Source organism: Zosterops lateralis (genome assembly GCF_965231275.1).
Source record: "Zosterops lateralis genome assembly, chromosome: 1".
In the NCBI taxonomy this organism is placed as follows: domain Eukaryota; kingdom Metazoa; phylum Chordata; class Aves; order Passeriformes; family Zosteropidae; genus Zosterops; species Zosterops lateralis.
The window spans coordinates 126,532,183-126,820,540 of record NC_139762.1 but is presented as its reverse complement, the minus strand read 5'-3'; the positions used below and the strand labels follow the sequence as shown (position 1 = coordinate 126,820,540).

The following is a 288,358-nucleotide window of genomic DNA, read 5'->3' as shown; positions in this document are numbered from 1 at the left end:
TCTGTGTGACTGGCAAGCAGTTGTTGAATAATAATTAAAATAATTCAAGACATTTTACAGCATGTAATATCAATATTTAAATGTACACACTTCTAGAGTTCTCTCTGACCTATAACAAGTGATATTTGTACTTTCATTTTTTACTTCTAGCTGAGGTTTAGTTTTAGGCAGAATGAGAAAGAGAAGGAAGTTAGAGATAAAAAAGTCACAGCCAAGTTAAATAAAAAAAATATTTTGTGAAATTTCAAATTTCAATATTTTCTTATGAAAATATTTCCGTTCCCTCTGTATTGCTTGGTTTCTCCTATGGCTATACCTCTGCCTATTCAGAGCAAACTCCTGCAAAAGAAAGAACTTCAGAGAAAGTTCTGTGTGAATCTGTGAAATCTAAGTGAATAAATAAACAGAAAAACAAAGAGGATGCCAAAGGACAGAAAAATCTCATAGGAAAAATTTTTCATCATTTAATAGTGCAACATGCAAAGTCCAAAGCAGAAGACAAAGAATTAATTTTTATGTTCCTGATATAAAAGAATAATCATAACAGTGTTCTTTAAATTTCTGTGGTTTTTTCATTGTAAAAGTCTTTCAGAATAATATTTCAGAAAAAAAAATTATAGCTTTTTTTAAACCAAGTTGATTTTCTGCTTTCCATATTAGCAGTATCCACATGTGATTTCAGTGATCATGAAATGTGCCCATCAATCGGATAGAGTGAAACATCTTTATTAACTATTGACCCAGTTTAGAACTGGCAGAGAATAAATAATTCTTTGCCACCACCTACCAATGCTCTCACCTGGCAGAAACATTTTCTGTAAGTGCTTTATTTTTGGATCATTAACTCCCAAGGGAAAGGAATTTGTCTTTACTTGTTTCCCCATGTCTAGGACAGTGTAAAATTCAGCACAGAGATTCAAATATAAGTAGCAACAACAATAGTACCAATAATTATATGATAAGGATATGTTTATACTTCTTCATTAATTGTCCTCATTAATATTGCCAAAAGGTTGGTGGTTACCTACAGTTGTTCACATGCAGTAGTTTCAATTGTAGCTATTTCTGACTTTTTATTCAGAAAGGGGTGGGATGCTTTGACTCCCTGAAATGAGAAATAAGCGTTTTGATTTCTACTAGCCATTATAACTTAAACCATATATTTTCACCTGGTAATTTCTGAGGGGAAAAGAATTATTATTTCCTTGTTTGTAAATGAACCTTATCAAGCTGAATAACATGACTGATTTTTAAACTATTTCTTAAAAGAAATTTATTCTTAAACCAAGTGTTCCTATTGTTGCAGGATGCATTGCATGTAATATAGTGTTCTATAGTAGGGGCATTAAAGGTTCCATTTTATTTCCAGTTTCATTTTCACTTATTTCTGAAGAATTTGGATCAAAACAACTCCCAAATCCCTCCACATATGCAGGTTTGATATTAATAGCGCTATAAACATCTTGATTGTCAGCACTGTGAAGTCGAATGATGTGGTGGAAAAAATAAGCTCATAGCTGAAATGTTACATTTTTGCCAGTTTTACAAAATAAAAGAAGGTGATAGATTTTTGTCTTGTAGTTTTGAAATAGCTCGATCTCAGTAAAACAGCTCAGAATGATCTTTTTGGTCTCTGTGAGAAAATGGCCTTTGAAAAAGTAATTTATTAGTACATTCAGGATTTTTGAGACCCTCCCTGCTGAATGAATCATTAGATTCAGTAAAGGCACTGTATATATTTTTCCATGATTGTATGAAGTTTCACATTCCTTAATCTTCACTCTGGAAAGAGTTCCACTTAAGTCAAAGTAATGTTGTTTTACTGGGTAAATAAACACTGCTAAAGTGCTATAGGATTGCTCTTGATATTAGAAGAATTGTTTGCATGTAGTCCTGGTTTGCAATTGTAAACATGAACAGAGTGTTTAATTGAGGCTTAAGATAATTTCTTCCTGCATGTTTCACATTCAAGTGAATGATTTGCTGGCATAGTGTAGGTTTTTTAATTAAAATTAATATTTGATCAAATTGAGGTTCAAAATATGGAGATGAAGTATGACTTCTAGATTTGACACAGGACTGTCAAGTATCTACTACATCACGATAGTTGAGATGTTAGTTATTTTGTATTCACCACTGGGGACAAAATAGTTCCGTGTGTTCCCTCCTCAGCACTTGCTCAGCTGTCAACCCAGCGAGGGCTCCACAGCCAGTTGGCCACCATGTCCTGTGGTGCAGGCATGTGAGTCACCTGGGTCTAGAGAGCATGGCTTCAGTCCCACTTACTATACAAAATGTTCTTGTGCCTACTTACTATACAAAATGTTCTTGTGCCTGGTTTTCAGCATATTCATTCAGTTTGATCATTACCACACAAAAATATAAAAAAAAGTGAAAAAAATCAGAGAAAAGCAAAATAAGATACTACTGGAAAGTAGAGAGGAATGAGATATGTACCTGTTCAGTGGAAGGCTGATGTCCGTGGTGCCTGTGTCCACCCATGTCTAGATGCTGGCAATGGGGGCCCTGCAGGGGACCCTGGGGAGGAGATGCCAACAGCTGCTTCATGCTGGACACAGCTGGTTCCAGCTGACACCACACAGAACTCAATGCACCCACCAGCCAAACTGGTGGCAGCTCTGGGAGAATCTATTCAAGGAAGAGTGAAAACTGCATAGACGAGGGAAAAAAGTGAGAAATAGTCCTGTGAGCACAAGGTTCAAAGAAGGGGAAAGAGATACTCTGGTACTGGGACAGCCCATGGAGACCAAGGTGGAGCAGTTATTTCCCTACAGCTCATATGGGAGTGCAAACTGGAGCAGAATCATCCTGAAGAATTGCAGCCATGGAGAGAACTCTCCATGGAGAGAACTGCTGGAGCAGGGAGCATTTAGTCCTGTGTTAGGTTGACCATAATCCCCCAATTCCCACCATCCATGTGTTGTTCAGGGCTGACAAGGTAGAGAAGTGGGGAGAGAAGTGAAGTTAGCTGGGTGAAAGAGGGGATGAGGAGAAGATGGGTTTTCAATTTTCTTTGTTTCTTATGGTCCAAATATAATTAATTAGTGATAAGTTTATTTTCAAGGCAAATTTGTTTTGTCTGTGATAGTAATTGGCAAAGGATCTTCATATCTATAACTCAATATGCAAGTTTTATTCACATTTCTTCCTGTTGAGGAAAGAGAGTGAGAGAGTAGCAGGGTGAGCACCTGACATCCAACCAAGGTCATGACTGGGGCTGGAAAACTTATCCTTCTAGGAGAGGCTGAGAAAGTAGGACTTGTTCTGCCTAGAGGAAGGGATGGCCCCAGGGAACCTCACCACTGTCCTCCAACACTTATAAGAAGGTCACTGAGGCTCTTTGAAGGAGTTTAAGCAGTGAGAGAAGAAACGAAAGCACAGGGGATTCAGTCGAGATATAAGGCATCCCTTTTTCCCCACAAGGAGAGCCAGGCAGTGGAAGACCTTACCCAGAGAAGTTGGCTCCTGGGGTTTTTTGAGCCCCAACCAAGTAAATCCCTGAACAAAGCAGTCTGACCCGAGAGCTGCCCGAGCTCTGATCAGGAGTCTGGACTAGAGACAAAGTCTATTTAAGTTTTACAGTGATATTTCAGTAAGAAAAGACCTTCAAACTGTCCTACTTTATTAGAAAAGAAAGTTAATAAAGGATTTATCTTCTCTTTATGATTTTTCTAGTCAGTGAATATGTTCCTATTTAAAACTATTACCCATGAAACCAAAGTACTGAATTTTCAAGTCAGTAAATTCATATTCCACATCTACAACTGTTTTCCATTTGCAAATTTCTTGTGCTTTACCATAAACACAACACTTATACTTTCAACAGACATACTCTTCAGCATCCATTACGCTTAAAAGAATTCAAATTCAAATTTATCTTCCTGAGATATGAGAAGGTTTAATTGTGAATAGGATTTTTTTTCAACACAAAACTTCTGTTTTTCCCAATTATATAACATAAGCCACATATATCACTATCTGAAACTTTGCAACAGCTGGATATTTAAGTCCATGTGCTCTTTTATAAGTCTTTGTTCCTATTGTTATTCTTTTGTAATTTGGAAAAATTACAGGCGGAATTTGGAAATTAATTTGGAAAAATTAAGGTGGAACATCACGTTTTGTTCATAATGACATCAAATATATTTTCCCATATCATTAAAATAGTCTTTAGGTTTCTGTGCTTGAGGTTTTTTTCCTTATCTTTGAGGCTCTCATATTTGCTAGCTTTAAAACAGCCTAGTGAAAGAAGGCTCAGGCAGACAGCTGAGAAGTGAAAGAACTCCTTGATATTTGGAAATGTTTTTGACCTAAATAATTGAGCAATTTTAAATGTAGCAGAAAACAACTAGTGACTTTACCTTCCATGCCAAAGCATTTTAGAAGCCCAGCTGTAATTGTTTCAATACTGCTTTTGCTTTTATGTACAGTGAAAACATCACATCCCTATTAAAAAAAAGTATTAAACAAAATAAATTCAATTCTTGAAAAAATTAAATTCTATCTTCAATTGAAATTCCAGTATCCAATCATTGACTAGGGAAAGAAATTCTGAACATGATTTTTCATGTAACTCAGAACCCTAAATTTGTCACTTGATGATATTTCACCACCTCAGATTAGCAGAAATCCTTGAAGACCTGTTAGTGTAGAAATTATAGCCATGGGGAAATTTTGATACATTGTAATGGAAATAGATTGCTTCTGTGTATAAATCCAGTAGGAAAAGATCTGAAGATCTGGATACAAGTTAAAAATGTCTTTACTAGAACACAGTCATAGATGCAGACTGTAAACCCCTCTTTTAGAGACTTTCATTAAACCATTGCTACACACCCTAGAGTACAAAATGAAGTGACATTTCTGGATTTGTTTTTTCCTGAAGTGTCAAGAGCAGCAAGTGTTTCTCTACTATCATTTCCAGCCCTCCTTATAAAGTCGGTTTATTATTAAATTCTTTCATCACAAAACAGTTCCATGGTATGCAGAACTTCACTATTAATTCAAAGATACGTTCCTATGTATGTATATATATATGTAATTATACATGAGTTTTCTACAGATCTCCTGCATCATTCTGTACTATTTTGAAGTTTTTCAATACTTATCTGTTCCCTGTAGACTTTTAGTCCCAGTATTTCTACAGCTGATGGAAGAACACACAAAAGTCTGTCTTATAAAGGTGTAATGCAAATTAAGTGTACATATAAATGAATACTAATATCTGAATTATTTTGTTTATATCTTTCCATTATATACTTTTCATTCTTCTAAAATTACAATATCTTTTGACTAAATCTTACATAGTATTGAAGTGAATTTTAAAAGATGTACTATTGTATCCACTGTTTTCAGATGAGAAAACTGAAGCACAGGGATGTGAAAATTATTTTCTCATTATGTTAAGAAGTTTTAATAAATTCTGCCTTGAAAGCTGCATGTCCATAGTAACTACTTAAAGCTATTGGTATAATTCTTTACCCAGTTAAGGGAAAGGTAACCAGACAACAGAGTAATTATGATAAATACAGATATATAAAAAACTAGTTATCTAGGGCTCAGGGCCCAGTTCCCAATATATGATCTCTGTATTAAGGTCAGCACTACCTTGGCTAACACATTACTGATACGGTACTTGTGAAAGTTTAACTTTTCATGTAAATGACGGAAATAATTTTAATAGAAGAGATGTTTCTACAGCTCTTTGAGATATTTTGAACAGTAGCAGTAAAGAAGTAAAATTTCATATAAAGAAGTTTTACAAAGGCAAAAAACAAAACAAACTCCAAAACCTGTAAGCATAAGAACTCTAAACAAGAAAGCAGAAATGCCTCCTAATCATTTATATCTCTTATCTGGAGCAAATCAAGAGATTGCATTTATACCACATGATGTTGCTGAAACAAAGATTTGCTACCTGTAACATGGGGCTAAAATGAAAGATTTTCCAGATAAACAGAACATAATTCACACCAACATCTTGAAGGAATTAGCTCAAGACCTAACTAGAAATTGTCTTAATTTCAGAAATTCACTCTGAAAAACCTCACTAATCTGAGATGAATCCCAGTTCCCCATGGAAAGAGAGTGTGTGGTGCATCTACCAGCTGAATAGCTAGCAAAACCACCACAAATTAAGATTGGTGTGTTCCATGTGTGAAGAGCAGGGCAGAAAAGGAGTGTAGCTGGAGCAACAGTACTGAGTTAGGTCTAAAATATGGCAAGGAGGGATAAAAATGCTGTTTTCTAAAAAAATTATTTCCACACTAGGACCAGAAAATTCCTAGTGCCAGGTGTCCATGTACTATACGTGACAGTCAAACTTCTGTGGCTAATAGCACAATGTCAAATGTGAACATTCCCAAGTAAGCAGCAGAAGTGAGAGGTTATCTTTTAGTTGCTTGTGAACATAACCAAAACCAGGAGCCCCTTTTCAAAAATACGTGTAAAGATTTTTCCTTATGTAGGTTCCTGACTTTTACCAACTGGGTAAGCAAACAACTTATAGAAGGAATATTTCTTCAACAATACTCTGGACACCAGTGATTTTTCCAGCCATCAAAAGCTGGGGTAATCTTTCTGTCTCAGTAATTCCAAAATCAGTGCCCAGAGTTTTCTCCTTAATTTGGAAATACACGTTATCTACTTTAGACGTCAGATCAGACTACATATTTTGTTTTCATCATTTTTCCTTCATGATTCTGCTACAAATATTTTTTTAAAAAAACCTGAGATCTAAGAAACATAAATTCTTCATGATAGAAACCCCTCTACCAATATAATAACCACAGGATTGCTACCAAAAATCTTTGTCCTATTAAGCAGGAATAAATTTGCTCTTGATGGACGGACCTGGGGAAGGTGCATCACCACAGACCTGACTCCCTTTCTATTTTTCAGAGATCTTCCTCTACTCACCTGTATCCTTTTAAATTACACTATTTCACTCCCACATTTTTTTGGTACATTTTCATGATCAGTAACTGATGGTCTGATGCAGTTACAATGCCTGTTATGCCTCAACTGCACAGCTATTGCCTCCCAACAGCAGTGGTAGGGTTACACACAGTATGTGCAACTCCTTTCTAATGTTACTGATAGAGTAATCAAAATAGAGATGTGTCTCAGTGTTTGTGCGACACAAGAGGATAGGGTGGGGAAGAAGGAGAAAATACCATGCTTCCTAAGTTTCAAAGCCCAATCTCAAAACTATAAGTAAATCTTTTTAGAGTGTGAAATAAGGAGTGTTTACATAGCAGTATCAAAATTGAGAGTTTCAGCAGAATCTGTTACAAATTTTATAAAAAGAGATGCCTTTTGATCCCAGAACATTTTTCCCAGGGATTTGGAAGAGTCAGAGTGCTACTGGGTTCCAAATTTTGGTCATCCAAAAATAGTTTTTCCCTTCTTCTCCTGTTGATGATTAATAAGGAGCAATTTTCCCATGTAAGAATGGATATGTAGAAAGTGGAGCCTGCAAAAAGTCTATATAGGTAGCTGAGCCAGGAATAAAAAAGTTAGGTGAATCCTTAAAGAGTGTCTCCAGACTTGGCCAAAAAGTGATATTACTACTGTAAAGGCCAACAGAACTGCTGACTGTGTCAGCAAAAATGTAAGCTACTCATCAGTTAGCTGATGCTAGAGAAAGGAGAGACTCAAGCAATTAAATCCTATTATCTATAACATTAATTTATTAGGTGGCAATCTACGAATCAAATGTCATGCTGCCGTGCCAGCCTTCAGCTGCTGGGATGATAACAGAATACAGCTTGCTGAATCCTCCTGTATTTCAGATCCTCTGGCAATTTAGAGATCAGAGCATCAAGTGGAGGCTGAATGTGGCTTAGAGCCAACAGGTAATTTATGAAGCAAGTGTGTAATAGCAGAAGCTCATCAAGAATGTAGAGAGTTAGTGCCTATGGTCCTAATTTCTTTTTATGTTATTACAATGGATGAAATGTTTAAGGTTCACATTGTGGACAACAAGATTCTCTGGGCTGATTTTCCGTAACAGATGAACCTCAGAAAGCAGCATCAGAGGGTTCTTTTCTGTAATATGCTTCAGCACCAGCTCTTGTTGGAAAGTTTTTTTTTAAAAAAAATTTAAAGGAAAATGGCTTTCTCTCTTAAAATGAACCATTCAGAGAACTTTTTGCTTAGGTAAAGATTTTTAATTTTTTTTTTTTACACAGATACAGCAAAATGCAGAGTATTTTTTTCCTTTAAAAAAGTGATGATGGAAAAAATTTAACTTCAAAATTTATTGAAAATATTAAGATTAAAGAGAAGATTAGAATGTATTTCTCAATATGTTTTATGAATGTCTAATTCAGAAAAAGACAACTCCTGGCAAGTAGTGCACTTTTAGTTTAGTCATTTCAACAAAAGGAATACCCTACAAGAAACAAGTAGTAAACAGAAATAAATAAAATCTCTTGAGACAGTTGAAAACAAATTTATTATTTCTTAGAGAAATTCACTCAGATGATGAGATTTGACATAAGATACGCTGTGTAGGGTTGTGTTTTTTGCTACTTCTTCTATTCTAATATATTTTTAAAAATATATGAGTAAGATTAGCATTCTAATAATTAATAGTTCTGTATTGATTTTTCATATGTCAATTACATTGTTACCATTAATCATAAAAAAAATTAATAGTAGCTTAAGCATTAACAGCTACATTAAATAAATAGCCCTATTAGTAGCATTGACAGCTATCTAAAATTAGGTCAGTTGTAGTATGTGCATAAGTTTATGCCTATTCTATTGTATTTTCAATATGTATTTTGAAAATGTCTGTTAATATAGAGCTTAAAGATCTGGTACAGGTCATCAGTTGCTACAGTTCTATGCAGATTAATCAAGACATGGTCTGTAGAACTAAAAGTGAAACAACACTGCAAAGGATCTAAATGTTTGAGTATTTAATGGGAAATGCATGGAAGAGACAGAGATGCCTAATTTTTAACTTTTTTTTTTTTATATATGCTAAACTATCTTTTCTTGATGCAGCCTTGTTTCAGTACTTAAGTCCTGAAACTGAACAAAAAAGAAAATGCATGTCTATAGGGATGTATGTAATCACAAAAAATTGATAACTACCCAAAAAGGCACATAAGGCAATGTAAGAAATGCTTGTTTTGGCATTCTTAGAATTGCCATTATTTCTCTAAAACCTCTGCTTTCCTTTCACAGTGTAATTTTTCATACTCTTGTTTATGTACTTTGTAAGATAACAGTTTCTTTTCCCAAAATATTTCAGCTTAACTAGACAATAAAATATTAAATATTTGTTTAACTATTTTTTTCAGCACAGAGGAGGCACAGTGATACCAGCAAACTGTGTTAGTTAATGGTAATAAATTATCTGGGTGAGACTATCCAAGCACTAATTAAACTTCAGAGAAAGAAATAGGAATTTTGGAAGAACTGTTGAATGGAAGTGGGTCTGATGGAATTAGAAAAAGGTGTTGGGAGGAGATTTCGGAGGACAACAGGAAAAGAAAGTTGAAAGAAAAAGTCAGTTTGGTTCTTGAAAGAAAAAGTCTCATAAAAATCTCTGATAAGCTTTCTGAAAATCCAGTCATCCTCACTTTGACCAGGATTTTGCTTTGTCTTTCTCTCTTGCTCAAGGCCGGTGTATTGGTTTTTCATAGCAAGATTCTGGTAGCAGGTGGCTGCATGAGTGACTCTGCAAGAAGTTTCTAGACGTTTCTCCCTTGTCCAAGAGGGGCAATGACAGCTGGCTCCAAGGCAGAGCAGCCACTGGCCAAGGCCAAGCCCATCAGCAACTGTGGTAGCACTCCTGGGGAGACAGATTTAAGAGAGGGGGAAAAAAATCCTGTGCATTCACACATGGAGACAGGACTTGGAATATGTGATAGAAACAACTCTGCAGACACCAAAGATAGGGAAGAAGGAAGAGGTGGAACTGTTCCAATGTGCTAGAGCTAAGATTCCCCTGCAGGCCCTGGTGGAGAGCATGCTGCAGAGCATGGTGAAGAGCATGGTGAGGCAGCTGTTCCCTGCAGCCCATGGAGGTCCATGGTGGAGCAGAGATTCACCTGCAGCCCCTGGAGAACCACACAGCAGAGCAGGTGGATGCCCAACGGAGGTTGTGACCCTGCAGAAAGCTCATGCTGAACAGGCTCCTGGTTGGACCTGTGGACCCAGGGAAAGGAGCACACGTGGAACAGGTTTGCTGGCCAGATCTGTGACTCTGTGGGAGACTCATAGTGAAGCAGTGTGTTCCTGAGGGATTGCACCCTGTGGAAGGGACCCATGCTGGAGCAGTTTGTGAAGGACTGCAGCTTGTGGGAGGGACTCGACTTGGAGGTGTTCATGGAGCACCCTTTCCCATCGTAGGAAAGAGGGACAGAGTGTGAGGAGTCTTCCCACTGAGGAGGAAGGAGTGGCAGAGGTGCCGTGTGAAGAACTGTCTACAGCCCCCATTCCTTGTCCTCCACTGACACTGATGGGGATGAGCAAGAGAAAATGGAAAGTAAAGTTAAGCCCAAGAAGAAGGGAGGTGTCATTGCAGGGAAGACTTTTAAGGTTTGGTATCATTTCTCATCCTACTCTGATTTAATTGGTTAAATTAATTCATTTTCCCTAAGTCAATCTCTTCTGCCCATTATGACAACTAGTGAGTGATCTTTCCCTGTCCTTCTACTGGCCCACAAGCCTTTTGTTGTATTTTCTTTCCCCTGTCCAGCAGAGGAGGAGGGGAATAGAATGCCTTCAGCTGGCACGAGTCATCCATCCAGGGTCAACTCTTTACAGCTGCTGAAGAGACCAGAGTAGTTACTCTCTGCAGGAGCACATGGGGCAGTCAAGTGAACATGCAGAATGATGAATTCTGCACTCAGTATGTTCAATTCTGAGCAATATGAGATTTAGAGGCTTGATAAGTTTTGAGCAATATGAGATTTAGAGTCTTTCAACTCAGCCACATTTAAAGAGGTTTTTTGCATACAACCATTCATAAGCCAGATTTAGATTTTCACTCTGAAATATAGTAACTGAATTAGTTATTTAAAATCATGACTGAGCATGGAAAAACAATTTATTTTCCCCATTACTGTTCTAAAATGGAAATTCATTGATTTTTAGGAGCAAATTTAGTGTGTGGCAGATACTCTACAGAAAATACTGTGGTTCAAACTTTAGCCATATCTTTTTTTTTTTTTTTTTTTTTTTTTTTTTTTTTTTTTTTTTTTTGTTTTGTTTTGTTTTGTTTTGTTTTGTTTTTTTTTTTTCTCCTTCGAATGGAAAATGCAAGGTACATCTTGCTATGTGCAGTGTTACATTTGCCAGCCATAATGATGTGAGTACAGAAAAAGGTACTTCACTTTCTTCAAAAATGTCTAACAATTAAGCCCTACAAATGCTGAACTAAAAATAAATCAGAAAACCCTGGGCCTGGTCAGACTGACTCAAAACCTTAACTTCTAAATGAATCCTGCTGTGTCATTTAAATTCATCTGAAAAAAGCCTCTGAGCCATTATTTTTTCAGTTAGGTCTAACTGCTTCCTTTCTTTCTTTTTTTTAGTAGGCCATCAGAGATGGATTGACCTTAAATGAATAGACTTAGAGAAATTGTATCAAAATGAAAGCACTAACACTAAGACTCTCAAAGTTACTGTTACTCTGTAGTAATATGTACAGTATAGGACTGTCTACATGTCATACAAATCCCTTATTTTAATCTCTTTTTCTGAGTTATTTTAATCAGATAAATGTGCAGTATTATGGTTAATATCTATGTTTTGGATATTTGAGGTATTAAGAGTTTTTTTCTGCCTGCATTCTGGAAAGATTGATAAGCTACAAGAGTCCTCTGTTATTAATCTTTTTCTTATCACACATGTAAACACAGATTGAGTAAATCCTGTGATGGGATCAGTAATAGTTGAAGTAAAGCATAGGAAATTACAGACCAGAATCAAACTGGGATCCAGGTTTCTTGGGTATAGAATTTTCATAAGCCTTCTAAAGACTCAATAGGATGTCTCCTTTGTCTTCACAGAGGACTTTGAGCAATTTACTTGGCTACTTAGAGTAAAATAGACAAGATATCCTGTCCCTGGTGATGCTGGGATACACACCTGTGGAAGGAATTGCTTGTTGCTAGTAATAGTTACTCTTATTAGTTTCCATGTCGCAAAACTTAGCATTTCAGGTTGCATTAGTCTTTCATTCATTCATTCATAATAAGAAAAAGGAAGTGAATAGAAAGAAACATAATGTCAAATAAACTAATGACAGAAGAACAGGGCAAGCCAGATAATGTGAAGTAAACACCAAGATTTTCAGATGTTTGAAGGCCCATTTCAACCCTACAGAATAATTCCAGAATCTTTTCACTTATGCATACCTCTTAATATTTCATGGGAAACAGTAAACTGCTTTTGGTTTGTAGGTAATTTAGCTGATGCTACATTATATGAGTCTACTTTTACACTGCAATTATGCTAAAATCAACAAAGAAAAACATTCTTATTAATAGAATCCTGTGATTTTTTTTTTTCTCAGCATTTTAGCCATTATCATCCCTATTGACTTGCTTATTACTTCTTAACGAGCTTTTTTGTTAGTCCTTCTAATCATCAAAAAGACTAGGAACCTAAACCTGATTTCTCTCTTCTGCTTTCATGGTAGTATTACTTCACTGATTTTACAAGAACATAGTAATAATATGGATATTTTTAATAGGATAATCAAACAATCTGTTTCTTATATATATTTTTTTTCTTACCAGTTCTAAGAGGACCTCATTTCAGCCTCTTTTTAAACCCTCTCCAGTGGGATTATATTTCTTATAATTACATCATCAATCAGATTAACTTCTCCTGTTGGTATTCTCAGCAAGGCAGCAACACCTTAATTTTATGTTTTGGGGCATTAAACTACATGTGTCAGGAAAAGGTACAGCAGACCCTTAAGTACAGAACTGTGAATAGGGACAGATAATTACTCAAATTGCTCTTTTTTTGCTCTTTTTAATGATCTTGCAACCCATCAAAATCTGTTATCAATTTTGTAACAACAGAAACCCGACAACAAGATGTTGGGCACAAAAATTTCTCAGTCAAGAGTGTCTGGCAGCTAAATTGTATGTTGAAGTATTTGAATGGATCCAAAAGCTCACTGCTTTTGAAAGGACTTCCATCTGGCCAAGAATGACCACCAACTCACAGTCCAACCATGCCTCTGATTATATTACAAGACAATTTATAATCATGAACTGGCCTTCAAAAAGCCTGTAAAGTCTTCAAATTATGTTTATTTAGATGTTCATTTTGAAAAAAAAGAGACAAATAATATAGGCTATTAATGAACTTTATTTTCACCTACAAAAGGCTTGGATGATAGAAAAGCAAGGATGACAGAAACAAATGCACTAATTTTTGCTTGTGAATACAATCCAATGAAATGGACCCTTTTTGCTATTTCTGTTGGTAAATCATTCAACCTTTTTATTCTTCTTTCTTCTTACACATAGAACCAAAGGATTCTTAAGCTCTCTACTGTAATCTCTCCCATGGTAATACAAGCACCAAATACAAAAAGTTGCTGCATGAAAAAGCAGAAATATACATTACTTTGGGAAACGCTTGGCTAGATCTCAACAGTCAAACTCACTGAGCACAAATTGAAATGTGTCAAAAGCATCAAGCAGTTGATTAAGAGCATGTCTACACTTTCTCACTGCTCTATATTCATCTTGACAATGATAGAAGGTCCTTTGCTTATCACACTTACCTCCATTAAAGACATAAAAGATATATCTTGTCTAAGGCAGTGTAGGTGACTTCTGTGAATTACTGAAATACATAAATTTTATTTGTTAGAATGGCTAAGGTCAGCTTGGTTTTGATATGTGGGGACTATTTATCACTGTATTTCTGAACTTTATATTAATATATATACTTGCTATTTATTGTTCTTGATAACCCTGATATGTATTTAATTTTGGCCTTTAATAAATTAAATAATTTTACTATATTTATCAATGTGTATTTGTCATTACTGGAGATGTTCTGGACAGTATTTGCTCCCATCCTGCTTCAGCATTACAATCTACAGTGTTAGGAACAAATTTTTGTGACACTTGTTAATTGGGCCCTAAGAAGACCCCTCTGTGTGTAAGAAGGGCACCCAAGTCCAGAGAGAAAGATATATTAGTCTATAAGTCTTACACTGCAGGAAGCTGATAGAGAAAGGCAAACATCCTGTTCTCAACACAATTGGTGACTTTTCCAAACAGGAAAACATACGACAATGTAAAAGAGAGATAATCTTCCTGTTGCCTGTAACATTTGCCATAAAGATAGCAAAAGGAATAAAAGAAATCAGGAACACAGTCCAAAAGAAAGAAAACCATTTCTGAAGGTGAATGTGAATCACATCACAGAGAAAACATTTTTCAGTCCAACCACCTCCACCTCCTTGCTGACAATGACTAATCACTGTCATGGTTTAGCCAATTTAAAGCTAAAGTATCAAGAAGAATCCTGTGGAATAGAGACAATAACTACTTTGAGACAAATCAGATCTCCCACTGATCATGAAAAAGTGGGTATGATCAAAGAGCTTATGGTCTTTGTATCCATGAGAATACTGCAAGGTAGACAAGGAGGCAGGCTACAGTAAATGCAGAGGAGAAGACTCACAGATTACTTCTGTCTGGAGAGTGATGAGGGTAAAGGACAAAGAATTCTGGGTCTGCAGTACTCATTGCAGAATTGGCATTGGGTGTTGAGTTTAGGGAGCCCTTACTGAGAATCATTTATAGGGAGGAACTAAGATAAACCGTATCTCCTTCCTCTTAATTTATTATTTTCCTTTCTTATATCTGACTTAATTTCCCACTATAGTTTCAATATTTCTTCTCCAATTGTTGGGTTTTGACACTCCTCATCCCCTTTCCTTCTTCTGTGGATGTTCTCACATTATTGTGTCTCGATACAACTCAGTGTTTTCTTCTTCAGAAGTATTGCCTCTTCCACTTTCCGTCATGTTTATTCACCCAAACTGATTTTCACAGGTATAGTCTAAAAGTCATTGCATTTTTACTCACTTTCCCTGTCAGCTTTCCTGCTGAATTTCAACTGCACATGCCATCTACACAGATTTTGCTGTAATGAAAATAATTACTGGTGATTACCAATTGCTACGGTATCAGAATACAGATTTGTTATCACCTGAAGCAACCTTGAAAGCTATTACATCTCTTCCATTTTAATTCTTAAAATGTAAGGTAGATGCTATAGAAAATAAAATTGTATTTGCAGACAACTTTTTTCTCTCTTTTTTATCCTTTTTACTGTTATTACACCACAATTAAACAGGAAGTAAAGAGATCAAATATACCTGACTGGACTTCCAAAATTATACAAAGTGATATGAAGCCAGTTTCTAAAATACTTTAATCCATCCCAAGTATCCCAAAGTAATTATTTGGACCAAATGGAATACTATGAGTCTTTGAAGGGCAAAAAAAAGCACAGCAGAAGTGTTTAGATACAGAGTTATGACACAAGAACCATGGCTTCAAATGGCCAGAGCTGAATCAAACTTCTCTCCTTTATAAACAACTTATTATAAACATTTGTTCACAGCTTAGAAAACAGCAAGTTTCACAGAGAATGGAGGACAGCTCTATCTCTTATATCAATCAATCCATACATTACACAATATTTAAAAAAATCACAGCAAGCAGAAAGCAGCCTGCAGATGTGGTGCTCTCAAATATATACACAGAAGAGATTCCTGAGGAAATCAGATGTCTGAATCAAAGAGAAAGTGTTTGTTGAGACCAGTTTAAACATGGCAACGTTGATATTTAAATTTGAAACCATAGACTTATTGTAATGTAGTCAATTTCTGTTCCCTGAAAGCAATACTTCCTCATACATAATAATTTTAAAAACTAAAACTTGTTTATGCCAATCAATGTTGATAAGGGGAGATAAGACAGAACTAGATGCCTTCTTGACTGAGTAGTATTGGAAAGTAAATATATTTTAGCTTGGTTTTCTTTCAGTAGTACAATAATTTTTTTTTTTTTTTTTTTTTTTTTTTTTTTTTTTTTTTTTTTTTTGCATATTCTGGCAACTTAAATTCCACCAAATTCCTTCTATCTATAACTTCCTAGTTTGGGCAACTCTTTATGCAGTGCTCCTCTTAGGACTTTTGAAATGCTTTTTAATGTCTAGAATAACCTGACTTTCTTCACAGGGCAGACCCAAACCTTATGGAGATTTTAGTTATTCTGAGCATCCGTGAGCTACTGAATGCTTCTGGCTCTTTAAGTGTCTACAGATGATTTCAGTGGACAATTCTCCCCAGAGTTTAATAGTCCCCTTTTTTTAAGGGAGAAACATCACATCAGATTTAGGAAGATTATTTCACAAAAAAAGTTTATGAAAATGAACAATTTACATATTGAGCTACTACATTTATTTTAAAAACTTTTTTGAAATATGGTTTTCCCTTTATAATATGCTAACTGAAAGCATATCAGTTTAACAGCTCGTCTAATTTTTGTTAAATCTCTTGAATCTTAATAAAGAATGCTCTGAATGTAACATTTTGCCTCAGAAATTACTTTTGTAATTTATAACTCATGATATCATACTGAAGACTTTTATAACTGGATTTCTATCTAGTATATAACTACGTATAAAAATATGAAGACAGATGTGTATACAAAAGAAATAGAATGTTGAATGCATTTAATTTCTGCAGAATTTCTCTGTGATACTGACATTGCAGGGCTGTGTTAGAATAAAACAAACCTAACAGAGCAGTGCAGTTTTACTTGAAGTTTTACTTGAAATACTAAAAATGAATCCACCGTGAGAGTGACTCAGCTGTAGAAGCTATCCATGAAGAGGCTGCCATTTATAGCTATGGCACTGCACTACAACATAATTCCATATACTACTACTGAGAGTAATACCTATAGAAATTTGAAAGGAATTACTTTCACAAAATTCTATGGAATCTTAAGGAATAACTCCCCAGATTTCAGGAATTATACCAAAATGAAAGCTCTTTAAAAGACATTTAGGAAAAGCAGGTAAGAAACCTAGAGTGATATAGAACAAAATGTCCAATTTTCATACTGAAAGGGAAATGTTCTTTTACTAAAGTTCAGCTAATATGTATTTTGAAAATCTGTGCATGTAGGCAATAAAAAGCTACCACTTTGAATACAGAATTCGATGTTATTCAAAAGGAATACACAGAGCAGGAGTAACAGAATCCCAAGAAGACTTATTTTCTGTATGTATGAGATTAACAATCAAAATAATCTAAAGAAATATGAGGCAAAATAAACCTATACATTACTTGGAATATTTGTCATATTATTAAGCACATAACCTGTACTTTCTCTGCTCTAAAGGAATTATAATTGAGTGTACTGCTTTAAGGGTTTTTTAAAGAAGCTATTAAGACAATTCTAGGTATAAATAAAAATAAACAAAAGAAAAAGTCATCGATTTCTGTCTTATAAAGCAGTTTTTGACTGACGAATGCCAGTAACGAAATTAATATTATTAATTTTTTGAAATACAGTTTTGATTATAATGGCTTTCTAAGAAAGTCAAAGAAAATTAGCATGCAACTTGAATCTGTAACTGTAACAAAATCAGAAAAACATTGGAATTCATTAAGGAAGACTTAGTCAAATGCTGTGCAGAGACAGATAATAACAATTCTGAAGCCTAAATGTGTTGTAAATCTTCACCTCCTTGGAAAAATAGAGAGAACCAATTGGATGAAACACATCCAACGTAGGGAATCATTTTCCTCCGAATTATACTCTACGGGCATCATAATTTGTAATACTGCTCTTATCTTCTGGTAAATGAAGGCCTATGCAGAAAGTAAGTTATTAGATACTGTCATCCATATATATAAGTTTCCATTCTCTGAGGCAGAGATTTCCTGCCTCTTTGAGCCAAACTAGTTACAATGAAGCCCAGTAAATTAGAAATATTTAATGGTCACTATGCAAGCAAGCTTCACTGCATGACAAATGTATACCTCCTAAAATTACAGTCTTCATATTATTTCTCACAGTACTGTTGTTGGTATATAATTCTTGTTGTTATTATTATTAATTACTTTGTTCCTGATGCCATAAAAAAAATCTGCAAGGCCTAATAATAGATGAACAAGCACTGCTTTACAAATTAGTCACTTAATAGTTTATAATACTAATATAAATATATTGTTATTTCCACTGAGATTCTATTAAAAATCTATAATTTTGTGAATAAAAGCAGTTTTTTTATCTTGATACTTTTTAATTTCTAACAACTGCAGTTTCAAAGACAATATATGTAAGAATGCTCTTCTTTGTTTGACATATGACAAACATAATTAAGGTCCTTATCAGTTGTGTTTTAATTAAGTTCAAAAATATAATTTAAAAAATTACTATTGGGTGAAATTCAGCCTTTATATAAGCCCATTTTCTTCAAATGAACATCAGCTGCTTACACCAGATCCTGTTGTTGTGGGGTGAAAACAGATATTGTTGGAAAGAGAGAAAAAAAAATCTTTAATATCCTGAAATTATGGCCTTCAGTCTTTCCTTTTGATTATCTGTTGATCACATGGTAAAATACTTTGTTAAATAAATAGGATTTTTTAGAGTAGAATTTTTGACAATTCATTTATACATAACCTAAAGAGACTTGTGAATACATATATATGTTTAAAGGGAAAACTTTCTTGTTAATTTGAGGTACAGAATGGCAGCTTCATCCTGATTGATATCTCTAAAATTCAGCCTAATATTAAATATCCTTTTAATTCTCAATTTTCCCCTAAACTCTTCAGAATTCCAAAATGGCAGCCAGCCAGTCTCTTGGAAAATGCAATATTATTCAAATTGTTCCTGATCTACCACAACAAAGTGCTGAACTGCCTGCTCCTAAATTATGTGGTGATGGAGCAGACTAAAATTGAAGATGTTGGAAGAAATTCTAATTGTATTAAAAAAAATCTATTTTAATTTTGATTTCCTATGGGAGACATAAAAGTCCTTCAGTTACATATTGTAGAAATGGAAGGGAATTTCAATTTAGTACAGGTGAATTGAAAAAAATTATGCACCTAACTGAAAATATAAGCAGGCAATGTGAATTCCTCATTTTTAAATTAAGATTATCAACAGTAGAGATCTTGAACATCTTATTTCCAGATAAATATCACTGTGAATAGGGAAAATGTTCAGATGTACAAACACATGAAAAGCATACCTGTCCATGGATGTCTCTTTTCACTGCTCAGAATATTGTGTTAAGTAGCATCTCCTCTTTACTTTAAACTAAAATTTCCCTTATGTTGTGCATCATTAATATGCACATCTCCAGAGATGAATTCCCAGACTGGTTATCCAAATTTATCTTGCTACTCCTTGCTCTTACAACAAGCATTTTCTTAATCCATTTTTCTACCATATCAATAAAGATAGTAGTCTGATAGAAGTTAGAATAATTTCCTTTTTTAAATTTGTTTGTTTGCATGTTTGACCTCATTTACACAACCCCTAATCTGAGCTCTCAGTAGGTTATGATAATAACCTAGAAGAATAACCAGAAGCACTTGTATCAGGGTTAGTTCTAATGTTTTTTAGCTGCTGGGGAATTTTCACTGTGCAGGCACAATTTATCCCTGAGCCAGTTAAAGGTCCTTGTTCCTGCCTTTCAGCACCAGGCTGGCACTGTTAGTTCCAGTTCGTGCTCAGTGCAGGGGACAAGTCAACACAGGAGGATGTCACATAAGGTTATAAATTTCTGGTGGAGATGCATCTCACTAATCCCAAAGTATGAGCCACACCACCCTGTCTTTTTCTTCAAACTTTCCCCTCCTTCTATTTTTCAGTTTTTCTTCACACCCTCATCATTTTTCTGTCTTTAGAGCCAGACTGCAGTCAAATTTTCTGTTGCACAGGAAATTCCAACATTTTAAAACTTGTTTTTCTTCTGTATTAGACATCACGTCATTTCATATTAAATATTAACACTACCAGCATGTCATATTACATTAGAGTATGATATCTTAGCTTAGATATAATATTATTTAATTTGCAGCATTATTTTGATTATGTAAGACTTTATATATATATTGGTTTTGATATATTATTTTACTTTTATATTACTTTAATATCAGATGCTTTTTCATTGTCATGCTCAGTGTCAAATGTGCCTCATTGCAAGAAATGTAAAACACACCATATTAAAAAATGTCATATCTTATTATCTTCTCCTAATTAGAGTAAAAGGTTTGAATTGACATTACTGAAGTGTGACACACGCTAAGCGCAAATCAACCGAGAGCTCATTGGAAGGAGTTCTAATTTAATCTGTTTATTGGCTTGATCTTTGTAAAAGAAAAAAAAAAAAAAATAAAAAGTACAACCATTCTTTGAGAATGAAGACTTAGAATAATTATATGAAATAAAAGAGAGCCTTTATCCATTAAAAGTCCAAATTTTGTTCTCTAAACCAAGACATAATCCCTGCTAGAAGGAAACAGACCCAATGCTGTGCACCCACCCCCATGAATAATGTTCCTGTGCACAAACTGTTTCTGGGAGATCACTTAATAGAAATTGTAGCTTTAGGCACTGCAGGCCTTCCTACAGAGACACCTATTTGTGACTGAAGAGGTGATCTCTTGGTAGCACAGGGAGGAAGCAGATTGCATTAGCAGGAACCCCAGCTAAAATGCTGATATACAAAATATACCTCTTGTTTTCCTTGTCTTCCAGAGAAAAAAGAGAACTGAAACTAGACATTATGATTCTGAACTTCACAAACTATGTAAAAACTAAGAATATTGGTTAATGAAAAAGAAATCCCAAACCAGAAATATCCTTACATGTGATATGGGCAGGGCATGAACAAGAATTATCTGGAGGAGAATGAAAGTATTTAAATTATTGCTGATTATTGCTTCCAGGAAGATAAGGGACATTTATTCTAGGAAATTGCTTATTGGCAAGACTTTTTTTCTTTTTTTTTAAGCAACTGCAAGAAATGTGATTATGACAAAAGAAAACTATGGGAAACTGTATAAAAAGTGTTTTGTATCCTCTTGTCCTTGCTCTCCTTACTCTGATTCAGCTTTTCCAAGATGACAGGCAAGCCATACTTTCATACAGTGATAAGCAATATGACAGCTTTGAAATTCACAGCAATGTTCTGCAGGGATATAGTTCAATGACAACTGTCTTTTGTGGAGCCTTTTCACTGCTGCTTTGTCATTCTCTCTTACCCATCATGTAAGGTGTATACATTCCCATATAGAGTCAGATGGAAAATTTGTCATTTAAGGAGAGATGAATAGTATTGTTGCAAAGGAAAAAAGCCCCTACACACCCATAGTTAAATGTTAAAAATGTGAATCTAGAGATCAGAAAAGATAAGACATGAAGATAAATAAGAAGAAATGAATGTTTAGCTCTTAGTTTACAATAAAATGAAAAGAAAGATGATTTTCAGGCTGTTAAATCATGAAATTTACACTAGACTTGGCAACACCAGACTTAAATCTAAGAGCTATTTATTTTAGTGCTACATTTCCAACAGTGGATAGTATCAGACTTTATATTTTTATCTCTTTCAGGAAGAGATATTTAGGCCTCATATATATTAAGGACAATTTTAAAATAAGGAGAGTTGAAGATGTTTCCTGAGCACAAAGCAAGTTAACAGTATAGGGCTGCAACCTGGACACATTACTTGAAGACATTTTCCTCCTTGGTGAAGGTGAAAACGCAGCAGAAGTGTATATCTTCCTAGGAATACAAGGAAACATCAAACACTTACTTTTCCATCAAAAATAGAACATTTAATGGACAATTTATTGACTTTAAAGAAATACGCTGTTGTTCATTAGATTTTCCATTAACCTAAGGTCTATGCTCAGAAAATCTGACATTCTGAGTCAGGAAACTCACTTTCTCTGAAGAAAAATCTCTGTTAAAATTAGCAAAGTTTAACAAGAAAACATCATTCCATTTCAGGAAGTATACAACAAATATAGCTTTTAAAGACTGATATTTTTGCTGGCCTTCTTATAATTTTACCCAGCACAAATATCTCACCATAACTAAAGTTTCTATGGAGAAAAAATTAGAGAGTGAATGACAAAGTGCAAGAGAGGTTCAAACTAAGAGATATTCCTAAAGCAGTTATGTAATGAAACAAATTAAATGAAACATTACAATTCGAAGCCAGTCAACCTTTATGAAATGTTCTTGACAAATTTTGCTACTTGGCATTTAAATTACTCACTGTCAGCATCCTTGAAAAGCAGTCTGCCACTTCTTGCATTGAGATTGAAGAAAGTACACATTATTTATGTGTATTTTATTCCTTAATTTTTTCCACTCATAAAAGACAACCACCACTTCATAAATACATGAATACAACCCAGGAAATTCCAAGAAAGGTAGGCAAGCACATGGTGTGCCATTATTTACAGGCTAACAGTATCAGTAAGGCTGTTTGTAAGACTGTGTGGGGTGAAATAATACATTTCTGGATAGGGAGACATCACTAAGGATGTGTGTGCCTATCTATGCTCAGGTCTCCTAGCACTGTACCACTGAGAAGACTGTACCACTGAGTTCCCTGCTCTCTGGGAAGGAAAATGGCATGTCATCTCTATGGCAAGCCCATAAAGTTGCTAAGGAATCCCTGGCTGCAAAAGTCAGCAGCTCTGTGCTGTGTGGAAGACAATGAGCAAAAAGGGCACATATTTGTGGAAGCAGATTCCCAAGGGCACTACTCTGGCTAACAACATTCTCCTGCATCATCTTTTTCTACAAAAGTCCAAAGTACAAAAACGTTTTGCTTTCATAAGACTGCAGAAGGCACTGTTCTGGACCAGACTGAAAGTCCACCTAGTTCAGATCCTGTCTTTAATGGAGTCTGGCTTGGAGGTTACTTTGTCCTTTCATCCTGATCATAACCATGTTTTAGTAATTTATTGCACATGATTCTGTTCCTAAGGTTTCTCTTCACAGCATAATATGGTCCTTGGCCAGGGAGAAAGTTTTGATAATTCTATTATTTTGTCCAGTGAGAAGATGTTTCAGACAGAACAGATTGCTGAGTTTTCTGACTGACTGTCCTTGAGCTCTCCTGTCAGAGGACGTTCCTCAATATTTCATGTTTACTAGTTCAGTGGTCCCATTTTTTTACCAGGAAATAGTATATATACTTAATGGAAGTCTGATATGCCTGATTTAAAGCCACCTCAAGGATTTTTGCCAGCACTAGTATCTTTCAGCAAATAAATGGATGATGCTGTTGTTCCTTAATCAGCCATGAGGTGGCTGTTTTTTCCATACCAAATTTCATTCAAGGCATGCCTGCCCATCACAGTGTAAGGACTTAATGACATTTCTGTCACAATCTATGTGAAAATTGATGCTGCTTTCAGCTTGTGCAGGATCAGCACTGAAGAGCATGTAGCTATTCAAGGCTGTGAAGGGACAAGAAGTTGCAGCCAGGTGCAGGGTATAGCAGGGAAAATTGTTCTGTTAAGATCACATCTCACTACCTTTGTACTGTTATTAGTTAGAATTTGAAGCAGTGTATTAAGGGGTAAATGGGAATTTTAAATATTCTTATATCCTCTTGGTTAGTTGTTTATTTGGGGTTTTTAGGTGTTTTGTTTTTTAATGATTGTCACTTTGCTGTTTTGTCACACCAGTAACCACAACTGTACCAGCTACATTTTTAAATCTGCCCAATTCTTACTGACTTAATCTATCTCGCAATGTTGCCAAAAATATACTCAAAAGTTATTTTGACAAAAAAATTCCAAATCTTCTCCCACCATAACCAAAATCTGGGTCAAAATCAAAAAGTACGTACAGAAAACAAACAAATTGTTAGCAAAACTCACAAGTTATTAGCAAAACTTTTTTTTTTTTTTTTTTTTTTGTTTTGTTACTTGCATCACATAATATTATTGATCTAATTAAATTTAATAAAAAAGATTGAAATAGAACTAGTTCTTCTGAGACAGCAAATATGGTGCCTAAACCAAAGGTTATCTATAGTGAGATTACAACATCCATTAGATATCATTGCATAGGATTTATTTATACAGCATTTGTAATGCTCAGAATTGCTGACCAAGGATGCAATGAACTGCTTCAGAAAGCAAAAATATATGAAATATAATGCAATTGTGAACAATAAAACTGACAAATAAATTCATTCAAATATGTCCTGTAAAAGATATAAGACTGCCCATATACACTTTGACATATAATATGCTGCTTTCTTAAAAAATAAAAGACTCTACCTGAATTATAAATAAGATGTGAAATTGTTCGTGCCATTGATTTGAATCTTTAGTGTTAACATTCATTCTAAACAGACACTTCTCTTGCTTCTGTTGTCTATCCTAATAATACGAGTCAGACTTTTCTTTCAATTTCATTGAATTGCACAAGAAAGTGCAATTCAATACTACACAAATATTCTTTTACATTAGTATTGGTAGCTTCTGAACTACTCCAGTAATGTTTTACGAAAAAATGTTTTAAGTTTTTTCTACTGATTAAAAAAAAAATTATTTTTTTTTAAATTACTTAAATAAATTCAGGCTTTGACAAGTGGAGATGAAGTTAAAACAATAGGATTAAATGTGCAGTAAGATTTAAGCGATAATACTATTCACACTTTGAGACATATACATTATTTTAAAATTAATTTATGTCATAACAAGCGAGGACAATTTCCTATTGAGGCATTTGTCTTGTCTAAAAAAATGCTACATTTTTAAGGTTCAAACTAAAGATTTTAGAATAAAGGTAGATTCTATATTTTAATAAGACCTTAGCAATTGTGACTTTCCTTTTATGTATTTCATGACCAAAGCGCTGCAAATTATGTTTAATAATTATCATTTTGGCTTTATTACATAGGTCTGTTTCTATTCAAAGTGGATTTTAATACATAACTGGAAGTCATAATTTAAATTCTTTTTCAGTCACAGCTAGTTTCTAGGTGTAAAGACAACAACATTTCCTCATCACACGTATCAGGGTGACTCCTCTGTAAAGAGAAGTTAAAGATAATTTTAAGTAGCATGAGACTGCCAGATAAATTGCAGAAAAAGTTTCTTCTGTCATGGATTTTTCCTGATTTGATATCTGTATAGGTCTTGAGCTTGTGGATTGCAGACAATTAACGCCTCTTTTCCTCAGAATTAAAATTTGTCTTTAGGGAAAGCACCTTTGCCAATATCCATAATAAAATAGATATGTCAGTACATTTTTTTATCTAGCCGATCATGTTAAGCACTGCTAAATTTGATTTTTTTTTCTTTTTTCACTAACTTTTGAAATTTGAAACTGTATTTTTCTTATAGATATGGGAAACAAATTACAGCCTTAGCTCTTCACAGACAGGTGTTTCCTTATATTGGCTTATTTGCCTTGCTAGTACACAGAATATCCGTCAAAATTGCATTATTGGGTTATTTATTGTAGATACGTAGCTTGTATCAGCTTTGGTTTTTAGTTTTTTTTAACATGTACTTACATTCCTAAAGAAAATGTTAAAGTTCTTGGTTCTTGTGGTCTGTATAGAGGTATTGAAATAAATATCCTTAGGAATCAAACTCTGAACACCTTTTGGTTATTTTTACCCTTCAAGGGTATGGATACAAGGAACTAAATCTTTTAACAGGAATATAAGATACAGGTTGAGATTTTTTTTCTTCTGAAACACACACTTACATATGGCCATATGACTCAGATACAGACACTCTAAAAGTAGATGCATCATTATAGAATTAGGTAAGAGTACTAAACATACAGCTGAGAAAAAGAATAACTATACATTGGATGTGAACAGTAAAAGTATTCTTGATAAAATAGAAGAACTTCTGGCTAAGAAATAGGCAAAATAAAGACCTATATTTAGTTAATCTTCCTTTAATGGTTAAATAAATTATTCATGTTCTCAAGCAACAAAATGTTGACCTTTTTTTATAATACAATGTAAAGTTCAATTTGGGGTGAACTGTGGTGACAAACTATTTTTATTACGGAAGATTCAACTGCAATTCATATTTCTTCCTATATATTTCAAAGGAATAAAGATCCACAGGAACATGAGACTAACACAAATTCCAAATACCTTTGTCAACATCTGAAATTTCATCTTGAACATGTTGCTTAAAATTGCTCATAACAACTTCAATTTTTAATATTTTAATTAGACTTCAATTTTGTGAGTGTAATTAAATAGGATATATTCTATATTGATCAGTGCTCACGGTCTTCCTACCAACTAGTTATATTAGCAGGTGGTTTTCATATTTGCAAAGTGTTTCAATATATTTTTATTTATGTAGGAAATTACTTAATTTCTCTTTTATCCTGTTCTCGAGGAACAAAAATGTTGTCGCATTTTTTGTGCTACCGTCTTTCCAGGAAGAGAAATTGCCAACTACCGGCCTCCTGCAGTAAGAGAATTTGACAGATGTTAATGAGGATGAGGGATAATGAACAGCATGAATTTCAAATTAAATACTTTTCATTTGGTTCTGAGGTTAAACCTCCTTTCCAAAATGGTAACAAATACTTTTGATATGGATACATTATGCTGAAAACCTAAAAGTGACTGATAAAAATGAAATTTAAAATGTTTATCCTGTAATGTAACAGTGAAAAGCCACCTCCGTGGCACCTTACCCCTCAGACCACCTTAAAAACAAAAAGAACCCGTTCCCTTCAAAGACGCCCGGCACCGCCCCCCCCCCCCACCCCAGGTCGGAGACAGAGCGGGAGGAACCAGCAGAGCCGCCGGCTCTGCCGCCGACAGAGCGGGAGAGGAAAAAGCCGGCCGCCCCCCCGGTTCGGTGCGGAGAAAAGCCCCGTCCGCCCGCAGCCGCGGAGAAGCCCCTCCCCAGCCCCGTCTGCGGCCGGGAGCCGGCGGGGGAAAACCCAAAGCCTGCGAAGCCTCCCGCCCTGATCCCCCGCAGTCAGCCGCCGACCCAGAAGCTGCCGACATCCCCGCCGAAACCAGAGGGGAAGAGCAGCCCCAGCCCCCAGCCGTTCCCCGTGCCGGAGCCGAGAAGAGCCCCGGCCAGCCCAGCCCGCGGAGCGGCCCGCCCGCGGTCAGCCGCCGCTGCCAGATGGCATGTCCCCGAGCCCGCCAGACCGCCGCCCCATTCCAAAAGAAAAAAAATCCACGCCCGCCACGTTCCACCCCCCACCTCACAAGCCCTGGCCTGAACCCCCACAAACGTTGCTGCCGCTGTGAAGCAGCGTAAGACCCCGAGACGCCATGGCTGTGACAGAACTGCCACGCGGCCGCAAGAGCCCCCGATCTCCACCCGCCCTGGCTGATCCCGCATGCAAATAAAAGACTCCAGGTGCATCTCGGGATGAAGTTTAACACCAAAAAACCCCTCATAAAATAAAAACCAAGCAAAATTGAAACGCACAAAAACCAATTCTAAGCCGTGTAGACCCTGAAAGATCAAAAAAGCTAATTTCTCCGGTTTTGCTTACTAACTGTAAGTTAAAAAGACCAAACCAGAGATGAGACCACAGGAGAAAACAAAGAACTCTCAGAACCCTGGGAATGCTCCCAGCGAGGGCAGGTTCTCCAGCTCTGTTAAATTGCCTGCAGCAGAGCTGATAAGGCCCTCCTCCTCCACGGCGACCACGGGCAGCCAAAAACCCCTCGAGCAAATATTGAAAGAGCTGATCAATAAAGGCGTTTTAAGGAGATTAATATTTTCTCCGCCCATTTTTATTCATAACACTGACAAAAATGAAGGTGACAAAATTTTTTGTCTTTGCATAAAAAATACACTGGTGTTTTATACCCAACCAAAAATTTAATCTATATGTATCACTACTAAAACTGTGTTACTTTGAAATAACTGTGACTGAAAAGGGAGTTAAAAGACAGCTTCAGAAAAAGATCTGAGGGTACCTAAAGGTTTAGATCTAAATCTAAACTGCAGGGTTACGAATTTAGGTACCCATCTGTCAGAGCAGAATAGAGAACAGACCCAAGTCGCAAGTGCACCTGGGTATCAAAGACTGGGAGAAAAATAAGCCATCCCACCAGGCTGGTATTCCCCTAGTCCAAAAGGGAAACATGACATAAAAAATACTTAACCATAATTTTTGGCACATTAAAAGATTATCTACTTGCAACTACCCTTCTACAGTACTACACAGTCTCCATGCTGGCTTTTCTGTATTCCTGCTAAGCAGTTCTTTTGTGAAATTATTAAAAATATAAAATCAATGTAATATCAATCCCTGAAACTCTATTCATAGTTCTGCTACAGTGTAAGTATTTCAGGGCCGTAAAACATTTTATTCTTAAATTTGAGGCTGAATAAGATCTCCTTCACTTTTCAAACAGTTTAGTGTATGCAGCTTTTAATTGTATATCTCATAGCATGCCAGTCTTAATATTTGCAAAAGAAATGTGTATCCCACCCACAAAATAGGTTTTATCTGTATGGGTTGGCAGTATAGTTACAGGCCTCAGAATTTAGACGAATGTTCAAAACTTAATTGTGCAGGCTCCCTGTGCAGTGTGTAGAGTCTGCTGGAGGGAAGACCTGAGGCTGTCCTCCAGACCACTCAGATCCATGTGCCCAGCAAGCCAGAAAACGTGGTATGGCTAGAGAGAAATGGGATCTATCACCAGGCAGCCTGCAGGCAGCCCACATGATCTCAACTAAACCTCTCCTGGGATTAAATCCAGAGGCTGCTCTTAAGAACACAGACCATGTCATCTCTGTACTAATAATGTCTTCTGATTTAACACGCATAGTCTGGTTTGCAAATGGCTTTGAATTCTTATGCTTCTTGACTGAGTTAGTGGTAGGACTTCCAAGGGTCACCCCTGTGTAGCTAATTAAACATCCTGATATTAAATTACACACACATGTAGACTCCTTAATCACTAGAATATGCTGCTTCAAGAAAACAAGAATTAACTTCTTGGCAGAGCCACTGGATTATTCTGGGTATATATAATTGTTCTAAACTCTTGAAGTAATGGAATTTAGTTCAGTTTCTACAAAAAAAATATTTCCGCCTTTCCTGACATGAGGATTGTACAACATGCACAGGTAAACAAAAATTGTGTTCATGCATCTGTCAAAAGAGCAATTCAGCATTTTAATGATAGAAAAATTCCAGTCTGTCACATTTTATATATGTGTGCTTTCAGAGGTAAATTCACTTGGGTGAAGACTATTGTCTTGCACTCTTTTTATCTGTTAGGAAGAAATGCATCAACTAGTAAGATATAATTCTAGAATTTCACATACATGCATTCACAGATTTTTTTTCTAAAATTTGGGTATCATTATTGTTCTGAGTAAATTAATTCATATAAAATTGGCTGAACAGCCAAGTCTTTAACTTTGTTTTACAGCTGAAACTGATTAATGATATGGCTCCATGTCTTAAAAGCTAGAATAATTTTTTGTCTTTTATAAATAACATAGAAATTATTGCTGTCTGCACAGAAAAGAAACCATTCTGCCTGTAAAGAATTAGTAAAAGTTCCTAACAGCACAGTGCTAATTGATCTTTAAATTATTCATATAATTTCTCTGAGTTCTTATTCTTTACAGGAAGGGTTTAGGTTTTTTCTTTTTCCCTAAGTAAAACGACTTTATCATTATTATGATTTCCTGTGAAGTAACTAGCTTTTGTTTGGAGTTTAAAGGAAGGACTGAGTCCATTAACATACAGATAGAAACATTTTTTAAGTTAAGACCTCGACTAAAACACTGACATACAGAAATCAACAGAAGACTTACTGTCATTTCATAGTAATTACATCGGCACTATCAGGAAAGTGAGAATAATCCTGTCTGCAAAATTATTTTGGCTAGGAAGTTGCATATCATTGGTTTCCCCCACTACTTATTAGAAAGTTTGTGTTTGCCTTAAATAAATATGTTCAACTATCTGATTAATGAGCTCTGTTAACCTTTATCTGTGTTTAACTCTGCATATGTTTCTTTGTCATGAGAAGATTCATGTTTTGTGTCTAACTGTATAAATCTAGAAAACAGGGGTTTTTTTCTCCAGTTCTGTACCTTGTGATTTTCTGAGGGAAAGGAGATGTTTGTTTGTCTTTAAAACACTACATAGATAATTATTTCTCGCCTGAAAATATCATTAAGAATATTTAAGGTGTCATATGAAAAAAAAAAAAAAAAAAAAAAAGCAGTGTCTGACCTGGATTTTTGCTATTATGGCTTACAACTTCTAACTTCTTTTCAGTTCTGTTTTTGATATATATGGTGTATATAATCCCATATGGTATATGGCAGTATATTGACATACCCTAGAATAAAACTGATCCAAAGCATTCACATTAAATTAAATCTTTCTCATTCAAGAAAATATTTCCTGAGAAACTGCAAGTACACTGTTGAGCAGCTTTTCCAAAGCAAGCACCCAAATTATGTGTACAAATGGAACCACAGAAAACTAATCATGTAAGGATTAATTAATCATGTAGCAAACAGCACTTTCAGTTCCCAACTATCACAAGCTCTTTTAAGGTGCATATTTTACTGATAAAAATAGGTACTAAAAAGATACAAGCAAATTCAAAACTGAAAGAGTACAGAAACACCTATGGTGGAAAGGAAAAATGTGTGATTGAAACATGCTACACTTCCCTTGTCCTTTTCTTTCTCTTTAGACCGCATTAGAATAGCTAATGTGCCAATTAGCCTATACTGAGCTAAAGCTTGTGTAATAAGGCTAATTGGAAGATTTGTTTTATTCACGGAAAGAAATAATTTGGGGATACCTTAATTAAGAAAATAATATTGAATAAGGAATTCCCAGATATGAAATAACTGACAGTTAGAAAATTGCTAAGGAGTGGTACTTTGCTGCTTTCTTCATCTTCCTAAGTATCTGCTCATGGCCACTAAAATTAAACACCAGACCCTTCAGTCTTAGACATGACTCAGTATGGACATTAATTTTAATTCTGTTTATTGTCAGGATTTCTCATCTGATGGTATTTGTCGTGTCAAAAACTAGTTTGTGACTTTCTTGGACTCTGAATTTTGGCCTAAATATATTGTCTCAAAAGTTAGCTTTACTCTAAAGTAAAATGGGGAGATAAATTAGCCTAACAATGTCCCATCAACAGATGGGCAAGACTGAGAAAATATATTTTTTTGAGCAACCATAATTTTAAGATACAGCCCTTGTGTCTAGACATCATAGTCCAGCACCATAGTCCAACTGGAATCATAAGAATCCCCTGTAAAACAAGAGGAGCAGTTTAACAGCTATACATAAGGTACAGCAGGAGATGACTGTATTACACTGTGTTACAGCTTCTGGATGAACCCTGCATGTTCACCTAAAGAGCCTGTTCCAGTCACCCCAACTTAAATGATCATTTCCTACAGTAACAATACAACCTATTCCATCTTCATCATTCTTGTATTATAGGATGAATGTGTTTGGGAATTTTTACTTATTCCATTCTGCTTCATTCAAGGACAAGATCCAGCTTTCCTCCCTTTAATTTCAAGTATTTTTCAATATTTTTTGATTTTTTTCATTTCATGTAAGCAGTCAGTACATAAAGGTGTGAACAAAAAAAATTAGATTTTAAAAAGTGAATTTTAAATATCTCTGGGCCTGACATTAGAACAATTACTATTACTCTTTTTGCACCAATATAAAGACATGGAAATCTCACAGAAAAGACAATTAAACATTGTGTCAGTGGCTAGAGTGGATCAATGTCAGTAGTCATCAGGTAGAGAGATTTTGATATAGGAACCAACACCCAGATGCATCAGATGTATTACAAAAGGCAAATTACTTCTCTGGAATCCCAACATGGTCAATGACAGCAGCAAATAAAGAACATATGTTTACAGAAATATCTACAATCTGCTTTTCATTTTAAGGGGATGTATTTCTTTTTTCTTCCTAGAGGATGTTTTTTAAATACAGAAATGGTTAATCTGAGTTTTAAAATTAACCTAGGATCAGCTATTTTTAACATAAAGAAAATTGCAATCAGGCTAGAAGCTTGTTTTACAAGTTGAAGCCAAATGTAAGTTTAAACAGCCAATGCATAAACTTATTATTAAATGCCATTTTAAAGGCAATGGTTCCAATTTGAGCCTCCATCCTTCCTCTTTTCTGACAGTTACCCAGCATTCACAACCCTTTTTCTTGACCTCTCTCTTCTACTCTGCCCCATTGGCTTCTTTCCTGTTTTTAACAATATTCAGAAATCTCTTTATAAAATGATCAGATGATTCCAGCTATTCCTCAAGCTTTTCTATTTTTTTTTTCTCACTTTATTTAGCATCAAAGAGCTCTGCTGCTCCTTTATACAAGTTGACTAGTAAGCACTGGCATCTACTTTCTTTGAAAGATGCTTGCTTGTTATTTAAAACCTGAATGACCTGACTCAGCTTAAATGAATAAAATGTTAAAACTCCCCTAAGTTTGTGGATAAAACACAAGACAATGGGTATTTTATACTGGATTTTGGATAGGACATGGTCTCACTGCAAGATAAGACAAGTTTGATGCACCCTTTTCTCATTTTTGCCACTGACTCAAAATATATGGGAGGATGCATTAATTTACTCCATTCTTTGAGTCAGAATTTTAATTGCATATTCAGTGGAATGAGACATCTAAATGACTTAAAAAAACACTGGTACTTTTAGCTGTAAGCATTCCTTTTTTTGTTTTAAAACCACTTCTCTATTCCTTGGTCTCTTTACCTGTAAAGAGATAAAGATCAGATTACTCACTCGCTTATGTTGAGGCATTTTGAAATGTTAATTGAAAGATACATTTCCAGCACACTATTTATTTACTTATTTATTATTGTCTCTCCATTCAAATGGAAATTGAGAGATAAGCGGCATGCACATAATTCCAATAATATTATAGAATCATAAAATGGCTCATCTTGGAAGAGATCTTAAAGATCATTTAGTTCCAATCCTCCTGCTATGGACAAGGACATCTTTCACTGGATCAGATTTCTCAGAGCTCCACATAGGACAGTGGATTGATAGATAGATAGACACTCACTGAAAATATATTATCATTCTGGCTTTCCATCAGAGCACTGTGTGAAGCGAATCACTAATAAGTAAATTTGAGAGTGTTTTTTCCTTACCTAGTATTTTGATCTGAGACTCGGGCCTTTAGATTCCAACTACCCAAAATATCACCTCAAGCAGTGACAAATCTGCTGCTGATGGGCCAGTTGGTCAGTTGTGCTCATCTATTTGATGACTTTTGTATTCTGCAGAAAAAAAGACAATGGCGTTCAGTCAGTCTATTCCTTTTGGGGTTTACAACAAGATGCTCAAAAAGATGTGACAGACAGGATAATGGAATTCTAATGGCTCTTACATTTATCTGTTGAGGTGAGGATAGTTTCAGATAGACTAAGACAAAACCTCATGTTTGTGAACTCTTAATTTATCACAGATTTCTCCCCTTTGAAAACACATACGACCAGTCATTTTCTGCACTGTATTCTGGAAAGACCTGGGATTGAAAAAGTTGTAAGAGACACTTTTTTTGTCCTACTAAGCCTTTTTTCTCCTGTTCATGTAGCATGGATTTTGTTCATAATTTTATTACATTTTCTCTCTGCTTGTGTTCATAGCAGGAGGGAGTTTGGCTAAGAAATATCAGAGCAGCTTTTCGATTATTGTTCTTCAGTGGTTAAGAGTAGGATTGCTTCCTGATGTAACATTCCAAAATGTCTCTTTTATGTGTGGTGCCTATCAATATAATATATGCAGATTCAAATATGACTGCTATTTTTATATCTATAACTAGTCTAGCCATTTCTCTCTTTATATTATCCAGTTCTTCATTCCCCTTCCATCTCCTATACAGGAGAAAGGGGACAGCTTGCTTTGCCTCTATGTTTCACAGATAGACACTTTAATATTATAGAAATATTTTCATATTAATATATGAAATAAAGCATATAAACAGAGAAAGGAAAACATCTCTTAGACTATTTTTTTGTCTCTCTACCATACTGAAACTGTTTCCTACAGTATATTTTTTATTTTTCTGTCACTTGAAACTTTATATATCTCAAATGAAAAGACCTTAACTGTTTCTCTTTAAAAAGCTATTGCATAACCTACTAAAGCTGCATAACCTACTAAAGCTGAAAAATAGCATATTTTGCCTTCAAAATTCACCTAAATATTTATTTAAACTAATTTCCAACTGACTACATAATTTTTCTGGGCTTTGGTTAGTTTTTTTCTTTAAAATAATTATAGAAAGACATTCCTTCTCCCACCTCATTTGTAATTTTACATAAATGTATACCAACCAACCTGTGGTTATATTTATTATTCTACTAATCTTAAAAAGTACCTCCAATCTCATAGTTTGTCAATTCAGGCATCAGAGCTATGCCAAAATTAAGGATTAATTAAAATATTCAGTCAGATATCAAATATTAATTTGATAATGGAGATGTAATGGGAACTGTCTAAATTACTTTAGGGACAGTACAGTATGCAAGAGCATCGTCCAAGCTGGAGAAAACATTCAATCTATCAACCAGATTATTTATAGGAGTAAAACATGTTTTATTCTGATTTTGACACAAGACAAAATATATCTTGTAGTGCTCTTAGCAATTACTTTAAGGCAAATCAAAAGACCAGGGATTTCTTTATAATTATAATCAAATGGAAAAACTGTATTTGAAACTTAATTGGCAAGATTGATCTACTTGTAATATAGTGTAGTATAATTTGTGTAAGCTAGCAATTTTTAATGCAAGGTAAATATAACATAGCTAGCAACATAAATATTAGTTTTGCTATTCAGCCTTGACATATTTAATGTGCATTTCCGAATGCCTTCAGCTGACACCATGCAAAACCTCTGTTCAAGGCTTTCCTGTTCAGGGCAGAAGGAACCCTTAGCAGGAAACTCAGTTTCCAAAAGAAAGCGAAAAAAATTCCTAACACTTGAAACTATGAAATATATTTTGCAGTTTTATCACATGAAAGAAAAAAGAAAAAAAAATAGTCTGGAAAAAAGAAAATCTTTTTCTAGTTTTCTTTTACATTTCTATATACCCTGTCTAAAATACTCAATATATACCCATATGAAAAAGGTATTTCTTTCCTGCAGATAAAAAATGGAGAAAAAATTAACATAACTGAACATCTAGACTAGTCTTTCTAATGAGGGTTTTAAAACATTTGTAGCAAAGAGATTTCTAAACCCAATTAATACAGAAGACACGTTGACAGGAACCAGCTTGGAAACATCCATGGAGGTCTGACCTTATCTTTTGCTTGCAGATAACTGCATGATTGTTGCCAAGTGAAGCTCAGGTCCAACTCTTGCCTTTATGAACCATAGGAACAAATTGTACAAGTAGGAAAAATATTTTTTCTTATCACAAACTGAGAGCACTACTGTCCACTAGCAAGAGAAATTACAATAGTTTTTCATTGCCTTTTCTTCCTCCTTCAGCTTTTCAAATATAGCCTTGGGAACATCCCCCACACAGGCTGCTGGTTTTCCAGAGCCCCAGCATTAGACTGACAGTGACATGGCAAAGCCCAGGACAGAAAATCAATGAATACTGGAAACTGAAATATCCACTGATGAGCTTTTGGGGTTGTCCTTTGTCATCTTACACCTTGAAGGTTTACCCAGGTCATTGTCTTTGTACAACTTGTCTCTTCTCACTTCATGGTTTGCTGCATTGATACTTCACTTTTACAAAGAGAGTCAAATCAGCACTCTTTCTCTATGTCACAAGCAGACTAGAACCACTCCTCTCAACAAACTGTAAAACCAATGCAGAGTTATTTGGCAAAGTTTTATACATGACCTTTACTGCTCTATCTTTAATTTGTGTAAAGAAAATGCAGTGCCTTTTGCTCTGCAAGCATTTACCAAAATGTTCTCATTTGAGCAAATACCATGCCATTAGTATTAAAATATTGCAAGCACTTACTAAAAGGTTTTTTCCTCCTTACTTTTATGACAGTTTCAGCAAATAATGTTAGCAGTATCATTTCAGAGAGACACCAAGAGAGTCAAGCCTTGGGGCTATGTTTTCCCACTGTTTCACTAGATAAAATTTATTGTGTTTACAAAATACATCAGCATGTTCATAAAACTTTTTGTTAAAGAGAAGTGAAAGAAGCTTTGTGTTACCTAGCATTGTATTTATTTGTGATTTTAATTTAAAGCAACTGTAGCAATAAAGACGGAATGTATTTCTTTTTCAGTGTTTAAATACAAACTGGTGAATGTAGGTTTTGCATACCAGACATGGGCTGCTCCAGCATGAATTAATAAAAACAAACTGAATTTTCATTCCCTCAACTTATGAATGGTGCCAGTCTTACAGTGGGATGTCTATACTATTATATGCTTAAGAAAATATACAAATTAAAAACTAGGCTACAGGGGTGCACATTTTTGAAACTAATTTCAAAATAACTGTATCATAAAGGACTAAGCTGTTGCCATGTGTTTCTGAATTTTAGTTAATACTACATTTTAGTTTAACTGATTGCCATCCAAGGCACAGTGAGGAAATGGTAATCAAATACTGAGTCCATACGTTGTGATTCCACTTTACTGGATACTGAAAAGCCACCAGCAAAACCACAGTAACATTTCCAACATTTATTTTTCCTTACAAAGGCAGAATCTAAGTTCATGTGTATCAGGGTAAGGTAATTTGTTCATCTGTACCAGTGTAAATTAAAAGTGACTCCTACAGTGTCTAAGACTTCTACTACTTAAAGTAAAACAATCTGTTTTTCTATTGCTCATGCTAGAGCTCTGGTCACAGTCTTCTCTGTTTTCAAAACCTTTTTGTCTTCCTATAATGTCACACATCTTTACTGATTACTACAGAACTGTTCCTGAATATTGGAAAAGGTAAAGGGGACTTGGAGATCCTGATGACCAAGAAAGCTTGTGGAAGAATATTTATTTCTCTTTCTTCTGAAAGTGAAATTGTAGCACATATCAATTTCCTGATTGAAGACAGTGAAAACCACTTGCAAAAACTCTAAGTCTAGTCAGGGACAATTACAGTGTTTATCTGCATGACCCTCACAAAATATGTGAAGCTGTGCTCCAGACATTATTTCTTCAATTGGCAAATTAATTAAATCTCTGCAGGTTTTTTTTTTTTTTTTTTTTTTTTTTTTTTTTTTTTTTTTTTTTTTTTTTTTTTTGAGGTTTTCTTGGAGCAGCCAAAAGCGAGAACCTGCTGAAAAGATACATTTTGTCTAGGAGAATTCACCTCCACTGAGGCATGAACTATAACAGAAATCACCAACCACTGCTTACTCCCCCAGAAAATTATGCCAAAATTTTGAGTGCTTTGGAATGCATGGAAAAAGACAGAATTATATATAATCAGAGGAGATAAATGCATGTGACAGAGAATGCAATCCTCATCAGTTGGAAAAAGTATAACGAATGAGCATCTCAGTTACAAACAATTAGAACTTCAGTAAACTCCTACAGGACAACTGAAGGGCTATTGGCAATGCCAGTCATCATGAGCTAATCCACATTTAACTCTGCATCTCCACACTGCTATTAAATACAATAAAGCAGATGCACATGACCAGCAGGAAAACTATTCTTATGAAACAAAAATATTTTATGTTTACAAGCAGAGAAACAGATAAATAGAAATGTAATCTTCACAGCTCCATCTATCAAACTAAACAACAGCCTGTTCTCCTGCTACGCAGTGTGAATTGCTCACATTAGCTGTAATTTTCTCATAGTGGTAGGTGTTCAGGACCTCACCAAAAAAAAAAAAAAAAAAAAAGAGAAAGAAGTACCACTGTAGTAATTCCATTATTCCATATCCCCTCTGGCCATTCTTTATATCTGCTCTTCTATCAGAGGAATACCCAGCCCACAGGTTGTTCAAGTCCATATACAGCAAAGTCATTTGAGAAATGTCTCTTGGGTACCTCAGGAACACAGTGCTCCATTTGACTTTGCTTCTTCTCTGCCAGTGCTAAAAAGCAAAGAACTAAGGATCACACTGAGGCAGAGACTTTATGTTTTCAGAGGCAGACATCCACTCTGGAAGTCATGATGTGGATGTAGAGAAGGTTCAAATAACAATCTGAAGAGCAATCAGAAACTTTATGTTGACTGTTGAGAGCAGAGATATGATGCCTCAGAAAAAGAACTGTAAGGATACATTTTTTCTAATAATCTAATTGTGGCTAGTACAAATATTGAGATGCTGGAGAGTGTCTGGAAAAAGGCAATGAAAGGTCTGGAGCATAAGCTTTATGAATAGTGGCTGAGGAAGTTTGGGGTATTATTCCTGGAGAAAAGGAGGCTCAGAAGTTCTTTATCTCCCTCCACAACTGCCTGAAAGTAGGTTGTAGTCCAGTGGGGGTCAACCTCTTCTCCCAAGTAGCAAGTGACAGGACAAGAAGAAATGTCCTCAAGTTGCAGAGGGAGAAGATTAGATTGGATTTAGGGAAAAATTTCTTTACTGAAACATTTGTCAGCCTTGAACAGACTGCCCAGGGAAGTGGAGGAATCCATCCCTGGAATTGTTCAAAAAATGTCTGGATGAGGCAGTTTGGGAATATGGCTTTCTGGTGAATACAGTGGTGCCAGGTTCCCTCTTTTTCAACCTTAATGATTATATGATTCTATGACTGTTGGTCTGTGTCTGCACTGAAGCAATTACTCCAACCTCCATATCAATCATATTCAGCCCTATGCATAATATTATCACCCTAAATGGGCCATTAATGCTTGAATTTTCTGAAAGTCTTGCCCAGCCCTAACTTCTAAAAGGTGGCTAGAAATTGTTTGCAAGGATGCTGTCTGACCCGAGCAAGAAATAGGTCAGGGGCCATAGTGGCTGCTTTATAGTGTACTTAGTGGAAAAAAAAATACATATAAATTGCATCACATTTTTTCCATATAAATGTAACAACTTTTTCTAGATCAGATTTCTCCCAAGTTTCTCAACTCTCCCCTATTTCCACACAAAATGTTTCTTGTTTTCTTCTTATACCTGTGGCAATATTCAGCCATTCCCTCCAGCTCTTTTGCATGTTCTTTAACTCCTTTATGTTTCATTTAAATCTCAACCAAGTGCTTGAAATTTAACTAAAAGCTTCCTTAAAACTGAAGAAAGACTGTTTTTGCCACTGACCTAGAAATAGTTGTCTGAAATTATGCTCTAGCTGTGATACCTTGACTTCAAGGAGTTTTCAGAATCAAGAGATGTCCAAGGCAAAAATAGAGAGATTTATTTTTTGGGACAGCACTGTATAGTACTATGTTTCATCTTACATTGGGAGCCAACAACAACTGTATATTTACCAGAATCATTCCTTAAATTTATGGAGTGTTTGAGGAATTTCCTACATGAAGTGTCAGAAATAGTACAAATATCGCAATAAAGGTAAATAATGTGGTAAGGAAAATATCTATTTTTTATATTGCCAAAGATATTTTCATATTTACAGTTATCCCAGAACGGCCATATTTTACTTATATCTTCAGTGGAACCTTAATATCACTGTAATATGTGGGATCTTTGCCATTAACTTCTGGGTGGGTCAAGATTTTTTATGAACTGTTTATTGTCTTACTAGTGGAAAACAATGTATATAGAAGAGATTTTAGGTACATCTTATAATGTAAAAGAATAGAAAAGTGATAGAAAAATTGAGCTGAATGTTGGAAGCGGGTCATTCACTAAGTATTGCACATGCTTCTAAAACCACACATGAAATACATGATGCAGACCATTATGAATCTATACAAGCACTGCTTATAAGAGTCTTGTAGGAATATTAATTCTTCCATATGGGAATTTAACAGCCCAGAGACAATATGGAATCACTGGTTTTGGAGTATTTAAAGCACAACTGGAAAAGTCCTACAGCAGCTCAGTCCATCTTTGAACTTATGCTTGCTTTGAGCAGGACCTCCAGGGCTCCTTTCAAACCTATTTGTTTTAGGTTTATGCTCTGGAGTGGCATTTTATTTTATTATTACTATTCTAATTTCAATTTAGGCAATGTCCAGATTTAATAAAGCACAACTGTTCAATTATCTTCCACTGTTTAAAAAGCTTACTTGCTTTTCCTAACTTTAAAAAATTAATCCCAACAACATGATATTTAGCGTAGGACCACCAAAATCAAATGAAGACAGCTTGGTGGAGTCATTCAAATAAATCTCCCATTTGTTCTAGAAATATTATTAGTTCTGAGATCTCATGACCGTAAGCACCTCCACAGATGCTGTACAATTTGCTGATTTGTGATCAGAACAGAGCCATGTTCCTGCAAGGAAGAAAAATACACTTACAAGAGGAAATTGTAAACATGACCTAAGAAAGTAAGAGAATATTACTGGCTCATATTTCTAGAAAATGTACATCTAAAAATTAAAAAACTTAAAATAATTAAAGAAATTAGGGAAATTTTCATATAAGAATTTTTCTTTTGTCAATTGGCTGAACTCCACTTGGAAAGGTACATTTTTCCAGGGGTAAATTTTGCACTGTGTGTTTAAAATAATTGAGGGCCCAGAAAAAAAACAGATTAAAACTGTGGGAGAAGGAGCACTGCACTAAGGTCAGGCATCTGAAACCAGCAACTTCCAAGTTGTCTTATAAAAATCTAGAAACTTCATTGCTTAAAAATATGCCTTGCAAGTGTTATCCCTTTTCTTCACTTAGTTTGGGGTATCTTGTTCATTGTGAGCACTATTCAACTTCAAGCACTTCTCGTTATGTAAAAAAAAATCCCAGTTTGACATATGACAAGATTCTTAATCTTTCCGGACCAAGAAGGAAGGTTATCCTGCAAAGTAATTTCCCCTGTCATGAGCTAGGAAAATAGGAAGTCAGCTGAGAAAACACTTTAAATGACCTTGCAGTATTGAGCTGCCACATCCCATTTCTGGAGATTTCTGTACATTAAAAGGCTTCCCTGGTGTGTAAGCAAACCAGAGATATACACAGCAGAATGGAGGATTGAAAACCACAGGGATGTCACTGGGATAGAAGAAGGCATGAGAAAGCTATATTTGGACAAGTTGGAAGAATAAGAATGCTGGGTGGGGTTTTTTTTTTTTTTTTTTTTTTTTTTTAATTTTTTTTATCTGAACTCTTAAAAAATTATTTATTAGAGTTTTTGCAAAATAGGTTTTCTAGATATTAAAGTTACACATTATTTCAACATCAAAGAAACTGCTCCAATAAAAGTGAGTTTCGTAAAAGTAGTTTATAAAAAGTATTCTAAGTTATATAAGCAAAAAAATATCATCATCAGGCAAAAACCTTAGGTAAGCCTGGCATATTCTAATGCTGCCTCATATAGCTTTAGTTCAACATCTGCTGTACTCCACTGGCAGCATCATGTAAACAGGAAAATAGATTGTTTGCACTTGCACTAGATGGCTGCTTGGTTATGTAATCTAGAGAATATATTAGCACATTAGTTGCCCTCTGTCAAACATTTTAACTTAAAAAAAGCTGAGGGTGGCCTTAAAAATATTTTAAATTGTTTTAACTTATGGGACTGTATGGCTTCAATATATTAATTTATGCAACAATGTAATTTCTTTACAATAGGACCATGTAGTGATAATTAATCTAATAATTTTTATTTATTTTTTCACTTCAATATATTTGCTAGGATTTTTATCACAAAAATAATGAAACATAGATTTGAGTAAAATAAGAACATTCTAAGACCATGGGGAATGAAAAAAACCTCACATTTCCTTACCAGATAATTTTTTCATGTTTTGTTCTGATGAAGATCATGAACCACTATTGAGGGTTGGAACATTGTTGGTTTCAGACCATGTTCCAGCCTTCCCCAGATAGAACCAGAGCTGTTCAGGACCAAAGGACAGGCACAACCTCAGTGACACACCACTGTGGACTCTGTATGGAGGAAAAATACTTAGCTAAGAGGATGAGCAGGGCTCTGCCTGCAATTTTAAGCATAAACTAGAATAGACAAGAGGAAAAGGAAAATCAGACTGTTGTGGTAGTTCAAGGAAGATGAGAGCAAAGAACATTTCAAAATTAAGAGCTGAAAAGACTTTTTATTTAATCAGATTTTTTTATTCCTTACCATATAACTACTGAATTTACGGCCCATGATATAAAAGCACCCAACACTTCTCTCTGTCAAAGAGAGATTTTTGGACTATGCAAACCACTGTTGCAGAACAACTTGGCAATTTTCACCCTGCCATACTTTGGGGAAGCGTGACTCAACAAATTCCTTGTGCAATTTCCCTTAGATATTGAACTTTCATTTCATGCCTCGGCAGACCCGTCACATGGCCTGGTATTGAGTCTTGTGCTAGAGAGTCTGTTGAATAACAAGGAAGGAATTCAGCTAACGTGGAAAAATGTGCCATCAGGAAGAGCTTCTGCAGACTCTGACCAATAACATCTGGCCAGTGGGCAGCAAGGACTCTATGCCACTAAGATACATATATGAGAGGGATACAGGGATACAGATTGTGGGGCTGGATGGGGAGCAGGTGGGAAGAGAATAGGCCTTCTGAATTTCTTGGCAAGTCATCTTTAAAAGATATTCCTCTCTAAAACAGACATTGCTCATTACTAAACATACTGATTTTCTTATTATCATTAAATACTATGCAGGTTTGATATGAATCTAAGTAACACTTAATTGCAAAAAGTGCTCAGAGATCCTTGAGTAATAGCTTCTGTGGAAATACACATAACTGGTCATAGATATACTCAATTAAAAATTACTGTAACTGGTGTCTTAATTGCAGCAGAGCCAACAAGTCTCAAGCAGAAACAGCAGCGTGTACAGAGAAAACCCTTTAGGAAACAGAGCATCAGGTGTCAGCACATCTTTTTCAATTAAAGTTTTCAATGAAAAAGGTGAAAATTGCTACAGACATAGGAAGTGACACATTTGAAAGACATCTACAGGTGAGCTGTCACATTAGATCCAAAGACTGAGCAGGGTAAATAAGAGAGTATTGGTCTCAAAGAGGCACAAAAGAAAAGATCCCCCAAGTTTACAGGGCTGAGAACCTGCAATAAACATCTCAAAACTGTTTGTTTTAATGTTTCCCTAAAAGTTATTCTGGAGAATATAATTGTGCCTGAAAAGAAACTCTCACACTACTTTCTTTCAGGGCTGGGAAAGGATGATTGCTTTCACATCAATAAAGCTGATGTTTTCTAGGGGCTGTAAGGTGAGGTTCTCTAAAAACACAACAAATAAAGCCCATCTTCTTCCCTCCAGTTCTTAGTACTTGCAGGTACAAGTTATCCCTGGTAGCTGATCTCATGAAGTATCTACATTATCCAAAACAAACTTTCCCCTTTCCAGACAAGTGTAAATATCCACTGAAGAAAGAGTAGGGTTTTTTTTAAAACATTAATTCCAACTTACATCACAGAAAATTTAGATAATAGCCCATTAGTTCTAGACTAAACTTATGCCAGCCATATTTTAAACTCAAAATTCATGTCAGCAAGTAGAAATGGAGTGGACACTAATTATAGGAGGTATTCATTACCTGTAACATTGCAGACTACACACATTCTTTTGGACAAGTTGAATCTATGTACAGTCTAAAACTGAACTCCAAAGAAAACTTTTTGAAATTTTAATATACATCATAGGTAAATAGCTGGCAGAAGCATGTTAGAAGAGGAGGCAATTCACCCAAATAACAGTTTGGAGAAAACTAAGATTATTTGATTTCTGCTGTATTCTGGATTTTTCCATGCATAAATATGGGTGTATTCATGAATATGTAAATTTCTGTTATTAGGCTGGAACCCACTGTGATGCTGGCACATAATTAGGAGCTCATCACTAATGATTTATGAGCTGATGCCATGCTATTAGCATTTAGAAATAAAACTACCACAAATAACCTTTTATTTATACTTTACCAGGGCTATTCCTAACAGTAGCCACATTATTGAACATCTACAGGAAAAACATCAGATCTTCCTTCTAAAAAGTGATGTTCAGAAAACTCACAGGATGTGGGTATTTTACATAGGGGGAAAGAAAGCATTTGAAAAAAAAACTTGACAAGCCAAACAAAAAAACTCCAGGAAAATAGTTCCTTTTTTAGAGACACAATGTAACATTGACATAGCAGCTGCAATAAATAGCAATCATTCAAATAAGTGCTATAAAGTGCTATAAAACAAACAAAAAAAAATCATACTTATTATTATAAAAATCCCTCCAGATAAAGGTTTAATTTCAGTTGGGAAAAGTGTATTTTATTTCACTTTTAGACTTTCTTAATTACTTTTTTGCCTATATATAGAAAATTTAGTCTGGGAAATAAAAGGCTTTGGGGAGGAGCCTATCCACGTATATAAATACTTGGTGGGATGGAGAGTGATGAAGAGGGAGCCAGGCTCTCTCAATAGTGCCAACTGACTGAAGAAGAGATGATGGGGACAAACGAAAAAGAAAACACACAAAAAGCATTACATTCCATCTGAACATAAGCAAGCTGGGGTTCTTTTGCAGTGATGGTAGTAAAACATTGGCACAGAGAGGTTGTGAAGTTCCCCTTTGTGGAGAAACTCAGAACCTGACAGGAGAGGGCCCTGGGCAAGCTGCTCAAGCAGAGCTATTGGACCAGATGATCTTAAGAGGTCCCTTCAGATTTAAAGGATTCTTCTGTGTTAGAAGAAAGGCTTGTGAGGAGAGGGAATATCTTTTACTAGGCCTTGTAGGAAAGCTGGAAAACAGCTACTTTGGGCCACATAAACAATATTAAACCTAAGAAGCAACATCAAAAAACTAATAGTCATACTGCTTTTAGCTTAATTATCACAATATATTAAATAACAAAATCACATAACAATAAAACAGCAGTTAACATTCACAAAGCAGAAGTTATTGGCAGATAAAGAAAATAACTAACACTAACAAGTTAATGCTTGCACAGTGCAGTGATGAGGTTGAGTGAGTTCAGTCTCATTATTGCATGTTTAATTATATTGATAAATTAGCAAGAGCATGCAACTGAGATTTTTGACCTTGTTACTCTTAGACTTAATCTGTATTAGTCTTAAACAGTCAGTGCATTTAAACTTCAGTGCTATCATCTCTCCCTCTGTGATCTGTTTGCAGTCTGGAATGCCAGCCATGCCCCTGTGGTTTTCTTTGGGTTTCAAAGCTGACCAGTACCCGAGAAGCAAGCTCCTTTAAAAGAGCACTAACACAGTACTGCTGGTTCAGGTGGCCATCTGAACTGTGGAATTGTCAACCCAAATTTTATTTTCATCTGTGGCTCATTCTGGCAAGATGAACATGAAACAGCTGCTACAAGAGTCTTCATCTGCTCAGCTATGGTCAAACTGATGTATGGGAGCAAGCTGTCTTGTTTACCACAGACCAGATACAGAGAGAAGAAGCATATGAAGAAATTAAATTACAGGAGTCTGAACTGACCTTCAGCATGCTGATGAATGGCTTCCTACTGCACTCAGCCTCTGAAAAGAACACATAACTAATGGCAGACAATCTTACTAGAAATGCGGGAGAAGAGCCAGCTGGAGGGGAGTTCACATTTGTGGTGAATTGTACCGAGGTCACTCCTCATTTACTGCAGAAGATAATGCTGCAGAGTGACAACGGGTGGAAGAAACATTTAGAAGCTGGCAATACCAACTCTTATCTCGAGATATACCACAAGGCAGTTCCAGAGGTGATATTCCCATTTTGAGGAATTTGGTTCCATGACATTTTCAAGAGATGGAGACATAAGAAACCAGAGTGGAAATTTCCTTCATGATCAACTATTTTCATTTTAATGCTATGTTATATATGCACGCTTATTACCCTGTTTTCTTTTCCTTCTCCCCTTCCAGTTTCCTTTTGGGCTCAATTATTTATCAACAGAAAGGGGCATTGCTCAGATGTTACAAGAGCTGTAGGTCACTGCCAATATTTTCTACAGTTACTTATGGATGCAGTAACATCTAGAACATATGTCCATATTTTTCATAATACTTCCTTGGCTGATGTCAAGCAAACAAGTCATAATTTACAGTGTGCACTTATAAGGAACACTTCTGGGGTTTTAAATCTGACTGTCCTTGTGCTAACTTGTTTTAATTGTGTCTGACTGAGTTTTTGCCCATACCATGCTGTGTCAAACAACGACCAGCCAGTCTGGGCATCAGTGCAGCTGCAGAGTATTTCTGGTAGACTTCTCTGAATTTCAAGAGAGTTTAATAAGACTCAACTAGAACACCCTTTTTCCAGATAGCAGTACCAAGTCAGAGAAAGGTGCTGAGCATGTTCAGGTTACCAGTTTATCTATATAATAGCTACAGATAATTAATATTAATTCAAATTTATATAATATATCCTACCAATTTTATAATAACTGGCATTATAAAATAGTATATAAATTTTGGTTGCTTCCAGAGCTTTTTCTTGTCTGCCATTAGAGCAGCTGGATAAGTGAAAAGTATGGAAAATGCAGCAGTTTCAGTCTTTGGCTGGAATCTGGTTTCATCTTCCTCAATAGATCCTCATTGCCATGAGTATGTTGCTTGGTCCTTGTGATATCATGGAGAACGAATGTCAGAAGGGCAGGCGTGGAGCCCATAGCTATGAGTGACTGCTCATTCATTGAATTAGGAGAGCCATCTATGAGGGATATCTTAGCTGTCTAGATGTGCAAGCTCCTGACAGCTGCCTGCTGAAAAGCAGAATCAGGCCTATGTTGGGTGACAGCAACACATCACAGATCAGCATGTTTTGTTCATGGCTGCAACTTTCTTTGATACAGAGAACCCTACAGACCTCAGGAAAATAGCATTGCAAGGTGATCATGGCTCTGTAGCCCCCAATATCTGGAGTCCCTGAAGCCCATGGAAATTCGTTTTCATACATTCCATCTGCTTAGACTTTACAGTCCCTGAAAATCCAGGCTTACAGCTGCTGTCAACTCAAGACTTTCTTTTTCCAGAACAGGCCACTCTTACAGTGATTTCACTCAGCCATTTACAATTGATCACACAATTTTAGTTACAATCTGACTATTGAACAAGCAAACAGTGCAAGGATTTCCTGAAAATTAAGTCAACATGCATGTGTGTGACTCAATTTCCAGATAGATTTTTTTTTCCTTGCTTGACTTGCAGTAGACTTGACTTGCATCCTGTGCTAGAGTTCTTCCACTGTGCATAAACACCAAGCACAACTTTGACTTTCAATATTAAGAAGGAAAGATTCAGAAGAAGAGAGGTTCCCCTCTCACTCGAACACATGTACCAAATTCACTATCATTTTCTACTACAATTTCTCTGATGTTGTGACTGTGTTTTTGTTTTCTACTTTTCCCTGTCCTATAACAGAGAAATATCTGGCACATCCACTTCAGAAGGGAAAAAAATCTATTTTAAGCAGAATCTAGTGGAAAAAGACACAGGTGATTAGAAAAAAAAAAAAAAAAAAGAAAATTAAAAGAAACAAAAGAAAAAAATTACTGAGGTAAGAAGTTTAGAAGTCTCTTACTGGAATCAGTTCTAAAGGAAAAAAAGGGTGAGTATATCTGATTGCTCTTTCAAACACCAATATACAGATATAAAATATATACAGATATACACCAAATACAGATATAAAATCAGTTTGGCCAATACCCCACTATACTCCTTGTATTGCTTGTGGAAAGGGCCAGTTTGTGACAGACTGGAGAGTAAACCCTTGTACTCAGACACTGAGGGGTGAGAAGGCCAGACTTACAAAGAGTGGCTGAAATCAGTTTGTACTTCATCACAGAGGCAGAGCTGCTGATCTCTCAATTGCTGGTGACCACAAGGAAAGTGAAAGTTGTGAGTGGAGGAGCTCAGACTGAACATTAGGAAAAGTATCTTCACTGAGACGATGATCCTGGAATGGTCACCTCAAGGAAAGGGTCACAGCACCAAGCCTGACAGTTTAAAGGAGAGTCAGGAGAATGCTTTTAGTAATATAGTTTAGTTGTACATAGTCCTGCACAGAGCAGGGGATGGGACTCTGATTCTTATGGGTCTTTTTCAAATTGACATATTCTATAAATTTATGATTGCATTCACATTATTTGGGATGTAGTTGAAACCACAAATAAAAAAAAAATAGCACACATTTGCAGGAACAGAATTTAAAAAATAACACAGAAAATAGGGAACAACTAACAAGAAACATAAGGCATATTACAGAATAATTTCAAAACCCCATCTTATGCTATGGGAAAGTGCAGTCATTTACACTATCAACATGTTCAGTTTTGGACTTGTAAGGACAAACTGCCCTGCATAAATTCCTGATATTATGATCTTCAATTCACAGACTGATAGTTTAAAACAAGTGGTTTTGTACGTGACATACATAAAATTCAGGTTTTCTCTTCTTCTCTCAGCAATAAATTCCATGAAGTGCAAGATTTTTGACACAGAAATTGTAATTCTAACCTGATACAACATTACTGTGCATTCATTAAATAGCACATAAATTAGAAAACTGTTTTAGTACATAGTGGACTTCACCTGGGCATTGTAGATTTTTGCTACAATGAAGTCAGCATCATCTTTTCTTTGTCTGTCATTAAAAAAGAATGCCTTTGCTTGTTTAGAAAGGTAACTCCTTTTAGTCTTTTTATTGATAGAATGCCTCATAGAAAAGTTTAGAAAAGTGAAGTTTACATGCTTAAAAGTTCACATGTTCTAGTCCCTCTGTCACCCATCCTCACAGTAAAAAACTGTCCTAAGGTTAGTCCTGTCCTACTTTTTTTTTTTAGAAGTTAACACCAAAGAAGAATTTTGTCTACATGTATTCATTTTGAAATAGTGTCTTTTCATTGTGAAGACTAATATATTGGACGGTATATCAATGAGAAGACAGCAAGATCTCATTCTTTTTCATTCAGCTGCAGGGAGATGAATTGTATAAATCCATCAAACAGGAATACATTTAGATTCAGTCCCTCAGATTTTGAGGACTGGCCATAGGTGTTTAATTCTGGACTGAATTCTGGAAAAGACAAGAAACCAAACCAAACCAAACCAAACCAAAAAAACCACTCAAAAAAATCCCAACATCCCAAACCCTCAAAAAGTAAAACTAAATTGTCACAGATGTACTCAAGATTAATTTTTCTGACAAACTGTAAATAACAGCTTTGAAAGAGATAATAGTTGGCAATTTAAAGTATGAATGACCTTGGCAAAATCAGATTCCAAGTTCAAAGACATTAATGGAAAATATTTCGAAGGGCAAATTAATAAAATCTACAAGCAAATTTAAGAAACTGAAAAATTTCCTGAGGGTGAAACTTTCTACTGACTTGTTCTCTCTGTTTTTCAGAAAGAAGTTAATTGATGATCTTGGGTGTAAAATCCCTTTGGAAAGTCAACCTCGCTTGCTTGTGGAACCCCTTTAGTGGAATTCTTCTGGAATCTCTTTAGTGATCACAGAAGACAATAAATGATCAGAAGACAGCAAAAATATATTCATCCCATTTCCCAAAAGGGGAGACTTACAACATGAAAATGGAGAAAGAAAGCTTTTTAAAATATAAATTATAGAAGAGACATTAATTACATTGGAAATAATAGGAAAAAAAGAAATTTTGATCACATTCTGACTTTCAAATCAACAGACTTTTTGTGGTATTTTTCTTTCTCTGCAAAGGAAAAACACAAAAATTGAAACAGGAACATTATCTAAGCCAGAATGATTAAAAAATCTGAATTTATTAAAGAATGGAAGACCCTGAGAAAGCCAGATATCATATATTTTTTAGTGCACACTTAGCTAGCGAGGTGAATCCTCCCTGGCAAAACCACCTAATGCAGAAGGAGCTAACATTTGCCTAGAAGCTTCTACACACTTTCAGTGTCCTTCCCAATGCATTTAAGAACAGATAGTGGTGGCTCAAGGTGCTCCCTTCATCTTTTCTAGAATGCAGTAAACCTTCCACTGATTACTTTAAACAATATAATATGTATTTTAGATAAAATATCCTTTAAAAATATAATTTCTAAAAAAAATCAATTAGATTAATTTTCTGAGATACACCTCCTCTCCAATTCTATTTTATTTTTTTAGCAATCAGTTATTTCCCCCTCCAGTCATGTCTGAACATCTGTGTTGCCAGCCACAGTGGTAGCTACAATTCAAAGCTCTTACCATATGTGACTCCAAGTACTATGTATGTTAGTTGATGGAATATTCTATTCAAGTGCCTTCTGCTATTTCAGACATTACCTAACATCTTTTACCTAAATCAGACAAATATCACTTGTCTGACAAGCCTCAGGAATTCAGACTCTTTCAAGTAATTACAAGACAAAAAACCTACTGTAACACATACAGCCCCAAGCCTTTCTGTCTCACAGACATACACACACATAACTCTGGGTAAACTTAATATATAATTAACTAAATATTTTTTTGAAAAGGTCTGAAAATGCATGAGAAAGAACCAGATACTCCTTAAGGGGCTAGTGAGCAGTATCTGAAGAGGCCTTCCCTTTAATTTTCAGCTCCCCTATGAGATTCATGTCATATGCCCTTTTATCCTGGTGTTAGACAGATAACAAAACTAGTACTAGGACTAGTACCATTCCCACAAAGCTCAAGGATGTTCTCCCCCAGCTTAAATTTTCTTTTTTATAAAGTACAAAATATATTGTTCTCAGGAGCATCAATTACAAATGCTACATGCTTTTATACCAGGAATGCATATTTTCAAGAAGGCAATCAGTGAAATATTTCTTTATATTTATTACTTAGCATCAACACACACTGTACTACCAGAGGTCTCCTAAAGTCTATAACTAAGAGTATGAAGTTAGAGAAACCTATTCTCCACACAGTGTAGCTGCCCTAAAACCAAGCCTCTCAGTACTACATGAATCTCATTTATGATGCAATTAGCATTTCTTTATTACTGGTTTCTGCTACCCACACAATGATGATTTTACTCCCACAGTAAACACTCAACAGTTATAAATTTTACACTGGAAGTGAAACCTCCCGGTGTTTTGAAGGACTTTGAGTTTAATCACAAAGAAACATGCAGACACGCTAAATGCTTGAGAGTAAAACTTTGTATTGAGATGTGGTAACTACCTACAGCCTGAAAATGTGTAAGTCTTTTAAGTGTATCAGGGTCTGTGAATTGTAAAAGAAAAAGAAACTGAATCCCTTCATTTTTGCCAGGGAATTCTCAGAAAGTCTGCTGTCCTGTAAACTCATGAATGTTTTTTCCAGGAATGAGAATGTGATTATCTATGCTGTACAATTCTTAGCATAGTCCTTTCTCTGGTACTGGGACAGTAATAACATAGAGAAACATTTTTTTACAAAAAAAAAAACCAAACAAACAAACAAACAAACAAAAAAAAAAGCTTGGGAATAATTGAATAATTTACGAGTTAATTTTGCTAATACAGTAGGTTGCTTCACAGAGACCACAGCCCCAAAATCAGATTCCTCAAGTGTTCACTGTGGGGTTTATTTATTTAACATTTATCTCACACCTAAAGTATGGTTTTTCCAGAGGCCATGGTGGACCACATCACTTTGGGGTTTTCAGGAAAATGAGAGCTAAAATGCTGAGCTAGCTGTACAACAGAGATCAGATGTCCCAGAATTTGTCCTGTGTCACTGCTTCTATACACTCATGGGCATAAATTGGTGTGTGGGGGACAAAAGGAGAACTAAAGTCCTTAAGTGTTATCCGTGTGCTCTATCAGAGCGAAGATTTTTGATTTATTGCATTCAACACAACAAAATGGTTACAATCTTTGATTCCTCAGTTATTTCCATTGAGGGTGTCCATATTCCTTTGAGGTCCTACTGACAACTGTGGATTCAAGACCTGACCTTGCACATCTAAATATACAGTTTAGGTCACAGTCTACATGTGAATGCATGTCCCATCTGATTATATTTTGAACAGCTGAGATTTCTACAGTTTTAGACAATTGAAGCTATATAATATTATTGCAATATAGTATCTTCTATCAGGGAGTAAATTTATGGTCATTTAAAGAAAAAAATGTTATTTGTCTGTACTTGTACAGAAACATGTGCAAACAGTTAGTTTATTTTTCTCCTGTCCAATATTACAGCATCTTCATTAGATTAGAGTACCTTCAGTACTTTGAGGGAAATTTTATTTAATTTTGAATTTTTGGCTGTTTTAACTATATCAGGTTAAACTGTTTTAACTATCTCAAGTGGCATATAACCACTGTCAAATCAGGGACACAGCTGCCAAACTGCTCCCTCCACAACTGACCTGTGGAACAAATAAATGTAACTTTACTAAATAGCTTTTAAATTGTGGTTTATAGGTTGAAGTAACAAATTTTTAATTTTTTTTCTCAAGCATAATATAGAGCACTTCATTTTCATATTTGTATTTATACATTGTGTTGTCATATAAACACCTTCAGGAACACTGGATATTGATGGATATTGTTTGGAACATAGATGAGTGAATGGTGTGTTATGAATAATTTATTTAAATCCTTTTCTTATGCTGTATCTATGATAAGATTGCAGTTCCTTCAAATTTATAAAATACTCAGAATTAAAATAGTTTCTTTAAAAAGGTGTTCATTTTAGGGACTAAATATGAACTGTTTTCACAGAGTATTTGTGTGTTGGATGCCTTGATCAAAGTCATATGGTACTGTTCTTACTTCTTGATTGGATAGACATTCAAGCAAGTCTCACAAATTCTCACATATGCAAACATAAATTTAGATTTCAGGTTATTTTCCTAGAAGTGGCCTTGTGTTCTCTGTCTGCAAACATTTTAGCCACAAAAAGCAATTTATACTGGCTTAAAAAAAAAAAAAAAACCAACAAAACCAAACCAAACAAAACCCACAAATATAAAATGTGATTAAAAGGAATGCACAAAATATTCAGTCAAATATTCACATAAAATATTTTGTATTATCTTACTTTAGCTGATTTATAACCATTAAATTGATACTACTTTCTTTCTGCTTGCTTTTCCATAATTTATGAAATAAGGTCTGCAAACTCTAATTTCTTTTTATGAGTCTTTTGTCTCCTCAGTATATTGAAAGATCTAAACCTGTTTTTCTTCTGTGCTAAATAATTATATTCCTTTTCATGACATTTGAAAAATCAACAAAGCATAAAGTTTAAAGGAAAAGTTAAAGCATGAATTTTTCATGGACAGATTATAGATTAATCTGATTGTTCTGAATATGACTATTTTATAGAAACATGCAACTACCTGAAAGGGAAAATGTACAAACTTCCTCATGCATACATTTCTCAGTGTACATCTCAAGACAAAAAATATATATGTCCTATGGCTTCTTCACATTCTGAAAAGAATTAATTTACTACCTACATAAATTTGTGGAATTCCAGGTTACTCTGTTTTTCAGATCAAGACCTGTAAGAATGCATTACTGTTCTTTCTGTAACCAAAATGAGACTGATGTCTCCTTTTGACATATTCAGATGCCCAGGAAATCTCTGTTATGTGAACTTGTAGTCTGAGACCCTAATGTACAGCTAAACAATTTTTATACAAATATGTGTAACACATCACTATAGTTATTAATAGTATTAGAGTAATAACAACAGCAGTAGTAATATTGCACAAACATCAATATAGTCATTAGATTGCCTTTTTTAATTCATCAAAAAATATATAGCAGAAGACAGTCACTGCCTCTGACAAGAAGCCAGACAGAGTTGGAGGAGGCTAGAAAGTTATAAAGTCATTATTGCAGTGTCTCTGTGCAACTGGGTCAGTAGTGCTCATAAGTCCCCTCTCCTTCCTTTGCCCTTACAAATTTGCAAAAGAAGAAAAGTTGGACAACATCTAGGAAAGAAAAGGAAGGCAGAATAATGACATATCAAAGATCACAAAATACTTAAGGTCAGAGGTATTAGTAAAATAAAATTATTTTCACATCTAGTCTTGTGTCTTACCTACTAGCCCCTAGTATACTGGCAACTCTTTCCCAGTAAATCTCTTAGGTGGCAGGAGGAATCCTCAAGACAACTTTTCAGAAGGAATTCTATTTCTGTCTAACAGTTTTTGACAGAAAGCCAATCCCACTTCAAACTCTCTCATGAATAAATACATAGTTATATTATCATTTAAATAGCATTTTACATCTAAGGGTCTCCAAATGCTTATCAAACACTACTCACTTCCATTGCATTAAATTCTTAAGTGACTCCGAAAGAAGCATCACTTGCCTGAAGAAATTTCTCCTTGTTCTTTCAGCTTCCACTATACTCAAAGTTGGGTTATTCAATTCAGAGGTTCCTAGAACTTTTCACTAAAACTAGCCAGACCATCTGCCCTCCTCTAACATATGAAGCTTGCTTTACTTTCAAATGGGTGGTGTGTTGATGAAGAGCATTTTAATGTAACATGTAAGATTTAGAGGAAGAGCAGGAATTGAAAATTGGCAACAGTAGCCATTTGCCTGGTACATTTTTATCACTTTGTAAACATCTTCCTGTTGCCACCTATGGGAGATGCAGGGCAGTGTCTCTGTTTACCCAAAGTGTCTGGGTTTCTGATTCCTGGTTACCTTGGTCTATATGCTACTGTGTCACAGTCCATGACAGACCAGACTTAGTCACCTCTGAGTATAACTCAGAAATGCTTTTGGGTTTTGAAAAGGTGAAAGCAGTATGTGGGTAGTGTATCTATGGAAAATCACAGGCATTCTAACTATGCTTTCCCTTTTAATTGGTGAATCACACAAAATGTCTCCTACAGAAAAATGTTGGACAATATTTGGATGAGATTTATATTTTTCTTCTGCAATATATCTTTTATAGGTTGCTTGAATCAAAAGAAGCATAAAGACATACTATTATTATTTTTTTTTTTTTTAGTCTTGTATTCTGCAGTACTATCAACACACAGTTTGTGCTTTCAAAACAACAATATTCCTTAGCACAGATAATTGAGTTTTTCCAATTCCTTTTAATGACATGGAAGTTTTTTAATTGATGATCTTGTAGATATTCAAAGGTCAGGAGGGCAATAAATTTACAATGCTTAAATCCAGTAGAGATATTGGAGCACTTACTGTGATAGTTACCTTAGGAGTTTTTTTCATTAGGCTTCAAAGGTGTCCACGGCATGTTTATCTAGTGGAATAGTATTTCTGTATTTGAAATAAATTCCAAATACTTTTAGAAAAGTTCTTATTTGCCAAATAGCTTTTACAGTGATAATGAAGAGTAAAGCTGATATTAGACACTGCTGAAAAATACTAATAACCGTTCTTATAGAATTAACTATAAAATTAAAACTTCATATCTTAGATTTAACTGTTCTAAGAAATTAATCTAAGAATGGGACATTTCCATCAAGCATCTTTTCCACTTGCCTAGTTCCGTTTCATTCTTCTCTGAACCAAGGCTATTAGAATGTTCTGAGGTTGGCTGGATTTTTAGAAACTGGAAATAAAATGTGTTTTATTAAATGAAGATAGTAAAGGAGCAGGAATTCAAAATTAAGATGAGCAGTTAACTGTAGATGGGACACGATCCAACATAAATGGACATTTTCTCTTTGATTTCTTTATGTTTACACAGGAATCTTATAAGTATGGCCAGAGCTCTTACCCCCAAAAATCCTTTTAGCTGTGTGAATTCCATTCCAGATTCAAATCTTATTAAATTCAGCATCTTAGTTATTCCCCAGAGGATTAGTTAGCAGGAAGTATAAGTACAGTTTTCTTAGCATCTTAATCCAGTTTACCCCTAGCTCATATATGGGTACCTGCAGGGAATTGCAGCTTTCCATTTCATCTTTTAGAGCTTCTTCCATAGGCAATAGTACAGTGCACAAATCTGTCTACTTCTATGACATAAATTAATAGGACTCTACAGGACTTCCACCTCCAATCTGAAATCTTAAATGCTTGCCTTAAAGAACAAGCATTCTTTTTCTGGTAGGCTATAATAGTCTATAGATACACAGGACTCCTATTATTAGCCTCATGTACTAGATATGCTTATGATAACTCCTCACATGAAGACTCCAGAAATGAGGAAATTAGAAAAGCAAAGTTCCTTGGCCCTAGAACTTTATTCTTTAAGGCATACAAATGATCACTCAGATTTACATCAATAAGCAGGCAATGTCTTCTATGTAAGAAAAATATGAATGAGAACCTCTGGGTCTGGATTGTTTTCAGCATGATGGACAAATACTATCCACAGTCCCATGGCCTTAAATGTCCTGAGTTACTGCAGGGACAGACAAGTTTTATTTCAGGTCGGGCGCCATACAGATTTTTGGCCCCCTACATATTTTTTCATACAGGCAGCCTATATTCTCCACTCTTTTTTTCCCATTTGGTTAAGATTTAGCCTTTCATTTCTCAGTTTTAACAGCAGCTGATAATGCAAAAATAAAGAAAGAAAACCTGTCTTATGCTTGAAATATGTCTCCCAGTAGATTTTACTTAAGGAGGGAATTAAAAAGAACACATCAAAACTTGAAGTAGAAAATTCCTGCTGAGCTAAGAATTTTGTGAGTATTCACATACTCTCAGCTATGTTGAGGATGGGCCAAAGACGATCTCAATGTAGCACCACCACTGTTTAATCCTTTCTACATGGTTTAAGTGAATGGCTCCTCTTGTAATTTTGAAACTCTTCCCGATGTAATTATTTTAACAAAAATGGCGATTCAGCCTTTGGAATTTCTTCAGCAAATCCTTCTCTAATATTATTTATTATTGCACTTACTGCAGAACATAATCTCAGTGACAAGTGTATCCTGGTAATGTAATTAGATACCACTGGGCAATTGTGTTTATATGACTGCTTTTTCAAGATCTCTTGCAAATGAAATGCAAGTTTCAGAAGAACATTTTAGTAATTATGCCATTCCTGCACTCATTTCTATTTCCACCTGCAATTACCTTTCTGAAATTTCAGCAATGGAGCTACAATTTTCTTACCAGATATGTGCCTTGGTCTAAATTTGATAAAATTCATACAAAGTGAATTCAGATTTACCCAAAACTGAAGTATGTGAAAAAAAACTATGTTTCCTGTGTTTAGAAATCACCCAGCAGCTATTCCTCACAATACCAGAAGCACAGCAAACATTTGATCTCAAAACAATGGTTTACTGGAGATACAAAGCCCATCCCTTGGCCTCTTCTGTGGAAAAAAACCCCACAGGAATGTAAGCCCTTCTAAAATGTATGAGTCACAGTTATCAGACAGTTATTTTGAGATTGACTTAAAGCCTGTGCATGTGTTATATACTCTTCTGTCTGTGGCAGGGTAAGTACTGCTACCTAAGCCTCTGTATAATAGGATTGTTCTGCTGGCCTTCCCCATGACATGCATTTTCTACTCACCTAAGCTGAAGATAAAGCTGAACTTAAAACCATCCTAAGAATTTACACTTTTCCACCTTAGGCTTATGACCCAAACACTCAGAATATTCCTCAGTGATGCTAAACTTAGAAGATGTGGCAAAAGTAGTGACAAATTTGGACCTGAATTTGGGAGTCTTGTCATTCACCATGGTAACCACAGAATCAGTTTTTCATGCTTTCTATGCTATGGCTAGCTCTTGTGAACTTGCCTCCTTACCTTAATCTGTTTAATTTTGTCTAAATAAATAAATAAATAAATCTGAAAGGATTCTGTTACTGAAGATCAAATAAAGCAGCTATATGGATTCCTAGCTTGTAATGGAGAGTCACTGCTTCTCAAAGAGTCCAAAATATGGGGGGTTTTTTTGACCTGATAATTTTAGGTTTAAAAGATGAAAATGCCCGGTAAGATGTGCAAAGGAGAATTTAATGCTTCAAAATGCTGTTTCAAAATGCTGAGAATAGTCAAACATATATCTGTATGAGACAAGAACATGAAAGGTACATAACTCGCAAAATGTATTTCTTTTATGGCTCAAAGTTCCCAGGAAGATTCTGTGGTATTAAATGATCAAAAAGACACACCATTCTGAGTCTGGTGCATGACTTTGTTTATAGCCAAAAGAAACTCAACCACAAAATCCAGAAACAAAAGAGACTAGAATTAGCCTGGTCAAAGTAAACATTTATCTGAAAATGCATACATCAACAAAGCTAATGGAAATTGTGTATGCTAACCTTAATCTAAAAAGCAACTGTATACTTAACATTTTAAGACCTATTCTGGTCATTGAAATTCTGATCATGAAAATTTACTCCTTTTGATCAAAAAAAGGAGTGAAGCTTAAACCTAATAAGTAACAAGTAGGTTAATATTCTTAGCCAAGTGTAGTTCAAAGAATATCCAGAGATACATCCAAAGGCTGCCTCTGGTATAATAAAGTTTGAAAAATACTTCTCTATCAGAAGGGTAGGTAAGAAAACACATTCCTAGGAAAAATGAGATTATTAGACTTCCTTCATAATCAAATAGCTTCTAAAAGACAATACCAGAAGATGATATTAGAGTCCATGACAGTTGCTTGGTCTGTTAGCATTACTGTCTAATCCCATATTAAAGGGATTTGATGAGGACATTAGTGAGAAGCGGGGTCTACCCTGGCAAACTCCGTAAGAGAGAATACATGTACTAACGATAGCATTAATTAATAGCATAGGATTAGATATTCTTTAATAGCAATTAATAGCAATGTATAATTGTAATTAATAGCAATGGATAATAGTAATTAATAGCAATGGATTAGGTATTCTTTAAGGAGAAGCTATTGCTCCAGAGCAGATTCAGCAGTCATTGCACATGCCTGGGAAACTCACAAATATAGACTACTATTAGAAATATGCCTTATGTTTTTATTGCTATATATACACACATAACCCATTTTGGAAAATTTTATATCAAAATTCTAGTGAAAATGGCAACAAAAGTGTATCTGAATTACTCCAGTGTAAGCGGATCTGAGAACTCAGTATTGCTTTACTTACTAAAATTATATACGCATTACTGTTCTCAGCTATCTACTTCTTGCTTTCTCTTAAACATGGAAAGTGTTTCCTGTAGTATTCCAACTCTTATGAGTTCAGTGCTAGCATATTTATAGGCTCTAACAAGTATTTTCTGGGTCCAGTTGGATGATTGAAATAACAAAACATTAAACAGGAGATTAATCACAAACTATAATCTCTGCTTTTTCCTTTGATAAAAAACTACCTCATATTTAACAAGTGACATTGGTGATTATGTGTGCTGGTAATTCAGATCTCAATGGAGTTCCCTGCCAAACCACCCACAGCAGGAGTTGGCACAAGGCCCTGTGCTGTGGATGGATCAGAAATGGCATGTACATAGAATCAAGTAATTTTTGTGGTGGGAGGGACAGCTGCTCAGTGTTAGCTGAAGGTGTGGAGAAAAAAAGTACTACTTACAGACTGACCTTCTGTGGCAAATCTTATATCTGGTATAAATATGTACCATACTGCTGAAGACAATTAAACTGTGCCTGTTTATGCCCTGGCTATAATTTGGTCTTTACTTTCAATTTCATTAGTAGAGTGCTGCAGCTCAGAGCCAGTCATTCCTAACCAGATATATATTTTGCTGCTGTCTTGCTAATGTAGACTTTGAACTTCTGCCAAAATGCCTATACCAAATTTAATTGAATAAATACTGGAATGAGTCTAAGTTTGAATCATAAATTCATTTCTGAGGGAGCATCTCCCAGTACTAACTTTCCTTTGTGCAGGATCTTCTCTCACAGGTGACAGGGAGCCACTCTTCCTCAAGTCCTTACTGATAGGCAGAAGCCATCTTCCTAGTCACCTCCTATTTCTTTTCTCAATTCATGAAAACCTGTTCTCTCTAATGGCATATTTATTGCTACTCTTGCAGATATATGAACTATACCAAGCATAACCTGACCACAGATGGCATAAAGCTCACTTTAATCAATCTCTTGCTGTGTTCCTGGAATCAGAATTGGCCTGGCCCCAACTTCATAAGCTTGTTATGTCAATGCCCAGGCTGTACAAAACACCAGGTGCATGGGGCACTAATCTGTTTATTTTTGCCCAACAAGCTATAGACTGTTCTCACAATATAGGTTTCAGATTAGAAAATGTTTGTTTGCTGGTCACTGATACTTTAGGATTTCAAGGACCACTATCTGTCAAACCTGAGTGGTTCCAGGATGTTTAGACTTGTCATTTCCTAGCAGGTAATCAGATGATATAGACAGCTTTGATCTCTAAAAACCTAGTTTATGTTCATGTTATTAAAATCTTTGTTAGAGGTAACTATTAAAGCATCAGGGATTGGCCTGATAACAAACTGCATAAGACTAGTTTGGAGAGATACAAGGTGGCTCCACTTGGCATCTAGTGAGGGACACGCTGGGGCAGCATCTGCCATCGTCTGACATCCAGCAGCAGGTGAGCAACAGGCCTGACTGTCAGGGAGATCTGTGTGGGCATGAGCCAGAGGAGCAGCTCCCCCAGAGGCCCTTCTGACCTCCTTACAGAGCCTGGTTGGGATCAAAAGGACACAACTGAAATTCCAGCACTGTTTTGTAACACTGGGTTCTCACTTTCTGTTCAGTTTCGAGTGCTCTATTTTCTGTCTTTTGACAAAGGCAATAACCATGGGTTAATAGCTATGTTTAAAACGTGACAAAGTTTTTTTCTAGGCAAGAGATGGAAAACTTCTGCTCATTCCATTTTAATACTGAGCAAGATTTGAACCCAGCCTTAAAAATAGTTTCTGTGAGGTCATTATTTCCAAGATGAAAATGAGGATGTTGCACTAGGGTCTGCAATGTGGAAGATGGAAAATACTTCTTCAGTGCATTGATTTTATTTTTTTAAGCAGTTGGTTGATGTTTCCCCAAGGTTTGGAAATTAAAGTAAATCATGAAGAAAATAGGGTAGTGAGTAGAGACGAAAACAGACAATCTAATTGGAGCCTTAAATGAATATATCACATTCTTCTGAAAGCTATCCAATGCCAGCACAATTTACTGCAAAGATGATATCCCTTTCTGCAGCAATATCCTTGGATGGACAGAAAATTATATGTATATAATATGATACACTGAAAGTGAAAATCAAATTTCATACAGCTTTTAAAAAAGCATTCAAATATAAAAGAAGGTAAAATCATGTTGAAAAAATAAATATACAGAGCACCATGCTTAATTCCTAAAAAACCCTCTCAATATACATTAACTGATTCCATGGTAAGGTATATTCCATTCTTTAAATGACTATAGAATCTGAGAATTTTCACTGTGTTTTGCTACGTTTTGATTCAGGTCAAATCCCTATTAGTTTCAATAACTACTAAGTTTCTGATTTTGTAGATCCAATGAAGGTATAATAACACAATTTTTATGACCTGAAAAAAAGTGACTCTGTATGAAAAGTCTTAAGCAACATAAAATCAATTGCACATGGGTTCTACTGAACATGATGATGACACAAAAAGATGAAAAATACAGCTTTGTTGGAACAGCATCTTCTGTATCATTAGTCTCAAAAAGTCAGTTCAACACAGTTTTCTTGAACGGAACTTATTTGGCAAAACTCTGCAAGATGTTGAGTGCTCATAACACTAATAAAATGTCACTCTTGAAATCTATATCATATATGATTGATGGGATTCAACATTTTTGAGGTACTTATGTCATCCTTGGATGCAAAGCCATTTGAAATGTAGTTATTCATATTGCACAGTAAACCCCAAACATTTATTTCTGTGTCTCTGTAGGATTTAGAGTGGTTGAGGACGGACAATGCCACCTAGTTTCTTCGTTCCAACTATTAGAGTAGTTGTGAACTTCATATGAGAGCAAACTTTAAATAACTGAGCATTTTCTGTATAATGTTTTCTAAAGCTCTCTTGGTTGTACTTAAAATGTTACCTTAGAGCATCCTTAACTACCTATTTTTTACCCAGAGTAATAAAAAAATAATGTACAATGGGAAAAACACACTCCTATGTATGCTGCATGAAAGCCAAAAAATGGCTTAATCTGATACTTATAAAAATCTGTTTGTGGTACAAGACTAAGTAAATTCTCACAAGACAATAAGGCTATTATTAAGAGCAATAAATGCATTTCAACATCCTGTCATATAGAGAATATTCAAAAGCTTATGAATTTTAGGATTAATTATATCAAAAGGCTATAAAATCAGAGAAGTTTTAGTTAGACACACATTTGCAGGTCATGTAATCCAATACAATCCTCTAATATAGGAGATCACCAGTGTTTTATTAGGTCAGTAACGTCTTTGCCTTACGGAGTCCTGACAAACTCCAGAGAAGGAAATTTCATCATCTGTTCCAGCACTGCATTACTCCTTATCAAATTTTTACCTAATCACCAACCTTAGTATTACAAGCCTCAGTTTGTGGCAGGCCAAGCAGCCTGCTTAGTCCCTAGGAAAATAATGGAAGAAGTCTTTTTTTGTACACTTTCCAGGAGACGTGAGAGAAGGAGGTAATTGGAACCAGTTTCATGGATTTACCAAAGATAAATTACGTCTAACCAGCTTGATTGCCTTAAATGACAAAATATCAAGGCCTGTGAATGAGGTGAGTGCATTGAATATCATTTACCTTTACCAAGTCTTTTGATACTGACTTACACAATATTCTTGAATCCAGATTAGTACATTTCAGACTAGATGGGTAAAAAGAAGATTGGAGGGTAGTGGGCTGAGGGAGTAGGGGTTAATGGATTTGTGCTCTGTCTGGAGGTGACAAAAAGGGTAGAACTGCAAGGGTAGGTGCTCTGGCACCTGCTCTGTTTAACACCATTATCTTGAAGAAATGACTGTGCAGTCTCCTCAGGTTTTCAGAACACACTAAAATGGAGTGAACAGCTGACATGGCTGAGAGCAGACTGCCATCCAAGGTGGCCTGGACAGGCTGAAGGTATGGTCCAACAGGAATAAAATTCTCCAAGGACAAGTGCAAGATCTTTCTTCTTAAAAAGAGGAAAACAATACAGGGAAAATACAGGCAAAATAAGCCCTGGAAACAATATGGGCTGGGAAGAGCCTGGCTAGGGAGCTGCTGTGCTGTAAAGCACCTGAGTGTCTTTATTGACGGCAGGCTGAGCATGAGCCAGCAGCATCCTGACAGCAAAGACAGCCAACTGAGTTCTGGGTGAAATGATCTGGGGCACAGCAAACACATATGAGGCAGTTCCATTCTACCCAGCACTCATGAGACCACATCTGGAATGCTGCACCCAGTTTTCGATCTCCCAGTATAAAAAATATACTCAACAAGTGATTCAAACTCAGGAAAGAACCACCACAATGGTGCTGGAGCATTTGTCTTATCAGGAAAAAGTGAGGAAGCTGGACTTGTTCACACCAGAGAATAGAAAGCTTAAAAAAAGCCTAATGGCAACCTACCAGTACTAAAAGGGAGTCAGGGAATAGGATGTCAGGCTCTTCACAGTGGTGCATAGTGGGTGGATGATGTACGGCATGCATAAGTTGAAGCAAGAGGCTCAGACTGGATATAACAATAAACTTTTAAACAATGAGGGCAATCATTGGAAGAGGTAGACAAGGGAGGTTATGCAATTTCCATCCCTGAGGGTTTTTAGGCAGACTGTGGGAAACCATAAGCAAACAGATCCAATCTCACAGCTGACTATGCTTTGAGTAGGAAGTCAGCCCAGAGATTTCTTGAATTCTTCTGTCCAGCCAGAATTATCTTATTGCCACTTGTTAAAACATTTGTGTTGTGGATGCCTTTGTGCTGCTCACACCAGCCAGCCCTGGCACCACAGCAACACAGGGGTCTTGTAGCCAGGAGAGCAGAGCCTCAGCTATTGGCACAGAAAGGGCAAGAGATGGGACTCTCTGAGGTAGACCAACCGAGTTTATTTTTGCACCTCGGGCCATGCCTCAAGACAGACCCCAAACACGTGTGTGCACCAACTTTTAAAGGGGGGAGGATCTCAGGGGAGGGTAGAGCAAAGGACCAATAGGGATAAACCAGGGAGTGGCTCAGGGGCTGTCAGTTGCATACAACATCAAATCAGGTAAAACTGGGAGGGGAACCCCTGGACCCTGAGCAACCACCTGAAGCCTCTCCTGGAACATTCCAGGTGTGGGAAGAGGCCCCAGAGTGACTGGCAGGACCAGATGGTTATATAAATGATGATTGGCATATAACTGTAAAAGGAAGAAACCAACAGGGAGAAACAGGAGAGGGTTACATAGAACAAACCAAACATGATGAGAAACATGCCATGCAAATGGAGAATATGGTTTCAAGTCCTCGCACACCACCACACATTTGCTGAGAAGAGTTTTGCTCCTTCATGTTTGTAACTGACCTTCAATTAGTTAATTCATTGTCTCTTAGTCTTCCCTCTGACATTCCAAAAAAATTCCCTTAACCTTTTCCCATACGCTTTTTCCTCTGACCATCTTGGTAGATAAATTTTAATTATGCTTAAGAGCATCAGTTTTCTTTAGAGACCAAGACATTGTTAAAGACAGTAAGTCATACTTGTTCCACACTGAATTTGTGTCAAATTTGTGCAATTACCTTTCACCTGATCATCCTCCTCACAGATGCTCCCAACACTTTCCACAGTAATGCTCAGGAATAAATCTGAATTTAAACATAACCAATCAAAATATAGTGAGATGATGCAAATGCTTTGGACATACAGATATGCAAATTTTTTTCCTAGGCACAAACTGAAAAATGAAACTATTAATATAAATTTTCCAGGGAATCAAAAAGAGGGATATGTAACAAGAAAGACAAAAGCAAGAAAATAGAATTTTATCTCTCTTAAAATTGATGGCAATTTTTCACTGACTTCAGTGGAACCAATATTTCAGCCACTTTTTCCAAAAAACCTGATTCTCAGAGATTACCCCTAAATTTCAATACTCTGTTTTGTGAATAATAAATTGCCCTTGATCTTGTCAGCTCCTGGTTTTGCTGTCTGATATGCATTATTACACATCTGTGTACTCATCCTTCTGCTCATAAGAGAAGAAAAAATACAGTCTGCCTTGGATGGAAAATAGACAGAACATGTTCGGCAGTGCACCCAGTTAGACATTTCTATGCTTTTGAATCACAAGTCCTCTGTTTATCTGCATTTCCCAGGTTATTCCGTTCCTCTGGAGCAGTACTGTATTTCAGGCATTGACCTGAAGACCTAGCAAGAAACATATGAGGGTTTATCGATGTCATTTGTGTTACATGGAGGTGATGTGCATTAGAAAGTAATTTCTCTTTTAAGAGATCACAGAAATTGGGGTTTTTTTTGGTGCAGGTAGAAACAATTGCAGCTTCAAAAGGACTCTTAATTTTCAAGGGATAGGCAGAGTAATTTCTTAGTGCTGTCATATAAATGAGTTTGTGCTCTTACTTTAGTGACTCAATAACATGAAACACCAATATAATTCATCACACTGTCAGAAAGAAAGAACCAAGGAGGAGGGAAGTAAAGCACCATATTATATTGCAAAACCAGTATTTGCAGTTATCAAGAGAGTTGGATACCCAGCTGATTGATATTTAAATATCACATCACTAAAAATAGCTCAGTTAATAACTGTCATTTTGAAAAGATTAAATATTTGATTTTTTTTTTTTCTTTTCTGGAGAGTGGTCTTCTGGTTTATCTTCACCTGTTTTAATAAGGAGTTTTTCAGAATTAGGGTTCTGAGTGAATTCTGAGAATATTAGTTCTCGTTTTTGATTAATATCTTAAAATTATTATCTTTTCACACTAAACTTTTCTGAGATATAATTTCTGAGCTGATTTAATATAATGGGTCATGTTTCTTTGTTTCTAAGCCATTTAGAGAAATGCAGCAGATTTAATCAGCTCTTCACTAAAAGAAATTATTGCAGTGCCACATGGCATGTTCATTAAACCAGGAATAATAGAGGAACTGTATTATAGGTAAGAAAATGACCAATGAAATCTGAAAAAGAACTGAAATTAGATTTTTCTTCATAGAAAAAAAAACATATTGGTGAAATTCCTAAAAGATTAGTCTTGGGCCTGATGTTATTTAAATATTTCATTAGGGACTTGGCACAAAAGTGTCAATGTCATAATGAAATTTATTGATGATAGAGAATTAAAAAGCACTTTAAATACAGAATATCATGTGAGGATGATTCTGAGAACTGGAATAAAACACAAATGGGACAATATAAAAAACTTAAAATGCAGGGCCGGACATTGCAGGCGAGACCCCAAAGTATTCTTAGGGCACACTCTGCTCTGTTTACCTTCCATTTCAGTTGTATAAAAGCATACAAACTTCTGGAGGAAGAGCTCTCCCTTTGGTCAATGGGGAGAGAAGCTGCCTCTGAAGTCCTCATGAGTGACATCATACCTGCCCAATTTAGGTTCTTCAGCTTGGACAAATACATGTTTACAGGAGAGATAAATCTTACCACATTGGGTATATAAAATGAGAGTGTTAGCTAGTTAAACCAGCTGTGTTTAATTCCTAAGAGAATATTGGTTTGGCATGTGAGACCTACCAGTCTGGAATCTAAAATACAAATTAAAAGCCTTGATCTCTTACATTGTACATGATGTATTAGGAAATCCAGAAATTACACTGTTAAGCAAATGCAGAAGTTAGGAAGGGAAGCAGGTCAAAATCACTATCCTTTATATAATTTAAGCAAAAATCTTCACTCGATTTCCATTTCAAATGTACAGATTGAAGGAAGAGGAGGTAGCACTTAGCACTATGAGGGGTTAGGAGTAAAGCACTTTCTCCAGCTAAGTGGAGATGGGTCAGGATGAACTCAGGCATAAGTTCTGAAAAGGGGATGAAGAGTCCTAGGAGAGGTGATTTTACACACACAGATTGCCTGACTTATTGTACAAGTCAGGAAACTTAACCTTTCCTACATCAAACTCTTAATCCTATATTCACAGGCATGGGTAGACATTTATCGAGGAATGGAATGGAATGGAAAGATAAGAGAGCAGACTGTATTTGTAATTTCCTTATTTTTAAGTTGCAATTGAGTCTCACTAACTTTTTATCTTTTTCTTGTCCTTGCAAATATTAAAAGAAAACTGAGTGGATTCTGCAGCAGCAATAACTGCTCAGTGTAATATAGCTCAGCTTGCGTCTCTTCTGGCAAAAACAGCATATTGAATCCTGTGATCTCTAATGTTTTTCAAATGCTGTCAAGTGAATCTTTTTCTGCCGAAGATTCCACACAGTTGAAAGGTAAAAAAAAAAAAAAAAAAAAAAAGATATTAAAAATGAGGAATGAACTGTTGCAGTTAGCAATATTTTGTACTCACCTTCATTGATCAATTAAGTTTCCAGTGTTTGAATTGTTTTTTACCTGTGGGTTTAAAAATTTTAATGTTGATTGTTAGTGTTGAACCAATAACAATAGCTTTGTTGGTGATTTAATTGTTACAAGGACACCAATATAGACTGCCTGGGGTAATTAAGAGTAATAAAAGTTTGGGGTTTAATTATTTGTTTATGTAGATAAATGAATCATTGTTCATGATTTTATGAGCCGAGAATGTGTAAATACCACACAGTGCAAAAGATTTCAAGATGCTTACAGTTATCAGGGTTTTGTAAACTTTGATCTGCCAGAGAGCACTTGTGCTTTTGTGCATGGTACTGCACTGCATAACATCCTGTTTCCAGGTACGTGGAGCTTTAGATAGCAAAACTGAACGTTTTCAGAAACTGGGCAAGTAATTTAGGGATATTAGTACAGGTCTATCTTCTGTTTTTGAGCTATCTGGTGAATCTACATAGAAAAGTACATTTAGCTGCTATCAGAAACTTTCATGTACCTAAATCTCTCGCTAAATCTAGTCCTCTGTCTGTCCCCAGAGAAGTTTATTACTCTTTTTTGTGACTCTGTCTGTGGTTGGTCCATCCCTGAATAGGAAAACATAACCCAGTGGGAATCAATTAATTCAATATAATTATTTGTCAGTTATTTAGTTTCTAAACTACTCTTCAACTCCATTAACTATCAATGAAAGCCTTCCAGACTGGAAAGAAACAGCAAATTTCTATTCTATATCTTTAAAATAGCAAAAGTAGGGAAAGCAAAGAAGACACAACACAAATGGAGCCAACCTTATCACTGCTGTCATTCTGTAAACAAGATCTCTCTTTTGTGAGACCTGCACCGAGATAGTTTTGAATAAAATCAAGAAGTCGCTATGGTTTTGCCATTTTTTCATTAAAGATTTTCCAGTATTAGGTACATCTTGGGGGCTTTAAATATCCATTAAAATGATCTGTTTTCTCACAGAACAAAGTAGGAAAGGTATTGAAAGATCTGCTGCCAGCATGCATTAATGACTAATCCAATAATGTTCATGTAATTCCAGGCCAATTAAAATTATTTTTAACAGTTTTGAATTTGCATTCAAAAATACTAAGCGACTAAAAAATCTACCTACCCACATTTTCCTACTTTATTTCAATCTCTTTTCTTCCCTTGCAGATCTATATTCCAATCCTCACTTCTTTTTTTACTCAGGGAAATTATGTATCACATTTTAAAGCTCTAAATCAGCACTGTAATGATATAGTGAAATGGATAGCTCATTCCAATAAAAATATGGTAGTAGAAACAGACTGTAGGGTTGTTAACTCTTCCTTCCTCGCTTCACATAATATTATATTATATTACATCTATGAACACATGAGCACAACTATGAATGAGAAATTCTACAAGCTATAAAATCCAACTTTAATCTACATGTATTTAAAATAAAATTTCCCGCTAACATAAAATATAAAACTGTTTTCCCGAGAGATAGTTTTCAAATGCCATGTCAGGGTAAATTTCTCTGTTTTCATATACTTCAAATATTTATTGCTCGCCAAAACATAGTGCTAAGAAGCAATGAGAATGGAAACAAAGGGTGTCACATAAATGCTCTCATATCACAGCATGCCATCAGCATCAACAGATGTTTAATTTTTTCCTTTAGCATGGAAGTGTTTTCATTCCTATTTGATGAGAATTCACAGGTAAGTTGTTAGGTAAGAGATATTTTTAGAGTACTTCAGGTGAGAAGTATCATTATAATTACATTTTTATATACGAAAGAAATAGAAATTCACCATGTGCCCTTTAAATCATTTATTAATTATACCATGGCTTTTAGGAATGCATTCAGTTTTCAATTCAGTGTCATGAAAATCCAACACAGTTCCGGCTGAACTCAGTGGTTAATTGCTTCCATTAACTGAAGTAACTAATTTTGAGATATAATATAATATAATATAATATAATATAATATAATATTGTATTGTATTAATTTATCAGTTGGTAAATTATCTCTTTAGATTATCTTCCCACTTTAAGGTTAGGTAATCTAGATGCAATGCATAAATTATATTAAAACCCTGATTATCTGTTCGTGAAATATTAAAAAAATGCTATTTACAATGGCATCTAAGATTAAAGTTGAATCTCTAATATCCTTCCACAAGTAGCATTAACTAAAATAACTCCTTGAATGGATTTATATTTTTTAAGACTATACAGAATCATACGAAGTGCTCTGAAAATATATGCATAATTTTTAATAAAATAACAAAAAGAGGTAGAACAGCCTACTTTAAAAAATAAAGAAAAGAAAAACCTTCCATCATATTTCATGCCTACATATGTCAAAAAGGATGACGTCTTTTACTGTAGATACTTCACAGATAGGAAGGGTATATTTGGGTTGATGCCTAAGTATCAACTCTCTACAGCTGTATTTTAAAAGCTCTAATATTTAACATTGCACATCCAGCATACCAGCATACTTCACAGCAAAACATATATTTGGTCTATTTTTACAGTACTTGGCACCATTTCTTTCACCCATCCTTCCTGTCTACAATGCATCAGTTGTATTTTTCATGTAAGTGAGAGATTCCATTCAGTTAGGTTACCTGAAAAAATGCGAGTAAACTGTGAAATGGGCTCTACCACATTGTCAGCTCTCTTACAGTCTCACTGAGAGGAGGCTAGGGAAGGTGTTACCCTTCTAAATGCAATCTCAACATTTCCCATCAAATTTTAGCTTGCCAGTTAATTTCCATTTAAAACACTGAAGTTCCACTGGTGTTAATGTGGTGGAGACAAAATTAAGAAACTGCTTTGAGTACCCTCATACAAATTAAGTAAAAGCTAAAATCTCTAAGTAGTGCTAATTAGTAAGCTCTTCCCTGATACTGTGAAGACAAACGTATAATTTTACTTTGATGTAATTCTGTGACTTACACTAATAATCAGTTCTACCTAGATTAAATTTAGAATCCACAACACATAATCCATTTGTGACAGTGTTCTATGTATATATGAAAGATTATTCTAGATATTCCCTTAGTATTGATCATATAGGATAAATACAACACTTTTCACTTAAAAATCAAATCAGGGGAAAATTTCAAATTCTGCTTCTTTATGCTATATTTAATAAAACAGATTTTCATCCCTTTGGGTTTGCACTAATATTGTTAAATAACTCACACTTGGGAACATCTGATGTTTAAGCTATTTATTTTGTGCATTTTCAGAAAGTCTACGTACTCTAATAGCTTAGACGTTAAAACAAAGTCATAGATGGAATCTGGTGGAAAAAGGAAAGATCTTGCCATCAGTTTGAAATGGGTTTGATGTACAGTTGGCTAAATCCAGCTTTCTCCTTGGAAGATAAAGGTTGATGATTACTTCTGAATCAGAATGAAAAAAGATCTTTTCAGAACAATGCTAAAAAGATTCTGGTCTTTGAAAGTCTGATTTTGAAAGTACTCTTAGTACCTACAAGGATTTATCAACTCATGTAGCCCGTGTTGTAGATTTATTAAGCATATTCATTTCTCACAAGATGTCATTCTAGGTCACTCTGTAGCTATCCTTCTTGTCCTTTATATACTGTGAGTCTGCCAATTCCATGCTGTTGTCTGCAGTTTTCTCCCCACTGTTCTCTCAGTCTGTGTTTACCTTACAGGCAGTATTTTCCATGGGAACATGGGCTATTGCCATTGTTTGGCAATTGGAAATTGGACAGTCAGACGTGATCATGCGCAGCTGTAGATATTCCTTGCTATAGAGGGCTGCTCACATTGCTTGGCGTTCTCCTAACTGTGACAGAGTCTGTCATCTCTCTGATGGGGTCCAAATGACTTCAGGGGATAAAAATGTTTTTCTACCTCATCATGCTTTGTTTTGTTTCCTGGGAAGATGTTCTGCTGAATCCAACACTGCTAGGTAAGGATCCTTTTCTGTTTGTTTGCCCTTGTCATCAGTTTCTTGGATGTCTTTCCAAGGGATTATGCATGCCTACTGCTATCCATTATGTTTTCAGATTCCCAGATGCCACTGAACCACTAGAATTCTCCTGTAATGTGTTGCTCACTTCCTGACCCAATGTCACATAGGTCAGAAATCTATCTTTAGTTTTCTCATCATGACATATTTTGCCTTCTGGATAGAGTTTCTCTCAGAAATTGTAAATAAATCTTCTGGCATCTAAATATTTCCTAAATACTGATCTGATCTTTTTCAGGTTTAGCTGAGAATTTATTGAGGCTATACGTCTTCTGTAGTGTTTGTGCTCTTCTCACTGTTTAAACATATGCACAATAATCTTGTTTATAAACAGATACTTGTTTATATTTGTTCAGCATGAAACATTCATTTTTATTAGGTCTGTTCCTAAATCTGCAAGGGCTACCTCTGCGGCTCCCTCCCATAATTTGGCATATTTGTTCCTTAAGATCTGTCCATCTATTTAGTATTTTTACGCTTTTTAGCATTTTCCAGAAGTAAGTGGATAATAGCAACCTGATAGGATCAGTATTTTGCTTTTCAGAGCTATCCTCTAAAATCTTGCTTGTGCCAACTTGCCAACAGTTGGAGGCAAAATATTTTCAATTAGAGGAATTTTACTTATGTTTTATTGTCAGTTAACAGAAACTTTTGATTTCAGATTCATGTATTAAAAAAAAAAAAAAAGAAAAAAAAGAAAAAAAAAAGAAAAGAAAAAGGAAATCACACAATTAAACACTAACGTTTTCTTCCCTTCTCCCCAGGCTCACTCACTTTTTGCTGCCAGTTAACATGATTCCAGTTTTTGGGAAATTTTTACACTGCATTAGCCACTAACCAGAAGACTTTATGTACATAGACTGGGGCCAGTGATGCATCTGAACATGTTCCAAGGCTATTTTCAAGTCCATTACTTCTGCAAACTGACTAGAGTCTCCAGTCCCTTCACAGGTGGCAGCTCCTCCCACGAAGGGATTCCAATTAGCAGCTCACCACCTCCCGATCCCTGCTGTAATTTTACAAGGTCTATCTGTAAACACACTCCATTGTTTGTTTACAGCACTAAGTTCATTATATGCTGGGGCTTCAATAGCCCGAGGAATTTGGTTTTCTCACATTGTTGATTTGCTGGCTACAGACTAATAAACTCACCTAGTCCCAATCTGGATCTTGAGGCAGTACATATTTACTGGGTAAAGGTCAGCACACATTTTTGCTACATGGCAGTACTTGTTCTTCCACCAGTTGGTTTTGAATCCTTGAAGAAAAAATTCAGAGCAGTTTAGGGTATAATCACAGCAATTACTCTGTGCCTTGCACCACAGTGACACGCAGAATGTCCTCAACAGCAGCATAAACCCCTTACTCCCCAGAAATGTAGTTATTTTTGAATATTTTGTGGCCTCAACTCTTGAATCCCAACAGCTCGCCTTGCATTTCTTGAGGAGCTCATTGCCATAAGCTCTTGCTGCTGTTGTCACAAGCTGCCGTTGTCTCCTGTGCTGGTATATGGCAGAAGTTTTACGTCTCTCTGATCAGTACTAACATCATTTCAAGCTACCACCTGCCTGACCTGGTCCAAAGTTCAATGCTACTTCTCTTTCCTCTCAAAATGACTCCTCTTTTTTGACATCACTATATAAAAGTTTGGTCAATTGCCTGTAACTGAGGATGTACATCCACCAATATGTATCAGTGATCAAGAAGGCATTCTTGTTGATTCACCCATGTGAAAATATTGTTGTGAAAGGGTAAAATCCACCACACCAGCGGTCCCTGAAACATTATTTAAAAATAAGGCATTGCTGTTCTAGTTTCTGAAGAGGTAAAGTTCTCTAGAAGCTGAATCTTTCCACTGTTACACTTTGCTTTATTCTAAAGTACTTATTTTTCATTAATCAAATACTTTGTCTTAAATCTGGATCTGACAAGACAACCCTCTGCCATTACAACTAACCTAACAATAGTTACATTAGTTACATTAATTCATTACATAGATGAAAATAGAAGGTTTCTAAAGATAAATTAATTTTTTTATTAAGAAAATTCTTATTAATTTATTTACACTAGTTACAGCAAAAAGTCTAGCTGTAAATAAGCTGCTTTCTTTCTTCCTTCAAAAAGCATTCTGCCACAGCTGCTACTCTTCTAAGTCTAATACTATTCTAGCCACAAGCTAACATGTTATGTTTAACCTTGATGCAGAGAGCAGAAACCAGTTACCTTCCATCCCTGTATGTTTTTGTGTTGTTGTCAATTCCTACTGTATTTAATGTGATCTTCTTTAAATATCGATACTCAGAGATAAATGTTTTCACTTATAGGATGCTTGCTGAGAGAAGCTGAGTAACATCTTATGGCCACAGTACAGCAGTAACAGGAAGGATGATAATATTATTTCAATGAAGAAGTAATTTAGAAGACTAATTTAGAAACCACTCCTAGGATAGAGGATGGTGAGTGCAAATCATGTATCTACTACATCTGAACATTTTGGTGGTGCTGCCCAAAGTTGTTACATTGTACTGTTTAAAAGTTTCTTGTGTCTGATATTTCAAAATACTTTGCAGAAATTTCAGGAAATATAGGCAACAGCAATTAACTAATATTGATATATATGAATCTGTGACAGTTTAAAATGTTGAGGGGTCCTTTCGCAAACAAATCCCAATTATTTTTGTTCTCTTGTGATGTAAACATTGATACCTAAAATCAAAGTACATTACATCCAGCTGGATATTTATTTGCCTTGATTTTGTATGGGGAAAAAAAGGGACTGGAGATGAAGAAGGAGATATATGTAGTGCTCTGGCTACATTTTCTCTATTCTTCTCTTTAATTTGTACTTCACATAATAACCTGTGCCAGGCTGACCTTGGAGGTTAGAGCAGAAGTTCCACTGGTACTTCAGCTATGTCCCTTTCCTTGGGAGGGATAACATTTGGGCTTCTCTTGTAAAACTCTGCCTACAGTTATAATTTAAGGACACTTCTGCATGAGGTCAATGCACATCACACCAAAGACAATATGCAGAGTACCCCTTTCCTTTTACCAGACACACTGTACTCTTTCTTACACACCCATAGAAAACACCAGCTTGTGTCTCAATATTTCATAATATACTTCAGGGTACTTGGAATGTGAAAGGCAATTAAAAAACCAAATTTTATTACATTTAATCTTTAGCAAAGAAAAAAAAAGGCAGAAAAAAGCCAAGATAAGAAAATAGGCTAATATATAAAAGCATTTAAAATTTCCTTATCATTCATTTGTTAAGCTGAAATGTCAAGTTTCAGTCTGTGGGGACACAATTGTCTCATTATGAGGTGAATGCAGATACCATTGTTCTGAAGATTTTTTTTTAATTACTATTTTAACTAAGTACAATGTGGAAAAGAGAGAAAAACAATTTTTAAAGCTGCTTTACCTGTAACTTTGTTCATCATAATGTATGTACTTTAGTGAAAATATAACAGAAATACTAAAATTAGTTCCATTTCATTAGCATGACACAGCTACTTTCTACCTTAAAAAGAAATCTGTATATAAAGTGAAATAAGCATTTCTTTTAACATGGACACGCAAAATCCTTTTCAAGGAGAATCACCAAAGTCACTTGTCATCCAAACTGACAGTCAGTGAATCTAAATAAGAGCAACTTGCTCAGAAATATTATTTTTTTGTATCATTCTGACATTGCTCTACAAGGAGTTTGGGGTAATAATGTTATTTTATAGTGGACTTGAGGCCACTTGAGTATAATGGCCAAGCATATTCATTGCATAATTCAATACCTGATTGAAAAAACTTTAAGTTCATAAAATTTGCTACTCTTTGTGCTTTTCTTTTGGGAAGTAATAGTAGAGGCCCATCAAGAAAGAAATAGTGATTGTTTTCATTACTTTACTTACATTACCTTTAAAGAATTTCCAAACAATTCATATCAGAAAACTGGAATAAGAAGTCAGAGAATATTCCTTTCATGACTTCTAATTTTCTAATGAAAATGTAAATTAGCAAAACTCAAAAAATGAAAGTATTTTGGCTGTTGAGATCAGACTTTTTACCATGCCAAGAAATTCAGATCCCAGTTAAACTGCACTGATAGTTATTGCACATTTTCAGAACAGAGCACATGGGTGAATCTGAATCTGTCTGTCTTTGTAACTGACTTTACAAAACCTTAGAGGGCTGCATAAGTAAATGCAGTGCTTTGTAAAATTTGGACATAGAAAGTGACATTTTGGCCATCTTCTGTATCTATACGTTAAGGTTTCACCCCACATTTCTTATATTTTTTGTCTGTTTCCTTCCACCTTAGACACAAAAAGCCAGTTATGACAAAGACATGAGAAACCTTCAATTATATTGGCAGCAAGAAACTGCAAGCACTTTTGAGGAGCATTAAATACAAGGTATCAAGAATTCTTTAAATAATTTTTTTAATATTTCAGTCACCTCATCATAGATACAGATTCCTGAAGAACAACTCTAAAGGAAGGATTTTCTAACCATGCCAATGTAATTTCTTGCCTTAATTTTCTGAGGGAAACTAATTGGTAAAACACATGGAGAAAAGGAAGACATTGAAACAAAAAGAAAATATCCTAAAAGAAGAGTTTAGCTTATAAATCAACGTTTCCTTGTAGTTTTTCACCAAAGGTTTTTTAATTGGCTAGGATAGGTACTTGAGAAAACTTATGTATACTTTTCAGACAAAGAGTATTAGCATAAATTCTGATTCAAGCACAAAATTGGATCACAACCATCCTGTCTATGATTCACTGGATATTAACTCTGATTTTTTAGAAATACAGTATTTAATAATCTAACCGCCATACATAACAGCAGAATTTCAGACTTTCAGAAAATCATATACAATTTAGAGAAGGCCTATATATCTAGACTCATCTTCAAAAAGAAAAAAATAACAACTTAATCTAAATATATTCTTATTATAGTTATACCCATAATTATGTCTATGCTTTGGCTTCTTATATAATCTGTGCAGAAAGTTTCCTTCAAAGATAGTTCAGCATGTAAAGTTAAAGGAGGAACCTTCCTCACTGACAAAGAAGAAAGCTGTGGAGATTATCCTTTTTTTCTACCCCACCTCCTGGCAAGTGTTAGTAACTCTAAAAAAGAACCTGCTAATCCACTTAAAATTGCCTCATAAGGGATATTAGATAGAAATCCAAAAATAACTCAATCTTCTAACAGAAAATTAATAAGATTATATATTTGTGCTACTTGGATTCTGATCTTGGTTAGAGTACTTAAGGTCCCTTTAAAAACATGGTGAAAATAATATTTCTTCTAAGTTGCTGAGATTAATTGGAAAAGTTTCCATATGCAAAGAATAGAGGCTCTTAGTTCACTGAAAGTTCACTGAGTTACTGAGGTATTCACAAAAGAGGATTTCACTTGCACAAGATTGAGTACTGCCTTTTGTTGCTGGTGTGACTCCTCTCTAGCAATCCTGCCTTCCTATCATGGGGAGTGAACCTGTAGTTTTAAAGTCAGGAGCATATAGTTCTTGAGAGATTAGACTTCACATATCATTTATTAGTATTTTTATAATGAACCTAATTTTCAATTGGTGGGAACAGAATAACAGACAAAGATTTCTGTGTAATAACGTGTGGGATTTATTTCAGCTATGCTGTACCTGGATCTAAAGCACTGGACATGATGGTTTAAGAAATATCTAAGGTTAAGGGAGCAATGTGTTCACAGTTGGATGTGGAATTTATCTCTTCAAGGTTTTAAATTCAGACATCCATTATTTCTGAAAGCTTTACAGTCATTATTAGTGAAAACTCGCTCAGAAACTGATTTCCAAGCATCAGAAAGGACCAACTTTCTTGAGGCCAGGGGCTGGGGCTCTGACATCAGTATTCACTGCACTAGGTAGAGCACATGTCTTTCCTGGAAGATTATTCCATCAAAACTTCTCTTTGACATTCTGGAGATAAAACCTATCTAGGTTTTTCCAATCTGAGTTTTAATATTTAGATGTGTTGTTTTTTTCTTATGTACATACTACCTAGAGGTAATTAGGATAAATCAGAATTGATGAAGATAAAATGGTTTTACAGGTCCAATACTTTTAGGGGAAATACAGGAGAGGCTATGGACTTATCTAAACATTTACTTGGGTAGAAGGAATAGATGGTTTCATATTCTATTTCCCTTGCTTCCACGTGCCTATGAGAAGGCACAGGGAATTCAGTAGCCCTGGCATAATAGGGCATCTACGGTGTGCCAGTGAGAAGGCTCAAGCAGAACATATTCCCTCATCCATCTAGTGCAACAGTTAAGACCTTCTAGTTTACAGTTTCCTGTGTGAATTCCTCCTGGAGCATACATCAATGTTACTTTATCTTCAGGATTAATTTAATGTTACTACTAAACAACATTTACTCATCATCTTTGACGTCACATCCCAGTCATTTTAGCAGCATCTCCTTTGGCATCTGGAACATATTTCCATTTAAACTGATTTAATTATAATTTCATATGCATGTTTATTTCCTTAATCCATTTCAGACCTTGCACGTAAGTGTATGTGTGTATAGCAAGCAGAGATATCATTAAGGCTTGGTTAAAACTAGGATGAAATTTAAAGAGATTTTTCTATGTTCATTGCTCAAATTAATTTGCAATATTAGTTTTATAACTGAACATAGACTAGCTGGATTTGTTGTTTCCTAATAAATGCATATTATTATTTTTCTCAGAAGAATATATTAACATACTCCTTTTGTTAATGTTGTCTTACTCAATACACATTGCTTACCCACATGTCCTCTCCCTCAAATGCCCAGACCTCCAAGAGATCTGACTAGTGGCACAAATTCTGAGTAATGTTTCTTCAAATTTCCTTAGCTGCTGTTCCCAGGATTCATAGGTAATGGCAATTTTTCCCTTGAGCAAAGCACTCTGTAGAGAGGACAATTTTCTTATAATACCAAACAGAATAGCACATAGACAAGACTACATATAGCCTTTATAAAGTATCCAAATTTTGTTCTTCTTTTCTCTGTTAAACATCATTCAACATTTTTCAAACAAACTAGCAATATTTAGTTATGGAAAGCTTTGCTTGCAATTAAATCTGCAACAGATTCATCAGAGTTCCTGAGTCTAAAGGGTCCTCAAAGTACCCATGAAGACATAAAGATGATTTCTTTTCATGATTTCTTTTTAAGGTATGACTTTTTGTAGACAACAGACAACAGATATACAGGGAATTAAAAAAAAACAAACAATGGTCTCTGGTGCTCCCTAACTCATGGAGAGTATATTGGCATTTGTTGGCAAAGAGCATCAGTTGCTGCTTCTCTTCTCTAGTTGTGAACAGATCAGTTGATATATCAATTCTTATGGTGACAAAGCCTAAAGAAAAGTCTGATTTTTTTGGCATGACAATAGAGGGCCAAATAGATATTTTTCATTCTGATGCTACATGTACATGTAGAGTCTTTTGTGGTAATGAGTATCGAAGCAGAAAAATCTAGGTGAAGGACACTAATACTGTTTAAAAGGTTTTGTTAGCCTTTGAACTCCAATGAGTATTACAGAATTACAGAAGCACAGAGTAAGTTGAGTTGGAAAGGACCCACAAGGATCATTGAGTCCATCTCCTGGCCCTGCACAGCACCATCCCCAAGAGTCACATCATGTGCCCAAGAGCATTGTTCAAATGCTTGAACTCTGTCAGGCTTGGTGCTGTGACCACTTTCCTGGAGAGCCTGTTCCAGTGACCCTTTGGGTGAAGAACTTTTTTCTGATATCCAACCTAAACCTCCCCTGACACATCTTCATTCTGTTCACTCTGGTCCTGTTACTGCTTACCACGGAGAACAGATCAGTGTCTGCCCCTTTTCTTCCCTTCAGCAGGAAGTTGCAGACTGCAATAAGGTCTTCCCTGACTCTCCTCCAGCCCGAACAGACCAAGTGACCTCAGCTGCTCCTCATTCCGCTTCCCCTCAAGACTCCCCCCTATCTCCATCACCCTCTCGAATTGCTTAATGTCTTTTTTATATTGTTGAGCCCAAAACTGCCCCCAGGACTTGAGGTGAGGCCACCTCAGAGCAGAGCAGAGTGGGACTATCCGCTCCCTTGCCTGGTTGGTGATGCTGTGTCTGCTGCCCCCAGGACATGGTTGGCCCTTCTGGCTGCCAGGACACTGCTGACTCACATTCAGCTTCCCATCAAGTCTGCAATTGCATTGTATTTATAAATTTTGTGCACTTTCTGCATAATCCCTGGATTAAAATTAGGCTTTCACTTACTCTAGAAATCATTACTCATTTATTCAGATGTGAAACATACATGCTAGAAAGCTGCAGCAAAGCTCTGAGGAACAAAGTGGGAAATTATTGGAATATTTCTTCAGAAATATTCTTTTTGCCATTCCTTACAGTCAAAACATTTTTGAAAGAGACTACTCTTCTATCTTTTTTTTTTTTTTTTTTTTTTTTGATTCTTATTCATGTTTTCCATCTCATACTTTAAGGTTTAGTGTAAACTCATAAAGGATACCTTTTAATGATACTGGTAAGTCTTTCCAGTACTTTGCAGGTCGAAAAGGGATTTGATGATAAGTATTTTACTTTTCCAACTTCTTTATGTAAGTAAAGGACATTTTAACTAGTAGGACATGAAATTATTTTTGAGGATAAGGACTGAAGGTCTTAATATATCAGGTTGAATTACACTAGGTAAATGGGGTCCCTGAAATTCTCTACTTACAAAATTGTCCTTCTGACATTTCCCTTTCTCCTCCTGGAAAAAAGGAGTATCTGAGGACTGGTACATCTGAAGATATTCACCAGGATGTTCATTTGTATGCCTGGAATATGAAAACTGAAGAAGCTGAATGAGTACTGTTCCCAGTCGAGTCAAATACCCAGTCACTTAAATGGTTCCCTGTGCTTTTCCTTATTCACTTAATTTTTTTAATCAAAATGAAATGTTATTATTTCAGCTACATTAACAATGTTATTGCCCTCTAGTGGATTTATTTGCAATTGCATAAATTAACCTGAAAAGATTTTTAGAACATATGCTCTGTAACATAGAACAGGGAGTCTGAACCAGAAAATAACTTTGCTTGAAAAATATCCCATTAATTACTTTTCGTAAGGTATGTGCTGGGGATTATGAAATGCAAATTATACTGGAAGACAGGAAACTTCTTATATTACATCAAACAATGAAAAAAGTCTGTTGCAATAAAGGTTCAAATATCTACCTGGCAGTGGCACCAACCAGTCAAGTATGGCATGACTGCCTAAGGCCCAAAAAATACATCAGGCAGGAAAAGGGGAAAGGGCTTCAAATTGAAAAATGGTAGCTTTAAAGTAGATGTTAGGAAAAAAACCTTTACTGTGAGGGTGGTGAGTAACTGGAACAGATTGCCTACAGCAGCTGTGGATGCCCCATCCCTAGAGGTGTTCCAGGCCAGGCTGCAATGGGATTCTGAGCAATTTGGTATAATCAAAGTCCGTGATGTCCGTGATGGGGAGCGAGGGTGTTGGAACTGGATGATATTTAAGGTGCCTTCTAATCCAAACCATTCTACAATTCTATGGTTTCAGCTCTTCAGTATGTGCATTCATCAGTCTCAATAACTCTCAGACATTATTCATATTCTGTTGTAGCTTTGATGCTTGGTTAAATTTCTGAAATTAGTCAGCATGTCTAACTCTATTGGGGACAGAGAGCAAGCCTTGGAAAATGTTCTATCAGAGAAAAAAGTAAAGGGTAAGCACTGAAATGCAACAAAAGAAAATATTGTAAGAAGTATATTGGAAAATTATCAGGCCATGCATAAAATATAGTTTTGAAATTACTTTATAAAGATTTAAATTGAAGAGACTGGTCTAATAAAGATAGCTAAGGTGAATAAAGATGTAGATGGATTTTAGAAAGAAACCTCAAGGGTAGGTACTTAACTCGTTGACTTCTAAAAGCACTTTTTAAGGAACCCAACTTGCCATTGCAAATTGCACTGAACATCAACCTAGACAGCATAGCTAGATCCCTTCATATGTGTCATGGCCTTTAGATATGAAATGAATTGTAATTCAGATATTTTAATTTGGAACAAGGATGAGTGAAACTCTTTTTGGGATAAAAGATGTCTGAATTTTTTATGATATACTGAGTATTAATGGAAGTAAAATATGGCTTCACAAATATCAACAATTTCCATGTAGCAGCATTCCTAATATTAATATAATATGGTAATTTAATACTTTTTTAATATCCAGTGGGAGTTGTTTTAATATCTGGAGTCCATCAATACTACTTATTTCACACAATAAGGAGCTACATAAATATTTATTAAATGATGCATAATTTTTTAAACCATTTCTTGGCATATAGCAGGCTGAGAGAGACTGATTACTGCAAATTCCATTGCTTATGCTTTGAAGTGAATTGGATTACTCTGGATTTACACAAGGGCCCAGAGTAAATTAACAGGCTTTATGCTACCCTAAGCAGCCTCACCTGCATCTTCACTCAGCCACTCTTCAAGAGACCAGGGAACCATATTATTCTGGACTAGACCAGACCTCTTTAACCAAGGGCTTTTGTTGCTCCTTGGAAAACAGATACATAAAACAAGAATTTTTCCCTAACAAATTTACATCTAGTATCAGCAAATTCAGCACAAATTTATATTTGCTTGAATTTTGTGAATTGTTTAATGCTTCTGAGTTTTAAGGGCAGAGAGGACTTCTATACATCACTCATAAAGAATTACAGATAAATTTTTCTACAATGTATTTCTTGCTCCATTCTGAATATTTTTTAATCTGGTATTATTCTGCTCCTGTCATAAAGAAGCCTGACATATTAATAAAACCCAACCTTCACTTATAATCCTTTTTCAGAGCTTTAACTTCTAGATTGTATCTGTAACTTAAAATTTGGCTTCAGATTGCATAATTTACCAAGTATATTCTCTCAGCAACTGTTTATTTAGGCAAAAAAACCACAGTAAAACCACTGTGAAAGAAGAGACATCCAGAGTTGAAATCTAAAATTAGACAAATCTTCTTTTGACTGTTTGGTGCCTACCTAGGAGTTCTACCTCTGAGGGTGGGGGAAGTGCGCAACATTAACCTGCTGGGGAAAATGTGGGCAGATATACTGTATCTTATACAGCCTCAGAGAAGAATGCAAGGAAATCTGGCAAGTGGGTGCTTTGCCTCTTCCATTATAAAAAATTGATCAGTTTAAGTGCTTCACAGGTATCACCACACTGATATAAGTCATCATATACACGGCTTCTAAGGGTGAACGTGGTGAGATGTGCGTCAGCCATGAACTAATTTCACCCCTGCACTATTCCTGGGCTCAGACCAACTACAAAGAAACTCTATATGCAGCTGATGAAAGTAAGCAGCCATTTGGTCATAACTGTGATCCATCCTTAGGCTGATGAAAAAATGCCACTAAGGTGGATTCTTCACATTAGGGAATCTCTCTGTGTATTCTGAGTGAGTTTGAATTGTGCTTGTCAAGAATTTCATAACATTCTATAAAATTATAGGATCGACTCTATGAATAAAATTGACAGGATCCAGATTTACAGCAGTATTTATGAATGAGAATCTAGGACTAGTTTTATGATAAACAGATCTATAGGCAAATATTCAATAAACTGGATGAACTCACATCACTGGGTTGTTATTATATGACACATGCCCCTGTGAATTTCACTGGATGCAGGATTTCCTGATTTCTCTTGCAAGGAATTAAAAACTGTTTTCTGTGCTGCATAGTAATTTTGCCTGTGCTGCTTTAACATATACCAAGCAAGTTCCAGATGAAGGATATTTTCTCCCAATTCAGTCAAGCAGGAATAAGTCTCACAGTTCCACTTCTTGATCTCATCCTATTACTTCACTACTTCTTCATTCCTTTGTTCCAATCATAATGTCCTCAGACAGTATTATTTTTCCTGTATGCTCTTAGTGGCACTGATACCTCATCTTTACCATATCCAATCAATCTCTGAAAAGGATAATCCCCCATTCAGTTTGACTCATCATTTTTTATCAGTCATTATCTTTTTCCTTGTTGTTGTTGGGTTTTTTTGTTTGTTTGTTTGTTTGTTTGTTTGGGGTTGTTGGCTGTTTTTTTGGTGGTTTTGTTTCTTTGGTTTGCTATTATTATTATTATTATCATTATTTTTATGCTCTTTCCTTATTATGGACCAATATGAAAGTGGCCTTCAGATGGATGTCACAAACCCAACCTACCCCTTTGAACAGGGAAGAGATTGCTTCTTCTATTCACCAAAAAATCAAAATGCCACCCAAAGAATGGGAGAACAGGCAGAGGCAGTAAAAGAAAGGTGATAGGCTGTGATGCCCTTTTCCCATCAAACAGAAAGTTCAGAGACTGTACTGGTAACTGTTATGAGGACCCATGGTTTTCAGAAAATGAGATCACTTCCCAAAGCTGTACATGCTGTAATTTCATCATAACTGTATTACTGTCATCATATTCTCAGAATGTCAAGCTCATGTCATTCCAAGCAAGTACATCTTTAATCATTAAATCAAAAGGTTTTAATTCCAGGAGCTAGAGAAAAAATATATCAAATGATGCAAGTATGAAAGGAGAGAATATTAGTGTTTCAAAGAGTAGTTGCATTCCTCAGCTTACTAATGTGTTCCACAAAAGCCCACAAAACTTCAAATCATGTGATGATCTTTCCTGACCAAGCAAAACAAAACAAAAAAAAAACCCAAACCCCCCAAACCTATATTTAATAGCCAAATTTGATCTATGTATTGCCGAAATGCAAATATTTCTTTGTCCTGTATTCCTTCTCAAGGGCTGGAACTAGTTAAAAGCTTTTATACATAAATAAACACCGACTAAATATCAATTGCTTTCTTTCTAAGGTTGATTGCATTATTTACCTGTAATTCATCAACAAGATAATTAGTGGGTCAGTCATTTGGTCAATTTACTCTGCTTTCAGGCAGGAGTAACTTGAAACATTCTTAGTTTTTTAATTTTCATGGACTCCTTAAAGTAGCCTCTTTCAATATTTACATATTATTACAGCAAAGCAAAAAATGTCTAACCTAACCATCTTGGATTTAAATTAGGTCAAGTTTATGCCACAGTGGTGAGGGATAAATGTGTTCTTTTCATGATACTTGTACATTTTCATAGATATGATTGCTGTGTCCTCTGTATCATCTTTCTTTCTAGGCTATACAAATCCAATTTTCAGTTCAAGACAAAAGCTTTTCTCATCTGTCTTAAAATCACTGATCACTTTGTTGCTCTTTTCTTTTTGTTTTCTCTTAGAGAATGGTGCCCAAACCTAATTTCTAGATGAAACCTTGCCAAGACTGAGGAAGGAAGAAATAATATCACTCAGAGCTGTCAGTTTTCCATGAGCCATTCCCAGAATGACATTTACCTTTTTTGGCAACCTCTTACAAACCTTAATTCAGACTATGGCACATTTATGGTTTTCTGTAGTCTTTCTTCTGTTCTTCCTCTTTTTGTAACTTCCCATATAACATCTTTGCCAGGCATGGTATTTGTATATATCATCATTAAATTTAATCAGATTTGGGATCTTTTCTCTGACATGTGCTGATCTCCAGAATACTTGCAAACTCCACAGTGCCAGTTCGATACCATGATGCCAATGTCATTGTATGAAGTACTGTCAAGTAATTTCAAATTTTCCAAAGGGTTGGAAAATTAAGTATCCAGTAATAATACTTTAAATTTAAAAAGTTCTGTGTATGTGATATGTGTCAACAAACCATGTTACCTATATCATTGTGATTTTAAAAAGTAAGTAAAAATCCAAGGAACTGTATAGCAAGATTAGAAAAAAGGCATAAATATTTTAAGTATTTGTAAAGTACCATAATGAAAAGGTTCCCTTAATACACATCAGAACCACTTTTGAATACTGAAGTAATCTTGTTAGACTGAAGAACTAAGTTCTACAGACTGCGTTTACCTATAATTCATATTATAAAAAATAAAAAAATATGTAGTTTTTAACATCATTATTGTTTCTCTTCTCACATAGACATGAATCTGTTATCTGATGCATTAACAAAGTATTTCATTGTACTGTGCTACAAGAAATTATTTGTCACATACAAATTTCCTGAAACAAGTTCTTCAGTAGTAAAAGTCAGTTCCATGGAAAACAACTAAATCACTCTACAGCACATCAAGTTGAATGCTGGAAATTACTCTGTCTGCTTTACACTTTTTTGGAGTGGAATTTTTAATCAAATTATTTTTAATTCATAGGTTACATGCAGTACACTTACTGGAAATTTCCGAGTCCTGTATGAGTCTGTGTAGCCTCATACTATAAGTCATCTGATTATTACTTATGGTCCCTGAGAATTTTCTGTACAGCTATTTTCTTTAGATTATTGATTATTTATGTGCTTTTTGGATATTTAGATTTTTTAACCCTTAAATTTTAGTTTTTCAATGATAAGCTTTGCTCAGAATTACATTAAGTAAGGAAGAAAAAACAACTACAAAGCTTAGAGTTCATACAAACATAGAATGGTTTGGGTTGGAAGAGACCTTAAAGATCATCCAGTTCCAACTCCCCTGCCATGGACAGGGACAGCTTCCACTAGACCAGGCTGTTCAGAGCCCCATCTAACGTGGCCTTGAACACTTCTAAGCATGGGGCATCCATAATTTCCCTGAACAACCTGCTCCAGTGCCTCACCGGCATCACAATAAATAATTTCTTCCTAAAATTTAATCAAAACCTACTCTCAATTCAAAACCATTCCCCCTTATCCTATTGCTACATGCCCTTTCTCCATCAGTTTTGTAGTTAGACACTTATAGACTACAACTCTATGTATGTTAACATCACTGGTGAAATACATGAAGCACAAATAAAAAAATCTCAACTAAATTCTTTTATGAGCTCCAGTCTTCAAGTTGTAATGATAATTAAGACTAGACTAACTCTCTTACTTGATTAACAAAAAAAATGTTAACTTCCAGAACTGAGTTCCAGATAAGATAGAGTTAGTGAAATAGAACTTTCTCAAAGAATTAAGGAGGAATTTTTTACTTCTATTTTAATCGAACATCCATGGTTTCAATCCATATTTATATGTATGTTCACACTAAGATACTATGCATACATTTCATACTCATACTGCTCAATACTAAATACGGATGAATATCCTATGTTTGAAGTTAAGTGCATCTGTGGGTTTGGGAAAAGCAAGAGGTTTCTGTCTCAGAACTCCACCTCTCTCTCTACATTCTGGCAGCTCTCTTGGTATCTCTCGTAATGAAGAAATAGACATCACATTATGTTTCTTAAAATAATCTGGAACTCTGCCTTCTATGTTCTCCCTCCCTCTCTCTCTCTCAACACACACACACTTACACACGTGTGTGCATACACACACTGACAGACTCTCACAGAGTAGCAACCCTACCATGTGTGACAATGAAAAACCCACATATTTTTAATGATGCTGTTTTTTCATCCTCTGTTTTATTGATCCTGGCAAACATATCCCTGGTCTAACAAAATGTGAGAAACTTTCTAAAAGGTACAAATGTTTTGATCTGGGTTTGGGTCAGTGAGAGCTGAAGGTTTAAAAGTTTCTTAAAGGACCTTTGCCTCATAAAGCCCACTGACTACATAAAGAAGGTGATTTTTTTATTATTATTTTTGCAGTGAATGACTGGACACTAACAGTGGAAATAATACGAAGCACAAGAAAGGTTTTCAGAGCAGTTAACAAGTTGGACAACTTCAATATCAATCAATTAATGTAAATCTTGTGAAAATCTAAGGTGATGACTTAACAACTAAATAAACAGCAAATGCACTTTTAAAACCAATTACATATATATTAGTAAGTCTCTTTCTAATTCTCTTGTTTTTAATTTCTTTCATTTTTATTTTTGTACTTTCTGACACAAGACAATGAAGTAAATAAAGTGTAAGCCAAGTGTTTTCCAAAATGCCTGAGGGATCAGTTTGACCAGTTCCCATTAAAAAAATTAATGAGAAATAGGTGTTCAAATCCTATAGGTTCCTTTGAAATTTCAACTGAAAGTATGAGTGCTATTTTGAAGCTTCTCTCAAGCTAAAGGACTAAGCATAATTCTGCCTCTTCAGTTTTGCATGAGTAAGAACATACACATAGGGTTTCTACTGGAAGACTCCTTAATAATACAGAAATACTGTATAGCCAGTTCTAGTGCTCTTATGAAGTGTCTTGCATTGCAGAAGTTAGAAGAAAGTAAAATTGAGAAGACCAGAAAAATCCAGGCAAAGGAAAGACAAAAAGCTCTGCATGTCTTAGATTAAGGAAGATTAGAAGATATATACATTAAAAATATATAAATAATACTTTTCTTGAAGAAAGATAATACAAAGCATTACAAAGACCAGGATCATATTTGTATTTACAGTTTGTACAGAGCAGAATTGGGCTGAAAGAGGGTACAGGTATGTGGGGTGTATTACAAAAATCTTCAGTAAATTTTGCATGACTTTGCTGCACCTGTTATATAGGTCACACTCTACTGAAGCAGTAAGTGTTGATAAAATCTACAGCATAATCTAACTACTTTATATATGCTCTTTCCAGAATACAGATGTAAAATGGACTGCTTATCTCATTTTCTTGCCAATGTCACTGTCACCAGGAGCCACGTATACACAGACTTTCCAAAACTAATAACCATCAGTTGTGTCTCACTTTTTTATAGAATTATAGGATCATAGATTGGCCTAGACTGGAAGGGACTTTAAAGATCATCTAGGTCCAACCCCCCGATCTTCCTATTTTTTCCTTTACCAGTGTGCACTAGAAACATAATGAATTTAAATCTATTTTAATAGCTCTACACACACCTACACTACCAGCATTTGTACAGATAGGTTTGAAATGTGACTCTTTACGTGAGGTCATCCCCACCAAAATGCTAGAGTAACACTGTAGTGTATCATCAGATCTATCTTTTTCTTAAAAATCTAAACCAGCACCTTCATCCTTTTCCACATATTTTATGTTAACTATTTAAATTTCTGTTGCTAAGGTCATGACTGCCACTGGAATAGCAAAGAACAGCCAAGGTGGCCATGAAATTTGACTGATGAAAAAAGTTAACAAGGCAAAATTTGGTTGCAGCTTAATTACTTTAAAATAATTAATTTAAAATTTCCTATCCTCTCCTTCTGTAATATAAATTAAAAACCACCTGTAATAGTAAGAAGAGAATGTTCATGGTGCTCTAATTAAGAAGTACACTGTGTTAAAAACAGGGGAACTGAACATTCTTTAGTCAGAGGAGCCTGAGAACAGGAAAACTGAGCCAGGTCCAAATTTACATTCCTCAAAGATATGTAAAATCACCTATACAGTGCAACTAGATTCTGTGAGTGTGCAATGCATTTTCAGACAGCACATCCTGGTAAATATGTCCGCCCTACTATTCCAAAGAACTAATTTTCTGAATCTTTTCCTCCTTTCACCTTCCCAAATTTTTCACCTTGGGATAAATCTGACTATAAATATTCACCCACATTCTAATACTCTTGTACGTAAAGCTGCAGTTCTAAATTTAATATTTCTTATTAGGCCACCGGAATTCAAGATAAAAGCTGAAATTGCAAATGGAGCCTTTATGCCAGTCTCATGAGAGTGTGCATTATTTTATAGTCCTCTTTGACCGTACAACTACTTCCCAAAAGACAAGTAGTTAGTCAATTATAGCAAAAGCATGCTAAGATAATCCTAACATGGAAGGTTGTCAATAAAAGGGGAAAACAAACAGATTGTAGTTGGAGGAATTGAGATACAGAGAAACTGAATTCTCTGTGCTATTTTTCCTCTCTCAATTGAATGACTGTTTCTATCGGATATGCATCTGTCACTTTGGGTGTATCTGTATTGCAGAGTTAAGTAAAAAAATCCTTAACCTTAAGAAACCTCCACTTTCTTTGAAGGCTGGCCTCTCCAGATACATTTTCAAGTATGCCCTCTTAGAACACATTTTCTTTTGTTAGCACTACTTTACCATCACAAGAAATAGGCAGGTTATTTTCTCTAAGCTCTCGTCTCAGCTCTTCCTGAACAAAAAACTCATGTGCATATGGTATAAAGTACATCGATCTTAAAAAGTCATATGTGTCTGATGGTTTTGAGGGAAGTTACTCCAGTTCTTGGGCTACTAAAGCTGCAGAACTGCTTTTTAGAATCTAAACTTTAATTCATGCGGAAGTAATTAAAGAAATTATGCTGTCACGGTAAAGATATTCCTGAATGTGTATGTCAAGCATAATAATTATTTTCTTTCCCAAGACTGAAGAAAAATAGCTTTAAGAGGTGCAGTGATTTCATTAGTGACACTGGTAATTAACTCTGAGACGCACCAATGATATTTAAATATTACTATTCCTATCTATTTTACTGGTATTCTTTTTGACAGATACATCCAATCCATCTGTGAAATTCCAGTCTTAGGTTTACTTTTGCCAAACACAATGCTATTTGTCTCCAAACTCCAATTGCCAAGACATATTTTTCCCCATGTAACACTTCCAAAGTTCAATTACCTGTAAACATATGGGAAAAAATGTATTACGTATGTTGAAAGCTGAAAAGAGAAAACATAAAATTCATTTTTCTGGACAAAGAAACAAATGACACGAGTTCTAAGTACAGTTGATATGGGGATGTTAATTAACAGAGTAATGTAAAAAATGCCTATCTTAACCCATCTTGATGTGGAATTTCCAGCTGGGTTTTAGCAAGACAAAACCTGGAATATTTATCTTCCACTGAAGATTCAAATTGATATAGAGCTATGGAGGCCTTTGTATTTACATTGTAGAAGCCATCTTTTAATTATCCCTTTAAAACCTCTGAAACATAATATTTGTGTCTTTCTCTACCAAACCCTTCAATATTTATCAGAGGACCTGGCTACTTTTCAAGCCGTTTAGCTACTCTTATGTATTTTCTCAAAACTCCTCATGTCTTCCTCCTCAAATCTGGCAGACTCACCTGACACTGCTCTGTGTTATTTTTTCTGTTTCATGTACAGTGTTCTTCTCTAACCTAATAGGAATATCGATCTTAAACACAGGAAACCTTGTAAAAATGAAGGAAAACAATCACTGGACTTCCATTCAGACCCTACTCTAAACTTAGTGAATAATCATCAGTACGGTCCAAAGGACAGATGGACTACATGTAAGCTTTTGGCTGTAAAGGATCCTCTAATTTGAGATAAATATTTTGGGTAATTTTTGATAGACTTGATGCTTGAGTGGGCCTTTCTTGCTCTGCAAAAAAGCAAAAGTCAGAAAGCATGGAGACAAGCCATCAAGAGTGGGACAGAAAAAAGCAGCATGAAAATTGTCATAAAGCAAAGAAAATAAAGTTTCATGTGAACAGTTTTACAGAGTAAAGAAGTCAAAGACTTGACTGATTCACTGTATTTTTTTACCTCTTCTTCACTAACCCAATTATAACTCCTAAAAATGTTATCAAAAAAGAGATATTTTTTTTTAAATTATTGTATACTTATTGATGTTTTTCTTCCAGGAGCCATTTCTCTTTCTCACTCTGTGCTCTCTCTCTTTCAGATGTATTTCACTTGGTATTCAGCTACAGAATCCTATTTTCTGTTCCTATTTCTCTTGACCACTTCTTCTGCCTTCAGGAGGAGACACCTGCTCTACTTGTTGAAATGAGTGTTGTCTTCTACAGAGACCAAAATAACTGAAAGCCTGAAAAATGCCTCACAGAAGAGATTTTACTGCCAAAATAGCTCCCTGAGACAGAGAAATCACATTGCAGATGAGGAAATGATGATGGGTTAGACTAACTTGATTCATAACTCCCTGAGCAAGCACCAGAGAAACCTGAGTTTCCTCTGCTTTGTACAGAATTGGACATGACTTCTAAAGGTCTCACTGAACCTAAATTATTCTATGATATTATGATTCTATGAATTAGAAATTCAATTTAAAACTTCCTTTAAAAAAACCAAACAACCTTACACTTTCAGATTTTCTTCCTCTCTGACTTCATTGTCTCTGTCAAAAACCTCAACAAAACCTGAACCAAAATATTCTATAACATTACTGATTTTTATGACTTTAAGTATTTTCCTTGTGATTCTACAATGATGTGCGAGGTTTTTACACTGTCATTTCTTGTTATCTTTACTTAGGTTCTTTATAAAGCCATTGATGGAGGTGCAAGACAACACAGTAGAGTGCACTGACAGTGTAAGTCTGTTCTACTTCCTGACAGGATAACCTTACACCTACAGTGAACCCTGGGTAAACAGATACCTGAACACAGGCAATATGAGTGTGATCCTGACAGGAATATATATTCAATGTAATAATCCCTCCAACACTGTTAAATTTGCTCATTGCCTTCACATCCTTTCAAAGGATGTGAAGGACCTTTCAAACACTCAAACAGAATTTGTATGGACACATCTATCAAAATATCATTCCACAAATAAAAGGCAAGGTGTCTAGAAAATCTTTTGCAAACCACAACTAAATATAACAGTATGAAATATGTGATATCTACCTTCACATTTTTCAGTCTGTTCTATCTTGTAATGAAGCTCTCTCTTTTTCAAAAGTTCCAGCTGGTACTATCTGCAGCTAAGCAACACAAAACGCAGAAAGGACAACATATTTATTTTTTTAAATAATTATTATTTATCATATGAATTTCTATTCCTAATTGGTAAAGAGAACAGTGAAAGATTTTTGCCTTGTGTTCAAAGCTGGGCATGGGAATGCATCATGTCTATGTCAGATTCTGGTATTTATTCATTGCAAACCTGTGACTATAGTCATCCATAAAATATATATTCTAGAGTCTAGGAAATTGATGGTGTATGGGCTGACTGGTATCTCTTCCTGCCTTTTTAAAAGGCTAGAAGTTTTAAAACTAAAACTTTCACTTTTTAAATTTTGCTTCCCTACAAGCCAGCTCACTGCTTATTAATTACTGCTGGTAACTGCCACAGGCAAGAATCTAAAAATCAAATGGGTATTTGATAAAGATAAAAATCTGTAAGATGCTTATAAAGTACATGACTTGAATCACTCAAGCACTTCAACAAACATTTCCCATTTATTTCCTATTGCATTATTCTGTTTTCTTCCGTCTTTACTTGTTTACTTATCCTTTCATCTTTTTGTCATCTTGTTGCTTTTTTTGTCTTTCCTTTAATCTCTATCATAATCCTATACACACGTAAGTACAAACAGTGCTCTGTATGGAGATTTAAATTCTTTTCTATTCTCTTTTTCCTTCTTACATGTCTCATGAGGCTCTGACCCTCCTCTTGTATGTTTCTGCCTGCAGCTTACTCATAAATATTCAAAGCCCTTTCCCACCATTGCTGGCATTTCTTCACTCACACAAGCATTCCTGAATGATATCTTTCACTTCAAATATCTTCTCTGTCCTTCATATGCCTTGTCTCTCCCTTGGTGCTCCTATTCATACATTGCTACTCTCTTTCCTCACCAATCTCTCTCTACCTGAGTGATCTTTCTCTCTTTTCTTCAAACATGCTTAAGAAATATTCATGTGCCTTCGTTGTCCACTATTCTCTTTATACCATTGCTTTTCTTCTTCTTTCTTCCAATAGATACAGTGTAAAGGAAGGAGGTAGCTGTATTTATGGCCCTGTGCTTTTCACAATAGATAGCCACAGCAGTCCTGGCAAGGCAGACAAATGAAATTCCTGTTACAGTAACTTATCTATTTTCATTTCCGTTTCCATTTCTGGATATTGCACTAATGGCAGGCTCCACAAAATAGACCAGCAAACATAGAGCTAGTGTTTGCCTCCTTCCTCTTTGGGAAAGAGGAGAAACAATAGGGACAGTATAAAGTTAGTGTTTTCTTCATACCAGTTACGGTGATGAATTCACAGCAATAAAAGGAAAGAAATTACTGAATTATTTTTGCTAGAAGTAAAAAAGTTTAGTAGATCTCATAATACAACCCACTTCCCTAAGAACAGAGAGGTTAACTATAATAATCTTGCCTATCACACCTACTTATGGAAGAGATTCCGCACTTCCACTAGGTAGGTATCTTGTTCCCAATGCTAAATTTGGGACATTATTGTTGCAGAAATATATATATAAACATATATATTTCAGTATATACACTGTAATATTTTAGAAAGTTTTGTCCAACATGAATCTGAACTTCATGAATAATTTAGATGATTCTTCTTCCCCCAGAAGGAATGAAATATTTCTGTCCTTTTCACAGCAACACTTACCACATAAGAGATCGTTTATTTCTATCTTCTTAAACAAGTGTTCTTTTAACTTCTATATCCATCTCTAAATTTCTACATGTTCTAATATTTTTTAATTTTCCTCTGGATGGCCTTCAGTTTGAGACCAAACAAAGTTGGCTTCATCAACCCCTTGCAGAAAGATAATTTGTCCTGTCAGATGTACTGCACACCTACTAATACACTCCACGGTGACGCTGCCTTTTTTCTTTAATGGTAGCACATTGCTGACTCATATTTACATTACAGCCCCCATATTATTTTTTAAGTGCTGTTATTTTACCAGTATCCTTTTGATTTTACTTTTTAATTTTTCTTCCCAAATATAATTTGCATGTGTCAGCATCACGTTTTCTCCTGCTTCTTCCAAGACTTTTTTTAAACTTGTGCTTAATTATTCATTTCTTAAATTTGGCTTCCCGTATTTGTCACTAGAGTGCCAACAGGTCCTTTTAGCTTGCTGACAACTCTCTATTTCATAATTTCATTATTCACATCACTAAGGATCAGAACATGAAAAAAAGTATATCACATAAGGAATTCTGTTTAAACAGGATTACTTATGATTAGACAGATTGTGACTTCTTCACCTAACTGTCTTATTCTTAAGATATCAAAGGTGGACAACCTAATGCACTCCTCCGTTCTGCTACTAAGTGCTGTCAAAATTGTGGACATCTAGAGCAGACTAGACGTGTTTTAACTTCAGCCATTGGCCTCTACTATCAGGGTACAGCAATTTCACATCAAGTATATCTTCTACTTTCTGTTTGTCCCATATGATGATCAAATATTTTTACGTATTTTTTGATAACCAACCAAAAAAAAAAAATAGATTTTTAAAATAATTATTTTATTTTATTTTATTTTTTGCCAGTAAACTTGGAGTTTTGGGCTTTTTTTCCCCTCTCCCCTTTTTTCTCCAAGATGTATTATTGCAATGTCCCATATGATGATCAAATATCTTTACGTATTTTTTGATAACCAACCAACCAAAAAAAGATTTTTTTTTTTTTTTTGGCCAGTAAACTTGGAGTTTTGGGTGTGGTGTTTTTTTTTTTTTTTTTTTTTTTTTTTTTTTTTTTTTTTTTTTTTTTCCCCTCTTCCCTTTCTTCCCCAAGATGCATTATTGCAATGTCATGTCCACTGATGCTATGGATCATCTCACCTTCCTTTCAGTGGATGACACACCAAAGGGCCGCACAAAAAGCCCCGTTCACTATTAAATCACTGCAAGAGCGGTTCATCTGCCATAATCACAAGGCATTTTGAATATGACAACATCCAGGATGAAGTTAGTCTGTGCTATAGTATGTCACCCGCTGTTTTCCCGTAAGTGTTTCCGGGCGCACTGAGCGGACTCTCACACCGAGCGGCCCCGCGGGCAGGGCAGGGCACGGGTGTGAGCCTCGGGGCGCTCGCCCCGCGCCCTGAGGAGGGCGGGGAGGCTCCGGCACTCCTGGGAACGCGGCCGTGAGGAAATGCCGTGGGGAAAGGCCGCGGGCTGCTCCGGGGCTGCCGCTCCCCGTTGTTCGCCCCCGAGGCCGCGGGCCGGGGCCCGGTGAGCGCGGCCGTGAGGCGCTGGCGCGCCGGGGCCGCCTGGTGGGGCCGGCGCCTTTAGGCCGCCTACGGGGCGGGGCGGTGTGGGGTTCAGCTGAACGTTCTGGAGTGGAGGGGAGCGGCGGGGGGCGAGGTGAGGTAGGGCAGGGCAGGGAGCCGAGCAGAGCTGAGCGGGGCCGCGGCAGGGCCGAGCCGAGCCGGACCGGGCCACGGCAGGGAGGCGAGCGGGCCCGCCTTCCCCGGGAGGAGGCGGAGGCTGAAGGGGAGGAGGCAGGAGAGGAGGAGGAGAGGCGGAGGAGGAGGAGGCGGGAGCGGAGGGAGGACACGGGGAGGCGGCGGCTGCTGCTGGGCAGAGAGGAGTCGTGCAGGAGCAGCGGCTGCGCTCGGACGCCACATTCCCTCCTCACGGGGCTGGTGGGGAGGATGAGCCAGAGCTGACCCTGCCGCGCCGCCGCCTGTGCCGTGAAGTGGCTGCTCCTCCTCCTCCTCTTCCTCCTCCTCCTCCTCCTCCCCGGCTGTGGGTGAACCTGCGCTACGGGCTCCTCACCGACACAGGGGAGGTCGGCTTGTTTGTGCGTTTGTTTAAGGCGAAGAGAGAGAAGGAGAGCTCTTCCACCCGCTGAAGCACAGTTCACTATGATCGTACTCGCATCCAGCACTGGGAGCCGGTTGGATTTCGTGTCTCAGTCCAGGGTGTTTTTCTTGCAAACCTTCATTTGGATTTTATGTGCTACAGTGTGCAAAGCGGAGCAGTATTTCAATGTGGAGGTAAGACCAGCCGGATGCGTGTGCGAGCGTGTGTGCTTCCCCCTCTCCCTTCCCTCCCTTCCCTATTTTTTTTTTTTTAATGTCCCTCAAATCAAATCAAATCGCCAGCCAGCCATGTCTCCCAGCAGCCAGGGCACACTGTAGTCTGTGTAGGCTTTCCTTGCAGCAGGCGGTAGCTCGCTCCCCTCCCCGCGCTGCCCCGCCTGATGGATGCGTTTCAGGCGGAGATCCCGTTATCCCGGCGATGCCGGCGCTGGAGCGCAGCCCGCGGGAGACGGGAAACCCTCACCCGGGCACGGAGGAAACCTGGGGCACAGAATGTACACCCAGCTCAGGAGAGCTTCGCTGAATGTCTTGGGCTTAAGATACCGCTGGGTTTTCCCAGCCTTTTTTGGTTTTGGTTTGGTTTGGATTTCTTTTTTTTTTTTTCCGAAGAATGAATGAAAGAGCGTTATTGGGGACAGGAGAAAGGAAACTTGAGATTTTTGGCCCGTTTCTTTGTGGTAGAGTATCTGGGAAAAAACAAAACAAAACAAAACAACAACAACAAAAAAAAAAACACCAAAAAAAGGCATCTTTTCCCCATGTAGACGTAAGAAAAAGAGTTGCCACTAGAAATAGTGAAACAAACGGCATAAAGGTGCAACTACAGCTCGGAAGTTAGGGGGTGTGGAGGACAAGGAAACTGTTTATCCGGGAGAAAATGGTAAAATGTGGGGATATCAAGATGGGGCAAACCCTAAATATTTACACTTAAAGTGGCTATCCATTTCCAGTCACCTTTGTCCACACTCCCAGTTTTCCCATTAGGAGTTTTTATGTAGTGCTTTCACTTAACTAATGTTTTTTGTTTCTTTATGACTTATCTTTGCATATATTCTTTCCTCTTTTTTCTCCATCCTGTCACTCCATTTGTTCTTCTGTGATCCCTCACTCTACTGCAATGAGATGTGTCTATTTCCTTCTTCTTTTCCTTGTCAATTCAACCTACTGATTTTTCTTATGGCTCTGTAATTTACATGTGCTCTTCCAACTTCTTATATGTAATTCTGGTATTCTGTTAGGTTGCTCTGTACCTTCACTTTCTTCTGTCCTGCCAATCCCACTCAAAACTTTCTCCTGCACCCATACACCAGCCTTTTGTTTTTTAGTAGTCTCTTGGGTTCCCATGACTTTTTCTGTCAGAAGAATGAAGTCTGTGTCCCTGTCTCACACATATGCACACTTGCTTGTTTTATATGTGCTATTGTTCTCACTTAGCACATTCTTGCTTCTTTCTGTGACAAGATTGCTCATGCAGATCCTCCTCTGTTCCTAGACTGTTTGTCTGAAGTTCTTACATGTATGTCTTGTCCCTCTGTCTCATGCAAGATAACATCAAATGTATAAAGAACTCACATTTTCTTTCTCTATGTTTGTTTTCATCCTACTCTTTCCTTTTTTACAGGCAGTACCCTTTGCAATTCTCTAAGCTTAGCAACACTCATCCATTGGTTCTTTCTTTGATTTCCATCTCTCCATAAAGTATTGTCTTTTTATTCCATCATAAAATCTCTGCTGATCCAAGTCTTTTTTCTCTGTCATCTGTGTTCTAGTCACTCATTTGATCCTTACCACAAATGTGCATCTCTGTTTCTGTTAGACTGTGAGGTCTTTGGAGCAGGACTCATGTCTTCTCACATGTTTAGCTGCTGTGTACCTTGCTCAGGTCTGGAGTACAACTGTGAGACTTCTGCTAAATGAATATTAAAGCTGCATGTTTAGGAGCACACATCGATGTTTTATCTTTCTGCTCATGTCCTCAGCTGCCTTCTGATGTGCAGGGGAAGGAGTGTGGAAGAGAGGAAGTTGCTCTCTGTATCTTTCCCATGCTTCACAGGCTGGCCCCCTGCAGAGTATAGGGATGAAATTCCAGCGACAGAACTTTCTCCTCCCACAGCAGTCTGCTTTGCTGGCATCTGGCTCTGCTGGAGAGACGGGCGGCAGATGGAGCTAGTGTGGGAGGAGAAAAAGATTGGTTTAGTCAAGTGGAATATGAACAGGAGGCCAGCTCCTGTCAGGAGGAGGTTTTCTGAGGAAAGAAGGGGAACACTTCAATTTTTTGCCACCTCTACCATATGGAAAACAGCACATTTTGAGGGTAAAGGCAATAGCAGGAGCAAGAAACGCTGTTGGATAGAATGAAGTGGCATATATATGTGATGAGGGCACATATTTCTCCTTTTTGAAATATGCCATCTCCTGCTCTTCTTTCCAGCCCTTCTGAAAACAAAGAGTGTTATATGACAATGCTTCCAATCTTTTCATATTTAAGTCTTTGGGCCACACATTGCTAGGAGCCAGGAGATTGCTGTATTATTTGGAAGTTGTCCTAATATGGGGCTTTTTCCTAGGTCACTGTCTTTCACCACTGCTAGTGACATGGTCCTGGCCTAAATGTACCTCAGGTGTGCCCCAGAGCAGCCGTTGCCATGTTCACATTGTTTGGATAGTGCTGAAAATACAATTTTCTTTTTGCTGGGAACAGCAAAGGCTAAAAGCATGGGAAATTTGAGGCAAAGGACTTGGCAACAGCAAGTATGTATTGTGCTGTAAAACTCTGCATGTCAGCACAAGTGCATAAAGCAGTTGTACTTCAGAGTAAATTGTGAAAATATAACAAAGATTTTTTTATGGCAATAAGAATAAATATGCAAAGTAGGCTTCAAGAAAGAAGTAACGTACATATAGTTGAATGAAATGTCACTGAAAAAAGTGCTTAGGATGGTTGAAAAGCAGATTTACTTTTCATTATTTCTTGTCCTTAAAGAAAATACAGATAATACCTGTTGAACATCATAAAACGTGGAGATGATTTATTTCCTCTTGTTCTGTCTTGTTTAATCCACTCACCTGATTGATAAGTAAGATCTGTGCAGTCTTGTCGAATTTTTTGGTTTGTTGGTTTCAGTGCTGTGAGCCAGGGCAATTCTTAAGAGATACTACTGTAGCTCAAAGACATTAAATAATCATATTTCTTTTTAAAAGTAAAACACAAAGCTGAAATTTACACCTTGTATGAACATTTCTGTTCTGTGTAATTTGGTTGTCTCTCCCTAAAATTTCTTTTAGCCAAACTGAATGGGGGAATTCCTCAAGCTTCCAATAATAGCTTAATTCAGCTGTCTATCCTGAAATGTATTCATGTATACAGTATTTAATGTCATTGACACAGCAGAGTGGGATTCAGATCATGTAGTATGGTACATGAGAGGGGCATGCTTGCACTTTGTATTGGTGAGAGTTTTGTGCTAAAGCTTCATGAGAGATGATTGTAACTGATAGCTTAAGAAATCGTGATGAAATTTAGGAATCACTTAGTCATATGTGAAGGAAGCTTTAAGCTTTCTTTAATTTTTCAAAGTTCATTGATTACCAGTAGCATTTTTGTGAGACTTTGTTTCTGACATTGTGAGATAAGGACTACACTCTTAGCTCCCTCTTTTAGAGCTGAACTTCATTAAGTATATTAGTGAAAAACTATGTCTTCAGTGTTGACTTTTGCTGCTGTTTTCAAATACTTCTGTACACTAGCAGGGGAAGATGTCCATCAATGAGATAGTGAATGGAATAACAGGCATGAAAAGAATATTCCAAACATAAAACTGAACCAAAAACATAGAAGCTAATTGTTGCTAAAAAGTAATAGAGCAACAAACTACCTTCTTCCCCCTACTGGGCTCCTTACTATAGTAACAATATTTTGTGTGGCTCAAAGATAACTCCTTTGTGTGTTACTGGGAGTGTCCATAGAAGGTCTTTCACAAGTATCATCCATCTAGTGTGTAATAAATATAAATAAATTTATATTTGCTTTCCTAAACCAAATGGTACTGCACTATTTGAGCTGGTATTGTTCTGCAAATTTATCTCCCAGTGTCATCCATTAGTTTTTATATGTACTTGAATAATAAGTATGTTTATATGTAATTAACTATTAAATATCCAATATGAAAAAAAGGAAAACAAATACTGCCATTTTGGTATGTGAAAAATGGTTATTGAAACAAAAGTACTGATCAGAAGACAGGATCAGCATGCATCTAGAATACCATTGATCTCCAGAACACAATGCTGCTTACTGTTACTTAGATGAGTATCTGTCTAAGCCCTGTCGAGGAAAGTGTTTTAGAATTCCACTGGTTTCATTGACTGTATCCGTGATATGAGAAACAGAAAGCATGCCTCATCATCTCTCTCCTCAAGCTGGAGGTAATGCCCTTTTCCTCCTTCTATTGCTAAATGTATAGACTTGGATCTGTAGGGAAGGTCTTGAAATAACTCTTATTTTAGTGTGAGCAGATCTTTAAAACAATAGTTGTCTCCCATTTTCAGAAGTGGGATAGTTAAATTGTATATTGTGGAACAAAACACAGCGGAATCCAAACTTCAGAAAAATAACATCAGTTTCCTCCATGGTAATAAGTTTCTGAGAACCCCATTGTTTTCATTGTTAATAAACTTTACAGTTAGCCTCCAGCTCCTGCTAAATGGTGAGGCATGACCTTTTATTTCATAAGCTTTTAGTCTTTTAGGCTTAAAACTGGACCAGTTTCATTCTTCAGCTGGCAACTGAAAAGGAATAAACATTTGTGAGGGGAAAAAATCCTCCAATATCACCTTTACACACTTTGGAACTAGTGGACTTGGTTGTGAGGTTTATAGGCACAAGATAATACTTTTATAGTTCATTAAAATGCAAGCTGAAAACTATGGAAAAGCAGTTAAGGTGGTTTTGGTATCAATAGTGCCTGCCATGTGTCCTAACAGAAATTTACAGGATCTTCTGTCTTAAGTTACAGTCAGTATGCATGATTCTCAGTTACTTAAATTGTGAATCTCACTCTTGCATAGGATATCAATGAAATTAACTGGACTTTTGTTAGAACCAGGAGTTCAAACTGAAATTGTTAGAAAGATAGGGAGGAGTACTGAATCAAGTGATGAAGATGATTAGTGGATGAAATATTAGTCAAGGAAAATACAGATATAATGTGGTGTATTTACTATTTCCTTATTAATGAAATACAGAGAAAAACTCCTATAAAGGTCTCTGGTGAGCAGATATATCTAGATAAGGAAAATAACTGGAAAATTATGTGTCTGATGGTAGGCAACAGAATGCTTTTCTATCAAAGAAGGAGAATACCTACTATATAATGAACTTGCTCTCCTTTGATACAATGAAATACATGTGAAGAAATACTACTTAGTTTTTAGAGTGCATTTTCTATTGTAAAGTGTGAGATTATTTTGTGCTACTGATGTTGCAGGGAAGTTCATGGATTCTGTTGTCTGTATTATATTCAAAGGCAAATTGGAAGGATGGTGTCTGTTCTTCTGGGTTCACTGCTGACATAATATATTGTACTATGGTACAAAACATATTTGTTTATTATTAAAGTTCAACTTGTTTTCCTGTTTCAAATTTTTGTCAGTTTAGTGTTTAAGCATCACAGCTATTAGTAAATCTCAATTCCACTAAAGAACAGAAATAAAATGGTTAAAGAGATTTATGTAATCACCTTATGTAGTGCAAGATAAAACTGTAAAAACATGTATTCCTAATGTTTTCTGACATGAGGGCTTACTAAAATAAATACAAAATTTATTAGCTCACCAGTAAACCTTGAACAAGCCCAAGCTCTCTCATTCCATTATTTGGAAGGCATAATGTAAAACTCCTGCATAGCCATTCATTGTTTCTTCAAAGTGGATATACTGTGTTCTTTAACTGGTTTAAGATTTATGCTGCTCTTTGTCAGTTTTATTTGAATCCATCTAAAAGGTCAGTGCTTGCTCTAGGCACCTCAGCTCTGCTTATTCACTCAGCAAGACTGTGTTGTAAGAGTTTATAAAGATAGAATGTGGTATTATATAGATTTTAAAGCATTTCAAACTGCATCTGTTTTTAGTATTTTGAAGTCTGTCTCATCCTTGTACTTTACCAAATGATCACTTTATGATGTTAAACATTGGAGGATTTTGTGTTGATACTGTTTGAAGACCTTTAAGGAAACAATGTAACTTAAAATATACTTTAATTACCCTATTTAAATTACTTAAATCTTCTCAGCTCTTTATTTCAGATTCCAGTTTATTGTCTAACCTTTTTGCCATCCTCAAACTGCACTGTTGGCCATAATCTGAAGGAGCAGGTTGAGTCTGTTTAATTTGTTATCTGTGATATGTCAAATGACAGATTTGGTTTCATTCTGTATGAGGAAGGCCAGGATTAGTGCTGCAAACATGATTTTAGTTGGCACTGAAATGGATTTGAAAAATAATTATGATTAGAGCTTTATCCTTTAAAGAGAGGTCATGCTATTTGGAACCTTTATTTATTGGTTGCCCGGCAACTGTTCATTCATGTTCCTGCTTATCATCATTGATTGTTAGCATCTTTGCTCTACACTAAGAGCAATTAAGTGGCAACACTTTATTTCTGTGATGAATTAAATTTGACATAAATTACAGATAAAGAAAAAATATTTCTGTAGTTTTACTTATTAACCAAAATTATTGGTACAATGTTTCTTTGCTTATTAACATCTGGTTTATACCAGCTAAGCAGGTCAGATGTAATAATAATAATGTTTCTAGCATATCTTTTGAGGTATTACAGCACATAATTGACTTAGGGACTTGTTCAGGTATTTTTGCCATGTTTAGAAACTCCTGTTAATTTCAAGATCAAGGCTTCAGGGTGTTAGGAAACTTACGCCCTGTTGATTTCAGAGTTTAATATTAGGCAATCCAATCTCAAGTATTGAAACTTGAACACAGTAATTGGGAAAGGAGTTTCACATTCTAGAGTTAAAACTGCTGTGCTAAGAGATGTGCAGGTGAAGCAATAAGAAGAACATTAAAGTCACTTGATGCTTTCTCTCTGTAGAACAATAGCGGTTTTTATTACACTGTGAAAAAACCATAAAGCATATTATTCAACAATTGCTTTGTGACTGTGGATGAAAATATTTTGCTCTCTTTATTAATTCATTATGAATCATGTAATGATTGACCCTTGTGTGGTGTAACAGTGTGGAGTGAGACTGTTGGGTTGTGGAGTATTTGTAGATGTCTTTTGTAAAGAATATTGGAGAAAATTCCTTATGGCTTCATCTTAAAAAAGCATCTACACTGTGTGGCCAGGGTGGAAGTAGATTTATATCTCTGCTGCAACCACTTGGTAGGATTGCCTCTATTCTGGTTGGCTCAGTGCTTTGGAAAAGCGGCCATCTCTAGTCACTTGGATGGTAAGAATGTTACCAGGAGTAGTCAGCATGGATTCACTACAGATAAATCATGCTTGACCAACCTGAATGCCTTCTATGATGAAACAACTACCAGGATGGATGAGGGGAGAGCAGTGGATATTTTCTACCTCAACTTGAGCAAGGCTTTCAAAGCTGTCTTGCTCAATATCACAGGCAAACTCAGGAAGTGTGGAGTGGGTGAGTGGACAGAGAGGTGATTTTACAACTGGCTGAACAGCAGATCCCAGAGGGATGTAATCAGTGGCACAGGGTCTAGGGGAGGCCTGTCACTGGTGGTGTCCCCCAGGTTCAGTACTGGGCCCAGTATTGTTTAACTTTGGGTGAAGGGGCAGAGGCCCCCTCAGCAAGTTCCCTGACAACACAAAGCTGGGAGCAGTGACTGATACCTCAGAGTGCTGTGCAGCCCTTCAGAAGGACCGTGACAGGCTGGAGAGATGGGCAGAGAAGAACCATCTGAAATTCAACAAAGCCAACTGCAGAGTCCTGCACCTGGGGAGGAAAAACCTCATGGACCAGTATGGGCTGGGAACCTATGTGCTGGAAAACAGCTCTGTGGGGAAGGACCTGGGGGTCCTGGTGGACCTGGTCCTGAGCCAGCAGTATGTCCTTGTGGCCAGGAATGACAAAGGTGTCCTGGGGTTCAAGGAAAAGCATTGCCAACAGGCTGGGGAAGGTCATCCTGTTGCTCTACTCAGCCCTGGTGAGGGCACGTCTGGAGAGCTGTGTCCAATTCTGGGCTCCTCAGTACAAGAACATCTCTCCTACAAGGACAGGCCGAGGGATCTGGGCCTGTTCAGCCTCGAGAAGAGACAATTGAGAGGAAATCCCATCAATGTCTATCAGTGTCTGTAGGGAGGGTGTAAAGAAGATGGAGCCAGGCTCTGCTCAGTGGTTCTGAGCAATAGGATGAGACAATGGGCAGAAACTGTAACACAGGAATATCCACCTGAATATGAGGAAGAACTTTACTCACACTGGAACAGGGTATGGAGTCTCCCTTACTGGAGATATTCAAGAACCATCTGGACACAATCCTGTCCTGTGTGTGCTCTGGGATGACCTTGCTTGAGCAGGGAGGTTGGACCAGAAGACCCACTGTGCTCCCTTCCTACCTGACCCATTCTATTGTTCTGTGAAATAATGTCCCTCTGGGACTGATGCCCTCTTTGAGCTTCTGATTGTATTAACTAATGAGTACTCATCATATTGTGACACAGTTAGGGGGAACAAAGTAACTGCTGTTTGACAAATCTGTATCAATTTTCATCAGATTTTCCCACTCGTGAAATATTGGTAATACATGAAGATTGTGTTGTGTGTTTTTTTCCCTTTTATGAAACAATTGAACTGATTTCAAAGCTGTGTAGTAAATTTGAAAAGAAATGCTCACCTCAGAAAATCTGATCTTTAGTATTTTTTCTCATGATATTGTAGAGAAAAAGTTGTTCTATGTCATTGATACTGTTTATTTTTGCTGGGATGTAACCAGAAATTCCCTTACAGGTGTGAAATAGATGTTGACAAGGGGAAGACTTAATTTCTTAGAAAATTAAGATTACCAGTTGAAAGGCAGAAAGAAAATTATCAATGTCTTTAAAACATAAATACTAAAACAGAAAAACAAGCCTCCCTTTCAATGGGGAGGAAGATACTTCATTTAAATGTATTGGTGGATATTTACAAAGTGTACAACAGAGGAAATTGCTTTCTTTTTGTATGGCATGTGGATCTGAAGGTGATGATCCTGTCACATTTTTACCTCAGACACTGGTTTTGTGATGCTCTTCTAGGAAATTGCTTTGACCCACTGTCTTTGCAGAGAAATTGACAGATTTTATCTGTCTGTGTCGTGGTTTATGTTTAATTGCAAGTGAAAGAAATGGTCTTTCATGCAATAAAATGTATTATTATTATTATGAGGAGTAATAGAAATATATTGCTAATTGTACAGCATTATTTTGGTCTTGGCATATAAGGCTTTTTTTTTTTTTTTTTTTTTGTTTTGTTTTGTTTTGTTCTCATTGCTTCTATATATTTAGAAAAATTAAATAATAATAAAAAAAACTGCCTCAAACAACCCAGGACAATATTCCAGTGTTTGTTTTTTCTTGTTGATTGTGAGGTGCTGAGCTCTGATATTTCCATCCTTCATTACTTATATATGAAGTGCCAACTTGGAAAGGTCTTTATTATATTTTTCTCTGTTGTAAATATTTTTAAATATGTAGGGAAAAGGATGTGAAGTAAGTGACTGAGGCATTTTTCTGGGGGGGCTGACAGTCCAGGTTATGTGACCATCATGAATCTTCATTTGGATTGTGTAGTTTACCCATCTCTGTAACCTAGCTTGCACAAATGTGCATTGAACTAAGTGAAGATTGCTTCCAGCCTTTTCCGATACATATCAAGAGTAATAGAAGAAAAGCAATGTAAAAGAGCCAGGAATATATCTTCATCATTCTTTTATCTTGGGACTGTTTCACTTTTTTTCATAAGGAGTAGTAAAAGAATATCATAAAATATAAATACAGCATTTCAGTTTAATCATCTGTATAATCATTCTAGAAGTGAATGTATTCAAGAGAAAGTACCAGAGCAGAAAAGATGAAAGACATATCTATAACAGTTTGAAGACTGATTTTGATTTTTTTTTTTTTTTTTTTTTTTTTTTTTTTTTTTTTTGGCTTTGAGGTTTCTTATTTGTTTGTTGTTTTGTTGTTTGTTTGTTTTGTTTTTGTTTTGGTCTTTGAAAATATGAGTACCAAAACTTAGTAGACAACACTATTAGGATCAGGTGAAGGATGTCATTAGATAACTAAGGATAGAAGCACCACAGTATCTTTCAAAATGAAAGTTTGAATAAGAAAATTTTTGTTACCCAAACATACTAAAATTGATTTTAAATAAATATGAAAGTCTTATAAAATAAATCAGTTTTGGGTCAGATTGTAAATACCACACAATGCACAATTAAAAGCTGTTCTGTTTTTGGGTGAATGTACCATTGAACAATGTACTCTTAAACAAGTAAATTGTTCCACATACATTCATGCTTCCTTTTCATCACAATAGCTAAGCTTCTCCTTTTGTATTTGAGTATTTGTGGATTGCTATGACATACAATTAAAGATGCATTTTTCCAGGCATTTAATGTTTTATATTAGGCACCACTAACAGGCAGCCATACTGCTCACATACCCCTGGATGTTAAGAAATTAACAGGGAGAGGATAAGGTAAATAAGATTTGCTGTGATGACATGTTAAGTATGATAGAATCTTTTTCCTCAAGGTTCCTACTCCATCTGTTCACCTTATGTTTGTCTTTCTCTCTTTCTTCTTTCATCTTTCTTTCTTTCTTTTTTCTTCCCTCTTCCCTCTTCCCTCTTCCCTCTTCCTTCTTCCTTCTTCTTCCACCTTCCTCCTTCCTCCTTCTTCTTCCTTCTTAACTGTTCAAATATTCTTTATTTGTTCCCTATATATTAGTAATGTTCTGATGCCTGCAATCAATGAAACAGGGAGCCAAACAACTGGTTAATACATCGCAATTCAACCAAACAGTTTATATATGTTTCATAGTGATTTAAAGTATTTTTCTGAACTCTTCTGTTGGTATTGACCAGAAATGTGATTAAGTTGCTCACATGTGTTTATCGAGTACCTTTACAGGTGCCCTTGGCCAAGATGTGCACAAGGCTGGCAGAAATAACATGGGACCAACTCAAGTTCCCTCTTTAGGCTAGCAACAGGAAGCCAGTCTCTGTGTTCTAAGTCAGCTCACAAGCCTCTAGACTCTTCTGTTTAGGTAACTAAAACCTGTTTCTAGTTTTAAATGATGGTGGAGAGTGATGAGACCTATATCTATGGAGCTCCCCCAGGTAGACACTTGCATTCCAATGTCATAATTTGGGGTTGAATCCCTTCCCTCTGCAGTAGTAGGATTCATTACACTTCTGTAGGAACCTGTTGCTGTTCAAGCCCTGTGGTCTGACTTGCTTGGTCTTTAGATACTGTTCCAGAAAATCATGAGCATTTTAAAAAATCCAGTGATATATCTCCCATCCCCTGGATAATATAGTTCATCTCAGATCACACCAGACACCTGTATTCCTGACAAAACCAAGAATAGAACTCCATCCTTATGTCACTACAATTTTTACCCTGTCACTTTGATGCCCTGCACACTATTAAATATATTCATCCCTTAGTGTAAAAGGTTGGCACTACCTCTCATCTTTGGATCTCGTGTATTCTAAGTATTTAGTAGGGATTTAAAGAACACAACATTTCTCTACTTTAACAAGGCAGTTTTGCCTTCAGCTGTAACAAGATCAGGCTTGAGCCTGTTCAAGTCCATGTAAAACATGTTACCTAACTCAGAGCAAACACTTATGGCAGGTTTTGTAAATTTACTGCTTCTGACTGTTATTTCGTGCCTTACCTTAAATGGTTTTAAAGGCTCTCTTTCAATCCTAAACTTATATCTAGACAGCTTGAGGGGAGAAAACAGAATGTTAAGCATTTGTATAAAAAGCAAGTAATAAGAAAATATATTTTAGAAGAATAAGCTTGCTAAGTGTTTATTGCATGATAGACAATCCCCAAGAAGATAAAAATGAAAATGACATTTTAATAATTTCTTTGGCTAAGAGCCCTCGGCCTTCAAGAATAATTATCTTGTTTTCAAGTACTTTTGTTGTGTAAAGCAAAATGGGAATTAAGTCAACAGAAATTTAAATTTTTGTGTTAATACCAGAATTTAGATCTCATCATAGGAAGGTATGTAATTTCATTGATTTATTAATACTACTTGCTTTAGGTCTTCAAAATGGTTATATTAACTGTGTCAGATTGAGTGTAACTGACCAGCTAGTATTTGTACATTTGTTTATTTACTTAATTTATAAATCCAAAATTTGAAATACTTGAGTATGCTACCTGATATACTATTTAAATGAGCTTTCTGCTATCATGTAGTTAGAGACTAGATCTACTGTGGATTTTTAAGTCTGCATTTGTGAAGAAGAATGACATATCTGCAATCTTTTATCCAGAAGAACTTCCTTTGTAATATATAGCTCTACACTTGTTTTGCACTCACAGGCTCATTTGGAGATAAAACAGTATTTTAGATCCTTTGTGAATAATTTCATCGTTTTTCCTGACTGTTGTGAGAATTCACTTTTTGTCCCAGCAGTCAGATAAAGATATAATCATTGTTCTTCATAGATTAGTTGCTTAGATGTAATTTCCACTGAGATATTAGAGAATTTTTCTACATGCAAGATCTTCCTGAGGAGGAGGTGTCTATTTAATTTGGACCAAAAGTTTTGGATTTTTTAGAAATATGTTCTTTCTCTAACTTTGCTCAAAATAAAGATTCTATTTCATTAAAAGTTCAGGAGTTTTAATTTCTTTATGAGTATTCACTTCCTTATCTAGATTTTCAGCACCAGAGGAAATGATTCTTAAGGTGAAACTAAGCTTTTGAAATGTTGGAACAATGTATTCTGTGATGTTTTGTAAATGTTACAAGTGATAACAGACAGGAGAGCCTAAGGCAATTATAGCTTTGCTCATGTCCCATCTCCAGTAATGCAATAGAGAAATTCATCATGCTTGTTAGCTTTATCCTGATAGTTAGAAAAGGAAAAAGGGACTTTTAACTTTAAATGTCCAGCACTCTGAAGACTTTATAGGTTTTAACTTGTTTTTAGAAATAAAATAGCTAAACTTCTGGTTGAAAATTGTGTAATGGTGTTTGGTGAAGTAACTAATTAAAAAAAAAGTAATTTTTAAAATTTGAAACAAAGTATTCATAGAGTAGTTGAAAGAAGTCATGAGCCTTCAGAGTTATATAGAAAAGGGCAATATAATTTTCCTCCGTACTTTTTTTTTTTTTTTTTTTTGAGCTCATATACTACTTATGCTTCAGTTATAAGAAGAAACTGGAGACAGGAAAAAGAAGAGGAGTCCATACATTCCATACATATTTAGTGGGGTTTGTGTTTTTAGGTTTTTTTTTTTTTTGTTTTTTTTTTTTTTTGTTTTTTTTTGTTTGTTTGTTTGTTTGTTTGTTTTTTTTTTTTTGTTTTTTTTTTTGTAACTGTTATTTGTTTACTTATGTACTTACTAGCCTAATAAAATATCTGGTCTTCATTGGGAAACTTGGATAACGCTCTAACTTAATGGAATTGTTAAGATTGTGCTATTAATTTCATTTCATCCAAGGTTTTACTCTGAGCTATTTGAAAAGCATTAAGAAACTAAACATTTTAACTTAATAAATGAAAAATATGTATATCATAGTATCACAGAATTATTTTGGTTGGAATGGATGTTTAAGATTATCTAGTTCCATCCCTACCTGCCATGAGCAGAGACACCTTCCATTAGACCAGGCTACTCAGAGTCATCCAGCCTGGCCTTGGAAGGTTTCAAGAACAGGGCATCCACAACTACTCTCAGCAACCCACCACTGGTACAGTGAAAAATTTGAAAATCATAAAAAAGGCCTTTAAGAATATTTTTTGGTACTCTTCCTTTTGAGTTCGAGTTAATTTTTTTCTTTTTTTCTTTTTGAAACAAGAATGAGAAATTCACAGTTAAAGAAGAAACAGAATATTTCCATTTTATACAATAAGCCAAGTCTTCAAGAAGCTTTCCAAAAGTTTAACATGAAAGATGCTTAACACTAGCCACACTGATTACTTCATACCTCTTTTCAGTTTTGATGGTCTTCAAAATTGTATTTGCTGCTATTTTTGCTCCTGTTAAAACCTGCCACTTCAAAAGGTCAAAATACTTCTAACTGCTGACAAACACTGTTTTTCATTATATGATGACTGTTAACATTGCACAATTTGCATAACACCTTTTAACTGTTTAACAGTAGCTGACCGGCTGACCTTGTGCATCACTACGGCAGGAGACGCCTGTTTGATTCTAGGACTTACATGCTAATTGTTTGTAGCTGCAGGAACTGGGTAGTTCTCCTGAAATTTAGCTTTTATTTTTATAAGTGTTGCAACTTCTCCATTAGAAAAAGGAAAACACAGATTTTACTGCTTTTAAACTGTGTGACTTTGTACTCTTGGTTCAGTATTTTGTAGCATCTATGAGAGACAAAAGTAGGGTTGTAAGTGGAGTAGGATCAGTGTCACAGAGGTTTAGGATTAGACCTTCAAAAGCAGCGTATCGACGTACCAATATCAGTAGTGACATGTACTTTCAGTCACAGGCTAACTAATTTTTGAACTAAGGAGTTTAATTTAGGTAGTAGTATTTAAATAATAAAAATGAAATTTTAGATGAATATTTAGATGATATAAATTCTCCGTTCTCTCATGTAATCTGGTACTTTTTATTTTTCTTGTTTTATTTTGTTTCACACTGATTGAGATACATGAAATTTAATGAGATAGGACTGCTTAGTAGCTGACTACTTAGGTAATATTTTCCTGAGAAAATGAGTTGATTGATACATACTCAATGAATATTGGTTGAAGGGGGGATGACACAACACTACAGACAGTTGACTGCCAGCAATATAAACTGAAACTTCAAAATTAGCATACTGATTGAATTCGTGTCATAAGTCAGGATTTGAAAGTCAGAGGATGGCCTCTGGAAAACCTGCCAGTAGGGATTCTACTTGCTCAAGAATGCAGATGGGGAATTTAACATTATTTTAACCATATATATTTAAAATAGAGGGTATTTTAAATCAGCCACCACATTTCTGTCCTGCAATTCAGAAAATATTTCTTGGGTAGAAAGGAGACAGCAAGTAATGAATTTCAAAAAGATAAAGATAAACAGACTGTAGTATGTCAGAAAAGCAGTGTGTCTTTCAGTTTTGAAAAAACCAGAAGAGATAATTGAGGCATTGCGCTTTGATTGTATTAATTGAGTTAGATTCAACTCTTCAGCTGTAGTTCCACAAAGGATCTCTCTACAAGGGTAGAGGGAGCACCAAAGTATGGAGGTGAATAAGATAATCAGATGAAGCAGAAACATTCTTACCTCTGATCATGACCGATGCAGCAGCGTCTGGTGAAACCTTTCCCTGCAGTTTGTATGTTTGCAGTACCCTTTAAATTCCATTAGATTGTAGATGGTGGATGATGTAAGTGTTACATTGTTGCATCACAGTCTGTCCCCTCTCTTTGGGTAGAGTGTCATAGTGGATGAAATTTTGCTGGAAAATATTTTCCCCTTTGATGAGAAAACCAAAGGCTCTTTGAGGCACATGGACTGTTATATGCTGGTGACATGATTTGTATCTGGGATATGATTCAGGGAAAAGAAGAAACCAGTTCTTGGAGTCTCTTCTGGTGAAGATGAGGTAGGTTGAGAGAGCTTTCCAAGGCTCATCACTGTTTTACCAAACAAGACTGTCAAGGAAGAATGCCACTGAGAATTAATCTGCACTATATTTTTGGGAAGCTAGCTGGGATTTTCAGCTTGTTTTATGCACTGGCAGCCCTCTGAACTCCTGTTCAAAGGCAATGGCATTAGCCTTTAAGAACCACATTCAGAGTAGTGCTTAGAATCTTCCTCTGCTTTATTCCTTTCCTTTTCTCTTTATAAACCTCAGCCTGGTACACAGCAGATGACTTCTGCCTTGATCTGGGAAAGCATGCTATTGAGAACTGTGTTTAGGAAAGCTAAACCAGTCAGCATCTTGAAAGGAGAAAGCCCCAAGTGGCTTTTTGTCATTGATACTATTAGCTTGCTCTGATAGCCTGTGAAATACTCCCTTCAGTATAAACTGTGTAAACAAAATCAAGCTATTGATACCTACTGGGCTTATTACTCCTACACAAGTCAAATGTTTTCTCTAGATCTGTCACCTTCCATTCTTGTTTTGAAAGCCACTTCTTAATCTCTGTGAGCAAATTTTCTAATGTCTGACCTTGTGGGTGAAACTGCTGTGTGATGCAGCATTAACTGATCTGAAACTGACAAAAATAAAATGTTCATTGTGTAAAATTTATCTCTGTAATATCAGCAGTACATACAGTATTGCTAGTTTTGTTTTTATTTTTTTAATGTATTTAAGTTACTCTGGCTGTTCTATGCTGCCGGACAATCTAAAAATTTTAAAGTTTATACATTAAGCCGTAGAAAGTATTTACAATTTCTGTTATAGAAGTGAAGTCAGGTTACTGGATTGCAGTTTTCATATCCTCCCTTCTTCTTTATGTAAATATAGTTATTACCATATAATATATGGTTCTTTCTCTCTGTTTTTTAATGTAATTTCTTTATTCTAAGTGGAAGAAAGGATATCGAAAATACAAAAAAATATGAGACTAGTGACAATGAAATCCCTACAGTCAAATTGTGTCCTGACTGAAAAAACCAAGAATTTTACTCTGACCTCTGTTTGCCTGTGGTTTCACCTGGAGAACTTCTCTTATAAAGCTTTAAGTTCAAGTCTGAGGGGTAATGACTGAAGCTGTGAATCCCCTGTCACCAGCTAGAGTGCTTCATGTTACTTTGCTCTTTGCTCCCAAGATTAGCACTTACTAAATCCTTACCAGTTCTGTAGCTTGAATGCTGTGACTGTGGGGTAGCTGTAATTTGGGCGAGTATTTCTTGCAGAAAGATAATGTGGCTGATAATTTTCCAGGAATGTTTCAAGTGTACTTGGCAAAGTTATCTTCAGGTCATTCAGACCTATTTCTTTTATTCTATTTAGAAAATGTTAAAATGCAAGAAAATATCAAGTGAGGCAACACAGCTATTTGAGATGGGGAAACCAGATTAGAAATCCTTCTAACAAGGTGTCTGGAAATTTTCAAGGTAGTGCCTAAATTTAAAACACTTACAAATGTGGCAAATTATTATCAATATGTTTAACTTATTGTAGTGGTTTCAATTCTCCTGTTTCTGTTTCCCAAATTATGTGTAGTGGTTTGAGTGCCCACTAGAATTATTTATTCTTTTTCTGCTGTGAGATAGGATTAGGAGAGAAGCAAAGCAGGCTCAAACTTTAAAGGGTATAAAGGTTTATTAACAAAACTACAAGAGAGGGAAAAATTATAAGAATCAAAATAAAACCTTCAAAACACCTCTCCACTCCCCACAACTTTTCTTTCGCTTCTCACTGACAACATATAGAGACAAAACTTGGAACCTAGGCCAGTATACCACTTTTAAAATAGTTTTTATCAGTTCTTTTAGAGAGAGAAGTCTCTTTTGGTCTGCTGTGGAAACTTCCCTACAAGAAGAACAGTTCTTTTGTGGCTTTTGATTCTCACAGAAGCAGCTGCCTGGGAATCTGCATTTGTGAAGTCCCTCCTATATCACACATCCTTCCCACAGCTGCATTATGAGCCATGATACTCATGGGGTACCATTTTAAAGATGAATGTTTCAAAAGCAAAGGTTCTCTGCATTCTATTTTTTAAATTATCCTAATCTTTAGGAACAGAGATCTTCTTGTCTTCCATGGGGCAGATCTTCATCTCCATCTTATTTCTCTCTGTGTTCAAGTTTCTTATAAGTTCACAGTACTTAGTACTGTGTATGTACTTAGTATGTACTTAGTTCACCACAAATACCTTTGCTCATATCTGCAATTTGAACACTCTCATCTCCCCAATGCATATTTTCCACAACTAAAGAGTTATTATATTAGTCTGTTACCATGGCGTTACAAAAGAATTACAGCCTAAAACCAAGGCATCTTCTCGTTCTCTTTTCATCTAAGATGTGATTCCTCCTTCACTGACATTAATGTCTTCATATTGCCTCTCCAAATGTCTTCACCCTGTCCTTTTCTCTCACTTAAGAGGGAGCCGGTAACAAGCTGGGCTCGCTTGTTACCTCTCCCCACGCTGTAAGGAGAAGACGCCTTCCTGGGATTTTTCACGATTTTTTAACATGAATTCCCAGAGATTTGTCACTTTTCTAGTGGCTTCACCAGATGCCAACATTCAAACCTATTCACTGATTGGTTTTCCCACAGCTTTTCTTGGAAAAATCACTTCCATGCGAAAACAGCACACTTACCTATATCCACCAGACAGATACATACTGGATCACTAGAAATACTTTTCTCATATTTCATCATGATATAGAATGAGAACGTCATTTCTGCACCAGCTGAAATTATTGTCTCTTCATTTTTTTAAATTCTGATACGAATAATCACCAGCAGAACAAGGTGTAAATGTTGTTACTTTGACTTTAAACTTTTTGCTCCTGGGACAAATTATTTGCAGTTCCTTCCCATGTGGTTGAGGAGCATATGAGATTGATTGCACCACTGCCACTCCATTGGAATTAGCACTATTAATGCTTTTTTCTTCAGCCAAAGACCAAATTAGAAGTTTCTTTGAAAATATATGCTCATGTCACTATAGTGACATATAGTCTGTGCTACTGTTTGTGATATGCAAGGGGCATCTGTCCTGCAGTACAGAGTGAAACACAGATGTCCTGAAAGTTATTGATTCTACCTGCTGTACCTGATACTTGATTGGGCTCCCAAGAGCAGTCATGCACTGCTATGCCTGACCTTGAAATCTCCATATCAAAAGACAGAAAATTAATATGTACATGAGTAGATCCAAACATACATCACTTCACTCCTTTTGGGCAGAGATAGAGGGGAGATCCCTGCCTAACTTTAAAATCTGTTTTGCTGTATTTCATTTTGCTAGTCGGCCTAGCACTTTGTTAAGCAATTGTCTTGGCTTAACCTGGGGAAGCAGCTGAGCCTTACACATCTCATTTTTCCCACAGTAGGATGGGGAGAGAATTGGAAGGGTGAAAGTGAGAAAAAGGGTGGGCTGAGGTAAAGGCAGTTGTAGGGGTGAAGCAAAAGCTGTACAAATGAGGAGACCTAAGAGGCTATTCACCACTTCTCATGGTTTAGCCATTAGCTCAGGAATGCTGGGCTCCATCTTGCATAACAGTGGCTTGGGAACTTGCCCCCCATGCCTTCTTCTCCCAGCTTTGTATGCTGAATATAACACTAAATGGCGTAGAATATATCTTTGGTCAGTTGAGGTCAACTGTCCTGCCTGCATCCTGTATTTTTGTATTATTTCATATAAATGTGCCATTGTTCAAAATGCTTGACAAACATCATCAGACAAATTCTTGTCACAATAATAAGACTGAGTAAAATTATTATCTCTGCACTTTCTGTAGCATTTTACAGGATATTTATTAAAACCTTTTATATATATATGCTGGAAAATGTTAGCCATTGTTCCAGACATTCTTTAAATCACTCTGTCACAGTCCTATAGTTGTTTTTGAGTGTCCAGTCTGTACCCCTTTTTGCATTCTCGACATGATCACTCTTTGTTTCAATATCCCATTCAGCAAATAGCCACCATCCCCAGTTATTTCTGTGGATCTATCACATGCCATAGCAGTTACTGTGGCCTGGTGGTAGTTGATAAGGAATAATGGTATGGATCCAAACGTTCTTGCTCCAGACTTCCTCATATATAGCAGTTGAGGTATAAGTGAGATGTTTGGTAATGTGATCTGTGTAGTAAAAAGCGAGCCACAATGCACCAGGGTTGATGTCAATACATTTTTATTGTTCTAGCCTTGTGAAACTTCAGTAGACCTTTGACAAAAGTATGTTCTCTTTGTCAAATGGGATTTTTCTTAGGTGCTTTTATTAGTCCGTCATGGGTATATACATGAGGAAACTGATGTCACCTAGTCTCCCCAAACCTTGCTACAAGAGACAGACTCAGACATCATGATTAATATCTTTGGAAGAACAGTGTCACACCACAATGTCACACATTCTTCTATTAATGAGCTTTAAAATCCTGTGTACACTAGCACATAAGCCACACTGTCTGCAAGGGTTACACAGGATAAAAAGAAATGGAGATCAAATAACTAACATCAGAGTGCTTAAGAGATGCTAAAGAAACCTGGAGATGGAAAGAGACCCAAGGAGCCATAAAGAATGGAGAAAATTGCCTCCCTCTGTTTAAAGTGTGGGTTCCTCTGACAGAGGACAAGGGCTTGTACATTCTACGCCATCTTTACTTTCTCCTGAAAGGATAAAGAAGAAAGAAGTAATTGCTTTGGGGAAAGGTGAAATGCATCTCATGTAAATAACTATTTCTTTAGCCTGTTCTGTGTTAAAAGAATCGTGAGTTCTGTAAATGACATTTATGTCTGTAGGACTCCTGTCCAGAAAAGATTGGAAGAGCAGGCCAGCAGCTCAAAACTAAGTCCAAAGAACCCATTTCCTATGTCTTCTGTGTCCCACATGATCATGATAACATTAGAAGAAGCTGTATGTCATGAAATGTGATTTTTCTTTATTCCCTTTGTTTCTTTGACATGTACCCTCAGCAGTCACTGAATCCATATGTTACAACATTTTCTAGTAAATTTTCATGGTAATTGTTCTTTCTATATTTTTCTCTATGTACACTTAAGCTAAAGGAAAAAGGTGTTCTAAAGGAAAAATATGTCAACAAACTAATTTATGCTATATCTTTCCACATTTTAGAAATAAATTAAGCTATTAAATATTTTTCTTTTTACAAGCAACAGTTTTAAAAAAAGATTTACTAAGATAAGTAACTGCAAGGATTTACAAGGGTGTAAGTGCAATACTCATGGGACAATAGATAAATTTAAGACAGGTGAATACCACCTTTTTTTTTTTTTTTTTTTTAACAAGCTATGCATGTTCAGGAGAGGATAAAAGGCCTCGCTCTGGAATAGATTCCATCACTTGGTTAGAGCATGGAAGTTCCATCCCCATACAGGCCATTCAGTTAAGAGTTGGATTTAATGATCCTTGTGGGTCTCTTCCAACTCAGAATATTCTGTGATTTGAAATCAAATCCTTTCTAGTCTATTTAAATCAGCGTGGGCATCAAAATCATCAGCACATTTCCTCAGATGTCCAACACTTGTTGGTGTTTGTGTTACCATATCTGGGATTTTTACACATACATAATGAGGTCTTCTGATCCATGATAACCAGGCTTTCTGTGTGCAGCCTTGGAAGCAAACCAGATCTGTCAAAGCCAGTGGAAAATAAATGTGATGGCCAGATGGCTTAGAAGGCTGCTGTTAGATCATCAAGAATGAAAACTCCCCTTCGAGGTCTTCCCTCCTCCTGAAGTGGCCTTTGGTCTTCCAGCAACAGATCATGCTATCCCTATCTGAATTGCAAGACTTTAAACTTGGGGTTTTTTTAGCATTTCATAATTGAGCAAGGGAACTATAGTTGTTTTGTTTTTCTGTCTGAAGTGTGTCAGAACAGCAGCAGAGATTTTTTTGTGATTTAACAGTCTCTTTCTAGACAAGAGAACTTGTTTTTGGTGTGATGAAATAGTGAAAAGATGTCCCACATGCCTTCTGCGCAGAAAATATGCAATGACAAGAGTCAGTTTTCTGAATTGTTCCATGCCAATATATTACTCTGAAAAAAAAATCTTCTCTGTAATATGAAAAAATATTTTTAAAGCTCTTTTGCCTCTGTAATAATTAGACAGCAAAGACAAAATAGATATGGTGATAGGGAGGATTTTGGTGGGTGAACTGGGATTTAAGCTAGGCCTGATGGTTCTGGCATCAGGAGTTGCCTGACTTTTATCTGCTCAGATTTTTTTCAGGAACTGCACTAATTTCCATTATCTATCAGCCTTATCTCAGTAAAATCTGGTCTCAAATTCTGTAAAGCTTACATACATGCAGTTGCCAGAGGCAACACTATTGCAGAATGTAGTGGAGCTTCTGTTCATGAACTTTAATTTGAACATGGAGAATCTCTGTAGGAATATTGAAATTTAGAACAGGTCAATTATTTCCACTCAGCCCTCTTGTACTTTGACTAAAACAAAAAATCTGTAAGGAGAAGTGATAGACAAGATTCTGCAACCCTAACAGGTTGTAAGCTTGAGGATGTGGAAATGTTCTAGAGGGATGGATTTTATATTGTTTCTGAAATAAACAAGATTAAAAAAAAAAAAAAAAAAAAAAAAAAAAAAGTTTAGAAGGTTGCAGAATACAGTTTATTTAAGGTTTATACTTTATATAGTTAATAAAAGCATGACCAGGCTCTTACTTTTGAGGTGGTTTTGGGGAATAAAATATGGTGATGTTTAGTAACAGGTGCCTGGAGAATAAGACAGTCAAGGAACAGCACTACACATCAGGAAAAAAAAAGAAAAAATAGTGGTTATAAAGTTAAGCTGATCTACTATAAATATATCAGATTATATTTTAAATTTTTTCATTCATAAAGCATATAAAAATGCTGGTTTCATGTTAATGGAAAACATTTAGTGAGAAGTAAAACAACCCTTCAATAAACACAGTTCAAAAGCATTTTTCCTCTTTGATGTAATATAATTTTTCCATTTTCGACTGCTATTTTTTTGCGTTTGATAATAAATATGTCTCTTTTTAAAGAGTGATGAGAGAACTCTAAAAATCGGTATTCGACAGAAACTATGCAAAAGATGGTAAAAGCAATAAATCTTACTTCTGTGTTAGCATTTCATTTTACCCCTCCAAATCTATTTTAGTAACAAAAATGAGTGCTAAAGAAAATCTATCTTTAATAATTTTCCATCTGCATTGTATAGGATAATGTATTTGTTTGAAGAGCAGCAATAGCTCTTACTAATAAAGGGGAGGTTAGTACTTCTTTCATGTCAAATAATGGTTGTCGCAGTCCAAATAGGAACTGCTTAATGACTCATTTGTCATTTCAGTCTTTCAACACAGCTACAGAAGATGCTTTTATATCCTTATTTTGCTGCTTCTCTCTTTTTTTCTTTGCTTCTTTTATTTTACCTATTGTTCACTGCTGAAATGAGCACGGCTGCTCAGCTGATGCCGTTTTTCATAGGCTCTCCCTGCAAGGGAGGCAGATGAAGCTGCATGTAGGTCTCCATGGCGACCTTGGTCTTGGCCCAGTGCCTGCAGTCTGGCCTGCTTACAAAACGCTGTGCCCTGATGAATTATTTAGCTCTGCTGAATCAAAAAAACTCACAGCAACAGGCTCCTGGTGAGTAACTGAGGAGAGCAGTAAGGTGACATCAGTCGGTTTATACCAGCGTGCTCGAGGCTTCTCACCAGAGAGCAGAGGCAGCAGTTTGCTCTTTCCTTTCTTAAGGCTCTTTGTGCTATTTATCATTGTCCATGTTGGATTCCTGCATTTTGTCAATGTTTATGAACAGAAAATAAGAGAATAATAATTCAATAACTTGATAATCTATTTTTCCTTTGATGAGCTTTTAATTCAAACAATTTTTTCTTCCATTTTTAACAATCCACATTCTTAGAAATTACAAGAGTTTGAGAATGTCATACACTGAATTATTAAGCCTAGAAATAATTATGTCCAAGATTTCAGTGTTTCTGTGTATTTAGATGATTGTTAAAGAGTATTTGGCAGTTGTCAATACTTTCTGACAACTGACTTTTATTCTGTATACGCATTATATAGTGTTAGTGCACTTGGTTATATGTATTAAACCCTAAACACATATACGCAGTTTTGGGTTTTGAGGCCAACCTGCAGGTATGCGAGCAGAATAGACAGGAGTTTTATTTTTCTTCTATCTGCTGTAGGTATGAAGAAAATTTGGACTCTTGGGGGGAAAAGGTATCAAGTGCATACTGCTTGTTTTGGCACCTCAGACTACAGGCAAATTTTATCAGTTAGTCTGATTTTTACAAGTTTAGTCTATAAAGGATTTTTCCTGCACATGTACTTCAGGACAGAGTACTACTAATGAATGTGCATGACTCAAAAGCCTTTCTTTTCAGAAGAACTCATAGTATTCTTTCTAAGGAAGGGAGATGACATCATACTACCGCTGACTAAAGATCTTGTTCATGGTAATGATATTAAATATTTTAAATAGTATTTACCCTGGACCTGGTATATTTTTGCACGTTTTTGAGCAATGCAATAGCTCATCTTATGCGCCATCCTGTACAACAGCCCTAACTAAGGATTACAAGTGAGCTGTTCAGTGGGTTCAGTGTGGAGCATGTCTTTGTCAGGGAGCTGAAGTTCGGGTGTATTTTTTTGCTTTACTCACCAAGTCCTTTCCGTTCTTACGTGGCAACATGTAATTGACCTTCTGCATGAAACCTGATCCAGCAGAAATAATGTTCCTTGCTTGGTATATTACCTAATTTGTTCATGAACTAACCTGGCAAAATGCTACCAGTGCTACCCTTTACCATCAGTGGCTTGCCAAGGAACCTAACTCCAGTCCTCTTTGCAGCTTCATCCTCAACCAGAAGAGTCATCTTAACAGCTCTGTCAGCTTGTAAATCCAAGTCAGGACAGAATGAGATGGTCAAGCTTTCTCTGTTCCCTTGCACTCTGCTTTTGTTTTAACCAGAAGTTACATGAACTAAACTTAGCTAGCTAAGATTATTAGAAGTAAAAAGCTGCATGTTGACTATTAAGTTCTTGTTTTGAACACAAGTAAGTTAGTCTAATAATCTCATTTTGCCTTGGGATTCACATTTCTTGAAAACAAAACATGCAGTAATTTGCTAAAGGGAAAATTGTAACTCCTCTACATTTCAAGAATTCACTTGTCAGTGTCTCCTGAGTGTAGCTAACATCTTTGCATCTGCCAGCTGCAAATAAAGATGAATTAGTAAACACAGAACTCATTTACAGTCAAGAGAATACAAGAATGTGAAGACCTTAAAAAGTCACTGTAAAGGTATACAACATCACTCAAAGGCAGACAGCTAATGATAAAAAAAAAAAAAGAAAAAGAAATCATCATTTTTTGTCAGAGAAACATATCACAGTATTGAAGCATTACAGTGAAGAAGCATTGGTGGCTTCAGAAAAAATACACAGATTTCTGACTATACCAGATTATAAAGTCCACATTTTCCGTAAATAAGGAATAAGTATTCTTCTCTTTTTTCATTAAGGCTTACCTTTTCACCATTATTTTTCTTCATTTATAGGAATATTCATTATTCTTGGGGGAACTGGTTCTGAATCTTAGTGGTTCTCTACCTAAGGCTATTAGGCACTTAATTATGGCTTTTAGATTGTGTTATTTTTGACAGGTGGAATGTCTGAGTATTGTTACTACGTGGATTATATTTACTCCCAAAAAATCAAATATGTAAGCTTATACTTAGCTTCACTTAAAAAATCTTACAAAAAACCATTACTTCTGAATTTAAAGCATCTTTGTAGAAATCACCAAAAACAATTGTCTGTGCAATAAATAAATTCCTTGAAATGCTATTGCAACAGTAGAGTTAAAAATCCATTATAAAATCTCCTTAGACTGATCTCATGAATATTAGCTGGATAATTGTTAATTCTAAAGATGGCACTGAGAGATGGGAATAGGTTCTTTTTGCTTTTAAGAGCATGTAAGTAATATATTTTATTTTCAGATATGCATATTTTTAGACTTTAGAGTATGAGTTTATCAGTCCTGGTCATTTGCATTAGTCATCCAAGTTGATGGCTGTCTTGCTACTGCTGGGGCCTTCACCAGCTTTGATTAATAATTGACAGTTACAATGACTTATGAGATAGGTCCTATTTTTTCAGCTCTGGTTTTTGAGAAAACCTGGTGTTAACCTGGTGGACATGTTAAATTCTACCAACAGTGTAGTGTGAGTTTGGCTACGATGTTTCAGCATTGCTTGTAGTACAACTGACTATTTTAATCCCCTTATGCAATTTTTCCCTGTTGAAATATCTCCTATTCCCACTGCACCTAGTGAAGAAAGAATTTAAATTTCTGTATATTCTGTTTTTTTAACAGTTTGAAAGTCATAGTCAAAACACTTGAATCACTGTCTTAGGTTTATCATTTGATGGCCCAACTATGTTTAAAAGTGAGGTGTAGAACCTCTAATCAGTATGCTTAAAAAGTTATCAAAGCATTACTTAAACTGATTTGTCAGTGGTGTAGCTGTATAATGTGATACTAATTTAGAATATTCCCCATGTTTTTTCTTGTGTTGTTTTTTATTACTTAAAACAGAAGACTTTGGAGAAAGGATAAATGGTATTTAAAAAAAAAATATTATGAGGCTTGCACATCTTTAGTTTGCAGTTCTGTTTACCAAAGAGTTCCATTAAGATAATGTGACTTCAACTAAGTCATCGGAAATGCATTTTATGCTTCACAAAAAAAAACCAAGCCAAACCAAACCAAACCAAACCAAACCAAAACAAAACAAAACAAAAAAACCCCACAAAAAACCCCAAACTTTTTAAGATACAATAATCATGGTAAGCAGAGTTCTCCAAACCAATCAAAACTCTGCTGTCCAGTTTAGTATATTATTTTGAATATTTTCCTCACATGTTTTCTGAATCAGAGAATTTTTTTGTAAGTCAGTTTCAATTTTATATAGCTTTTACTCGGTAAAAATGCTGTTCAAATGCACTGCTACTGTATCTGTCATTTTCATCCTAATAAAAGGGAAGAGCATTTTGCCCCGAGTTGTTCCACAGAATCCATTCCCATGTCCTTAAATTTATGGAGAAACTGAAAGAAAATATCCTAATTAACATTTAATGCAGTGTATGATCTCATGGCTTGACTGAAGAAGACGACTGTAATCCATAATTTAAGAGTGTGAAATGCACTGTACTTTATGCAATTAAATCCAACATTATTTAAAAGATACTTTTCTTATTAGCTGGCCAGCCTTTCAAAAACCCAGCACAATTTACATATGGAAGGAGAAGTTTCTATTGTGTAAATTGTGACTCAAAAAATGACACTTTAATTCTTTTTGGTTGGTGCAATGGGTTGAATATCCTTTAGTGCCTGCTTACCTTAATCAGCTTTTGGTATTTTCTATCTGTTGAACACTGGTATGAATATAACAGAAAGAGAAGCATGCGAGGATTCTCATGACACGTCTAAGCTTCTGTAAAGACTGCAGAGGGGAATGGCTCTCAGGGAATAAATGTTACCTGGCACTGGTTTGCTGACTGGTACAGCTATAAAGAAGTCGCAAGTAGAGAAGCACAATTTAGTGTATTCCCTGTGCTGCTGGACAGTTCCCTCATTCCCTCATGTCCTCTGCATCTGCCCACCTTCCTGTGTGTGTTGCTCCAGAAATTGCTGCTTGTCTGGAGATGCTTCTGTCATGATAATGAGCATGAACCTTGCCTTGAAATTAGTCTGCGTCATTTAGCGTGCTGTCCTTAAAATTAGAAAGGATAAACTTCAGACTAATTTGAAAAGCATAAGCTTCCAAAAAACATTTATAAAAGTTAGATTTAAGTAAAGGATTAGTAAAAAATACTTGAGCGGTATTCATACAGTTATAGAATGTTTTGGATTGGAAGTGACCTTAAAGATCATTGAGTTCCAACCCCGCTGCCATGGTCAGGGACACCTTCCACTAGTCCAAGTTGCTCAAAGCCCCACCTGAACTGGCCTTGTGCACTTCCAGGGATGAGGCATTCCACAACTTGTCTGGGCAATGCCACAGTCTGAAACCACATTGACAGTGCTGAGACTAATGGGGATCCAGAGAGGTGATTGGTGCTGTGGGCTTGGCTTTCCTTGTTTCAAATAGCTGGATTGAATCTGACTTTGCTATTCTTGAGGCAGTTATGCCTTCTGGTAGATGGTTGTCTGACAGTAGTCAGAGGTTAAAGCTAGGCGGGGCTGAGGTCTTGAACTGACAGCCAAATCCATAAAGTTGCAAAACCAGCAGACTAGGTACAGCTCGATTCTGTTATTAGCTATTTTTCTTGCTGTCAGCTTGCTTTGTTTCTTTTTGCCAGAAATTCCTGAAACTTTCTTGATTTGAGAACTTGCTTTTTAGTTCAAGGCACCCCATGTCAGCCACTCTTGTAGTAAGGCAGATGTCTGTAAAATTTCCTTTTTAAGGAGTTCTTCAAAAGAAACAAAAAGGCTTTTAAATGAGTAATTAAATATGTAAATTACCTTTAGGTTTTATTAGAATAGAACTAGATTGCTTAGCTTCCTAAGAAAATTCAAAGAGCTTAGAAAAGGCAATACAAATAAGAATAAATACAAAACGAGGCAATTGCAACAAAGAATGTGCAGCAGATACTTTCAGAAAAATACTCGTGGTCTCTGTGGGAAGTTGTTTTTTTGGTTTTTTTTCAATTTTGTCTGTGCATGATTTTAAAACCATTTTCCTTCCCTTATATGTGCAGACAGTTTTGTGATTTCATCTGGAAATGATCCTACTTCATGACAAGGAAGAGTGAAGGATTTTTCATTGAGGGTCACTTCTAAATGTTCTTTCAAAATACACTCAAACAGAAATATTTCTCTGAATAATGCATAGTGGGAATTTTGCATACCCTTTTTTAATATAGTGATCAGTAACTTTTCTTCTCAAAAGAGAGACTTAAGAGCAGTGGTCTTGGTACCTGAGAAAGCCATTCAGTCACTGGTGTGTTCCTAATTGTGCTGCTCTGCCTGTGAGTGTGTGCATGTGTGTTCATGGGGATAGTGATTGTGGGCATGGATGAGAGCTTTTTCAGGGGTCAGTCTTATGAATCCAGAGTCCTTTTTCATCCCCTTGGTCACAGGCCAAGTGTCCAAGGAAATGCTGCAAGCTCTTTTTCCTTTTAATAATTGTAGGGTTTAGCTGGTGAAGTGTGTAGGTTGGATGTATGAAAGCCCTTCTGGTGTGATGTGATAAGTGACTGTGAGAATTGAGCACTTTTCCTTCTGAAATAGGTTGTATGGATTTTGTAAGGTTTGCTTGGTGTGCAGCTCTAGATGAAAGCAAACTTTTAGTTTCCATAGAAATAAGTACAGCATGTGTTTAAAAGCTTTGAATCATGGCTCTATTTAATACTATCAAAAGAGATGTAACAGCAACATAAATCTGCCTGCTGAATTTGCAAGCTACTTGCCACTTTATTGCTATTTAACATTTTTCAGTTTCTGGAAATATTTGTATATGGATTGTTTCTCTAATTTTTCAAAAGAATTATTGCATCAGCAGCTGTATAGTAAATTAAAGATGAACATTCGTTCAATTTATTGTTCATGTTCACAAACCATAGTAAGGAAATAGTTTAATATGTGGCTTTTATTTCTGCTGGTTACATGTGACATATAAGCATTTCTGTCTGTCTGAAGCACAACGGTGCAAAGCAGCTCAGTAACTGAAAGACTGTGCATGGAAAAGCTTTGACAGAGCAACATACTGGGCATGTACTGAATGTTATTTGGGTTGGTGGCTAAGTATGAAAAAATGAAGAGAATTAAGAAAAAGACATATGTGAAAGTTTTGGCACAATTTGATCAACAGAGGGTCTCCCGGTCTGTTTGTCACCCGCTAATATAGCCTAATGCATGCTGAATCTTGGAAGAAGTGTCTGGTAAGCAGTTTGGGATAAACTGGAGCCTGTCATTCAGAAAGTGAATCCAAAGAGAACATGCCTACAGACAGTAAGTCAGTGGGGTCAGTATTTCTTCTGTAGTAACTAATGCTATATGGAAATACCCTTGTAGGATATCAAAGGTTTTGCAGGAGCCTCTTATTTTGCTGAATAATATTCTAAACCAGTATTGCACAGAAAAAAGCACAGAAGAAATGAGAAAGGCAAGCTTACAATAGTTAATACAATTCAATTTTCTCTTTTCAAGCATTGACAGCCATGTCTCTAGTTTAAACCTGCTTGCATGCCAAAATTCTCTAAACTTGAACACAGAAGTCAGTCCTTACAGTCTCAGAAAAATATGTAAGTGTACCAGGAGGTGGTGTGTCATTATAGGAGAAGTCCACATTTTCTTTAGAGAAATAATTGCATAACCCTATAGTTGTGATTACATTATAGAACATAGAAATCTTGTTTTTCAATATTTCTCTTCAATAGAGATTGTGTTCCTGCAATAGATTTTTATGGTTTGGGATTCTTGAGGGGCAGCTTGCTAAGTGGGTAGAAAAAATCCTGAACCATTATTACAGATTATAAATTTAAAGCAGGCATGAGCATAAACACAGTAATGCTGATGTCCTAACCAAATATTTGGTATTTTAGGACAGTATCTAGATGAAGAACAAAAACTGAATGTACAGAAGGAAAGTAGGCATGGTAAGAGAGTCTTATCTCTTTATATAATTCAGGGGACTTAAAATTCAAATTTGTTTTCAGATCCATTGAAAACTTATTAAAGAAGTTCCTCATGTCAGAGTAGACATTAGTGGAATATGAACTGGTAAATTCATCCACTCTGCAAGTGTAAAGTGCTCCTCAGAGTATCAGAGTATCACTTGTAAATCAAAGTGTGAAAGCATATTTTTTGAAAGTAAAATATTTGGAGAATGTAGAAGTCTCCAGGTGAAAGATATGAGTAATAACTGGCTGTTCTGGCTCAGGAATAGCAGGTAGTGTTTCTGTAACTGTTTATAAAACTATTGGACTGCTGGGAGTTTAAAACAGTAAAGAGATTTCTTGGTATAACAGAGAGTAGGAAGATGTGGGAAATCACTGCAAGTGAAATAAGCTTGCATTACAAAGTCAAGGCATTTTAAGACTCAGCTCCTATAGTACCATATCATTCAGGGTTTATTATTGGAGCATGTTGTAATTTGGGCATATGCCTGGAACAGAAGCTGACAATTGTGCTTGCTGATAACTATGAAGTGCTTCACAAATTAACTTACTCAGTAAGAAACCAAGATTTTGTGATAGTAGCCAGGACCCAACCAAAAACAAATTGATGGGTTTTGGTATTCTGAGTCAGTTCAGATGGGAAAGCTCAGGATCCAAAGTGTTTCAAAGGCCATGAAGCAGTCTAGGTTCAACAAAAGATACACCACCTTGGAAATTAAAATCTAAGAGAAATGTAGTGTCAGATCTCAGGAACTCTCCTAGGGAATGTTCCCACGACATGATGCAGTGGTTAGTCTAATTAGCTGTGGCAGAACACTTCTATAGTGCAGTTATACTGCCTCCAGTATTTGAGCTGGCTTGTGCAACTCCACAGGCAGCATTATGTCCTGCTGACATAGGTTGGAATTTAGCTTACTGCCTATGCAGAACAAGAGCATTACAGCTCAGAGCCAGTCTGCATGGAAATTCATGTGATGGAGTAAAAATACAAGCAGAAGAGTAGGAGTCTGTTTTCATTAAACCCATTTCCTCTGTCAATGTGTCTCACTGCTTTCGTTTGACATTCTTGTCCTCACCATGCTGTACATCCCCATTGTTTCATAGCAGAACAGCTAGGCCCTTGATTATTACTGAGTGAAATGGAATGGATGGGTAAATCCCAGCTTCCAACAGTACCCAAGCAAGTGTGGCAACTCTTCCACTGATTTGTGTTGATTTGTCCGTAGTGATAGGACAAGACGTAATAGGTACAAATTGAAAGAGGAGAAATTTAGGCTATGTATTAGGAAGAAATTGTTTACTGTGAGTGTGGTGAGATATTGGAACAGGTTTCCCAGGGAGGTTTATGCATGCCCCAACCCTGACAGTGTTCAAAGCCAGGTCGGATAAGGCCCAGTCTAGTGAAAGGTGTCCCTGTCCATAAGAGGGAAGTTGGGAATTGGGATTAGATGATCTTTAAATTCCCTTCCAAACTGTAGCATTCTATAATTCTTTGATTTTCTCTTCGTTTAAATTTATCATGGAGAGTTATTTGGAGGTTGTGTAGTCAAAGCCTGCAGCTGTACATAGAAAATTCCTCCTCCTTTCCCAAGTCAGGAGGTTTGAACACAGCTGTTCTAAACAAACCCTTGTAGGGACAATCAACATTTCTGGAATCAGCATGAATTACCTCAATATCAAACAAAACGTGTAAAATAAACCTTTCTTTGTGCTACCAGTAAATAAAAGACTCTTGATTTCATCTTCCTTCACTGAACCTCACAAATAAATGTCAGCTGTTAACAAAGGCTAGAAGAAGTTTAATATCCATGCCTGGTTGTTTAAAAAATCTGAATAATTAATTTCTTCTGGCACAGGTTTACTCAGTTCTTTCTTCTCTTTTTTACTTATTCCTTTTTTTTCTGTTTATCCTACTCTTTAACCAAGAGTTTCTGTTCTACCTCCAGCTAGAGACCAGTGTTGTTGGTTCTTTCTGCATGATCTTGTTCACATACAACGACAATGTCATGAAAAAACACTCGCAAATCCCTGCAAAGCTTAGTATTCTGCCTCCCAGCCCCATCTCTGAATCTTTTTTATCTCTTTATCCTCCTCTGAGAGCAAAACTGGAAGGAAATAGTCATAGATGGAAATAGGAATTATAGGGACAAGTGCTTGTATAAAAAACCTCCAAGTAGGAAAAAAAGGCCTAGAGAATTCTGTTCAAAATTAAAGGCAATGCCAAAAAATTAAGCGATACATTTACCTCTTTTATAGTAACTACGTATAAGTTTCAGCAAAAAAGAGCTATGCACATATTAAAAATGAGGGTGAGAGATCGATATCAGTGGCCGGAATGGGAAAGAGTTGCCCTCCTGCTTCATTATAATCACATTTGTTGCTTGAGTGTGTTTCATTTGGCATGAGTTGAGAAGAGATAATTAAACTAGGACATGTTATTTAAAGATTTTATTTGATCCTTTTAGATATTAACTGAGTTAGCAGTTGTTCTACTGAAAGATGATGTGTTACTTTTTTGTTACTAGTGATTAGTTGGAATCACTTTATTGCATGAAGCGGATTTGGACATGAGTGACAGTTTTCAATGAGGAAGTAGCTACTGACCCACCACATGTTTTAGGGATATTGGGCAATCTGCAGCATGTATGTAACATACATGAAGACATCTTCCGTCTCTTTAATCCCTTTTAAGAAAATATACAAAAAAGCATTCTGGTACATGGATCGAAATTCAGGTGGAATGTTAGGACTTGGATTAAAAGAGAGTTTTTCAAAAGCCCTGCTCAGAGCTGACCACTTACCTACAGATGTTTTGAGATCATATAATTTTTGTTCAGGTGCTCAGGACCCATAACCCACCTGAGGTTATTGAAACTTCTCAAATGATGAGTCCTTAAACTCTTAAATTCAGAGAATCTCCATAAAATTAGAGGACTTCTTTTAAAACCAGTGTTTCTTTTGCTCTAAATAAACAATTCTAAATAATCTCTTAGGTAGATATTTAATACAGAGAAAACAATTCTAATTTTCAGAATATTAATCAAAAGCAATTGTAAGGGTGAAAAATCTATTATATTCTAAGGTTATCTCTCTCTAAGGTCAAAAGACAAAACATCTTTTACAGACGTTGAGAAAACTCTGAAAGGATTTCCCTTGCTTAAACAGAATTAGATTACCTGGAGGTGCATTTTATGTGTTAAGGGATATGATAAGAGAGGCAAGGCCTTTAAGATTAAAAATATTTAATTAAAAGCAGGATGAAATTTGACTTTCTGGTTTTCTGGATAATCCATGTCTCATAATTCTGAAAAGTAATTTCAAGTATTTGATGAACACAGTTTGGTCAAGTGGTTTTCACACATCAGCGAAGAATGTTAAAGCAATGGTATATTAAATTTGATATTGTAATAAAACAAGATTACTGTAATTGATTAAAGCCTGTTTGTGAGAATGTGACATCACTGCAGAAATATTTGAAGCTCACCTTTAATGTGGTCCTGTCCTGGGCTAGCTTTGTCACTAGAGATTTCATTTTGGATGTAGACTATATAAGGAAACTCTCACAAGATGTAGCACTTAGAAGATATTTTTATTGTATTGTTTGGTTTATAACTTTAGTGGAGCATTTCCTACTCACTGCTTTTAGCATAGGACAGGACAAGGTAAGAACCAGATGGGATATTTTTATTGGAGAAGAGCACGTGTCAGAAAACACTTGATACACCAGAAAAATTTGTAGTGTATCCTGTCGTCTACACTTATTTTCTCCTGTGATGAAGACTCATGAAATATTGGATGGGTTTATTTTTTCTATCTGTTTTTGGGTTAATCCAGACTGATGAATCAGAATTTGTAGCCTGGTGCTGTGAATGGTGTTTACATTACAATATTCTACCTAAGAGACTAATTTCAAAGTGTGACAGCACTTTCTTGATAACTGAGGTTTACATTGATTTAATTATATTTTCATTGAATTTACTGATGTACTGGCATAAGCACTGGAAGGAACCTAAGAGCTCCAAGAACCTCCACTCAATTTGCTAGTTATGTTTCTTTTTAAAAGCAATATGGTCTTCTTAAAAAAAAAGGATAAACTTTGGCTGTATGTTTAATGTATTGACTTACAAGGTGCCTGACACGTGGAGTGATAACTCCCTATTTTCATGCCTTTCTGTCTATGTTCCATGAGGCTGTTTATGGTGAAATCACTTAATCATTTGTTTTATAACTTAGAAAGGCTAAGAGCAGAAGGTGTTATTACATCAGATAAAGTGTTGCTATGTACTGCAGATGCCATGCTAGTACAAGATACACAGTCTATGGGGACATCCTCCCATATGGTCTGTGGTAAGCTAAACTCTTGGCTGATGCTGATGCCCACTATATTTTGTGTTTTTCTCAATGTAAATGCTGATTTGTAAAACTTGAGTAAGCATTTAGATAAAATATATCTTCTGGATGCCTGATTGAGTGTTGATTTTGGCAAGCTCTCTAAGATATTCAGTTTGGGTTTTTTTTTCCTTGTATGTCCACTGAAATTTAGAATGCATATGAAACCTATTAGGATAAAATAGGATTGTCTTTTTACAAGTGGTATGTTTTCATTCCACACTCTGTTGGAGTATTGAGCTTTTATGCTCAAAGTGCTGCTCCACATTTTATTTCTATGTCTGAATCTTGACTTGCTTGTACTAGCTCAATACAAGTGATGGCAGCTGCAAAGTTTTATTTAACCCTGGAGGACAGCATTTTGACCGTTTGAATCTTCCAGAATTATCTATGCATGTTTATTTTATGTTGTTCAGAATATGATTACTAGTCAGGTTTCTATAAGTAGGGAGCCAAAAATAGGCTGCTTTACAATATTCTTGTGTTTGCTACTAACTTGAATACCTTAAGAGGAAGACATAGCAAGGAGCTGTCTGCTGTTCTAGTGTCTGGTTCTAATACTTCAGAATATCTTTAGAGTATCTTTAAATAACTGGATAGCTGCTTCCTGTGACTGGTTGAAATGGGAATAAATGCCTACCTAATGAAATGCGCTTTTAGGAACCAGTTTTTGATATTTCGCTTGATTTTATTATTTCAAATAGAAACATGCTGGCATTTCAAAGAAGTAAAAAAGTTTTGCAAGCAATTCTCAAATTCCATTGCATTTTTCATCAAGTTGTTTTGTTTTTTATCTGTTTGTATTTCCAGTTAGTATCACATAGCTCTAGCTATGTGTCTGATCAGGTTTGATAAGTGTCTTGAATGTTTTTGCATCAAAGGAGAGAAGATACTTTTTGGGGGAGAATCCCCATGGCCCTATCTATCTTTGGTGAAATAGACTGCATCACCTGAAGTTTAGTAATGTATTTTCCTGTAAGAAGGTGAAGGCAGAGTTAAAAGGTCAAAGAAAACATGATTTTGCTTACTCATCTTGAGATTTTAAAAACCTTTATTATTTAAATAGACAAAGCTATTTTTTTCACTGTTATATCTAGAAATTACTGACTAAGGTGAATGTTGTCTAAAATATCAAAAAAGCTCACTATGGCTTCCTGTTTGTTGTTTTTTTTTTTCTTTTCCTTCTTCCCTTTTTCTGTTTTCCACTTTCTACCATTATCTGTTTGCTCTACTCCCTCTTCCACAGAACTTGACCTAACATTCTACTTCCAAAACGCTTTTATAACTGCCCTGTGTCCCCAAACCTTCTGCTTTTTCTTTCCCTTTCCTTCCTCAACTTTACTTCCCAATCTTTATTACTCCTTCCATTGTATTTCCATTTGTCATTGTCCATGTCCCTCCCTGGACACTGTCCCATTAGCTACCTTATTCTGTTCTCCATTTGCAATGCCATGTCCCAGCTGATGAAGTTTTGGTAACATCTCAAATGAGAATATGGGATGAAGCAACCACAGAACATTCCCTGCGTGACTGCAGGCACAGCAGGTGAAGCAGATATCAAAGCATAGCAGAGAAATGTTTAAGAAAAGTAAGCACTCCACAGGTAGGTCTGGCAAAAGCTATTTCAATAATACATTGGAATACCAATATATGCTTAAAAATTTAGAACAGACAAACTTCTGCAAAAGAGGTAAAGGAGAAGGAGTGAAGAGAAAGCTTTTGTGCTAAGCTCATCCATATACACTGAGGGGAATCATGCACTTCTGCACATTTTCTTGTTCATTTTCTTAGCAATAGACATCCTACACTGCTTATCCCAGAACTCATCAACTAAATGCAGCTGTACCCAAACCTCTGACCTTATCTTATCTTGTCAGGGCTAAACTGCGGCTGATGAGCTACTGAAAAGTTTAATCCCACAGTACCAGCTAGCTAAAGCTATTACTCTAAGATTTACTATTGGAAAAACTTTACTTTTCTGTCTGTAAGTGACTGCTGAGTCAAATACATGTAATTCAGAGATGGACTGCAGTTCCATAAATGTGACTCACTTCTTGCCTGCTACAAAGTGAAATACCCTGGACCACCTCCAGTTTTTTGCTGAAACAAAATACATTGAAGATTTTATTATAATTTTTAATATGCTAGGCTCCTTAGACAAAGTATTTTTTTTAAATAATATTGTCACACAGGGGCATGCCCACAAGAATTTTTGTTGTCAATAACACCTCTGTAAAAACAAGGGATTTTTTTTTCAGTGTAACAATAACAAAACTCAGCAACTCAGTCCTCAAGGTCACTCTGTGTTCCTTTTTCAAATGCCTTTGAAGAGCTATATCTGCAAGTAACTAGAGCTATGTATTTATAGGGAAACTTGTAATTGCCTGCATATATCATTCATTTACAACATATTATGCATACAGTATTATTTGTCTGGTTAATTTTTTCTTTGAGACAGAATAATTCTTGTATAATAATTATTCCTTAAATTTTTTTCTTCTCTCTCTTAATAGAAGTCAGAGTCTTTAGGGCATGAGCACAGTGATATTTGTTACTATATTAGCAGTGCAAGAACCAACCCCAGCTTTTTGTTCAGGTTCTCAAAGATAATGTAATCAGACTACTTTGATTGCAGTGTAGCCAGAAGACAAACAGATATTAGTCTGTCATGATATATTATTAAGTAATAGCATGTCAGACATCAAATCAGGCTCAGCCACTGAGTGTTATCTTCTGCTGCGTTGTAGTCTTCAGCTCCCCATACCTAGAATGAGTCACTGCTACTGTAGTGTAATATTAGGATTCCTAAAATCACTATTTCTTTGGAGTACACATAGATTTTGGTTCTTTGCCTGTAATGTTGGTACATTTGAAATGCAATCACTCTTAGAGTTATGCAGCTAGCAGTCAAATGGTGGTAGCATGCAGACAGAGATATATGGAAATGTCAAGACACTGTGCAAGTTGATGTTACTCTTGTTAAACAAATGCAAGCACTCAAGGCAAAAGGAGGAAAATAACTGCTTTCCAAAAAATATATCACTGTAAATATATTAAAGTGTATTTCTGTCTTCTCTTAAAGTTACAGTTTCTAGTGGGTTATTGCCATCAGTGCACTGAAAAATATGAACATGCATTAAAAATTTTCTTACCTGAAAAGGATAGGATAGCACTACTAAAGAGAAAATATTTTTTCCTTTAAATTCTTGGCTTGTATTTGAAATTGTTTACTCCATTTCTGAATGTATAGATTTCTGAGAATGTGGAGATCAAAACACATAGTTTATGCATTTTATACATTGAAATACCCATTTTATGTAATAATAGACAGCTATACTTTTAAACATATAAATGAGAATAATTTGCATGGTTAAGACAGAGCACTTGACTGAAATAAGACAATAAAGGGAAGCAACCATATTTGATGGGTAATGAGTTTGGTCTTAATGACTTCTAATCTAGTCTTTGGAAGGGTTCTATGCAATGTGGGCTGAGATACTAGACCCATACTAATATAGCACATAAGGTATCATTTTCTGAGAATTGAGCTATACTGTGAGCAGTTGTTTGAAATACAATTTGCAGGATAGAAATGAGACCCTAAAATAAATGCTGCAGACTAAAAAGAGTGATACAGGACTCTCAGATCTGAAAGGATTTGCAAATTCAAGATGATGAGTATCAGGTGCAACATAACTGATATCTCTACTGCTGTATGGGGAAATAGGACAGTTCTTAGCCTTTGTTCTGATGCAAACACCACCTTCTCCCCATTCCTTTGAATGTGCTTTGTACTTTTCTATAGGATTCATTAATTAGATCTATAAGTAGATATACATGGCCTTTCTGGAATAATGTTCAAATGTTGATATGACAGAGAGTGCATTCACATAAGCAAAAGTTTTGATTCTTTTATAAGCTTAACCCTTTAGTTTTGTAGTTTGCATAAATACACTTAACAAAATATGGCACTGTTTTACAGAAACATTCCCACAATTCCATCAGGAAGCTTTGGTGGGGGGAGAGTGCACTTTCAGTGAATTTCCATTTAAAAACATTATGCATGTGATAAAAGTCACTGTGTTGCAAATGGTTTGTTTTTCCTGTCTTGGAGGGGCTGATGTTTATACTAATTATATAAGATTTTTTTCTTAACTCTTAAAGAAAAAAAAAAATTCCTTTTTTCCTCTTCAGAGCAACCGTATATATAGAACAGGTTTATGCTGCACATACATACTTAGAAGCATTCATTTCTTAATCTTTGATACACTTTATCCATTCTTCTTTCCTTCTTTTTACCATTTACTTTTTAGCCAGCACTCTGTGAAACAGTGAACCATCACAGCTGCTTTTGACTAGGCTTTGATTTTATTATACACATTTTTTTATTTTTATTTTTTTACATTTTGCATAGTCAAATAGAAAGAACTCTTTAGAAATGGAGTCAGAAGGATAGAAATACTTGCTTCCTGGAATTTTGTAGTCTGGAAGAGAACTTTATGTTCCTTAAAAGTTATTAAAACTGAATTAATATGTCTCAAAATGCTCTGTAAACATAAATGGGTTTAATTATTCCTTTGCGGCATTGTTATGAAAAAATATTGTGAACGTTTTTGCCCTGAACTTTCCATCTAATTTTTTATGCACCTGTATGCTTGAGAGTTATGAAAAAAAATGGGACATATTCACATTTTTAATAATTCTGTTCTCAATGCATATGGAAGGTACCTTAAGACACCTGATGTTATTCTCTATTTTTAAATAGCTAAAATGAGAAGTGTAACTCCTCTGAGGTAATTTTGGATGTTTGAATGGAGAAGGAGCATAGTCAAATATTCGTGAACTTTTGGGTTGCTTTTCTGTATTGTACTGAATTGCAAAACTCAGGCAGTTTTGGACTAAGTTACAGAGTCATAGAATTATGGCATAGTTTGATTTGAAAGAGATTTTTTAAGTTCATCTAGCTCACTGGTCCATTCTAGCTCACTCAGGTAAAATGGCACTACATGAGTGGGACAAAGTCTGGCCTAAGAGAGACTAATAGTAATCACCTGTCAGCAAGACACAGGTGTGAAAGTGGTTCTTTCTCTCCAGGTACTACAAGGTCCTTCTGCAAGCAAATCTTTAATCTTGGCAGTGACCTGTACTAGCCTTAGAGCACGGCTGCTTCTGCAGTCTGTCTGCTGGTACTAACCTTCAGCTTTTCCACAGGAAATTCTCAGCTTTTTAAATAGACCCTTTGACTTAGATAACATCAATTACATTCTTAGTAGTTCAATATATGCTTGAATTAAAGCCTAATGGAACGTGATAAAGTATATCTACAATACACAATACTGGGCATTATTAAGATACAGTTAATGAGGATAATATTTAGAGTATGAGGCAAACTGTTTAGCTTGGGAGGAATACCCAGGCAAAATCACTTTATAACATGTTCATAGTTGAGTACCACTACTGATTATACCTGTATGAGTCTTAATAGGCATGGTATGCTGTGGAGTCTGAAGCTTATATTCCAATTAAAACTTCTGAAAAGGTCTGACAGGGGGAATTATGACTATTTCATAACCTAGCCATCTTCTTGATCTATTTAAAAACACTTTACTGCTGAAGAATGGTTTTAGGAAAGTCAGCCAGGGCTTAATACTTACATGATTGATGTTTTAGTTGTTGACCTTGAACACTGTAGCTCAGTGCTGCACCTTTAATTACACAGCCAAGTGCTGCAAAATGCAGGTGTTTGATTAGGTAATCTAGAATTTAACTTCTGACTACCTAAAATATTATGAAAGGTAGAGGTTCTTTTTTTGTGCAGTCAGAATGATTAGCTGCCAAAACTTAGTTCTTTGCTAACAGAGATGATAGTTTACCTGAAAATATTACAAATGAGATGTTGATTTATGGTGAAGAGGTAAGGGAGTTTTATTGAGCTTGTGTAGTTTTTTAAAATATGAAAAAATAATTAAACCACTAATACTAGCAAACTTTAAAAAAACGAAGTTGGAGTGTAGTAATTTGTATCTTTATATGGCTTCGATTTACTCAGCAGGTGAAGGTGGTTGTAACCTTCCTCTTTAGTTTTGCTACACAGTCCAAGTGCTGCAGCTGCTTGACTGTATTTCCTCTCCATGTTTTCTGCCTGTCTCCCATCTGCCAAGCTCTCACAGACTGTGGCAGAATCCACCCTGATCCCACTGTCCTGCGTGCTCTACTATCGGTCATTTGGTGATGAGATCCCAGCCCTTGCTGGTGATGCTGTCTGTAGCAAGAGCAGGTGACAAATTGTTATTGAATTTTATGCCCAAAAATATGTATCTATTTTTCAATGTTGCTTAAGTCATGTCATTTTTAATTGAAATACAACTGCCCTTTATTCAAGGTTAGTTTCTAGAAACTGAAAGTGGCCAGTGCCTCCAGAACTCAGTGCTTCATGGTGATTACAGAGGAGCATTCTCAAATAGTCACATTAATCCTTGGGGCTGCTACTTGTGCTGCCTTCCTGATATTCCTTGCCTTCAAATAGTGTGTAAAAACATTTATTTTCAAAGGTACACCTGGAGTTGGTATCTGCCAAGAATTTGGAGAATTTGGAATAGATTGCAGATATGTCCTAATATGTGTATAGAATTTCTCAGTATTATCAATCAAATAATTATGTTCAGTTAAGATAATTATTAACTGCCTGCATTCACTGATGAGGGCAATACTTCAGAGAAATGATTCTTGCCATAGTTGTCCCTTGGCTGTGTACAAGCTGGATCAAGATTACTGGGGAAAATGTCAGAGAAACAAGCTTTCTGGCCCTGTGCAAACAGCTTGAGAGGGGCTGGCATGGGGAGTGGGGAGTGGCACGCTTTGTTATAATCTTGTTACTTGTAAACTGATAAATACCACTAAGATACAGTGGACACTGAGCCATGAGGTGCTGGTTTTCCAGAACCATTCCTTGGGGTTGAATCGCCCATTAAAATTGACTGTGCTCACCGGTTTAAGAAGCATATTTTGTTGTGCTACATTCTACGAGCAGATGAAGTGCCACCTGGACTTGAAGTTCTTTGGGGGTGTTTTTTCTGTGTGTGTGTCTGTCATTCTTATTTTGAATATGATTTTGCTAAGACTGTGAGAGCTAAATTTTCTACAAGTGAACTATTGCCCAGTGTGGGAAGATGTGAGAGAGAAAAGCAGTACTACTGACATTGATTCTCTTTGGGAAAAGTGTGAATGTTCTTTAGGCAGGGCAATTTGCTCTGAGCAGCTCTCTGGCCAAAAATCCAGTAGCAAATGATGGGAGCATTAGAGCAAAGAGAACTGCCACTGAAACAGCAGAAGTAAGAATATTTTAAAAGTAGCATCCTCTCTGGACAATGAAGGCAACTTTTGCCCAGAAATGTTAAGGGGAAAAGGGAAAACGAAGTAGCTTCTGGATGAGCAAAAAGTTCATTGGAAGTTTCAGAAGTAAAAGTGTTGTTACTTCAAGGAGCTTACTTCTCCCCTCAAACTCACTTTTTTTCTCTTTTCTAACTTTTTCGCATTTTTCTTCTTTTTCAGGAGAATAGCATTTTTGTGTGTTTTAGAAATTCTATTGATTAAGCTGAACTCCTTCTGTCTGTTACCAACTTGTTTCAAAAATTAATGATAAGCCACCGTCTCTGATACAGCTGTGTTTTCTAGGAGAAATACATTCAATTAACTGTGGTACTTAGGAGGCTTGAAAGGCTGTTCCAGAGTTGAATCTGAGGATCCTGCACACCTGGAATAGTGTCAGATTAGAATTGGCATTGAGAGAGCCGAACGTAACCATGTTTTTCACCCACTGCTTAAACAGAGGGAACTTTATAATGTGTGAAGGTCTGTGCATTCTATCAAACAGACTAGCTTTCAGTGAGAGCAGCAGAGCTGAACCAAGCTGTGACAGAGGGCTTGGTTTTAATGTTATCAAGGATGAACCCATTGAAAATACATTCTTGTTGGATAAACACTAAAAGAGAAAAAAAAACCCATAAATAACAACTTTATAATGGATTTTCAGTAAATTGAACAGGGAATAGATTATAGGCTTGTCATTTTGCTGTTTGCATAGTTTAAGAAACAGAAGGCAACAGGGCTTAGGACCACAGTTATGATCAGAGGGGATGGAGCACCTCTTCTCACAAGCTGAGAGAGTTGGTTTTTTTCAATGTAGAGAAGAGAAAGCTTTGTGAAGACCTCATTTTGGTCTTCAGGTACCTTAAGACGTTTTAAAAAAACAAAGGGAGAGACTTTTGATATGAGCAGGAAGTGTCAGGACAAGGGGCAGAGATTTTAGAATGGAAGACAACAGGATTAGGTTAGATGTTAAAAAGAAATTCTTTTTTCAGAAGCACTGGCACAGGTTGCCCAGGGAAGCTGTGGGTGCCACATCCCTGGCAGTGTTCAAGGCCGGGCTGGATGGGGTTTGAGCAACTTGGTCTACTGGTAGGTGTCCCTGCCCATGTCAGGGGGTTTGGAATGAGATAAACTTTAAAGTCCCTTGCAAACCTAAGCATTCTACAATTCTGTGTTTCTATGATTCTAACCAATCCACTGAACTCACAGGAAATTCAAAATTTTTGGTTGCATGAAATAAAAAAAATTAATAATATTTGGATACTGACATTATTTACATTCTGTGGAATGCATTATGTGGCAATAGACTATCACAAGTCTTTAGTGTCTGAGTTGTTAGTAAAGAAGAATTCAGAATTTTCATAAGGATAAAGCGATCTGTTTTTTTCTCAGTAGAATATATAGTGCTGGCTATTGGAGCATTGTTTTGCATATAGTTTGCATATGGAATATGTTTCATTTAAGAATGTATCAAGTAGAGTTTGGAATTGAAGTTTAGACCTCTTAAAATAAGCAAATTAGAAAAAAAAATAATGTTTGTAATGTTTTGTGTCTGGTAGAATTATGGCCTTCACTGATTTGCAGAAGTAAATCTGTAATGGAAAGAAACATTGTACTAATGGGAAAAGTAGGGATGTGGACTACAACCGGACGTGGCATTTTCTCATTTGCTTTTTCTGCCCTACTTTTGCCTTTCCCCTGTCACATAAGAAGGTTCTTTTTTCAGTGCCCGCAATTAGATGCTTCATACAGTCAAGTGTTCCTACCCAGTTACAGTAAGGAAATTAATTGTGCTACATGAGTGAACTAGTGCTTCTCATTCTGCCATGCATCAGTTATATTTGAAGCAAATTGGAGTGGTCTGTCCCCTTTGCAAAAGAGATGTCAGTCTGCAGTATCCTTTTCTTTGGTTTAGCATCTGTCCTAGATAGGATTAGTATCTCTAACATCACTGCTCATGCAAATGAGTTTAAGTATGGAAAGAGATGAATAGGCTGCAGAGTTACTTTGCTCTTTCACAGGAGTAGAGAAATGCTTGAGATGCATCTTTGTGCATTAGATCTACTTAAAAGGAGTGCTAATAAATCAATTCTCACTCTTAGTGTAGGTGCTTTACACTACAAAAGAGGAGAGAAAAACAGTGTTAGCACTAAGAAACAGTGATTGTAGGAAGACAAATTGGTGTGAGAATTGTGGGCCTATAGTGTACATGCAGCAGTGTATTTGGAAACTAAGATTATTTCTTACTCAATCTCCTAAACACAGATTCATGTTGTGCAGGTCAGTATAGGTACACTATTTTTTTTCTTCTGTAACAGAAAATTACAATTTCTGATCTTACAAGTACTTAAGGCAATGAGCAGGGTATATGGGAGTACTTTTAAATAAGATAAGAATAGATTTTATAAGGTTTATTTTAAAGCTTTGAATTTCCATAGGTCATTGACGTATCAATGTTTTATGCTAACCACAAGCAATGAAGATTACTCCCAGTTGTAATTAAGCAGAGTCAGAATTCAAAACATGATGTTGCTCTAGTAAACTTAACTAATGATAGCTGAAAGATGGACACTTGCTTTTTCAATTAAGAAGATAAAGTCTTCCCTTGCCTAAATTACACTTTTAATGTAGTTAGTTACATAGGCACTGTATTTCATTATTTGTTTTGAAGTAGAGAGGAAATTTAGTGCCAAGGTGGCACAGCAGAGCAATGGAGACAGAAGAGCTGGATTCTGTACTTTACGTTGGCCATAGTCCATCACTGAAAAGAGGAAGACATACTGCATTGTCAGAATGACCATAAATAAAATTCCTGTGGGCTTTTTAATTTTTTTTTTATTATTATAAAACAGGTGAAGACTCCTGTTATATAATCTCTTATTGGACTAGGATAATAATTAGTTTCTAACTTTTCAGAATACAAATTGAAAAGTGAGGAATGTATGCATAGTTTACCAAAGTGACAGTTTTCTAAAGAGAATGTTATTTATCTTAGACTACTAAACAAATAAAATAAAAATAAAAATAATAAAAAAAAAAAAAAAAAAAAAAAAAAAAAAAAAAAAAAGGTATTATGGTAGATTTTCAGGTCAGTCTTCTTTAAAAAGATAAATTAAAGGGAATTGAAAATCATCTGATGATTTAGAAATCATCTTCTTTCATAAGACCTCTCCAGCTATCTCCAGGTTTAATGGGAAATAAGACTTCACAATTCAGCAGTTCCAAAGGAATTATAAGATTATATTTCATAAATATCCAGAGGCAGAGGTGTATGCACATTCTCATGAGCAACTGCCCTTCATTCACTATGTTGGTTCATTGGTCAAGTCTCCCTGTGTGGCCTCTGAGCTGCTGTGGAAGTGACCCAGCAGGAGCTTGCAATGACCTGGGAGACTGAGAATTGGCTTGGCAATTGTGGCAGCATAATTCGAGTAAACAGTGAAGTGGCCTTGTTTGCACTGTGGATATAAGAAAATAGGGAGAATTTAATATCTGCTTGTTGACTGTTCTGTATCCACACTTGAATTTCATTTTCATTCAGAATTAAGTGATTGCATCCTGTAGAACTCACCACAGATAAAAAGATTTGCAGGTCTGTAGATTTAAATGAAATGTAGATTGCAAGGGTAAAGATTGCCTTAAGAGGGTACAATATCCCAGCAGTATTGAGGTCAGAGGCAGAGAACCCTTTAACTTCAATGAAAGCAGCATGGAACCCCTGCAGAGTAGCACGGTTTGGATGATAGCATATATTTTAGTTTGAAAGTGAATTAGCACAGTTGTAACAACAAATGATAAAAGTGATATCTTAAAATGTTAGGAAAAAAGTCAGTTTCAGGTCTAGTTATAGGTCTTTTTCTAATGCAGTTTTGAAATGTGTCTGGATCTATAATTAAACTGTCTTTTTCTGGAGCAGCCCACAATGGGCATTTTTCATTCAGAGAATGAGAATTGATTCTCTTCAGCTGATCCAATGCTCATCTCTTTGATCTAAACTCAGGACAAATAAAGATTTTTACAATTGGATCTACAAATAAAGCAAAAGAAGCTAGCCACTTACTAGCTAGAAGTTACTAGCTACTTACTGAATAAGAATTTAAATACAATTTCACAACAGAAGAGCTGAAATCAGGAATTGTTTGTTATTGTTTGAATTCACCCTTTCTTTCATAAAGTGACTTTAGGCTCTTTTAGGGTCCCTTTCTTTCATAAAGTGGCTGTAGGCTCTTTGAGGGTCCAAAGCCATTAGTGTGTGAAATTTGTATATCTAATTTCTATGTGTTTGCTGGGAGATATTGTGAAATTGCCTAATGATGACTACTGTTCATTTGCATCTAAGGTTTACTCATTAGCCTTGCACTTAATTACTTCATATTTTAACCTTTTTAAAAATGGAGTTAAACCAGATAAAAATCTGACGAGGAACCAAATAGCAATGAAAACAGAATTGTTCATTCTTCTGTAACATTTTCTATTCAAATGTGGCACATTCTCAAGCAGGGGCAGATGTTTTCTCCCTAATGCTCTGAAGGCATCTTTCTTCTCATTTATTTGGCAGTATGACGAAAGCTATTTAGAACTACTAAATATAACATCTTTACCTTGTCAGAAATAGAAAGGTGCAAATTGGTGTAAGAATTAAGCAAATATAAAGCTTAAGGATTCTGGGAAGAGCAGAGAAATGCCTGAAAGCTGAGTTTGCTGGCTGCATATGTCTCCTTCATTAAACTCATGCCTCAAGCCTAGTCAATCGAAGGAAAAGTTCCATGAGCAGCCTTTAATCATGCACCTGCTATGTGCATATAAATCTCTTGGATATTGGTTTTGAGAACCACTGAAAATTCTTAATTGAATAAAAAATTAAGCACATGTAACTGTTCAGAAAACATGGAAATCTTGATAGTTAATTCCTTGAAGCTGTAAATATAGTCTTGTTGTTGTTTTATCATGTTAGCACATGATAAAATAAAATTCTACACTGCCAATTTCAACTGCACTTTTCAGAAAGGAGTTAGTGGGGCAGAAGTATTTCAAAATTTATGATCATCTACTTCCTGTATAAGTATCGAGTCTCCTACTTCAAAAAAAAAAAAAAAAAAAAAAAAGTTGCAGGTAATTAATTTCTCATTGCTAGAAGCATTATGTGCTTTCCTTTCTCTGCACTCTTGGTTCTACATCCAACAGATTCTTGTATGTATCCTGAAGCTGACTCCAAAAGAGTCCAGGACTTTATTGTAATGATGAAAGCCAGAATTTTTTAAGGATTTTTGGCTGACTGGTTGAGGTGGTGGTGGGTTTTTTTGTTTGTTTTGGTGTTGGGTTTTTGTTGTTTGTTTCTTTTTTTTTTTTTTTTTTTTTTTTTGTTTTTTTTTTTTTTTTTTTTTTTTGTTTTTGTTTTTTTTGGGTTTTTTTTGGGTTTTTTTTGGTTTTTTTTTTTTTTTTTTTTTTACTTAAAACATTAAACTAATGAAAACATGTTTATGAGAAACGAAGGATATTGTTGAGAGGGGTTGGTCTAGAAATGTTGAATTCCCTACTCTAGATAAAAGATATGGGACATGACCCATATTTATTTGCAAAATATTCCTCTTGTCTTAAATTCTGGTAATGAATAATTTATTCTGTTTTGTTTTATAGGACTCTAAATTTCACTGGACTTTTTTTCAAAATTCTGTTTTGGTCATGAATTCTCAGTACAGTTCAAACCCTTATCTGATATTGTATCTGTGATTCTTGAACCTTACTGCTAGATAGGAGAGTATGTGATATTAGTAAAAATCTGTGAATAGAACAATAATATTGTTGGTTGAAGGATCTGGTAGCAAGGATCTCATTCCAGTAAATTATATTAGATTTTAACACATATAACTTTTCTAAGTGCCTACAATTTATCACAGTAAGATTTATTTATAAATCTTTCCAGCCTGTTGACATCTTTTTGATTTGATGATTTCCTGTCTCACAGGTGTGTTCCTTAATTAAAATGTCTCTTACAGTTTTTGACAAAGATCTTACAAACTGGAACACATTCAACCATTGTTTTAATAATCTCCTTCTAAGTTTCTTTAACATTTTAGTGTCATTCAATGAGCAAAATTTTCTTCAGTGTGGAGGGTGAACTTGGGAACGTTATAGAATTTCTAGAACATTTTTCTTTTAATAAGAGAAAAAGCTTTGTTCCTTTCTAGTGGAAACTGTAAAAACATCTTACTTTGTTGGCTCAGGCACTGTAGGCTACTGCAGAAACAGACCAGAGCTAACTTATTATTTTAACATCAAGGATGAATAAATTTCCTTGCAACAAAGTCTAAGATGGATTCATAACATCTGAGCCCTTTTTTTTAATCTTGAAATCCTTGAATTTTTGAATTTCCTTTGAAACTTTTCCTGGTACTTTTTCATAGACTACATTACCTTTTTCAAGACTTCTTTTCGATATTTTCACCACTACAGTTTTATTTCAGCTTTGACATTTTAGTAAATTGGGACAGTGGAGGGATGGTGTTACTGCATCCTAAGGAAATCTGGTATTATTGAAGGCAATGGATCTTTTGTTGATTTTAATGTTCCTCTTTCTTTTAGAGAGCTATGAAGTTTGAATTGGGTCTTTTGGCTTCATCAGGAATGTTTGTGCAATTCTGAAGGTTATTGTGCTATACCTTATTTAAGTTGTCTTCTAGTGAAGAGATGTTATCTCTCAGTATTTAGTTCTATGCAGGTTCTCTTCTTTAATTTCTGTTTCTTCGCTGCATCAACTGCCGTTAACTGATTCACTGTAATAACCCAAACTATGAAAAAAAGTGTTTCTCCATTTTACTCTCTTCAGCACAGTGTGAAGAAGACACTTTACACTATCTCTGAAACAACACTAGATAAAGGCACCTTTGGAAATCATGGAATAAATTAAATGCTTTTGTTTTGTCTGTGATAGTTTTGGGTTTTTTTTAATAATGCTATCTTGTGGTCGGAAAGACTTAACATATACTGTGGTTTTAATGATTAAGTTTACATAACCTTAAAGGCCCCAGAAGCAATCTCCTATATCTTCTTTAATAGAATGCAAAAATAAACTCAAATGAGCTGGGGATAAGGACATTTTAGTGGAACCTTTAAATAGACATTAAAGAAAGCTGCTTTCTCTCCAGAAGGTCCAGCTAAAAGGAGTGGCAAAACATGAGAGAACTTCCAATGATAGCAGCCTATTATCTTATCAAAAACAGGACAAGAAGCTGAGCTTACCACCTTCTGGGGGAACTTTAAATACTTTTTAGCATGTGTAAGCCGCAATGATTGACATTTTCATAAATGTTTGTACTGTAGAGAGATTGTTAAATTGCCAGGCATTTGCTAGGGAAATGTAAAATAAACCCTCTCTTAAATACTAAGCTATACTGCAGAAGGCTGAAAAAGTTTTACTGTATCAGAATTTTGCATAAAACAGTACTGAGAAAATGACTACTGATAAATTCTCATGTGAATGCAACAATAGCTTAACTAAATGTAAATTAAACAGTTAAAATGCAAATAATGGCTCTCTACCAGTTGATAGTTAGAAAATAAGTGTTTCAGTTCGTTTGTTTTCTGATAGTGTATGTGAAATGTGAAATATACCAGTGTCTATTACTAAAATAGTCAATCTTATTGGAATTTATTGTTTCTTGGAATTCTTTTTTCATTTAATTTGATTTTAGGACAAAGGAGTTCTACATTTTTGACTCAGATGCCCAGTCTTTCAGTTAGTATTGATCTGACATAATAAATCAGTCTTATATAAGCAATGGGTTTAGAATATAATGGATCCTTTTAAATTTTCATTACATTTTTATGATATGTTTATAATGCAAAATGTGTAGACACTAAGATTTCTTAGGTCTATTTCAATTATACAGCTTATGCCTTTATTTCAAATTATTATATAACTATGAAAATATTTGCATGTTTGGATGTCCTTTTCCATTGTTAGATATGCTAATAAAATTGTAGATGTGACTTCTGTATTTTTAATATAATATAAAGAATTCTTACATGTTCAGTAATGAAGATGCTATGCAGATTGCCTCAAAATTGCATCCAAGTGTTCTATTGTCATGGTGGAATTTCCAGTGGTGGAATTTCCTATTGTGGATTGAGCCCTTTGATTGGGCCTTTTTGCACAATTACCTCCATGCAGCAAGTGTTGTCCAGTGTTCTGAATACACACTTGCAATGCTTATTTTAGTGTAAATTAAATTATTTAGCTTAAGTCACACTTTTTTCATTGTAATCTTTATGATTTGGAACTTCCCCACAGTTCTGAAGATAATTTCATGAAAATTCCAGCCATAATGAGATCAAGGGACATGACTGATATGACTTTAAAAGGCACTTAGGATTGCAGTCCTTCTGCCTAAAGCAATAACAAAAATATTCTAGTCCTAAAAAACATATCTGTAACAGAATAGTTTTTGGTTTAAGTGTTAATATTGAAAGACTTGATTAATATAGTAATGGCTTTTATTATGGAACTTAAAGATTTTGTAAACACCTTTGTTTTCCCTTCTTTTTGATTTTGTTTCTATTAGCCTAAATATATATATAGGCACACAATTAATAGAACTCTTCTGATGAATTTCAGGAAGATAGCACACTCAATTTTCAGCTCACTCAGCCATGAAGAGAGGACAGTCAGGTTGGAAAGAACCATAGAAAGGTTTGAATTGGAAGGGACCTTTTCAAGATTATCTGGTACAACCCATCTGTAGGCAGGAACATCATCCTTTAGTCCAGATTGCTCAGAATCCGATTTCACCTGACCTTGAACACTTCCGGGATTGGAGCATCTGCTACTTATCTGGGCAACCTGTTCCACTGCCTCACCACCAACACAGTAAAAAATTCTCTCTGTTGTCCAATCTAAATTATTCTCTTCTTGTGTAAAAAGGTTGTCTCTTGTGGTGCCACTGTGAATTTTTGTCGTGGCAAAAAGTCTCTCTCCAGTGTTCTCATATGCTCTGTTTACCTATTGAAAGGCTGCAATAAGGTCTCCCCTGAGCCTTTTCTTTTCCAGGCTAAACAACCCCTGCTCTTTCAGCCTTTCTTCACAGGAGAGGTGTTCCAGCCCCTTTCACTCAATTTTGAAATGTGTTAATGACAAAACCTACTTTTAAGTAATCACTGATAGCCTGAACTATTCACAGATCTGAAAAGTGAGGCAGGAATCTGAAAATTATAGAAGGATAGTAGGAAAGAGTGAAGATTTAACTACTAAGGATTGAGAGATCTCTACAGAAATGTCTGAAGGGCATCTAGAAATGTTGATTGGTATAAATCACAGAGATGCTATGATTTTGGGCTGGAAGGTTAGAAGGGTAATACCTGTTTAGAAAAGACAAGTGAAGGAAAACTGGTAGAGTTAGATTTCTTTTGAAAAATGTATTTCTACTTTTTTGATGTTTAAGTAAGAAAGTGAAAAATAGAATTCTTAAAGGCACAGCTTCACGGGTTATTGAGGGAGAAGAAAAGGGACATCATTGTTATTGGAATCTATTGCAGGCAGCTTAGTCAGAAGAATGGAGGCACTGGAAACTCTAAATGAATTGGTGTTGTTGAATTGTAGAGCATTGGATAATCAGTTCCAAAAACTGTGTAAGCGTAGAGAAGGTCTGACATATGGACATGCTTATTTTAATAGATAAAGAAAGTTGTTATTATCACAATTAGATTTGGCCGAGACTAAGAGATTTCTTAAACTAGATGAGTATCTCCAGTTGGAAGCCAGTTTGGGTGAAAGTGACAGTAAAACGGCAATATTTATGGATTTAGGAAGAAGCAACCATAGTAGAACATGAGCAACTAACTTCAAAAAGAGCATATTCTAATGAACCTGGGGACCCAGTAGAAGTGATCTCCTGGAAAGATAATCCAAAGGATAAATGAGTGAAGGAGAGCTGGCAGTTACTGAATGAGAACACGTTAAAGGCAGAGCTGAAAACTGTCACAATTGGCAGAGAACATAGGAAATATGCTCAAAAATATGGATGCATTAGGGTACATAAATAAACATGAAAACTTTGGGCGAAAAATTCTGAAGGTGTTAGAATGATGCATTAGAATGATAAAAGGATAGCCCTGGTCCATTACTCAGCAGAAAAGAATAACAAGAAAAAGGAAAAAATCCCCTTTTTGTAGGTAAGTATTTAACCAAACAACATTGCCGTTATCAAGTACGTACAAACAGAATTGGGAAAGAACAATTTAAAGAATATTAATGTAACATGATGTATTCATGTTGACAGGATCCAATTAAATTTGCCCTTAAGTACTTTGAAAACCTTGCCAGCTTAATCCCTGATCCATTAGGAAACATAGTACCTAGCTTCAAAAAAGGAAAAATAGACTATTGTAGAATTACAGATGAATCAGTGTAATTTCAACATCTGGGAAATTACTGGAACAAGTTATTAGCATTCAGTGTATGTGTACAGAGAAGATAAAATAATAAAAACAGCTAGAATGGTTTTGTGAAAAACAATCACATCAATGTACTCTAATTACTTTCTTTGATGAGATTTCTGGGTTAATCGGATCTGGGAACAGATAGGATTAATTTTGACTTCAGGCAAGGTTTCTGACACTGTCCCACAAAGAAGTCCATAAATAAATTAGGTCAATATGATCTAGATGAAATTAAGATGAGGTGTGTAACTAGTTGGAAACAATACTTAAAGCTGAATTATCAGTATCTGACTACCAAGAGGGGTCAACATTGGGCCTGGGTTTTTTTTCAACATTTTTATAAATTATTTTACAGGCAACTAACAAGTATACGTCATATATTTTATAGATGAAATATGACACTTTGGTAGCTTTTCAACAACAGATCATTATCTTGGGAGCTTTTAGCTGTTATGTATCACGTCCTGAAATTTGGTGATAACTAATTGTAAAATGATTAGTGAGAAGAAGGAAATGCACAAATAGAAAATTAGGATAAAGAACAAGGTATTTATTCTGAAGATCAGTATCTGAATGCTAGAGTGGAACACAGAATTTGTGACCTAAAAAATAGTGATGATTTTTCAAAAATAAACATCAGATGTTATTCTGGTTGTCTTAACCAGATTGCCATATGCACAGTATATAAGTTAGCAATTTCACTCCAGACCTGATGAAGACTTGACTATGAAGTAATTATGAAGTAATGCATCCACTCTTCACCTCCTTACTTTAGAAAAGAGCTAAAATTTGTAGCAGACTCAGAAGAGAGTTGCAAAATTGATACCTTAAGTTTTAGCTTTCATATTTTCCACATTCTATACTGCATTAGTATATAACTCTGATCTTCATATAAAGTGTTAGCAAGTTCTCCTCACAGCTTAGTTAGACAAAACAATTCTTTTTTTTCAGCCTGAGAACCAAGGACACTGTTGCAGCTTCAGGCCCAAAAAAGTATAAACAACAGTGAATTGAGGAGAGCAAACTGGGAGGATGGGACTTTATAACCTGAAGCTGTAATTGGACAGTTAACCCCAATATGTAAATGACCCAAAACTTAAAAAAATGTGAAAACGTGTGATCCGTTGTCCATCTTGCGTGGAGCCATGGCTGAGCTCTTGTACTGCCCAAAGGTGTATCATTTGAAGGCCTTTTTCATAAACCCCTATTTTATTCTTTTAACACTGTCTAGCCTCTGTTCTAGGCAGTCTCTCAAGGCTTCAAAATTACAAGAGGTATGGAAAATTCTCTTTTGAGCCGAAAAGACATGTTTAATTAATTTCATTTAAATGGTGGAACTCATGATAAGAGATTTTCAGTATGCAAATATGTTATATTCAAAAAAACATATGTATAAACAGGTAATACTTTAGTTTTCAAGAAAAACCCTGGAGGCAACAACCAATCAAATGCCCATGCTTTAGTTTTGGTATGTAGAAAAACCTTCACCTTTGAGAGTGAAATGCAGGAATGCTGAGTAACAGGAAAAGGGAGGGTTCTCTTTCACTGAGATTTTTTAGGAGAAAAAAAAATCTGACCTATAAAGTCTAGCTGCACTTTATTCTGTTTATGGGATAAGCAAGTAATTTCATTACTCTTGTACACTCAGGCAACTTTCCTTTTTTTTGTTTTATGGTTCTTTGCAAAATCTATGTCAAACGTCTGGGTTTGCCCACATTTCTATTATTTTTAAACTTCTATTTAGCTTAATGTGACCTATAAATTGGTCTTTGTATCTGGGGAACCTCACAGGTTATCTCAAATATGATGCCTTCCTAATTAATCAGTTATTCCAAATAGGTTTACACATACAGAAGCAAGGAACAGAATTCCTGAATCAGCTCAGGGTGAGTCACTTGCCAGACTGCTGCTGTTAATTACTGCTCAGATACTTCTCTCTGCAGTTTTGCATGAATGCTCTTCTGTCTCATGGACATTCCAGATGTGCATCTGGAGCACAGCAGCCTCTCTCTGCAGTGGACTGAGAATCTCACCTCTCCAGGCTGCAATCTTGTTTATTTGGGGCTTTTTGATAGAAATGGCAGCCACCATATCTGAACACATGACATTACAGCTAGCTGGAATCACAAATTTTGTCCCAAGGCAATTCTAGTCTTTTGACATTTGTTTTCTGTCTTCCTTAGTAGATTAGATCTCTTCAATCACATTGGTTTCATTTAGACTGCAGTACCTCATGGAAGATGTAGTTCAGAGTGTTTTAACAGGTGTTTCCCCACTGGCTTAGAACAAGTTGTGCTGCATGTATTCCATTTGCTTGCATGTCTCTTTTACCAGATCAGTTATATTAGTTCTCATAGAGTTATTCCTTATTTGTGCCTGTGTAAGCAAAAGAACCTTAAGCAGATTTGTCAAACTGTGTGATTCAGTAACGAAACAGGACCTTATTTCATAATTGGAGGGTTAGTATTTTGGTTTTTTCTTCAAAAATATTTTCTGCTCTTATTTAAGGACTGTGAGATTTATATGAAGCACAGGTTTTGTTTTCATTGATGATGAAATTAGCTTCCACAGATTTACCCATCTTTGTTGCTTCCATATATAGAAAAAAATATCCTTGGCTGGAGTAAGGAAAAACATGGCTTCAGGAACAGTAGTAATATAATAATGTAATTTTTTTAAAAATTTTTTTTCCTGTCCAACTGATGGGTGGCACTTAAGGGTATTCTGGTTGTTTTGCAGGATTCTTCTGGTTTTCACCGTTAAATTGATTATGTAAGCAAAATTGTTAGTTGGAGATTTTTTATTATTTTTGGCTAAACACTTATGTTTTCTCTGAATATATTACACTCTAGCATAAGCAGTTTATATGTTCTTAAAATAAATAGTAGACTATCATGTCATATTATTTTTCCATGTAAGTTCACTAAATCTATAATGTTTCTTGAAAGAATTAAAATATTTTCTGTTTTGTGGATAATGAAAAGAACCTCATACAGAACTTCTGTCCATTTAAACTGTAGCAACCATATTTATTCATGAAACTGTAGCAACCATATTTATTCATGCGTTGTAATGGTCTTGTTTCAGGCCCAACAAATGACAAGTGCAGTTTTTATTATTCATTTATCTTCATTGATTAATTGTGCTTTTGCATTTCACTTGTCTTTGTCATTGGATTTTATTTTTTTTAACATGGCTCACATCCAGTAGCTAAATGATGGGAATTTCCAAACAGGTCTTATATGTGTTTTATTTTATAGCCAAATCTGCACAGGTGCTTTCTTCCCTTTATATGTTGTTTTCATGAGTCTTGTTTTCATACTCTGTCCTTTTACATTGGAAGTGATATCTAGTGTTTTCATTTTTCTTCAGTCCTCAGCAAGAATAAATTATTCTGCCTTCATTTCTTTTCCTCTTCTTAGTAGAGCATGGGTGAAAAAAAAACCTAGAAAAATGACTTCTAGGCCAGGGATTCCTAGAAGCACCTGTCTGGTGGAAAATCCATGTGAGCTTGCTTCCTTGTCTTGACACAACCACCACAGAGATGTGTCTGTTGATGGGGGAGTGTGGAAGGTCTCTGTCATGGCATTAATAGGCCCAGCAAGCACTGAGTTAAAATAGGAGCACATTATCCAGGAGGACCTCCCTGCTTTCTGTTCCAGATAGCTTTTCAATCATTTTGAGTCCTGTCTGCTTCTATCATAACTAGATTTTTTCTTGTCAGTTTACTTCTAGTAGTAAAGTCAAGCAGCACTAATAGCAGTGTCCCTGCTGCAGAGCTACATCTACTGTGCTGGCTTTTATCTGTGTCTTTAAAACTCCTCAGGGCTTTGTCCCTGTTATTCAGTATAATTACATATTTTAAGCACTATGTAACTTTTGGCAATACCAGCTTATATAACAGAATGCAGAAAAAATTTTTTTTGATAGCATTGGTAGTATGTATTTTTTATGAAGCTGGATGATGTTTCAATTTATTTGTTTGGAATTGTGATAAAGCAAAATCTTATTAGAGAAAGCTAAATTATACTGCAATCTCTAGTAAAGCAGACATTCAGTTGATTAAATAATTTACTACTTTGCCTTTTTCATATCATTAATTGAATCTAGCCCATCTCAATTGGACAAACAGGGCTCTTTGAAGTTTTTCCTTTATGTCAGCTTGCATGTATGGCTCTACATAACCAGGTTTGAAGCTTGTGCTCAACCATTCTTGTAACAGTAATTAAATACAATATTTAAAAAAGAGCAGTAGAAAGCATGGTGATTATTGCTCCAGTACTTTGATGTAAGTCTTGCAGCATGGAACACCAGCTTTTCCCCCTGATTGCATCTACAAAAGCAAGGAAAAATTCCACCAAAGCTATCAAGATTAATGAGAGAATGATCAGATCTGTTGTTTACCCAAGGTCTGTAGGGGTGGGAGAGAGGAGACTTGTATTCAGGATAGGCTGATTTTGCAAGAGTAAAGCAATGGAAAAAATAATAAAGTTAAAATCTCGTAAATCTATTAAAATCCCAGGACTTTTAGGCCTTTTTTACTTTGATATTCCAGACTAAAAGGCAAGTTTTGCTTATTATGTTAAATAAATGAGAGTCATAGAAGTGGTTTAGGTTTAGTCAGAATGAGCATGAACATGACCTCTTATCTGGTAAAAAACACCCAGAGACATTATAGACAGAGGTGGCAAATGGGCAGCAGGAATTGAGAGAAAAGAAATTAAATCAACTTTCTTTTATTCATTATCTGAAGGGGTTCCAGAGTAGAGCAGAATTAGCTCTAGTCTGGATTTCTTGCATGTGGCATTGCTCAGAAGTGCAAAACTATACGGGGACAGTGAACTGATGGGGATGGGATGGCTAACTGATTTCAGCTAACTTTGCCATTGGTTGTCATTAATGAGCCTTCCAAGAAAGAGGGAAACAAATTGCCAGGAATAGGAAAAAGAGAAAGAAGAGGAGTCGTGAATAGTTTAAAAAGCAAGAAATGGACCAAAAGTTTATAGATATCACAGAATTGTTGAAGTGTGGGAGGCATCCTTGGAGATAGTCAGGTCTAACACCCTTTCTCAAAGAACGATCAGCGAAAGCAGGTTTTCTAGGGCCCTGTTCAGCTGGATTTTTAATGTGTCCAAGGAGATTCCAAGACTTCTCTGGACAGCCTGTTGCATTGCCTTACAAACCTCACAGAGAGAAAGTTGTGGTGGTTTTTTTTTTTTTTTTGTGGTTTTTTTTTTTTTTTTTTTTTTTTTTTTTTTTTTTTTTTACGTAGAAAGTATTTATTTTATGTGAATTCTTGTCAATTTGTGCTCGTTGTCTCTTGTCCTGTCTCTGGAACATCCCCTGTCCCCCCTTCCCTTGACAAGAGTCTACTTTTTTCTTCTTAGTCTTTCTCATCAATTATTTACACTGATGAAATCCTTCCTGAATCCTTTTTCCTTAAGGGTGTACAGTCCCTGCTGTCTCAACTTCTTCTGGTATGACAGGTGCCCTACAATAATCTTCATGACCCTTTGCTGAACTTCCTTCCATGTGGCTGTGTCTCCGTTGTACTGGAGAGTCCAGACCAGGACACTGTAACTCATGACATGATGGTAAATGTATTCAACGTGTGGAAATAGGAATCTCAAAAAAAAAGAGGCAGCATCAGGAGCAGGGCTGCTGCATCTAAGTGAGGAACAGCCTAGACTAGTGGTCCTCTATATCCACATTGTCCTAAGCAGTGCTGACTCACGTGCTTTTGCATCTTCAGCAGAAGTTTTGTGCAAAGAAGATTTTTATTTATTTTTAAATCTCAAACCCTCCAAAACTACAGAGGAAATACCAAGGGTAAACAAGAAAGAGTAGTCTTGAGTACTCGTCTTTTTTGCTTCATCCAGGAATGGTTTCCACACATTTATATGAATACAATGTGGAGTTTTTGACAGGAAGAAGAATTAGAAGAAAGAGGAAATGTCTCTTAAGATATTCCATAGGTGTATTTAGAGACTCTCATGTGGGCTCTGAGAAAGAGCAATGTGAGTTGATCTGAGTCTGAAATACCTGTGTCTATTGACAGAATGCTGAGTTTGATCTGATGTATTTCATTATCTCAGGAGGGCTTTTTTAATTCAGGCTTAGCTCTATATAAAGCAGGTTAATCTTGGCTAGCTCACAGATTGGGCAGAACGAACTCATTATCTCCTGTAATGCACTGTGTAGACTCCTGTGGGCCATTGCCAGAAAGGCTGTAATCTCCCATGGAAGCTTTTGGCTTGGAAAAGGCAGGCAGGAAGGCCAGAGTAAAGTCTGAGTGAAGTGAGTGAGCAAGTATGGCACTCAGAATTCATGATTTTAAATCCCAAGGCAGGTAACAAAAGAGGAGGAAAGGTAACATTTTCTTGGAGTTTGTAGAGAAGTCAAATGGGGTGTAAGAAAAAATAATCCGGGACTGTGTAAAAGTTGAGCAAGGCAGAGGTAGTGCTTTGAATGTAAGTCTAAGAAGGTAAAGAAGACAGGTGGATGATAGCAGGGAGAGCTTTAGGAAGAGTGTCAATCAGGTTTTTAGAGACAGACAAGTGGGCAAATAAATGGAAGCAATATATACTGTCACATAAAACAATATGCTTAATATGCTTTTAAGAAGGAAGACTGTCTAAATAGCTGGTTCATGAAGGAATGTCTGAGTCTTCTAAACTCAAAAATTATTGCAATTTATTTAATTCATAAAGAAGCTGTGGTGAAGCACGGTGCAGTTGATATTTACTCTCTATTCCTACTCCTTTATAATCAGAGGGCAAAGACATGAAGTTGTTGAAGATTTTTCCAGCTGCAGTTTCTCTCTTTACAGTATAATCAACACACAGCTGCTTTAGAGCATACTTCAGGTTGATCATATGGATTTAGTTCTGCTGATGCCTGCCTGCATGTTTTTATTTGAGAAAGCTTAAGCATGTCATTCTGTAATGGTTCTTATTTCCATTTTAGGTCAGTATGCTTATGATGGCAAACTGCTATAAATGGCTCCACCAGGTGCAGGCATAAGAAACCAAGCAGAAGAATCTATCATCACAGTATACCCACAAGTTGTACCCTTGACAGCAGTGTTTCTCTTCTGCAAGATACAAACTCTATGTTTCTAAATAAGTTGTCATAACATTCCATAAAAAAAGATGTTATACTGCAGCATTATCATTTGTGAGGCTTTTGATCTTTTATAGTGGAAGTCAAATGCTTGTTATGTATTTGGGAGGTGATGGGCACTTGAGGTTGTGATGTGCTGTGGGTGATCTTTAGGCACATTTGTGTAGATGTAACAGCTTAAATGGTAACCAACAGCAATAGCATGAGTGTCCTTTTCTTATCTGAGGCAGATCTGACTATAAAATATAGTTCTGACTTTCACGCTGCATTAGGATAAGCAATAGGTAGCTGAGTTTTCTTTTTATTCTGAATGGAAATATACAAGTGCATATATGTTCCATAAATCCCACAGACCTGTCATCAGCCTTCACATGCCAATCCACCAGCTGCTTGTGTTTTTGAGATTATTATACTTTTCTTTGTATCAAAATAAAACCTTAAAGGCTTTGTTTTTGTTTGGGAATTGTCTTTTGGTTTATGCTTTCCCTCAAATGGAGAAAAGTATTTCACAAATTATCTGGGAATCATTTACAAATAGGAGTTATTTATAAAAAAATCCATTAGCAGTAGGGCTTAAACCATATACAGCTTGTGCCTCCTGCACAGTGTAGGTGAGAAAAAAAAAGAATCAAAATTGTTTCCATGTGTCATAGGCAAACTGCAAAATGTTTCCTATAGGCAAATATTGGAACTTAATTGGAGTCAATTGAAATTTTTGTCTTAGAAATACCTGTTTTTACAAAGATCTCAGACAAATTTGTATGTATACTAATGTATTCTCATCTTTTGTTTTTTACATCATACTTATACTCCACTTTTCTCTCTTCCATTTTTCCAGAGGAACCTGAGGGGAGTTCTGGCAATTAACAATCTCCCACATGACATGTGATGGTTCATTTTGCTTAAATCTTTAGTACAGTATGTTTTAACCATGGAAATCACCTGGCCCAACCCACTTTTTCCCAGAGATCTGAGAGCTTGCACAAACAGCAGCTGGGTGAACTGTGATTTTCAGGTGATCAAATGTTCTGAGAAAGATTATTGAAAGGATGAATTAATGGGGTAACATGTATGCAAAGGGAACAGGAGAGAAAACTTCAACTGGTTAGAACTGCATGTAATTCTTAACTGCTGTTAACTCTTTTTTATTATTATTATTATTTAGTATTCCTTCACAAGTGCCAGAAATATGTGGCTGTGTGGGATGTGTAGTTTCTCTGAATTACACATTCTTGTATCTTGGAGTTGTCAGTTTTCTTAGACACTTCAGCTGCGTCATTTCTGCTCTGCTTTTGCTTAAGACAGTACTAAAATGTTGTTGGGTTGTATTGTACAATACTACTTGGGACCCATTGGGCTGTTTTCAGAGTTGGGCTTTTTAATTCTATCTATAGCATATTATTATACTTCAAAAGCAATAGCTGAACATTGCATTATTTTTTAAATTACTTTTATCACAAGATTAAAAGAGAGAACCTTACAATTGAAATTCAGATTTCCTCTGTCCTGTTGTGTTTCTGAACTTTTTTTGTCTGCATCTGTACTAAAAATGATATTGTCAAGGTAGCTGGAACTCATTCATAAAGTGATCTGCCTTGACAGTTGTACCATCTGGAAGCTGTTACCTTTTTAAAGTGAAGGATGTAATTTTTCTTTTTTTTTCCCAAGTAGTAGAGATTTTTATTTGGAGTCATAACTGTAACCAAGTAATGCTTAGCACATCTGAAGTGGAGGATGGTGCAAACATCCCTTCAAGCCAGGTTGGTTTCTCAGGAAGCTGATCTCAGAGCACAGATGAAGACTCCGAGGGGTGTGTTTTGACTTGCACTGGTTGTCTGTGACCCCAAAGGACTTTTAGGACAGCAGTGGCTTTGCTTTGCGTTGCCTGTGTTTCCTGCCAGGCTTTACTGCCCTTAGCTGGGACTGGTGAGAGCTCGGTTCAAGCTGTCAGGATCAGAAGGTTGAATACATTTCATGCTCTAAAAATGTATGGGGGTCACTGTTCATCTTGTCTGTCTGGAAAGGACTGAGCTAAAACAGGAGTGTGCAGTGCTTGCAGTATTTATCATTGCACAATAGATGGGGGGCATCACTCTAATGCAAATATTCTAATTGGACTTCTTCATGACAACTGTGGAGCTGCACCACTACCAGCAATGGGCTACAGCCAAGTCTGAATTGATTTTGGGTATAGCAAAACAGTCTGCTGCTGTTGTTTTAGTCCAGAGCAGTGATTGCCAAACTGTGGTGTACCTTTTTTCACAATTCAAACATCTATTTCAGAGTAGCATGCAAACCAATAATATGACATCTCACTCCTTTATTCACAGAGGAGATGAATGACAGCTGGTAGCCAGTAAATGGTCCCTCCTGTATGTGTGTTTGGCACAGAGATGTGCTAGCTACTACCATTGCCATACAGAAGAGGTGGGACCAGAGCCCTCTTAAGTGTGTGTGTGTGTCTCTCCCCTGACTCTGCAGGAGAGTCTGCTCATTATACAGGGAACCCCTGTGGAAAAATTGACGTATTAGAAAGCATCACAAGCAAGGGGGACTCGCCAGAGAGCTAAGGGGCATTTCCACGTATTTTATCAATACTTGTCTAGCTTTCATGTGCTATGTTTTGTTTAAAGAAGCCTCTGGCACAGATGATGATTTGTAAAATACATTTACAGTTTAACTTAATATCAGCCTTAAGTGATTCCTTGCTCTCTACCATTCCAATGGGACTTAGAAATACTAAACTAGCATGCATGAAGAGTTCCATCACACTATCCACATTGTGTCACACTGGTATTTTGTTTGGAATACTCGTTTTAAAGCATTCTTTAAAATTGTGGTATCTTTGAGGTGACTTTAGCGGTTTATGCTCATTAGGTGGCACTACAACAGCTAAAAGATGTGATAATCTTTAAATCATTCTTATCATATTTGACTCATCTAATCACTGAAAATATATTTTTAAGTTTGGTGACTATCATAGGTTCAAGTGTCTTCTTCATAGTCCAGTTTTATTTTGTGTTTGTGCTTCTACCTGTAGGCTACTACACTAGACTGGTTGCAGACCACCTAGTCAGCATGCTAAATATTGCTATTACTGAGTTTTCTTTCAGTGCTAGTAAAATTAAAAGGAGAAACAACTATACATTAGAGTACGTAGTACTTCTGGAAGTTATCTGCTTATTATAAGTTACCTTGATGGTTAAAAGATATCATGAACTATTTAAAGAATTAAATAAATTATTTAATTAAAGTTTACTTAACTGCTCCATCCTGCCAAAGAAAAAAATCATCATAATTTATGAATCATTATTGTACATAGTGTTTCAACAGTGGAAGGTAATGAAAGAGCTTGGGCCACATTTATACTCTCTTGTAGACTTTTGACTGATTAGTTACACCTAGTGTACTATGGAGATCAAACAGTGCTTCATATTGATTTAATAAAGCACTTTTTAGCTTTCTGTCATGTTACTTCTACTGTTTTTTTCCTGGATAATTTCCCTTAATTCTACACAGGGTTCATTGCATCCATCCTTATTTCCATGTAGTGTTTGTACTTGAATTTTTCATAGTTACCTATGAAAGTAAAAAAGATAATGCTGATCTTCCTTCAACACTCAAATGTCACCAGATTACTGTAGTTTTTCTGACATTTCCATGGAAAAAGTTGAACTCTGAGCAAAGCAAAGTGTGAGTAATTCTACCTCACTGTCACATTTTGAAGAGGCATACAGAAGGTCAAAGTGTTCCTGCAGATCATAAGCTCTGAAAAGTTGCTGAAGGGCATTGTCTGCATAGACAAGGTTGAGTAACTCATGAAGGAATAAAACAATTAAAGTAGGTTCATGGCCTGGGGGACTGTTTGACTGAACAGCTTTGTAACTAGTTAACCAGAATTTAGGATTATACACATTTTTCAATTAAAAATAAACATAATTTTACAAATACTTTGAGTCATTTAAAAAAACTGTCATTTAAAGAAAACACAATTTCCTGAAGTACTTTTTTTCTAATAACTTTTCAATTCATTCTTTCAACAATGTCAAGCAGTTTGAAGTAGTCTCCCAAACTGTAGTATTAGGCAGATTTGAAGGTGACAGCATCAAAGAAAGATCAATATTTGCAAACATGTTAGTACTTACTCATCCTGATATTGCATGATTGATAAGACTAAAGGAGAGTATTTTCTTCATCCAAACTGCCGAATTTTGTTATGATGGATACAGCAAGCAAGGTTTGTCCTTCTGCATTGACCTTTCTAAAGCTGAACATGTCAGATTCTCATCACAGATGGCATTGCTTAGAGGTTCTATGTCAGATCTCTGTCCCTGAGATTGTGTTTGAATTTTGGGTCAGTAAAATATAGGCTGATAAAAGCCTTGAGAGTTATTTGGGCATTATCTGAAAATGCAGCTCTTAGAATCAGCTATGATATTATTAAGTATCAGAAAGTTGATACATTTTTTGCCAACAAAATCAGGTGAAATAAAAACTGCCCTTTCAAAACACTAGTCATATTTTACTTAAATTCTGAAAATACTAAAGAAGTATTGTTTTGCAATTCTTGATCAAAAAGAGAGCAAGCAGTTGACACCAAGTCTGACTTGGTGCTGCTTTTAAGCATTTCACAAGATTAAACATCTGGTGAGGCCGCTTTAATCCCAATTTTAATAATATGCCATTTAGATAATGAACTTCTGACTTTCATGTGCTTGAAGCTAAGCCTTTCCTCATGTGCGAGCTTGCACATGAATCTGTAACACACAGGGAAGGACATCTGGATCTGGATTTAATTCCATGTTTCCACAACCAAGTGTTGAAAAAACAACATAAACTTAAGACTTTGTGTTTGCAGTTCATTTTATTAATTGGAGCACAGTTATCAACAAGAGCTTGACTGTTACAAGCAACATTAAAAGCATTACTTGATACATTAAAGTGTGGTGAAACACGCACTTCTAAATATGTGCAGATTCTGTTACAAAGATGGAAGATATTGGAAGTCAAGCCATTGTTACTGGCCTGAGTTACAGTAAAATGATATTATTTAAGGTGTCTTGTGGGTCTGTGGGCCTTATTGCTGATAATAGGACATGAAAAATTTCTGGTATGAGCTGTGCTTGTGGAGCCTCTCTGTCTAAATTAAAATCTTCTGCCCAACTGTCAATTTGAGTCATTATTTTATGTTGTAAAAAACTACCAAATGTATACCATAATAAAACCTAATTTCACAGTAAACTGAAATAGAGTATGTTTAATCAAATGAAAAGTGTTTTAAATAGTAGAGCAGAGGTAAAACTGCCTGTGAAGGACAGTAAGCAGAGTCAAGTGATAATCATTAAAGTATTTTGTAACTATGAGACAGTAATGTAATTAATGCAATAGTAATGCAAATAGAATGCAAACACACTGTGAAATTCATTACTCATTTCTATCTGGCTGAAAACAGCAAATGCATGTAAGTTGTTTTAGTTTAATCAGACTAGTACATGTAGAATCTGTCTGTAATTTCATTGGGAAAAATCTGTGGTTTTTTGGTTTTATCATGTAATTTACATAAAAAAATAGTTGTGGTTTCAATAGCTCACTATATATTTTTATACTTTACATGCATTGTATTATTAATGTATATGGATTCTATTATTGTTTTTATTCCTTGTTTTTATTTACAATTGGAGATTTTTAAAACATTTTGTAGTAATGACCAATGTAAAAGTCAGGCATGAGCAACTATATTTGAAGATATGCATTTTATATAGTTTTGTATATGTTTTACAAATCTTCAGGTTAGTAATGAAGGGTATGGAAAAAAAAAAGGCTTTATTTGGGAAAAAAAACCCATTATGCTATAACCATCCTGGCCAGAAATGCATAATGAAGAAACACACATACTATATGGCTTGTGTACAGTTCCACCTGACCTACTCAGCTGTCTTCCAGAAAAGGCTTTGATTTAATTTTTCAGGCTTATGGTTTTAATGGACACATTTCTAGATTATAATTTGTTGCTTTCAACTGACACTGAATATGTGCTCAAATTCACTATTAGATTTCTCACTCTGCCTCTGAGTAGCTGCTCTAGACTTAAACAGCTTAAGCTACTATTTGAGGACTTCTGAGGATTTGTTCTAATTATTCATGTTATTCTTCCTTTTGTGCCATCTCTGAGCCTTGCAAAACCCTAGATACATTCCAGATTTCACATATAAGGGTGTGGAAGACACTTAAAAGATGAGCTGGCTTTGATCACAAGGGTCAATGCATCCCTGGGTTGCCTGCTCTCCTATATAGGACCTGATTTATTTTTTTTTCTACTGTTATGTTCTTTTTCCTAAATTCTTTGAACATTTTCAGCAGCTCATATTGATATTCACTGTAGTGTATCCTGTGTGCAGTCACGTGTGAAAATGTCAGACCCAGGAAAACAAGCAGATGTAATGTGCAAAGTTGAGTGTTAGCAGGGTTTAGACTGCAAACAGAATTTAAAAAATCATGTCCCAAATCTGTATTCTTTTAACAGGTATGGGAGAATAGAGTATTTATCATCATGGGTTATAAAATACCTTCAGCTTCCACTCACAACTATGGACAAGGGAAATTTGTTTTTGTCAGTTATTCTCCTTAGTCTTTGTCAAGTTAAAAAATCTCTTTGAGTAGCGTGGTCTTTGAGAAATACTTAGCTGGTGCTAAGGAGTCATGAAATTTTCCATTGAATTTTTTAAAATGAAGCATTTGTTCATATTCTAGGCTCTTCTTTAGTTAGTCCCTTGTAACAGACTGTTAGAGTACAGTCCAGTTTGAAGCTTCTCTCATGTGGAGAAGTACTGCGTTTAGGAAGAATGATACCTGAAGCAGTGGGAATGCCTCCACACGGGCACAAGTAACAGTATGGGTTTGTATTCCAGTGGTTAGAATAGAAAAGAGGAGAGAATAGGACCAAAGGCTGTTGATTTCTCTTCCTGTGAAAGAAATTTTCATGCACACCTGTGTGATATAAAGATCTTTCTGAATAGCAAAAAACATGAGTTCAGAGTCACCTGAGGAATCTGGGATGGTGCTTAGGCTATCCAAGGGAAGCGTGTTTGTTTCCAAAAATAAAGGAGTTGAGCTATAGGTAATGCACTACAAACAGTTACCAAATCTACAGAGTTCTACAGTAAGGGTTTTAAAGGAATCCTGGGGTACGTAAGTTCAAATAGCAGCTTGTTTTACTTGTTTTATTTTCTTATATATAAAAATTTATTTCCATAGGTAATAATTATTCATACAAATAACTTACAGCATGCTAGTTGATACTGCATATTTTGTATTAGCACAATATAAATACATTTGCTTCCTTAAGAGTATGTCAAATCTGCAGTTGTTTTAAAACATTAATGTGTGATCCAAAGTAGACTTTGGGGTCACATATATAAATGTGAGTAATACAAGAGTCACAAGTGCAGAAACTCTGCTCTAGTATTTAACCATTATGGGGGTAATTTTAAAAAATTATATTTAAATAGGAAATAAAGTATCAATTAGCTAACAGTTAAGCACTTACCAAATTGGCTCTACTATCTGAATAGGGAAATACTTTATAGCAGTATATGTATAGTAAGTATAGAAAGTATACTTTCGTACATCTGGTTCCTTTTGCAAAGAACTTAAATTTTCCTAAAGCCTTTACTTTTGTAGTTACTTTTATGTATTTTACAAACCATTTCCTCAAACTTCAAGGTGAAAGTAGTTTAATCAACTTCAGGCACTTGAAGGTATCACCATTCTGATGTACCAGGAGGAAGCTCACTTGGTGTCCAAGAGTTTTCTCTCAGTCTTCTGTCAGAGGTTTTTGGCTGCAGTTCCTCATCTGTGGAAGGAGTTTACCATTATTTACCCCATTTGATCTGCTATAAGAAGAAATCTTTTAAAACTGCAAAATATTCAGACAAACTAATTTTTAATGACAATGTTAGCTCTATGATCGATTTTTATGTGTACATGTCCATGACATTAGCCTTTCTGTAATAAACCTATTCCAGTCTTGTGTGGAAATTGAAGTTTGAGTATTTCAAAATTAGATTATGTACCTTTCTAGATAGAGCAGCTACTCTGGAAGCCTTTCAGAGTGGCAGAATAATCCCTGAGGGTACCAGATCCATATTACATGTGGAGTTCCTTTAAGCAGAGTTTACAGCACATTTTCAACACATGCTATTTTCGACACATGCTATGAAAATCAAAACAGTATTTCTGAGACATTTCAGATACTTCCCTGCTGTTACAAGTTTTCTATATTTTAAAGTTAATAAGGAAATAAGAACATAAAAAGTAGTATGAGTAGAAAAAAAGAAGTCTTGGCATGTATTTCTATTAAAATGTTGAATTGTGCACTTGGCACTATTTGAAATATTTCATGACATTCATAAGATAGGGAACAGGCTTTATATATATTCTTCTCACACTGATTGTGAGTGGTAAGGATTTTACAATATTTAGTTCAAGTATTCCATTATGAAAAGTGGCATCTACAAAACTTAGTATGCCAGCTGCCCTATGTGCCCTACAGAACCAAACATAACAAATAGCTCATTTTGAATCTGCAAGCAGATTTTAATTAATATTTTTTCATCATATGTCAGAAAACTGGCCTTGTTTAAGTTTGAAAGGATGCATACATACATTCTACCTCTCTAGACCCTGTATGCACAATGAAGCCATTTATGTAAACAGCTGCTGATCCAGTGCACCTTCACAGGCCTCATGGCAGACTTCAGTCCATTTCTCTCAAACCCCTTTCCCTACAAAGCAGTTCAATGCTCACTAAAGCCACATGAATATTTTGCAGATCCTTCCAGCCCCAGACTGGTCTATACCAGTCTGACTGCAGACTTGTGTCCTGTTTTTTTTTCTTCATTAAGTCTTCTGCACTGTCCCCTGGAGGCATCAAATGCCAGACCTCCCAAAGTCTTGTGATGCTATTGCTTAAATATACAGCCTTTTAGTGGAAAGCTTTACCTCTTTGCTGTCACAATCTCTAGTGATTTGTTGGAATGAGATAAAGTGAACAGGCACAGAAGAAAAACTGGTGATTTCTAGATCATGATAACTAAAAATTCAAATCTAATAGCTACGGCCATGGTGATTGTACCAGAATTCCAGCACATCCTCCTCTTCATGAAAAAATATTATCTCTGAGGAGATCATTAATTCTAGGAGGAAAAATTATGTGAAACCTTTTCTCACAGAAGACTGTTGATCATCCTGCTTCCATAGTAAAGGTTGTAAGACTTCCCTGAACTAATTCTACTTTGAAATAATAAACACCATTTAGGGAAAATACACTCCATCCTGATTTTCATCTTTCCAGTGAAAATTCCTTCAAACTTTGAAATGTATGCAGTTAGCCACTTAACCTTGCAAGAGCTTTTCCCACAGTTTTTTTCTGAGAAGCTTATAGTGATATTTTGAATTGAGAGAGAGAGGGATACAGAGAGAGAAAGAGACAGGGAGAAGTTATTTGCTGGGTGCTGCAGTTCAGGTCTCAGCATGTGTGGATTGGAGTGAATGGTTGCCAATTTATTGAGGGTGGCAGCTGAAATTCAGTGCTGATGGGGTAATGCCTACTAAAGGGGATCATTTGAATGCTTCACACACATTGCAGATTTCTAAATTAATTGTAGAGACTGTGGGAAGAGAGCTAGGCAATGTTTTAGACAGCTCAGCAGAAACAGCCATTCAGTGTGCTACAAAAGGAAAATGCTAGGGCATTTAAAAACAATTCTAAAAATCCTGAAATATTTTACTATCATTAAGATGTTCTGTTACTATCTTTTTGTATGCTGTTTGTTAGGTTCTGAGAACTTAATTTCAGAAAGTGATTCATCAAGAAAATACAGAATTCTAGGAAAGGGTGAAGGGAAATTTGAGTATGGGAATGCCATTTTGTAAGGTTCTGTATTAATATTGTTTCATTCAAGAGTAAATAGGATCAGCCTTAAGAGTAAGGAAAACTAAACTGAATTCTACTTATATTTTCAAAAATCAATGTGGCTCAGTTGAGGTGGACAGTAAACTTAGAAGTGACATTGCTTTTTAAAAATCAATGTTTAACTGATGGAATGAATATGAATTTTCTCAAACTGAATATTCATTAGATTGGAAGAAAGAAAAAAGATTACCTTTCATTAAAAATTCTTACAGTAAAAACTATAGTGGCAAGCATATATTTAAAAAATGAACCTTACAGTAGATATGATGATGGTCAGTTGCAGAATTTTAAGGTAAATAAGGAAATAACTCTTGATAAAAATGGGATTTATACTGCAGAGGTTTATCATATAATCATTACCTTTTAAACAGTGTAAAAGCATACTGTTATCTCTTACATGTAGACATTTCAAAAACATAGCCAAGTTTCTAAAATTAGTTTACTTTAGCTGTCGTACAGGAAAACAGCACAACAACATGAGAATACTTCTTCCATGATGTCCACCACCTACTGGAAGATCTCAGTTGGAAATATCTTGTGTATCTGTTCTGATTTGGGATGGAATTCTCTAGAACAATGAATTGTGAACAGTTGGTGCTACATCAATCCTAATCTGAATTTTTTAGTTCACTATACACAGGGTCACAGGTTAGAAGTTTTTCTGGGTTTCTTACTTGCAGTTCTGAGGTACCCTAATCTGTAGAAGTTCTTGATGCTTACAAAATTCAGGATTCATTTGCTTTCCGACTCTATTTTCTCTGGTTTTAAATTTTTTTTCTTTATCTTTTTGTGTTTGGTTTTTTTGGTGGGTTTTTTTGGGGGGTGTTTTTTGGGTGGTTTTTTTTGTTTGTTTGTTTTCAGTACAGCAAAATTTACACTGCTCATTTTTCCTGAGGTTTTTTCCTTCCACTAGGAGCTGAGAAATACAATATTGAGATAGTTCACTCACTAACAATTCTTAACTCTATTACTATATTAAAATATTTTTTCTTATTTCTAAGACCAAAACTAAAAAAAGTGAGTTTAACTTTTCACTGAATCATATATATACATACATAGATAAGCTGTTATAAACACCCTTGTCTTTAATACACACAAAATCTGTTCTCATTTGCATTTTGAACTTCTAAAAAATGTATAGATACTTTTGGAAATTTGAATTTAATTGCTGGATGGGTAAAACTAGGTCTAATTTTGCCTCTAGTTTAGGGTAGACCAAGTCTAAAAAATAATAGATTAAATGAAAAATTAATATCAAATAAACTGCTGCTTGGGATGCTTAGTATTGTATTTGCAGGATTAAGATACTAAGGGCATTGCTATGAGAATACAGGACCTGTGATAATTGCTAATTGCAAATGTAATTTTCAAAATGTACCAGATTACTTAATTTCGTGGAAGACCATGTCTTTCGGAAGAAAAAACCAGAAAAGTATACCATATAATTTTCCCTGGCCTTTTCAGCCATTGCGATTCTATCTGCATGTTAGAGCTAGAAAACCAATGTATTTATAAAAAAAAAAAAAAACAATTTCTAGAATATCTGAACTTTGCAAATATTACCAGCGATGAGTGTAAGGAAATTATTTTCTTTAAGCAAGTTATGTTTTTTATTACATGTAAAAGTATGGATAAATCCTAATCTTGTTGGTTGGTAGTGACACTTGATTGAGTTGGGCTGGGTATGAGTGCTCTGAGCATCCACCTGAACCTATGGCTACTGAGAGCAATCAGGGATTCACAGCATCAGGCCCTAATTAAGCTGAAATTGTTCTACTGCAGTTTAAAATTGCAAAACACATGACCATAGCCCATAGTGGAGCTAATAAAAGATAATCCTGTGGCTTGCTTGGAAGCAATTACTCTACGTCCCTTTCTGCCTGCAGGAATCACCTTGTCACATCCCTCACATGAATCAATCTACCACTTCCCCTTCCCCCTTCTATTTTTGTAATTCTGCCCTTTAACAAAAATAGAATTTAGAGGATGACATAAAAAGGAGAGTTGCAGATGTACTGAAATATATTCAGTTTTTCTGCTACTTGCAGGAGGCTTACAGACAGCTGGTGAGTTAGTGTACTGCAAGCAAAATAGACATCAAATGATGTATAAGGTTTTTTCTTATGAAAGTAGGAGCCTAATAGAGCTAGCCTGAGTTGGTCATGTTCTGCTACTAATTTACACAGATAATGTTTCTAGGAAAAGAAATATTTTACCTTGGAATTCATGTGTCTTTTTTATAGCAAGTGAGATAGTTTTCTCTTTACCTTCAGTCTTTTTTTCCTTCACCTTAACATCATTGTCAGAAATCAAAAGCTATGAATTCCAGTACTGAATTCACCTTTTCTTGCTACATAACATTTGAACTCTATGCAGAAAAGCAACTGTATTCATCTATTTTGATCCATGCTAAAACAGGATTAATGAAAGATATGGATCATTGTTGAAGAAGAATAAAAAAAAGGTAAAAATATTTATCCAGTATTGTTGTTACTTTTTTAGTTACAGGGCACCATATGGCATTTGGACCATACATACCAGAGGAAGATAAAGAGAGGTGTAATTTGCATAAACTATTGAAGGGAATGATTAGAAGCAAGCATGTATAAATGGCAGTGCTAGGTTCTGGTTGATCCCTGCCCTCCCTGTGGCAGAGTCATCTCCCACAGGCATTTTCTGAAGAAGTATTGGAAATGAAAGTGGGAAACATTAATTATAGATCAATATCCCATGGAAACTCTTCCCCTGGACCAGCATTTTCAAAACTGGGGAATAAGTCAGAAACCAAAAGAATGTGGGATAGAGGACAAGCTATTTTCTCTACTGCCTTTTCCTTTTAGTCATTAAGGCCTCTGATCAGATATACTCATTATGCAGCTGAATTGATTGTGTTCATTGAAAAACAGTGGTTGGGCTAAAATGTTGTCCTTCTTCCTCATGAAGAAATCATACAATTTAGGAAATTTACTTCCTTTTTTATTAGATCCCTGGCCTCCTTGCAGATGGAATGATGTTTTTCTTATGAATGTTCTGTTGTAGTTTTGTTTTCATTTTGCCATGTGGACCAAATAAAGTAATTTGAGAAAGACAGAATTACTATTTCTGTTCGTTACATTTTCTTCTTGTCTCTCCTTGGGAATAGATGAAATGATATCATACATCAATTTTATATATTTAAAAAATCTGTGATCATCTTCTATCTAAAGATTTCAGTAGGAAAATATAAATGAGATTTTTCAAAGAGCTATAATAGTTCTATAAATATCACACATCTTAGACCAGTCAAAAAAAAAGAAGTATTTCTAAAATATGCAATAACATCCAGCAAGGAAGTGCAGGATCTTAAATTTTGCATCTTACATATCTGACTTTGAAAAGCAGAAGGAAAAAAAATATTTTCAAGTTAAAAGTGGATATAGCGTATATTTATGTATTTACATTTAAAAATAATTTTGCTGTGGTAAACAAACATACTGTGCTATAAAAGTTTATGTTCCTAATAGTCATGACATCATTAATTGCTTAAAAATACATAGAAAGTAATAAAAGTGATATTCATCCAAATAAAGGAACTAACTGGTTGGATTAAATACCTCCCGTTTCCACTGAAGGCAGCTTTATTTTATTCTTGATTTCGGCATAGCCAGTTGGTTTTCTACACACAGACATTTAAACGCTGCTTATGTGTGATAAAGAATGAATTTACATGAAAACTTATTTATAAAGGTATTGTAAAAACCTGTGAGATATATATCAAAAGCATGCATTGTGCTCTTGCATTTCTGTTCTTTTGCTTTAATGCAATTTTAGTTTAACCTATAATATAAGAATATTGATGATATTGATATCTATTCTGGAAACGTTTATGTAGATGTTTAGCGGATGTTTCTGTGGTTCAAAATACGATGTTTCTTATGTTTATAGAATAGGAAAAACTACTATAATGAATAAAATTTAATAAAGGCAATATGGATAAGAATAAGTTTGTTCAAGTCACATTTCCTTTCAATGTTTACGATGCATTTCATCTATTTCAGTGTTGTAAATTGAAATTGCATAAATTATAATAGTAAAGTTATTTTATCTAATGGATTCAAATACCAAATGCCAAACATGGTTTGAATAATCATTTCCCCAAAGGGAATTTGTAGATTAACCGTTTCCTTCTTTACAATGGTCCACCTTCCCACAAGCCTTTTTAAAGTAACACACCACCATCTGTTGGTTTCCTACATAAGTATTTCAGAACTAAATTTTGGTACTTTTATAAAATTATTTGAAACAACTTATTGGGGCAAATAAAAAGGAAAGTGATCAGTACTGTATTTTTGCTCCATACACAGCTGGTTTTGGTTTTGTTTTGTTTTATATCACCTCATATAGTTTATAATTACACCATAGAAGACAGACATACCAAATAACCAAGATTTCTTACCTCTCTCTTAATAGTAGTATGAAGTTTCTGTTTCTGATGTTGCTGCTGCTCCTAATGATTTTACAGCCTATGAGGAAAAATAATTTTTTTTTTTTAAGTTTTAGTGATGTGCACACCTCTCTCTTGAAGTGCATGGTTGCCTGCAATGATATTCTCGGAGTCTAAAGAAGTATGTGGTCATTTCCAGCTAGTGCCAGCCACTTGGAGACTTTCCAGCTTGTAGGAAGGTGATTGAAGCATTGAGGCAGTCCTCATGAACTCCTGATTAAATACATTGCTTTGATTGTTTAGAATATGTGTGTAAAGGGAGATAGGCTTTCTCCTGAGAAAACTAAACCAGAAGAAACAAAAGTTCAAGCAAGTACTAAGCTGTAGGATCTAAGGAGCAAGCTGTTTCCCTGATTGTTGTTCAGTTCCCTTCTTGCCTTTTTTGTAAGATTAAACAACTCTGTCCTAAAATAATGTGATGCTAAGCGTAGTCAAAGTTATGCCATCAATAAGGAGCTCTTGCCTTTTTTAATAGATCACTAAACAAAAATTGCATTGATATATTGATTGATATGTTCAAAGCCTTGTCTAAATACTTGCAGTGTTGTGAAGAGGAAAGTTGGAAGGCATTACTTATTTTTGCTACCAAAAAAGTGAGTGATTATTTTCCGGGGAGCACCTCATGGACCTTTGGTTCAACCAGAATTGCTCTGAGTCCAGGCTCATCATTGTTTCTGTTATATGCCCATCACCTTGATCTAGTCAGTGGTATTCTGGGATTCAGGCATCTGAATGAGCTCCATGGATACATATAATGAGCCACAGAGAAATATAAAGAAAAATAAAAATCCAAACCCAGGAAAGATCAAAAATGTTCCAAGTAGGAACACATGAATAACGTCTCAGAAGATACAAAAAAAGAATAACAAAAAAAAAGGCAAAAAAGTAAAAAATTTGAGTCTTAAAGGAACTGGAAATTATGGAATCTTGTGGGCAATCTCCATTCCCCACAATATTATGGTTATCAAAAGAGTAGACAACAATTCTTTTTAAATGTTTACAATTGCTTAGCTATCAGGCAAAAAGTTGCAAAGTTGCACCCATGTTCCTTCTTAGTTTGAGTAACATGGTTCATAAAACCAAAGGTGTTTTGAATTGATATTGAGGATAGAGAGCTCTGTCCGACTCCCTTCACAGGACCATATCCAGATGGCTTTTGAGTATTTCCAAGAATGGAGACACCAGAGCATCTGCGGGCAACCTGTTGCCAGTGCTCTGTACAAAATGTTTCCTTAGACTTTCCTGAGAAGGAACTTCATGTGTTTCAGTTTGTACCCATAACCTCTGGTCATGTTACTGGGCACTGCTGAAAAGGGCCTGGGTCCATCTTCTCTGCTCCCCCCTTTTCAGATATTTGTCTACATAGGTGTGATACCCCTGGAGCATTTTCTTCTCTGCAAAGTCACAGCTCTCTCAGTCTTTCCTATTAGGAGTGATGCTCTAGCCCCTTATTCATCCTCATGGCCTTATAAGTTTCTTTTTTTTTTTTTTTTTTTTTTTTTTTTTTTTTTTTTTTTTTTTTTTTTTCATTTTTTTGGGGCTAGGGAGGACAAATTCAGCCAGACTATTCAATGCAGTATTTCTATCCCTGCAGAACACTTAATATTTTTGTAGAAGCTATAGAAATTCTAGTAAGATGCAGACACAGTCCTTTAACGTGAGCTGTATGATTGAATATTTACATCTACTAGAACTATAAGTTTTATTTGCAGAAGTATTTCCACTGGTCTGGGTTTCTGTGAGATTTTGCCTGAGATTTCTATTGGTGATTGAAGAAAATTTCCCTGAGCAACTAATGAATAAGGTTCACATTCTGAAGTCAGTTATAAATGTGTTACAGGAAATGATCAAGGACTTATTTCCAGGCCAGGTATTTATGTCAGTTTTTATACCACTAACCCACTCTCCCTACGGGCAGTAGAAGTAGTGAATAAATAATGTAGCTTCTGCATTTGGAGCTGGGTAGTGTCTAATCTCTGTTCCAAGCATATTTCAGTCACTGAAGGACAGTGCAGACCCCACATCTGCTGCTGACTGGTAGATTCCCATCTGCCTGGGATCTGTAAATGGCTCTGGCCTGGTGCTCCCAACAGCTCTTTTACACCTCCCACTGTTGCTGCTTTCCAGCTACATTGACTTTCCGTGTGTGATGTGGCAGTAAAGGAAATTATTTAGAATATTTAAACTAAACTTGAATTACAGATGAGAGGAATTCAGCACACAGTTTTGAATATGTTTTGCCTTTTTTACTTTTGTCACTCCTTGGACTCTGAGTTTGAATCAAAGTCACTTATAAGATGGAGATTCTGGCTCTGGGCTACCATCTTCATTCTTGAGCTGGCTCTCACTGGGAAGAGGACTATACCCTTTTAAAATTATCTCTGTCACCATACATGTGAGTGGGAAAACTCCAGATTGTCACCTCTCTGCTGACATGCAGTATCACGTGTTGGTAAATCTAGTTTTGTACTGTTGGAGGCTAATATAATAAGTTTGTTCAGTTTCACATCTATTTTGTGGCTAGAACATAGGAAAAAAAAACCAAAACCAAACAATAGGCAGATACATAACAGAACAGTGGAGGTGCCTCAATTAATTTTGAACTGACTAGCTGCAGCAACACTAAACCCAGTAAGACCCAATTTATTCTCTTCTGTGACCCACTTTGAGGTCAATTCTGCTACTTCTAATACTGTATCTTAAGTATTTACTGTAGTGCAGGCTGAAACCTAGACATCCCACAGACTTGTCTGAATTATTATGTCCCTGCTACAATTTTTGAAATCCCCAGTAAAGATTGCCATCATTAATGTGCCTAAGAATGTACCTGTGTCACATGTAAATTGTTTCTTGGGAGGTTGTCACAGTTATTCACAAGAAAACAGGTTGGTCACTTTCTAGTTTATGTCAGTGGAGAACTAAATTTTGCAAATTGGTGTTTTGACTTTTTCTTTTTGGCATGTTCAAAGCAATAAAAAAGATAATTTATTGGTCTGAAGATGCTTCCTTCAAATTAAGATTTTTTCCACATTACTATACAATTTCCAAGCAATTGATTTGTTTGTGAGCTTCAGTGTACTCTGAACATGCAAGCTGGTTTTTGGTTGTTAAGTAGTAGTTATCTCAACTTAAAGACATGGGTACTAAACCAATCATGACCATTAAACTTCTATTTTGTCTATAATAATTCTTATTTTCATTCTGTAGACGTTAATGATGGACTAGGTTAGACTCTCCTGGACTGTGTGTTCTTACATGCGTTTTCTTGGAAATATTTTTCTTGGAAGTATTTTTCTTACTGGATATATGCCATGCACCATATACCCATTCACATCAGTGTAATCTATTAAGAAAAAACACCACTGATGAGGAACTGGTGGCACTGGAGGCAAGAGGAAGGAAAGCCATCAGATTTCATATAATGCTCTGTGTAAACACTGGCTTATTTCTGGCAGTCTATTAAGTTATCACCCGAAGAGTCCATATTAGCTGTGATAGGAAGGTCTGTAATTGAACCATGCCATTAGACATGATTATTTGACTTAAAGGAAAAAATAATTTGGTCATATGGATACTAGATCTAGAGCTAGTTTATTCATCCTTACTATAATTAAAGCCTTCAGTCCCTTTCAAAATTCCATCAGCACTTGAACTACTAAATCCTGTTGTGATCTCTGCAAGTTAGAATCATAAATTTATGCTTTTTGAAAATATAAATCCCTGAATTACTCAGACACTTTAAATCATTTCACTTATAGTGTCTTGGTGGAAGTGTATTAAAAAACAGAAGTCAAAATATTTTGAAATTATGAAATATCACAGTTTTACTCAGTGCTGTTAGGAATTCGGTTTGCAGATAAAATCTAAAACAGGAATAGGAATACATGAATAATAATGGTATGCAGCTGCAGTACTGAAGATATTTATGGAATTATTTTTATCCATGCTTTATTAGACTGATTTACTAAGCCTTCAGGTTTGTAGAACATAACATTAATTGTAAAGTAGATTATACTATGTACTGTCATTCAGGAACATTAATAATTTGTTGCTAAGCTTTCTTCTATCTTAGAAATCAGTAATATCTCTGAAACTTTGATTATCTTAATAATATTCTTGTTTAATCTTTAAAGACAATACATCAGTTTTCTTTGTTCTTAATAAGAGTTTGGTGTCAACATACTGTTTCTAGGATCAGTCTTTCTTCCTGGACTAGCAAAGATCTGAATGATTGAAATCCCTTGGTGTGTTCAATACACTTCAATATAGCCCATTATTTGTTCTTTAAAGGAGAAAAAAAAAAAAAAATAGCCATGTGAGAAAGTTCTACCTGTTCCATAGCCAGATGATCCATACAGGATAGTATACTTGTAGCTACAAAATAAAATGAAAAGATTTTTTCTTCATATCAGAAAAACCCCCCAAACTCTAAGTATCTAGTCAATGACATCCAAAATCTGGAAGGTGATACAGCTCATGTGCTGAGCCACCTACATGTTCCATGGATGCCTGCGGAAGTGTCAGGTCCTCAACAAACTCCTTTTGTGTCTACAGATTTCATCACCAAAGGATTCTGTTTGTTGTTTTCTTTATAATTATGAAAACAGAAGGTGGAATTAGGGTTAAGAAACTTTTATGGTGGGCAAAATGTGTAAAACTTGGATTTAAAATTTTAAAATGTATAGATGAGTGGGACATAAACCTTGAAGTTCTGTTACTGAATAAAAATATTTTAGACTAATTTTTTTTTTTTCTTTCTGTTTTTTGTTTTGCTTTCCAAGATGAAGTATTTGGGTGTCTGTGTTCTTCTGAATTACTCCTAACACTTCAGCTAAACTCCAGTGTTTGTTAATAGGTGAACAATGGGAGCTGACACAGAAATCTAGTGCAAGCAGATGCTTAGTAAGGATAGATTTTAGCTTCAAGTTTTCTGGAAGTTAGTGCAGACAATGAAATATGATTAAGCAAAAGAGGTTTTTTTAGTTCATTTTTAAAATACTAGAAAGAGTGACTTACATCAGAAAGTTGAGATACGTGAAAGGCTGCTTCAGAGGGGAAATGAATAACTGATTACCTGTAGCAGGTAAAACAAAAAGTTACAGGCTTAAATTCTAGTAAGAAAGATTCATCTCTAAAGGAAACTTCACAGCAGTAGGATCCTAAAGCAGTGTACTGGAGAGAGAAATGGTAGAACCTCTTGCCTTCCAGCTGTGGTTGCCTGAGAGATAGCATGGATCTCATTTTGCTGCAGGAGAAGAAAGTCCTGCCCAAAAACTTGCCTTGAAGTAGCAGTATTTTATCTTCTTAAATTATATAAAGGAATCAAATATATCACTTATTTGAAGTCTGTGTAAAGGGTCCCTGTTGGCACCTAAGACATTAAATGTTAGATGGATCTACTTCACTATTTCTTTGTTCCAAGACCAACGATTTTCTCAGGATGAGGCTCACCAAGACATTGTGAAATGCTGAAGTACCTTAAAGGCAGACTAAGTCTAATTTCAGTAGAGGGAAGGGGAAAATTCTTCTGTATATAATTTCTTTCATACTTGCCTCAAAGAAACAAGCCCGAGAGAAAAATTGTTTTCTTTCATTCTCCTTCTAATACTGTTTCTTTTCCTTTTTGCTGTTTTGCCCACCTGTACAATCTGGTCTTTAAGTTAAGCTTCTCCTCTGTAATGCATGGCATTTGGGCTATGCACAATAAAATCTGAGGTGCATATTTCAGATTTCTGGTAGTCTGAGCCAAGATCCTTCAAAATTTTCTGTCCTTCCTGCACAAAACTGCAGAAGCAGATTTGCTGATTTTTTTTCTTGTTTCATAATCCTTTCTCATAAGGACAAAGTAAAGAATTTTGTAACACTAAATGCTACTAGCTCTCAAACATTCACCAGCCTGGAGGTCAATTTGACTGAATTTTCAAAAAGAAAATTACTTTCAGAGTGTCATCTGACTTTCCACTATGTTGGCTGTGTCTTCTAGGCTATTTTGAAGTCTGAGGGAAGACCCAGGTGGTCTGCTTCTTTTGTACAATGACTGGGGGTGGCTTTCAGGCATCCTGTACTTACCTTGTGTGTAATACTTTTTCAGTAGGGAAAGGCTATACTGTCCTCTCCTGCTGTTTCTGGGCCAACTCTCTTTTCCTTTTCTGCCAAGAGTCTCTGCAGTGGCACTCTGCTAGATTCCAGTTTGTTGTCCCTGCTCTACTTCTCCCATGAGCAGTAGTCCCCAAGTTACTTTTCTATCTCTGTAGTAATAGCTTTTCTAATTCAGATAGCTGAAGGTTTAACTTATGGCAAATTTTCTTACTTGAAACCCCATACATCTGACTTCCTCAGTTATGCCACAATGAGGATGGTTTTGTGTGGTGATAGGTGACCTCTCAAGCCTACCAAGCAATTTTTTCTGCCCTGGTCTGTGTCTGCATACTAAATTTTTGCTAAGAAGGTGGAAAGAAGATGGCACCATTTTACATAATAGTGAAATGCTACTCTGAACTATTTTTTTCCCTTACTATTTGTTTTGATATCACTCACTTGAGAAGATGAATATAAAAATAACCTCATCCTTAAATATACTCATTGTAAATATTAATGCTAAGACACTCTACATACTACACTGAAATCAATCCACTCTGTGTCAAACTTATTTATTTCTTAGTTCCATGGTCTTGTTTCCACATATTACATTGCTCTTGCCAACATTCAGGTTCTGTCTGGCCTTTCAGAGCTATCTTCCAATAATGTAGGGAAGAACAGGCTTTGTCTGCAAAGTGTCACATAAACAAAGTTATTTCTGTAATTACCCAAATCTTGCACACACTTCATGTACACAAGCTCTGCCTTAAAGCTGAAAAGTGCAACAAGGTGTGGATATGTAAAGTTGTATCGAGGTACTGACTGTAGCAATTAATTTATATTGTAAAAAAGAGCATTTTCCTATCTATTAAACAAATTTTTCTTATTCTGAATGGTTCCTATATATAGAGATAGTGTGAAGTTAAAAGACTTTAGTCTGGGTCTTAATCCTGTCTATACCTCCCTGTCTTGTTGTATCTCCCTGTTGTGTGGAGCTCACAAACAGCTTGTGAGTTTGATCCCTGTGGGCCGTTCACTTAAGAGTTGGATTTCGATGAGGGTCCCTTCCAACTGAGAATATTCTGTGATTTTGTGATTCTGTGGTTGTTGAGTTTGTGAACTGCACAGGTAAATGTGTGTTTAAGGTAAACATGTTTAAATTAGAAGTATCTGAACTCATAACCTGAAAATTTCCACAGTCTTTGATGCCAGTTTGATCTTTCACTTACACTGAGCCAGTATTCACCTATAAGGCACATTTGGTGTTAGTAAAGTGAACATTAATAGTAAGTGAATTCAACATGATCACTGTGTTCACTGTGTTCATAACAGAGGAGTGCACCACAACCATGGTTAACCTGCTGCAAAACTGAAATGGTGGACTTGGCTAGATAAATTTAAAACTCAAATAGATACACAGGTTGGTGTTAGGCTGCATACAAACAGTGTATGTACAAACAGGTAAAAAACCCAGAAGGGTTGTGTGAGGCAGAGAGAGCCCACAAAACACTATAAGGTGAGGTGGGTGGATACTGTTTATTAATGTAATTATTCAGAATCTGTGAATTATGATGTGATATGTGATATGTTTGAAAGAGGTGGCTGAATTTTTTTTTTTTTTTTTTTTTTTTTTGGTGAAAGAGCAGCAGATCAGATTTATGAGATCACAAATATTTTGCTACTGAGGGGAGTGCGATGGCAGCAATGCATTTTAACTGAATCTTATAGATTGTCAATATATGTATCTTTCATTCTTCCAGTCCTCAAATGAAAAGACATTTTTAAAGCTGTATCAGTGCCCTCAGTTTCTCAAAAGTCTTTCACTGTTTTCTGCAGTGTTGATTTTGAGAATACATAGAAACATTATGATAGCTGCAGCTACTTGTTCATGAAACGTTGCCTCAAGAGGACAGCATGTTTCAGAGGGCTTGTCCAAGTGTTCTTGAGATAGTGGCTTTAATCCATGAAGCTTTCAGTAACTTGTAGCTCACACTTCTACACAATTAAGAGTATAAGCAGTCGGCATTAAGTTCATTTTGATTTAAAAAGGCAGTTCCTCTTATCAGAGAGCTTTCTCTAAGTGAAGGCAGACTCTGCTCCTTCACTATCTCCTGACACCTGCTTTGCCTTTAAGTATGTGATTTTGATATTCATCTCAGAACGCTGAATGTCTCCCTACCCTGTCTTTCATATTCTTCTGGAGATAATAACAATTTAGTGCAAATGTGTGAGTTATTATGGATTTATTATTGTAGATGGTGAATATTATTATGTGCCCTGTGGGCAGTCAATTGTATGTGGCATATAGTGTAGATTTATATCTTGTCTGCTTAAAACACTACTTGAAGTGCCTAGAGCCAGGGTTAGGTGGTGTTAGGTGTTTAAGTTGTAGCTTCGAATAAATAAATAAATACATTAAATAAATAATTGAAGCAGGCAGTTTCAAATAATAAAGAGAGATAGCTTCTGGGTAGAAAACTCTGTAAGTCTTACAGCAACAGAACCCTTAATAAAAAAAGGTGAAATAAAATCTGCAAAGAATTTCTTATCTGCAGATAAAATAAATAAAAAAACCCCCAAGCACCCAAACTAACAAAACCTATACTTGATGAATTAGAAGCTTCTTTATGTATGGTATGAAACTAATTACTAGGGAGCTTTTTATTTACCTCTAATTTCTATTTAATAGCCGCTGCACTTGTCATTGCAGGTATGGTTACAAAAGTATGGCTACCTTCCACCAACTGACCCCCGAATGTCGGTGTTGCGCTCTGCAGAAACCATGCAATCAGCTATAGCTGCCATGCAGCAATTCTATGGCATTAATATGACAGGAAAAGTGGACAGGAACACAATTGAGTAAGTAACCAGTACTGAACTGCTCTTGACTTTTCTGTTTCAAGCAGGGTAAAATAGAACTGGGAAGCAGCAGTGCAACTGAAGTATCCAAATAGTGTTGCGGCTTCTGATGGGGAGGTAAATTATTTCTCTCCTTCCTTGCCTTTTCATTTTCTTTATCTTGTGTATTTCATGGTAGCAGGTCATCACCTGCCTCACTGCAGTCTGCCTTTGGGCAAGTGATTGTAAACAAGATGTTACAGGATTACCTAAAGTAAGGGCCAAAAGTTTATCATTGTGGAAGGGAAGAAACAGATTTGAAACTGGCAAGAATCCATGAAATGTTTCATAGTTGAAGGAGTCTTTTTTTTTTTACTGGAAAATCTTTAGTGTAAATTTCTTTATTCTTATTTATTAAATTTGGCAGACTCCACTGACCCATTTGTTTAGTGGTTTCCAGTAACAAAAGACCAGGTGTGGTTATTTTAACATGCAGTAAAATTGAATTAATTTTGCATGCCCTTCACAATTCTGAAGTTGTTTCAGGCTCTCCCTGTCTGATTTTGGTGACAAAATGGACACAGAGAAACTCTGTAAAATAGATCTATTAAAGGACACTTTCAAAGAACTCTCTACTATGCCAGATTTTAAAAATGTGCCAAGAAAGAAATAAAATATCAGGGACTATTAATATACAGTTAAGAGAATGTATCTGGGATTAAGACAGCAGGACCAGGGCAGTGATCATACCCCTGTACTTCACATTGGTGGGGCCACTCCTTGCATCCCACATTCCCTTCTAGGCCCTTCACTGCAAGAAGGACATTGAGGTGCTGGAGTGTGTCCAGAGAAGGGCAATGAGTCCTGTGAGGAGCAGCTGTGGGAATTGTGGCTTATTCACCTAAAAAAAAGGAGGCTCAGGGGGACCCTATCACTTTCTACACTACCTGAAAGGAGGTTGTAGCCAGTTGGGGGTCGGCCCCTTCTCCCAGGTAATAAGTGACAGGACAAGGCTCACATTGCACCAGGGGAGGTTTAGATGGATATTAGGAAACAGTTCTTCATTGGAAGGGTTGTCAAGCATTAGAACAGGCTGCCCAGGGTAGGTATGGCACTTTGGGACATGCTTATATGGTGGATTTTGTTGTGCCATGATAATGGTTGGAATCAATGATTGCAGAGGTCTTTTCCAACTTGAAACTATTCTCTGATTCTCTGACTTGACATGCTTGTTGGACTCATTTTAGTTAAATTGTGATAAAGATTATCTTGTGACTTCAGAAAAAGTTACTTTGCTTGAAAAGCAAGTAATAACTCAATAGTACTGTCACTGCATATCCAACATTTGCTTCAGTGAAATATGCTTCTACTGCTCTAAAATGCTTATTTGGGGTGGGAAAAAAAATCCTCTTTCATTTCCCATTTACCACCACCAACCTGATGTGTCATCTTTTGTTATTCTTTTATGGTAAAGTAGCTGATATTAATGATTTCTCTATCATTTAGAGTTTAGGGAAGAGACTGCACAATATACTGGCAGGATTGGAAAAATCATTTTATTCCACTGACACATACTCTATTGCATTGAAAAGCAATAAAACAAAGCAGATTTTGTGGCTGCCCTCAGGGGAGGTGAGCTGATCACACATCTCTCCGTTTAGGAATTTAAAGGACCTTAAACCATGCAGTGCAATAGCAGTAAATGCCTTGTGAGAGAGCCATGCTCAAATGTGTGTTTATGGTCCATCCTGCAGGGTGAAGGGTCTATGCTCTTCATGCAGTTTCAGTGATTGATATTTGAGGAGAGAGTGCAGCCAGTAACTAGTACCCTTTTCAAGACATGTCAGTAGTAGCTTTGTCAGAGACAATATATTTCACTAAAAGTAAAATAGTCCACTCACAGCAGCACAGAAGAGACAGAAAGAGGTAACCTAAGGGACCATCTCTCTTAAACCATCTCGAAGTTTAAAGTATCAGCTGTAGAATTGAAAAAACCCAAACCAACCCAAAATTCTAAACTCAAATAGAGGTAGTTAATGTTGCTAATTTGGCATTTTGGCCAGCAAGATTTTCCTCACTTCTGCAATTTAAGAGATTAAGAAATCCATCTATACAGCAATTCAAAATATGAATCTTATAAAGTGGTGAATAGTGAGTCTTTGAGATCTTTTGATGAGTGATTTTCTTCTACATAGGAAGATACATTAATATATTGCAATTCTTAGGTACATGTAACTCATGCTGGATGAATGCTGCATTTACTTAGATATTTGGAGTCACATTAACTTGAGTCAAGTTAGGAACAGAACTGATTCTTAAAGGCTTGTCACACTTACATTGGTGTTGAAAAAATGAAACAACCAAAACCTCTTTTTTAACTAAATTCTGGCCTCAAGGTACCATCAGTTCACATCACTGAATATTCGTGGGAGATATGACTAAATAATAAAGGGTAGATTGTTTTTCAGTTGTTCATTTGTGGCATTATTTGTAAGTTTTTGAAATTATTTTCACTTTCATCTACACAGAAAGTATATATACTCTTTAGGTCAGAAATATATGACAGTCTATAATTTGTTTCTCAGGGATTAATATGCTGTAATAACTAACAATTCTGGTGTTGCAAATAATAAATAAAGCAGGAACCTCATAAAAAATATGTTCTCATCTTGTGCATGAGGATTTACCTGCTTCTTTGACACATCTTGAGAAGAGATTATGATGTGCCTCTTTGTCTTCAGAAGGACAAACAATTTAAAAAATTATAGTAGCAACTTGATAGGAACCAACTTTGGTTGTATTAACAAAGAAATAATGTCCTACAGCAACAGCACCATCAAATATCTCCTGGGGGAATTTTGCTGCTCTGAAAAAAAAAAAAAAAAAAAAAATCCCTCAATGAGTATTTTGGTATGCATAAATATAAACAATATTCATCTTCTCCCTACTACTCAGCATTCACTTTTTTTTTTTTTTTCTCTTTTTGTTTCTCAAGTGTCTTGAAAAGAAGGATGCATACTTATTGCTGGGGATAAGGAAGAGTGAGTGATAGGAAGAGACATCCTTATAATGGTGAACAAATGTGAGGGAGGCTCAGAATACAAGTACCATGACAGTGGCTAACCCAGTGAAAATACTGTCTGATGTTTGCATGGAGTGCCACAGTATTTTCTGTAGTTCATTAATATATTACCAAACACAGTCAATGTTTCATTAAAAAGGACATTTCTGAAACCAGAACCACTGTTACCATTCCTGGTCTTCTCCATCCCTAAAAGAAACACTGTAGAAAGAGACTAGTTGTCTTTTCTTAAAACTGTTTATTTCCAAAATTTGTTTTGCACTTTCAAGGAATACGCTACAAACTTCTTGATATACAAATGGAATGGTCATGTATAGGATGCTGACTAAATCTGTGCCATAATAACAAAACTTTATTCTAATAACAAAATTTTATTCTAAATCATCCTTTAGAAATAAATGGCAAATATGCTTATTTCAATGCTTAGATGAGTTTTTAACCAAGTATATGTTCTTTGCTGTTTATATATTAACAATACATCACAAAGTAAATTCTGAACTGTTGAATTGTTGAAATTGATCCAGTGGTTTATTTTCTTAGTAATTTAGTAATTTCTTTTTTGTACAAAAGTGTACATAAGGTCTGTACCCCAAGCAAATATGAGTGAATGAGAAGTCTTGAAAAGAAATCATCAGAGCTGAAATACAATATCTTACATCACTCTTTGCCTGTTTCCTATTAAATGTCAATAAAGTCCTGTAATAGCAGGCTACAGCAAGCAAAGATGCTTAGAAAGACGTATCTATTTCTCCTCGCTAGAAGTTTAAGGCTATAATTCAGTAGTTTTCTTAAAGAGGCATTTATTGTCCAGCCACTAAGTTAAGTCACAGTAAATCAAGTTTAGCCCTTTCTTTTAGCTTCCTTTTTTGCTATAATTCTGTCCCAAATAACCCCCAAAGCCCAACAACAACAAAACAATTGTTCAACCTTAGCAGCAGTTTTGATAAGGGATAAACCAGTTGGGGTCAACCAAAGGTATGGGTTTTAATGTTTTGATTCTGTGAGGGTAATTTTTTTTTTCTTGAAGGCTTAGGAAAAAGAAGAGAAGAAGAAACATATTTTTCCTCCTAAACACCAAAGAAAAAAATATGGTTAGGCAACTGACTTGAGGTAGAAGTTCAGTTTCATCTCTCTTTCTGCTGGAAAAGCATCACAGTTTTGCTACGTATTTTCCTTTTAATCTTTCTAGATTTGCTGTGAGTCTGAAATATTTAAATTTTCCTGACATACATAGCTCCTCAAGATTCAAACTAATGGAATTAGAAGAGGAATGTGATGTGACATAGTGTACAGACAGAGAACATTAGTCACAATTAAGCCTCTTTATTGAGTACTTATAAAATATTAATTTTGAAGGGCTGCTGCAGAAAAGATTTCTACAAGTTCAAAAACATAGTGATGGAAGTGAGGCAAAGTATGCATGCACCTTTTAAAAATTAAGCATATTTCAAAACATTTCAAAAACATGTCAAAAAATTAAACTAACAAACAATCAGGAACATGGAAGACCTCGATCATACTACATTAGAAGAATCTATATTTGGAAAATCATAGAAATCAATGTTTTGTTTGTCCATTCCCCCAAGGGAAGACTATATTATGTGCTAAGTATCTGGAATGTCATGAGCATTAATGATTATTTCTAAGAGAAGTCTTCCTCTCAGTGAGTGTGAGAACAATCACTGTTGAAAAAAATATGAAAGAGATAAAAGGAAAATTTATATGTCTGAAGTTGTTAATATTTTGCCACATTTCTGTGCTAGAAAATACTGAGCTCCCATACTAGTCATGCACTAGTTTGTTTAAAATTCGACATCTAAACTTAGCTCAGCTAATATCTAGGTGATAGATTTGGTGGTGTTCCAAATCTTTGGCTGCGAATTGCATCTTTCCTTAAATTTTACATGAAGATAATTTCCCGAAAGCCACTGAACCGCCCATGCAGTGACTTCCATTTGATTTGTACTTGGATTTATATCGTGTGAACTGCAGTCCCAGGCCTCATGTAAGAAAAGTAAGAACATTAGTGGTCCAGACAGCATGACAACTTGGAACATCCCCTCCCTGTCCAAACCAATAAGGGTACAAGCTTAATGTCCTTGATAGGTACATACTACTTCAAAATCAATGCAAGAACAAATTGTGACTGCTTGAATTTCATAACATCTTATTTTGGGCTATGTTTTGTTTTGTTAAAAAAGGATTTTCAGTAGTTCTAGTAAGATAATACAAGGTTGACTTTTGAATCCATGTTACCTAGTGTTCTTGACTTTTGATACTAGTTCTAAAAAAAAAGTGTGAAAAAATTATACATTAACAAGATTTTCTGTAAGATTATTGAATCTTTGACTTGAGAAATTATTTCAATAGCTTTGAAGATTAATTTTTAAATTCAAAACTTAGAATATTTACTCTTTGCCCCTAGCTTGTCAGTGAGTAAACCCTGTTATTAAAATAGATCTCCATCAGTTAAGCTAAATGATGTAAACTTTATGGAGAGGGGAAGGGTTAAATTCAATGACTTTTATGTCCTTGCCCTTGAAATGATACAACTATCAGTGATATATTATATAGTTTATATAATATCTTTGTACAGTGTTTCTGACAAAATATAATAGTGATTTAGTTTTGATTTATTCCTTCCTTCTTGCTCTTGGTGTAGGGATATCACCTTAAGGTGAGAACACCAATCTTTTGTTATATTTACATCTTTTTCTGCAATGAATGTGTGCAGTTTCAGCAACATAATTTATATAAACCCTGCCATTAAAGTGCTGCATACTGATCTAACATGCACTGTGAAAAAGTATTACTGACAATGTGTCTAAAAGTTTTCAAAGGTCTGAGCCAATTTTAATCTCATGAAGTGTAAATATATCACTTTACTAAGAAGAATATTATTGCTCTTTGGTCTGTAACAGAGGTCTACTTAATTTCTTCATTTTCTTTCATCATTAGAGCAAATTCAGCTTTTCAGTAACATTTCATCTCCAAATCCCTAATGTGTACTTTGTAAAATTGTTATTTTATTTCAAAAACCAAAGGAACCTGAAGTAAAGTTGCACTATGTTTCAGCAAATGCTGGTGGGGAAAGGGTTTTTATATTCTTGCAGTATGATCTTTGCCTGCACTAGGGAAAGAACATTGTTTTCCTTGCACATCACCTGTTTTATGTGCCATGCGTAACTACTCTGACTAGGAATTAGAACAAATCATTTTATGTTTCTTATTTGAAACAAGTGATTATGAACTTGATGTCTTCAGTTAAGGGAGTTAAATCCATGAGCTTCGAGTTCCTGACCTGTACTACTCAATAGATTTGTCTCACATTAGAGTTTTTTGCAGGCACTTCTACAGCTCTTACCAGTGCAAGTGGAATGCAGTGCCATCTTGGTAGTATTGTGAAAGTTTTTTACTTTCCCACAGGCTGGTGGGCTTAACACCTACTTGTGCCTTTGAAAAACAGTTTGCTATATATCCACAACCACAGCATATCTGAAGTGTTACAAGTTTAACTGTACTTTTAAACCACTTCTTACACATTTATCAAAACAAGTGAGGCTGATGATTGACTGCTTTTAAAGAGTTTTTATTACCTGTGCATGTTTTAAAGGGAATCCACTTTCTGAGATGACATTTCAAATTACTTTTCTGTCATCCAATCACACATATATACAGCTGCTGTGTGTACATTTATTTATAAAACAATGCCAGTTTAATGGTCAGAAATTCAGCCATGAAAGCCTGAATAAAGGGTATGACTACTTTTCTGGTAAATACCATTGGAAACTATAACTTTTACATAAGTAATTGTTTGGCATGATAGAAATATATTCCAATGAGCTGGAAAAAGTAACAGGGGAGATTTGACTTTTACTTACACTTTACTTTAGTCTTACTCTCTTCCTGATGATAAATTGTCCTGCAGCCATTCAACTAATATAAAATAATAACTTTAGCTGTGTTTTCTTTGAACTAAATAGTGCCTTACACTATAAGTGAGAAACAGTTCAAGGATACTGCTGTGGAAATTATACTTTTGAATGAAATATCATCTTAATTATATTTTGATTGCTGGCATGTTTAAAGTTTTTGAAATATTGGAAAACAATGAAATATTGAAGAGCATTGTAGAAATACAGCCTTCTCTGGGAAATCTGGTGCTGCTGCAATGGTTGTTTTTATTGTACATGATTTAGATTTTTCAGCTTGATTTTGTGCAGAACAATAAATATTCTTAAGCAATAATTCCTGAGTTAAATGTCTCCATTAGGACCTTACGATTGCAATGAGATACTTCTCATTGTGTGGAAAAAGAGTAAGATAGAAGACCTTGATAGTATCAAAAAGTTAGCAATTTCAGTATCTTGAATTAAAAGAATGTATGTTGTTTTTATTAGTTTATATGTTCTATAAAATAATATATATATATACAGATAATTACGTGTTTTTATTAGGGATGAAATGGTTATGAATTTTCTTTCATGTTTCTTTATTGTGTGCTGTTTCTTGCAGCTGGATGAAGAAACCTCGATGTGGTGTGCCTGACCAAACCAGAGGTAACTCCAGATTTAATATTCGTCGGAAACGCTACGCGTTAACAGGACAGAAATGGCAGCACAAACATATCACTTACAGGTACTAAAGACATTCCTATAGTCATACAGATGTCACTAGTAGGGATGATGTTTCATTTAAAGTAAATATAAATTCCTGAATTTTTTTCAATATTTTTGAGAAGATTTTATGAACGTGTGATATAAAAGTGCTACTGTGGACACCTCCTATAAGTATGTATGTGCTGCATAAGAACCAAGTTGTTTTCTCAGATTAAAATTGCATGTCTTTAGTAGCCAGAAAATTCTCTGAAGCTTACAGCATCAATTTAACACCCAGTATGTCCTTAAGGTTACCTTTCAACTTTCTTGGCAACTTCTCAGAGAATAATGCTCTGAATCTAGGAGTTCTGTAATGAAACTCAGATTTCTAATTTAAATATGTAAAATAGGTTATTGAAAGGAGTCAATCTCTGCAAAATGTAGGTGCCTATGTGTCTGTTCTAAGTACAAACTAATTTGATTATAGTTTTATGGGTCACTGACCTGACCATTTCCTATCTAGGTGATGATGAGCATAGGCATGTATGCTGGGCAGTGCATCTGTATAATTCCTGAGTCTGGCACATGGTTAGCACAGTGTGCCTGCTGACAAAACTGAGGCCTTCCAGGGAAAGGTAGATGGAAACTTTCAAGATGTACTCACTAGAGCTGTGTCAACTAGAAAAAGTGTCATATATAGAATATAAAATCCATAACCTGTCAGCAAATGAAGGATTTCAATACAGACTGTTGGAAAATTTGCACACCCATGATGATCCTCATCATGGATTCTTGTAATATCTAACGGGGTAAGTTCTGAGGGATAAAATAGTTTTCAAATTCATTAACTGGTGCCATTATTCATGAATCCATACAAGTATTAAATTTAAAGTTCATAAGCCCTAATGGTCATATAGTCTATATGTTCCTTATACCCTGGTGAAAATATAATTGCATTAGTAACCCCATGTCACTGCTGTGGTTTATGACTGAATTAGAGAATTCTAATTTAAGACATCACATTCTGATATAAGATAGACAACTGACTGCCTTGGGTTTGGTATGTTGCATTGTCTGAAGTCTTTTATTGTTAATGTAAATGTTATTTATAGTTGGTTAGAATAAGAATGCCCACCTACAGCACTTAACATCTGTTTGCATTTTAGAATTGAAATGCAGTGTGTGCACACTTAGGAGACAGCATAGTCATCTACTCATATGTATGGTTTTCTACCACTCTGAGTTGTACCAAGTCTGTTTCCCTATTTCATTACAGAATTTTTTACAACAGTTTAAATCCTACCACTTGTAAATCTTCTTGACTGTCACCCAAGGCATAAACCCAAATAACAAATGAAGGTCTCCAGTATTAAACTAAATGACAACTATCTAGTAATCTTCCTCACTTTGAAGAATTTATAGCAGTTCTTTATCTCTTGCCTCCCTTCTTCGAAAATGTTCTCTCTCAAACTTTGACAAGACCTCCAGTCAAACAGAGCTTTGAAGTGAATTAATCTGTAATATTTTTTGCAGTGAATTACAGCACAAAAGACATTTAAACTAGAAACTCTAAATTTGATTAGAATAAAAAAATGTTATGGTATTATTATTATAAAATAACCAAAAGCAAATAAGGACCAAAAAAAGAACTAACATTCTTTTCACGCTTTTCACCAATTCCTTGCTTAGAGGCTTTTGATCTGCTAAACAAATGACATTTTAACCTGCTTTGTTTCCTAAAATTTTAGTATCTCTAGTCTCATTATCTGCTCCATTTTTCTCTGTGCCACTCCTCAGTCTCTTTATAACTTGCAAGTTTCCAGCTGCATTCTGTGCCTTCCTGGCCAGTCAAACCTGGCAATCTGAAGTGTGCATGCTAAGCCAGTTTAGTTATTCCTCCACAAAAGGAGCAATTTCTCCTTTATTTCAGCGTGTGCTACATCTTACAGTTTTATGGAAACCAAAACCAAAACGCCACAACAAATACTCCCAAAAGCAAGCTCCTGACCTGTCTTTGCCCTGGACCTTTTCCATATTTTCAACATGTAATTTTTTTACCTGAAACAGTTCTGCAAAATTTCAAGATGGAGTTTCAAAGAAGTGACTTAAGATTACAATTATAATTAGCAGTTACATTAATAATGTATTTTTTTTGCCACATATTACATTTTGAACGTTTATTATGTACTTTTGGCAGCAGATTAAATTTTAGACTTGAATGGTATTTTTTCTTAGAAAGCAATGTGTTTACAAACAACAAAAATACAGATTTTCAGTATAGGGAATATCAGCGTGGAATGGACAATGTGCTGCATTAATTATGCTCACTCTCCCTCAGGGGATGCAGCTTTCTTCTCATTTGAACTGATGTGTGATGTTTGTTAGAATTTCTGTTTCCAATGAAGTTACCCACTTTACGGTGTTTTTCTGCCTGGTCCAGTTCATACTGATAAACTTTGTGAACATTATTAGTATGTAATCTTTTACAAAGAGACAAACAGAAAGTAAGTATTGAAACTTTTTACCAGGCAGAGGAGTATAGGGGTGAAAGAGAATATCTAGAGTACAAGAGAATTATGACTTCATTACAAAAAAAAGGTACAGAGATTGTAATGATATAGTCTTAATCTTTCCTTAGTATTTTAGACTGTATCAGGTTACACAATGATCCCTGAACATTGTACACAATCAGAGAAGAAATGTAAGAAAGCTATGAACAGATTTTTGAAAATTATTTAAGATTTTAAAAAAAAATAATTAGGGGGCTATTTAATAAAGGCAAATATGATTCTCAAAAATATAGACACCTTTTTTGCTGAGTAAATAATCCAGTACTTTAAAGAAGGAGCAACAATGTGAATCAATAAAGCAATCAGTTTTTTAAAAATAGAATATAAATGTTTGTATATCAAATGTAGACAGAGAATCATTGAATATGAAGCCCTCCTCATAAGAATTCTGTGCACACTATTCATAAATCTGAACTCCAGCAGTCAGTAATTTCTCAATTGCCCAGATTATTCTATCTGCAAAATGCTTTTGCAAGTAAAATTGGAGACTGTCTGTAAAAATAAAAGTTTTGCATTGAATTGTAACCATGACTTAGAACTTGTAACGATTTTAAATAAAATGAAATTAAAAAGCTATTCTGATTTATTTTTCTTTCCTAAGGAAGGAAAAAAACCGAATTCAGTCAATCACCAATACGTAATAATTAAATTGGTGTAGGAAACTGATCTATCATATAGCTTCTGATTGTCAATAGCTTCATACCAAACCCACTATAAATAATTTAATCTTTTTCTTGACTTCAGTGGACAATAAGTCAAGCCCCAGATAATTGGCATTTTCCTTTTACAAGTTAGATATATCCTAGATTTCATTTCTGAAAGATGAAAGATTTTAACAGTTCTAACTTTATACTCTTCAGATAAATGAATTAATGCCAGCTGGGAGCTTCAGTATGCAATGAAATGTCTTATCTGGCTTGCTAACAACAGACTACGCAATTTCTATAGTCTGAATGGTCTATATTGTAAAAAATGTGAAGAGAGAATTTTTTTCTTGGATATTTGAAATCCATACTAAAAAGTAAGGAAATACTGGATTAAGCAAAAACTTTGAAAATACTGTTGGTTAATAGTAGTAAAAAGATTTTAGAGTGTATTAATATAAAGTAATATTTAGAACACATTCCATGTTTATGTTGCATTTTGTTGATTTTAGATTACCTAGCAGTATATTATGACATCAGATTTCTTAAAATAGCTTTCCTATAAAAACATAACTGTCAAGTATTTTGCTAATCTGGGGTTTTTGTCTGGGAAATCTCATCTCTTTCACATTTCGTCTTCTTTTAATGAATGTTGAGGAGAATGTTATCCATGAGAATGAAGAGGCAAGATAATTATAAATTCTTTCAATCTTGGCAGAAGTAGATTAAAAATCAAACCCACGGAAAATCAAAAGTAATTGTTCTGGTTTAGGTTTAATCAATGTGAGCAAGATCTATATGAAACAAGATAGTTCTTAGTCTGTAGCAACAAAGAGTCAGCAAACTGAAACTGGAAAGAAGTTGAAGCTAAAAAACGTCAGATCTGTGAAAGACTTGTGAAGCAACTTCAGAGAAAGCAATTTCTAGAGAAATTATGGCCCAAAGTGAAATATGTTTTTGGCCAGATGTAATTTATTGTTTTCAATAAAAGTTACAGTGTGATTAAAAACCAAACAAACACACCAAAAACCCCACAAAAAACCAAAAAACAACAACCCCCCCAAAAAAACCCCAACAACAACAAAAAGCAAACAAACAAAATAAATAAAATAATAATAATAATAATAAACCAAAAACACACCCCAAAACCCACCAAAACAACAAACAAACCCCCAAAGTTTTGATTCAGTTTAGGTTTGATTTACATCAATGACAGTAAAAAAGTTGTATCAACAAATTACTCAAATTTAATGTATGTTTCAATTCATTTTACTTGAAGAGTTCCATATCAAGCACTCATCTCTAACTAGCTCACTTCAAACAGATTATTGACTGCATCTTTTTATCTACTCAGTTTAAATTCCTGCTCTTTCATCTATTTAAATTTCAGATTACTGATTTTACACAGTCAAGTGAGGTACATCCTGACAATCTTGCAAGGCTCCTGAAGCTGATGCAGCCAAAAATATGTCAGTGAGACATGGATAATTTTTCTTTTAGGATATTTTGGGAAAGGAGTGGGAAGGGAAGGAAAACCCAAAGCTTCTCTGAAATCAATAGGACCAGGATTCTAGAATAACACTCTCAAAACAAGACTCTTCAGGCAGTTGTGAAAATAGTAAATCAACATGAAAAGTTCATATGAGTGATAAAATCTAATTGTTCTTGTAGAAGACATGTATTTTAAACTTACAATTCTTGAAGCAACTCTCAGGTTGAAAATCAGACAAAACCAACAATAATAACCACAAAAAAGCATAATTGATTGATACATGGCTATGGTTGTCTAAAAATAACAGCTCTCAAAATTTATAAAATGTATCACTCCATTTACTAGTTTCTAACATGGCATGAAAATAAATGTTTCATCTTACAGATTCCTTTTGTTTAGTAATTACAGGATCTTCAACCTCTTTATAAAAGTTGCACTGCCAGTCTGGTCAAGGTCATCTTTGGATCTTTCTCTCATTTGAACTTTGCTGTGAAATGATCACTAGACATTGAGACTAGGAAAGCAATGCTTAGAAAAAAGATGGATTTTTATTATGAAGGCCTTTGTCTTGCTATGCTTTCACCTTACAGTTAGTAGTTCTGGGTTGTCACATCCTACTCTTACTTCTATTTGAGATCCGTTATCTAGACATCTTGAGTGTATTCCCAATTCCTCTCTCTTTTTTACTGCCTGTGAGAGTTACCACTTTTTCAGATGACTGCTGGATTTAATATGTAGATCTAAATGTAATAAGAAAGGGCTTATATGAGACTTTATTTGCTATTGCAATCATAGGTCTAAACTGAAGACTTTTAAAAGATGACTCCTAGTGTCTCTGGTAATTGATAGTCTGTCTTTATGGATTGATTTTACTGTACTTCACCCTTGGAGGTTGTATGATAAACAACATGAAAGAAATGTAACATAACTTGGGTTTCAGATATCTGCACTGGTGAGTTATTTTAAGCAAAGTTCCCAGCAAGACAATTTCAATATTTGTGTTGCACATTTGTTGGTATTTGCTCTTTTAGGATTGAACCTGGATTGTGTTTAACACATTAAAAATAGACAATTTTCTGTTAATATTCTTGTATAGGAATAACTGCTGATTTAAGTAATTTCTCTTTGAGGCTACACTTTTCAGTATAATCTTGCCCACTCCAGAATGTTGGTTTGGAAGCCAGAAATCTTTCTGCTTTTAATACAGAAAGTATGCTTTGAAAAAATATTACTTTACAACGAATCTGCAGATGTAGGATGCTATTTCAAAAGTAAGTCAATAGCTGAATCCCATGGAAAATGTCTACTATCAAAGGTAGTCTAGCTTGCGAGTTTGAAACTAGTCAAATGGCTCAATTTCTCATTTGTAATCTGATTAAAACTTAATTCAATGTGCTAAAAAAAGCAAGAAAATGTAAAATGATAAGTTTGAGTCAAACCTTTTTAGACCAATTAATTGCTCAATTTACCAACAATACAAAATTCCAGTCCATTTTTATCCATCTCACCATTTTACTTACAATAGCAGAAGACCCTTCTTTTGTTCTATTTACTGAAGAACAAAGTGGGACTTTGTAAGATTCCTCAATAACAAAAAAACAAAAACAAACAAAAAACAAACAAACAAACAAAAAAGATAAAACATACACATGAAAACACAATAACAAAACCCCAAAGCTGTGTATTTCAGATGAACTTTTTCTATATCAGTATTACAGTTTTTCTAGACATGCTGTGTTTTCTATGAGAGCCTGTTGATTCATTTGCCATATTTCTTATACATGGCAGATACCAGAGGCTGTAATCCTTCAAAGAGCTCTGCTTCAGGCAATACACGTGCCTTAGGGAGCACACAGCAGGACTGACTGAGAGCACATCTGCCAGCTTTGTAAGGGATATTCTTAGCATAGCAACAGGGAAGTTTTTGGTAGTGGCAGTATGTGTACCATTGTGATGTGGTTTTGATTTTGTGTCACAGGACAGGTTGCAAAATGCTGTACTTTCTCAGGGGCACAGACAGTGGTTTATGAGCTTGGTATTTAAAACATCTCAAAACCCCCTAAATCTCAAAGATGGGAGCTTTCAGAGAGGGGTTCTGCAAGGGTTGATTGTTGGTCCAGTGTGTCCACTATTTTTTTAATCACAGAACAAGCAATACAGCACTGATCATAAAATTACTGATGAGCAAGTAATTATGAAAGGGCATTAGAGAAAGCACTTTAAATCACATCATATTTACATCATGTAGAATAAGGTCATGCCTACAGATCAGAGGACATTTTTTTCTCTGACAGCAAGATCAGTACTGCAGTACTTTATAGCTCTGACAGAGCCAGTTTTAAAAGAACAGTAAAAAAATTGCTTTGAGTCGAATAAAAATCACAGAAAATATTCAACAGACTGGAGAAAACATCTTATAACCAGAGATTTCAACCAAAGAGTTCAAAATTTTACTTTCTTTGAGACAACAAAAAATTAATGACTTTGCAGTGCAGAAATGTCTTTTAAATGTTTTTGTATAGGGGGAAAAATTTTGAAGCTTATGTACGTGAGAGAGAATGGCAGAACAAGAGCCAATAATAAAAGCCAGGCAAATAATAGAATAGGCACAAGTATGAATTGATTGGTTAAATCACCTTTGGCATAAAAGATCAAAGAAAGCAATGTATTCTCAACAATGTATTATTTTATAACCTGTCTTGATATCTCTTTGGAACCTACATAATAGCTAAAACATTATGCTTTGGTTAGACAGCACTATTGGGCTCAACACAATAAGATCTTTTTGAGTGGAAGTCCAAATAGGTAACTTTATGCTTTCTACATGAAGCTATGAACAAATGTATATATGAAGTAAAATCTTTAAAATTACATTTGAGAGATTTGTTTCCATTTATACAAACATAAATACCATGTAATCAAGCACATTTAATGTACAAACAAATCAATCATTAGAGGTTTATTCATGAAAGTATATTTGTTCTCCTTTAATGTGCTTTGCTGTGTAAACTGAGAAAAATATTACATGTACTCTAGAACTATACAATTTCTGAAATTTGTGCTGGACATTCAGTCAAGCACATGTCAAATGAACAAAGCGAATGTGCAGCAGTTTCAGAGCAGAGACAAACCTAATAGAGTTTTCGCTACCCATATGAATGGAGTAGAAATAATTGCAGAAAATTGGGTAGGTGTGAAATTGATTATTGACATTCTTTTCTTGAATTCAATAATGAAAATAAAGATTTTTTTTTAAGATGATTTCACTATAATTTACTAACTATGTGTTTGTCAGTTGAAGAAGTAGTGGAGACTGAAATTTTTGTTTATATAAATATTCTTGAGTTAGCACATAATTGTCTTCTATAAAATGATTTCTCTGATGGATTCTACAGTTTCATGCAAGACTTACAGATGTAATCAGATCATAAAAGGACATCTTAGCCGGTACTGCAGTCAAAAGGCTTTCTTTCTGATAAGGAATTTATCCAGTTCAAATGCAACAAGGCTTTGTGAATACTGGTTGGTGGTCACAGTATGGAGTTCTGCTTTTGTTAATGAAATCACTAATAAGTAAAAATTTTGTTTAACTGAAAACATTTTTCTTTTGATCAGAAAGAACATGAAATTCTTTAGCTGTGATGGATTCTAATTGTGGTCCAGGAGGTAAACAGTCAGTGGCTGATTAATCTGGTTGTCCCACTGTTAAGAATTTTTTCATTTTAATATATTTTTAATCATCCAAATATAAGATTTTTTGTACTGCTGGGAGTAAGCTAGCTAACATAATAAGTTCTAGCTTAAAGGGCTATAGAGATTGACACTGTAATTTTGCACCAGCTTGTTTAAAAATACTCTTCTTAAAGTATGTTATGCCAGACCAGCATATTTTATTAAAAGCACAGAGCTTATAATAATTAGGGGAAAATGGTTACTAGAAGTGTAACTTACCACTCTGTTAGATTTAATCTATGTAATGTTTCTCTGTTTCTTTCAGCATAAAGAACGTCACTCCAAAAGTAGGTGATGCTGAAACTCGTAAAGCCATTCGCCGTGCCTTCGATGTGTGGCAGAATGTAACTCCTTTAACATTTGAAGAAGTTCCTTATACTGAATTGGAAAATGGCAAGAGAGACGTGGATATTACTATCATTTTTGCATCAGGTTTTCATGGAGACAGTTCTCCCTTTGATGGGGAGGGAGGATTTTTAGCTCATGCGTATTTTCCTGGCCCAGGAATTGGAGGAGACACTCATTTTGATTCAGATGAGCCATGGACTTTGGGAAATCCCAATCATGATGGTAAGAGAAGATTTAATTAAAAAAAAAAAAATAGATAAGTGGCTTGAATTTTCAGCTGACAGAACTACTTCCATGTTCCGCTGTTCCTAAATTTACGTGGTATTCTTTCCTTGGTTAACATTACTTTAGAAATGTATTCATTTAATCAGTCTCCTTGAATCCAAGGCTGTCTGAATGTAATATAGTATGAAAACATGTTTTGCTTGAAAAAATTTGAATACTTATTAGGAAACTTCATGATTTTTCAAACATTGTACTGGTGAATATTTGCCTAAACTACTTTAGGTTTGCATTTTTTAACCTGTCAAACTTATTTAGGTTTAGGGAAAATGTAGAATGTTCTTTAGCAGTTATATAAGAGAAGTTAAGAGCTACTCCAGCTATCCACCAATTCTGTTGATGCCAATGCAAATAAAACCTAGTCTTCAGTTTGTATCTATGATCATGCACTGGCAGCATTTAAAGGCAAATCTTAAAGATGCCATTCCAAGAGTAGTATTGCTGTTTCCCAAAAACTTTTGAATGTCCTTTGGAATTGTTGATTTTAACGTGTCTCATTCTCCTTTAACTTAAGTAGTACATTCTCTACAGTCAAATAAATGACTGCATAATGCAGTTGATACACCTAAAATTGACCAACTAAAGACCAATAAAGGGTAAATATACCCTTTATTCTTCACAACTAAAAGCTGGCCATTGCCAAGCTCTAAGGTGATGTGACTAAATTACTGCCACTATCTGGGAATGCTAATTTAAACCTAAGTCTAACTTTTCATCTTTGCAAAACAGTATCAAAGAAGAGATTTTCTGGAGACATATTCTGTGTTTGGTGCTGTGACAGGTTTTGTTTCCAAGCAGCTTCAGTTGTCATGGTAGATCTCTCTAAGCCAGTTCCATGAAGTTTGAGACATCTCTTCAGCAAACAATGATACACAAAAGAAGATGCACAGGTGCACAAATAGGATGCTTCTGGTATACAAAAAAACCAAAAAAGATGACAAGAAGTGCAGAGCTGTTGTATTTCAGTGTTACACTGAATTTGTGAATGATGAGAGGCTTTATCAAATTCCTTTTTTTTCTTCGTCTCACCTGAGACCTTCCAAGTAAAATTCAGAGCTTTTATGTAGCAGTCTTTGTAGCCTGGAGTCTGGAGCAAATCCTTAATTTGGCATTTTAGGAGTATAAATATGGTGTTGTGACCACTCAATTGATGCCATTTTTCTGCTGTGCCAGAGTCACTTGAAGCAAGAGCTGTGTATGGCATTGTGAAAGCCCTCAGTTGTGCAATGGGTTCAAGACCCTTCTTTTGTGTGAAACAAACCCAAGATTCTTACTGGAGCAAAAAACTGTGGTATTGCACAGCTCATATCTGCCCTCTTCACACATTTAGCTCAAAGGAGCACTGGTGGGAGTCCTGTGTTTGTGTGGCTCAGGTACATAGTTAGTCACAGTATTGTGAAGGTAAATGAAACTGATTTTACCTGTCTGGTTTCTTATGTTGGTTGGAGACCAACACTGCACGTAATGTTCAGTGGTTTTGGAGCTATTGGTTCAACCACTCAGGAAAATCTACAGGCACATGTACACTGAAGTCAGAATGTTAGTTTAATTGGGATAACTCTTTTGGAGCAGTCCCACACCTCACATGAAAGTGAATGAACTTCTGGCTATCTCATTCTCCTTTAACTTAAACAATTTTCATAGTGCAAAATAGCACTCATTCTTTATATGGCTTTTGAGGTTGAGTTTCATAGAGCAGCTTTCAAAAGTTATTGCTTGTGTAAATGAATTTTAATGTATTTTGGTAAAAAAAAATCAAGGGAAAGTAAATTGATTCTATCTCTAAAACTGCTTTTATGTATCTTAGAACCTTGAACTTTTATAATAAAAAGATTTGCTATCTATATCACCAAAGTTTAAAAATTATCATTGGATTTTTTTTCTGTAAATTTAATAACTTATGTACTTTGGCACGCTCATATATACTTTTTTGAGGGACACATATTCCTGATAAAATTGAATATTTGCAGTTTAAAAAGGGAAGATTTTTTTAAAATACATGATGATCAATAAAAATATCTTACCAAAGCAAGTTCTCTGAAGAAGTTTGGCAAATTTTAGTTTCATTGTTGAAATGGTGGGAGCCATAGGTCATAGTTGTCCACAGAAAACTCCCCTTTCATTGTACCCCTAGAAACAGCAATATATGTGCATTTCATCTAAAAATGCACGGCACCTGTTTATCTAATTGGTGACTTTTAGCTATCAGGTAGGCCAGGTTTTCATTATTGTCTTACTGATTAGCTTGTGTTTAGGAATCTTGGATGATCATGCAGGTTTTGGGGTTTTTTTGCCTTTTTTTTTGTTTGTTTGTTTGTGGTTTTTTTTGTTTGGTTTTTTTTTTTTTTTTTTTTATTTGTTTGTTTTGATTAGTTTTTTTAGGTCTTTTTTGGGGGGGTTGTGTTCGCTTCTTTATGATGGGTTTGTTTGTTTTGGCTTTTGTTTGTTTTGTTTTCATTGTTGTTTTGGGATTTTTTGGTTTTGGGGTTTTTTTGTGCCTGGGAAGAATTTCCAGAGGGAAAAAGAAGAAGCATGCCATTTGGGATTGACAGGAAAGAAAGACTTACAGCTCTCTTAGGCTTCCTATTATTTTGAGCTGAGTCTCAGAACACTGAAAGGCAGAAGGTTGAAAAATATATATGTGATCTAAGCTATGAGTAATTCTTCCCAGGCGAGTGTCAATTTTAACATTCATTGCTCCAATAGTCCAATAGTCACCTTCTTGTAGCATTATTTGAAATCTGGTAGAATGGGAAAAAGATTTGATTATTTTTCTTTTATTTTTAAACTAACTCTCACCCCAAGGGGCTGATTTTCTCTGATTCCTATTTCAGTATCCCAGAGACAGTATCCCAAAAAAAACACAGAGCAACTTGCTTACTTAGTAACAAGAAAGCAAAAATAAAGTCCTTTTGAAAAGTCCTAGCTTCATTCTTTACCTTGTACTATTCTAATGAAAACAGTTTGTATGTCATCTACCTCAGAAAAGACAGGCAATTTAATGAAATGCTTTCATAAACTGTTGTCCTTTTACAAGTAATTTTCATTTCAAATAAGGAATCATATACAAAATCAGTATTCTGAGTGTGGTTAATTACTACAGCAATTTTTTCTGACTACTTAATTGCAGTGTCTTCATACTTCCGCTTTTTGGTTGATTTGTGGGGTCTTTTTCTTATGTTGGTCGATTTTCTTGTATTTCTCTTTGGTTTAATAATACTCTAGACTCCAAGGACAGTTGCAATAGAAATACATCATCTACACAGAGCATTGCTGCTTTCCTTTGTTCTCACTTCAATGGTATGTTATCTTATCAATCGTGTTCTGTGAAGAGATCTGCTCCTCCCTCATCCTGAAGAATGAATGAGGCTTTTGTGGGAGTAAAGACTAATGGGCTCCTTGCTCAGGAAAAAATCCTCCTGTCATACCATTTTACAATTGCAGGCTTTCTACAAGGATATATTTCTTTGCTTTCATAATATCCTGTAAGCAGAGTACATCTGGTACCTCAACTCCAGCTGAGCTGTGGAGGTCTTTTCTCTGAGTTTCCATCCGTGGTGCTGCATGTGATCCTAGAAATATTGCCAGAAAGAAGGACAATAGACTTTGCATCACAGGGAAGCAGTGGAAACAAGGGCAGAATTTCTTTTACCAGGGAATGAGAGAGATACTGGAGGATAAAATATGATGCACTTTATTTTTTTTTTTTTTTTTTTTTTTTTTTTTTTTTTTTTTTTTTTAAAGTCAGGAAAGGGAATGCTATTCTTTTAATACTTTATACAAAGTGTGTGTATAGGACTGTAGTCTTCCTTCAGTCAGCTCTCATCTTCTAGTTTCCCATTGAACACAACTACTTTTCAAGTTCCCATGGGAGCAGGCAGTTTCACTTACAGTAGACTCCATTTCCTTTATGATCTGCCTATCTAGATAGACTTCAGGTGAGATAAGAGCCTTAGTTCTTTAAATTATTTGGAACAGGATGGTTTCTTCATGCACCTTACAAAGTATCTTGTGCTCCTAGGCAGACTCAGTTAAAACTCACGTTATTCTGGTAGCACTTGGCAAATACAGCAGCAGAAGAAACACTGTTCAGGAGCAGCAAATCAAAATGGATAGGATTTTACAGGAAAATATTTCACAATATGTACACTTAAAGATGTAAGAAGGTAATAAACAGGAGATGGAAATCATGTTGCATAAGTAGATACTTGAAAAATCAACACTTATTAAGATAAATTTTAAATTCTTATTTTTAACTTAAGAACTGTTAAAAAAAAAATTAAAAAAATGAAAAGGAAAAAGAAACAGGAAGAAATCTTAATATACCAGTCTTGAGACTAGGAAGATTTCCTTGTTCCCATGACTCCAATCCATTTAGTTGATATATATCCCCTTACTGTTTTTAAATTAAAAATTTATGGACAATGAATGATATATCTAAATCCAGAAAAGGACAATGGCTTCTTCCTAGGAGTGGCAGTACTTTGGAGATATTGTACTGTCAAAACCCTCAATAAAAATCTTTTTCAAAGCATTTTCTTTAATGGCAATATTTCAAATGACTGTGATGAAATTCAAAGTCAGTGCCAGGGAATATCTGGGATAGGTATTATCTCTTTAAATTTTCTAGTAGCTTGAAGAAAAATCCTGTCTTATGCCCTGTATTTCTGTACCAAAACTGAAAGAGGTGTCTTACTATTGTTATTACACTGGTTTATCAGAATTGATTTCACATTTGTCTGTCTACGTGTACTTAAGTAAGTTCAAACCTTTTTTAAAGCAGTTGTTTTTTCTGGGAATTTACTGAATGCATCTAAACCTATTTAAGGGAGTGTTAAACCAGTTTAAATTGAGAGTGCACTACTTTTAACTAGATTAATTTAAGATTGACCTACTTGCACAAGTGCAGCTTTTAAAAAATGGCAAGATTTAGAAGAAGTGCTTGGGGAAAACAAGGATTTCTTGAGAGCTTAGTTTTCAAGCACATTAGACATGATATGCAATGTACCAATTACTGGATAAAATGTGAGCACCGAACTGTGTCTTCCAGCAGCAGAAAATATTTGGCAAAAACAAAGTGTAGATAAACACAGTAGATCAGTAGTGTTAATTTGGTGCTGTTATCTTCATATCAGCAAGAGAAATGGAAGTCAAACTAAAATACATTATTTTTTACATCTGTAGCAAATTTACCGAGGTATATAGTGTACCATACTGAAATTCTGCAGAAAATAGTTCTTCCATCAAAGAACATATTATAAATAATAACAAGGGGGACTCTCTTACAGAAGGAATAGATAGTTTTAGTATACAGGGATATGTAAGGAGAATATTACTGCAGAGTACTTATATACATGTTGGATAGTTGTAACTTGTGTATACATAAAGCTTCGTCTTTGGGAAAACAAAAATTCAAGAATTCAGTTTTGTTTATCTTTTTATTAACTCTCCAGCATTCAAAAATTATTCAGGTTTTCAGGCAATAACAAGAAATAAGCAAAGAAACCTGTCACTTTGCACCATGCTGTTTGTAGGTTGCCAAGTAAAAGCTTCTTGGACCTGATGCAAATACAGTGTCTTGTGTAATGTACTTGGACTCCAGTTAGTGTGTGGATTCTGCTGCGGGCACTGTGCTGGCAGCCAAGAAAAATTAATGAAAATCCTGATCTCTGAACTGCATAGATCAACTTGTAGTAAATTTCTTTTGGCTGCCAGTGTGGTTGACGCAGTGCAGGAGATATATGCTGCTGGAAATGTGAACCAGTGGAGTTGTGAAAACTGTCTCCTAAGGGAGCTCTGTGTCTTGAACAGTGCTCATGCTGTGGCTTGGTGTAAAGGAAGCCAAGCATTTCAGATCAAAGGAAGCTCTGTATTACAATGTTAACATGGTTTTAATTTAATAAAGCATAGTGTTCTTAATTGATTATGTGTGTTTTTAATAAGCAATTATCAACATCAAATTTGATCTGCAACTAAGCAATGTGACTTTCCAGTTTTCACATGCTTATTTTCTAGTTCTGCACTAGGATAATTATGTAAAAGATTAATATCTTATTTGAATTTTTATTTTATAGTGCTTGTGTATGTGCTTGTAAACAGAGAATTGCAATAGCGGGTTCAGATCAAAGGTTATCTTACAAAATATCCTATCTCCAGTTAATAGCTATTAGCAGATACGTAAAGAAGAGAATAAGAGCAGGGTAAACATATGGCAGTAAAACCCCAGCATATTCCTTCTTAGCTTTCAGTAATCTGTGGCTCATTGAATTTCCGAGGCACAGGCCATATTTTCGTGTTTAGTAGCCTATGAGGGATTTCCTTTCAATAATCGGTGTAATCTCTTTTTGAACTCAAGTAAGCATTTGGTATCCAAAACATCCTGTGACAATATGTCCTATAGTTTAAGCAGATGTGAAATACTATTTCTTTCTGATTTTTTTCTTAGACAGATGGATGCTTGTATTGTGAGGAAGTAATTTTCTAATAATTTTATCTATTCCATTCATATTTTATGGGCCTCTGTCATATCTTGTTTACAGGATAAAGAGACTGAGACTGTTGAATTGCAGCCTTGTTTATATATAAGGTTAAGGAAGTACAACTTCCATTTTAAATTGAAACTATTTGAGTGCAAAATGAGAGAATTAGCAATATTATAAAAGATAACAAAACCCAACTCTTGCATTTATAATATTACAGAATGGTGGAGATGCCAGGATAATATTTCAAAGAGCTTTGAAAGTTGCAGGCATATTGAATAACGATTGATTCTTTCAATTTCATCCTTTTCCCTGAAATCCAATTTAATTCAGGGATCAATTAACGTAAATAATGCTTTCTGTCACTAAACCACAGCATTTTCAGTATTTAAAAAGAAACCAGTCATTCCCTTTTCAGTATTTTGTGCTGGTAGAACATCCTCTGTCCTCAAACTTTCCAAGCCTTCCTGGATTATACTTGCTGATGTGTACCTGTCCCATACCCAGTCACTCCAAGATCGTACCTAAAATCTTAGCTCTCAGATATCCAGTGTCTGGTGCATAAATTGTGTCCTTGAAAATATCGTCATGGTATGCAAAGCTGCACTGGAGAACAGAAAGATCCCTTTCAGCTATTAAGAGATGGGAAATGATTAAAAAAATCATAAATGGCCCTGGCTGCTTGTAAGGACTCAGTCACTGGACGTGGGACTATGCCGATAGAAGAGGATCTGTCTGCTGGACCCCATCTACTGGCTGGAAGCCAGATGATGGAAAATGTTAACTGTTGGCAAAGTACTGGCCTTAGTTTTATAATTTTTGGGGACGATTTTGCTTTCATGGAATACCCTTTTAGCTTTGAGGAAAGCACTTCATTTGCATATTGTTAAAAGGGAAATCTGTTTAAAACTGGCAGTCAGTGAAAGCAGTCCTGTGGATGAATCCAGCCCCATGTTCTGGAAGTGTGTTTGACTAGATGCTTTTAATACATCCCAGGGGCTCTCAGCATGTAATATCTTACTCCCAGCTTCCTTCTTGGCCCAGCATTTCTATTTGCCCTATTATGCTAAGTGAAAGAGAGGCTGAGGAATATGTTAAGAGAATTGACTTTGTGATATTCTTAATTAAAGCAGATAAGGGATTGAAGACAAAGATGCACAGCTTACTTCACGCTTTTCATGTCTATAGAAGCAAGGTGATATTTAAAGTGTAACTTATGTCCTGAAGCAGGTTGCAAACCAAAAAGGCAGCTTGAGCCACCAAATTGCATATTGCCTCCATCGTGGCGTAGATAAACACAGATCACTGCAATCCTTTGTGAAATAGTTAGGGAAGTTGCAAACTCAGCTATTCATTCAAACTGCAATTGGAGGTTATTTCCCACACACTAGGGCCAGCAGAACTTGCTTGCTTGTGTTTGCCATCTGCCTCAGTCTGCGATCAGCCAGCCTATCTTAAACTGCTAATGAAAAGTGTTAAAGCCGATCTGGCTGACTTCGCATGGAAATAAATGAGGAAAGTTCACATTGTCTGTTACATTGACTTTGCTGCCAAGGAAACATCTAGCTGAAAGGCAGCATGGGTCCTTGCAGACAATTTTGGCAGCATTTGCACCTACAGTCACTGAAAAAAAACTCTGCCTTCTTTTGTTTTTTCAATTTTAAAGATGTCGTTGTCTCAAACAACCATTTATGCAACAATGAAGTCCAGTTTATCTACCAAAATGGATTCATTTAATCACACCCTCATATTAGTATACTGGGAGAATGGAGTTTACATGGGGAAATTTAGTTGAAAAATATGAAATTTACTTGAAAAATGTTTGTTGAATTGATTAATAAGTTGAAACTAACAGTGTTGGAGTTTTTGGCTTTGTTTTCTCTTATTGTCTTTCTCATTTTTCCCCTGCAGTATATGAGAAAAGAGCATTGGGAAGCCATTTTTGTTCAGACAAATAGACTTATTTTAAATATGTCCAAACGTAAAATGTGGGCCAGCCTCTTCATGATTATTTTCATGACCTCACAGCATCTCACACATGAAAAACCCTCTAACACTACATATGCAACAAACAAACAAATACCCCTACCTTTATCTTTCCTTGTTTTAGGAAGAAGCTTAGCAGATTTTGAGTACTGAATCTGAGAGAGCTTCATATAATTCTTACATGTTCAAAAAATTTTAGAGAATGGGAGAAAAGTAAAAAAATTACATATTCCAGTGCTTTTAATTCTTATCCTCTATGCATTTTATAAGTGTTTACCATCAGCTTACCAAAAGGCAATATTTCTTTAAAATATGTGATACAAACTAGTAGTAGTGCTAATAATAGAGGAACTGCCATATGAACTATGAGATTTCACAGATTATTGGCTATCTGCTATGGAGATTATTTGTTATGGAGAGCTTGTGAAAAGCCATATCTCAAACATGTTGAGTTACAAAAAAATAAATTATTGCTTATTAAATAAGCAATAATAAAATTTTGACTTATTAAATTAGTCAAAAACTGTTTAAAACTTTTTTCAAAGTTTAAAAAAATCATTAATGAATGAATGGCTTGAAATTATTTATTTTTCTTTTCAGTCTGGTCTCTTAGTAGCGCTAATTTAGGAAAGAGGCATTAGCCTTGAACTGAAAATTCTCCCTTTAGACAGAAAGTGACATTTCAGTCATTTAAAGCAGGCATCAGACCTAGCATTCCAACTCCCATGTGAATCGGGTTTCCTCAAGTCTCTATCTGTTGCTAAGGCCAGTTAATGGAGACTTTTTCTTTGAGATAGCTGATTTAGGAAGCACCAAAGATGCTCTGTAGAATATTATTACTGCATTGCAATCTCATCTCCCCAGCCTTTTTAGGGGCAAACAGAATCTGAAAAATCATGTTGCCAATTAATATGGATGTTGTCATGGTTTCCTGAGAGAACAAGACAAGAATTTTACAGTAATTATATATTTAATTGCATATTTATTTATTAAGCAGAAATATAATGGACATTGAAAAAATAGAAAAATGTAGATAACCTTAAATATTAGATAATACTATATCTGAATTTTAGGAATAGTATATAATTACCTAATGGAAGATTTTCTGTAAAATTAGCATTCTCAAGTATATAATTTGTGTTTTTCCTGACAATTCTTCACTTAAAAATGCCTAAACTGTATATTCTTGAGGCCAAAATGGTTTTAATCTATATTTGGACTTCTTCCTCACTGTTTGGTTTCCAAAAAGTGCTAAACAGGTAACACCATTAGCTGGAAACATATACAGCTAAAACTTTACGTTGTGAAAAAAGATGAAAGAAAAGAAGAAAAAAAAACCAACCAGAAAACCCCAGATGAGTTAAAGAATAACATTTCTTGGCAAAATATTTTTTGTTTGGTTGTTGTTTTTTCGTTTTTTAAGGTTTAAGTCTCTCCTTCAAGTAAGCCTATGATAAGTACTTCCTGGGTTTGTACATATATCACTTCAGTCCATATCCTGTTCTTCTATAATTAGTGTTTTGCCAGTGACTTAAAAGAAAGGACCTAAGTCAAAAGCCAGAAGACTTGAGGGGGTGGAATTAATCTGACCATATGTTGATGTTTATATCTGAGTTAATCTCATGTAGTCCCTTTAGAGTTATAGGAAAGATATATTGCCTTCCTGGGTAAGGTTTGTTGCATCCTGAAGTAGGTGTCTAAAACAAACAAGATGAATCATGTTCTGAAATACCTGTTTCTCATCTCTTGCTGTGAGAGGTGCAGGTAGAGACATTTGTGTTACAGTGTTGAGTAGCTAGAAAACTTCCACTAGTGATGTTGAATTATGCAGTTTCAGATTAGAGGAGAACTGTAGTGGTAAGAACTTCAAAACAGCAGAAGCAACTGAGGTCAAAAGGAATCTGTCTCAGCCCCAGAGATGGGTGTTTTGGGAGCAGTTCAGTATAGCAGTCAGAAAGAGCAGCTGCAGACATAGGCTGCTCCCTGCCCCTCAGTCTGGCAAGACAAACACTCACTCGTATTGGTCTGAATATCATAATTCACAAGTGGGTTGCACCTCTGAAGTTTTGAATACATAGTTGGTAGTGTAGTAATGTGTAAAAAATACTTTTAGTTTCCCATTTCTAAGAATCACACAGAGCACCTTTCTTGTGATGCAGTTTGGAAATTGATACTATGTTAGTATGAGGAAATGGGATTACCACTGAGTAGTCACGATGCTGAAGATCCAGTAGTGACGTGGAATAAATGTTGTTAGCTGTTCCCCAGCTAGCAGTGCTAGCAGAAGCAGCAAAAGTAGTAGGGCCTGAGCTTCAGGAAGAGTTAGCAACTAAAATACATCTATGATCAACAGTCATTCCTTAGCTGTTTTTTGCATTTAATGATCACTTTTGAAGTTGGCAGGGCCAGCCATAGTGGCTTGCAGAGGTGCAGAGATGTGGTCCCAACCTTCCTGAGTGTGGGATGCAGCACAGAAACTGTGGAAAATTGTGGCCCCAATGACTCTGTGTTCAGATCTCTGCTTTCCCAGTGGGAAGCTCTGGTCTGAGAGCCATCAAACATAGAACCTCTGGCATTGTCCCTTCCCGCTGGAGCCAACTACTGTTGCCCCAGGCTGGGGTCCTGCTGAGCTCCTAATTCAAAGAAGGGGAAGTGCTAGGATTGACTTCTGTCCTGGCCTATATTCTCATGTCCAAGCTCTCCTGAACTTTGCCAGGGACAATGAACTGCTGCCTTCATCTTCCTTTTTAAGCAAATTCTTGTATAGTCTTCCTTCTTCTAGGAGGCCCAGGAGTATGGCTTGGCTGCCTGTCCATCTTGTCCTCTCCAGCACCCTTTGCTCTGCCCTCTGCAATCTCTCATCCTGGGGGCTGCCCCTTCATGGCAGAGCCTCATTCATCTCCATGCCAAGTGCTGAGAGTCACCAGTGCAAACTGACCGTATTCCCCGAGTTCTAGAGAGGCTTACAGTGATCCCTCTAGCTAGAGGAGCATACAGCTGTATGAATATAGAATCCTAGGACCTTAGCAGCTGATTGTTCTATAGATCAGAGCATTTTGTGTGAGTAAATTTTAACAAACTAAGACCTAAGTAGCAGATTTGTCTTTCTGTCACTTTCTCTGTATACACGATCCCCAGTTTGAAGTTGTCTCAATTTAAAATATGGTGCACACTTGGATCAGGTTTCCCTTTGAAGTCTGCAGACTTCTTAGAAAACTTGTCTTCTTTTCAGATCAGAGAACTTTTAATGATTTTTTCTTCTAATCACTTTGCCAATTAGGATTCAAAATTCCCACTTCTTTTTATCACCAGTTTAATGAAAAAGACCCAAACCATGGACAAATCCATCTTGACTTTTTTTTTTTTTTCCTTAATGTGAACTAAAAAAGAACAAAGTAACAGTGAATTGAGCAGTGAATTGTTCATATAAAAGCTTTATGTATATATAAACACCATTATGTCATTGTTTAAAAATGCTCAAAGTCCTGTGTCTGTGTTAAGATACAATGGTACGCTACTAATAATAGTAACAACATGGTTTTGGTGGGTTTAATGTGAGCTAATTAAGAGGATATTTTAATTACTCTCATTAGTTTACTGGTACAGGGTAAAAAAAAAATAATTATCAAACAAAAATTTAGCCAACACAAGATTTACACATAGATTAAATTCTGTGTGCATTCTGTTTGGGGATTTCAGTGATCTCTAGGACTCTTTCAGATTTCTAAGAGGTGGCAAGATGCTAGAACAGGTTGCCCAGAGGAACTGTGGATGTCTCATTCCTGGAAGTCCTTCTCTAGCTTTATTTTTATTACTATTATTATTATTATTATTATTACTTAAAAAATAAGAACAGAAACAAAGAAAAGACAGGAAAGAGTATAAATAGACAAGGCTGCTACAATATTTGCAGCATTTGTAATATGAAGACCTTTTCTTGCAAAATGCAAAATTCCATAAAAATTCAAATTTATTTAAGGTAGTTATTGTCTAAAGACAACCATGAAAACAACCAAAATATTTTTTCGTTCTGTTAATAAATATGGCTTTATTAATAGTGGAATTAAAATGCCATTTGAGAATCATACACAAATTCAGTAGTGGACCTGAGTGATTAAGAAGTTGACCCCAGGAGCTAGAGATTCAACATAAATGTAGGAGTTTGTTTAGTTTGCTAGGTTTTCTGTCACAGCAGGGTTTTCTCAAAGCATGAAATAAAGCCATGAGCATTATATTTTCAGAAGGAACACATAGCATCACATTGAAGAAAGCTCTCATATCTTCTCTACCTCTCCTAGGATCATCTCTAGCCTCTTCACTTGTCTCTCTTTGGGGAAGTTGGTGTTGATTCACTAGTCAGAATGGTTTACAAAATTTTTCAGTACTAGGGATTGAAACTGTGAGAAAAAGTGGAAATATTCTTATATCTGTGCTTTTTATAGAAAGAAATTTAAGAGTACATGAAGTAATTAATTCCACCCATTTCAAGCAATTTACTAAAAGTTGTAGAATGTGGTTAGTAACAAATCTAAATAGTAAGTCAGAAATTCTTGTCTTTTGCATGTCTTTGCCTTCTAAAGTACAGGCTGATATGTGTTATAAAAGCAAGTGGGCTCCCCTCTTCTTCTAAACTATGCCCAAAATATGCAGAAACAGTAAAGCACTGCCAGGATGGACTCATGGGCCACTAAACTCAAATATTCTCATCATGTCTCATCAATGACCTGAGTCCCTTGAAGACAGCCTTCCTCTGTGGTAATGTGCCCTTGTCAAATTTCAATTGAGCAATTTTAAATTTCACACTAATCCGTTAATCTTTTTAAAATAGAATAGCTTATCAAAAATATACACATATAGGTGTAGGTATTCTAAATTATAGACAGTGTAATTAGTACAGACTTTGTATATAACAAACTGTCTGTACCTCCCATTCTGGCTGCATATATATATATGTACACATATATATCTCACTAAGACTACTGGAAAGGCATTTATTATGAATTTTATTTATTAATACAGTGAAAGAAGATATTTTATTGTCACTGTAATTTGCCACAATGAAAAAGCCTAAATACATAGATATATTATTGAAAAATGATTGTTTAAAATACAGTGTGTAGGAAATAGATACGCTATCTTCATACAGAAAGTGGATATGATGTATATGATAAATTTTTATTTAAAATGACAGAACATTAGTTTTGTTCTTCATTTTTCAAAGGTGCTCCATCCATCTTTTAGCAAAACTCTCCTTCCAAAATAAACACCAGGCTACCAAATTTTAGTGCCAATGGCAGAAGCCTGAGATAATGTCAAGGAACTATATATGATTTCTTAGACTGGAAAATGTAGCACCTTTATTTGGGTAAGAGTATTCTTATGATTTATATTTAGGTCCATGTGTACTCTTACTATAGCATATATACACATATATGGTGCTTACGTAAGTGCATACATTATGTATGTTCTCAGTTCTGCTGTATTGTAATAAGGTCAGAGAGAAAGAAATCTTCTTTTATGACTGACTGTTGAAATAGCATCTACAAAATTCTGTCCTGTTTGGAAAGGATAATAATAAAAAAGATAATTTTTTTCTTTTTTTTTTTTAACCTTTTTTTTTTACCTTTTTTTTTTTTTCCTTTTTCTGTGCTCTATAGAGTAAGACTCTTACTCTACAATTTGTAGCATTTCAGCTGATTGGTTGCATCAGGTGGTACAAATAAACAGAATAATTAAAATGCAAATTCTGCATACATCGAAAAGAAAGCGATGGGTATTTTGTGTATGTGTAATATTTCTGATTAATTGTAAGTGTGCCTTTGAGATACTATCTTGTTGGTAATAGGACTATAATAGAAATCTTGTGCAGACTTAAATTTCAGTTTGATATGAATTTAATTAGAAAATACATCATGAAAATTAAATAAAATAGTCTGTGGAAGAAAGAGTGTATATCGATGTATAAAACACCTTCGTATTTTTACAGTTTGTAATTTGAAATTCAGTTTCTAGAGTTTTTTTTTTTTTCTTGGGATGGAAAAGTCTTCAAAATTGAGGTCACATATTAAGTTATTAAGTTATTGCTTTTATAAATTGAACTCACATACCATTTAAAATGGAAATTGTTATCTTTAGAACTAGGTTTTCTTAATGTCTTACTGTGGACAAACATTTTAGCTTTGTTTATCTGTACATGTGAAAAATAGTGTATATATTAGCTACAGGGAAAGACTTCCCCATACAACATGGTCCACACTGCAGGCTGTTGAATATTTGATATATTAATACATATTTATATTCTGGAGTTTAGGCAGTCTTTGTAAAGTCAGGCAGATTTAGTGCCTAAAATAGTTTATAGCCTTAGAGAAAAGTGTCAGTATAAAAATAATAATTTTACCTTAGTTCTTTACACACAGTATCTTTTTTTTCTTCCCTTGTGAAATCAAACTTGAGATAAAATAAGAAAAACAATAACAAACTTTTTGACCTTACAGCCATTCTATTCCAAATCTCCATGCTAATAGGGAACACAAGAATAGAGACACACAATAAATTTCACTTGTGAAATTTATTTTCCAATATTTTTCATCTACTCAGTGGATATACAACAAGATGTAACTGAGACTATGACAATGTGTATTCACCATTGTATATCCTTCAATGGCATCTTTTGCTTTAAAAATCACCATAATCACGCATTTTAACTCTATTATGACTTTTTAAAGTTTGTGATGGTGTTCATTTTGCCATGTAGACGGAAATATGTCCTACTTGGATAATATATATTGAAATATAGAATGATTTGGGACTCTCCTTCAATGGTGGCAACTGAAAATGTAAAAACTCCCCAATATCACCAAAAAAGCTAGCCTGAGCAAATATGAATGTTCACTTGTTTTTACACTTCTTGAACTTATTCTGAGCACTGACCAAGGAATTGAAGGTGGGCTGCCATTAACCTTGCAGTCACGAATACACTTCTGTGCAGCCTTGAGAAAAAGAGCAGGACTGTAAGGAGGACTCTCAGGAGGTTTTTTCATTAACATTGAGGTACTCAGGGCAAGTCTGCTCCCTAAAGCAGAGGCATTGCGTAATTGTTGCCTAATTAGAGAAACCTAATTGTATGCAAAGAAAAAAGGATGGAAACTAAGATAATAATAGGGCCCTACCTGTACTGGACTCAGACAGCTCATCTTGGGCTGGTTTAACCTGAGTTTCAGTTGCACTAAGTTATTTGGGTCAGTTTAAATTCAGGATGCCCTGGAGACAATCATGACTCTTGATGGAAATTGTTATGAATAATGGGGCTATTTGGCTACAAGTAGAAAATATGTTCCCTGTTAAATCATTGTCACCCCAGGCAAGAATATTATTCTCTCAGCTCTTTCCTGTGACCTTCTCCCTTCTCCCTTATTCCTTTGCTGAAGGGCTGCTCTGCCTTTGCCACACTTAATGGGTCCCCTGATGGCTACAAGTTGCATTGCATGAGGTGGAAATAAAGACTAAAATCCAGAGGGGCAGTCAGACACTGAACGTAATGTTTGGGGGTTTTTGGTTGGTTGGTTGTTTTGGGTTTTTTTGTTTTTTCTCCTCACATAATCTCCCCTTGTCCAAAAGAAGAAAGGAGGAACAGCCAGCCTCTGCCTAATATCTTTTGTCTGGCATGGTCCCACTGTTGTTTAGTATGGCTTTAGAAGTGCTTTACCATATACTCATTATTTTTGATTCTGGAAAGAAGATATGCCAGTAGCTAAAGTGGATTTTATTTATTTCCCTGCTAGTATGTATTTCACATCTTTCACATCAACATGGAACAAAATGTAGAAATTGCTAAAAATCTGTGAGGGGACTCAATAAGGACTGAGAACGAAAGGATGTATTGATTCTTCATGTATTGTATAACTGGCACAAATAGAAGTAGTACAGTCTTCCAAGACTGTTGATTAGCTGTGGTTTCTTGAAATTTTGGAAATTAAAACTAGTTAACTTCCCAGACTTCCTGTCTCAAACAGTAAAGGTAAAACATGTAGAAAACTGTTTCATCTACTGACAGTAACTACTGAGCCTGATGATAGTGGTAGAATAAATACTCTTAATTCAAAACTATTTGAAAATAATTCAGTAAATAATAAGGCCAAGTGAATTTTAGTTAGTTAATTTTTTAATTAAAAAATTAGTGAATTTTTTAGTATTAAAAATTAGTTAGTTAATTTAGTTAGTGAATTTTTTAATATAAAACTTAGTTAATATTCTTAATTATGATGTAGAAAGCATGGGTATAGGAGGGAAATTTGCTTTCAGAAGGTCTGAAAAGCAAAAGAAAGTTGCTTCTTAAATATTCAAGTTGTTACCAGAGAAAGAAATTTTGCATTCTAATAAACCTAGTTTAGTACTTTCACAAAACTCAGAAAAGAATTGAAAAATAATGTGACACTTTTTATCATAGTATGAAAGCTGTAGTACAGTAACATGCTCTTCTTTTCTGTCTTTCCATCTTAAATCTATGATCATTTAAAATTACATTAATTATTCAATTATAAGTGCAAAATGAAAATCTTTACAAAGTTCCTTCTGTGCATCACTTCCTATGCTGATGTCAGCTACAGGAGCTGTAGATTATTCATATGAGATGATGTCAAGTTCAGCTTTGTCTGCATATAGAAGGCCAGATTCGGATATCAAGAGCATTTGTCACCAGGACAGTTAGGCTTATCAAACCTATTGAAACAGGACATTGAGATTCTGCTTTACTATAAAAAGCTGCATCTAAGAAAAATATTGTCATAAAACATTTCATCTGAAAACCATGCAACTATAAATGGTAGGACAAACTTCTCATTTTTAAAAGCACATTATGTCACATTAATTTTTGAAAGGTGATTTTTTGCACAGTTATAGTGAATAGAAGCTCAAGGACATTTAGTTGTCATATTTTCAAATTAAGAATCAGAAGTTATGAGAAGGCTCTGTGAACAAAGCATATAGTTTTACTTGTGTCTGTTTTCATGTTTTCATTCAAACATTTATTTTAGAAACATCAGCATGGCTTCATACATCATGAAGGCATCTAGTACATCTTTCATATGTACTTTGAGTAAAGTTTGTTTTATTGTATCAACAAGAGGAAATGTTTGAGAAATTGAAATACTGTCAACTATGTCCTCAAATTCTGTAATGTATATATGTGTAATTTTGTTGCTGATGCAACTTAATATTATTACTACTGACATTTTAAAAGTACTTCCAGATCAAGTTCCAGCAGTGGAAAATAACTGTCTATCCCCAAGGAATCTACAGATAAGAGTTAAGGTTGAGCATTTTTTTCATATTCACAACCAATAAATGACTATTAGGCCACACCACAGACCTTTCATTATTTATACTTCTCTTTTAACAATTAACTACTTACTATAGGTGACACCAGTTTCACATGAGTTCAGCGTTTATAAATTAGATGGTCAGCATAAACTCCTGATCTAGAGTACTTCTCTTGTCAGTGGGACAGTATCACACTTCTGGAGGATGGTTCTGCCCATCCCTAGTTGGTGAAATGAGCTGGATGTGACCTTTTTTCAGACAACTGGAATCTTTTTTCTGATCTAAAACTTTTTCCAAAGTCTCATGTTGTGACAAATTAAGTGTGACAAAATTTATATGAAAGACTCATAGAAAGATATGCAGAACAAAATCTTAGATGAGCAAAAATAGACAGAATTAATACCATAGGGATCCAGTTCTGAAACTTTTATTTAGAAAAGTTCCCATTGGCTTCAACTTGTGTCTGCTTCAGAAGAGTGCCATAATGCTACTGCCAGATCTTCCAGTTGTATACAATACTCTGTAATAAAAAAATTAAAGATACTTTTGAGAAGAGAATAACAAAAACATTAAACTGGTCTATAGCATGAGTGCATGGTTTTGGTGTATTTCTTTAGTCCTACAAAAAATTAAAAAAGCTCTAATACTTAAATAAAAAATTACAGTTATTACAAGGAATTGCACAGTGGAATATATTAGGACATCTATTTTCCTCATTAGGATTTCATTTACTGTGATTCAGAAATGGACAATGTCTACATATAAACAGCAGGGGTCTGATTACAAGTGTTTGGATGACTAAGTGCTCTGTGGGGTTTGTCCTAAATAGGTAGTCTTCAGTTTGTGAAGTTTACCAAACAACGCCAAGATATCTTCCTATTGGAATTATATCTTGATGAAAGTATTTTTAGTTGGGTTCATGGCAACATCAACTTCATGTCATAAATTGCGCAAAAGCCTAGACATGAGCTATGACACTTGAACCCTACACTTACCACGTGTATCAATTAAAAAGGTTTATGATGACTGTAAGAGTAGCATAATGGTTTCCTTGTTAGGAACGAAAAGAGAAAGCTGCCTTTTCTGCCATGTCATCCTGGATATACTTGATAACCCATTAATTGCTACTCATTACTTTGTGAAACTCAAATGCAGTGAAAACATCTTACAAGTCCAGAGTCCTCCATGTGTGTTATTTTTTTACTAGCTTTGTGGATTCAAAGGTGTTTTTCCTTTCCTTCTCTTCACAGGAAATGATCTCTTCCTAGTTGCAGTGCATGAACTTGGACATGCTCTGGGCTTGGAGCACTCAAATGATCCCACTGCAATCATGGCTCCATTTTACCAATATATGGAAACTGACAACTTCAAACTACCTAACGATGATTTACAGGGCATCCAGAAGATTTACGGTATGTCGTGTTCTCGTCACACAACATGAGCTTTTTGGTTTAGAATAGCTTTGAGGTCTCCCTGTCCGTATCACCACTCCAAAGAGTTCATTAGTGTGGACATCACCAGGTGTTATGCCAGAGTCTCTATGTGAGTAAAACATCCAAAGATTTTGAGGACACTATTACTTTTTTTCTCACTGTTCACAACTTATATTCGAATTTGCGCGCGTCTGGAATAGTCATATTAAATGTTTTAAAAATCCATAAAGAAAATTTGTGCAAAATTTTTCCAGACTATGAAAATATTAAGAAATGCTGGCCTTTAACTATAATGAGATTATTTACGCAGGTGTCCAAGCTCATGTAACTGGATGAATTGATTGCTTCTCAGTTTATCAATTATAATACAGAAAAATTCCCTCAAAATCTGAGGTCCAGAAAGCACCCTCTCTTATGATAAATATAACAAATTGATCTCAAAATAATGTAATCACCAGTCCCTAGAGAGTGTAAAGAACAAACTACTACTTTAAAATATATTAATTTAGGGTTTTTATGGTCCAATATAAAATACCCATGATGCAAATAAATTCTGCATTTAACAAGGCAATTGAATTATTTTTTTTAAAAAAAGTGAAAACAATAACATAATTATGATTATTGGTTGAATGTAACACTAATTTCCATAACACTATGCCTTAAATTTCCAAGGGCATAGTTTTAGTTCTGGTTTTAATGAGTTTGATTCTGTTGGTATATGTTAGCCTTTTTTTTTTTCTTTGAAGATATATTTTATTTTTAGAGTTGAAAATTCTGTCATATCTCTGTTAATGCTCTGTATCCAGTGCATATAATTTGATGTTGCCTTGCTTAATATTTCTTAATTAAATCTGCATTGGATTAAATTCTGTACTCAGTTTTTTCTGTTTAAAGTTTGTCATGTTTGTTTTGAATATTGTGAGGGCCATTCCTTCTTTATCTTTCCTACCAGAAAGGACAACTATGATAATGTAGAATTACTGTACTGCTAACTAGAAATCTGCAGACTCCATGGTGTAATAGTAAGAAGAATTTAAAAATATAATATTCACAAGCGCAGATATGTATTTTCATACAGCATAAATAGCAATTTCTGAATGATTGGCTGATCAAGTTTTGTTTGGTTGGGTTTTTTTCCTGTGTGATTAGCTGTAAGGAAGGTTGTTTCTCATGACCTCATAAGTTGGTAGTCTAGACTTAAGGGCTAGACAAGGAAATTTTGCTGAAAACTAGCTGCTAAGCTCAAACAGCTGTGGGCTATACATTAAGAGAAATGTGTTACCCCTGGGAAATAATATCTGACATCACCACAAAATGGCATAAAAAAATCTTTGATTTGGGGTTAGAAACTTTCCAACACGAGCTACTGCAAACTGATTCCTTTGCTACCTTTAAAATCAAGATGTGATTTGGAATCATATGCCTCAATAAAAATGTCACACCTATTAAAATAATTACTTTGGTCTGCAGTATTCCTTGAAATACTGTTATTAACTGTAAATTATAAATGTCACAAGTCTTAAAATTGTGAATGAAATAAATGCCCTATTAAATTGCATGACAACCATTTGGCGAGTTTAAGATTTCCTTACATAATCCATCTTTTTCTTTATAAATTATGTGGCTTTTTGTAAAATTCTCAAAAATTCAAATGTCATTTGTCCAGTTTTAGAGTTGTCTTACTATTCAAAAGTGTTTCTGAAGGTGGTCATGTAAACAGTATTTATTTTTTAAGGTCAAAGTGTATTATCTATTTAAATGATTTGGAGAGAGGACTAAATAGAATAAGAAAAATTAAATAATTTATCTTGTTTCCAGACATCTTACTGGTCCAAATGATCATCTTATCTTTTTGTTCATGAAAAATAAATGTTGCTGATATGTGTAGAGAGGGGAAGGCATTTTCAGTGCTCTCATTTCAAGTCATTCAGTATGCCATTAGGGTTTTGATCAGTATCTGTCTACCTGAGGACTTGAAGGTAGAGAAATCATGAATGGGATAGTAATTTCATGAAACTCTGTCTATTTTGACAAATAATATATCTGAAAGAAGAAAAATGTTTTAAGAGTGCTTTACACTTGAAGAAAATATATGAATCATGGCAGGGGGTGATGGGGTATGTATGTTATATACATGCCTAGGATTTGAGGTCCAGTTTTAGGAGCTCCTGTACATACCAAGGGACATTGGAAAAATCTGGGAATGCCTTGTCTCTAATGAATATGACATTACTTGATCTAAAAATTTGGTCAGTAGGAAGTAGCAGGTATGCTGCATAAATGCCTGTGTGAATTGGTGACTATAGATTAAAAATTTAGGTTGAAAATCTATTGATTGATGCTGATCTTAAAAGGAACAAGGTTTATTTTTTTTTATTTATTTGTATGAAAGAAAATGATTCTGTTATAAGAGCTTTTACTCAGCTGATAAATGATTTGCTTTGAACTAGTTTTCATCTGAAATGATGGTGGCCTAAGCATCCTTCAAAGGTTTTATTGGAATGTTTTTCCAAAAAGAAAGATTTTGGATAATGAAAACTGATTATTTTCCGTGGTTTTGGTAGTCGTTCTTTATACCATTTATAACCAGTGCCTGGTTGGTAACTGGAACAGGCTCCCCAGGGAAGTGGTCACAGCACCAGCCTGACAGAGTTCAAGAAGCATTTGGACAAAGCTCTCAGGCACATGGGATGACTCTTGGGGTGTCCTGGGTGGGGCCAAGAGCTGGACTCAGTGATTCTAATGGGTCCCTTCCAACTCAGCGTATTCTATGATTCAATGATTTAATAACATCAGAAAGGTGTGTTAGGTCACCTTTTATTTCCCCTTTCACTGCCGGGTTTGTACAGCTTACAGCTGTTTTTTGTTGTGCATGTTTCCTTTAGTGGGTTTGTATATTACATCCAGCTGCTGTATTTTTAAAGGTCCACCTGACAGGATACCACCACCAACAAGACCTCTGCCAACAGTGCCCCCACATCGTTCAGTCCCTCCAGCAGACCCACGAAAGAATGACAGGCAACCTAAACCCCCCCGGCCACCCACTGGTGACAAACCCTCCTATCCCGGAGCCAAGCCTAACATCTGTGATGGGAACTTCAACACTCTGGCTATTCTTCGCCGGGAAATGTTTGTTTTTAAGGTAGGAGGCTGTGAATTTTTCAGTGTTACATCAAATGTCTACATTTCTCTTTTTTTTATAAAGCAAACTCTCATTCATCATGACTCTACATTCCCAGCCTGCTCACAGTCAGAAAGTTCAAGAAAAAAATTTAAAAATAAACATACACATGGCTTAAACATCTAGCAGGGGACTGTTGTAATGTTCTATTTTAAGAAAATACGCATGTCAGCAGAAACTGTAATGCTCAAATGTAAGGGTAAATAAATGCTGCATGTTATGGAACTATAAAAAGTGTAAATCAATTCATGAATAATAGGGATGCTTTTGTTGGGAATACAGCCGCATACCAACATACAGTAGATACTGTGTCTTCAGCCCTTGTTGTTTTTTTAAATGGAACTATAATTTTAACTTTATAGTTAGATCTGTAATTTACAAAGGAAGTTTGCCATTGTGTTGTGGTTGCATAGAAACCACAATATCTTACTAAAGGTCTTTGCCACAAAATTCTTATTGCAAATGTGTCATTATTCATTTTCATTCATCTTCTTGCTCTGAGCTGAAAATGTGGTGTATATACAACAAATTGAAATAAACAAACTGAAATGAAAGGCGGTCTTTTAATAGATGCACTTTGCTAAGACTCATGGACTTCAAAGATATCTTTAGGAGGATAATCTGCAGTATGGTTTCCAGAAGGCATTGAATGTTGAAGAAAAATTACAGAATCAATATTGTTCAGTCTCTTAAACCAATTTGCATGTCAAATTTGCTTAAGCAATGGGAAGTGTGAGATCTTTGTTTTGTAAATGTGTGATAGGATCCTTTTTATCTTCAGTATTATCGGTAGAGAAGAAAGGCCTTTCATGTGACTAGATAAGCATTTTCTCTTCAGCAATAGTGTAAGTGCTAGAGAGAAAGGCAATGTATTTGTCCTAAAACATGAAGCTCCCAGTTCAATTTTGTTGTCCTTTCTGGTAGGACTCATTTCTCCCTTATGTGTTTTCTTTTTATATAACCTATTTTAATAGATTAATCTTATTAGCAATGCTACCCAGGCTTTCACTTTCTTTAGCATATCTAAAAAAACATGTACTAATAGCTTTACATGAATTCATTCAAAATTATTGAGCTACCTTCACAATCCAGTGGACAGGAAATATTTTTCCCATAAATAGCTAAGGATTTTTGTAGCCTGGAGCTGTCAGCCCATTCCATTTGAAGAAATGGTATATGGCGAAACACTGGGAGGTCCTGAACCATCAGTCTTTTATGACTAAAACTCAAAGGTTGAGGAAGAACCTTATTTTCTAACTTGACGTTAAACAGGATATTAAAATACCTACTCCAATCTCATGTCATCCAGCTCAAGAGCAATAGAACATATTCTCATTTAGTTTAGACATAAATCAATAAACTAAGAAATGCTGTTCCACTAATACAAAATTTCCTGTCTAGGCAAAATATATTCACCACCATTAATAATCACTCTTATCTGGTCTGATTGAAAACAAATTAAGTTTTCTTCAAAAATGTTTACTGCTTACTGCCTTAACAACACATATTTACTCTAAAGTGTGTATGCTTACTAGTGTGCAGACTGCATTTATGTTCCAAAATTAAAATTCATTTCATGATTATTCCAAAGAGGAAATACGTGAGCAGAACACTTATGGATTTCATGTATGGAGTCTCCAAAATGACTCCCCAAATGAAGTCACTGCAATCATAAAAGCAATGTGCCAGGAAGGGAAGTAAGAAGTCACCTCTGTTGAGGTTAATTTCTTTAGAGTCCCACAGTTTCCCTTTTTCTCCTCAGGATGCCTGGGAACATAACAAGGCGTGCTTTGGGTTAGTGTTCCAATCAATGGAATTTGCCTAAGTATAGAGATTTAGACTTTGTAGAATGAGTGTCTTTGCTTGATTTAGTGAGGCTTAACTCTCTTGTTTGTACATTAATTTGCTTGTAAAGATGTTTGTCCACTAAAGGATTTATATTAACTTTTTGAGATTTTTTGATGGGGGAACAGGAGGTGATATGTATAGGGAGGACTATAAAAGGGGCACAAAAGGGGAAGAGTTAGAAAAATCAACTTTGAAGAATCCTGCGGTGTGGGACAGGTTGTAAGGAAAAGCTCAGCATATCTGAATGTAACAGAAAAAGGGCAGGAATTAATTCTTAGGAGATGTAAACAGAAATAGGAACTGCACACAGGGAAATCATCCAGCAAAGGAGGAAACCAAGCTGGAGGTTCTGTGATCTGTCACAACAAAAATAATCCAAACCTCTTTTCCCTTGTCCCTTAATGATAGTGCAAGGGAAGACTGGGATGGCATGAGTGATGGGCTGAGAGCCAAGCACAGAAAGGTGGCGAACAGGGGATTGATGACAGTACTGTACCAGGTGGAAACAATTAAAGAAGAATTATGACCTTCATTGGAAGAATTATTGCTGGATAGTTCCCAGATGAGTTAAATGAATAAAGTTGGAGGCTAATCAAATTAAATCCTTTTCTTTGTTTGTCTTTATCCAGAGGTCTGTAATTATGGTGTAGTGGCAGATTTTACTGGAATTTATGCCATGTAACAATTTCAAAATTTAAAAAACAATTAAAAAATTCTTATGGCCAAGTGTCAAAATCAGGAGCTCAGTTTATTTAAATAATCCTTGAAATTGCTTGGGAACTTGGCCACAGAGTTGAAGAATTTGAGCACTTTTGAATGGTTAAATTCTAATTTAAGCATAAAACTGAAGCATGAAATCTAACACGTTGAGATACACTGTGGATTTTCATAGTAGATGACAAACATTATTAATTTCAAGATTGTTTTTTCTTGACTGTTGAGCTATTAGGTATACTTAAGAGCGTCAGAATTTTAGAAACAATTTCTATGTTCAGTCAAACCAATGAGCTTTGTCTCTGGCATTCTCAAATGGGTATATCCAGAGTAAAACTGAATAGCACTAAATGTAAAGAGAAAATGCAATTTACACTTATCCATCCCTTTTTATTGTTTTGCCATCACTTGATAAAAAATGTAGGGTCATAGAGAAAAAAACAGGGGAACTGTTCTTGATCTAACATAAATATTAAAAACCGAAGTAAAGCAATCAACTTACTAAAGATTCTCCAATGATCACCAAGTAAAATTATAATTTTGCAGATCAACCTTTTTTTGTAGGAATGATTGGATTTTAAAGAAAAGATAATTCTTTTATGCCAAATATATACATATCACTGACATACAAATATATTGTCCTAAGAGGATTTCTTCCAGAATTCTTTAAATTAGATGCCCTTAAATTGTCCCTGTCAGCTGTAAGGTTTGGGAACATAGTATGCTATGCGACAAAAAATGTTCCTTAAAATCAATGCATGGTAACTATTGGTTTCAGTTGCCATCAACTGATAAATACTGCTGTTATTTGATTCATGCTTTAATTGGTATAAGGAATTATCAGAGCAGAAGAATTTCTATGCCAAAATTCATGTGTGCCAAGTTTTTGTCTTTAGATAGCCTCTTAGCTTCTGTATTTATACTCAATGCAATTAATATTTTACTGTCACACTCATTTCCAATCTTTTCATCTTCTGTTAAGTTAGAATTCCTCTGGGACACAAAAAAATGACTGAAAATGGTAAAAAAGAAAGGTCTTCATTTTCTGGGCAAGTTATACAAAGTGATATGACACTGTCTTGTGTCATAATACATTAATTGCCTTTAATGAAAATCTTCTCTGCCATTGTGTCTAGCAATATGTGGTATCCAACAATACTGTCTTGTTAACATCTCCTGAGAGTACCTCCAGGCCTCCACATCATGAAAAGAAATCCCATTGTCTAAGGTCTGCAGAAAAGATCCATTAGTGAAGAAGTTTGCAGCTTATACTTCCACTTTCTTCCTGTGTCTTGTACAATTCACACTTTGTTCCATGGCAACAAAACTACCTGTAGCTCTTCTTCAACAAACAGTGTGACTGCCATCAATATCCTTTTTCTTTGTGTTCTTTTCAGTCTCACAGATTAAAAAAAATCCTGCTTTCCTGAGCAAGTTGCTAGATACAACTAAAGTAAGCATATGTGGAATTTGTCCTTCATAAACATTAAATTAGAGACACAAGTTACCGTCTTTTTTTTTTTTTTTTTTTTATGGGACACAGGTTTTTGTTTCACAAAAGAACATTTCATAGAAATTGCACTGATCCTTTGTTTAATGCTAAATCCCTAGGAAACAAATGAATGGATCCTATATCATCTCTAATGGTTTTAGTATTAAAGTTGGAAAAGTTAACTCCTTGAAGAACAGCATTTTTTATCCACTCTCATATACTGTATTGTTTGTTGAAATGTAATTTAAGTATTAGATAAAGAATTTTGTCCAGCAGACGAATAGCATTTGCAGCTCAGAGAAATGTCTTCAGAACGTTGCAGATGGTAGAATAGGGAACCAGTTTGAGAAAGGCCTTAAACGGGCTGTAATTTCTCCACAACTTGCAGAAATTTGTTTTCTAACTCTTCATCTGCTAAGAACTATTGTAAAAACATTTATGACATGCTAAACAAGCCAAGGCAATTAGGCTGTAATTACTCCTTGGCATTAGTTGAGACTGCAATTGCTTTTGTACATAACAGTATGGGTTCCATTTAATATCCCTCTTAGAAGTGTGTATTTATGTAGAGCATGCCATTAAACCCGAAAGAACAAAAATCTGTTTCTTGATATGCGGTAAACATATGAGAAACTTTTAAAGCATTTTAGCATTGGCTATTTAATCTAATTAAAAATCCGTGAGGCAGAGGGAAAGTACGACTAATAAAAGCAGAGGCAAAGAAACAGCTATAGCATGAGACTTGATTTCACTGTATTTGAAAGCAGACTTTTTTCAGAGCTCTTGTGGTCTGTTTGTGTGGCTGGTTTTTGTCGTGTCATGCATGCTGTGGTGTCTGAACTGTCAACTGCTGCCTGGGAAAGTTCAGCAGAGGATCCTGAGGAAGTAGACACTTTGTGATCTGAGAGGGAAAACCACTTAACATCTTAGCTATAAAAGACTAGAAACAGTAGTTCAGAAGTAGCTAAGTCTGCAGAGAGCAGACTCTTTTTCCCCTATTTTTTGTATCATGTTAGGAAGAACAACTTGATGGAATTTGCCAATTTTGAACTAATCAGGGAAGGAGAGCTGCATTAATTCAGGTAATTCAGTTGTTGAAAAGGAAGGAGAAAAGCAGCAAAAAGTCAGTGGAGGTTTCAGTGTATGATAATATACCAAGCTAACTGGAAATGTACAACATGGTTGTTTTATGGAACAAAACCAAATTGTAGGATGTCATGAAGGATATAAAGCAGGGACATGCTGGGGTGCTAAAAAGTCATAGCTTGTCTGGTTTTGATAATTGAATACTTTCACTGACAGATGTAAAAATATTCTCCAAATGTTACCTCAGCCTTTCAATCTGCTTCTAAGCTAGGAAAGGTTTCTAGCTGTAACATTTCATAAGCTTAAAATGGGAAGTACAATCTGTTCCTTACAGTGTGGAAAGTGGGTAGTATATTCCATCCAGCTGCAGAGCAATTTAGACAAGAATGTAATCACCTGGGTAATAATTGTACCAGAATAGTTCTGTTTGAAATCCTTCTACTGTCTCTCTTTTTAGAAAGACTTTATTACACAGTTTGAACGATGGCATCCCCGTCATGGCAATACTTATTATCTAGCACCTACATGCATAGCTATATATATATGTAAATTTTATGTATAGAAAGTTCTAAAATAATCATAACTCTATTTTAGGGGCTTTATGTACAAAGGTACCAATATAATTGATATGCATCTTACTGAAACTTCCAAACAACCTGAACTGATTAATAGCCTGTACTATCTGCCTAGTAAAATTCTCATTAGTCATGTAGTAGCCCATTAAGAAGTATAACCTTACCAGGATGTATGAGTCAGTATCTTCTACAGGGCTTTAGATTTGTCAGGAGAGGGAGTGCTGTTTTTTTGGGTTTGTTTTTTTTTTTTTTTTTTTTTTTTTTTTTTTTTTTTTTTTTTTTTTTTTTTTTCGAAAGGCTATGTTTTCATTGGCAAACAGTGTGGTGTAAAAGGATTTAATCAGTGGTAGAGCAGATGGTACTGAGTTCCTCTCATGTCCATCATATGTGCTTTGCTTTTAATTAGATACAGTTTGTCCTCTGAGGCCAAACAGTTGCACAATACACATGGTTCAGATTTTTCAGAAGGGCAGCTATCCCTTAGACAATGGTGTGTCTGACTGTGGACCCCATGAGAATGCACCACGCAAGTGTTTCATCTAAAGGTGGGTGTTACCATCTTGTTAATATGTAATTGCTCATGCCATCTTGACCCAAAGAAACTCTCACATGCAAAATATATTATTATTTCTTCTCATACAACTTTTTGCATCACACAGTTGTACCTGTTGCTTGACTACCCCCATACTACAAGTTTGCATTGTAGTACAGTTCAGAAGGATGAGGTAGATTTAACAGTTGTGCTGAGGTATTGCTTTGAACTTGAAAGCTAATGTTCTGAATTTTTTTTTCCTTGAGAGAAAAGCAAGATAGATTATTTGTTTAATTTCAATTTTAGCATGAGGAAAAAACAAATTGTCCCTTTTGCGACTTTTTGTAGCAGCAGAAATATGAGCACTAAAAAGTCATAGCCTCCCAAAATGTTTCTGTCACTTATTTTCCCCACTTAACTCTAAAGGAAGTTTCAAGTGTTCCTACATACTCACCTAAAACTTCCTGGGGTTCTTTCCAACCTCAATTCTTCTGTGGTTCTATGAATGTGCTGAAATTTGACTGTTTCACCCACTCATTTCCCAGTAGCATTTGCTCCATCTCCTTTGGAATGTGACTGTCAGAGGCTAGTGAGATTTCATCAGGACAGTGTTTTGTGACTTCTTCATTCCAGCTCAGAGAAGCAGACCAGGCAGAGGAGATTGGGGTGTGTGGTAGCTGCTCACAAACACTAACAAGAGAAGTGCAGGGGAGGGAATGTCCACCCTTTCTGTCTGTGTGAGACAGATGCTCTGCTGCCTCCTTCCCCTGGGTCATCTTTCAGAGGAAATCATCCTCTTTCCTAGGGTCAGGCTCTGAGCTAAAATACTTTATTCAAAGGCTGACTTGGTCCTGTCTCTTTGAAACTCTCACCATCTCATGATGAGCCATTAATACCACAAGGTGCACTCTCTAACCCAGAGAGTCCTCACAGATAAAAAAGGAGCACTTCAGACTCTTTGAGGGTTTTCACACAGAGCTGGGACAGTCTGAGTTTAACAGGAATACTGGAGTGGATCATGTGAATTACTATACAAATGTGGTAGCACACTTTGGGACAATGTTTGAAAATTGTGGGCAGTTGAATGCAAATCTAACCAAATTTTTATTTCTGATTTAATCTAATAAATACTGAAAAATGTTATATTAAATATTTGCAAACCATTGGCCACAATTCAAAGAATTAGTCATTCTTTAGAAGCATTTTTTGTAAATAGAGTGGAACTGGGATAATCTGAAGTCCTCTGGTACTTGCTTTATGCAAAAGGATAAAGTGGGTTAAACTTTTATGTATTCTTAGGAAAGTACTTATAAGTTGAATTAAAAAAAAGAATTGTTACTTTTTCTTGCTCAAAAAAAAAAAAAAATACTCCAACAAACTAAACTGTGCTTATATGGTGTTACTTGTGCATTTAGAAGTGCTATTTTTAATTAGATGTTGAAAATAACTGTTCCTTTTTTCCTGCCCATATGACAAGAGTTGGTTCTAAAATCTACTTGATCATTAAAAATTGTGTTTTCAATCACAAGCTTTTCCTTCTAACAAATGTAAGAAATAGTGAACAATTATGGTTCTGCATAACACTATTAAATAAGAGAAAGACATTAAAAATACAGATAAATAAATGCACGTGAAAAGAGTCTAATCTGGTAAATTTATTTCTTGTGCATAATTCAACAATAGACAGAGAATTTCCATAGGGAAGATAAATGTCCTCAATGGGCATTATCACTTGAGAAAGGACTAATGATGTCAATTAAAGTGGAAAGATGTAATCTGGGGAATTTTTCCCCTCACAGTTAAAATATCTGTTTCCTGAAGTCAGAGAATTCTGTGACCCTATTAATTTTTTACTTGTTATTGTAACACAGTAAAAATGAATAATGAAAAGTTTTAACTGAATTCTAGTGTGCAAAAGCTATTTAATTTTGTAGAAGTTGCCTGTTTTCAGAGGCTAAGTGTTCGGTCGTACTGATTAAAAATATTTCATTGGCAAGAGAATAGAAAAAAGCATTATTGACAAAAAATAATTGCAAAAACTCACAGCAAGGAATAATCTAAAATTACATGGAGGCATATCTTCAATTTTGTGCCACCGGCAAGTGTTATCTTGTAATATTAACAATACATTTTAATTGAGGCTACATCCTAATGGAACCAAAGGGAGCAATTGCAGAAACACTTCAAGCACAAGGCCTAATTAAAATTTCTTGTTGTATAAAATTGTGGCCTTTCAACTAATTTAGGTAAAGGTTTTGGAAAACAATTTGAATGGCTTGTAATGTAAGGTTTTTCAAGCAGTGGTATTATTTGCTTATACTTTCCTAATCTTCGTTTACAGCCAAAGCCTTCTATTCTAGCAGTATTTGTATATTTCTAATTTCTTTGATTCTTTTTTTTTTTTTTTTTTTTTTTTTTTTTTTTTTTTTTTTTTTTTTTTTTTTTTTTTGTGTTCCTTTCAAGGGGTTGAAGGTCCACAATGTAAAAGTCTGGCAAAGTTTTAAATGCAAATAAACTAATCCCATTTGTTCCTCTGAATTAGCCATTTCCTATGCAAAGCACTGCACTACTAAACAGTTGAGATCTTGGTAACGTAAAACACATGTATTTTATTGTTTTCAACAAATTAGTGAAGCATTATTCAAACTCTTGGCAATCTATTGAAAAATATATTAAAAAGTCATAGCATATATTTACTTAAATGCTGCATTTCTTTCTTTTTATAAGCTATAAATTGGATATTTTTAAGTGCTGCTTTCCTTGCCTATTGAGTGAAAACTTGGCCCAGTTGAAAGTAATGGTAAAAAACTCCACTGACTATAATACAATGATGATTTCAATTGGTTTTAATTATCTTTGGTATAATGAGGGCCTAACTATTATAAGTAATACATATTAGAGAAAATCACAAAAGAAACAACAGGTAAGCTTGTAATACCAAGTTTATGATACCAAAAACTAGTTTTCTATTTAAAATCAAATTTTATGATTCTACATTTCCAGTCAATAAATCAAAATTACACAGGGACCAATTAATGATTTAACATATCTGTCTAATGAAAATATCTTTTCCAATGAGAATAGGCTGTATTAGGTCGAAGGTTATACTTAATAATGGCAGATTTCAATCCTTTCCCATTCTCCCTAAGACTGCACCAGCATTTTTCCTCAATCTTGTCCCAATGGAGCCTTTGATTTTGTGTTGGAGTGATGTCTGGCCAACCCTTTATAACACCCACAGTCATTTACTGCTTTAAATTGTACATTCCCAGCTTATCTGTAATCAGATGTGGTTTACAATATTACATATTCACTGAAATTCCTTCACTTTCTACAAGACCTAATCCCTGTATCTGAGTGACTGAGGCAGTGAGCAAAGACAATTGAATATCTATAATTTTTATATTTGTGTTGTCATGACAGATGTTATCGTTGGCTGCTGGTTTCTGGATGTTTCACTCTTAATGGCCTGTTTTGCTCATTGGCCATTGCTGTCAACCTCAAAGCTGAGACACCCTAGAAATTATCACTGTTCACCCACTGATTACTATGGCATTTTCTACAGTCATTTTTTTAATCCTTCCATGTCCAACAGGGAGAACACTTACTTAGCCTTGCCCCATACTATTCAGAGTTAGATTTGGTGCCCCGATTTCTTTTTTTCTTTTTGTTGTCAGCACAATATCAGAGAACATAAGCATTAAAATGAGAACAAAGAGCATATATTAGCCTCTTGCAGCAGCTTGAATGCAAAATAACCCTCACACTCACCTACAGGACGTGAAACATGTTTCTCAAAGGGGAGAAAGGACCTTAGCACAGGAGCTACCAGGGCTCGTTGACAGAGCTTTAAACTAGATTGGAAGGGGAAAGGGACAAAACCAGTGATAAGCAATTTCCAGTGATAAGTAGTAGGATGGCATGCTGGAACTTGACATACTGAGTGCTAGTGAGAACCCTTGGGGCTGAACCTGCCCAGAAATGTGGGGGACAATAAAAAGAGACTATAGCAAATGGGGTCACATCAGGCTGGTGGCCAGTCATTAGTGGGGTTCACATGGCTCCATCTTAAGACCAGTTCTATTCTACATTTTCACAAACCACTTGGACACAGTACTTGAAGGGATGCTGAGTACGTTTGCCAATGACACTGTATTGGGAGGAGCTGATTATTCCATTGAGAGCAGAGAAGCCCTGAAGAGACATCAACAAATTAGAGGACTGGGTAATCAGCAACCATTTGAAGTTCAGCAAGGAAAGGGGCTGGATTCTTGCACCTGGGACAGGGCAAACCAGGATGTATAGATTTGAGATGAGATGTTGATGAGAGTGCCATGGAAAGAGTCTTGGGGGTCCTGGTTCATGGAAAGCTGAATCTGAGTCAGCAGTGCCCTGGCAGCCAGGAGGGCCAACCCTGTCCTGGGGGCATCAGGCACAGAATTACCAGCCAGGCAAAGGAGGGGATTGTCCCACTCTGTTCTGCACCGGGGCAGCCTCATCTTGAGTGTTTACTTGTTATAGGTTTGCGTATGTAGGCGGAGGTTGTATGACCCTGAAATGAGTATTGTAGGTCCTCTTCCATTTCCCCTGCAAACAGTATAGTAAAGAGTGAGATATTGTTTCTGGTTAGAACAGCTTCAGTATCTTGTTTATGGATGAACTGTCCTAAACTACTGCAATCAGGAGGAAATACTTTAATTACTCCCTCTTTCTTGCTTCCACCTGTGATTCTGATATGACTCATCAGTGCACTCCAAATTCTTCTGGTTTCCTCAGAGATTTCATGCAATGTATATTGTGGAGAAGGCAGAGAGACAGGACAAGTGTATGAACACATGCTGCATTTGCACATAGGGTCACATTGAATTGCATGTATGTGGAAAACCATGCAATTTGGTTTCATGAATTACAAAGATTCACGGGAGGGACAGGATTATTTTAGGTCTTCAGAGACATAATAAATATCAATATGAGAGTTACTGATACAGCTGATTTTACCTGTTGCATTTCTGTATGTGTGTATGACATATATGTAGTGGTTTCCATCAATTTATGCTGTGTCCTCTATCACTGACGTTGCTCTTTCTTTACAACTGTAATGTCACTGTTCCATTTACTTTACATTTCATTTATTCATAATTTTTTTTCCCCTCTTACTTCCTTGTAAATGTTTTCCTATTATTAGCTATAGAACCATAGAATCAGAATGGTTTGGGTTGGAAAGGACCTTCAAAGATCACCTATTCCAACTTCCCTAAAATGGGCTTGGACATTCATTTGCATATGGAAAGAAGCATATCTGCATATGAATGTTTGTATGTGATATGTATGAAAAAACAGGTTATATAGTGATAAATTATATAAGTAATAACATACCACTTTTCTTTCTAGTAAAAAGGTGACTGTATAAAGGAAATGAAATCTTTCATTACATCTAGAAAAAATGTTTGGAGTACTAATTTCTGTGTTCCTACAATATCAATGATAGACTTCTGATGGTTAATTTGGATAATCCTGGTAGACATAGTTTGTCACTGCCTCATCTTCAAAAGCTTTTGGCCAACAAGAGTGAATGATAATGATTCTATTTTATTTCCACATTGAAAACAGACTTAGCTGAAAATTATGCTAAGTGATCTCATAGATATGCCATAGTTCACAAGTAACAAATTTATTCATGTACGTGCACATTATTTTTTTTACCAGATGAATCCTTCTCTAGTCTATTTGTAGTTTTCTAATCTTCATGTTTTAACAAGAATATCTACCTGATTAATGAAACTAGAAATAAATATTTATGGTTTTGGCTTATTCATAATTTCTCCTTTTGACTTCTTTCAATGTTTTTGCTGCCTGCCTCTAGACACTTTTGAATGTGAAAAAGGTTATACCCTGTCTTGGATTATCTGTAACTTTTGTTTATCAAGGACTCCATTCCCTGTTCATTTAATATCCCATATATTTTGGGGGTAAAAATTAAGAAAGGTAGTTGAATTTGCTCTACTGTGACCTTTTTGTTTTTTCAGAGAGTGCTTGAGTCATCACAGACAGCATGATGACTCAGACACATTTGTTGTATTTTTTAAAATCATCTGCTCACCTCTGGCAGGCAGTGAAGCATCATATTGCAAGTGATAGAGTGATAAGGGTAGACAAGTAGGAAAAAAACCCCAAATTATTCTAATTTCATTGCAGTGGTTGGTCTGTTTAGCTCGGAGAAAGATAAATCTGTCATGAACCATTTTCACAGGTTTATATGTGAAGTTACAGAAGAAATATATGCACACAAACCCCACTATTCATTATTCTCTTTTCATGGGCGAGAATGGGTAGCAAAAATAAACTATGGAAAAAAAAATCCTTAATTTTTCTGTAGGATCCTGGGTGGTACACTTGGTCTTCTCCAGGAAGGAAATGTCTGTTTCTGTGCTGTTGTTGGTAAGGCAATATAGTTTTGTTATAGGAAATACTGTGCAGCTGGGAAAAGAATCTTGAAAATGCTGTTATGCTCATATTAGCTTTATTCCTAGAAAATTTCACATTTTGAAATCTTTTTGACAGTTTCATTAAAGGGAAAAAGGTAGTCCACAGTTATTGATCTTTTTTTTTAATGAAATGGTAAAAGAAGTTGCAAAAGGATAGAAGAAAAGTGAAGATTATGACATATAATAACAAAGAAGTTTTGGGTGATGGAGAGAGTTGTACAATTAATGTTACTGAGCTTTCAAATACAAGTTCATATGTTTGTCAGATTTAAGCTAGCAAAGTGTCATAGAAAATAATGGGTTATCTAGTTTTCCAAAGAGTGCATCCAAAGTGGTATTGGAAGAGAAATATCAAGATCAATGCAAAAGGAGATTTGACTCATTTGAACATTGTGTTCATCACAAGTCCCACGATATTTCAAAGAACTACGAACATATGTTGACCTAACCTGTATAAATTCAGGCCTCTGAGAGAGCCAGTCTACATTCCAACTTGGTGTTTTCCACTATTATTTATAAAGAGAAAAGGATGGCTACTACAAAGTGCATATCTTCATGTCATATTGTAATGCAACTAGATATTAAACCTTTTTCTCCTCTTTTCATTTTTTAGTCCCTCCTATACACCTGCCTAATTTTAAAGATGATGTATCAAGGATCCCTTGTTTGTATCACATTACATAGACAGATGCATGTAGTAATGAAATTGTGATTTTATTTTTTTTTTTAACATTTGACTCATCTTTGTTAGAATATTTACAGTTTAAATATAGAACGCCTCAACAGAACACTTTTTCTCAGTACCAGGAGAAGGTTTTTCAATTCTAACGAAGAAGATTGGTGGGTATTTTTAGTATTAAAAATGCCCAATTTTCTTACCTTTCCATGGTGCAAAACACACCACTGCTCCATGAATTCATGTAACTCATTGCTCTTATGTTAACTCCCTTTGGGGAAGGGCAACAGAACTGAGTTCAAGAAAATTTACAGATGGTTCTGTAGTCTCAAAGTGCAATCACTACTGAGGAAATAAACACTTAATTGCTCTGTAAAGGCCTAATGTTCATCATGTGGATGAAAGGTTTTGTGCAGTACTTCATGAGCATGTGCTGATACCAACAGAGCATTAGGGGAATTTGAACATTCCAGAGATTCCTGACTGCAAGCCTAGGTTTGATGTCATTACAGGTCTTCATTTTGCTTCTTTATGTCTGACTACTTTTTTCTTCATATTGGATCATAACCACGTAGCAATGGAACATTTTATAGTGTCTCAATCATTGTAGTTATTAAGACAAAATTAGAATAAATTAAAATGCTCAGTTCAGTTAGGAATACTGAAATCCATCCAAATGGAGTTTGGGTTTATTTATTTTTGTTATTATTTTTAAAAAATGTATGTTCAGTTGGTACAGATAAAACATTGATTACCTGAGTTGTCACCTTTTATATATATATTGTAGGACAGAAGAGAAAGAGCAATATCATCTCCAACAGCATCATAGTGCAAGGTCTATTACTGTCATGCTTGTAATCTGAAGAGATACAGTGGACAAGTTCTCATGTGGAAGATTTTCCAGGAGGAGCCAAGTGCTCTTTGAAAGTATATGGTGGTGATATAGTACATGGTAACCATCCACAGAAGGCCCAGATCAACCCATGATGTTGTTAGAGGTCTCTAAATTTGCTGAGTTTTATGTACAATGTGAGATCTAGTGGTTTTGAGGCACTGGAGTTAGCCAGAAACTCCATAGCATGTTTTGTATGGATTTTGCAGAACAGATTTTCCTTGAGATGAAAGTGTTTTATAAATACTTACAGCTTTTGATTACTTCAGGATATTTTTGAAAGGTTAATGTAAACAAAGGAAAAAAATGCTAAAATGCCATTGGTACTGTCTGCGCAGGAAAAATAAAGGGGACAGATGGATATGCATCAAAAAATTGATAAGAAGTTCACATACAATTTGATAAGGAAGAAATTATTAAAAAAATGGATAAGACAGAGAGAGTTAAAATAAGGGCTATAATCAAAGAATAATTTACTTATGAAAGCTATAGAAATGAGGATACAGTATTAAAAAATTAAATATTAAAGAAATGCACATCAAAGTATCCTTAAATTATTTACTTGCATAGAACACCAAATACTAAGAGCAGTTTTAAGAGATGTTTATTTTAGAAATTTTTTTTCTATATGCAGTAATATGAATTTGTTAGTTTGAAATGTAGAGAATATATTTTTTAATAAACAGTTTTCATCTGCACTAGAAATTGGACTAGGCAACTGCAATCATATGACCTTTGCAACATAGATGAAAGTAAGTTAGATAGTTACTGCAGTTATTTTCTGTACTCAGATGAACAGTGACAGGAAAGAGCCAGGATTCCAATCAAGATGTTTTCCAAACATGAACTACAGCCATGTATGCTTCTGCAATATAGGCTACATTCACTTCCTTCATTGAAAGAGATACTTTCTCAGTCAGTTCACTCTGGATTATACCAAGACTATTTATCAAAAAAAGGATAAGTATTGGCCTTTGAACATTTTTTTAAGCCTAAGATCTATTTTTAAGAGATGCTTTTCTTTGTATGTCTTATACATTCAATATTCCAGGAATTGCACAAAGTGTTTGGCTATAGTAATAGTCAACCAAGTAGATGTCCAAAATAATTTCTGCATAGCAAGTGACCAGAGATATTGGCTGAATATTTTGTTATATGTTGTTTAGGAACAGGTAATGTAAATTCACAATATTGTATATTTTTTACATATTTGCCTTGTAATACGCATAATAATTAGGAAAAATTCAACCTATGACATCTAAAATAAACTTCACAGATATATTAATGGCATGATTTCTTAGGCATGGTGATATTTAGTCAAAGGTTAGACTTAGATGATCTTAGGTCTTAGAGTTCTTTTCCAACCTTGATATTCCTATCATTCTGTGGTTCTAAAAATAGGGATACTTTTGTCTTCTTTTTGTTTATTATGTTAGACAAAATAACTCCACTTTAAATAGCAGAACAATGAATTTCAAATAGTTGTTTTTCAAATGAGAAAAATATAGCACAAAGGAATGATTTGCAGAATCTAGTTTAAAAATGAATGGGTGCTCTTCAAAGTACTTTGAAAAACTGCAGAATTCTTGTGCAGTTTGTTGTCAAACGTTCAGTATTTTTTATATTGGAGATAAAATGAAAATCTTCTCAAATCTGCTACTGATCTTGAAATTGTTTTGAATATGAAAAAGACCTCTGAGTGGGGAGCAATGCTTTTACCATTTCTTGAATGTATTACCACAGAGGCAGGAGGGGCTCAGGCATTCCCTGCAATGTTTCAGCACAGGTCAGCCCTGCTGCTCCCTCTGCCAGTGCTTGGGCACTGGCACCCTGAACAAATGACCAAAGTAGACATTAGAATAAAACAGGGAAAAGTAGAGAGAAAGGAGGAAATTAAAAGACAAAATAAAAGAGGAGAAACTTTGCATCCTGGATCCATCACTGTGGAGCAGTAGAAGTGCTTGAGTGCAGCTTATTGAAATCACTACAAAAATTTAGGATAGGTTTCAGAGGTATTGCCAGTGCTTTGGCTAACTGACCATACTTTAGAATTTGATGTTGAGGGTAAAGGAGGTGTTTTTGTTCCAGCTTCAGTCACAGTTCACCTTGCTACATCTTGTTGTTCTGGTGGTACATAACCAGATTTCACATAAGCAAGAGTTCACATTGTCATTTTGTTGTATATGTGGTCCATGAAGGAGAACTGCACAGCAGTTTACAAATGAAGGAAGAGAACAAGAGTCTTCTCCCATAAAGAGAGTCAGAGTGCATATGAGTCCTTTCTGAAAAATAAATTGATTATTTTCATATTTTCCCTGATCTTTGAAGTTTGTCAGTTGTTTTTTTTTCTTAAAAAAAAAAAAAAAAAAAAAAAAAAAAAAAAAAAAAAAAAAAAAAAAAAAAACAAACAAAAAAACCACCATAGCTATAGGTTTCAGCATGAGCAATGAAAAGCCATTTTGATATATCTCAAGTGAGTGAAAGAGGATATTCAGGCCAACAGTTAGGACTCAGAATAAGAAGACAGGTTTTAACATAAGGCCATTTTGGACTCTGAATAAATTATTTGACATGACTTAATTGTGTCACTAATACAGAAGAGGAGATAAGAACAGATACTAGAAAAAAATGCTTAGCATACTCCTTAGCAAAGATTTCCTACATAAAATCGCTATGTAATATTTCCACTTGAAACTATATTTAAACCAGTGAACCTCAGCTTAGCTGAAGACAGATACTTTAAACCAATCTCAATTTAGCACTTCCCATATTCAGCAATGGGATCTGTTTGCCAGTTTCTCACTTGCTCCTACGCTGAGTCACAGGAGTTAATTGTTTTGTTCATGGTATTAGTTAGCCATAGCATGTTGTTAAAGAAAAGAATAAGTTTATAACAAACAATGGTTTTAATTTGTCTACAGTTCTCCAGTGTCTTAGGTATCACCAGTAAATAGTTGGTATTTTATATAATTACATTTAGTAATTGGAATAATCAAGGAAATAAATTCCTTACTTGAGAAAGTAAGGAAGAAACAGAACAAGTATTTGGTGATATCTTTCCATATCTTTATTTTGAGTCCAATGATTTGGTCTCATTTCCAGGGGGATATCACCAAGAGGTTCAGGATCTCAACACAGGGAGTGCTGAGATTTTTCTGAGGGGTATTAAAAGCTCTGACTTCTCACTGTGGCTCTCAGGCAACATTTATGCCCTGTCCTAGCTGGGTAACCCATGCTGTTATCCCAATCACATTAGGAAAGATGAATTGCTTCTATAAGTTCAAATGAGTGATGCATTGTACATCTGTTTATGAATGGATAACAATCCTTTGTAGTGTTAAAGGAGCTTTGTTTGTTCTTAATGTGAACCAGCTCCATAATGAGCTGAGCTAAAGTATTCTGTGTGTGTATAAATCGTCCATTTAGTTAATTGTTTTGTAAAATGAGCTAGATTGGTAGCATCTATTTAATGTCTGATTCTGGTCTCAATAGAGCCAATTGTTTTCTACAATGGAATTAAGTAGGAACAGAAGTAGGGCTATAAGTTTTGTTGCAAATTCTATATTGAGAATATAAAAACAAAACAGAAAAGAAAAATAATTTCCAAATCCTTCTCAGCTGAATTGCGGTGATAATTTTTCTGCACTTAAGACTGTATCTGGACTGTATCTTCTTTTTTCTGCTCCATGGATATTATTTCCCAGAAACTTGCTCAAATATTTGGTTTTTTGGGGTTTTTTTTGTTTGTTTGGCTTTTTTTTTTTTTCCTATTTTGTGCAGTAATGTCCTTTGGCTTAAATGCTATAAATTTCAAATTCAGAATGTTGAAAATGGATGTTACTAAAGAAATAGTGGAATTCCCCAAATGAGTAGACACAAAGGCTTTAATTCCACATGCCACAGGCCTGTTGTTGCCAAACACTGAGATTCCCAGATGAAATTCATGACCTGATGAAGTAGATGTGGAGAAGAGAATCTCTTTAGAGATTAGATCTAGATTTTTAAAAGTATATTCCAAGTTATAAAAGTATATTTAAAGTATATTCCAAGTATAAGTATAAAATTATATTTAAAAGTATATTCCAAGTTTATTTTGGATTAGATACAATAACTATGCCTTACATTTCCCAAATTCAGTTTCTTAATATCCCATAAAGGTGTATAGTAGGGGAACTTTATTGTCTCCTTGATCACACTTTTAAAACGTAGTTTCTGTAGGGTTTGTCCTTTGGTAAATTTCTCTGTATGAAACCAGAACTCTTCCTTTTCTCTAAGAGAAGAATTTAAAGTTACTAAATATCTTAGTATATTATTTGCCAATGGCTTATTTTCTTTTTTCTTTTTCTGCAATTCTCAGATTAAAAAAAAAAAGTAGAAGGATATAATTTGTCTGAATATATCAGTCTGTTGCTGCTGTTTTGCTTAGCTGCTGGGTATGTTTAATCTTTCATTGACACAGGCTTCCTTTTGCACATACACTCCCACAGATTATGCTTGTGGGAGAACACAAGACACAGTGTGATACCTTGATGTATTTTGTCAATAATATTAACCTACTGTATTGATTGAAATGTAGTATTTGATTTGATTGACATTTATTTAGGGCAGAATTATTATACTTATTCGGATTTTTCTTTTTTTCAAATTAAATAGGCCGAACAGTTATCCTGTGGAGTCTAGAAATAGTAAAACTTCTCTCCCTATCAGCTGTAGCTATTAATTTTTGCATCTCACTCCATCCTGTTATGAGAACACTAGTAACAGCACTATATATATACACTTAAACATCAAGTCAGGCAGAAAATCACAGGGATTTTTGCTGTACAGTGCAAGGGTATTTCAAAAACTACCAGCGGTTCACACACATTTTTGTAATCATACTCAAAACAATATAATTTACAGTTGCAATTTGGCCTTATTTTGTACCTGTCTGCCTTAAATCTTTACCTGCCTTCATTTCTAAGTAGTTAAAAAAGGTACCAATTCAAAGATTTCTCATTTTTTCTTTCTTTCTAGCTTGTTGTAGATTTTTAGGATGTCTATCGCATTGGGTGGTCTTTCTGTTTTTACTGGGTATCATTTGACCTTGAGTCAGAGTGTCATGTCAGTACAGAATTGTAGACAGAGTTCATTAGGTATAAAATAAAGGTCAGAGCTCTAGACATTTTGTAGAAAATTAATGTTTTAACATTGACAATGGTTGTTGGTCCAGAGACATAGGCTCAAAAGAGGCCCACAGACAAGAAAACTCCATTAATTTTGCAGTAAATCCTCCTCTAGTTTGTGTATTATGGATGAACCAAAATACCTGGAGATTGTTTTTAATTCTCATATACATCAGTTGTGTCCCTTAAGGAATCTGAATGACATTTAAGTTGATAATAAATACTGAAATGGAAATTAATTATTCATAAGAGTAAAGATTTAAACATTCATAGGATGAAACATAAAGAACAATTTAATAAAATTATCACTAAAAGAGGCGAAATTGTATATTCTAACAGTGGGAGGAGACTGTATCTACCAGCAAAGTATGAAAATTATGCATTATGACCCAGCTTCTTTTTACTTTTATACTGTCTTCCATTCAAGATTCTCTGAATTGTTAATAAAGAAGTGTTTTTATGATGGCAGTATATGCTATGATCACACATAATAAACTATATTTTAGTCCCTTTAAATGCACAGGAAAAAATATCTAAAGCAATTACTGACAAGGCAGAATGATTTATGTATGACCTTTGTTTAGTTTGTTTTCTCTAAAAAGCTTTATTGCCATTTTTTCTCAGAAATATCCCATCTTCTAAATAAAATGTCAAAACATTCAATTTGAGTGAGTGCTACTGCTTCTTCATTTGACTGTTACTCTTTATCCATCATAGTGTTTCTGAAACATCTTATAGTCTCTTCTCACTCAATGTCCATTTTCTGGGTTTTAGATACATTGCTCTAGCTTAATTAAATGTTGATTTTTTTGTTTGTTTCAGTTTTACTTTTTGAACTGGGAATAATTGTCCAAGTTTAATTTACTTGGTATGTCTAGCAGTCATAATATTTAATGATCCATTATTATGCAAGATCTCAGCTGCACAGGAGTGATCAATGTTTTTGAAGCAATTTGGTATCTACAGATGCTTACGAAGAGGCATGTACTGGCCAGCAGGGAAAGACAGTAAAATCTGTGAATTCAATATATGCATTTGTCAGGCTTTGCATTGCAGTGCATGTGACAAGTCATGTGTCCAACCTGTCTGCTGTCGTTAATGTGTTTTGGGGAAACAAAATAATAAAAAGTATATTTAACTAACATAGTGGGAAAGGCAAAGAGTTCCTCAATACATGCCATTTCTCAAAAGAGAAAAAATTGTGTTTATTCAACATAAACAAATACATTGAGAAATTTTTTTCCAGAGAAACTGTTTCAAGCTATTTACTTAAAGTGTGAAAGAGCTTTATTAGAGTGAATATGTTTTGTCTAGGACTATGCCTCTTTTGAATTTCAATAATAGCTAAACTCTTGTGAAAATATACTTTCAGTAAATGTACATGTTTATCAAAATGCAGATGATAAAATTGCTGGTAAATATAACTTTGTTTAAGATAAATTAATTACATTTACATATATGTGCTGAAATGAGGCATTCTTTCCATAAGCAGAGCCTATCCCATCTGAATCTTCAGAAAAGTCCTTGGCATGCTTTACAGCTACATGCTGGATTTCTTCAGTTCCAGAGTTTGAACTCTGTCAGTCTAAAACGATTGAGTCCAGCATGTTCATAGGAAAGTCTGCCAGGAAAATTAAATTTACATAAACAAATTATTCTATCAGCTTCTGCCAACGTCTACCTTCCCCAATCTTATAAATGGTCCAGACTTCCAGTTCTGACCTCAGACATTTCCAGATATTTGCTGATTCCCTGAGATGATATCTATTGACAAATCATATGCCAGCCTCTGTCTATTTAAATAATGCCATAAAAATGCTAAAATTGTAAATTTTCAAAATGATAGTTTTATGGAAACCAGTAGTATCCTTACTGATGAGCTAAACCCATTGTCCATTGTTATTGCAAGGACAGGTACATATGCTGAAAATAAATAAGAAAAATAAGGAGTCTATGAGATTCCATCAGCAGAAAAGAGAACATGATGTTATATTCACAGTTATGCTTCAAAATGGAATATTTCAACATTAAAGGCAATGACCCATATACATATATGTATACATATAAACAGATTTAAAAACAAATTCATGAGGATATTTTGAATGAAAGAAACAGTTTTGCCTTAACTGTATTATTGTTAAGATTTTAATAGTATAGCAGGACAAGTTATTGGTTTGCTAAGGAATTTGAGTAAATAATAGATAAGAATATTCTAACTATTATACTGCAGGTCAGCAATATGAAGCATGAAATACAGTTTGACATTCAACTCAATACCAAATCTGCAAAATATAATTTTATTGGTCTCGCTATCAAAATAAAACAATGCAATTATACCCCACAAATCACTAAGTCTGAGACATAACCCATTCTAAAGAAGTTATTTGTTGACCTGATGGTTTTACAGGTTTTGTTGCACTTTGAAATCTGTGTTCCCTACACTGAGGAAGAACTGCCATGTAAACTGTGACAGATTCTGGCAGAACACAATTTCTTTTATTTTTAAAGGGTTTTTTTTTTACATAATAATAATGCTTAAAAATGTTCAAATGTGTGTAACAAGTTAAATACTTACCCTATCCTTCATCTCTAAATGAAACAGTTCTGAAGAGGTACAACGATGATATCTTTATTGAGACCCATTTAATGTGCCATGTATTGGATTCAGCACCTATTATATATAAATATATATATATGGCTGTAATATTAGCCATTCTATTTAATGTCACTTGGAAAGACTGCTAAACTTCACTGCAGTGAAATCGTCATCAAAGCATAGTTCTTACTGGGCTGCTGTAGTAATGTTACACATTTATCTATCAACCTTTCACTGTTAGCAGCCTCTGCACAAAAATGACCCACAAAATTAATTGCTGTTCAAAGCCTGTATGTTGTCCCATTATTTTGGACATTCACATAAGCATATGGTTCAGTCTAAAAGCACTTGTAGTCAAACCACAAATTTTAAATTGGACCCCTTATAAGAATGACGTTGAGAGAGTTGCATCATCTCATACAACTCGCTGTATGTTCTGCCGAGGGCTGTCTGCTCCAAACACCTGGTTCATGTGTGCAGCTTATTCCTACCTCAGCAAAAACCAGTTCTGAAACATTTGTAATGTAGCACAAATGCAAACACAAATGCTTATCCACTCAGCAAAAGGTCTGCTCTAAAAATGCCAGGATAGGCTGTTCAGTATTTTCAAGAGAGCAGCTGAACACATATAAATGTAGTAAGAAGTGTGTGTTTGGTTTCCAGGATCAGTGGTTTTGGCGAGTCAGAAACAACAGGGTGATGGATGGATACCCCATGCAGATTACCTACTTCTGGAGGGGACTACCTCCCAGCATTGATGCAGTTTATGAAAATAGTGACGGGAACTTTGTCTTCTTTAAAGGTAAGAAGTACAAAAGCAAGATTTTGTGTAACGCTGTTGAGTGTGATGATTTCTTGAATCACATCTTGTTTATTTTTACTAAAGATTTGTAAATCTTGTTGCAAATTGGTAGCTAAATGAAGAGTGTGTAAATTAACATTTTCTTGTTTGGCAATTTCATTTTTAATTTATGATTACCCTTCACAGTATCAGGTCATTTGTTCTTACATATTCAATAAAAATTTGAAAGTATAAATATGAGACATAGAAATTATCTACTATGAAATAATTTTTTTTAAAATGTGTTTTAGGAAGATACAATGAACACATTTCCATTAGTATTATTTGTGTCGTTCTCTTCGCTCTTCTACTTTTTACAAATGAATTTCTTATATATTTAAATGGCACGTCTGCTATATATACCTCACTGTACTGCATTGTATTTGTTCCATCTAAGACCTGTGATATTAGGAGTTTCATGTGGGAAAAAAATTCTTTCATAGATGTGTATTTACTATTTTTAAAGAAGAATAGACTCCAGAAAACAGGTGATATAGATAGAATTGTTGCTAACAATTATTTTCAAATTTCACTCCAGACATCAGTTGTTCTTCAAAATTAAAGTTCTTGAACATGTATCTAATTTGGATTTAATGATAAAGTTATCTTATGTCTTTAAGAAATGCATACTCAATGACAAAAGTCCACAAATTATGCAAAGTACATTTTATTATAATCATTTGAGAGAAGAAGAAACTGAATAGATAAAAAATATGTGAAACATTATTCAACTGTTTAGTGTTGCAAATGATTAATTTTTTAACTCATTACAAAAAAAGGTAGATTTTTATAAGTTGTTATATTAAAAAATATTCATTTTTACAAGTGGACTCTTTAACAGGGAGTTAGTAATATTTTATTCACTATTGAAACAGGGTCTTTGGAATGTTAAATGAAAAATATTTAATAACATGCAGAAACACTTCATAACAGTGCAATGAATTTTATGTTTTACTAATAATGAAATTGTATTTTTCGTGTGAATCATAAGGAAAATTACATTCCATATAGTACATTTTCTCTTTATATTACTTCAACACAGCAAATGCTTTTACTTCTGCTACCATAAAATAAACTTCAAGTCATTAACTCTGGAAAGTTCATATGGTTAGGAATCATGATCAATGTACCTCCAAATCTCCATCCTGCAGCTTGATTTTTAGGTCCATAGGACATAGAAGGGTAAAATATTATTCTGTAGCTATTCCTTTGCACCACTTCTACAAAGAGCAAATTAGCTACCCTGGGCATTCCAGATTTTTGCCTTGAAAATGCTGGGATCCATTACCTGAGCTCCAGACAGAAATTATCGAGCTTACTCTTATAGCTGCCTTCTTTTCCTTCCCAGTGACCTTGAAATATGTTTCATCATTTTTAACTCTTCACCTACAGCTCCTGTTAGGTCTTAGAGGAGTAGGTTGATCCTGAAGTGTGTGGGTTATAGATAACAAACAACAGAAGGAGGGGAGAACTTCTCTGTTTTCTCTCTGGGAAATTAAATCAAGATTAATTAAAGCAAGCAGGAACAACAGGATTGTGCTTTTAGAAGTCAGAATTGTGTTTTTCTTTTACATCATCCCCACCTTATGCTATCTGATTTCAGACCAGTTAGTTTTGTGCCTTCTAGCTGATATCATATTATCTTTGGAAATTCTGCTCTAGATATTTTTCCGTATGACTTCTTTTCAAAGTTCCTTCCATTATTTTTCCAATGGCATTTGTATTATCCCTTTATTTGTCAAAAGTCTTTGTATTTCTTAGTGCAATTTTTTTTTTAGTTTTTGCTTCTCTGCTGTTTCTTCATGACTCTTAATATCTAACTGTTGGTGTTTTCTATCAGTGTAATTCATGTTTTTCCACTGCTACAGAATCAAAAAAAATTCAGCTGAGTCTTCTCTGTGGGTGTCCTTGAAAATTCCTGTTCCAGGGATCTCAACTGCCTTGTGGAACATGATTACAGAAATCTATATAAATAGACTGTAGGTAAATGATCATTGTCTCGTTTCTTCTACTCCATCACAAAATTTCCTGGGAAAAGACTACATTTCCTCCTCCAAATATGCTAGAAATAGACCAGTTGATTGTCACTAACATGATGAGCAAGTAGAATGTCTTACCCAGATAATGTGCCTTACCAGGCTAGAATTGGTCCAAACAAGTTCTAGAAGTAACTTTAAATCTGGAATCTAGCACACAGACGTGCTAACAAAGACCATGCCTAAGCCAGTGTCTGCATCCATTATTCAGAGAATAAAATAGAAAAGATGGATTAAGTGCCAGCAGAGAACTTGTACTGCATTAATGTCACTATGCACTCCTCTGACCCACACTACAATGTCACCTGTTCTGCCCTCCCTTTAGATGTTGACCCATAATATACTACCAATATATAGGCTAGACATTAGGAAAAAAATCCTCACAGAAAGAGTGGATGGGCACTGGAATGGGCTGCCCAGAGAGGTGGTGTAGTCACTGTCCCTTGAGGTGTTTACTAAAAGACTGGATGTGGCCGTGGTTTAGTTGATAAAGTGATAAGGCTGAACTTGATGATCTCCAGTCTTTTCCAACCTAGCTGATTCTGTGACAAGTTCCTCATCCATCCCAGCAGAGTCCCATGCACTCCAGCTGGTCATTGACAGTGACAGCAACACCCCCATGCCCTCTTCCCTGCTCATCCTTGGTAGAGCCAGTAGCTTTCCATTCTAACATTCTGTTCTTAGGAGCCATCCCATGATGTCTCTCTGATGCCGGTAAGATCACAGCCCTGCAGATGTGCACAAATTTCCAAGCACGTCCCCAGCTACTGTTGCTTATTCCACATAATACGTGTGTTTTCATAGAGCCACTTAATTTGGTGTCCTCCATGAAACCAATTTACTGGCTGGAGTGTCTGGAATTCCTTTGAGCTGTTTCAGGTGCTCTCCTGCTGACCTTTGATCTCACTCCAGGCTCTGGACATCTCTTGCTGGCACTGGCATCAAACTGTAGGAGTGGGATGGATTGAGGTTCTCCCTCCACCAGCAACTTTAGTTAAAAGCCCTCTTTACCAGCTTGGCAATCCTGTGACCGAGATGCTCTTCCTGTTCCCTGCCAGATGGACTCAGTAGACCAGACCATACTCATAAAGTACAGAGCAATCTGGTGAATAGCTGCTTATAAAAAACAGATGTTTGAATTCTTGTTATTATTCATGGCCAGTGTCCATGCTGAATGATAATAAAATGGCATCAGAAAGATTCCTTTTCATTTTCTTTCCTTTTTTTTTTTTTTTAATGAGAAAACATGAATAGTAAAATTCATTCTGTGTACCTTTGGGAATTTATATAGTGCTAAAAATGAAATTGTCAAGCCATCTGCACTGTTGAATGTTATGGTAAACCAAATGTAGCAATAGAAAGGCTGCTGTAAAATTCATACGACCAGTGCCTCCATCATAACATTCATTCCAGTACTGCACTTACCTCATGGCCTGACAGTTTTATATTGAAAAATAGATTTACTATAGTGTCAGATCATGTAAAGGAGAAATGACAGACACTTGATGTGGGAAATAGGGGATGGGGAAAAAGGAGCCATGAATAGTAATTTTAGGATACTAGTAAAAAGACTAGGTACAGCCTTGAAAGACCGAAATTAAGAGGAATGTTGACTGGAAAAGAACAATGTTCAGGATTAGATATTAATTTTTAAACTGATTTAAATTACATTAATTGTTTAAAAAATTCACTCTAACACGGTGATTATATGCCACACACTTTTTGCACTACACATATACTATAACTGCGAATAATACGAACAAAACCTCCCAGAAACACAATTATTCAGAATACAGATTTTATAAAGGAAGAACTAGTTACTAAAAACTGCATATTTGTTGGCAGTAGTAAGTAGGAAGTTAAACAGTCTGAAGAATATCTAAAATATTGTAATTTTAAGTGAAGCATAACAATACAGATGTCCTTTATTTCCAGTAAATTTTTCAGAATGTCAAAGGTGGATGTTGAGAGACTTCTGATAATTCCATGGTTCATCCTTCTCAGCTGTTTCCCTACAATTATGATATTTAACAAATCCTTATTTCAAGAAGTAAGACATTTTAGCTTTTTCATCACTTGCTTCACCCTCAGCTTCTGACCTTGCCAATCTGCTTCTTATTATATTAGACTTTACATTAGGGAATAAAAGCAGAAAGATTAAACATTCTGAAATTTCAGACTTCATGAAACATGTGGTGCTTTATTCTCTGTGAGAATAACAAACCTACCAATGAGACCGTAAAAAAACAACTTTTCAAAATAGACACAGTGGTGGTTTCTGCCAAAGGCATTGGTTCTGACTCCAAAGAAGCATTAGTTATCTATAAGAATAATAAAAATATTATGATTTTTGTCATAGTTCTTTCCATTATGATCAAAATTAATGAATTCTTATTTACTACTTATTAGTGGAAGATGAGCTACATGAGAGCATAATGACTTTAGCATTAGTTTGTTCTACATTTAAAGTCACATAAATATGTTTGAAACAAAATTATCTAATTCTCATCACAGTTGGGCATCTTTTGCTCTGATTTTCAGCTTTAACTTCTCCTGACATTGGGTTCTGATCAATATTGTGTCGATCAGATCAATTCTCTGATCAATAGTCACTGACTTTCTTCCAGGTGAGAGACAGAAAAAAATATGCAAAACAACAAGACCAACAACAAACCTCCTAAAATCTCCTTAAAAAACCCCAATCAAACAAAAAACTGAAGTGAAAACTATCAACCAGATGGAACACTTGATTTCTTATATATAGTACTTCTCATTAACAATCAACATAGTTATAGCAGACTAGACAAGTCTTCTAAAGCAAATGTTAAATAAAATTCCCTCTAGTTAGCATCGATAGGCCTTGCTTACATATGTTAGAGCTCTCAATGCTCCCCTGTCTCCTCAGAATATGGTTAAATTTACCTTTTCTCTGTCTTCTAAAAAGAATTTGCTTCTTAGTAAGAAATTATTTGAAGAATTCCATTACTTATGTCTGTTCCCACATCAACACTTTCCTTTTACTTCAGTATATCTGAATATGCAAAAAATACATGGCTCAGTGGTGCTTCACTTACAATGATTTGTGCATAACCATTGTTTATTTTGGTATGACATGATCTTGTTAATACTTAACTTTACCTCCTTGGGTATGGCTGATAACGATCTATTCATAACAATTACTTTGACTTTTATTCCTTGTGAGGCACAGAGAAAAGTATTGGCATTACATACATCACAGCATATGCCTCTCAATGCTGTGCAACAGCTGTCATTTTGAATGATCTTCTGAAACTGAAATGAGCTGGCCTGGGATCATTCACTGGATGCCATCTGTTGTTCACACCATAAGTACCAACTAGTAAGACCAAAATGTATGACTTCTCTTAGCATTGCATTTGAAGCTGCCATTAACATCTGAAGCCTTCTGTGTCCAGTCATGTGAATTGGCAAAAGATAAACCACATGGGAGGAGGGACAGAGAGTGATTGAAGATGCTCACCTCTGTCACTATCGCCTATAAGTGAATTTTTATAAGGCATCTCAATGAAGGTAAATCTCAAGTTAGCAATGACCTTAATCCCAAGTCAACAGAGAATTCAGGTTTCCATGACTGCCATTTGTAGATCTCTGTGTCTCTTTTATTTTCAGTACTTCAAATGGCTCTGTACATCCTGGTTCTTTGAGTCCTTTTTTCCTTCATCTGGCAGGGGAGAGAAAATGGATCTGTTGAGCAAACTGTAGTGTCTGTGCTTGAAAGTGGGTGACAAGCAGCTGTAAAGAAGCTGATAAAAAATTAACCTTGGAAACCCAGCATGGGAAGAATGGAAACTATACCCCCTCTCCTAATTAAAACTCTGATAAAATGAAAACATGCTTTAAATCACCACAGTACAAATAGGGAGATTAAAGAAACCCTTCCTTTAAACAAACATTTAATACCACAGAGGGATAGCTAAAATTTAAAACCAACTGCAAAACAGCTCTCTGGATTTTCTCTCTTGATGATTCTGGCATACACCTGATCCTAGGTCTTTGGGGTAATACTACATTTCCTTATAAAATATTTATACAGCCCAGTACTTTAACCTCTTAAATCTGTATAACAGCCTGTCTAGCCTTAAAGGTAAGTACAAAAGCTAATGTGAACAGCCATGATTTATCTCCTACATCCTCTTTCCAAATGTATTTGAGCAAAATTTGTTTTCAAACTTTTCCCCTTATATTTTAAATATCATTGTCATGTCAATATCCGTGTCAATGCATAGACCAAAGTGAAGAATCCAGTAAGGTCAATTAAATATATATGTTCATGGATCTTGTCTAGATTTTTTTGTGATTTAGCTCAAAGCGTCCATGTGATGTCAAAGAGTATCTTCTCCTTCAGTGTAATTATTACTAAAACTAGCAATGGTTTTTGGAAAAAATGATGATGGTAGTGCTTTGAAGAGAAAATAAACACATGGTTCTTTCACAACGGAGCCTACAGTCTAGCCTGAGAAGAGTGTCCTTGTGATCTAGGGGATATAACACAAAGAGAAGACAGGCATCAAAGCAAGCTCCTCAGATCAGTACGTAAATGCAAATCATGCTCTCCCTTTCCTATTTCCAGGGAGCATGTTGGGTCTTTATTCCCTTTTTTTCAGCCAAAGCTGTCTGTGTTTGAAAGAGAGGTCTCTGCTGAAAAGACACAGGTGAGAAGAGAGTTTTGAAGAAGAATTAGGAAAAAGCAGAAATGTAAAAAGGAAAAGATAGTTGCTGAATAGAATAGGACTGGTAGCACAGTATGCTGATAATTCCCTAGGAGGACAACAAAATTATTGGGGAAATATTGGACTATATACTTAATGTGAGATGGTGAAGTAGGTGAGATAATCATGGAAGTGTTCAGTGAAGAGGAGCTTGGCCAGGAAGTTAGAGGCACAACTGAGGCTTGGAAACTGGAGTTGTGGGTTGATGAGGTAAGCTATCCAGCTGGAAGAGAGATCACAGGAAGCATCCTCTCCCACAGACAGGGGGGCATCTAGACTATAAAATATGGTGCAGCTCCTACTTCTGTGGGCATGGATCCTTATGTACACAACATATTTATGTAGTAACTGTAGTTACCCCTCTATCAGTAGGGGTCCAGCCACTCAGCATTGCAGTCCAGGAAGCCCATGGCTCTCATTCAGATTTAAGGCAGTAACCTGAGTAACCTGGGTAATCTGAAGTGTGTGTAGATATTCTGCTAATATCAACTAGAGTCATACAACTACCTTGTATTTTCAGCACTTAATAAGTCATTTGGGTGGTTTTGAATGATTTGTCACCTACAGACAAAGCTTAAGTCTTGGTGCCACTGGCAACTCCCCATTACTTTCAGCAACAAAAGGTTTTCACCTCTGGAATGTCAGATTCCCAGTTTTCTGTCTTTAGACCACCCTAGAGAAAATACATTTAAAATTTAATTTCTATGGGTATTTCTGAAATAATCATACATCCCCTTCATAAGTAATTTAACTTCTTAAGGAGAAATACAAAGTAATTAAAGTATTTGGTCTCTATGAGGATTGTCATTTCTATTTTATTTGTGTGTTTTCCTACCTTATTTTCTTATAAAATTCACTCTTGCCTCATGAAATATAAAACTGCTGCATAGTTTTTTTTGTAAATGTATTATATTATCAACCACACAGCCTCTTAAAATGATTTCATTTTCGTTCTATTTTTGATCACTACATGGTTGGTATCAAAATATTCTGTGGACTTATCTGAAGAAAGGTGCTTTATAAATGCAAGATATCTATAAAGCATATTTAATTTTCCATTATCTGCAACGATGGAAAATTTTTCATTTCATTGTATTTGGAAGAACCACTACTATAGACCTTTGGGATTCTTCCTTATTTCTTAGGAGTGTATTAATATTTCTACTGACAGTACTGATGACTAACACACATGTATGTGTATATATATATGCTTTTGTGCAGGTAACAAGTTCTGGGTTTTCAAGGACACTACTCTCCAGCCAGGTTATCCTCATGATTTGATAACACTTGGAAGTGGAATTCCTTCCCATGGAATTGATTCAGCAATTTGGTGGGAAGATGTTGGAAAAACCTACTTCTTCAAAGGAGATAGGTTGGTATAGGATTTCTGCAAGGGAACAATTCAGTGGATATCAGCTAAACATGTTAACCTTTTCCTCTATTTCTCAAAAGGATGAAATTAACTCCTCCTGCATAGACAGCTGTACTGTTTTCACATGTATTGTAACCTAAATTATATTTGTGTGAATATCTTGGAACGGGTATAAGTATATCTAATAGAAAATTTAGGTTTTAGAAGTCAACAGGGGAGTCACAATTGTGGCAAATTTAAATATTCAAAGCAATGGGTTTATGTACACTCTTACCTGTTTCTTTTTAACCACATTTCTAAATTCCAGCACATAAGCAGGCAAGGCATGATCTAAAGCTTTTGAGTCAGTGAAAATTACTTCTTTGCTACTATTTAATAATGAATTAAAAAAGGGAACTCAGAGCTAAACCTGGGAGCTAGAGAAGAATTTGAGCATTTTCTTTGAATTACTTCTAAATAATCTTATAGGGACATATATTTATGATTAATAATAATAATAATACAAAAAAACCACAACCCCCCAACAAAAAGACAAGCACAGAAAAAAAAGTAAAATCCAAGGGTTTTTCAATTCCTGAAATTGTATTAGTCATTTAGTGTCTGTATCTTTATTTACCTGTCAATAAAAAAAAAAAAAAAAAAAAAAAAAAAAAAAAAAAAAAAAAGGAGTATATGTCTGCTTTATAGAGATGTCAAGAGACTTCATTAATTTTTGGAACACTGTGAGTTGTCTGAATGATGGATTTTACAGGTTTTCAGTATGGTACTGTGTTTGTTGATTGATGTATTGCTGTGGAAATTTTATGTGCTCAGAGACAAATTATTGCTAATTAATAACTGTAGTATTTCTATTAGTTTTATTAAAAGTATGTTTGCTTTTGTTACTGTGTGGTACTTTGTGTTCTCAGACACTAATAGTATTCATGGATCACTTAAGAATTTAATGCCCATCATAGAATATGTTTAGGATAGTACAGTTTGTAATTTTTTAGCATTACTGTAAAAATTGCACTACAGAATGCTGCAACAAATTTTATGGTTAAAGCTATTTTTATTATTTTTTAAAAAATAGCCCTCCAACATTCATGGTGAGGGAAGTAGATAACTAAGTCAAATTTTTGTAATGTTTTAAAACTAGGTGTAATTTCAAGCAATTTTCTTACTGAGTTGAAGATGCCTAAATAATTTGCTTCCTGTGGTTGAGTAGATTAAAAAAAAAATTCAAATTCTTTTTCAGGTAATAATTTTCCACCTCCACATACATATTGTAAAAAGATTTACAGAAGCATTTTTTTGTAACTTTTACTTCATTTAGGTTTTATTCAGCAATGTCCATTTATATTTCCATGCATAGGCAGTTACTTATATTCAGGACTTTCCTAAAACACGATTGGTAATAACAGAAGACAAAAAGAACTAGCAGAGAAAACAGGTGCTGGCAGAAAAGTTGCTACTTAGAGCTAACAAGCACAATGAATCTCAGCAGGATATAAATACAATACAGTATGTTAGAATGTATAAATACTGTATAAATACAATACAGTATGTTGCAGAGATAATTGAGCCATTATAGGATATTGACCGTCAGTGGGAATAAACCCTTATAACAGCAAGTTTCTCATTGTGATTGCTTATGACATCAAATATTGGCTATAAAATAAAAATAATAATAAAAATGGCTAAACAAAATATAAGCAAACAAGAAAATCTCATTAACCAAACCAGTAAGAAGATTTAAAAGTCAAACCAGTAAACAGACTTATGTCTAAAGGAGCTCATGAATGGAACATTATTGTTGCTATTTGACATTATCTATTTCAACATTAACAATAATTCTTCCAAACAATGGTAAACCCAAAAAGGGGAAAAATTTGACTCCAGAAAACATTAGTCCCTCTGCCATTTCTATCCAACCAGAACTGAGTCATTTGGGACTAGAAGATAATAGGTTTGATGAACTTCTTGACATGTGTCCTTGTTTATGCCCCTGTCTTGTCTAAGAGGTTTTATACACTTTAGAGTTTAAAGCAGTGTTCTTTCTCCATAAAAAACCTAATCTTCCAATGGCTCAGGATATCATCAAATAAATAGGCTTAGCTATAGAACATAGTTGAGCAAATATTTTCCAAATTCCTTTTTTCTAAAGTTATGAAGTATTTTTTTCTTCCCCCCCCCCCCCCCCCCCCCTTCTGTTATTTATCAGTCTTTGAGATACAGCAACAAGTTTATATAGAGTGTAAAGCTCAAACCATCATTAGGGAGTTTGCTTGTGAACATTTGGGATGCCAAGTAGAATCAAGCCTAGGCTTCTCCTTTCCCTGTAGACAGGTTCATTATTGTTGATGTTGAGGAGGTGTTATGATTAGTCCTTCCCTAATAGAATTTCTCATCAATGATGAAAACCCAGAAGTTTTGTGATTTCTGAGTGTGCACTGGATATGTCCTCAAAGATTTTTAATGAAAAAGTATATCTTTGAAAGTCACTTAGGGCTAGTGGAAAACCAGAGGTTATTAAAAGAAGGAGCTCAAGAAGATTAAAAGATTGGAAGAGAAAAAGGAAAATGAGAAAAATTATGCAGGACAGAAGTAGAGTTCTGAAATAGAGGGAGAGAAAAAGAAAATATATTTGTTTTAAAAGTGCAAGCTAAAGACCAAGAAAGTTAGAGTTAAAAGATGAGAAAGAGCTGGTTTCAACAGTTTTAGTGTTAGAGCTTTGTTTACTACTTACTTCAGAAACATGTTGTTTCTGCATGTAAACTTTCAGAGATGTTACATATCCAAATAAAGACCATTGTATTGTTGGCTAGTAGCTGGTATATATGTGACTAGTTTAAGAATTGAGGCTGTAAAAATAATTTAGGCATAAGAAAGAAAAAATAAATACAAATGTCTTTTTCATCTAACTTGCCAACACTTAAACCCACTTGAAATCTGCCATCGTTTAATTTCATTGAAAGTTTAAAGCCAGAGAAATGCCCTACAGGGAGAAATACTGAGGAGTTTAGACCACTATACTTTTTTAAAAAGATTAAAATGTGAATCAGTTGGAGTTCCTAAGTGCCTTCATAGTGATAAAATATCATCCACTTAAGAATTTTTTAATATACGATGATCATAACAAGGATTTCTAAAAACTGAAGTCAAATGAATTCAAATGAGAAAAAGGGTCAAGTTTTTAGCAGTAACCAGATTGTCAATGATAGTGATAAAACTATGTTCTAAATTAATGGAGTAAATCAAAATATGAAATGACCTACCAAAATATTAGAATCCAGAGAAGATACTAGAGATGCAGTACTCTTAGGACCAGCCTATAAGAAAGATATGCTTAGCAATTTGATCAGCAGTAAAAGGAAAAAAGAAAGTATCAATATTATCTGTAAGAGTAAATAAATCACAAGTGTAAATACTTCTCAGATGTTCAGGATTACTAGAATTGCATGCTGAAGCTTTTTATTTTGAGAAAGGCTGGCTGGCAAAAGACACGCTAACAGGTCGAATTTTATAATACACTGCATCTATTTAGTGATAATGAAATGAAATTAAGCTACTGTAATGCATACATATATGCAAGAGTGAAATTAAGGTTCCTGGTGGTATTTTAATATTAATCTACTGTCGCTTGCATTATTACAATATTATGAAAAGCATTAATGTACATTAGTTTTTTTGCATATGTTACATCTCTCTGTGTCACTGTGCAAAAGCCCTAGGCATCAGAATTGTGGTGATTATAAGTGAGATGCATGCTAGTTTAGTTGTTGAAGTGCAAAAATCTTTTATCTTCTATCTACTTACATGAAACAGCAAATAGATTTATTTGTAATCTGGTAGTATGCTCAAAGAGTATGTCCAGTATTTCCACTTGTGGCTAATGAATGCAGCAAGTGTTAGAGGGGGAGAATATAAAGTTACTCATCTGCTATCTTACAAATGTGGGTTTTTTTCCTCTAAAAAATATTTCAGGTACTGGAGGTACAGTGAAGAAATGAGATCCATGGATCCTGGTTATCCCAAACCAATCACAATATGGAAAGGTATCCCAGAATCTCCTCAGGGAGCCTTTGTCCACAAAGAAAATGGTATGCAAACATGTTCTTGTTTTAATGATTTATTTACACCCTTTATGTAAGATAGAGTAGTAGAGGCATGATTAACTGTTCAGGTTAAGTAGTGGAGGAATTCTTGATATCTGAACAGAGTATTTCCTGGTATAGAACTAGCTTTACTGAAAATGGCACTTTGTTTGCATGTTCTGTTTAACCTAGGGCTGAAAAAGCTTTCAAGTTTAGTATTATAAACCCTAATTTCCATCCTTTTTTTCTTCTGTTTTAATTAATTTTGGTTTTGTTCTCTGCTGAATTATAGTACCTCTTAAAACAAGCTTCATAGACACAGTAGATCTCTATTGAATTTTCAAGGTGTTGGCTTTTTAAACAGCTTAGAAGGTATTGCTTTCATTCTTAAAAGCTAGCAAAGGGAAGCAAAATCTTAATCTAAGCAGAAATATCCCAATGAATTTATGTAAATCAAAGATGTCATAAGTCTGTGACGTAGAAGTGCAGAAAACAGGGATTTTAGTATGATTTATTATTACCTTTATCAAGATGCATAATCATATACCTAGAGCGTGTAGTCTCAGCTGGACACACCACAAAACAACTGACAGCAGCCAAAATTTCCTCCACCTTAGGAGAATTTAGTGCTACCCAGGGGATGGTGGCTGGCTGCCAACAGAGCCCTCAGTTGCACAGAGTTTTTAGATCGTTTTGATGGAGATAAAAATATGCATTTATTGTATCCTATCATTGTTGGACAATTGTTATATGGCATATATTATTTATTTATTAGTAGGTTCTGCATTTATTCTGTTTGCTCATAAGACAGGACACATTATTTATTGCCATATTATTTTAATTTCCTTTTAATAAGAAAATAAAAAGATTTCTTTCCTTTTACAAAACATTTTAGTCTCCTATTTCAACCTCTAACTTGATTAAATAATTTACCATGGAAATGTTTGGGCTTTTTTTCAGAAATATGTTTAATTGCTTCCTTGCTTTGTGTCTGTTTTATCCAGAAGAAGAAACCCTCTCTGTATTCTGGCCTTTTTGCTAAATTGGATTTTTTATGTTGCTTTTAACTGGAAAGTAGGTCATTCAAGATGATATTCTGCATACATTGCACTCAATAATTAACTTCTTTTAAATATGCATATATATTATACAAACATTATAGAAATATATGTATATGTATATACATCTGTATCTCTGTGTATCTATCATCTATATATCCTCTATCTATATCTGTGTATATGTATGCATATATACACATATCAGTGTATATAAATATATTTATAATCTGGGCTGAGCTCAGGTACACGTGCCTCCCATTAAAAATTAAAATTATCTTACTGTAACACCCAGACCAGTGAGTCTGAAAGCAGTGCAGAGGCAGAGGATGCATTCCTAAGGCATGAAAAACTTTTGATTACATAAAAGCCACTTCTCTTTCTAACCCCAGTGGTTATCATAGTCTGCTGGACTCTTTGGATAAGGAGGTTAGTAAAACATGACATGAGATTGTGGAGGAGGTGAAAAGAAAGAGGGAATTCTTGAGCGTCTCAGAAATCCTATAAGGGCCCCAGGGCAGAAAAAGGGACTGAAAACGACACCATAAACTTCCCAAGAAGACCACTGAGACATTTTCCCTGAAATCAAGAAAATAAAGTCTTAAGAAACAGTTCACAACTTTGCTGTTGTTTGTATGAGGAGAGAAAGAAACAAAAGCAGATGCAAATAAATACCACAGCTCAGTTGGAAAGAAGTTGATTGCATTTTGCCTGAAACTGCTTTTATTTATTTGGACAGAAGCAGATTTGATACTGAACTTTTACTATACACCTTCATAAGGAAACATCTGAAGACATGTCTTTCAGGGAATCCATTTAATTTTAAAGTATTATTTTTATCCTTCTTTTGTCTTTCTATTGTGCAAACTATGCAGATGAACACCTACAATAACTCTGGTCATACAGGGGCTTCCTTCAGTGATGGCAAAAGTTTTTGGTAATCTTGCATTAAGAGTCTTGGAAAAGATGAGAAAAACAAATTTCCCACTCTAGTCAGTGTCCCAGTTCAGTATCTTAAAAGCTTGGTAAGGTACAGGTAACATATTTGAAAATCACCCTGCTACTTCCCAGATTGTGATTTGTTTTCTAGCACTGTGGTAGAAACCCTTAGGAGGGGGTGGAGAAGAGATTTCCTTTATTTTGCTACACAGAATCTGAGATCACACAAAGTTCTCCAAATTGGAGAAAGCTTTCTTTCTACCTTGAGAGCAGCACAGAAAATTTAACTTTCCAACTAGAAATTCTGCTAAAGTGGATGATGGGGCAATTTTAAGGTAGAAGAAAGAGAAAAGGTAGTCTATTTTATTAGTCTGCTGGCCTTTTTTTGCCTTTTACTTACTACCTAAGTGCATTTGAGACAGTAGTGACTGCTAAGCTCTTCAGTGCTGTTTGGATCAGGTATTGCACTCACTACTCAGTGACTAGTACCTAGAAAATTTAAGGAACAGCTCTCAAAGCAGGTTTAGCACATCTAGAAGATTAGATGAAATCACTTTCAGTACAGTTGTGTGAAGTCATTTTTTCTGTCAGGAGAAGCAGTAAAACTGCTCCATCTCTTAGAACTGTCCTTCTCTCCTGGTAGATTCCACCTTTCAGCTGTAATTGACTATTATCCTGGTTCCTACCTCAGCAGAAAATGCAGAAAAGTTTAAACTGAGTTCAGAGTTTTCCAGTGGAAAATGTGGTCTAATTGAAAAAACTGTATTGGATCTCTAGCAGCTGGCAATTCCTTTGCTGCTTTAAGAGTTTTAATTTGACCTGTTGCTGCATAATATCAATTACTACTAACTGAAGTCTATGTTTTGGCTTACCTCTACCCCTGAGTATACATAGATGTATTCTACAGATGTGTATAAATAAAGATTTAGAGTTGTCACGTCTGTATATGGTCTCTATATATGTATTAGACTATTGATAGAGATAATACATCAAATTTCCATACTTGAAATATTTATCCATGGCCAGGATGTGCAGTACTTTGCAAAAGGCAGACTGTTATATGGAATGCAGAGATAGGGTAACTGCGGTTCAAAACAATGAACTTTTGCATTTGATAATGCTTTTCATTTAAACTATAGATTGCTTTAAGGAATTTTATATGTGCTAAAAATTTTGAAACTTCATCATATTTAAAGAATTCCTCTTTTAGATTTTATTTTGATCAAAATAGAAGGCATTTTCTGAACAAGTCTAGCTACTCTTTTGATACAGATCAGTACAGTACTTTTTTGTATCTTTCTTTATTTTTCCAAATGGTATTAAATCTTTCTATAAATCTACTAGCATATTTTAAGGTAATAAAAATGCAAGGGAATAAGGAAAGGAAAATAATACCATTTAATTGGCTAGAAAGGCTATTAAAGAAAATTCAATTCATTTCATAAACAGTAGGAGAAAGTTCATCCATCCTGAAGGTTTGTGTCTTGCCAGATCAATGTCATTTTTCTGCTGGGATAATAAAGTAATAGAGATTTCTGGCAAGAGTCAAGTTTTTGTATCCATTTAAGCATATTTTAATAATAACATTGGATTGTGCCTGAATGAACAAATATCAGGTCTTTACAGAAAACTTAAATCTGGTTACACCTGTTTTCTCATGTGAAAGATGCTGTTATTTCATCCAGTCTCCTTCTGAAGTAAAACAATAGGGTATGTGAGATTAAAGAGGGTCAGTTCTCTGTTTGGGATAGCATAGCATAGCATTTCAAATTTGTTTCAGACTTCCCATCTTGAAGAGGTTGTGAGGCTTTAAAGAAGAGAAGCTTGAAAGGCTTTAAAGTCCTGTCCCTGAGGATTCCAGCTCTGGTTGGTTTTTCAGTGAATGAACAACCTTGACAAATCTTGACTTTTCATAGGCCATATTCTCTGGAATTATTTGATTATTTTTGTAGTAATGAAAGAAAATAAAATCTTAGTTTACTGAATGAAAGAACAACTAAAGAACAAACAAACAATAAAACCTAAACCAAAACAAAACCTCCAAACTCAATGTTAGATTTCTAGAGACAGTAAGGAAATAAAATTTATAAAAAAATATTTGAAAAACCTATAACTGAAGTCTATTCCATATGTCTTTTGATTTTTTTAATTACAAAAAAAAATTATACCAATAATCTCCATCATGGTACATTGATAACATGATTTCTTATTACCATGAATAATTTCTATTTTCTTCCGCAGGCTTCACATATTTCTACAAAGGAAAAGAGTACTGGAAATTCAACAACCAGATGCTCAGGGTGGAACCTGGCTATCCCAGATCCATCCTCAAGGATTTTATGGGTTGTGATGGACCAACAGATCGAGATAAAGACCGACACAGCCCTCAAGATGATGTTGACATTGTCATCAAACTGGACAACACAGCCAGCACTGTGAAAGCCATAGCCATTGTCATTCCCTGCATCCTGGCCTTGTGCCTCCTTGTCTTGGTTTACACTGTGTTCCAGTTCAAAAGGAAAGGAACACCCCGCCACATACTGTACTGCAAACGCTCTATGCAAGAGTGGGTGTGATGTAGGGTTTCGGGGTTTTTTTCTTTCCCTCCCAGGAGTTTGTGGTAACTTGAGATTCAACATAAGAGCTGTTATGCAGTTTCCTAGCTAGGAGCGGGCATCTGTCAGTCTGAAACAAAGCTGATCCTTAAAACCCAGGAGGTTGCCTGTCCTGCGCGTGAGTGGCGATTCACTCAGCTGGGAAGCTTCCATGATGCACAGTATCAGCTGTTTCTTCAGTCCTTTGTCTTTCTTTGTCATTCAATTCTAGGCCTTCCCTCTGCACGCTCAAAGCCCTATAAACTATCAGGATTAACTAACGAAGAGGAATAAAAATATCTCCAATGTTTCTACATTTTTCCCTTAAGGCCTGTTCCCTTTCGACAAATTTTTTGCTGAAAGTAAATTTTTTTAGAGAAACACAACAACCAACAATGGAACTTTAAGGAAAGTGAGAAGACCCAAAACAGCTTTGTCTCCAAAGAGGATTGCTTTCTGTCTGCTACGGATAAAGTCCTATACTCCTACTTCCAGTTTTATCAGGTGGGAGGCTCGGATGACACGCAGGACTTCAGACTGTTCGGACAGCCATTTTCCAACAAACAAGGGGCCAAAATATCTGCAATATAGTAACAGCCTTAATACATTCATTTTGTGTTTTTTTACAGCTGCTCTGGGCTATGTCCTCAATGTTTTAAACTCATACTCAATACTATATTCAAGCAGAACCTTTTTATTGGTTGGTTTGATTTCTGGTTGGTTTTCCTACATTATCTTTCCCAAGCTGTACCAAGCCAACTACCCCAGGCCTTTTATGGGTCTGTCAGGAGCACTCATTCCAAAGAATGGTAAAAAGCAGTATGTCTCTGAAGTGGATTTCAATGAACTAAAACAACAGACATGCTATTGAGAAACTTTACACTGGTATTATATTGGTGGTGTAACCCTTTGAGAACTATTGCATCCAGTTTTCAGAGTCTGGTGGATGTTAATCTTGGTCATCATTAAATTATAGAATTGTGTTTGGACAATATCGGTTTCAAAAGAAAATCAGTTTTTCAAAACAGATTTATTGTGACTGCATTTTAAATTATTTGCATTATTGATAGAAAAGCATTTGTAACGTGAATAGAAAAAAATATATATTTACCAGCTACTTTCTTGTTAAAGGAACCAAATGTATTTTAATAATTTCTACCACTTACCAAGAATTTTTCGGAGCTGGCAACAATTTTATAGCTTAGCCTCTTATCTTAAGCATCTTGGATTTTTCTCTTGAGATTATGTTGCATGACAATTCCATTTGCCTTTGCAGAAGTGGAGTTACAATTTCAAAGGAAAGCTAAGAAGATGACTCTGATAGTGCATGAGTATCCTCTGGTGTGTTACCCCTTTGCATGTTCATCGTAGTTCTCAAAGGGTTAAAATTTCTGGCCTTCAGTCAAACGTGGTATCAACTGACAGAGCCAAGAGACCACCAAAACATTTTGTCATTCTGTGTAATTTGTGCTAACAGCAGTATTGTCATTTTCATGTGACCTGCAGAGCAGGTTTGTATCAATAATTTTTTCCTAGAGAAAAGTCAGCAACTGACAGACCTCTTTATTGATTTTAGGAGCTGCTTCTTGCAGTGATAGGCTTTACAGTCACTGGGCTGTGAACTTTTTAAAGATGGTCAGAATGATGCACCCCAAAAGTCAGACACCTGGTTTTTTATGAAAGCCAGGTTTTGAGGGGAGTAGCTTTTGCAACAATGAACAGCTTGCCTTGAACTTGATTATTGACCTGTTGACTGTCATTACCAAGTTAAACATTGTCTTCTGTGAACAGCTTCACTGTCTGAATTTCCTTAAAGTGTACTGTCCTGTGTCTTTGACCTTTAACTTGCAAACTGACACAAACTGAAGGGAATCTGGTGTTGCAAATGAACTAAGATGAGTTTTATTTCTTGAAAGGCCTGATAGACATGATCCAAAATTTGAGAAAAAAAATTGAAGTGTTTTAGTAGGAGAGAAATGACATAGACTAAGATATTTATGATAGGTCTGTAGAAAGGTATTTTGCTATGTATACATGCACACTCTAAAAATGAATTGCAGCAGAAGTTAATTTTTATTTAACTTGAATACAATTTTCAGTATAAAATTATTATTTCTACAAATATCTAGTTATTAATGAAAAGGTTATAGGAAAGTATTAAAATACTTGAAATGGCCAGTATGGGCTTTTACACAAAATGAGACTTTTATACTATGTTCAACCAATTTCTTACTGGTTTCTTAATCCACATAACTGGATCACTTTTTAGAGAGTGTAGGTATATATACATATATATTATGATTATTATTGTTTTGGTAATGGATAGCTTGACTGCCTTGAATTTATATTTATATTGAGCATAGCATGAAAAATAGTATGCCTTTTTTTCAATTACATGATTTTATATTGATTTGAGGACTTACGAACATATGTGGCATGCTATAAAGCATTGCAAACCTATTTCTTAGAACATAAACAAATATACCTATGTATGGTTAACAAAAATGAAGATTAGAAAAAGATATAGTTTTACAACAAATATGCAATGCAAGATGGCATTTTGGAGATGTTTTATAGAAGTACTGCATACTGTAGGTTAGAAGCGCACCAGTATCAGCCCATAGCATTATTTAGTAAATCCAAGTCAGTTGTTGCTGAAAGTATAGATATATTGACAATTTAGTTGCACAGGATTTTTTCTGAGGATCAGCTCATTTGGTGAATTTGAAATTCTATGCTGTTTTTCATATGTATTAAGATGTGTGTGTTTGTATACCTATAAAAGCACACAAACACACACATACGCAGACATGCACATTTTAATCCATTGAGAAATTCTTATTGTCAACAAACTACTATAACTTATGTTCTGCTGTGAACAGAACAAAATTATTGATGTTGCTGTTCCAATTTTTTGTCCCTAGGATAGTTGGAGGAAAATACTAAAAGAGCTACTTACTCTGTGTTTGCTTTTCCTCTACAATAGGAGAATTTTTTTTAAGTCAGAATAGCATCTCATCAGTTTTTTTATTCACTTGAAAATTTCATTTCAGTTTTGAAATATCTTTCATGGCAGCTTTAACTTTTTCTGCAGCCATTTCCCTGACAGTAATGAAGTGCTGAGCATGTTGACTGTTGTTTTTTGATAAGGTAACAAAAATATTTGTGTTTGGAGAATTTAACTGTAATTATGCAGGAAGGTAAGTGTGATAATTCTAGTGCTTGGTATATGGTACATCATAGATACATGAATACATGATAAGTTGATCGTTGAATATATTTTCTTTTACTTAAAAGTGCATATATGCTATATACAGAGAGAGGGAGAAAAAATTATATTGGCATGTTTATGTCACGCAATGCAAGATAGTGTCAACATTTCTGTTACATACTCATGTTTTCAGTAGGTTGTAACACAGTCATAAAGGTTTGCTTGAACTAAAAGTTGTAGGAGCATTTGTGGTCACTGTAATTTCCAAATACATACTGGCTAGTTTCAAATTATAGAATTTCAGAGTAAATTAGTGATGTTACCTGATCTAATTTTGAACTCAAATTAGTAAAGGTTCTAAGACAATTTTCTTTTTTGAATAGTTGTTTCTCTACAAGGGCCTATAACTATCAGAATTTAAAAAAAGCAAATTGAAAATATTTTCAGTTCTGCAATCTGGGTTCCTGCTCATGTGCCATAACTCTTTTAATAAACATTCCCATATTGCTATTGTCATAATTTGTACTTTGGAACAATACAAAACTGAATATGTGTTGTGATAATCAGCTACAGACTATCAAGCTGACTACACAAGGTTGTGTATCTTCAGAGTACTCTGGTCTGTATGATGCAGAAGGCCAGAGTTGATGGCAGTGTTTCCTTTGGTCTTTCAATATCTAAATCTATGAAAAGGTTATTGACTGTAGGCAAAATTGGTTTTTATCAAAAAAAGAAAAAAAAATTAAAAATATGTGACTGTATATTTACTGGATAGGCTGGGATGGAGAGACTCAAATGGCTCCAAAGGAGCCCTTTCAAGTCTCCTGAATAAATGTAATACATATTTTATATATTCCTATGAACTTTTGTTCTTTTTCTTCTTTCAAAGTGGAAAAAGGGAGGGGATAATTAAAGAATAAGATTTTTTAAGGCTAATTTTGTGAATTTAAATAACATAAGCTAATATATCCAAACATAAGGGGCAGACTTACACTTTTGTTTAGAAGCATACTTCACATCCCCAGTTGCTTGATTGAGACTCCTGTGCTAATAGCACTGTGGGTTAAGAACAGAGTGCAAGGCTTAATTTTTGAATTTTCAACTTTTTTGGGGGTCTTACTTTACAATCTAAATGTCAGTTAAATGTAGCTTTTGGTACCAAATTATATAGAATCTACTTCTAGCTTGTTGGTTAGAAAAAAGTGCATAGTCTAGGAGGTTGGTCTGCCTATTAGCAATGGAAACATTCCATTCCTATTTTTTTTTATTTATTCTTTTTTAAATTTAATTTGAATCATTGTTAGGACAAATCTTTAAACACACATATAGTGGGCTGAACAGTGAATGTTCCAGGCACTGGATTTTTAAGGAAGTAGAGTTGCAAGCTACCATACCATTAGCAGCCTGCTTTGGAAAGAGCATGTGATGACTGTGCAAGGGAGAAATGATATGACTTCAGGGGTTTGCTCTGTACTGGCCGTCATATCTCCTTACAATATGGCCTAAGTTTTATCACCTACTGCAGAGGTGAAGGAAGCACCATGGCAGTGGGAGATATGAAGCAGCCATTACAGACCAGCAGCTCCCAGTTTGCCTTTTGTTGTTGTCAAGCCTGTCTCTGGACACCTCTGTTTCCCGAAGTATAAATAGATGACTGCAGGTCTGTGAGCTGTAAGGGAAATCATTCCTATCAGCTGAGGAAACAAATGTCACTGGACACCTAGGTGTCCAGCTATGCTGAAATCAAATAATATTGTCTGGAAGCTGAGGAACTGATAACCTGTTACTCAATACAATGGTAAAGTTGTGATACCCAGCACTGTAATGTTAGGCTCCTTAGCTCCCAGTACACAGACTGCAGACAGAGTGGTTCTGATGAGATAAAACCATTTAAACATATGTCAGTTACAAAATCGGGTGTAAATGAACCATGTGCTCATAAAATTAATCTCTGATATATGCATGTAGTTCAATGAATTGTCTGCCACTAGTCTCATGAAAAATATGTAATGTGTGAGTCAAATCTGTCTAACACTTTTCTTGTGACTTTCCATCTGAGACGTCAGAGGCTGATGGAGAAAGACATTATCATCAGTGCCATAAATGCTGAAAACATCTGGTAAACATTGAAAGCATACCATCACTTGTTGCAAACTGGCTCCATTTGAGGCTTTATGTAAGATAGCCTCTAATGTTAGGCAGCATAGATTTTCTGTGATGTGGAATTATTTGATACATATGTGTGTGTAAGTACGAATACCCAATAATAATCAGAAGATCATATTTTCATATTTTGAAGTATCATCAGTGTGTGAGCACAGCAAGCATCTGTTCCTAAAATCGAAATATATTTCAAGGAATGATGTAGACATCATTAAACACATGCATTATAAACAGGTTTTCTTTCCCAGTATGCATAAGCTTTAGAATATAATCTACAAATTATAGTCAGTTAATTAAAATTTGGAATTGCAGCTGCACATTTTGTCTTTGAAAGAAGATATTCTGTGAGTGGTGCCCATAAAGTATGTTTACTTTGTGGAGATGACCTTAAGTATTGCTCTGGTCTACCACCAGTATAGATTAAATAAATTTTAGATGCAGAGAAGACATAAATGAAGAAAGGCTGATGTAAACTGGCATGTAAAGACAGTTTTCTATACTTGGATGTGTATGCAGCATAGTGCTACTTGCTGTCACAGTAAAACTTCATAAACAATAATCATTACACATGCCAGCCACTTATGATGGCATGAAGCATTCCAGTCACTCAGCTTAGTTTCTTCTGCTACTGTAGAATACCACTGTCCACAGTTAATTATTACTATAGCCACCACATAAACCAAGGTTTTCTCTTTAGTTAAAAGAAATTTCTACCATATGAAATTGAATCATGTCCTTTTTATAACTACAACCTTAATCTTTTTGGAGCAGCATATCTTAATTCATAGCTTTTTATGACCTTTTTTTTTTTTTTTTTTTTTCATTCTTGCAGTAAAATATATTCTGAATATTGTCTCCATCCTGTGGAATAATCCCATTCATTCTGTGCCATGCATGTGTCTTGGATAACCCATTTACTAATCCATCATTCCAAGAACTGGCTTTCTGGGAACTGGGATTAGTAACAGAATGCTGACATAAAATAACTTCTTAAAGTACGTGATTAGTTCTTAACAATATGACAATGGAGTTTGAAGAGTTTTTAGTGAAGTATTGTGTTACTTACATACTGGCAATAGAACAGTGCAACTCTGCCAATCCGTGAATGACCATATGTGTTCACCACTTGCAGGGTTGTTTGTTGAGTCATATAATAATGTTTCTAATTCATATTTCCATCCTAATGTGTTGGTATTTAACACCCAGTTTACATACACATTCATAGCTTACATGGCTGTGCCTACATTCATCTGCCTTGTTGAAGCCAAGAGTACTTAATATCAGCAGGTAATCCGTGTTTCTAAGGCATAAATAATTTGGTTACCTTACTATCATTTTGCAACCTTAAAGAAGAGAAAATAATTTTTCCATAGTATAAATTTTTTTCCCATCACTTTCCAAAATGATGGTTTCTGCTATTCTTTGTCAGTGCTTAAAATTAGATGGTATTAAATAGATCTTAAAAAGCACTGGTTTACAACTGATATATTGCAGGTAAATGCACAGCCTCACGTTTGGGCAAACAATGATTCTAAACAGAAGAATGTACTGTGTATGCTGTGCTTGGCCATTGCCACAACACTGCCAGTGCTCACACACTGATCACCTTCATATCTTACAGGAACGCTGTGTTGAAGTCAACTCCATGCAGTTTGTCTGCTTGGATATAAGCAGAATTATGCAACTTAGGAAATTATACATGTGATGGCATGCATTCAGAAAATATCATCAGCAACCTACAGCACTGTTTTAAATGATCATGACAACTACAGTTCATACCTGCAAGGCATAGCTGCAGCTTTTATGTGCATGGTTGTGTTTTACCTCATGTGATAAAGTGCTATGAATTCTGACCATGCATCAGCAGGCAGATGAAAACAATCAAAAAGACTTTTTAGAATAGCTGTTGTCAATACTCACAGCTTACGGAATAACTGACATTGTTATACTCAACAAAATTTAACCTTGGATAGGAATCCAGAATTGAAGGAACATGTGATGATGAAAATACTCTATTCGCAACTCTTACTCTGTGTAATGAACTAGATAAAGCATTGTCAAGCATATATATATATATATATACATATACATAATTACATAACATCTATCTTACTGTGTTACCAAAACATGCAGATATCACTTGTCAAATCACAGTATTGTCTTACTGTGTCTGGTTCAAAATCATTTTACAGGATAGATCAAGGTTCATGATCCTCCCTTTTCAACCATCCAAAACATGCTACCACCTTGAGAGGAATATGTATTGATAGCAATGCTTGGATCACAGTGATGACAAGTACTGTTTTAAATTAACATCCTGTTGAAGTCTTTCTCAGAGGAAACTTAAACTAATCATGAACTTTCATTCCACAACTTCTATGACCCACAGGAAAGCCAACTAGGTCTTTTGGTCAAAGCCTGCAGACAGACAAGAGAAAAGTAGCATAAGAACATTTCCATTTTCGATTACCAAAGAAAATAGGAAAAGGAATAAACACATTTTGACTTATAAGTGCAAGTACAACACCAATTTGTCAAAAAGCGATGGAAACAGGATCACAAACACCACTAGAATTTCATGTAATCAACAATAAAAGAGAAGAGATATTACCATGAACTTGGTGATAGCTTGTAAAGTATTATTGGCCCCCAACAACAAAGATGTGTTAGGCTGTAGAAAGTCCAATGAATTCTGTATTTGGAGTCATAAGCTACCAGATAGCAGCCAGTCAAAAAGCTTCTCAATATAGTTGCTCTAAACCTGACTGCAAATATATATAGTAATATATAGTACATTATTTATCTGGTGCAATCAAAGTCTTTTGAGATAGATTCAGTCAAACTAATATTAACCTGAATCTCTGTGCAAAAACTGGTCAAAATGAAATGTCCTTCTGTTTGTTCTCAGAAATTAGATCCAAAGTGTTTTGAAGAACTCCACTGAATAAAATATTGGAGGACAAGGAAGTCTTTAACCTCTACTAGTCTATATTACTAGCCCTGTCTATATTATTAGCCCTGTATCTTTATTTCTGTGATAGTCCTGAAGTGTTTGATACGACAGAAATACTTTTATGGCCTTTGGATGGATCATCTATTTCTATTTCTATATATAACTTGATAAATACCATCAAATTTCTATTCCCCTCCATCCCCTTTTCTCACTGCACCTTGACATGTTCCCTAACTAATTAAGGCAATATTTAATTTTATATTCTCTCTTGGTAGGAAAGTGGGAAATTATCTGTCCATTATACAAACAAGCAAAAAATTTTTTGTTGTCTATCTTATTTTAAACATGTACAACTTTTTACAGTTTGTCACTAGGAATTAAAGCTTTTTGTGTCTAAAATGAAGAGATAGTACCTTCTCAAATTTCCTGCAAATATTTGAGGAACTTGATGTACATCTTTCATTGAATCTTGTTTATTATCTAGTACTCCAACACTGAGCTCTAACTAAAGCACATTATTGAAGCCTTTGCCATCCATTGACGTTGCCATCCTTAAGTCTTTTGTGAAAAAGGCATGGTACAGCCAGGGCTGATCATCATGGATTCTTTGGTTTCATCTTGGAACCACTTGACTTTTAGATGTACAATAGTACGACAGCAGAGACCTACCATATTTGATGTCAGCCATTGCATACTATTGATATGTATGGCCTATCACATCTCTAAAAGGTAAGCAGACTAGAAAGCTGCATTTCAACAGTTTGTGTTATTTTCAGTGGTTCCAGTTCTCATCTTTAGCCTGTTCTCTTTCTCCTTTGCATTCTGATGCCTATGATCTGTATCATGGATATTCAGACAAGAATTTTATGGCTGGATTCCTTCCTCTACCACAAGTCAGTTCATAGACATACATCAATTACCATTATCTACTGCTGTAGCATAATAGGCTAGCACTGTTGCATGGCAGAATGCTTTGCTATTATGCACTATTTTCCAACTGATCCTTATTTTTCGGTATCATGTATAAAGAACTCTCTCTGTCATCTGCAGCTGTAGTCTTGAATTCATTGCCCAGTTCAGACACAGCTTGCAGGGAAAGGTGCAGGTGTTTGACTTATGAGGTTTGCTTTATGTCATAGGTGTTCCTATATGATCAGAAACTGTCTGAGGGATGCAATGTCTTCTCCTTGCCAGTCCTGTGGTAGTATTGTTAGCAGTTAAAGCATGTGCAGCTGGTTTTGTCAGTCTGTAGTCAACTAGAGTTTGATATGGATATATACAAGAAGGGTACATTGTTTTCCAAGCTTCATACACATCCTAGTTTCTCTTTATGAGTTACATGCACCTTGCATTCTTTCCAGGTTCTGTTATTGTATCTATCAGAACTTGTTTTCTTCCTTTGTTCTGCTTGTTGAGTGTTATTTTAGCAGCTGATTCCATTTTTGTTCTTGTTGACATTCCTTCATCCCTATAGTTCCAACAGAAATTGTTCTGATTCCAATATGTTAGCTAGAAGCTACTACAGTTGTGGTTCTGCCCGCACAGATTTGCTTATTTATCCTCCATGTCTGAGAAAGAGGAAATCGACCTTTCATGCAGAGACAAGGGTGTTTGTACAGTTGATAGGATATCTCTGAAAGTGGTTTTATGGATAACATGACCCTAAAACTCACATATTGTTAAACATGAACTCTTTAAGCTCTTTATCTTCAACCACCCTACAGTTGTTCATTTAATTTTCAAAGTCTGACAAATAAGTCAGAATATGGATGTGATGATTTCTCTTGTGGGAAACAAATTTCTCATTTTTATTCCCTTTTCTCTGCATAGTTCCATATTCATTTCATGCCCATGTTCCGCTTATTAGGATGTGTGCTAGTATCAAAATAACTGGAGCATTTATTTGCTTTCTGCAACTGAATTTCATTTTATTGTTGTTATTTTATTTTATTGGCTCACACAGCATTCTATACAGTAACCTTTTTATAACTGACATATGTTATTCCTTCAGGTAGCTTCTACTGACAAACACAAAGCTTGTTTGTGTGCAAATGCAAGGCTGACTAAATGGTGCTAAAGTGTATTATGACTGTCAGATATAATCAGGCAAAATTTTGTGGTGCTTAGACTGATTTTTTTTTTCATTGATTTAATTGATCAATGCATTGAACAGTGTTTTATTATACACAAGTAGTCTTTTGTTAGTAAATCAAGACCTCATAGTGCATTGTTAAACTAAATGGGTTAATTAATCTATGTAACAGATCACCAAGCTAATCTCTTTAACTCCTTATACTGTTGTGTCATTAAAGGTCAAGGGGTCATGATAATAATCTCATTGCTGTAGACCATTAACATGACTGAATATTTTCAACAAAGTACTTATGTTTACAATGCTATAACCCTTTGACTGCTGCGGCAACCTTTAACCACCGAACGTCACATGCTGGAATCATCATTATGGTTCTTGCCATGGCAATCAAAGAGTTAAGGGCTGTGCAGTGATTTGTTTTATATTTATTAATTTATATTTATTTTTTGTTTTCATTTGAGAAGGGGGGAATTGGGGTGGGGCAGTTCTTGTCTGCTGTAAGTGTCTTAACCAAGGGAAGGGTTAAAATGGCTTTTTATACTATTGCATCTTATGTACTTACCATCATTTCATTGTGTTGTAATTAAAAAAAAACACAAAATCTGTCAATAAATAAGAGAACAGAAAAAAATTTTCATAAAGGCATTGTGGTTTAATTGGTATAGATTGCTGTAAGATTTATAGCTACTGTTCTTTAGACACTGTATATCATTAAAGACAAATTTAGCCGCAGAACAGATATACCTATGTATAATAACAGATAATAACAGATAATGACATTTTATAGATATATTATGGATGTATCTGGCTATGAGAAATGTGAAGGAAACATTGCTTATTTTTTTCAGTCAAGCTAGAGTAGGAAAAACTAATTTGTATTGGAAAAGAGGTGGAGTGACAGTGGACCTACTTCTGTAATGTCTGAAAGATTGCTGCCACAGCTACTGCAAAAAACGATAAACAGGTGGCTGAATTCCCTCCTTTGTTATATGTAACAGGACCATGACAAATTTAATGTAAAGAAAAGTTGAGTCTAATGATTCAAATTAGAAAATAGGCAAAGAGTAAACACAACAAAAAAAAATTCTTGAAATCAAACCACAATGGAAGACCAGAAGACTAAGAGCAAAGCAAAGGAAAACTATCAATCCAGCTCAGTTTTGCAAAGACCTATGTTTTCCAATGTCAACAACCATGTAATTCTTCTTAGGCTATGAAGCATTATAGGTTTTCTACACCCATGAATACATGTGAGCATAGGAAACCAGGAACAAACTCAGTCTACTGGAAGAAAAACATAAAGTTATTATTGTTTCAGTGTCCTTGCAGGAAAGACAGCAGTGCTTGTAAGCTGATTCAGAACCTGAGGCCAAACTCATCCCATACTTAAGCTACCTGAAGCTTTGTTCTTTTCCATTCTAAATCAGAAGTGCATGGGTAAAACAGAAATCTCTGACTGCAGTTCTCAGCCATGAAAGAGGAAAAGGTCCCTGGCTGAGTCTTATCTACAGGTGACTGACTGGAAAAAACACCAGTTCTAAATGGAATGGTTTGAAGAGTGTCTCTACCCCATCATCCTTAAATTCACGGACGTGCATTGTTTCTGAAAGATTTGATTTAAAACAACTTCCAAGCTGATCCATGTCTTCTCAATACCACTCACTTCATAGGTAAAGGTGATGCTACAGGCAGAAAACTGATTAGTAAACCTCAACAATCACAGTTAACATATGAGAAATTTGGTGCAGTTTTTCAGATCTGTTGCCATACACTTATGTAGCAGTTAATTATATTTTTGTTTTAATGTTTGGGCCCAAATTCAAGATTTAGCTTCCAGGTATTCTTCTTCAAAAAGCTTTCCAATCAAGAAATAATTACTATGTTAACTAGTTAGACAAAAATGATTATGAATAACAGATATTCTTAATCACTGCTTGCCAATCACTTTCTTGTTGTTTGTTTGAATTATTAGAAACGGTGAACACAATCAACTAAATATTTGGACCTGAATGGCTCTCAATGGAATTTAAGCTTATAAATATATTAGCTATTACTTTCTTCAGGTCAAAACAGCATGCAATGGCATAGAACATGATCATTTTCCATACTAAAGAAACTAAAAATAAAAGAAATCAGTATTTTATGGAGCACTTACTGAGCCAAGTGGGAAAACTCTGGGTACTTACTATGAGTTATAAGGATTGCACTTTAATGAATATTATTCAGTCTTAAGAACCACAATACACACAATAAAACTGCCTTTTCTCCAAGTGTGTTGGCAGTGTAGTGCTAGTGTTGGTGAAAATGAGTCTGTTGGTAAGGAGATTTTGCTATAAGATATGCAAATTTTAGGTGCATATTTTGTCTGTGCTTCGTTAGTATAAAAAGCTAGACCCTGATCAATGGCTAACCAGTGTTCACTCAAGTCACTTTCAACCTAAAGGAAAGTGTTCTATGAGCCTCTGCAGAAACATTCAGAATGCAGTTTTCCCAAGACTTGACAAAACCTTATTCTCTTACTTCAGTACATGTCGTATTAAATTCAACATACAGACTTTTTCACTTAAGTGCCTCTTTCCCTCATAAGTTTTTAATTTATTTTTATATTTTATATCTGAGATATTCAGATTCAAGAGAACTCAATTATTTAGCTGTAAAGGTAAAGCTGCATGCAAGAAAACAACAACAACAACAAAAAAAAGTATTTGAAAAATATTTTTAAGATGTTTTTATATTAGTATTTAATTTCTGAAAAGTTTCCAGGCTGAAATAAATGTCATTGCTACCACATCACTCAATATATTGACATGAAGTTTGGCTTGCAACTTATTCATTTCTTTACAAGTTACTGCAAGAAACAACTCCTAAAGAGCATGCTTACTTTCCCAGATGTTTGTGTGAAATTAGTGTCATTAATAACCATATTGATTATCTTTCTTCACTTCTCCAGGATTCTTCTACTTAAAATGTTATCCTGAAGTGACATGTAGAGGCATTCTTGTTATCCATGACTTGCTCACTTGCTGTCTAATTGCTAGATGAGAGATTTATTGTGCAGTGCTTTTGTGTTGTGGTTCATAGATAATTCTGGCTTTGATTTTCAGCATCAGTCAAACATTCTCGCTATGACAAATTACAAGTGTGGCTGCACTTCTCTTGTTTCTACACCAGGAAGTTGTTATTCTGTCACAGTGGCCAGCTTCCCACTGCATGCCTTTGATCATATTGTAATTAAAATAATACATTCAATTTAAAAAGATCCTGAAGAGCTTTTCTATCCATGTTGTTCTTTTGTAATGAAATACTATATTATGTGTGAAGGACTAATTTTACAAGGAAGATATGGAGTATCGAAATATTGTCACAGTGTCAAATAACTTTGTTCTCAAATCTCTCCCAGGCCTGGTTTCCATGGCAGTCCAGACTGTGTGTGCATTGCAGATTTTCTCTTGGAGTGTGCTAGCTAGTCCTTTTAGGAATAAAACCTGTGTTTACTTTTGGGAGGCAGTTGTTCCAGGAATCACAATGACATAGTGGGTAAGATAGAATCATCCTTTCCATATGATCCCAGCAGGTAGAAGAATTTCAGGCATAAGGCAAGTTCTCAAAATACTTCAATTTAAAAAGGAATAGAGCCTTACAGTTCACAAGAAGCTCAGTTCAGTTAGAAGAGTTATGAGTTTGTAAGTATTGTTTAGGTATAATTGACAACAATTCAGGGACTCTTTAGATTCAGAACTGTTGCAGACTCAGCTGACCTTGGAGAAGATCAAATTTTACCTCTAAGTCTATCAGCAAAACAGTTTGGGATCAGAAACTTAAATGCCCATTACAAGTCTAGCAAAGGGAATAATTTCCAACTTGTAGCTTGTAACCTGTGCCTAAAGTAACCACAATAAGATTACTGGATAGGTTACTCTACCTGAATATAATAGATTTATATCCTAGTTGGGGGCCTTGGGAAATTGGTTCTCTCCGTTGTATGGGCAGACACATTTAGCAGCTAATTTAAGGTACTTTCTCTTCATAAGACACATAAGTTGTGTCTTATGCCAGTGTCAGTTGTATTCCTTTCACCCCTTATCCAGGAGAACAGAGATGCAGACAATAGAATAAATGCTGGATACAATAACGCTCAGAGACTCACATGATGAAATGAAATGGGGTATGTCAGCACTGTCACAATACAAAGGAATCGCAATACAAAGGAAATAAAAAGGAAAGGGACCTCAATACATAGGGACCTCTGTAGTTAAATAGGTGACCTGAATTTGCATACCTGACTTTCCTACAGTTTTCCTACTGGACACTGCCCAGGCAATAATCAAATCTGAGTATCCCATTAGCAACAGTCCTCCACAAACTTCTGCCCAGTCAGTCCTTCCCACAGGCTGCAGTACTTCATGAACTGCTCCTTTGTACATCTCTTTCACAAAGTGCTGTCCTTCAGGAACAGGTTACTCCAGGTTTTTTCCCCATGGGGTCACAAGTCCTGCCTGCAAACCTGCTCCAAACCTCTGCAGAGTGACGGTCCTCTCTTCATGGGGCCATAGGTCCTGCCCGGTGCCTGTTGCCATGCAGGCTTCCCATGGAGTGACAGCCTCTTTCAGGTATATCTGCCTGCTTGGAGTCCTCCACAAGCTGCAGAGGGATCTCTGCTTCATCATGAACTTCCATGGGCTGCAGGAGTACAGCTGCTCTACCAAATTCTGCACCAGAGGCTGCAGGGGAATTGTTCCTCTTGTGCCTGAAGCACTTCCTCCCCCACCTTCTTCACTGAACTTGGTGTCCTCAGAGCTGTTTTTCTCCCATATTATCACTACTCTCTCTGTCTGCACTTGTAGGGTTTTTTCCCCTCCTTCTTAAATGCATTATCCCAGAAGCACTATCACCATCACTGGTGGGCTCAGCCTTGGCCAGCAGTAGGTCCATCTTTGAGCCAGCTGCTATTGGCTCTGTCAGACATGGAAGAAGCTTCTATCAGCTCCTCAGAAAAGCCACCCCTGTAGTCCCCTGCTACTCAAGCCTGGCCACAAAACCCCAATATAACCCCTTCTTGATTTCCTTTGTTTAAGTCAGCTAAATTTCAGCTATAATTAAGTCACTCATCACCTGTACCTGTTGCTTAAATGCTGGCTTATATCATACAGGCCAAGCTTATAACTTGTGAGAAATGTTACTGCACTGTGTATACTCAGGTCTTTCAGCGGATGAAGGAACAGGTAAATAAGTACACAGAGAATATTAATAATTTCATAAAAAGATGGAAATGGGGGAAAGATAAACAATCTGTGAGAAAATGAGAAAATCAAAAAAGACCAGAGTATTTAGCAAGAGCAGTTCTGGGGTATGCTTTATACCATATGGAAAATGATTCTGACAATGGAGTTTCTATTTATTTAACTTTTGGGGAAATCTGGACCATGCACATTTTTTCTGGCTATATTACTTATAAAGCCCCGGAATTATCAGCAGTTAAAGAGGAAGAAGCAAAACAAATCCAGATCAACAGTACTGGGATAGTATAAAATACCTGGATGTGAGACATTTTCTCAAATCCTTTAATATGAAAGGGACATTGCCTAGTGCTATAAAGTCCTAGTGACCACTGAAACTCCAAACAGGGAATTGTAATCTCATTTAAAGTTTAATTAAATGAATTGAACCTAAGTGGCTCAGAGAGATGAGAATTTGAAAGTTCTGAAGATTAAATTATTCTTTTGATGGGTCAGGCTACATGGCACAGTGCAGTGGGTATGCCTCTGTTGATGTGGGCTGCAGAAACAGCTCCTTGGGGAACAAAAGCTTTCGCTTCACTTCTCCCAACTCTCTCCAAATTATACTGACACAATCATACGCGCCTGTTTATCTCAGAAGCTCCACAGTTCATGCAGAGCTTTCTTCTTTATACATAAAAGTAATTAATTTAGCCTTGGTAATCTTATTCCCCTGAGTCATTTTTCCTCCATAATCTTTACATGGATGATTGTAGCAGTTAGACCCAAACTGCAGCAACCTCAGGAGTTTCTGATTCTTTCCATCTGCATAGAACATTAAGTAGTTTTCTAGCTACTATGATAGTTTTGTGGCTAGAGGGAGAAAGATACCTAGGTCATGGCAACACTAGCCTAACTGGAATAATATTCAATTTCCTAGCACAGTCCCAGTGCTTTTTTTGACCTTTGGTGAATCATATAATCACCACTGGCTGGTTGTTTGAACACTCTGTATTGAGTGGAATCACCACTTAGTGTGACTAAGCACTCCATACACTCAGCACCAAAAATGTGATTCATATTTGTCAACCTGTTGAGCAAGGTGATACTTAAGCTTACTCTTAAGAAGCACTGGAGAAGAAGGACTGTACAACTCTGGCTCTATTTTTCTAGACACATCTGGAGCTCTGTGTCATCATCAATTTATGAACTGGTAAATTTCACATTTGTAGATGGTTGGCTCATTCAAGCATTCTCCCTGGGGTGTGGAGACTTCTAGGCTCCAAAACTCCTCAGCTTAAGGGAATCTGTCTATTCTTAGGAATTGGATGGCTTTCATTATCTTAGGCCCCTTTGTGTTTAAAAAGGGAAAATTTAGATTTTTAGTTTTCAGATAGTTTTTGCCATTCATGTACTTAGCCCAAAGAGAGAAGAAGGATTTGAGCTACACTGCTTCTTTGGTGTTTCTTAGTGTTGTTTTTACTTCAGCCTTCATATAGGAAATATTATGGCAACTGATGTTAATCTAATTCTAAATTGCTTCTCCAATCAATGCAGAAGGAATTTAGACACTAGTTTTGGTATGAAAAAAAAAGCCTCTTTGCAGTGGATATCTTCAGTTGGGCCACTACTAAATTCTGTGTTTCTTCACGTTCTTAATGCTGCATCTGTCACAGAAAGTTCTTTCTCAGTGGAACATGTTGGTTGATTCCCTTCCCAGGGACCTCTGGTGGCTTACAGGAAGTTCAGGCACTGTATATGCTGCCAGTGCCCAGGTGCTGTAGAGCAGCTACAGGGTGGCCTCTGTGAGGAGAGGCCAGAGCTGCTCCATCCATGCTGCACACAGTCATTCCCAGTCAGCTCCAATGGACCCAGAAATGGACACAACTGAGACTGTCAAAAAAAGTGGAGAATGAGTGAAAATACTGCACATGCAGTGAGGAGTGAGCTAAAAAAAGGTGAGAAGCATCCCTGAAGTCACCAGGGAGAGAGAAGGAGGAAGGGGAGATGGTGCTCTAGGTGTTGAGCAGAGATTCCCCAGTAGACTGTGCAAGAGAGCACAGTGGACCGAATGTGGACACTGAGCTCATAGAGGGCTGGAGGAAGTTCATTTTGAAGGACTGGAACTTTTAGAGACATTCCACACTGGAGCAGGGAAGAAGTGTGAGGAGGAAGGGGATGTAGACAGAAGTTGTCTCAGACTGACCACTACCCTTGTTCCCTATTCACCTACCCTGAACAAGGAGAAATGTAGAAGAGTCAGGAATGTAAGAGTGAAGTTGAGCCTGGGAAAAGGAAAGGATGAGGTGGTGGTTTAATCTGTCTGGTTTTCAACTATCCAAACTTATCTTAACTGTCAATAAATTAAATTCATTTCTCACCAGACTCTGTTTGCTGATGGCAATTATTGCTAACTGATCTTCCTGTCTTTATCTCAATTCATGAAGTTTTCCAATCCATCTTCTGCCCCTGTGCTGTGGACAAGAGGCTGTGAGTAAGCAGGGGTGTGGGTTTCTGACTGCTAGTCAGGGATACTCCTGCAACCATTCTTTATTTTACATTATTTGATGGTATACTGGGCATTGTTTCACTTCTGTGGACATGCCAAATTCTTTATCTGACTTAAAAATGGAAGAACATGGAGAGGTCAAGCTGTCTTCCTGGGTGTGATTGCCATAGTATCATCTCAAGCTGAAATGTCAGTATAAGATGTATATAGTATAGTATAACTACTCAACAGAGTAGTTGGTGGGATCATAAGTATCAAATTTCTGCTGTAATTTGTTTAATTGTTCTGAAGGAACTGAAAAAAGAATTAACTGATTTATTAATTGTGTTGACTCATGTCTTCCTAAAACTTCCTTGTGACTGGAAGGTGGTTAAAATGAAAGTGATTTTTTAGAGAGCTTTGTACAAAATCTGAAAAACTGCAGCCAGTAAACTGCTCTAGTGAACAGAATGACCTTAGGAGAGGGACTTGTAAACAAATGGATAAATATAATACATAAGAGTTGAAGCACAATTACTTCAGTTACAGAATCATCTATTAAAGTTCTTGAAATATGTAAATAATGGTAATCAAGCTGATACACTTCTCTGGATTTCCAAAAGGCATTTAATAAGATCCTTCTCCAAACACTCCTAAAGAAATTTAGTTGTGACAGCAAAAGAGTTAAGGTTTTCAGATGGATGAGCCAGTTATTAAGCTACAAGAAGCAAAAGAACAAATTATTACCTAATTGCTGTGATAAGGAGACATCATAAATAAAAGTCTCTGACTTTTGTTTATGAGATTTTTATTCACAATACTTACAAATGATCTAGAAAAAAATTGTGGGAGAAAGGGATACTAACTAATAAAGACAAAGAATGAGTGTTAATAATCATAAAAAAAAAATCTACATAATAGTAAGGGATGTGGAAATGAAATGGTACATAAATGAAATTATGTACAAAGGAAACACATTAAAAAAACTCTCTTATCTATAATAATGTTTTTTGAGCCTAGTATTACTGTTTGAAAAAAGTTCTTAGGACTATGAGAGAGAAATCCGTAAAAGTGATACTTCAGTACACTGTGGCAGTAAAGAAAAGTGGATATAAGTATTTGTTAGAAAAGGAGTAGAGAACAAAAAGACCCAAATTACTGAAAAATCATTATGCTGTTGTATAAATCCATTACATACCTTCATATCGAATTCTATTTGAAATTCTGCCTCCATTTCTCTACTTGAATGTCAAAATTTGTGTAGAGGCAAAGAAATAATATTCTATAATGTATCTGTGTTTAGGTAAAGGCTACAAGGATGAACAAAGTTATCAAAGTTGTTTCTCTTCAATAAGAAATGATTACATATAGGAGGACTTTTCAAACAAGATAGCTGATGGGAAACACAGAAATGGTCTGAAAAACTGAGTTATATGAGTAAATCTATAGCAAGCACTTTTTCACTGACTTACATATCCTGTAAGTGATGCAAATGAAACTCACAGGTGGTAGGCTTTAAGCTAGCCAAAGTAGATTCCTTACACAGCACACAGTTAAGGTGCTCATCTGCCTGTTATAAATTATCATAGACATTAAAAGCTAGCATGTACTCAACAAATGAATTGATAAATGCAAAGAAACCAAACTCTTTGGAGCAGTGCAATAGAAACCACCACCACAGGCATAAGGAGTCCTCCAGACAGCACATGACAAAATGTAGGACTGCTGAAAAGCATAATGCAAATTTGAAGTAGTATCTCCAAGGAAGTGGCTCAAGATACTAGATTAGATCCCCTATTGTCATTTATGTGTTTATATATTGAGTTGGTAAACAAACAGCATTTGCTCTAATTGACTCAATTCATTGAGGAGTAAGCTACCAAGCTTCCCACTGTTTTGGGTAACTGAAAATTCAAATGGAAATGTGAAGGATCTCCATTTACTGAATTCTGTATTTCATATCAACCCATACATAAGTAGATATACTTAATGTCAATATTTAAGTGGGATAAGTGCATGTAATACTTTTATGCCTCTTCACTGAAACCAGACACAATGATAATCAACCGCTTGGGGGATGATGAGTTTCAGGATAATGATCATGAAAATATGTTTTTGAAAGTTATTATAACAGTAATGGTCACCATTAGTAATTGAATTTTAAACAGATGAAGGCCTAAACTGAGACGAGTATTTCTGTGTGTCATGTTGTGACAGTTTCCCTTTCACAGATCTTTACATTGTCAAGATTTGTATTGTATATGCTCTCTGCATGTTGCTACTTAGCGTGACTCATGAAAAGACTGACTCAGCACACTGAGGGCAGCTGAGTACCTCCTTATTAAAAGCTAAATATTAATCTTTGGAATAATTTAAATTTATCCTTTGTCTCCCTAACACATTAAGTTAATCAGTATAATTCTATGTGCTCATCTCCTCTGTAAAAAATGTAGTATGTGCATGGCTCAGAGTCACAATGAGTGTCAGTGAAAAGTGATGTCCCTCAGGGGTCTGTGTTGACACCACCATTATTTAATATCTTCATTAGTGGCCTACACTGGCACCCTCAGTAAATTTGCAGATGACACCAAGGTGAGTGATGCAGTTGACACACCTGAAGGGACAGGACGGCATCCAGAGCAACCTAGGCAAGGCTCAAGAAGTGGGACAATGGGAAACCCATGAGGTTCAAGAAGACCAAATGCAAGGTGCTGCACCTGAGCTGGGGTTGTGGTATCAACACAGGCTGGACATGAATAGATCCAGAGAAGCCAGGTAAGGAAGAATTTTTGGGTGCTGGTGGCTGAGAGGCTGGATATGACCCAACAACGCCTCTTGCATCCCAGAAAACCAAACATGTCCTTGGCTCCATCTGAAGCAGCTTGGGCAGCAGGCCAAGGGCGGGGATTCTGCCCCTCTGCTCTGCTCTGGTGAGACCCCACCTCCAGTGCTGCATTAGCTCTGGGGTCCCAGCACAGGGAGGACATGGACCTGTTGGAGCGAGTCCATAGAAGGGCCACCAAAATGATTGGAGGGATGGAGCACCTCTCCTATGAGGAAAAGCTGAGAGAATTGAGATTGTTCAGCCTGGAAAGACAAGGCTTTAGGGTGACCTAATTGCAGCCTTCCAGTACTGAAGGAAGCCTAAGGAAAAATAAAGAGAGACTACTTACATGTAGTGACAGAGCAAGGGAAAATGGCTTCAAACCAAAAGAGTATAGGTTTAGATTAGGTATTATGAAGAAAATTTTTAAAGGTGGTGAAGCATTGAAAACAGATGCCCAGAGAAGCTGTGGATGCTCCACCTCAAGGTCAGTTTAGATGGACCTCTGGCAGCCTGGTCTGATGTGAGGTGTCCCTGCCCACCTCGAGGGGTTGGAAGTAGATGATCTTCAAGTCCCCTTCCAAGTCATTCTGTGATTCTATGATTCTGAGATTAAATACACACACACACACACACACATATATATATATATGCAAGCAAGAAGGTTAAGAAAAAAACAATGTACCTGACATAGAGTTTGCAGTTAATTAGTTATTTGTCATAGTTTCTCAAGACAAGGAAAGATACTTTTCCTAAGGTATTAGAAAATAATTCAAAATAAGTGATATAGTATGTGACTGATTAAGTAAGACTTTTTCAGATGGCTTTCTCAAAGACCATCACTATAAAAGTAAACTTAAAAGCAAAATTTTGTTGATTTTAATAGATGTTGATTTTAATACCCTTTATTGGATTCAATAATGCTGATAAATTTTGACCACCATGTGGTATCTTACTGGCCCTTGTGAGCAAACAAGGTAACACAGGTAAATTTTTGCCCTGTAATTTTGCTCTAGGGTTTCTGCAGGACTTGGCTCTGTAGTTAATAGCTGTTCTTTAACAATTTTGGATAAAACAATTAGACAAGGAAATGACACGACTGAGTCAGGATGTGAGTGACATTTTTAGTCCTAAAAGAATTATCTTTGTCAATGAATTTGAAAGTCTTTCCCTCGCTGAAAACTGCAAAGTTTGTTCTGGTGTTTCATATATTTGCCAGTGTTTTGAAAGAGGCCAAGGAAAAGTGATTTTATCAGCAACCTACATATTACTTATATAGATACAAAATAGAAAACCAGCAAAAATCCAAACAGAATGGGAAAAACTAGCTGACAAAAGAAATAGTACTAACATTATTTCCCCTCTGTCACTGTTTCTTCCCTCTTCAGTACACTGGAAAGATAAAAAGAAATGGGTTCTTTATCAATAACACTTGGCCATGAATTTTTGATACATAACAGGAAGCATATTGCACTGTTTCTGTACAAGAGTAAATTAATTCCATAATTTAGATTTTCCTCTGGGCATTTTTGTGGACAAGAAAGAATCTTTTCCCTTGTACTTGGACAATTCTGCATCAGAACAGCATTTCACCTTCTTTAAGTGATACAGAAGACAGTCATGCTAGGCTAGTCCTGTACTAGGTAAAGGACACAATAAAAAAATAAGTTTTTGCTTTTAGTAATGTCAGTTGGGTATGTTTAATGCAGCTCAGATCCAACCAGCCGTCAGTTTGCCAGTCAAGGAAGAATTGTGCCTGCTTCCAGATCAAATTCACAGGAATCAGAAGCTGTTTGGCTTTCTGTGCAAAAAGGGCCGTAGGATCCTTTGGAAGAGTTTTTGCCTAATTAATTTCCCATTACTGTAGGAAATGGGGAATTAGGACCTTGATTCTTCACTTTGGTAGACACCTTCTCTCTTTTTTGTCATGTTGGTTGCTTTTCTTCTCCACAAAATTTTATGCTGGAGGCATGTAGGAACTTGATGGGACTGGAGCTCTTCCAAGGAGTCAGGGTAAGTCTTAGGAGCCCTGTGCCTGCAGCTCCCTCCCTGTATGCAAGACACGATTCAGAAAAGGTCCCCATGGACTATAAACTAAAGGGATGGCAAAGCCACTGAGCTTCAGGACCAAGAAGGTCTTCATTGTGCAGGTAGCAAGACAGTGAAACAGGCTGCCCAGAGAGGTGTTAGATGCCCCATCCCTGGAACTTTTCACAATCAGGTCGCGTAGTGTCATAGTCGAGATGGACACTGCACTCAAAGTGCTTCTTCAAAAACCTCAAGGGCCTTCAAGTATCAGAACCACATTATGTAGAAGTCTTTCACACCTTCTCTATGTAGCAATCCTATGGGCAGCTCCACACAGTTTTAGCTCTTTCTCTCCTTCATTCTCTTTTCCTTCTGCAGTCCTGGCTCACTGCTTCCTGTCCCTGGCACAGCTGCCTAACTCTGTCTGTCCCTCATACAGTGGCTGACCTTATCTGTCCCTCAGACAACCTCCTGTCCCTTCCTCCTCACAGCACAGCCAGCAGACTCCAAGTGACTCTTTCCTAACTAACTCACTCTTTTATCACACCCAGCTGTGAGGGAAAGGCTGGTCCCAGTCTTTGGTAATCAACACAGCTGCAATATATTGGAGGCAGGATTGCCTTTAGTATTATCTCTGTCTTCCTTACCATAGCGTGGGACTCTGAGAAACCCAACCCTGTTGAAAATGTCCCTGCTCATTGCAGAGGAGGTGTACTAGATAACTTTAAAACCCAAACAGGTCTATGAATCAGTGATTCTATGATCCCATTTTTTACTGCAGTCTCATTAGCTTCAAGGCTTACTAACAAGGCCTATACTTGTGCACTCACAAATGGGACATTCTGGGGGCTGGCCCTGTCCTAGAAAGCCTCCAGTAGCTGGTTCCAGTATGTCCAGTATCCAGCCCCAGACCATGGCCTGTACAATAACTGGCTCCCAGGCCATGTGGAATAACTCACCGTCTGGTACAGCTTGCAATCTGGTGGCATCATGCTCACCTAAATGGATCTCTCCCTCTGGCCTTAGACCATCCAGTAGCCAGCCCCAGGTACCAGTCTCCCCAGCTGTCAGCCCCCCATCCCATAAGGCTGTTTAATCTGCACAGTCTCTATTTTCCATAGCAGCCACTTAGACCACCCTTTCTGCTGACCAGTTAGTCCAGCTTCGTTACCACTGGCAGGTCCCACACAGATACGTACCCAGAGCACACTCACATAGAAAAATGATGAAAAGGACAAAACATAGGAAAAGAGAGGGGTTTAATAAGAAGACTCAGCAAACTATGATGATAATGGCCAGCTCCCATGCAACCAAGTGTGCCAGTCCAGCAACTCGTTTATACACTATCTTCTTAGGCCTTTCTCCAAAGCATCCTATTACAAAATCTACAATCTCACAAGTCTCTTTGAATATCCCATAATAAATTTCTTCTTTATTATAAAGGTCAGGATAATCTTGTTTCCCACTTCTTATCAGTTACAAAACATCTGGATGAATCTTCTCAAGGCTTTGAGTGGTTCTATCCATTTCCTGTCTCAATCAGGCACCTGAAATCTCTGGTCTTTGATACTGTCTCTGTTATCTATGGCTCATTTGAGTATGTGCATTTGAGTGGTTAATTTATTACTTCTGTATCTTTTCCTAGCCTTTTGTGTTGAGTACCCATTAACAAGACATCCTCACAAACTGCACATCCTTATTTTCACATATTCCACTGCACCTATGAACTGCACATGCAAATTATTTGATTATTCAGTTTAATTAGAGACCATTTCCTAAGTATACACATCTTCAGGAGAACTTAGCAAAGAAATAGTTGGAACATTCTTTGCAAAACCTCCTGCATTTCAAAGCTTTGTTGGTGAACCAAAGTCCCTGTAATAATTCCAGCAAAGGTTCCAGGGGCACTGATTATGTCCAAATGTTTTATATGTCTGAAACAGTTAAAATATTTGACTGGAAGAGTGTGGCTCCATGTGCTTTAAGAGTGAGGCAATAAGGAAGCAGCTGAACTGTTCACATTTACTCACGGAGAGAGAAATTTCAAGCATACAGGGAGTCATTATAGCCCCAGCTGTATGAGATATTTAAACAGGAGAATTAAAACCTGTTCAGCAGGGAAATTAAGCTTACATGTCTGTATGTTTAAATACCTTCCCAGGGGGAGATGATCTTCTGAGTTTGGGCTCACTTGCCTGAAGTATTTGATAGTAGTAGAAAGGGACAGAGCAACAATGGAAATACATGATTTGTGATGTCCTAAAAGCAATGATCATCTCATAGTCACATAGGATTTTTTATCAGAACATTTTTTACAAATTAAAATATGACTCATAAAATTGAGGTAAGGAGAATATGTCTTCTGAGATTATTTTGTACCAAGAAAATGTTACAATGTTACTTTTTCAAGTTGATTATGTTAGCATCCCTAATTCTTCAGGAATGTTTTCATTTTCCTTCACTATATCTGCAAACCACAAATTTAAAATTTCTAAATGTATTATAAACATTACTAAAAGGCAGCAACAAATAGCATAAGAATCTCTCTGGCTTGAGAAATATGTGAAATAGCACGATTATCAGCAGGACCCTCCTATTTGTCAGCTTCTCTCTCATCTACATCTCAGGGGTGTGTTACAAACTACATTAGATGAAAAAAACAAGTTAACTAGAGACAGAGTGGACAGCTGTCTTCATTTACTTTTTTCTTACTACTATTGTTGCTGGAAGGATTGATTGTAAGTTGAATTTTGTTTTCTATACATGACTGTGAACCTAACCCTGGGAATGAAAGCTATGAAAGCTACAGAATGAAGCTATTTGTGAGACACAGAGGAGAGGAAGGTTGTCCAGGACTCCAGTTTTCATAATATTGCACTTTTTTCCACTGCTGGGGGTGCCCATGAAGGGCCATGCTGCTAAGTCCACATAGAGCCCCAGTGCCACAGGGTCATGCTGAGCTTTCCTCTCCAAAGTATCTCCTTTCACCAACAAAATTTTCACATTTCTTAAACTTCATTTATAGCTGTCTCTTCTTATTCTTCAAAAGCCCCTTGGTAATTCCCTGGTTATTGTTTAACCAGTCTATTCATCATCATCCTTGCTACCATGTTCTTTCTGGGGTGAAAGGTACTCTTGGGCAGTGTTGGGAGACCCCTTCACACATACTGGTACACCAAAGTTCATGTCTTGTCACCTGAACTTTTGGCAATGTGAGCATCCTTGTGACCCAAGATCTGATCCCCAAGAGCTGATATCTTTTACAACTAATATAAAAACAAATTTGAACCCACTTCTTTCCTCAATCAGAGTATTAAGATTTTTAAAATAGAACATAAAAGAAGAAATACATTTGGAAAAAATATTTTATTTATATTGTTTTTAAACCAGTAATATGCAGCTAGTATCTATGTTTAGGGTCTAATAGAATAACTGAATGCTTTCTATATATATACATATTTTTAACGTCTTGCAAGGTATGCCATGAAAATATTTTACATTCCTAATAAGCTAAGTTTAAACTTCAATTTAAATATTTTATTCAAACAAAATTATGCAGTCAATGAATCTGCTTTTGTAAAGTACATGCAAAAAATAATTTTTTTCATATTCTACATTACTTTGGGATTTTTTTGGAACTCAGAAGTGTCTGGGTCTCTAGAACTCATCATAAATTTGACAATGACACATTTAGTCTAACTTCCCCTGTTGGAACCTTCTCTGTTAACAAACATCATCTAAGTCTTCCTAGAGCATACACCTTTGAGTTTCAAAATGTGTATTTTCAGTCCCACTGGAACACAGAACAAAGATCTCCTTTCACTTGGATGGTCTTGAAAGATGTTTCAGTTCTTCCATCAACACTAGGAGTAGCCAGAACATGTAGCCAAAAAACTTTTTCCTGTGCCTGTTGGCAGCAGGATAGAGATCCTAATGAATCTATTATCAGTAAACACAGTCTTTATTTTCAGGTTTTTTCAGGCTGTGGGTCATTACTTGATGAGATGTCAGTTGTGCACATAAATGCACTAGTGTTCTTCCTCTGAAAAGAATATTTTTGTCATTAAAAAGGGATATTTCTCAGTCTATGTTTCAGAGCTGAATTTATAAACTGAAGCTTCCATAAAAGAAGTAAAGTTAAAAGAATTAAAATTCTATTTTTATGCAATTTTTCATTTTAAGACAATCTATACAGAAAAGATTCTGTATCATAAAGGTTGAGTCTAATTCCAACATAAATGTCTGTAAACTGAAATTCTCACATATCCTTATGACTGTTTTGGACACCTTTTCCTATATTCCAGAGGGAGAATTTTGCTCAAGGGCATATGACTTTATTAAAATCCTAAATATGGATTTGTGCAATTCTGAACCTGTTAAAATGAGGTGTTTCAGGCAGATGTAGATACCCTGCAACTGGTTTAGAGAGACATTTTAATAAAGGTCTTAGGATTGTATACCCTAGTTTGATTTTTTTTTAATATTGGCCTTTCTACAGTCTCAGTTCATTCACTTCTTTTCAAATATTTAGTTATAGTAATATAAAATCTTGTTTCCTGTTACGTCAGTTCAATGCGGGAAGGTTTAATTGAATAAATAGGCATGAAAAACTCTAAAGCTAGGTTCCAGACTATTTTAATTTAGGAAAACTGTCATACAAATACTGAACCCTACTTCCAGCAAGGAAAAAGTATGCACCAAAATTTTGTTTCCTAAAGAGGTGATACTTTAGATACTGCCAGATTAGAAGTTGTTTGACGAAAGTCTTCCACTTCTTTTAAGTGGTCTTTACTCATGAACTAAGTATTTCCATAAAAGTCTGTGAGTGACTATTGTTTCACTTCAGACGCAACGATAAATGATATTGAAAGGGAGTTCAGGATTGTGGTTATTTAAAACTAGCTGGAAATTAAACTCCAGATAAGCCATGCCCCTTCCCCCTGCCCCTTTGAGCAGGAGAGGGACAAAGGCAGAGACTACGGATTGAGATAACAATTTAGAGAAAGCAAACAGCATTGAAATGAAAGCCAGACAGCAACAGCAACAATATTAATAAAAAAGTATTGTCCTCATTGGATGCTGGACTTGGGTCCACATTGCAGCTTCCAGCACTGGCATTGCTGCTTTCCCTTGCTCTGCTGTCTTCCGTCTGGCTCCCTTTGGCTCGGCTCCTTTCAGCTCAGCTTGGTTCCCTCTGGCTCAGGTCAGGCCTGGCTGCACTCAGGCTCCTTCTGCTGCTGTGTTCCCTGCAGCTGCCTCCTGCACTGGTGCTGCTTTTCCAGCACCACACCTCGGTGCCTGCTCTAGGAGGCAGGGGAAGGGGATGGCCACTGGCGGCAGAAGACCAGGTCTGCAGGGCTGATCCCTACAACACCCTGATGGACAGAGAAATAAAATAATGCAATTCCAGGGGTGCTTTCCTTTTTTCTCCCCCTGAAACTGATACCTTGGAAGGCTGACCTGAAACAAAGACTGGATGGAGCTGAAGTACGTCTTTATTGAAAGGCCTTCAGGATCCACCTTGGGCCAGAGAGGAGCCTGACCAAGGCTGCACCCAGGGTCCACTACCAGTAATCACCAAAAATGCCTGTCTGGTCATAAGATCCTACATTTTTATAAGTTTTGGTCCATTTGCATATTGGGGTTTAATTGTCCAATTACAGCTTCAGGTTGTGAGGTCTCATCCTTCTTGTTCTTCCCTTCAGTCTACTGTTGTTTATGCTTTTGGGCCTGAAAGTTGTCCTTAGCTCTCAGCAGGAAAAGGATTTGTTTTGTCTACCTACTCTGTGAAGAGAGATTACTGGCATTAATATGAGGCTCAGAACTATATCCCTAGGCAGCACAGAATCTGCAAATATGAAAGCTAAAGCTTAAGGCATCAGAACCGCGGCCCCCAGCAAAGATGTCAGTAGTATAGAATAGCAACCTTGTCAGTGGTATAGAATAGCAACCTAGCAAGAGGCCCACATGGCTCCAAGTTTCACCCCCTCTCTGCAACCAGGACAAATTTCCTAACGCTATGGAGATTTTTTTTCCACAATTGTACAACAATTAAATAAAAATATTTAGGATATTGACACCACATCTGAGGTTTAAGTCTGAATAAGCTCTGTTTTTCTGAATTATATAAAGAAGTCCTGATGGTTTAAATGCTTATGACATAATAGGGTCTGAGGACTGGGGAATAGGGAGTTATTAGCAATTTATGATGAGCTAAGACAACTCATGGATAATGTTTTCTCTCCCATTTTTTGTCTCTCTCAGTAACTGCATTTTCATTTTAAAACTTCCACAGAGTGAACAAAGGCTCTTTGACAGACATATGACCATGTGAGTAGTTGGTTGAAATTTAGGATTAGTATATTTATATTTATATTTATATTTTTATATATAACTGGTTTAAGTAAACTACTTTATTATGGTGATATAACTTAAGCCAGAAATATAGATTAATATAAGTTACTGGAACAATGATTAGTTCCTTAAATAACTTTACTTCAGAATGTCCACTGAAAAAATGAGCCTAGCTATTGGTAATGGTAGATATTGTTTTCCTGTACTAATAAATGTAATCTGAATGCCATCCTATTCATCTTCCTTCATTATACTGCTCTGCTATGGCAACTGGCTAAACTAGACCCCCACATTAGGCAGCACCTATAATAAACAAGCCATTATCAAACTGGCATCCATGTTGTGCAAAATCACTTTAGTTAGAATTCTAAGTGTAGAACTAGAAAATAATTCTAAAACTCTTGGGGTTTTTTAGCTAAATAGACAACTGTCATAGCAGCATCTCATTTAAAGTTTTTTTCTCATAACTCAAAATTTTGCTGTGATGGAGGTCTAAGAACAACTGCCATCAGCTTTAAACTGCTTTCTGACATCTTCCTGTAGATTAATGTTTCTTTTGGTTTTGGTTTTGGTTCGTTTGTTAAACGAACTACAGGAAATACAACAACTGTGTCAATTTGCTTTGAGTCTGAGAAAAACGGGACAACTCATTTTTATGGGTTCTTAGCTGTCTGCTAAAACGAAAGCTTGTCTCATTCTGGAAGGAGAAGATATGTAATATACATCAGCAATGTTTGCTTTCCTCTCACTGGAGAAAGCCAGGAAAAACAAACAGAGTATAAAATAAAGGGAGGTGAATCACTGTGGTGGGCACCACCAGACTCCTACACAACATAAAAAGTTTGATTTGGCAGAATTATAGGCAATGTATCTGGGGCACCTGTTCAGTTCCTGTTTATTTTCTG

The 288,358-nt window shown here is 35.6% G+C and overlaps 1 protein-coding gene across 2 annotated transcripts; it reads left to right on the top strand.

Moving 5' to 3' along the window:
* Positions 1 to 95,831: 95,831 nt before the first annotated feature.
* Positions 95,832 to 258,133, top strand: MMP16 (matrix metallopeptidase 16). 2 transcript variants are annotated; one of them, XM_083872041.1, is made up of 10 exons: positions 95,832 to 96,166; positions 179,130 to 179,278; positions 186,855 to 186,977; positions 195,641 to 195,945; positions 215,039 to 215,200; positions 218,146 to 218,363; positions 241,127 to 241,265; positions 249,310 to 249,460; positions 253,427 to 253,542; positions 257,772 to 258,133. In XM_083872041.1, exons 1-10 carry the CDS (start codon positions 96,035 to 96,037, stop codon positions 258,104 to 258,106), a joined length of 1,830 nt encoding a protein of 609 aa, XP_083728167.1. In that variant the 5' UTR covers positions 95,832 to 96,034; the 3' UTR covers positions 258,107 to 258,133. The 2 variants fall into 2 exon arrangements, with proteins under 2 accessions (XP_083728167.1, XP_083728168.1); XM_083872042.1 differs by lacking the exon at positions 215,039 to 215,200.
* Positions 258,134 to 288,358: the final 30,225 nt, after the last annotated feature.

What these genes read in the sequence shown, in the direction of transcription:
- MMP16 (XM_083872041.1), top strand. Translation starts at nt 96,035, where the DNA reads ATGATCGTACTCGCATCCAGCACTGGGAGCCGGTTGGATTTCGTGTCT. An exon ending in AGCAGTATTTCAATGTGGAG is followed by an intron (nt 96,167 to 179,129) that starts GTAAGACCAGCC and finishes TTGTCATTGCAG; the next exon opens with GTATGGTTACAAAAGTATGG. An exon ending in GGGAAATCCCAATCATGATG is followed by an intron (nt 195,946 to 215,038) that starts GTAAGAGAAGAT and finishes TTCTCTTCACAG; the next exon opens with GAAATGATCTCTTCCTAGTT.